Raw genomic sequence first — 288358 nt, forward strand, 5'->3', positions numbered from 1 at the left:
CTACTTTAGAATCCTGTCGTGGAATTACATAGCATTTGTCTTTTTGTAACTGGCTTATTTTACTTAGCACAGTGTCCTCAAGGTTTGTCTACATTGTTGCAAATGGAAAAATTTCCATTTTTAAGGCTAAATAGTTATTCACTGCATGTATATACTGCTATTTTCTTTATCCATTCATCCATCAATGGACATTTAGGTTTTCTCCACATCTTGGCTTGCTGCAATGGACATAGAAGTGCTACCTCGTAGAGATCCTGATTTCAGTTGGGGGGGATATAAACCCAAAAGTGGAATTACTGGATCATATGGAAATTCTATTTTTAATTTTTTGGGAAGCCTCCATACCGTCCTCCATGGAGGCTGTGCCTTTTTACATTCCCACCAACAGTGTACAAGGATTTCAATTTCTCCACATCCTCGCCAATACTTGTTATCTTTTGTTTGTTGATAATAGCCAAAGTCACAGTAACAGAGTAAAATGGTGGTTGCCCTGGCTGAGGGGAAGAGGGAAGGAGGGGTTGTCGTACAATAGGTGTAAAGTTTGTTATGCAAGGAGAATAAGTTCTAGAGCTCTGCTCTACAACATTGTACAACATACTGTACCGTGTACTTATAATTTAAGAGGACAGAGCTCATGTTAAGTGTTTTTACCATAGTAAAAAATGTCATTGCCACATAAATTTATTTTAAATTCTGTCAATTGTTACTACATTTGTGAAAAACCCACAGAATGTCAACACCGGGAGCAAACCCTGATGTCAACTAGGGATTTGGGTGATAATGTGTCAGGGTCAGGGCATTGGTTGTAATAAATCTACCACAGGGTGGGCATTGCTAATAGTGGGGAGGGTCTGCGTGTGGGGCAGGAATATGTGGAAACTCTGGTCTTGTTGTGAACCTAAACCTGCTCCAAAAAAAAAAAGTCTATATTTAAAAAATGTTATTAGTACATCAACTCCTTGATTCCACTCATGTCAGAGTATCATACTGAAATCTACGTGAAGTTCTCAAGGAGGCCTAATGAGGCAGTATTATGTGTATCATCCCTTGCCTTGGTCCTCTTCCCTATGAGCCACTGTGCCATTTTTCTGCTCTCTTTCACTGGATATCTTGCTGACTGCTCTCCTGCTCTCTATCTTAAACCCATTCTACAGACAAAACCAATAATGATTTCCACCTGGCTGAAATCAAGAACTGGATGCTTAACCGACTGGCCCTCCCAGCCACCCCTATCATCTTCTTATTATATACTTATTTGTTTTGTTTATTTCCTGTCTCCCCATCTAGAACGTAGGGCACAAGACTGAATATACATGGTTTTTTTCCCCCACTGCCATAGCCTTAGCCCCTAGAAGGCATAGTAGACACTCAACTAATGCATGAATGGGTGGATTAGTGAATGAGAAAGCATGTTTCCTTTGACTGAAGTGACAGCTCCGCCTCATGCAAATGAGGAATAAGTACCTGACTGTGCTCTTGAAAATGTTTCCAATGCTAGAAAAAGGTTAGTCAAAATCTTTAGAATGATTGTTGCTGTAAATATAACTGACATATTATGCTACAGCTTGAAATGTAAACATTATTTTCATCAGAAAGAAAGGTAGTTATTTGCACTAAACCCTGCTCACCTAGGTGTTGAAGGGTAATTAAAGAAGCACATGCATTATGTTGGTAGAGCCTGAAAGGCAAGTCTTATTTTTGAGTTTATGGCTTGATTATATCAATTTGTCTTCCTTCCACTTTTATTACTTAATGAATGAAAAAGGAGCGAAAACATTTTTTACAATTTTTTGCATTTAGGAAGATTTTAAGTTTAGTGAGAAATGTGTCTTAATTTTTCAAAGCTCTCCCTAAGCGTAGACTTCTTAATTTTATGTTAACTTGAGTTTGGAATGGAATTTCAATGATGCTATTAGTGTTGAAGGCAAGGTGTTCTGGTGGAAAGGAATTTTTGTTTGTTTGGTTTGGGTTTTACCTGCTCCCACCTTTGTCAATAATATGCTCTGAAATTTCAAGGAACCCCCATCACTTTTTAGTTTTCAGCCTGCAAAATATGAAGCAGAAAAAAATACAGCTCTTTTATAAGGGCTCTGCCATGTTTTATAAACTGATGTTAAGAAAGGTAAAAATACTTTAAAATCTGAGAAAGAAATTTACAATCTAATGTAAAGTGTACTTCACATGTATTATATGTTCAAGACATGCATGAAAAGGTGTGGTCAAGACTTCTGCTGGGACCATCTCCACAAGATGCCACCCTGTCCACACTGACGCTCAGATCCACCTCTATGGGTTCACTAGGATGATCTGGCTTCACCCCAAAGGGCCAACTTTCCATGAATGATGAAACATAATAAAAGCCCAAATTCCAGGTCTCCATATTTTGACATAATTTAGAAATGGGTAGAAAATTAAATCATCAATAAAGGAAGCACACTGACAAAAGTATTATTTTTAGAATTTTATTTATTTATTCATTAGAGACACACACAGAGAGGCAGAGACATAGGTAGAGGAAGAAGCAGACTCCATGCAGGGAGCCCGATGTTGGACTTGATTCCAGGACCCCAGGATCATGACCGGAGCCTCCTTTGGCTCCGGTGTCCCGGACAAAAGTATTTTTAAATGACTTTTCAGGGGTACTGGGGTGGCTCAGTCATTTAGGTGTCCAACTCTTGATTTCAGCTCAGGTCATCATCTCAGGGTCGTGATCTCAGAGTTGGGATCTCAAGTTGTGAGATAGACCCCTGTTTTGGGCTCCGTGCTCAGCGGGGAGTCTGCTTCTTCCTCTCCCTCTCCCTCTGCTCCTCTCCCTGCTCACTCTCTCTCTCTAAAATAAATAAATAAAATCTTTTTTAAAAATGACTTTTTAAAATGGACTAAATTATCTAAACTAATTGGAAGTTTCTGAATAATGAAGACATGCTTCATAGTTGACACCAGTGGGCTGCTTTTCTACATCCCAGTTTGTTGCTTTTTCTCTCTCTCATTTCCTTTGCTTACCCTCCTTTTCTCTCATTTACCGAGTAATAAGAAATAAACTGATGTGGATAAAATTTGCTTCTTATCTCATCTGCTTGATCAGTATGTGTTCTTCCCTGCTCAGTGAGTCTTGCGGGTTTTTAGCTGTAAAAAGCCCTTTCCCATCCATCTGTTCTGAAATGCTTCACTCTTCTGTGCTTAGGCCAAGATGTGGATATTATTTAAGTTTATATAGACTGAGAAGTAGCTATTATCTCAATCTGGCAGTATAACAGTTGATTACTTCCTGAAGTACCTCTTTAGATCAAGAATCCTCCTAATAAAAAAATCTTTAAAAATGCTCTTAAATTGCAGAATGTGGAATTAACCAGCCTCCGTGTACCACTCAGGCCTCTCTCGGGCCCAATTGAGAAAGGCCCCCTTTCTCCTCCCAGAATGCCACAGAATTGGGGATGGCAGGTGTAGTGAATAATGGCCACAGTGTTTGCTTAAAGATGACAAGGCACAGGTTCAGCCTGTAACCAATAACCAGGGAGAAAGACCACTGGCTTTCTCTCTTTTATTTTATTTTTTTTAAGATTTTATTTATTTATTCATGAGAGACACACAGAGAGAGGCAGAGACACGGGCAGAGGGAGAAGCAGGCTTCTCACAGGGAGCCCTATGCGGGACTGGATCCCAGGACCCCGGGATCACGACCTGAGCCAAAGACAGACCCTCAACCCCTGAGCCACCCAGGCGCCCCCACTAGCTTTCTCTCTCTCATCTTTTCGATATAGAGCTCAGAATAGCGTAAAGAAAGCAAAAAGCCTTGAAAAAAGGTGCTTATGGAAGCTCCAACTATGATTATCCCATTCAGATAATATTTCTCTGTTTTAAGTATTTCAGCTTAAAAAAGAAAGCCAAACTGCTTACATTGGGTAGGAGTGAAAACTTCCTGGCTTTTTTTATGTTGCTGCACCAAACGTTTCTATTTTATAGTGGCTTCATGATGGCACATCCTTTTTCTGTTTTGAGGTGTTGCAGATTGCACTGCTGTCTGTGCGGCACTTGGGATCCAAGACCGCGGCCGCCCCCCTGGCGGCTTTCCCACGGGGACTTGCTCCTCTCACCGCAGGAAGGACTGCATTCCACCTGCTACCTGCTTGCGGCCAGCACAGCAGTGCATGTCTGTACTGGCTGAAGTGATTATTAACTCGTTTAATGTTAGGTAATACTGGGGTGTTAGTTTGGTCTTGGCTACTAATTTATAAAACCTTATTTTTAAAAAAGATTTTTTTATTCATGAGAGACAGAGAGAGAGAGAGGCAGAGACACAGGCAGAGGGAGAAGCAGGCTCCCTGCGGGGAGCCCGATGCAGGACTCGATCCCAGGACCCTGGGATCACAACCCGAGCCAAAGGCAGATGCTCAACCATGGACCCACCCAGGCTCCCCTAATTTATAAAACCTTAAACTCATGACCTTAGCCTCTTCTTTGTGGAGACATAGTCATCCTGCCACCCACCCACAGAACCAGACATGTTGCTATCACCTTAACAGGTGATAAAGGCTCTCTTGGGTATTTTGGGAATTTTTTTCTTGATGTGTATTCATGGAAATGTAAATCTCCTTATCTGGTGTCAAATATTCTCCTATATTTATAGGAGATAATATAGCATCTCCATAGCTAATTATAGCTCCTATAATATAGCATCTATATTAACTAGAATATTTGGAAATAAGTAAAATATTCATGACATAAACCATCAGGCCCTTAAATTTTTTAATATTTTGGCATGTTTTAGGGAATTTTAACAATGAGATCAGTTCCTTGCTGAAACCCAGAATTTTCATTTTTATCAGGTCCCCAAGAGAGGGAAGCTTCTCTTTTCACGCCATCATCCACTAGAACACATGGCGCATGTGGCAGTGGTCAGGTCTGTGTGGTTCATCAGCATTGTGCCTGGCGCCTTGAATGAGTGAACCTAGACTCCACCTTCAAATGGGCTGAGCTTTTCTCAGGTCACAGACAAAATCCCTGTCCTCTGACCAGCATCTAGCTGACTAGACACCACCCATCGAGCATATGTGTAATGGGAAGTAAAAATTTTTTCATGACTTCAAGAGGTTGCTCTGGGGATTGAGAAAGGGAAAGATCTTTAAAAAAATAAAAAATCCCAAAACAATAACCAGTCTCCCTTTTACTTACAGACATCAGTATTAGAGAAGCTCCACTGGAGGACAGCCTCAGTGTGGGGGTTCTCCTGGAGCTGGTAATGGATGGAGGCCAGAAGAGTCAGCTCTTAACTTGGAGGATCACCTTCATCAATTTTTTCATGTGAAAAGGTAGGCTGGGTGCTTCGTGTAGGCTCCGCTTAAGCTCAGAGAATAAATTAGTCTGATTTTGGATGTCAGCAGCCAGCTGCCAATGAGACGAGGATGGCATTAGGAATGCCTGAGAGGGCAAGTGGTTTGAAAAGACACCGACAAGATGCGGCCAGAGTCCATCCAAACTCGGCCTTCTCCACATTAGTGGATGACAAGACTCTCGAGGACAGCAAAGTCAGGCTATAGGTCATTACAGCAATAGTTTGTTCTGTAAGCATTTATTGAGCACCTGTTGCATGCTGGGTCCTGGGTTAGACACCAGGGAAACAATCATTAATTTAAAAAAAGAAAAAGACAAGGTCTTTACCTTGCTGAGACCTACCATCTAGTGGGAAACAGGATATTCGCTAGATACATGCTTTTGGATTACGAGTTATAATTAAGATCTGGAAGGAAATGAACAATGGGGGAGATCTTCTCTAAATTGGGTAAAAGGTGGAACGAGGGAAGCTTTTCTGGGGAAGTGACTTATGAGCTCAGGGATAAAAAATGTGTAAGAGTCATATGTGCAAACCATGGGAGAAAGAACATTTTGGAAAGCTGGGAAGGGGAGGAGCAAGAGGCACACAGCTAGAGCCGACTGAACAGGCAGGAGGATGGCACCAAATAAAGTCATCAGGTTTAGCAGCGATGAGATCATGCGGGGCCTTGGAAGTTCTGCTAAAAATTTTTTATTTCAGTCTAGATGAAATGGAAACTTTTGAAGGCTTTTAAATAAGAGAAGGGCACGATCCAACTAGAGCTTTCAAAAGCTCACTCTGGGTGCATTATTGAGAATAACTGGAAGGGGATGAGAACAGGATGATGATGCAATAAGCAAGTGTAATGACACACGACTGGGTCGTGGCAATGTACACAGACAGATGGCTTGGGGGTGCGTGTGTTCCCGCATGGCGGACTAGAAGCAAGTGAGAAGAGCCGTCTACACCTTTACCTTGCCCTGCAGATCTCCTGTGATCTGAGGACGTATGCAGACACCCACCACCAACATGCTGAGCAGAGGAGAAACAGCAGGCACTGGGCCAGGCATTGAGTGGTGAGTGAGACGAGACAGTTGACTTCCTTTTGGATGAGCCATTGCCCATGGGCATCACTGCCCTCATGCCCATGTTCCTTTTAGAACAGATGCACCCAGACAATGCCTGTGGTTGGTAGATCCATTTCAACGTGGCACTGTTTTAGCTGCTCTTCAGGCCCACAGCTTTCCCCTAACACCTTTTCAGGAGCCACCCACCTTTGATCACACTTGCCAGGCTGGCATGGTGTGTGTGTGTGTGTGTGTGTGTGTGTGTGATTCCCACTGTGTGGCCCAGCTCCATTCCCATCATGCCTCAGGGTTCCCTCACAGTGCTGACCCAGAGAGGACCAAAAGATTCCACAGTAAGAATCTGGGGTTGAAGCAGGGAGAAGTCAGAGCGAGGCTGTGAAAATACCCTGCTAATAGTAGGAGAAATGTAAATGAAAACCACTTACCAAAAGATGCCTTTTATAGCATCTACATTATTATACTAACAGAAGTAAATTGTATTTTGATTGTGGCCGGTTGAAAACCACATCCTACATGTATGAGGTATATAATCAGCTTAATCAGTTGCTGATCCCAGGACAATTTCATCCCAGTGTATTGGGAGAGTGCAAATAACATAGAGTTTATTCCATTCTTCTTAGTAATTTAAATGTCACTTTGTTAAATGAACTTGAAGACAGATTTGCATTACTTCAATGCAGGGTTTCCAATAATAATGTAACACTTTTTTCCCCCTTCCAGTACCAAGGCAATGGCTTAATGTAAAAAGCAAGTGGTTAAATGAAAAACATTTTCCCGAATGAGTGTCTTTTAGTGCTGTGATTTGGAGGGGGGAGGGAGGTGGGATTCTGAGGTCAACTGTATTTTCAAAGTCTCACCAAATGCACCAGATATTAAGCTATTGCGTCTTGATCCATTTCTCTCAAGCCCACTTGCATAATATTTTATGACACCGGGGCTGGGACTCTGCACGTCACACTATCGCTCGGCCAGCCACTGTTGGGATAGACTCTGCCAATCTGGGGCTCCCAAGGAGGGGAAGGCGAGCTCGGGAGGTGGAGGGGGTTGCTGATCCCTTGGGGTTTGCCTCCTGCTCCTGTCGCCTGGCTCAGGCTCTGCTCACACAGCAGCTTCATTGGAATGGGAGCAGTGGAATCAGGTTGGTGGTGGGGCTGGGCTCTCCCAGGCCCAGCTGCATCTCCCCACCAGCTGGCGATGCCAGCACCTCCTCAGACCACCAGGTGCCAGCTTTGCGCAGCCTCTTCCCGGAGCCTCTAACTTTAAGTCATCTCCACCCCCAGCTACAACCGTCCAGCTGACGGTTCTTTGTTAAATGATCTCTGTTAGTGTGAAATGATCTCGAAGGAGTTTCTCTCCCCTCGCTGGACACCGAGTGACACATAAGGTACCGTGAAGCCACCAGGAGTGATTGCGCTCCGTGGGGCTTGGAGATTTCTGCCTCCTTCTGAATCTGAACACTACACTGGACCAGGACGTGGCGTCGCTGAGATGTGACCTGCATGGATCCCTGACGATAGAGACCCTGCAGCCAGGTGCAGTTCGCTGCTGGCTGAGAACCTCTGGCCCTTCCAAGCTTTGCTTTTTATTTAACAGGCTGGGAAAGTCCATGCAAAAGGAGTCCAGTAGAAAGGATAGAGAAGTAGCACTTGCTGAGTTTTCCGACTGGACACGGTTGAGAATTCTTAAATAGTAGAATTGAGAGATCTCTTTTCCTAAAGGGAGCTGATATAAAAGAGTTTTTAGCTCTGGGTTGGAGTGACTGCAGCATAAAGCCAGTCACTTTTTAGAAGCCAGATGACTTTTCGGAAGCCGTTACTATACTTGTGGCCAGACTTACATCTGGAACTCAGGGGGCTACGGCCAGCTGTTAAGTCCTTTTCTTCTTCATTTAGAAACGCTCTGGCAACAGCTTGCTGGTGAGGAGCTTATAAAAAACCATACAATCCGTAGCGTGGAGGTGGGGCCAGAAAGCCGTGGGCTCTATCTTTGGCTCCAGTGTTTATGAGATGTGTGATCTTTGGTGAGTTGTGTTCTGGCTTCCTCATCTCCAAAAACACAACAGTGACTCCAGCCTCAGATGACTGTCTGAAAATTAAATCGGACAATGTCTGTAAGGAGGTGAGCCAAGGCTTGGCAGCGAGTGCACGCACGGCGTTGTTGGCAGCCTTCCTCCCCACCCGAGCATCCGCTCCTCCAGAGCAAAACCCACCAGGCTGGTGTGAGGATGGGGTGGACTCTTGCCGTGCGATCGGAGCTGCAATTACCCCTTGCTTTCCATGTTTAGCTTAGCTCCCCCACCCCCAGCCCTGGCCCCCATAATTATGGTGTTGGCACTAGCCAGCGACAACGGAAACCAAGACATGCCTTTTACACTTTATGTCGCTGATTCCACATCCCATTTTGTTTCCAACTGTTATCCATTTCTTGGCTTCCTCTGGGACCTTAGGACGTTACATTGCAATGTGGCAGAAAGAATTTAATCATATGGAGGCTTCTCTATCCGGGGAGCTCTGACTGCCCAATTTACATGGGCCGAGACTTTCTGCCTTGGGGGTTGTGGGATTTCCAGCCCTGTATGTACCTTCTGTAGGCATTTCAGAGGTCTCCAAGCCACCGTGTCACCTAAAAGAGAAACAGGTCATGCCCTCCTGATCTAGTCCACTGGTCCCAGAATCAGTGCTTTGTTTTTTTTTTTTTTGGTTTTTTAAAGATTGATTTATTTATTTGAAGGGGAGGAGGTGTGAGTGGGGGGAGGGGCAGAGGGAGAGAGAATCTGAAGCAGATTGTCCTGAGCACAGAGCCCGATGCAGGGCTCGATCTCACAACCCTGAGATCACAATCTGAGCCAAAATCAATAGCCAGATGCTCAACCGACCCAAGTGCCACCCAGGCATTACCCACCATCCCTCAATCAGTGTTTTAAACAAAACTCAAATCCCTCTCTTGGTTAAATGCCTTCAATGACTCCCTATTATTTGTAAGGTAACATCTAGGCTGCCATATGACCTCCAAAGATGTCACCCACAATCAGCCATATCTCCTGAGAGTCATGCCCTTTTGTGGTCCTTTTGGTACCAACTCTGGGCTTACCTTTTAAGCCTCAGTCATAAGATGCCTTGCAACTTCTATCTTATTCTCTTGGAACTCCCACTCTGGGGGAAAGATAACTGCCATGTGAAAAGTTCAACTGCCATCTGACACCGCCACCCTATGAGGAAGGCAAAGGATGCTGCATGGAAAGGCCCCGAGACTATAAAGAGAGGGAGAGAGGCCAGCCACCCCAGCGCTCCCTGTCAAGCCTTCAGATGTCCGCAGCCTCAGCAAGCTACTGACAGCGGTGGCAGACAAACTCTAGTGAGACCAGCAGAAGAACTTCCTGCTGGAACCCAGTCAGACAGTGGTTGGAGCTGGAAAGTGAGGGGCAGAGAGGTGGGCACTGGCCAACATCAGGGCCACACCACATGTTCTCTCCAGGGGAGCTACTTCCCTATCAATTATGTAGTCACAGAGCCCAGGTTCAAGGGCAGGGGACACAGGTACCCTCTCTCCTGAAAAGAAGTCTCAGGATTGAGGGCCACATTTACAAACTGCCACAGTTGGACCTGTGGCCACAAGTTGTTTCTATCTCTCTTATGTGCAAAATACACCCCCCTCCTTCTTTTGCATACACACTCTCATTGCAAGCATCACACTGTTTTAATTAGTTGTTTACATGTTTGCCTGCCCTCTGAACTTCCTTCAAGACAGATAGGGTGTCTAATTCATCTTTGGATCCCTTGTGGCTGATATGCTTATTACCCAGCATATAATATATATCCAGTAAAGGTTGAACCACCATAAATTACACTGTACACACATACAGTAAGTGGATTGTAATCAACATAAATTGAGAAAGGAGAATATCAGCTAATGGTTAGATTAAATCCTGTATTTAATTACATATTTCCCAAACAGATATCTCCCTCTTTTCAACTCATTAGGATCATCTCAAAAATTAAAAGTAAAATTGAAAAAAAAATGGGGAGTATAAATGGAAGCTGCATAAGGCTGTTCTTCGGTCTTGCTAGGGGAAGAAATAATTATATTAATAATCACTCTCCTGCTCTAACTGCTCATGTTTCATCTTTATTTTTGCCTTCCTTTCCTACTGAGCAGGGTCAGGGAAAGAGCAGGAGTCAGAAAGGTCCAACTGCCTGGTGTGACTTGACTCAGTAGGCAGGTAATTCACCAGCTCCTTCAACCTCTCCTATCAAAAGCACTTCGATCTAACACATCCGAAGTACACGGAAGGCAGCAGGTCAGTCCTGGCCCTGAGCCATCGTGGACAAGGGGGAGGAAAGCACTGAGTGAGTAGAAGTGGGGGTGAGGGAGAAGCTTTGATGGAGCTTTAAAAAAAAACCCAACCTAACCCAACCCAGGAGGATGTCCCCATTGGCACTGGGTCTTTTCTAAATTGGGAGCAGAGAGGACTCAGGGAGAACTTTTAAGATCCAAATGTTGTGATGTTGGCTCCACATCTGCATCTGGAAGGAAACCCATCCCTTCCTTATTAGTCAGCACAGAAGTTTCCAGGAGGATCTCCTGGAAAGGGGTAAGGGTTTGGTGGTGAGGGCATAGAGAGAGCTTGGAGAAAGAACCATTATTCATTCACGCATTCTCTCTCAAAAGGGTATCTCTGTACAGCCTGCTCTGTGCCAGGCACAGAGCTAGTCCCTTGGAATAAGACAGAGTGCAATTCAGTCAGGGTTGCCACTCCCGGGGAACTTGCTTGCCTTGGGGCACCCAGGTGGCTCAGTCAGTTAAGTGTCTGCCTTCGGCTCAGGTCATGATCTCAGGATCCTAAGAGTGAGCCCCACGTCGGACCCTCTGCTCAATGGCGAGTCTGCTTCTCCCTCTTCTGTGCTCTCTCTTGAGCTCTCTCTCAAGGAAATAAAATCTTTTTTTTTTTTTTGCCATTTCAATTTATTTTTTATTGGTGTTCAATTTGCCAACATATAGAATAATACCCAGTGCTCATCCTATCAAGTGCCCCCCTCAGTGCCCATCACCCAGTCACCCCAACCCCCCGCCCACCTCCCTTTCTACCACCCCTTGTTCATTTCCCAGAGTTAGGAGTCTCTCATGTTCTGTCTCCCTTTCTGATATTTCACACTCATTTTTTCTCCTTTCCCCTTTATTCCCTTTCACTATTTTTTATATTCCCCAAATGGATGAGACCATATAATGTTTGTCCTTCTCTGATTGAAGGAAATAAAATCTTAAAAAAAAAAAACACAATTAACCAAAAAAATCCACAGGCTGCTTGTGTTGTGATGAGCTCCAGAAAGGAAATCAACAAGAGGATATTATGGAAGGGAAGTGGAGGGGTAGTATTTTAGGCAAGGTGGTCAAGGAAGATTCTTCTGAAGAGAAAAATGTTTCAGTTAACAATAAGGAGCAAGAAGGAGTCAGCCATATACAGCTTTGGGAGGAGACACTGAAGCTAGAAAGAGATCTAGCCGTAGGTCTAGGATCTGACGGCAGTGGGCAGGGCTAGATCCCGCAGCCCTCATAAGGCAGGCTGGACAGTGCAGGGTTTCCTTTAAAGTGCAATGAGCAATCATTAGAGGATTGTTACCTGGGAAGCACAACAATTATGTTTTATTTATTTATTTTAATAATTATGTTTTAATAGCATCAGCCTGGATGCCATATGGAGAATAGACTAGAATTGGAGAGGCCCGTTGTCAGACTGTTCCAGTGGTCCAGACAGGATAGGCAGGTGGCTTAGACACAAGAGTAACAACGAGTATGGAGAGACATGAGTGGGCTCAAGGTGTACTTTGGCAGTGGAACCGGCAGGACCCACTGATAGATTGAATGGGGGTGGGAGACTGAGGCAGAACTGAAAGAAGCCTCTCAGGTTTCTTCTTGGGTGGGATAATCTTCGAATGCTTGTGAACATCCAAGGGGAAATGTCAAGGTCATGGGATGATGAGCTGGCACACAGAGGAGAGTTCTGGAGAAACCAGCATGGAGGTTTAAATGCATGAGATCAGATGAGCCTACTGATGAGAACATGTGACAGAGGAGAGAAGAAAAGCAGGCCCTCAGCCCAAGGCCCAAGGGCCTCTGGTGTTTAGAGGTTATAGAGGACAAGGACTCGGGGTGGGTTGGCTGATGGGAATCTTTATGCCTTTGTTCATGATGTTCCCTTGGTCCAGAATGTTCTGGCCTCCTTTCTTTGTCTGGTAAAATCCCACGCATCTTTTAAGACCCAGTTAAAATATCACCACTTCTGAGAGCCTTTTCTGACTCCCTGTCCCGGTCTTCACCATAGCAGAATCAGTCGCTCCCTCTCCTGTCCTCCCATTGCTCTTCATTCCCAGGCTCTCTGGGTCCTGAGAACACTGTGTTCCAGGCAATTGTTGACTTTTCCATTTCCCCGAACAGAGTTGGAGCTCTTTCGGGCACATACCGTGGCTTTATTTATACTTATAAACAAGAACAGTTCCAGTACCTAGCAAACCATAAATATTTGTCAAGTGAGTGAATGAGTGGAAGAATGGTCACCACAGAATTAAATTAAAATAATCCCTGAAATCACCTGGTGGATCGGGGCCACCTGAAGAGACTGCCTGTTTGAGGTTAGAGAGAGGGGACTGGCATCTTTCAACCAGACCTTTGAGAGCTAAGTTGCTTGCAGAACCATCTCCTGGATGTTGCTTGTAAGAGAAAGCTCAAGGAATATCTGTTGATGAATGCTCACCACCGAGTCATTGATCCCATCTAAGAGCACCAAGGTGTCTTGTGCAATCAGCGCAGAGGCACTGGAGAGTCTTGTTGAAGATGAGGGAGTCAGGGTGTGCTGACCTCCTGTAGATCCAGATTCTAGAATGTAAAGATGTGGAAGGATGCGGGAAGAGATTGGCCTTTTCTGGCCTGCAATTCCTTTTCACTGAGCTGAGCTTCTGCATACAGGTGACTGCTGGCAGCGGGGAAGCCACTCTCCCAGTAAGGGGGAGAAGAGTTTTGCCAAATGGGCTCAGACAGGTTGTACAAAAGGAGCAACAGGTGATGTCTCTGTTCACTCTTAAGTTGTTGCTGTTTTCCGCACTTCCTGCAAAACGGGAGGCCCCCATGGCCTGGCTGCAGCCATCCTATTGACACTGCATTGGGGCAGGAATGGACCTGTCTGGCCATGGGTGGTGTGCTTGCACACTTCCTGGAGATGTGTCTCCGGGGTGATTTTTCTTGTTATCATTGTGGTGTGGTGAAAAGGTGGGGGTCCCAATTCTCTGCTCAACCTTCAATCATTGCCACCCACTGACTCCCACAAGGGGGTCTTCTTGACCTTTCTTTTTCCTCACAAGCAGGGAGATTGTTTTACCAACTCCTCTTAAGAATTCATTCTGCAAGCACAGAAACAAAACAAAACAAAAAAAACAAGTTTGTTGACAATGGTGAGTTTATTCCATGTATCGGTAAGAATCCTGGGTAATGGTGCAACCAGACCTGAGACATGGAACAAAGCTTAATAAAGGGATTCATTACAACCATGTGGGCCAGGTTGAGGAAAGACAATAAGGGATGGTGCAGTATCTGTGTTTACTAACAGCAAGAGCTTCATCACGCCTGAACTTGACCAGGGATGGGGGTAGAGAGCGATCACCAGATGTGTTTATGTGTGTGTGTGTGTGTGTGTGTGTGTGTGTGTGATGGGGGCTCATGGGAAGTATGGGTGTGAGTTGGCTGAAAGAACTGTGCTGAGACAAGCTGTGGCCCTTCTCAGAAAACAGTGACCTAGGGAAGATAGCGAGGGAATAAATGCCTGCCCTCTACTCTCTGCTTTTCCTCTGACCTCCTACCAGCACCTGCTAATGGATGAATCAACCAGAAGCCAGAAGCCAATGGACCCCATTGATGCAGACCATACAAGTGAACCTCCCTGGCCATTGAGCAGGTTGGAGAAAGATGAGCAGTGGATCTGGAGGGGCACGCGGGAGATTTCCTAGCCCCGACCAAGGCAGATACTTTGTCACATTTGCCAGGATTTTCATAGGCCGATCCCATGCATGTTCTTTGCCATAAGGATTTGAAGGTGAAACACACCGATTACTCTTGTCAAAGTCCAGGACTTTAAGATGGACAGAGAGTACCATGCCTTCATAGAGGTCCTCTGGCAAATAGGCCTCCATAACACTTTCCTGTCCTGACTGAGGAAATACTGGTCCTTGCCTTTTTCCTTGTTGTACCCAATGACCTTGATACTAGCATTCCCCTGGACCTTGTCTTAAGATTATTCTTATAAGAATTTGGCTTTCTCTGGTTGATCATGTGAGCCTTGCTGGCATCACATCTGTCACTGAACTTTGGTTGCTATCTTGCTCTCCTGGTATATGACACAAGCACTCTCACCTCCATCCCCTAAATGATATGACTCCACTAAACAGTGAGACAGGACCTTTCCATTCACAGACTTCATGCTTTGGAAGCCTTAACTCATTTATCCCAGGCTTCCCCCATGCCTACACTGACCACCTTTTCTAGGTCATGCTGGGCCCAAGTCCTGGAAAGTAGGGCCATTTTCTTTGGTGTCCAGGATCATCACACTGGTGTAGAGTGAAATCTATACCAGTCCGAGAACCACTCCCTCATCTTTTCTGGGCCTCCCTCCATTTCCCTCTTTTTATGTAACTGTTAACCACACTAACCCTATCTCCCTGGACCAAACATGAACCCTCTATTTTCTTTCAGGACATCTTAGATGATGTATCCTACATTCAGTCTTTGATTTGTTCTGAGGTTGCTGTGGTCCACTTTTTGCTTCATCTATGGAGTCACAGCCCAGTTCCTACCCTTCATTTTCCCTCCCATTTTTTGGCATTCACGTCCACAACTCTTTCCTGGTTTGACCCTTTCTCTTCATTTGGGTGAGGTGTCTCCTAGCAAGAAGATTAACTGTAATATTTTCTGCTAGGCGGTGTTTCCAGCACACTACCTACCACACCCAACTGGACCCTAACAGTGAGGCCTCATAATAGTATTTTGAAGATCTAAGAATTTCCTAAAGTACATTCTCTCCCATTTGCCCAAATACATAATTTTACATTGCAATTCAAGATGAGAAGATGTTGCATGTAAGTCAGGTGCAAGGTTTTGTGCATATAGGATATTTCTAGGATTTAAGGAGATACATTATTTTGTGTTCTAAAAGGAAATTATTTTTCAAATGATAAAGACATTGTATGTCTTAAAGTGCCTTTGACAGTGTCTTATGAACTGTGGGTGGGAAGTCATAATTTGGCGATGTCACCTAGAACTTACCTAAGGTGCGAGTGAATTTAAGCCTTTCTTTACTCATAGATGTTAGTATTCTTCAAGGAGATTTCAAGATGGTTCCCCATTAAAGAGGAAACCAAATTCAAGAAGGACCATGCAGTCATAGGCTTCAGAAATCCTGATTTCTTTGAATTATGTATAGATCATTTCTTGAAATCTCCCTGTGTAAAATTACATTAGCATTTCATATAAGGCTTTTTACAGAGTATATACACAATAAGTGTTGGCTAACATTGAATGTTTATGTGTTTAAATTCTATTCAACACCTCTAATACTGGCTTTTGCTTGGTGTTTTTTTATAATGCTATATTCATCACCGTCACCACCAGGGTCATTCCTGACCTCCTTTACCAGTTAGGATGGTTGTCATTACAACAGAAACCCAACTCACATTAGCTGTCAACAATACATATGATATGTCTCATCAGAAGATTCTGAAGATAAGCTGCAGAGTTGATTGATTGAGCAAATTAATAGTGTCGCCAAGGATCCAGGCACGCACCATCTCTCCTCAGTGGGGTAGCAAGGCTGGTAGCAAATAACAGTACTCATTCCAGGTGACATTCCAGGTGACAGATATGACCCTGTATAGGGGAAAGAAGACCTACTGTCTCTTCATGTGGTGCCACTGAGAAGAAAGGACCCTTTCCCAGAAGCTTCTTGGGAAGCTTCTCCTCATGGCTCACCCATAAGGATGGAGTGGCAATCCTATTCCCAAGTCCGTGACTAGCATGACTTGTTTGTGCTTCCTCTAAAGTGGAATGGGTCTTGGAGGATCAACCATGATGTCTATCATGCATTTGTATAGGGACTTCAGTTTAGCAAATGCTTCCTGTGCCTACCCAATAGTAGGTAAAGCAGATCTCACTGTTCCCACTTTATATATGAGATATTAGATGCTCATAGAAGAGTACCTTGATTTTTTAAAAATTTATTTATTCATGATAGACAGAGAGAGAGAGAGAGAGAGAGAGGCAGAGACATAGGCAGAGGGAGAAGCAGGCTCCATGCCGGGAGCCCGATGTGGGACTCGATCCTGGGACTCCAGGATCATGCCCTGGGCCAAAGGCAGGCGCCGAACCCCTGAGCCACCCAGGGATCCCCCGAGTACCTTTTCTTTTTTTTAAAGAAATGTGTTTTTGCAGTGGTGCCTGGGTGGCTCAGTCGGTTGAGCATCTGACTCTTGCTTTTGGTTCAGGTTATGATCTCAGGGTTTTGAGTTTGTCAGGCTCCATGCTCAGCAGGGAGTCCACATGTCCCTCTCCCTCCACCTCTACCCCTCCTCCTGCTTGCGTGCTCTCTCTCTCATAAATAAATAAATAAATAAATAAAATCTTTAAAAAATATGTTTTCACAAGAGATGATAGAAATAAAATATCACTATTTTAAAAGCCCAAATAAATGAATGGATTTAACTAATAGTCACTAATGGTGGCTAAATCATTAGGTGAACAGCTGGTGACAAACATTACAATGGACAGAACGTTTTGACAATGCCTGAACCTATTAATCATTCTTAATATCACAGAAAAGAGAAGCAGCCAGATTTTAGCACCTCCTGATGTGATATAATAGGAAATACACAATGTAAACCTGAGTCCCACCAAGCCTCCTATTCTACTCACCAGTTTATGGGAAATACAGGAGACAGAAGAATATGTTAAAGATATCATGGGAATGCAGTGAAACCCCAGATGTGGGAAACTCTACAAAACAATCTGCTGTCTTCAACAGATAAATTGTAAGAAAAAGGAAAAAAAGAGGAAGCAGGTACTTATAGAATAAAAGAAATTTAAGAGACATATCAGTTAAATGAAGATTGCATCTTGTTTCAATCCTAATTTAAAAAAGTTTTGGGGGCCCCTAGACGGTCCTCAGTCAGTTAAGCATCTGCCTGCAGCTCAGGTCATGATCTCAGGGTCCTGGGATTGAGCCCTGTGACAGGACTCCCTGCTCAGTGGTGAGCCTGTTTCTCCCTCTCCCTCTGCTGCTCCACTTACTCGTGGTCTCTCTCTCTCAAATAAAATCTTAAAAAAAAAAAAAAAAAGTTTTTAAAAAGTTAAATGTTTTATTTTTTCCTTTAGTTCAAGTACAATGAACATACAGTGTTTTTTTTTCTTAAAGATTTTATTTATTTATTTGAGAGAGAGAGCACAAGAGGGGGGTGGGAGCTGCAGAGGGAGAGAAGAAGCAGGCTCCCCACTGAGCAGGGAGCCTAATGCAGGGCTCCATCCCAGGACCCTGAGATCATGACCTGAGCCGAAGGCAGATGTTTAACCAGGCTGAGCTACCCAGGCGCTCCAACATATAGTGTTATATTAGTTTCAGATACACAATACAGTGATTCAACAATTCTATACATTTTATAACATTACATGAACAAAGTTTTAATAAAAATTATGAGACTATGTGGAAAATCTTAATGTTGTTTGAGAATTTGATGATGTAAAAGGATTTTTATTAATTTTGTTGTATATAATAATAGTAACAGGGATATATTCTGAACTATTTATAGATAAAATTATACAATGTCTGGGATTTGCCTTCAAATAATCCAGCACAGGTTGAGGGGTGGTGAGTGAGTGGGGAACAGATGTTGGTCTTGTGTAAATAATCATTGAGGCTGGGTGATGTGTATATTGGGGGCTCATCACATTATTTTTTCTACTTTTGTATGTATTTAAATATTTCCATAAGAAAAAGTGAAATTTATAAAAAGAAAAGAAAAGAAACATTCTCCTACAAATATTCTTCTATCCACTGTCAGCAAGGCAGATGCACTGCAAGTTTGTTCTTTTTCTTAATAGCATTTGCAGATCTGAATTTATGAACTGACTGGCATAGAAAGGGTGCAGCTCTTCGAATAGTTTTTTCTTTGTGTGACTTACTCGCTTTGTATGTAGATCTCATCGTTTTTTACCCTTCTCTTCACGTGTAGATTTATTCATTTACGAAATAAATATTTGCTGAGTCTCTCCTGTGTTCCAGTTAAATACTAATCACTGGGCATATAGTAGTGAGCTAAATAGGCAAGGGCTGAGCCCTCTTAAAATCTACTACAGTCCCAAACCTAAACAATGAGTGGGTGAAGAGTGCATAGCAGGGTCCCGTGTGGTGCTGGGAAGTTCCAATTTCAACAGTCTCCCAAAACAGTCCCATGATTCGTCTTCCTACCTGTAGCCCTATCTCAACTCAAATACCAGATAGAAATTGTCAATCAGGCCTGAGTTTCCAACATCACGTATCTATTGAGGATTAGAGAGTAGATGATATAAAGAAGTCCTCTACAGTTTGTCTGGAATTAGATGTTTCCTCATTATAATCCCTCACCATAGGCTAGAGGTTAACTCCTATAACGTAAGGAAAGGGTTTTTTTCATTATTATTATTTTTTCCCCTAGGCTAGGATATTATAGTAAATTTTTTTGATGAGTACATAAGTTTCTCTCTGCTCTTTTTCTCCCCACCTGGTCACCATCCCTCCCCATGTGGAGTGATCTGTCAGAAAGTTTTGGTAGGAAACTCTTGTGAATTGGGGAGATAAGGATCTTCAGATACAGAAACCATAGGAGTTATGAGGGTCAGCAGTGATGAGAGTGAAGGGAGCCCATCAACAGCAAAAGATCAAACCTCCATCCTGTTTCTCTTCTCTCCACATTCCTCCCTTCCCTGTCCCCAAATATCCAAAGGTCCCCATTTATGAGCCTTTCTGTGACTAAGGCTTGAGATGTATGGGCAGTTGTCCTAAAAAAAGTCAGGCGTTCCATGGATTAAATAGAAGAAGTAACTCTTGGAGGGTTTTCTGTTTCAAAACTTTTCCAGCCCTCTGATAGGTCTCTAGGGAGCCTGTCTGGGGATAACTTGGAATCTCATGAGCATGCTAATGACCCAACTGATTTGTCACACACCTACTCTAGACACATCCTACTCCAGGATGATTTTCACCACTGCACAGATTTAATTTTTATTCGTGGTTGCACATTATGTTGTTTAAACTTTTATTTGGCCACTTGACTAGAAAGAGAGGCATAATGGACGTTGACATTGCAAAATAGTTACTAATAAGCATAAAATGGCAAGGGGCCTGCAAATTCTCTTAATACGACTTATAGAATGTCTCATACGACACACAACTATGTCACTGGCACTTCAAAATTCAATGTTAAAAAGATAAAATATATCCAATTTGGCTTTTAATTTATTGAGAATAAAAAATGTGAAATTATTTATATAGTCAAAGTGTTGTTTGCCATGTTTCTACAAATATTAGTGTGAGATGTTCTCCTTTATCTTGTCATGGATAGACAAGAAAGTGCAAGTGATAAACACGAACCAGTTAATTTTTAAGAGCAACATGCAAGATTTTTAAATATTGGGCCATGGGATAGATTTTTAGTCCATTTGACACCATAATGTGTTGTTAAATTTCAATCTATATTTAAATATACATTCAGTCTCCAGGGATGAGAAAATACATCATTTGAAAATTAATTCATCAGTCAGTTCCTAAATTGGTAAAGTGAAACATCCTGTCATTCGCATCTTGATAAACCTATGTAATAATGTATAAAATGTAATATGTTTCATAGGTAATAAGATTTAAAGATTGTAACATATGAACCCTAAGATCACACTGATATAAAATTTTTTTAACTGGAAAATCACAAGACAGTGAAATTATTTGGAAAAATATTTCCAGGATATAAGGGATTATATATCACTATTAAAGGAGTTTGTAGGAAAAAGGAAAAAGGCAAGAACCACTGCTTGGTAGGAGCCCCACCAAATGCCCCCTCTTCGAATGTCCTTGTGCTACTACCCTTTGAGATTTTTCCTTGGGGTCTGGAGATTCTCTGCGAAGCATCGATACTCCACAGCCAGAATCGATTGATTGCCAGTGAATTAACAGCTGCTCCTTGGAGCTGGCTTTCTGGCCCCCTCCCAGCTCAAGGAATGGCTGAGCAGAAACTATCCTCCTCTGGGATTCCAGGAAGGATGTAGGGCACGTGTAGGGCTCTGATGACCTGGTCAGCTTTGTGGGGAGTGTGCTTTCCACCCTGATCAGCCCAAAGGTCAAGCAGGACCATCAATTTGCAAAAAGGAATCAAGAATGATTTTCTCTGGTGGTGAAAAATCACCCAGATGGGTGTGTGATGACGCATCTCCTTCAAAATGCATAAAGTGACATTAGTCACTGGGAAGAACTGGGAGGTCCAGAGTCTACAGTTTGGGTAACGGGACCAGGTACTAAATGTACTATGTGATATGTTGACATGAGGGGAGGGGAGGTGAAGGGTCTCTGGGGGCTGTGTATAGTACTTGCCTGTCAATGTAAAATCATGTAAAAATGTACGGTTAAAAAATTGGGATCCCTGGGTGGCGCAGCGGTTTGGTGCCTGCCTTTGGCCCAGGGCGCGACCCTAGAGACCCGGGATCGAATCCCATGTCGGGCTCCCTGCAGGGAGCCTGCTTCTCCCTCTGCCTGTGTCTCTGCCTCTCTCTCTCTCTCTCTCTCTCTCTCTCTGTGACTATCATAAATTTAAAAAAAAATTAACAAAGTGCTGAAAAGATCCCTTTTACGAGAGGCCCAAAATCTCAGAGAGATTCTGATGCCGCACGGAGAGTGTCTGTTTGCCCAGCTCAAACACAGCACCTCACCTGAAAAATATTTTGAGAAGAAGTGCCTCGAACAATGCATTTCAGATGCCGAGCACACACAGTTTATTCTTCTGGAGCGTTCTCCATCCTGCAGATCAGTTTGAGTGTCCTATTGTAGTCTCTTTGCACCTGGAGCTGGGGAGGCAGGGCCCTGCTCAGGCGTTTCCATCCTCATAATGCTCCCATCCTGGCCACCCATTGAATCGGCCCCTACTGCATTTCACACTTGGATTAACTCAATCATGCAAATTATGTCAAGCCTAAAAGAAATCAGGCTGTGGGCAAATAAGAAATGTTAATAAAAATTGAAAATACGGCTCACAGCCGTGATGCTCCTTTATGGCCCTGCTCTCCCCAGGCCTTCAGTGTGCAGGCTCTGTCTGGCAGGAAAAGAGAGGGGCAGACAGGGTATAATGTAAATAAAAACCACAGGGCTAATGGGATGCCCACATCTTGATTCACCTCTTTGGGTGGAATAACCTGGTTCTGACAAGATTAGCAGGATAAAGTTGCGTCCACCAAGCATTGCCTGAAATATCTTCATTTGCTCTTACCAAGCAGATTGCCAGAGGATATTCTGGAGGTTTCCTGACATCCTTCTTGTATAAACGGCCTCATGTCCTGGCCTGGGTTTCTGCTCTGATGTCCTTCCTGTAGATACTGTATCACCCTGCCCAGTGGTAATTGTCCCTTCCAAGGGCCAGGCTGAAACAGAATCTCAGTTCAGAAGGCCTTCCTGGTGGCTTTTTCTGCTGTGTCCTGTTCTGCTGGCTCCCATGAGTCACAAACCCACTGGTGTACGTTGTACTCTTTTGTGTATGGGAGGCTCCTTTCTGCCTGGCAGGCAGGTCCCCTGATGGAAGAGCCATGCCCTCTGGATGTCTCCCCCCAGATCTGGTCCTGTGGTTTTGACTCGCCATTGTGGGTGTTGGGTAACTATTTTAAAAAGATTTACTTAGTGTTTAGGTTACAGACAAAGGAGGTACCACAATGAAAGTTGTCATTAGAACTTCTGACTTCTATCTCTGACCTGCTTCTCGCTCAGACAATTTGGTTTCAATTCTCTATTGGCAGAGAACCTTAGCCAAAAAGACGGACCCACCATGTACATTTCTAAACAAAAGCCAAATTTAAAGGGACCAGGAACACACAAGGAGCTGCTGGGCCCTACTGGAAACCCTTGAGCACACGATTCCAGCTTGTCCTTGGCTCCCAGGGGGTGAACCCAAATGAGTAGCAGGTGCTAGGTTTGACCCCCTGCTCCCTCCGGAATTCTTGCTCTGTTTAGCCCTGAGCCCCCTTCAGGGGCTTCATCTACTTTGCTTTAAAGCTATTGACTTAAGATTGCCTGCACAGAAAACTTCCTGTATCCACGAACATGGATTAGATTTAAGTTTATTGAATGCAGAAACTACATTTACAACTTTTCTGTATAGGTCACAGCACTTAATTCAGACTGTAGTTCAAAATTATTAGCTTCATAATCATCCCAACCAGTAGAATAAGGTGCCCTGGCAGGACCTTTCTCCAAACTCACCCTTATTCCACATCACCTGCTCCTCCTGCCACGTTGTGTGGGGGAGGCGCAATTGAGCACAAAGGATGCTGTCCATGCTAATGATGATGGTGTCACTGTTGATCATTTCAGGGACAACTTTTACTGAGTGCTTAGATGAGCCAGGTGTTGTGTTTAAGGGACACAAACTCATTATCTCATTTATTTTTTTCCTTTGGAAAACTTCTGGGGCAGATGCTCGATGATGGTCCTTAAGTATCTTTACACACGAGGGATCTGAGGCTTTGGGAGATTCAGAGCCCGAACCCCAGATCAGCAGGAAAAGCAACATTTCTCCTGTTCCTGTGGTCTTTCTGAGTCTCCGGGTGCATCGGACACAGAGTGAAGGCCGTGAGACATATGTTTTCTTATAAATGAACGTTGTTCTCCAGAGAAGGACTGGACCGCTGCTGGTTCTTTCTTTTGGGTTGATGTAAACAGGTCTGGATTGACCAGTCTCACCTCCGTGTCCAGTGGGGAGGCTGATGCCTGCAGATTAGTTCATGGAAGACTGTACTTCAATGACCATATGCAGACAGAAGGAGCCTACAAAGTTCCCCCAAGGATCTTTCTCCCCAACCTGTGCTTTTTATAAAAGAGCCATAATGTTGGCCTTTATTCGGCATTCATCTTTACATTCCTGCTTCTCCTGGAGAAAGCTCTGTGACAAATATTGGTGAGAAAATGATCCACTATAATCATTTTTCTCTTAAGCCAGCTCACTCATACTTAATGTCCACCAAAGTAGGTGGAGTAAAAATAACCTCCCATTTTCTCCCCTTGGACGTGATTGGCATCTCTTTTTCTGTTCAAAATTAGAGAGAGTACCAAGCTCAGCAGCGATTTTACTCCTAGCGGCTGGTTGGAACGCCACACACATACCCCTGACAGATACAACAGGGACTAATGAGCCATGGCCAGAAGTTTGATTTTTCTGTCAAGTGCTCCCATCCGTTTTTAATAAACAGAAGAACAACATAAACTCCATTGCCTGCTCTCCACAGCTTAAACCAAGCCGGTAGCTCCTGGTACCCTGAGTGTTGAGCTGAGTTATGATTCTAAACGACTGACAAATGCTTTTACGAGCCCCTTTGGTAGGCTACTCTGGCGACTGGGTTTGCTCCCCAGCTCCATCGCTCTGCCTCTCTTCAATATGGGCCGCTCAGTGCTTTGCCAGGGGAAACCGTCAAGTGTAATATCACATTTACAACTAAATGGCTTCAATTTATTGTCACTGGTGTAAAATGCCAACACACCCACTGTTTTCCCTTTAAGCCACGCTGTGTGCTCTTTTGCAGAAGGCTGTCTCCTGCAAAGACTGGCAGTCGAGCCAAGGTACCAAGGTCTTAGCATAGCAGATGGTGAGAACCAGGTAGGGTCGCAGAAGGACACCTGCCATCGCGGCACTGGTCGGTCCTCCGTCCTGATGAAGCTATATTCTTTCCATGAAATTTCTATCTTTACCAAAACACTCATCGCCAGAACCTACTTTGTCCACATTCACTGGAAAATTGCATTGCTCAAAATAAATAAATAAATAAATAAATAAATAAATAAATAAATAAATAAATCGAGAATATGAATGTCTTCTTTTCCTTTTGGTTTTGCAAAACAAAGTGGCATTTATGTGGGACATTTACTTCTTTATTCCCCAAGATAGTCGCTGCCTTAAACCAAACTGACCACAGGATGTCACCAGTGTTCCATGAAAATCCCCTCGAAAGGGCATTTACCTGGTAATGCAAAACTTGTTTCTTAAAGAAGAAAGGTCAGAGCGCAGACATGTGGTCACACCTACGATTTCAAATAAAATCTGGTTTTGCAGAGACGGCCCCAGCTTGAGCACGTACAATCGAAGCAGATCTGCACCGAAGTTGTCCTTGAAGAAAGAGGTGCCACTAAACTTAACAGCCCAGAGCTGCTATTTAATTGCCCCTGAAGAGAAGTCACCCTGAGGTGGAGTTAATAACCAATACCAGATCTTTTTTTTTTCCACTTTAATTTTCTTTGAAAGCTTCATGCTCAAGCAATGTGGTGACCAATATCTCATGGAATTATACGCTGCTCAAATACCTTCCTTGTACCAATGTATTTAGCAAATCCCAAAATGAGAGTCTAAACAGATAAAAGGCACATGACCAGACATCTAAACCTATTGAGGGAAAGAGATTTAAAAAGAGAAATTAGTTACATAATGAGCTCCTCCTCTCTTTCACTATGACAGGGGTCACACAGCCATGGTGCAAAAGGGCAGGGGTGGAGGAGATGTTTAAGGGGTCATGCCCAGGGGAGAACGCGATGGGAAGCTGAGGGCCCACCAGTCACCCAAAATTAGAGAGACAAAGTTTGAGACTGTGTAAAACATTTCTCCCGTCTCTTCATAAATTGATAGGCTGGGGTTTTCTATAAAAAAAAAAAAAAAAACCAACAAACCAGAGTGACTTTTCAAAGTTCTCTCTAAAAAAACACAGGAGTCAAGCCAGGCCAAGAGCAAGGCAGCTTGTCAGCTTCCTTCTTGGCCTGGATGAACCCAGTTCCAGAAGATTCCTGTTGGTTTATGTTACCAGAGCTTCATGGGTCGAGACAACAAGTGTATTGCCTTTATCAATTCCCCTGGAGTTATCAGAGTCCTCATTTTTGCTTGATTGTAGCATGTCTGCTGACTGTGGAAGCCTATTCTTTATAGGCAGTCAGAGAGCCCATGCTGGTTCATCTTCAGAAGAGCGTATTGGGAAGGAGTCTGAACCAAGGCTGTTTGCCTGTTTTTTCACCCGTCAGTCCATGTATACAAATCTGAACACTCTGTTATTTATAAAAACTTCACATAAGCAACGCTTTTATTGGTATGGTTGCTGATATGTGCTGAGCTGACCCATCCCGTATGTTGAATTTCTAACCTCCAGTGTCTTAGACTAGTACCGTATTTGGAGATAAGGTCTTTAAGGAGGGAATTAAGTTCAAATGAGGTCATATGGGTAGGCCCTAATCCACTCATATGACCAGCGTCCTCATATGAAGAGATTAGGATGCAGACCCACACAGCATGAGGGAAAACCACGCGAAGACACAGGGAGAAAAGGTGGCCACCCACAAGCCGAGGAGAGAGGCCTCAGAAGAGACCAACCCTACCCACACCTTGAGCTCCAACTTCCAACCTCCAGGTTTGTAGGAAAACAAATTTCTGTTGTTGAAGGCACCCAATCTGGGCTACTTTGTTCTGGAAGCCCTAGGGAACTAGCACAGAGGCAAAAAGATCTCAGCTTGGTAATACAAATTCTGTAATACTAATCACATGCTCTTTGGTTAAACACAGCTCCTGTCTTAATAGTAATGGGTGACACCAGCTGAGAACTCGCTGAGTGTGAGTGTGCTCGGTGGTGGGAGACTCAGCCCACAATACTAGTGAACCCCTAAGTCACATGGAATCAGACAACTGTGGGGCTGGCTGGGCCTCATAAACCCTCTGGCTCATCCAATTTAACTCACGGCTCTGCTATACTCAGAGCAGTCTGGACGGATGGAGCAGGTGAGTGTCTTTCCCCCCACCCCCGCCCCCCGGAGATGGGGTTCCCCGCTGCACCCGTGCCCTCGGCTGTGCACCCGGCACAGCCAACACCAGGTGCTCCTCAGAAGTGTGGGAACTCCTTCAGCTGTGTGGAAACCGCCACATGCACTTTGAACTTGAGTTAGTAACTTGCTGCATTTATGCTGTTAGTGGCTGGACCAACCCAGAGGCTAGCTTGGCTCAGCCTAGTGTTCTTTCCACTACAACACGCTGCCTCATACAAATTCCTGGTTTATTAAAAAACAAATAAGTAAAAGAAGAAGAAGAAAAAGAAAGAGAAAAAGAAAAAGAAAAAGAAAAACATAAGCTGGCAGAGAATCGTTCTCACCACAGAGGCTCCTTTCAATGGGAAGTTCCCCTCATGTACTGGAAAGATGATCGGCTTTATAGAAATTCAGTCTCCCACTCTTTAAAACTCACCTATTTTGTAAAGTCGCAGGGAGCACACAGGGACTCAGAACATACCAAGTGGAATCAAAACTCAAGTGCAAACCCCAGGGAGGGTTAGCAAAGGGAAGGGGTCACGGGCAGGCGAGGAAGGGATGCCCTTCACTGCCCTTGAATTCAAAGTGAGCTCTGTGTGCCGCAAGCTCCGTGCGCCAGGCTCCACGCACATTTTGCCGCTGGTTGCTTTTCACAGCAAGAGCCATGTTCATCCCCACTTCACAGGTCAAGAAACTGAGGCACAGAAAGATGCAATGACTTGCTCGACGTCATGTTCCTCACTGGCCCAAACTGCCACCAGCATCGCAAGGAAGCAGGGACTTTAGCTTGAACCTGGACATTGGAAACTAAAAAAGAGCAGCGAGACTTTTCACTAGATTCAAAAATAGAGAACACATATTGACCTTCTGGTTTTGAAATTGTTTAATAACTGGAAACTCCCTTCAACCTGGAGTTTGGCACAGTTTTGAGGGGTCAGTTGAGAGGGATACCGGGCTTATTTTCAAAAGAGAGTCGCTACATTTTCGAGGCAAGGCTTTCCTATGAGATGATAGGAAACAGACACGAGGGAGGTGTAATTGGCACATTTTAGAGCTAACTTATGTGTAAAGGGAAATCTGAAGATAGCCCTTATAGTTTTGACAATTGTAGAATATTAAAAGCCTTCCTTTTTAAGGATTAGGGAAAATATTCAGGTCATTATTTGTTTAACTCAAGCGTTTAATTACGCGAATGTCTTCTTCAAAATACCCTCCTATGGTCTCAGAGGATATGTGTGAGTGTTCTGTGCCCTGTCTTCCTTACAATAATAATAAGCAAAAAGTAAATACAATTTGGTGTTTAAATAGCTTTCCTCTTTTCTTCGGCCACCCGGGTCTTCATTTCGTTTAATTAATCTGTTCACCGCTGGCGCGCACCAGCCCTCTGCGGCGCCCTGGGAGGCTTCGGGTCCACGCGCACGAGAAGGAGCGGCGCGGCCTGCGCCTGGATCGCGCGTGGGCCTGCGTGCACCGCGGCACCGCTCCTCCTCGCTGCCGAGAGACGGGCTCCGGGAGCTGTCGGTGCCTTCTGTCTTGAGCATCCACGGCGTGTTGCTTTCGGTGCCGGTGCCGGAGTCACTAGCTTAGAGCAAGCAAGTGATGCTCGCCCTCCCCAAGGCGCGATGCAGGGGACCCCCTGGAGGTCTGGCTCCTTTTTTGCACTTACTGGGTGTTAACTTCTGTAAGGGAATAGTTGTCCCGGCACTTGCCTGCTTTTCCGCATCGTATTTTTAATACACGGGGGATCTACCATTTCCTCCGTGTGTGTGTCCTCATTTCCCTCCGTGGCTGCCCCTCATCAGGGCATTCCTTGGCCATCCCCTGGTAGGAGAATGGTGGGGCGGGAGGTGGGGGGGCGGTGGAGGGGGGGGGGCCCAGGCAGGAATGACTGCCTACCTTTGCTGCCTTTTCCAGGGTGATGCTCTGACTAATGAGCAGAGGCCACTAATGAAGAGCGAGGCTGGGTCTCTCCTTTTCCAGAGACTGAGCCCATTACCCTCTGGGTCCTCACTAGCCTGCGGGCACCCAGCCTGCTCCCCCAACGGATGACTTCTGGCTCACTGTGCCGCTCGCAGTCCCGGTGCCAGTGGCCGGGAATAACCTTGCTTTTGTGCGTATTTATTTTATTTCGAATTTCTCCACCCTGGTTCTTTCCACCTCCAACCACCCCCCCACCCCCTTCACTGGCCCCATGTGGTGATGTTTCTTGAAATGTTAGATTCTTTCTTCCTCTGTCCCCCCTCCAGCTCTGGAAGCATTTTGTTTCTGTACTGCTTTGTGAAGCTGGTGCTGAGTCCAGATCCTTGGGGCTTTAAAGTTGAATTAATTATTAAACAGGAAGGGAGCGGTACTTTCAGCAGGCGCCAAGTAACTATACTTAAACTGCAACCTGGCACTGTTTTTCCCACCCTGGTGCTGTGGTTTGCTGAAGGCAACTGGAGATTTTTATTCTAGTTTTAATCAAGCATCTCTGTAAGTTTTCAGGCAGTTAAGATTTGGCAGCGAAGGGCTGGGAAGTCAGTCTTCATCACCTCCTGACCATTTTGGCCAAAAAAAAAAAAAAAAAAAAATTTTTTTTTAAATTTTTTAAAAAATTAGAAGTACTTCCCCAGTTCATAAATCAACCTGGGATCACCGGTTCCCTACTGTTCTCCCTTCCTGAGAACAGGGTGGGCTTTTCTCTCAAATGCATGTGGGTGTGTGTCTTCTATTTGTATCAGCCGGCTCCGGGGCGAGGATGGTGATGCTCTCTGGATACAACCTGCAGAACCTTGGTCTTGTCGCCTCCTGGTTGTTAGATTAGCGGCTTCCCTTTGGGGGGCTAAGTTGATGATACCACCCCGGCTCCTGAAAACTGCTAATGACCACGATAGGTAGAATTTCCTCATTTCCTGAATCCAGGCATTCATATTTTGAGAAATCGCAACCCCTCGGAGAGGCTGGGCCCACCGGGCCGCGCTGGCCCCGGGCGTCCTGTCCCCGCACCGAGGGCCAGGCGGTGCCAGTGTTTCCCAGGGAAACCCAAGCCCCTATCAAAGGTATCAAAGTAAGGCCTGAAAGGGCCGGCGGCCACCATGCGGGGCTCCCCTGTTGGATTTCCACGGGGCTTCTGGCTTTCCGGGTCTCAGCCACCCGGCTTTCCACAGGAAGCTGGAGAGGAAGCGTGCTCAGGCTGCTCCATTAAGTCTCCCCTGTGGCTGAGCAGCTTGGCGGCGGGAGCAGGGGCTCGGGGGTGCAGCGGGGCGCGGAGGTGGGAGCGGGGGGCGTCCTCCGGGGAAAGGGAACAAAGATGTGGTTGACAATTTAGATTCAGGCCTGTGCGTTTGGAACAGGGCAGAAATCCAGCCAGCGCAGCACACACGAGCCTCCTGCTGTCCTGCCGGCCGGCCTGTGACACGAGGGCTGGGTCATGACCCCGCAAGGTACACCCTTCCCACCCTCACCGTGTGCGGGGAAGCTGTCACTTGTCACCGCGGGCACCCCTTCTGCAGGAGACCTGGGTGGAAACGAGGGACCGTCCGGGAGGCTTGCTAGCTAATATTCTTTTTAAATTCTTGTTTCCCTTTAGTGATAGATATATGTGTGCACGCACATATACACACACATATATTTATTTGGGCTGACAATTCTTATTTTTAAAAATACATAAAATTCCCACCTTCATGCACATGGATAATTTCCATCAGCCAGTAAGTTGAATAACGCTAAGCAAAAAGTGTGGTCCTGTGGCTCATTTAAAAAGACCGGTTAGAAGGAGCCAGAAAAATTCACACTCCCGAGAATTTCACTAAACTCCAGATTTCAACCACCTTCCCCAGATTTCCCTGAATCACCACCTTTCCCACCAGGCTGACCTTTTCCCACTGTGTCACGCTGTCCCCCTCACCCCGTGACAATGCTGTTTTCTGATGCCCGTTTTCACGTTTGGTCCAGGTATTTAGGATTCTACAATGGTCGCACTGTAATCATTGGGCTTCTGATTCCGGTAAGTAAGTAAGTTAGTTAGTTAGTTATTTATTTATTTATTTATTTATTTATTTATTTATTTATAAGATTTAATTTATTCATGAGAGACAGAGGGAAAGAGAGAGACAGACACAGGCAGAGGGGGAAGCAGGCTCCATGCAGGGAGCCTGATGTGGGACTTGATCCCCAGACTCCAGGATCACACCCTGGGCTGAAGGTGGTGCTAAACTGCTGAGCCACCCGGGCTGCCCCCGGTAAGTAATTTAAAAACTCAGATGAAAAATGACGTGTTCCTCATCGAGCAGTATTTGGAAGATACACTTATTAAATAGACGACTTTGTATAATTTCAACCTGTTCTTCATGTCCCATCCTCCCCCAGCCCAAAAATATATTAAAAGCTGGTTTTAAAATGAAATCAGATTTCTGATCTTTGACTAAACAAAGATCTTAGTCTTTTTGGTTTAAAAATGGGCTGTTACTCTGATCCCTCACCCATGGAGAGTTTGTAATACAATGATTTCAGAAATACTTTATTTAAAATAATCTCCGAGGGGCTGCCCGAAGTCTTCTAGGTTTAGATATCAGAGCACACTCGAAAAGTGAGTTCACTTAGTTGGAAAGGAAAAAAGGAAAACCGGCCAATCATAATAACAACACTGTAAATGAAAACAAACACAAAAAAGAATATGGGGAATATAAAATACACACGCATTGCTTTTTTGACACTTTTATTCCCCCGAGCTTTCAAGATAACTCTAGAAATATTGTAAAGACCTAGAGTTTCCTGAAGACTTTCTCCCCTTGACTGCCAAAAAGAAATAGTTAAGGAAATGTGTATTTCTGTCTGATTTGTGCCAACTATGTTCCAAAAGAATAATGAGGCTATATTGTTGTTATGAGGAAGATTTACGTTAAAAGAGGTCTTCTGGGCAATTGTCACCCGTCGGTACTTGCTATTGGGGACCGCCAGTGCCGGCAGGGCGGCTGCCGTGCTGTGTGACAGGCTCCGATCCTCGGGTGAGTCCAGCCGCCTGCCGAGGTGTAGGCCATCTCTGCAGGTGTATGGGCCGCAGCCCTAGGCAAGCCTGTCCTTGCCTTCCCCCAGAGGTCTCCGAGCCCTTCTGCAGCCCAGCTGGTTCCAATTTGAGGCCTACACTCAGTGCTGGAGCTGTATTGAGTTTCTTCCCTGAAACCAACAAAACCTGCTTCAGCATTTTGCTTGGATTAAAATATTTGTCCCTTTTTTCACAGGGCAGAAGGAGGACTCCTGAAGCCTCCGAAGGAAGGAAATCATTACAGGGCCCTACAGAAGTAGGTCATGTGCTACAGCTGCTCATAGTTTAAGAGGAAGAAACATGGGACCTCAAACCTGGAACACAACTCTTTCAAAATGCTTGAGAGCAGCCCAAGAAAAACATCCTCCCGAGGCTTATCTAATAACCATGATCTATAATCGTCTCAATGTGTGCTTGCATTTCCTTCGGAGTTTGCACCTACTTCCCAGAGCTAACGAGATGCTGAAACAGAACACAGAAAAATTTAATGAAGGGGATTTAATAGTTTGTGTTAAAGCTAATATGGTCCATTAGGAGCTGTCATTTTTATAAACAATGAAGATATGTTACCCTCTCCTTTGGTGTAAAGTCATTCCATGCAGGACCTGTAAACATTCAGTAATGATCTGTAGAACTTGCATGAAAGACAATTAAGACACCACTTGAAAAGTCTCTTTTCCTCACATATTTGGTTTCTTGCTAAATAAACTCGTAAAGATCATACATGTGTCGGCGTATGCTCACGTCGTACAGAATAACACGTGTGCGCACTGCCTTAACACAAAAAATAGACATCTTATAAGTGAGTTTGGTTTCTATGAGCTCGGGAAATATCAGAGGCGATTAGTTAAATTAGGATCACAGTTTCTGTTCTTTGGTTGGTGCTATAATAATAGAACAACCGCTATGCTATGGTAGGGCAGGGGACATAAAATTAACAGTTCACAATGCCATTAAAGGCGCAATGACAACCTTTGAAAGTTGTAAATAAAACAGTTCCATAAAATCTATTTATTCCAAAGATAGTAGGTTCTGGTAGGATCCAAATAATACCTTTCGGAATTTATTTTTTAATTGCAGCCGGCACCGGGCAGGGGCAGGGCTTTAGGAGCCGTATACCTTTTTGGGGACTGGCTGAATGTACTTGAGAAAATGAAATCTACTTGACTCTCTCTGACTTCGTAAATAGAATTTGCTTCCTTGCTCTCCGTTTTCTTAAAGACAAACGGTTCCTTCTTATAGGTTTTAGGTCTGGCAGGGTTTGCTGAAAAATTCTTCTAGCTCCTTTACGTTTCCTTCTGTGGATAAGAGGGAAAGGTGGGGGGAGGAGGGAGTGGGGAGGTCCAGATTAAAATTATTCTAGTTATTCACATAGACTTGAAAGCTCCGGTGAAGAGTTTTGAGGAGTAGCCTCGGGCAGAACTTGCTATCAATGAAGGCCAGGAACAAAAAACATTTAAAAGCAGATTACAAATCCCTCCTAACAAAGCAAAATCAAATCACTGATCGATAAGTGCAGCTGGGTTTAAATTGTTTCCTTAAAAAGGCTTTAAAAACTTTTTTGAACGAGAAGCTGGAGGCTGAACCTTTCATGCGTTAGAGCAAGTTCCTTCTGGAAAAGTCTTTCCCCTCTTTTCCAGGGAGGCCTCTCCTGGGACCAGCCAGATCTCCTCTCTTCTTGCTAAACATGGCCCTGTGGCTGGAAAAGGCTGGCAACAGGGTTTCCAAGAAAGGGAAAGATGTTCTTTGATGTATGTCAAGTGCTCTAAGATATTTTAGCTTCTTCCCAACAGCCTCGCTGGCTTCCTCATGGTCATCCCTGAACTGTGTGCGAAATGCCCAGACCGGGGTGTCTCCTGTTGCTATAAAATGAACCTGAAGCCTAAAAAAAAAAAATTTTTTTGACAAAGAAAGGCCCCAGACAGTAGGTCACTCAAGCCACAAAAATGTGCCGGATAGACTGTGGCTTGCTGTCTAGATCAAGGCCATGTGGGGGATGTTGAGACCTACCTCCCAGATCCATACTGAAACTCAGATGCCTAGCTCTTTTGGTGACTGAATTCCAACAGAGTTTTTGAAAAACAAGGGGAGAGAGAAAAGAAAGGAAACCAATGAGCAAGTGGTGTTCAATTTATTCACATATGTTCCAAATGGCACAGAGATAAGCAAAAAAGGGTTCTGGTACATTTTTTTAATGATTTCATTATCACCAGACAAGAATTGAAAGATTGTCCAGATGCTATTGGAAAGATAGAAAGATGAGATTAAAATTTAAAAATAATAATAACACCATGAATGGCTCCCTGCCCCTGGGAACGGCCAAGGCCGACCTGATGTGATCTTTGAAGTTCGGCCTGTTTGCAAATCAGTTTATAAAAAGGGAAGGTGGAGATTAGGTAGAAAAATTTGATTCTGGCCTGGCCCCTCTCTTGGCTCCATGAGCATCATTTGATGGTGAGGGGGTTGGGGGGTGGACTGTGATTTTAGCCCAATAATCAGTGGAGGCAAAAGGTAAAGGGAGGCTCCGTTGTTCATATGGGCCTAGCCAGGCTGAGCGGTGGGCCGCTGGCCTCAGAGAGCCCCTGTCTCACATACAAGGATCTACGAAGGACAGGAATTAGCCTGCTGCAAGAGCCACGGCTTGGGTCACAGACTTATTCCTTCCTTTCTCCTGGGCTCCTCCTCTCCCATAATGTTCACCTGGAAGCAATGCCTCCTGCCCTGTTACAAAGTGTCCTGGCCACTCTGGTCTGAAGAAAGCTTTCCCTTTCCTAGGGACTCCTCTCCTGCTCACGTGGAAATGATTTACCGCCTAGCAAATGGATTTTTTGTCTCCACACGGGTGTGCATGTCATCTAAGAAGACTGTAAGCTTCCAGAAGGTGAGGACAGCGGTGTTTTTATTCCTGCTCTGGGCTCTATTGTCCCAATTGCTCAGTAAAAATCGTTCTATCACTTGATTGATACGGAAGCTGAAAATAGGTGGCCAATCACCATGTCCAGGAAAAGTACAGGAAGGTTAAAATCTTACCCAAGGGGACACCTGGGTGGCTCAGTGGTTAAATGTCTGCCTTTGGCTCAGGCTGTGATCCTGGGTCCTGGGATCAAGTCGCATCAGGCTCCCCACAAGGAGCCTGCTTCTCCCTCTGCTTATGTCTCTACCTCTCTTTCTGTGTCTCTCATGAAAAAATAAATAAAATCTTAAAAAAAAATCTTACCCAAGGACTCCAAGCCTGTTTAGCGGTAAGACTTGGCAAGTATCACTCGAAGCATCCTACCTGTGGAAGGATGGAAGCAAAAAGCCTCTTTGAGAAGAAAACCTCCCTTTAATAGCACTGCCTGTCCCCAGAGTTTTCTTCCAGAAATCCTCTGAGAGCAAGAACTTCGACTCCAGAGTCTGGATTCCAGGCAACAGGGGCCTCCCTGCTGCCCTTTTATTCCATTAAGCTAAGACCTTCCATTACCCAGCAAAAGGAGCAATACTCTCATCTCCCTGAAAATATTTGAGTTGTATATGCAGCGTGGCTCACTGTCATCTACTTTTGGCAAGACCATTACTTTTGGTTGTTCCACTTTTATTGTTCTGCATGACAAATGCAGGACACGGGTGTTTTACAGCTTCTAGAGCACTCTCTGACCTATCTTGCAACCCCAAGAAAGTTTCTCCAGCAACAGAGTTGTTGTCTAATGTTGGAAATCACCTCTCTCTGCAAAATATTACCTGAACATGATAAAAATCAGTATGGCTATCTGGGTTCTGTAGTTGACACATTTTAAAGGATGCTTATAAAGTAGGTTCTCAAAATTCTAACAGTATCTATTTGTCTTTTCTCTTAGGATTAACTTTTTTTTTAGGTTTTATTTTTAAGTAATCTCTATTGCCAACGTGGGGCTTGAACTCACAGTCCTGAGATCAAGAGTCGCTTACACTACATACTGAGTCAGGCAGGTGCCCCTATAATTCTTTAATTTTTACCAAAAGCATCTATTTCTTGTTCCCAGGAATGGAAACAAACAATATATAGACGAGTGTTTATTCTGTTAAAGGTTGATCGCTGGCCTGCCTGTGCCACTCAAAACTTTTGCTTTTGCTCTCAGTGTGGCTTGAAGGATGAGTCTCTCAGCTGTTAACTGTCTTCATTAGTTGATGTGCCACTGAAATTCTTTTTGCATATAGCAGAAATCTCATTGTAAGGAGCAAGTTAATCTCTTTAGTTCAAAAGCCATCTATTGAGTTCCTCATATGTACAAATACAAGTGGCAGCAAAACTGCACATAAAGCCCATGAGTCGGGAATGTGATTGTGTTCTGCTTTTCTGCTCATGTCAGTAACTGGAAACAGAGTCAGTGGCTCCTGTTTACACAACTGGGGTGCTGTTTCCTTCAATGGTTCATCAGGTATTTAAAGGCAAGATCATCCCCAGATTACAGTGGTCTTAGGCAGTACAGTGATGCTCACAGGGGGATGGGAACTCAAAATGTAAATTTGAGCATGGGTTTTCAGTCTATTTGTGTCAGATAACTGCTTATTTTCCACTAAATTGACAGGCTTTAAGATCCTGGAGGCAGCCGCTGGACACCTATCATGATGGTATGTCTCATTTTTTACTACTCGGGTGGCCAGCTTAAAGATGTAAGTGAGAACATCCATAAAGGGAGCGTGACCAGGATGTGAAAATGCCAGTGAGGTCCCTAAGCCCCCAGTGGCCCATTGGAGCAGTTCCACCTAAATTTAAAAGTCTCCCTCTTCCTCCATCAGTGATCCTCATGGAATTATCCATCTCGTTTGTCAGTAGTCCTATACAGATGATTCGGTGTTTTCACCAAACTTGGCATCCATTTTTGCTCTTGGACTTGCTCATTCTGGCCTGGAAACTATTTCTTGTGTCTGTAGGTCACCCTGGAGTCTCCCCAACCAGTAACCTTTACCTCTTCCAAAACTAACTTTTTAAAGTTTTCATGTAAGTGAAAACTCTAGTAAAGCACTGGGAAGCATTGGTTAAACACCCCTTGTGAAATAAATACTGTTCAATCAGACTTGGGATGATGTCACCTGATGACAAGCATGCACTTGTTTTGGGTAAGTAGGAGAATACAGTAAAAGCTGAAGAACTGAGTATTGAAGAACCAAGAGAAGCTCAGAAAGCAGAGGAAGAACCAGATTTACACTGGAGTTCATTTGGAGAGTGAAATATGTTCATTTGAAACATAGTAAAGTAAGGAAAAGCTTGTTCAATGTTTCTAATTTCAAATAGATTTTGAGGTGGATACTAGCATAGTTTGTCATCAGAGGACATAGTCTCAAGTAGAGCTAAAGCACTGTTTGCACCTATCCTGTGAAGGTTATTCAACCAATGTCTACCAAAGATACCATTTGATTATTTTCTTTTATAAGTAGGGGTAAGATTTTTAATTCCATTTGTTTTTCAGTTCAAACTTTCTTTTCTAGGAATTGGACTATCACACCAAAAAAAAAAAAAAAAAAAAAAAAAAAAAAGAAACAGCATCACCATTTGTCTGACATTCGAGAAAACTTAACTATATTCAGGAAATAAAGAATTTCTGCCTACATGCATAAGAGATCTGGAAAAAAATAGTGGAGTTGTCCATAAGGATAAAGGGCAGATAATATGTTCCCATCAGATGTCCTGGGATGGCTTTTAAATTTTATTTTTGAAATTCATTCAGATATACAAAAGCCCAGTGGAGAATCCATAGACCACTGGGACTTAGTGATCCAAGCTACAGTTCAGTTTCTAGCTTGGGAAGAAAGAAACTTACAAGGTCCGCATGGCGGAAGGAATGGGTTACCATTAATCCACTAAGAGATTTCTGTAGGGTAATTTCTGCAAACTTCAGTTCATTATAAAGAAGTAGGAAATGCAGTTCTGCAGGGGTACTTAGTAAAATTCTCTATGAACTAGTAACAAACCCAGCTCCTTGTACATCTGATGCCATTGTATTTACCTAGTAGTCAGCAAAAGAAAAAAACAACAACAATGTATTATTATTTTCCTAAGTAAAAGTGAATGAATGAAAATCTAAATCATCCAAATTGTGCCTTAAAAAGGCATACTTGGATAGAGAGTAACAGTGGGAACTGCCTCGTTTGTTGTCTGAATTAAATACAAATTTACACACCCAAATGACTAAAATAATGAAAGTGATAGATTAGTGTATTGATGCATAATCACTGTCTAGAATGCAGAACTTATGAGCAGCCTGATTTTGAGAACAATTACTTGTAATTAAAGCTGTGCTAGTTACAAAAAAAAAAAAAAAACAGAAAAAAACCAAAAAACCAACAAAAAAACAAAACAAAAAAACCCTAGAGAAGTCCTTTGTGTATAACACCAATTAATTACTTTTTTTTTTTTTTCAGGGAGGACAGCTTTTAAATATCTGTGCTGCTATTTATATCTGAGTACATTCAGGAGAGATAGTGATATGAATATGGATCGCTTATCAGTGTTCTTAGAATGCGATTTGCAACTCATGCTTTTCAGTCAGTCTTCCTTAAACACCTTTATAATATAAGAACATCCTTAAGACCATAATATAAGAAGGCTATTAAGATTTCTTCTTTCTTCATCATTAATAAAAACAAGTATCTAGGTGCCTAGGTGGCTCAGTTGGTTAAGCATCTGCCTACAGCTCAGGTCATGATCTCGGGGTTCTGGGATCCAGCCTCACATTGGGCTCCCTGTTCAGTGCGGAGTCTGCTTCTCCCTCTCTCTCTGCCCTCCCTCTGCTCATGCTCTCTCTCTCTCTCTCTCTCTCTAATAAATAAATAAATCTTAAAAACAAAAACAAACAAATATGTAGACCCAGCCAGGCAGTTTGAAAATCAATTTTTCTAGCTATGTCTTCCCTATCTGAAGAATGATTCATGGTAAATACAGTGATGATCCTGTGTGGTGATACTCTTTCCTTGTGAGGCCCCCAAATATGATTATATTTTATCTAGCCTCATGACAATCCTGAAGTTCTGTGTCAATCTAGCATAAAAGGTTGTGGTGGCTGGTGTCCATGGCACCCAGGTCCCCTTCCTTGCCTTGTCTGGGCTGCGGGGGTGGTTCTGTCACTGGTGTCCAGCCACCTGCCAGGCCGCCAGCCGCCTTCCAGGATTTCCCTTATCGGAAGACCCAGGACAGTGACATCACTTATTCCCCCCTCTACCCTAAATACAGAGCCAGATCTGGATTTTCTAGGACAGTTCTTGCAGACACGTTCATCATTCAGAGTATAAGCAACAGCAGCTGGATTCCTTTCCCCTTGTAGAATTTTCTGCATGCGAATATCCTCGTGAATATCAGGGGGTCTAGGTTTTGAGTGCAGGGGGAAAGTCACTGTAGGAAACACCAAAATAAATGAGAATATGGATTCTATTCAGGAGGCTGACCTCTGAGTGGCGTTTCTCTTATTTTCTGTTACCCGAGATGCTTGTGGCATTTCTGGAATAAATGGTGATCTGTGGTGCTTAACAAGGCAAGGAGGGAGGTGACACTGTCCGGAGGGCAACTCCTGGCTTCAGCCGTTAATACTGTAAGACTGTAGGAGACTTACTTTCTCCCAGGTCTTCACGGGTCCCGTTGGAGAAACCACAGTACTATCTACGTTATATGCTGTTTTGAAGATGAGGTGGGATCCAGTAAGGTCCTTTCCAGGTCCTAATCCAAAAGAATTATGAATCACCTTAGCTGTTGTGATTAATTAATCATATGCAAAAAATTAATAAAAATGCAAAAATTAATTATTACTTCATAATTACTTTACCTCAAATTCTCATAATAATGATCACTCCTTTGGGTTAAGGTATTATAGCAGAAAGTCCTTATTGGATATAGACCTGGTTAGACGCTGAGTACATTTTTCCAGGAGGGCACACCCAAAACTGTTACTAGCAATTTCCTCAGTGGAAAGGATAGGTCAGGAGAGGGAAGAAAAACTCTTTGTCATCTTTTACGTGTTTCTGTAGCATTTGAATTCTTAATGTGCTCAGGAATATATTTTATTTCATGATAACAGACATTAACACCTCAGTGGAAATGCACTTTTCAGATGAACTAATGTGGCACAGGATTCTGGGAAGCAAGAACAGTGTAAACAAAAGGCTCACCACAGGGGACCATGGGGACACGTGGGGGCTTCACGCCTCAGTACTGACCTCAGCACACCCTGAAACAGGGATTATGGGCCATAGGATCTGGGCTTGGTCAGACCTCATGTTGAATGAACATTGGTCTGGACACTGGTGAGCTGTGTGCCCTTTGGGAGTTACTTAACCTCTCTGGGCGACAGTTCCCTTACCTGATATATTTTAAAAGGTTGATCATAATGTCGAATTCTCCATTTCCCCCCTTCCACATGTATTGTGGATATTGACAAGCCTACTGCCATAGGATAGGGAGGAGAAAGTTGGTAAATCTTTTTTTTTAAAAAAAGGTTTTATTTATTTATTTTATTTAAGAGAGAGGGGGCAGATTGTGCCTGAGCAGAGAGGGGGCAGAGGGAAAGAGAGAAAATCTCAAGCAGACTCCATGCCAAGTGTGGAACCCAATGTGGGGCTCAATATCATGACTTTGAGATCATGACCTGAACTGAAGCCGAGAGTTGGGTTCTTAAGCAACTGAGCCACCCAGGAACCACGAAAGTTGATAAACCTTAGCTTCTTCTTTCTCTTCCCTGATTCCTTGTCTGGTTGACTCATGAATAATTTTTTTCAAAAACATGGTATTTTTAATGAACTATTGGGACTTCATCAAGATAAAAAGCATCCACACAGCAAAGGAAACAACAAAACTAAAAGGCAACCTACAGAAAGGGAAAAGATATTTGCAAATGACTGATATCTGATAAAGGGTTAGTATCTAAAATCTATAAAGAACTTGTTAAACTCAACACCCCCAAAACAAATAATCAGTTAAGAAATGGGCAGAAGACACGAATAGACACTTTTCCAAAGAACACATCCAGATGGCTAATAGACACATGAAAAGATGCTCAACATCACTCATCATCAGGGAAATGCAAATCAAATGTACGATTAGATATCACCTCACACCTATCAGAATGGCTAAAATTAACAACACAGGAAACAACAGATATCAGCAAGGATGCAGAGAAAAGAAGAACCCTCTTATACTGTTGGTGGGAATGCAAACTGTGGAGCCACTCTGGAAAACAGTATGTAGCTTCCTCAGAAAGTTAAAAATAGAGCTACCCTATGACCCAGCAGTTGCCCTACTGGGTATTTACCCATAAGATACAAAAACACAGATTTAAGGGGTTACATACACTCCGATATTTATAGCAATATTATCAACAATAGCCAAACTATGGAAAGAGCCCAAGTGTTTATCAACTGATGAATGGATAAAGAAGAGGTGGTCTATATACACAATGGAATATCACTCAGCCATCAAAAAGAATGAAATTTCACCATTTGCAATGACGTGGTTGGATCTAGAGGATATTATGCTCAGCACAATAAGTCCGTAGGAGAGAGACAAATACCATATGATTTCACTCATGTAGAATTTAAGAAACAAAACAGATGAACATAGGGGAAGGGGTGAGGGGAAAGAGAAAGGAGAGAGGGGAAAGCAAACCATAAAAGACTCTTAACTATAGAGAACAGAGGGTTGATGGAGGGAGATGGGTGGGAAACGGGCTAGATGAGTGGTGGGCATTAAGGGGGGCACTTGTTGGGATGAGCACTAGGCATTACATGTAAGTGATGAATCACTGAATTTTACTTCTGATCCAATATTGCACTGTGTATCACCTAAATGGAATCTAAATAAACATTTGAAAAAGTGTGTATATCTAATGCCTGTTCGTTCTACAAATCATATTAAGTATTATATATTGATTTAGAAGTAATCGAACATAGTATTTTTAGAAGAATTCCCTTCCCTTCTCTTTCTCCTCTTTTTCTTTATCTCTCTCTGTCCTCTCATCACTATGTTCATGTGGCTTTAAAAAACTACCCAAAGGAAGCATTCCCAGCCTAGTCCAAAATATTTTTTTAAACAAACAAACAGGGACGCCTGGATGGCTCAGTGGTTGATGGTTGAGCGTCTGCCTTCGGCTCAGGACCTGCTCCTGGGATCCGGGATCGAGTCCCACATCGGGCTCCCTGCGAGGGGCCTGCTTCTCCCTCTGCCTGTGTCTCTACCTCTCTCTCTGCATCTCTCATGAATAAATAAATAAATAAATAAATAACCTTAAAAAACAAACAAACAAACAAACAAACAAACAAACAAAGGACTCCCCATCAAGAAACTCTACCTCACAGCTGAATCCCATTGTGGCCTGGCGAGAGTTCTCTTATTCTGCCTGAGGGGAGCCTTGGAACTGGGCCAGAAACTCCTTCCTCTTCCCTCTAAGTCTGAGGAAAGCAAGTAGTCTCTTCTCTTTAACCTCCATTATAGGCTAAATCATCCTTAACCATTTAGCATTCCTTTGTGGCCTTACTTTTGGCAGTTTTAAAATTTTGGGGGGGTTTGGGGACTTTTCTCCTACGCCTCCTCTGGCCTCTGCTGGGGGCACAGCTGGAGCACTCAATTCTGCGTATTCAGCAAGAGAGTCTCTTTGGTAGAGTTCATCCTCCCTGCCCTCTTTTGCTTCTCTTTTGAGGATTAGAATAGGTGCAAGTCCAGGGAGCCAGAGGAAACTTGGCTTCCTTTTTCCTTTCTTTAATTTCTAATCTCTCCAGCACATCCTTCTGATACCCAGGATCGATTCTGTGTCTATCCTGTTGAAGACTCTTCTCAACCTATTATCACGTAGTCATCTGGCATGCAAATCATTAAGTGTTCTCTGGTGAAGATATACAGGCTTACCTGTCCCAGCTCAAGTGATACCCAAAACTACCCAAGAAAATAAAAAGTGATTGACCTGGGGAGAAGTTGATCCTCTGGTTGCTCCAATCACTTGTATACACATGACTATGAAACGCAAAGCAAGACAACTTACACTACTCCAAAGTAGGTCAGGAGTAAATATGCACTCTTTCAGGAATTACTTTCATATCAAAAGGTTTCACAGTAAAACCTATAAAGCAAGTTTCCTCCATCCACTTAAAGTTGCTGGATAAAAATATCTCTGTGGGCAAAAGTTGCCACGTCTGTTATGTTCCATTCTTTATACAAGTGTGCTGCACTTAACAGATACACAGGGCTATGTTCACAATACCCTAGGTTTATGGAGGAAAGTATGTAGAATCAATCACCTTTTCCACACTGGCAAGTTTTGGCTATGGTCTGTGGAGCTAGTGAGTAGCACCAGGGGCTGCATTTCATAGGCAAACAGCAGCTCGAAAGTGGGACTGATGAATGTGCAAGGAAGATGTGGTACATATGCACAATGGACTATTGCTTAGCCATAAAAAAGAATGACGTTTTGCTATTTGCAACAATATGGATGGAACTAAAGAGTATTATGCTAAGAGAAATAAGTCCGAGAAAGACAAGTACCATATAATTTCACTCATATGTGGAATTTAAAAAAAAATTAGCAAAGAGGGAAAAAAGAGAGAAGCAAACCAAGAAACAGATTCTTAACTATAGAGAACAAACTGGGAGTGCCTGGATGGCTCAGTCGGTTGGGCATCTGTCATCGGCTTAGATCGTGATCCTGGGGTCCAGGGATGGGGCCCTGCCTTGGGTTCCCTGCTCAGTGGGGAACCTGCTTCTCCCTCTCCCTTTGCCCCTGGCTCCCCTGCTTGTACTCTCTTGCTCTATTAAATAAATTATATATATATATACATTGAACAAAGTGTGTTTACCAGAGGTGAAGTTGGCCAGGGGATGGGTGAAATAGGTGATGGGGATTAAGGAGAGCACTTGTTGAGATGAGTGCCGGGTGCTCTATGGAAGTGTTGAATCGCTCTACTGTACACCTGAAGCTAATATTACACTGTTTGTTAATTAACTGGAATTTAAATAAAAACTTTTAAAAAACAGTACCACAGACGCAAGACTCAAATTCAATTCAGAGAAAGAGATGAATGGTTCAAAATTCAGAGAGATGAAGTTCTGAAGAATTGGAAGTGGGAGGTGAAAGATTTTAAGGAAAGATCAATGATTATTTCATATTGTTGAAGCATGGCACTTCTTGGAAACAAAGCTTCCTCTTAAACCAACGTGATGAGAACAAAGGCATTCACAAAGGCATTCGAGTAGCTGCAGGGAGGGCTTGTTGGAGGCAAATGAGCCTTTCTATATCCCTTTAAAAAATTCTTTTTTTAAAGTATAGTTGACACACAATGTTACATTAGTTTCAGGTATGCAACATAGTGATTCGACTTCTCTATACCTTATGCTGCGCTCACCACAAATGTAGCTGCCATCTGTCATCGTCAACGCTATTTCAACATCATTGGCTATCATCCCTAGGCTGTGCCTTTCATCCCTGCGACTTATTTGTTCCATAACTGGAAACCCAGATCTCCCACCCCCTTCACCCATTGTGCTCTTTCTCCCTTCCCTCTGGCCACCATCAGTTTGTTCTCTGTATTTAAAGGTCTGATTCAGCTTTTTTGTTTGCTTATTCATTTTTTTTACATTCTGTATATGAGTAAACTCATATGGTATTTGTCTTTCTTTGTCTGACTTATTTCACTTAGAATACTACCTTCTAGGTCCATTTGCATTGTCACAAATGACATGATCGCATTCCTTTTTATGACTGCGTAATATTCCATTATGGATATATATATATTATATATACATTATATATGGAATATATGTAATATATATATTTCTTTCTTATCCATTCATTTACTGATGGACTTTTTTTTAAAGATTTTATTTGTTTATTGGAGAGAGAGAGAGAGTCTCTGTGTGTGTGTGAGAGAGAGAGAGAGAGAGAGAGAGAGAGTGGAGGAGCGGAGGAAGGAAATGCCAGTCCAGTGTCAAACAGTGGGTAGAGGGTTTGACCTCCCTCTCAAGCTCACCATTTCAGAGGGTCTCAGATTGCTGTCATCAGGCTGGGAGCAGGAGGGGCCAGGACATGGGGCCATTGAGCACAGACCCGAGGCTTGGGCTCAGAAACTCTGGGTAATTGACTGAGGTTGCACACACACGGCACTGACCAGAAGCAAATAGACCAGGAAATGACCGAATTTTTGAGGTCACTGTGTTGCCCAAGAAGCCAGATGTTTGGTTTGCCAAGACCTGTGACCGCCCAACCCCTAAATCCCTGAGCCCCCCGGATGGCTCTGGCAGAAAGTAGGCTGTGGAAGCTGAACAGCTGTCCAGAAGGACAGACTCCCCAGCGCTCATCTCAGATGCCCCCAAAGCAGGGAGGGGGTAAAGTGCAGAAGACAGAGCCCCGGAACTGGATCGCAGTGCACAGGCTGCCTTCTGGGGAATGGGAGCGGGTTCCGGGTGCATCGACCATATCTGTACCTGAGCACGTGTGCACGTGCACACACAGGAAAGCACACGGGCTCTCCTCCAGGGCCAGGGCAGGTGGCTGTAAACTGCTTTATGAGTAGGGGCACCTGGGTGGCACGTCGGTTGAGCACCCGACTCTTGATTTTGGCTCAGGTCAAGATCTCAGGGTGGTGGGATCAGGCCCCACCTCAGGCTGAGCACTCAGTGGGGAGTCTGCTTCTCTAACTCTCCCTCTGCCCCTCCTCCTAATTAATTAATTAATTAACATTTCATGAATAAGCAATCACTGCAAATTTCCCATCTTTCTCTTTCAAATTTGAGTGGAGGGCATAGTGTTACTCTGCATATTAGTTTGGAGGGCTGCCTGAAAAGCAGCACAACAGATATTTACTGTGTCACAGTTCTGGAGGCCAGGACTCTGAGATCAAGGTGTGGGCAGGATTGGTTTCTTCTGAGAGCTCAGATGGAGGGAAGGCTCTATTCCAGGCCTCTTGCCCAGCCTCTGGTGGTTTGCTGGCAACCTGTGGCGTCCTTGGCATACAGGCTCACCACCCTGTCTCCACCTTCATAGTCACAGGGTATTCTGTGAATTCTTAGGCACCCGCGTTACGCAGGCCATACTCTTACAACATCCTATGCTTCTTCATAGCACATACATCAATTCTAACTACATATATATGGAATTGTAAGTGGATGGAGTTACTTGAATAATAGTTGTTTCTGGGGTCCTATTGTAAGCTCCTGCATGGAGGGCGGTGTATGACTTGTGTTGTCGGGTGGCCTCTGTAACAGCTCCAGTCATTCCTGCTCTCAGGGACTTACAGTCTTGTGGAATGCCCTCTTCTTGAGCCTGGGCAGAGCTTATTGACTAATTTAACAGAATGTGACAAAGGAGGTCAGAAGGCATTTCTGAGATGAAGTAATGAGAAGGCTGTGGCTTCTGTCTTGGGTGCTCTGTCTTGGGTCATTCCTTCCGGGGGAAGCCAAGTGCCACATTGTGACCCAACTCACACTGGGTACACACTCTATCACATTGCCCACCATATCGCCTGTGTGGTAATAACTTTAAATACTTCTCTATCAACCATGTACGGGCATGTGTGCGCATTTGCTTTAAATGAAAACCCTAGGGGAGCCTGTTCAGCATTTGAAAGACGCTAATCAGGTGATAAGGTGGAGAACTTTTACCGGGAACTCACACCCCAGAGGCAAGTGCTTCAAATATCATTCCCTAAACCTGCTGGCGAGAGTCTGCCAACTAGCACAATAGATGTTGGAAACAACTTTTTCTTGGTTGTTTCTACTGAGTGACACTTCAGTTTGTGGTTGAAACAAACTGAATTTGGGGGCCTCTCCATTGTCATGTCAATCAAGATCTGGAGCAGTTTGGGCCCTGGTTGTGCTCAAAGGAGGACACTGTCTGCTGAGCTGCCCTGGAGGACCAAGGGGCTGCATGAACACTATGTGCCAGTCACAGAGTGAACCTCCACTCAGAGTTGAGGACAGAGAAGCAGGGACTTCCCTAAGCTGATCAGAACGGGCCTGTATGCTTCTTTTTCAGCTTGTGTTTTCATAAGCATTGGTGGGGCATGATTTTGCCTGAGACTCGATTTCTCTGTAACAAAGGGTAGGGCAGGAGGCAAATAGCTTTAATCACTCCACATGACTGTAATTCCCCCAAAGGACCTGACATTGCTGGGCCACTGAAACATCTTAGGTTAGTTCACCAAAAGCAGCTTGGGTATGGCCCTCCTGAACCATACATGTCACTTTGGCCTCATGGTCCACTACCTGAAGCAGGACCCTCTGTCAAAACTAATTCAAAAAGATAGATGCACCCCTATTTTTGCTGCAGCATTATTCACAACAGCCAAGATATGGAAGCAGCTTTAGAATCCCTCAGTAGGTGCCTGGGTGGCTCAGCCCATTAAGCGACCAACTCTTGATTTTGGCTCAGATCATGAGTTCAAGGTCGAGAACTGATGCCCTGTGTAGGGCTCTCTGTTTAGGGCAGAGTCTGCTTGAGATTCTCTCCCTCCCCCTTTGCCTCTCCTCCTGCTCAAGTTGGAAATGAATGCATTATAGTTTACTCAACCCCCACTTGCCCTCGGTCTTAGACGGGGAATCCTGCTGCGAATTTATTTGCTAGAAATAACTCAGACTTCCATAGCTCCTGCCTCTGCCTTTCTGCAAGACCTCCACTTGTGGGCTTGCTGACAATCAGCACTCGTGGCCCGTTGACCTCCTGGTGCTGCTGGGCCACGTCCGCCACACCTCACATCCCCTGGCCACAGGCCGGGTCCACTCCCCCGTAGGCACAGGCTGTGCGGGCACCTCCCCACGCTCGAGGGGCTCAGGGCCCCACAGAGAGGTTGGCGGGCTGTCCCGTGCCCCACCTCGTGTTGCTCCTCCGTGACCCAGGCCTGGAAAGAGCCGTGCTTTTACTGCGGTCTCAGGGATTCATGGCTTATGCGTCCAGCCACGCTTTCGTGGGGGATCGCAACTGGTCTTGGGGTGGGGAAAGGGGCAGGGGACAGACACGGTCTCCTTCCCTCCTTTTCCACTCCCTCCTCCGGGAACTTCACACCAGACGGCTGTGCCTCCTCCTTTGGCAGCAGCCACGTCCCATCCACGTCCACGTCCACGGGCAGCCTGGCTGCCGTCAGCCCGCCTTCCCTCTGATCCCCAGACTAAGCCAGACACTCCGACCCCTCACTGTGGGCACAGCCTGGGCTCAAGGTGAAATCTCTGCTCTTTCACTACTGGGATTTGATAGACAATACTTTAAAAACATCGGGTCCAGAGGGGTCCTTGGTTATGCAAAGCTAGAGAATTTTTGACCTAGTTTTTCCTCCCCAAAAAAGAAGCTTTGCTTCTCAGTTGCTTCTCCTTTTAACTTTCACGGCATAGGCTTCTGAAGCTTGGGAAGAAATGATCAGCTCCCGTCATGAACCAACCCCACACAGGAGTCAGGAAATAGAGTAAAGGAAGTTCTTCAGAAACATAAATAACACACAGCACCGTGGCAATAAGATCTGACGTCAATAATTAGCCCTCTGTTCAGTTAACAAGTGGATTAACACCATTTACAAGTATGAACCCAAGAATGTGTTGGAAAACAGCCTCTCCAAGATGTATTGGGACAGAGCCGTTACTGACAGATTAACAAATTCTGGCCAACAGACCAGATATTCTGTTGTTTGACAAACTTAATAAAACAGAGATGCTCACTGATCCTGCTTCCCTGCTAAATAGAAATATCCCAAGAACATATGCAGAGAGGATAAATAAGTATGTGGCTTTGACGGAAGACTCGGAATGAAAGCAAAATATGAGGGACAATAGAAAATCCAGCTAGCATTTCTGTACCATAGATTAAAAAATTGGACATTCACTGTAAGGAGACTTCGTTGAAAGACAGAGGTTACGCATGTAAATATACAGGAATTTTTATCCTGTGTTAATGATGGATAATCAAAATGTGCCTGGTTTCTGTTCATTTTCGAAGTACATAAAGATCTATTAATACAAATAGCAAGAATAAAATAATGATGTGAAAATTTATACCCATTTAAGATATATATACGTGGATGTGTTTTGGTAGTACGTTATGCCTCAATTAAAAGTTTTCGAACAGTGCTAATGCTGGAGATCTCCACCTTCATTTAAGCCTTGGTAAACCAACATGATTCACATATGTTTCTGTAAAATGCTTTTTTCAGGACTAACATCCTGCAGCAGTGCTCCTAATTGTTTAATTCCCAGACTAATCGACTATTTCAGAGCTAGCAGCCTAAATGTTCTGATAGTACATGCTTTCCAGACTCCAACAGGTATGGAAAAAGTGACAGTAACATTAATGGCAGCCGAAGACTCTGTACTTTAAAAACAAACAAAAACAGGCCCATCATTGCTCTGCTTGTCATAAAGTCACAAAGCTCCACTTCTGGCCTGTTGGGAACAAAGCCAAATAAAGTCTCATTTGCCTTGCATAACACCTGGGTTGTTTACATTCCTTTGGAAGGCACATCTTCCTTATCCATTCATCTATTGATGGACATGGGCTGTGCCAAATTTTGGAAGCAGTCCAAGTGTCTTTCAATAGATGAGTGGATTAAGAAAATATGGTATATATATGTGCGTGAACACACACACACACACTGGAATATTACTCAGCCATGAAAAGGAATGAAATCTTGCCATTTGCAGTGACATGGATGGAGAATAATGCTGAGTGAAATAAGTCAGTCAGGAAAAGACAAGTACCAAGTTATTTCACTCATATGTGGAGTTTAAGAAACAAAATAAATGAACAAAGGGGGGGAAAGAGAGGGAGGTAAGCCAAGAAACAGAATCTAATCTATAGAGAACGAACTGATGGTTGCCAGAGGGGAGATGGGTGAGGGGTGGGTGAAATAGGTGATGAGGATTAAGGAGGGCACTAGTAATGAGCACTGGGTGTTCTATGGAAGTGCTGAATCACTACACTGTACACCTGAAACTAATAATACACTGTATGTTAACTCTACTGGAATTAAAATAAAATAATAAACAATTTCTTTGGAAGGCTACTCACTAAGCCCTTCACCTCTTTTCCATTAAGGTAAGTGAAATAAACATGAATCTTGGGAGTAATAATTCAAGTATTTGAAGTATTGAGTGAAAAAAGTCTGAAGATGAGTAATACTTGAACATATTCCAGAATCTTCTGTCCAAAGCAAATACAGACGAGTCTGCAAGGTGATGATGGCATTGACGCTGTGAATGTCATATAGCTCTGGACCAGACGGGAGGCTGACATCATCGCATCTTTGTCCTGTGGAGCGGCAGGACAATTCCTCACGCAGTGTGTACTCACTCTGGCTGGCAATGATCGTCCTCGGCAAGCTAGATGGTTTCACATTTATGCCTGTGATATTGTGGATACAATGTAGGTCATAGATCAGTGTTCAGTGGTGCCAAATAATTTATTTATTTAAAAAATAATTTATTTATTTCATCACCAAATAATTTAAAAGATAAAATAATAAAATAAATAAAAGACACATCTCGAGTCTTCTATTCAAATCCTAAAGGGTAGGATGAAAAATGATCCTTTGGAATTATAAGGGAAAGACAGGGTGAGTGGTCAAGCTGCCGTGTGCTTGACTTGAGTAGAGGACCCCTGTAGAGGTCACCCCCACCATACACTTTTTAAAATCACCTTTTAAATGGCACTCACCAGCATTGGCATGGGAACACAAGGGCTGGTCAAGAGCGGGCAGAGGGCCAACCTTCCATGAAGACAGAACGGTCAGTGATGTAGGTGAAGAGATGTGAGCTCCGGTGAAGGTTTCCCAGCCCCCAGTCCCGTCCTTTAGTCCAAAAGCAGGCTTTGAGCTGCTACACTGTGCAGGGCACTTGCTCTACCAGCCTGAGCAAACACTCCTCTGTGCAGTGCCGACCATCAGACACACCACCCCAGCTCCCTGGGAGGGGTGGCTTCCCTGGCTGGGTGTGCCCTGGGTGCTGTGGGGCCCAAGGCGCTGATGCTGAGGCCCAGGGGGAGAGAGCCTGTGGGCAGCAGGAGCATCCCCAAGGGCTGAGGATGGGAATTTCTCCATCACGTGTATGTTGATCAGTTTGGTTGCAGTGTGAAGATTTCCTGAAAGTTGACTCTTAAATTCTCAATATAATAATATTATAGAACAGCTTCCACTAATACAGTGATTTTTAAAAAAAATTCTTATCCAGGAATGCCTGGGTGGCTCAGGTTGCGCTTGTGCCTTTGGCTCAGGTCATGATCCTGGGATCCTGGGATCAAGTCCCACTTTGGGCTCCCTGCAGGAAGCCTGCTTCTCCCTCTGCCTGTGTCTTTGCGTCTCTCTGTGTGTCTTTCATGAATAAATTTTTTAAAAGTCCTATCCATTTTTAGTCCTTTTTAGGGCTAAAAAGTCCTAAAAACTTTTCTAATATGTTGATTGTAGCTTTTCCCTTCCCTCTCTCCCTCCCACCTTCCCTCCCTTCCTTCCTTCCTTCCTTCCTTCCTTCCTTCCTTCCTTCCTTCCTTCCTTCCTTCCTTCCTTCCTTCCCTCCTTCCTTCCTTTTTCTTCCTTCCCCAAAGGTAGAAGAGATAACATGCCCTAACCTAAAATGGCCGAGCACCCACTTGTTGGGGTGTCTGGCGAGGCCATGTCCCCTGAATCAGCACTTCCTGCTCCCAAGCTTGGAGTGGCTCCTCTTTCTGTGGCCCACACCCCAGCTTCCTCTTCCACTTTTTTCCTTCCATTTTCCTCCTGACCTTCATTTTCAGCCTGACTTGAAACACTGGGGATACGTTCAGGTTCCCCAGTCCTTAAAGCTAGCTGCCACCTGCTGGGAAATGCTATCTCACGCACTTACACGACGTGGGGCCCACCATACACCTCACCCCAGCGTCCCCGTCCTGTCTCTTCTGTCCCTCTGCATCCCTTGACCAGCATGGAGCATGGGCCTTTCATGGACTCACAGCCAGCAACTCCCTTTCAAACCATACGTGGCTGCTCAGCACATTTTAAACATGTAGAGTTGTATTGTTTCTTAAAGTCAGTAGGATCCCGTTTTTTTGCAAAAAAAATAAAAAATAGCCATTTGCTAAACTCTGAATGAATCTGAAATCCTCCCTCCATTGGGAGAGGTTTAGCCTCTCCTTCAGGTGCAATAGTAGTATTCGCTAAGGTTTTTGGAATACTGACTATTTTCAGTATTTGGCAGTCTCAGGAATTAAGCACTTCCCCACGTCGAGAGTTGATAAGTAACCTCTCATTTAATCCTTACAGTGGTCCTATGAGGCAGGGACTGTCATTGTAAAGATGAGTGGAATAAGACCCAAAAAGTTGAAGTGACTTGCCCATATCACCTGTCTCTAAGTGAAAATGGAGAGGGGCCTGCTGGGTGGGGAAGATAGGAGGGTGGGTGGGGGGCTGAGGGTGTTTTCCCTTCCTGTCTACTTCTTTCATACCATAGAGAAGACACTTGCTTGTAGAAGACACTTTTGTTCCTTTAACTCTTAGAGAAGTCTGAGAGCTGGAACAATCACCATTACCTAACCTTGACCTTGACCTTGACTTTGGCTGAAGCCCCAAAGAAAGCAGAAGAGCCCAAGGAAGAAAAGGGCTTCGACCCCACAAAGAACATCGCAGTCTCTTTTACAACTATTTTTTAGCCTTTTATTCTCTCATAATAATACTATGATATTATTTTCCTCAGATACTTTATTATTACTGAAACCAAGGCTTTTGTTGCAATTAATGTCATTTTTAAGACCATCCATACAGTAACAAAAATACACCGTGAAAAATTCAGTCAAGCGCTTGGTCGGACCTTTCTTCTTGTGTGTGTAATGTCCAGTAATGTCAAATCTAATTTTTACAGAATGAGTTGGGCCCAAGTTCTCCTATAAAAATAGATTTTTCAGGGAAAATGGGAAATTGACAATTTCCCTAAGAATCTTATATGAAGAAGTACTCTCTTCTATTTGAATAACGACATGAGATTAAGCACTCCTGTATTCTTTCTTTTCCCCTTTATTAATGAATTAGAATACACAATTGATTTAAAATTAAATAAAATTCTCATCAGCATCATTCACGTCTTCATTACTGGTCACTTGTGCTTTGTAAAACTGGATTTCCATTTAAATGGTTTCATGTCAAAATGGGATTTGGCTGTGGCTGCCGGGGGCCCAGCTGGGCAGCAGCCTGACCCAGTCCAGCCTGCAGCCAGGGCAGCCAGGGCAGGGGGTGGCTGCAGGCAACCGGCCAGGGCAGCTGTAACAGGGTGCGGCCAGGCAGGGCCAAGTGGTCAAAGGATGAGCACAGACATAGTAGGCCATGAGGGTCAGTGAGGTGGTCAACCACTCGGGGACTCCCGATCAAGGGCTTCCGAGACAGTCCATCTCATGGCACCCGGCTTGAATCGATTCACCCAGCAGTCAACTGGTCCTCCTTTTGCATCCCAGGCTAGCATCTGGGGGGCGTTTCCCACTTGTCTCCTGGGCTCTCATCCAGATTTTCAGGAGATCCTCTGGACAGTGGAGGCCTTAGTCACCCCCTCAACAGGTGGTTTGGGAATTCTCTCTCACGTGGAAGATGGAAACCTGGACTCAGAGTAGGGCTCAGGAACCACCGTTTGAAGGGATTTTTGCCTCGTGATTCACCACTTGTGTTGAAAATGTGAGGACACAATGTCACATGGTTAATTCTTTTCTAATTCTGATGTTGTTTTCCCAAAGTGACAGATTTCAGAATAACTAAATAATTTTTAGCGTCACTTTTTTTTCTCCCAATATTAGTATTACATGTGAAACCTGGTATTTTGATACTTTCCGTCACCCATCTGGTTCTCTAGGAATCTTTAAAAAGTACAAGTCCTGAAAAAAGAAAGCAGAAAAAAAGAGAGAAAAGAGTGTTTTAAGGGCTATACGCTTGTTCATTTGGCCAAACAGTATTTTCCAGTATTATCAGCAGGCCATAAGGGACTCAAGCATCATTACCTAGTCTTAACAACTTTAGGAAAGAAGTTAAATATTGTAGCATAGTTGATGTCTCCATGCATTGCTCAGATTAGGGATTGATTCTTGCACTCTTTGTCGCAGACTTTGCAAAGTCTTAGTGAAACTACATTTTAACTAGATTGAAGCAAACCTGACTGGTTATTGCCGCAGGGTAAAAGGGAAATCCTCCTTCTTCTTGCTTGATTATAATCAGTCTGAGCTTCCACTCTGCTTGGGCACCGCCATTAGCTTATAGAGGATCATGTGATCACAGTGGACCCAGATTATTACTGAGAGAGTTATGCCCCTAGAGACTCCTTCTGCTCCTTTCTCCTTAGGGCGGTCATGTGCTCTTAAGGTCACTCCAGCCTGTCTTCTGGAATCTTGTACTTTTTCTGTTAAAGAATGACTGTACCATCTCACCTTCTGACCCAGAGTTTTGAAATGAACATACTAATTCTGCAGGACATTTTATCAGTTGTGATTGAGCTCTACATATTTCTACAAAACTATCAAACTTTCACCATGTTATAAACCTATGTGATGATACGATTCTGAATCCTGGGGTTTTTTCCTCCTTTCCCTATTTCAACTGCATTTCTAGAGATGATGTTCCTTCTCCAAAGTGTATTCATCAATGACAGCCCTGGACAGTGAGCTGTATACGAGGAACCACCCACATGTATGGGTACTCATGCAGATTGCTGTGAAGATTCTGAATAAAATATTAGCAAATAGAAAGGGCAGTCGATTAAAAAAATCAAGTGGAGATCACTCCAGAATGCAATAATAGTTCAATATTAAGAAATCTGTTAATATAAATCACCACTTAAATAAATTAATCACCAATCATATATCAAGCTGAATAAATGCTAAAATGTGTTTTAGAAGTAACATCTGATCCTGATTTTTTAAAAACCCTTCCTGTAACTGGTCTAGATTCATACTTCCTAAACATGATAAACCATACACATTCATTTTGATGTTAGTGTTACAGTGCTGTGTGGTAAAACCCTAAAAGAGAAGTGTTTCTGTTCAAGTCAATAGCAGGTCAAGGGTCTTTATTATCACCAATGTCACCTAAAATTATTGCAGAAGTACTAGTTGAAGGAACTGAAATCACAGAATAAGAGGTGTAAATAATGCATGTAGAGAGGAGGCAACATTTTTATTATTTGCAGATGATATGATATAATTGTATACCTTGGAAACCCAATGGGAATTAAATAAAATATTTAAAAGTTGGGGCACATGGATACCTCAGGAGGTTGAGCATTTGACTCTTTTTCAAAAAGATTTTATTTATTTATTCATGAGAGACACAGAGAGAGAGGCAGAGACAAAGACAGAGGGAGAAACAGGCTCTTTGCAGGGAACCCTATGCGAGACTTGATCCCCTGGCCCTGGGATCATGACGTGAGCCAAAGGCAGACGCTCAACCACTGAGCCACCCAGGGGTTCCGAGCATTTGACTCTTGATCTCAGCTCAGTTCAGGCCTTTTTTTAAAAAATGATTTTATTTATTCATGAGAGGCAGAGACACAGGTAGAGGGAGAAGCAGGCTCCCTGTGGGGAGCCCGATGTGGGACTCGATCCCAGGACCCCAGGATCACGACCTGAGCCAAAGGCAGCCGCTCAACCACTGAGCCACACAGGTACCCTTAGTTCAGGTCTTGATCTCAGGGTCATGAGTTTAAGCCTCACATTGGGCTTTGGGTTGGTCATGGAGCCTACTTTTATTTTTTTTAAAGATTTTATTTATTTATTCATTCTCGAGAAGCAGAGAGAGAGAGAGGCAGGGACTCAGGCAGAGAGAGAAGCAGGGTCCATGTGGGGAGCCCAACGTGGGACTCCATCCCAGGTCTCCAGGATCAGGCCCTGGGCTGAAGGTGGTGCCAAACCGCTGAGCCACCCAGGCTGCCCTGGAGCCTACTTAAAAAAAAAAATCTTATTTAAGCAAAAAAAGAAGCAGAAGCACCTGAGTGGCTCAGTTGGTTAAGCATCTGCCTTCAGCTCAGGTCATCATCCTAGGCTCTAGGGATAGAGCCCTGATTATGCTTATCTCTCTGCCCCTCCCCCTGCTCGTGCTCTCTCTCTTTCTCTCAAATAAATAAATAAAATTTATAAAAAATAAAAGCAAAACAAATAGGTGGTCACTTACTGAAAAAATTTAATAGCTTTTTAGAAATATTTTATTTATTTATTCATGAGACACACACACACACAGAGAGAGAGAGAGAGAGAGAGAGAGAGGCAGACACAGGCAGAGGGAGAAGCAGGCTCCATGCAGGGAGCCTGATATGGGACTCGATCCCAGGACTCCAGGATCACGCCCTGGGCCGAAGGCAGGTGCTAAACCCCTGAGCCACCCAGGGATCTCCAAAATTAATAGCTTTTAACCAAACAGAAGACAGAAGGAAAAAAGGGGAGACATTTATTCAACATTTTTTCTGAGGGGCTCCCTTTGTGCGGATGGGACCCAGCTATGACAAAACAGAGTCCTTGTTCTCCAATACCTGCCTTGTCATTAGAGGAGATAAACGATACAAAAACAAGCAAAGACATAAAGAGACAAATCAGACTTCTTAGACAGCGGTAAGTGCTATGAAGGAATCCAGGAAAATGATCGGATGGGACAAAGGAATTAGGGACAGGGAGGGGGAAAGGTGTCCCCTATGAGGTGGAATGTGAGCTGACACATGAAGGCTGAGAAGAAGCTGATCATGCAAAGAGCTAGGGAAGGAAACCACGAGGTGGAGAGAGGAAGAAGCTGTAAGCAAAGAGCTCCCTGTGTTTGAGGGACAGTCCAGATCCAGCATGGTGAGCAGGAGCATGCCGGACAGCTTCAGGACAAGGGGCTTATTTAATGACAACAGGACATCATTGAAGGACGGGCTTTCAGGAGGAATAGCGGTGATGTCATTCAGAGTCCCCTTGAGAAGTCAGCTCTGGCTGGTAGGTAGAGAATGGATGGCAGAGAGTATGGGTAGAAAGAGGATCACCTCCCACCCAGATGAGAGGAGATGGCGGTGGGGTGGCAACAGGGACACACGTGTAGCTTTGCCATATATCTCAGATGCAGAACGAATTGCCAGTACTTGCGAACAGATTGATGTGGAGAATGAGTAGGAGGAGAAATCAGGGTGTAATTCAAAGATCCCATTCACAACAGAAAACAAACAAAACATGAAATGTCTAAAAATAAATTACACGAGAAATGTCCAAAACCTATGTGAAGAAAACTATAAAAAAATCTGCTGAGGGATTACGGAAAAAAGGGAAAAAGGATTTGCATAATGGAGAAACAACTTTGTTCTCACAGAGGACATCAGTGCAACCTCAATGAAAGTTTTTGTTTATTGTTTTGTTTTGTTTTGTTTTTTTTACTATGACAAAATGATACCAAAGATCATCAGAAGGCAAAATCGTTTTTGGGGGAATAGCCACTATATTTGGGGAGGAGGATTAAGGTCAGTGATAGGAAAGGGTCTCTACCAGCTATGAAAATGTGAACAAAGCCACAGTGATGAAAACAGAGAGATCCTGTAGGTAGAGAAATAGACAAGCACATGAAAGGATCTAATGGCTAGTCAAGAAATTGACCCAAATGGGATGTCTGGGTGGCTCAGCGGTTGAGTGCCTGCCTTCGGGCTCAGGGCCTGATCTCGGGTCTGGGGATCAAGTCCAATGCCTGCCCACCTCGGGCTCCCCGTTGGGAGCCTGCTTCTCCCTCTGCCTATGTCTCTACCTCTCTCTCTGTGTCTCTCATGAATAAATAAATAAAATCTTAAAGAAGAAAAAAGAAATTGACCCAAATATACCTGCATATTTTCTATATCATAAACATGGCACAACCGTGCAGAAAATTTGGATTATTAAATACCTTTTGGTAGGCCAGTTAACTGGGCCTTTGAAAAAATAAAGTGGTATCTCTGTTCTACTTTTGACAAAAATAAATTCGAACGAACCAAAGCGCTAAAGGGGAAGTGGTGAATTTGCAATCTTAGAGTGAGGAAGATCTTTCTATGTATGCTACAATATTTGAAAGGAGTGTTTGTAAATTCAAACTACATAAACCTAAAAAGTTGTTTGCATGTCAAAGAAGTAAGAAGGCAACCAAAGTTAAAATTTAAAATATAATTGAACTCATTTAATGCTGTGGGTTTAAATCCTATCTATTGCTTGCGACTTCCAAAGGATAGCTCCAGCCAAGAATTCCCACATTGTTGTGGGCTGAATTGTGTCCCTCCAAAATTATGTTCAAGCTCTAACCCCAGGAATCTGTGATTGTAACGATATTTGGAAACAGGGTCTTTGCAGATCAAGTCGAGGTGAGGTCATCCTGGATGAGGATTGGCCCTAATTCAGTGACTGGTGGTGTCCCTACAAGAAGAGGAAAATATAGTCACAGTTGTCCACAAGGAAAGACAGCCATGCAAAAGCAGAGGCAGAAATGTAGTGAAAAAACTATATACCAAGGAATGCCAAGAATTGCTGGAAGCCTCCAGAAGGAGCTAGCACAAGACATGGAACCATTTCTTCTCTGGAACCTCAGAGGGCATGTGGCCCTGCTGACATCTTGATTGCAAACTTCTGACCTCTAGAACTCAAGAGAAAAATAATTCTACTATTGTAAGCCACCTGGTTTCATAATTTGTTACAGCAGCCCTAGGAAATGGATACACTTATTATTGTCTAATATTAGGGCATACTGAGCTTTGTTGAAACAAAACTTAACCTGCATAAAAAAAAAGTCGGAAGTAACATACATCCAATAGTAACAGTGGTTAACTCTGGAGGGTGAGAATAAAGGCAATAAAGGGAGTTTCACTTTATACATACTTGGATGGTCTATTTTACAAGCCACATTTTTTTTTTATAGGAAGAGATTTTCAGAGAAAGATAATGTACAGGAAAAGCCTGCCATAATGCCATGAATGGAATCCAAAAATTCAATTGTGTAAAATGAAAGGTCATGTTATTGGGGGATTAATAGACCAGGATGGGCATGAGCTGCCAGCCAGCTAAGAGTTCCAGGTGTCCAGCTGCTTGTTCCAAACCCATCTTGGTCCCAGCTGGGCCTTGTGGCTGTGATGGTGGTTGTCTGGATATATTGCTTAAATATCCGTGGGGTTGATTTGAGGGCTTGGGGCTGGCTGGGATTTCTGGAATAATGGCTCCATTCCTGGAATCTCCCAGTTAGTTAGCACCTGTTTCATGCGCCCAACTGGAGAGGATGAGCCTGAGGACCTCAGTGGACACAGAGACTCAGACTCTGCCTCTCTCCTCCCCAAATTTCATGCCTTGCCATTACCCATTGGGCTGGCTCCTCGATCCCTCCATGCCTCTCTGTGGAATGCATCAAAGTTAGGAACCAATAGCCAATCTCAATCCATATCTGAGTTTGCACTTCTACACGATATACTAAGGAAGTGTGTGTACTGTGTTATATATTGTACTATGACTTGGAAAAGGAATAATATAAAATAATAATAAACTATTGTGTCTCACATGATTCTAAGCCCCAGTTCCCTATCTTCATATTTTAGTATTCTTGTTTTAGACTCACTTTTCTTTTTTTTTAAATTTTATTTATTTATTCATGAGAGACAGAGAGAGAGAGAGAGAGAGAGAGAGAGAGAGGCAGAGACACAGGCAGAGGGAGAAGCAGGCTGCACGCAGGGAGCCCGACGTGGGACTCCATCCCGTGTCTCTAGGATCAGGCCCTAGGCTGAAGGCGGCGCTAAACCACTGAGCCACTCAGGCTGCCCTAGACTCACTTTTAATAAATCATCAGTTATTAACTGGATTAATTCTACTGGATTGCCATTGTATTATGTGCTCATTAATATTTTACCATTTGAATTTTTGGTCAGTTTATATCAACATGTGTATATATGTGTGTGTGTGTGTGTGTGTGTGTGTGTGTGTGTGTGGATATATATGTATATATAAATACAATCTCATGTTCTAGAATTTTTTTTGTTTATCTATTACTTTTTTAAAGATTATTTATTTGACAGAGAACAAGAGAGTACAAGCATGGGGAGCAGCAGACGGAGAGGGAGGAGCAGGCTCCCCACTGAGCAGGGAGCCCATGACCCTGGGATCATGACCTGAACCAAAGGCAGACACTTTATGGTCTGATCCACCCAGGAGCCCCATTGTTTATTTCAGTTTTGACACCTTACTTACATTGGGCCTGTCAGAGGCATCCGATAGACTATATGGTTTGAACAGTAATAAGTTTGGATAATTGTTCAGCCTACTATAATTAGCCCTAAGTAACCGACACTCCAACAGCCCCTCAACAGCAGCAGAATAAGGGGTATTTCTTTAATGCGCCTCTTCAGGCTACCTAAAACCCCGAGAATTCCAACTGCTGACAACTCACTCTTCTTCTGATGGAAATACCAGCTTTGTAAAGTTCTGTGAATGCTTTCCGGCCACAGTGTTCCATGACATTACATTTCACATAGCAGGCCCTCTGGAATCTTCTGGCCTCTAGAAAGCTAAGGATATTTGTGCTGGTTAATTTTATGTGTCAATTTGACTGGGCCATCGGATGACCAGAGAGCTGGTAAGACATAATTTCTGGATGTGTCTGTGAGGTTGTTTCTGGATGTGATTAGCTTTTGAATTAGTGAACTGGGTAAAGCAGATGGCCTTCCCCAGTGTGGGTGGGCAACATCCAATCCAGAGAGGGCATGAAGGGAACCAAAAGGTGGAGGGAGAATTCATGTTCTCTCTCTGCCTGAGAGCTTGAGCTAGGACATCAGTTTTCTGCACTCAGACTGGGAAACACACCATTGGCTTCCCTAGTTGTCAGGCCTTCAGACTCAGACTGGAGTGACGTCATTGGCTTTCCTGGGTCTCCAGCTTGCAGATGGCAGACCGTGGGACTTCTCAGCCTCCATGTTGCATGAGTCAATTCCTTATGACTCTATTTATCTATCTATCTTCCACTGGGTCTGTTTCTCTGGAGAACCGTGACTAATACACCACCATTCCATAGCTATGGGGCCAATCCTTCCTAAAAGTTTCAATCATTCCAACCCTCCTCAGCCTTTCCCCATAGTCCTTGAGCAAGAGGGAACGAGAAATACTGGTTCTACCATTCACCAGGTCAACCTGAGTGTCGCTGCCAAATCAGAATCACCAGAACATCTTTCAAAGCTGATGTAGGCGCAAGCCAAAGAATGGAAAAGAACCCGCCAAGTCCCCAGCAGACAACCGTTTTCCTAACAGAGAGGTTATGGAAGGGAGAGACTGCATTTATTAACTGTCTCCTTGGCCTGCTGCTGCCTGACTTCCTTTGGGCTCACCAGACGTGGTTTAGGCGCCAGACACATATGCATGCATGCTGCCATTTGCGTGTCTGTGTTAAAGTTGACTTAATTAGGAGGGCTTACCTCAAATAAATGCTTAAATGAATTCTCTTAGTGGTGTAACATTTTTGTCTACTGCCTATTGCTGTGCCTTGTGGCTGAAAAAGGACAGGACATATGAAGAGTGCAGCCGCTATGAAGTCATGTTTACACGCATTGATGTGCAGTAGGAAGAGAAAATGGGACTGGGGTCGAGCGAACTCCTGTAGGATAAATAGAGATAAATAATTCAGATTCTCATTATAATAGAGGCATATAGCTCTGGTGCATGGGAGCGCCCTGCCTTTGTGTGAATTGGTATGCAGTGGCTGTTCAGAGGCCATAGCATGTAATCTAGCATTAATATTAACATAAATCAGAGGCAGGAATTAGCAATATTTCCAAAGTCTTATAGGATAACTGAATTCACACTATATTGTTTAGTCCTCCTGGGCATTTTAGTAATCGTGTAATAGAAATGTTGAGGTAGTTGAGATATTCTTTATATTACTCCATGAAAGGATCTTTAACACAATGTCTTTCGTAGACAGTTTTGATAGAATGCATTGAACAAAAAGAAATATGCCTATTTTGGTAATATGGGTATGTTTCATTAGCTCAGCCTGCAGCGATATGACATTACATTCTAAAAGGAATACAATTAATAACAATGAGAGATTTTTAGCTCTCAGAATGTAGCTGGAGGAACTAAGCACGGTGTCAGGGCAATTAAGCGGAGGCACTGCATTACCTTTGTCTGCACATCCTTAACATCACCCTGTCTCAATGTGTTGAATAGTTATTTCTTTAGCGTAGAATTTGTAATTTATTTTGATGTTTCCTATAATTCAGGCCACCATTGTAAAAAAATGATTTTCCCCCTCCTTTTTATTCAGGTAAGGAAAAAATCTTTTAAAATAACTAGCTTGGAGAAACGAACATTTCTTTGGATTGGCACAGCGTCCATTTTTCCATAAGGGAATAAATGACTGCAAGGAAGACATACCCAGTAACTGCTGGGGACGAACCAGAATGGAGGTACCCTATTGGTGCAGCAGAAAAGTATAGAAACACTTTAGAAGCAGGTATAGTCCGTGCCTTATATAATAGCAATCCAGGGGAAAAAAAGTTGTTCTTTGAGATGATTAAAATAATCAGCCAGGATATTATTTTATTCAGCGTTAACCTTTATGTTTTATGTTAAATGACAGTGAAGGTTCTGGAACACGGTGATTCCCCAGAGTCTCAGTAGCCGAGATTTCTTTTATTTCTAAAGAGGTTTCATTTCACTCTGCAATGCTGAAACTGCTCTTGGCTCCATTCACTGGTCAGTTTTAATAGGCATAGCAAAAGATAAAATGCTTTGAAACATGAAAACTCTGGTTTTTAAAAACAGATGATGAAGAGGCTGGTTTAAAAATCCCATTTCTGTGCGTCCTGTCTACTTCAAGCTTTTGGAGTCAAGGCTCTGTTTGGGCAAGGGGGAGGTTGCAGGTAATTGGTGCTGAGGAGAGAGTGTGGGGAGAGGCAGAGGGAGAGAGAGAGAGAGAGAGAGAGAGAGAAAGAGAGAGAAAGAGACCCCCACCGATCATTCTCGCTACCCCAAATTTATCCTGACGGACTTTTCTTGGCGAACATCTACAGTCTGTAAGCAGGTGTCTAGAAATGCTGCTGCTGAGTCTAAGCCTTGGGGGGATTAATACGCAACTCCATTTCCACTCATGAGTAATGTATTAAAATTTTGTAGCTAATAAATTCTTAATCTGAGAGGCTCCAGGTTATTTCTTACTTACACAGCGGCTTGGTTAATGTAACACCAACCTGGCCATGGCTCCGGCTACCTGTTATTCTCTTGTGCTGTTTTCCCAAGGCTTCCGAACGCAGTCGGCCGGACCGCCGATTCCCCCTTCCTGTGACCACTGCTTAGTTCCTACATATATGCAGAAGCACACACCTCTTCAGACAATTAAATCACACCAAACTGCTCAGGGACTGTAGACCTGCGAGGGTTATGTGAGCAGTCCCCCTCCCCTGCTAAGTATTATTGACAAATCCATCAAGGGTAGTGATGCATTGGTTTCCACCTTACCTAGAAGGACACTAGGGCACCGGTGACATGCTGTCACCGTGGTAACTGCAGCTGAAGTGAACAGCCTGTTAGGATAGGTGACCTCTGCTGGCACCGCGCCTAGAGATGGAGCACTCGCCTGGCTGCCATGTCATGGGGACCCCAAGGAGTGGCCCGGTGCCCTCAAATTGATTCATTAGGCCCTAAACGTATCGATCGCTCCAATTTGCAGGAATTTATTATATTGATATTGGACTGATTAACATTTTGTGCCAGACTGGTTCGATATGTGCTTGTAACAGCTTTTAATGATTAATTGACTTTTATGATTCCATCTCAGGGCTGTCAGTGAGCTGTGAACTGTGGGCAGGCTCGCTTCTGGGCTGTCTCTCAAGTGGCACAGGGCAGTGATTGAATACCTCGGAAATTAGTGTCCTTGCTGTCTCATTTTATGAAAGATAAATGCTATGACATTTAATGCAGACCTTAATTTAGAACAGAACTAAGCAGATCATTTTGCAATTTAATCATAAACAGGTAAATATCAAAACTTGTTTAGCATTTTACAAGTAAAGCACACAGAAAACAGAGGCAAAGCAGAGCAGGCGAGTGGGGAGCCAGCAAAAGGCAGAATAAAATCATATGGGCCGGAGCTGCTCAGCATTTTAATAATCATGTAATTTATTAGGACCAACATCCGAGCCCATTTTTCAGTCCAGGATATACTGCTTTCGCGCACCCGGCGGCGAGCCCGGGCCGTGCTATTTGGGCACAGGCTGCGAAGTTAGCATTTACCTTCACGGCCGCAGGCGGCCCTGCAATATTGCCTGGTGAGTCGAGGAAAATACATTGACGGGTTGGCCACGAAAGTAAATAGCAAGACTAAGGACAGGCTCTGGCTGAGTATGTGCCCCTGACATGTAATAAGGGGAATATCACATTCAGCATGGTTTATGTGTTACCTAAAACAACCATAAACATTATGAAAAGGCAGCCCGGGAAGATGAGGTTTTATTGTGCTCTCTAACAACGGTGAGAGAGGAGCGCGTAGACTGGGGCTGCCAACTCACACCTTCTCGCATTCATATTTAAAGCATATTTCCTTCCTTTCATTTTAATTAAAAGACTTAAGTTAGGGAGAAACTGTCTAAACATCACGTCAAATTATTCATGTTTGTACATATAAGGAATAAAATAAAATGGTTCTGTGCACGGTTCTCCTTTCTTCTCTCCCCAACCCGTATTTTTCTATCAGGTGGCACAGAGTGAGGACACCTCTACCTGACGTGCAGGCGCCAGTTGCTAACGCGTGACCTCGTCTGCCGTATACATATTTTATGGCCCTATTCGGAGCTGCACGCTCAAACCACAGCCTTGCTGTTTGACCCGCCCTTCTGGCGCCCGAGCAGCAGTGGGGGGCGGGAGCCAGGTACCGCCTGGACCCGGGAAACTGCATCTTGTTGCTCTGCTCGCCTCCCACAAAGGCCAAGGCCATCCCTCGTCCTGGCCTTGCAGACAGACTACCTGACATCATTTCCACTTGTGCGTGGAGCTATGGTTTTGTTTCCTGATTCTTTTGTGTGATGGAAAGCAGAGCTTAATTGGGCTTCTTGATACGTGCGGATCCACACGCACACACAGCCACTCGGGCGATCCTCACCTCCGTGGCCTGGAGTGGCTCCCCTCACTGTCCCAAATTCTGAGCCTTGCTTGTCACCCGCGGCCGGGGGCTACGCGTGGCCTCCCGCTCCCCCCGTCCAGTGCCCCAAGTGCAGACAGGACCGGGGCATGGGAAAGCCTCAAAGTGCCTCTCTCCTGTTTGGAAATTGAGAAAGCAGAAACATAATTGCTTTTGTTGGATCACAGTCCTGAATAGCAAAAGACGTTTTAAACATCTGCCCTTCCTTTGATTGGCTTTACGTCTTCTCTCTTTTTTGGCTACTGTTCATTATTCTGCATTATATTCATTACCGAGAAATCTTTTTCCGAGCCAGTATTTTCATATGCCGAAGGACGACTTGGATTCGGGTATTTAATCCGATCCAGCCCCACACAAACTCATAATAGACTATGACACACCACATATAGATAAATTCTATAGTGAGGGCTGTGTTTCGTGCTTACGGATCTGGTTCTCTCCATTGTGCCAGAAATACCGTATCCTCAGGCACAGAGGGGGGGAATGGATCTCTTTCCAGTTTCTCCCTTTTATTGGAAAGGGGAGAAGGAAGAGTGTGGCATGGTCCCAAAGCCCCGCTCCGGGTTCACGCTACCCTGCTCTGCAGCGGGGTTTCCTCCGAGTGTGTAAACACACACACACACACGCCTGGGCACACACTTCAATACCTCTGATCCGTCACTTGTGTTGCTTTTGCCAATCCCCCCCCCCACCTCCCGTCGGCGGGGGGTTTGTCCTTTTGGTGTCTCATCGGCATCATATGCTCACTATGCTTCTCAAATTAGAACTCAGATTTCTTAACTTGGTCAAAACCCACTGGTTTCATCAGACTTCCATTCGTTCCGCAAGGAGAATTTGCAGGAGTCGCTCACTACGCCCTTGCCTCTTTCCTTCCAATCACTAATCGAATAACTTTCTGTGTCTATTTTATCTTCTGTTTCTGCTGTCAGATACCTGTCATACTATTAGCAGGAATTCCATGAAAAATTTAACAGGAAAAAAAATGTTGATTCCCCCACGTGGACTGCTAGAACACATTCTCTCCATATCCTGTGGTTATTAGCCTTCAAAATGCTTACCTTTTAGTGAGCATTTTAACTCAGGCAGAGGAAGGTACAAAAAGCGTGGGCAATGGTCTTATGCTAAATCTAACAGCTATGGAAAATATTCACAAGTAGAACACATTCAAAGTTTCTTATTAAAAAAAACAAACCCACATATACATTTTTTTTTCTCCCTACGGTTTTTTAGTGAGAGTTACCAAAGCACCCCTATGGATGCTTTCCTTCACAGTCATACAATTTGCAAACGACCTGTATTAGACTCCTTGTATGTAATAGAGGTTCCAGTAGCAATTATTTTACATTGTTGATACTAGAATTCCAACGAGATATTGGCATTTTACTTAGCCATCATTGCCTTTAAAATTGACGGCCCAATCCATCACAGTGGTATGAAGATTTATTGTTTTATTCTATTTTGTAATCGTATTTGTGTGTCTCTCACGTATGCCAACAACACCCCCAGTGAAATGTGCACATATAGATATATCTTCACTCAGGGCCTCAGTTAGTCTGGGCTGCTATAACCAAGTCCCTGAGACTGGGAGGCTTTTAAACAATAGAAATTTCTTTCTCACACGAGGCAGGAAGTCTGCCATCAGCATGCCCACCTGGTTGGGTTCCAGTGAAGTGAGGGCCTTCGTCCATGTTGTGGATGGCCAGCTTCCTGTTCTCCCGTGTAGTAGAAAGAGGGTGACCCAGCTCTGTCCTCTTCTGGGAGGGGCACTAATCCCATCCATGAGGGATCCATCCTCATGACCCAACTAATGATCTCCTGATGCCGCCCCCCGCCCCCCGCCCCAAATAGCATCACAGTGGGGATTGGGTTTCAAAGTTGGAATCTGGGGGGAAAGAGACACAGCCTCTCAGCCCACAGCACTTAGGAAAACATACTTTCCCTGAGATAGCTCAGCTGGAGTTTTAAACCCGGCTAAGTCAATCTCTTCATCCGCATAGGCCTCAAGACGGAAGCCTTAGTTGGCTTCCATGTTTTGCTGTTTGGAGGAATACTGAAATGTCAGTACACATCTGGTGTTGCTGAATGTCTACATTGAGTTGCATACAGAACATCTGGTTTGAGGTGACATTTCACATTTTATCTAAGTGGAGACAAGAAAACCCACTTCTGAGGTGTCACTGACTGACCCTCTACTCCTTGCTAGCACCAGGGCCTGCTTTGCCTAAGGCCTCAGAGCGCCTGTGTTACCTGGCATTGGCAGGGCCAGGTCACCCGGGCTCTGAGTTAGTGCTGCTCACCACCAAGTGGGTTTGTGCGATGATGTGTGGCACTGTGGGTAGGTTTGGTGGCTGTGTGGTAGTTTGCCCCCCTCGGCTCTCTCAGCCTTTCTCTCTTCCAGGTGGGAAAAGAAGAATAGGTGAGCCAAGGGGGGAGTGGAGGTGCCCCTCTTTCAGGGGTGTCTCTAAGAAAATGAAAAAAATCCTAAGCTTCCTCTCCTTCAGCCATGAAGTGGAGTCTGGCCAGCCCCAAGTGCCCTGGCAGTCTTGTCATCATGCTGCTGCTGTGATAGCTAAGCTCTCCCTTCCGCCTCCCCTTGGGTATCATCTGGAGTTTCTGACACAGGGATGCTGGGATGTGAATGGCAAGCCTGTAAAGAGAAAGGAAGAAATGGGATCTTGAGGGCAGGGAGTCAGAAGTCCAATAGAGATGTAGATCTGGCCCTAAAAGAAGGGTGGTCGCGAGTCAGAGTCCAGGAGGCCTGATGCTCCTAGGTCCATGCCTGCACCCTGGCAAGAGAGTTCGGGCACCTGCATTTTGTGGGCCCTGTAGTCAGGGATGAGACTGCCATAATTCCACCCAAGTCCACTTTAGTTGAAGCAGGCCTCCTTCCAGGATGTTTTGGGCACAGAGCAGTTTTAAGGAGGAGGTGAGGTGAAGAGGGGGAAAGAGCAGAGCACCGAGAGCAAAGTGAGCACAGGGGCTGGGGCACCCACTGCTGCCTGTAAGCCAGGCGCTGTGCCAGGTGATCCTCTGACATAATTCAGGGTTTCCCAAGCTGTGCTTCTCGTGTCACTGATGGATGAGCTTGAAAGGTAATCAAAAAATTAAGTGAAATACAGTTAATACAACGACGTAGGGAGAAAGATGCGGGTGTTAGGCAACTGGCTGAATTTCAGGAGCCACTGCGTTAGTTCATATCACCATGAAAGCTGTTGGGGCCCAGGGGTCTTTAGTTTAGGATCATATGGGAATCCTCAGTCCAGCTGGAATCTGACCCTGTCTGGCCTCCACCCACATCCCTGGGACCATACCGTGCCACCTGGGCAGCACACAGACTGGGAAGAGCACATGTGGTGAATGTGCCTGTGATGGGGCCCAGCATTCCCACAGGACATAAAGCTGAGGTAATGATGAATTCAGGGACTCCTTACCCAGCTGTTTTTGGGTCTGGCATGAGGACCAGGGAGGGCCAAGCGACATACAGCCAGAAAATCCTGAGCCTTAGGTCACCGACGTCCTGCCTGCTTCCCTGCAGAGCAGCTTATCACTTGTTCTTGCCCGACTCTTGGAATGGGCTTGAGGGCTCCTGTCCTCGGCTGTCCAGTCTTCCTAATGCTGTCCATCTACCAAGCTCACCTATGCTGAAAGCCAGCATCCCTGATAACACATCCTAGCCATCTATCTGCCAGAGGTCAGAGCTGACCCCCTGGAGACTGTTCTGGAAGCTGCCTAGAGATGCATCCATACTCCCCAAGATTACCTGGCCTTCAGCCCCGAGTTCTGGGTCAGAGGCTTCACAGTCCAGCCAGTGCCATTTCTGACACGGCCAGCCCTATGTGGTTAAAAAATGCTCAAGACCCCCAAACAGACAAGCTTTCTCTCCAATGTGTTTATCCAATGGACCCAACCTTTGCCTCTGAGGTTAAAAGGAAGTGGGAATTGACATGAACAGTGGCAGGAGCCGAGTAGCAGAATTTCTCATTTGAGTTTGTTTGTCTCCCGTGGCTCTGCTGCTTTTCCCTGTGTTTGGATATCTGGGAATAAATTCTTCAAATTGCATGTTAATTACCGCATATGTGGCTTCCGTAGTATCAGACATTTGCAGGAAATATTACAGTTATAATTTCCAGATTAATAAAACTGAAGACAAAGTTGACCCAGTGGACATAATTTACTGTACTTTTCAGAAAGCCTCTGATAAGACCCCTCATAAAAGGCTATTAAGGAAAATAAACAACCATAAGGTAGAGAGTAAAATCCTATAAATTACAGCATCTGAAGGAACTAAACCAAGTGAAGGGATTCACAGTGACCTGGTTGTATGTATTGCGTTGTTTATCGAAAGTGCATGGGTGATTGCTAGTGAAGAAATAAAACAAAACTAAACTAAACTAAACAGAAAAACAACCTTGAATTTCCATCGAGTCTGATTGGCTTTGAAATTGTCAGACCCTGTAGAGAAATAAACAAAACAGAGTCTCTGAGAACAGCTTGGTAGAGAGGTGTGTGTGAAGTAAGGAAGATGCCTGAGGGATGGGGCCAGGGGAGAAAGCATGCACGGAGACACACACACACACACACACACACACACACACACACACACACACCGTGAAATAACTGTAGTCTGTGCTGGTGGGTTTACTTTATTAGGATTTTTTGGTAACACTCTCAAGTCGCTCAATAAAATAGCATTTGCAGAAAAAGAAAATAGCATTCGTAGGGGTAAAGATGAGCACGTGCACAGAAAACAGAAAACTTGAGTCTCACAGACTAACAGCAGTGGGGGGGCGCGGGAGCCCCCATGCCCCTGGTCCTGCGCACACCTGGTGGGGTGTTGCTAAGGCCGTCTCTCGGACGACACAAGAGAAGGCTGCCCCCCCATCAGCTCATCAACTATGGTAGGACGTTTGAAACCACATCTCTGTAAATGTTTTGGACCGTCTGCTTTTTACAGAAATGGCCAGATACTCGATTTTATGGTCTATACGTGTTAATTCTGCCCAGCGGCCCGGCCAGCTCCTTGGCGGGCCTGGATCAGGAAGTGACCCAGGGACTGAGCAGGGCTAACCCCTCTTTCTTGCCTCAGATGGATGCAGATCCAGCCGGTGGCCAACGCAGAGTGCTGGGGAGGAGGCCGGAACTGCCCTATGAGCTGTGTGATCAGAGAACTCTCTGGAACACACCAGCGTGGGCTGTTTTCACCTGTAGGTGGAAACTGTCGTTCCATGTATCTCACAAAAGGGATGGGGAAAAAGCAATCTGATCCTTTCCTAATGGAACATGAAAGCTTTTTTAAAAGTTTATTAAAACAATGTGACAGTATGGCAGATGCAGAGAAGAGTATCTATGTAGAATTTTTTATTCAATAACGGTGCCTAACATTTACTGGGGACTCGCTGTGTACCAAGAGCTGGTGTGCTGTACATATCTGATCTCATTAAAACCTCAGAGATTTCCCCCAAGTTCCATTGGGCATGCAAGGATAACGAGGCCCCAAGGCCATGGAGTTAATTGGCAGAGGGAGAATCCCAACTCGACAGTCAGATTCGGGAGCCCACCAGGTGACCCACCATCCTCCACCACAAACATCCAGCAAGATCGATGTTGTCATACCTATGTCCATGCGATATATATAACATGTCCTCCATAGTGTATATGTAACTATGCCATAGGAGCCAACATTAATTAAGCATTTGCAATTTACCTACTTGATGTAAATTCCTTTCCGTACACACTTTTCAATCTTCGTTCAACTTAGTGAAGTCAGTGCAATTATCATTATTGAGAACTGTGCAGACAGTCTGTTTGGATAAATCTGGTCCAAGACATTTTCTTTTCCCCAGGTGGAAGGCCAACCATTGTCCCTTGCAGCTTACCCAGAGACTACTTGATTTCCTTGTGGTGGTCATACCCCAGCAGCTCTGTTCTGGGCCTGGTGTTTTCTCTACAGTCCAAAGGGCTGGTCTGAGCAGCACTGTCTTCTGGATATTGGTCCAGGCCTTTTAAGGGTAAAATCCAGAGCAAGAGTGAGTGCAAGGGCAAGCCATTCCACTAATGCCACCGTTGCTGACAATTATGACCATTCTAGGAGTATTTCCAACTCATCTTTGCCAACCTGTGTTTACTTCATTTTCAGAAAGCAAGTGTGAGCATGCAGACCTGTTACCAAGTACCAGACTCCTGAGCACACCACTGAGTGCCTCAAAGGGCCCTCAAATTCAAGCTGTAAGCTAGCTCCTGTGGGAATTGTGTATACATTGCCCTTCATCTATAAAATGTAAATCTTCAGAGCCACCCTCTCCTTACACATTTGGAATTTCCTACGAATAAACATACCATTTAAATGTAATGACATTGCGCTAATGTCAATGACTAAGCCCTGGATCCAATCAGAGAGTGAAGATTACTTCATGCAGGTAAACTTCTCAGAAACAGCTGTCCTCTTCAGTCTTCATTGTCCTCTTCCATAACCACAGTCTAAATCATCATGACTGAGGGTATTAAATGCTGAAATGACTTGAAAGACTCAATAGTGTAGCTCCTCCCTAATTCTGGCACTGGCTACACCAACAAGCGGGAGGAAGCCATCTTGGTGCAGTGCAGTTGGCTCTTCTGGTGGCCCAGAGAGGTGAGCAGGCATTTCCCAGTTCCTCCTCTCTCAGAGGGGCCATCTTCACCTAGGACCTGGTGATAAAGTCATAGAGCCAAAATGTTAGAACACATGACTTGCTCCTCTTAATCTTGTCATTGGGTAGGTCCATGGCCCAGGAATCTATAGGAAGTGCCAGATACAGTGGGGTGTCCATCCCACATCCCCAGCTTGGCCTCGCAGAGTCCAGGCTTGACCTGAGCCCAGACATGTGCTTCGTTTAGTTGCCCAATGGAGAAACGTTGCTGGGGATATTTCTCTTTACAGCTCAAGAATGCTGTGTTCCTCGGTGAGCCATGTGCATAATGTGCTTCAGGCTGTGTCTAAATGATGTATTTCTCCAACCAAAAAGTGAAAAATTCAGATGGTTTGTACCATATTTTTGTATATTTAGAAACAGCTGGTTGATTGACTGAATTTTTAATTTTTCACAGAAATGTTTGATGTTTGAAAGACTGTGCCTTTAAAGTCCTCTGAGGAAAGAAAAGATTTATATGAAAGTTTCTTTTTCCATAAATATTTTATACTTCACTGAATGACTATGAACAGAAGTTCATTGCCTGAAAAGATGATCCTTCCTCCCCCACCATCGAAAGGTTTGTTTTCCAAAGTCATGACCACCTATTCCCACTTTGGGAATTTGCTCCTGAACCCTTCCTCTGTATTCAGTTGACATCAAACCCTTCTATCACATTTTGGAATTGGCTTTTCAATTGTTGCTACTGTAATTTTGAATAAAAAAGCTTGAATATTCTGTCAAAATGCTTAAGTCACCTGGGCTCCAAAAAATAGGCCATTATTGATCTTCACACTTTGCACATAAAAGACACTCAATATATATTAGGTATATATATTGGATCAATATTAAATATTTACTAATTTGGAGGGGGGGCACCTGAGTGGCTCGGTCCTTTCAGCATCAGATTCTTGGTTTTGGCTCAGGTCATGATCTCAGGGTCCTGAGATTGAGCCCTGCCTCCAGCTCCATGCTCAGTGGGGAGTTAGCTTGGGATTCTCTCCCTTCCCCTTTCTTACCCCCTCTGCCCTTCCCTCCATCTTGCGCTCACACATGTATGTTCTCTCTCTCTAGTTAATAAATTAAATCTTAACAATAATAAATAAATATTTACTAATGTTTAACATACTAGGATATTAACATAATTACTTGTATAGAGTACTCCAATATTCATTTATATTAATATATAATTAATAACATAAACTATATTAAACTGAATCTAATTGCATCCCTCAGGGCTAATATATATGGATAAGTGAAATGATTCAAAAGCTACAAAGTCCTGAATGGCATGGAGTTCATATTTACTGAATTTGTAAGTAGACACTGAGTATGGTGCTAAATGCTTCATAAATGATCTCATTTAATCTTCACAAAAACCTAGGGGGTAGAGCCTACTGTCTCCAGCTTTACCCATTGGGAAACTCAAAGCTCAGAGAAAGGTAAGAAACTCACCCAAGACTGCACAGCTAGCAGCTGAAGTAGCCTAAAAATTAATGTAGGCCAGTCTGGTTCTAAAGACTATATCTCTACATCTTTAATGCTGCCTGGAACCAGCCCTCTCATAGGTCTTCAGTATGGATTTGTCCCCTGGTCTGGAGGCTTTACATTATGCTCACCTGGCTGGATTCGAAAGCAGAGCATGGACCAGGCGTCCAGAAGTCCCTGAGGAACATGTACCCCTGTGGCCTGTGAATAGAACAGGTGGGGTGGGGATCTCTCTGCCTTTTGCACCCTGGTTGTGGAGGAACATATTGGATTGGCTGGCTGTCCTTGTACACTTGCCAACACCCAGCAGGTTTGAGCTGATGAGATCATAACTTCCCAGAGTAATTTAAAAAGACAGACTCATCGATCACGAGACCCAGGCCAGCTAGAGTGAGGGAAGAGTGAAATATCCAAGTGTCCTACACCCACTACTATGTATTTAGAAGTCTTAGGGTGGTAGAGGCACCTGGGTGGCTCAGTGGGTTAAGTGTCCGACTCTTGATTTCAGCTCAAGTCATGATCTCAGAGTCATGGGACTGAGTCCCACACCAGGCTCCACGTTCAGCTGGGAGTCTGCTTGATATTCCCCCTCCCTCTGCTCCTCCACCCACTCTTTCTCCCTCTTTCAAATAAATAAATAAATAAATAAATGTTTAAAAGAAATCTTTGGGTGGTGGCACTTCTTTTCCACAGGGATGCTTGATGTCACTTCTCCCTCTCTTGTGAGACTCAGGCTGTTCCTCAGACAGGGAGTTGGGCTAACGAAACCCTCTCCTCTATTATTTTAGTGTGGCCATGGAGAGGACAGGGAAGGGAAGAAGTATAAGCCCCGAGGTGTGAGAGCCACCCAAGAGTCAGCCACTAGTATAACACGTGCAAGGGGGGCCCCTCACAAAACAGGGAGGGTGCTCAACACAGTGAGGAGAGATGCTGAGATGACGTGTCTCCTTGTCATACCTGGATAGCCACCTAGGTCCAATTTCTGATCTTCCTTTGGGCCTCTGATAAGTCAATGATTAAAAATCAAAACTCACAAGAAAAGACGATTTAAGATGAAAAGTTGACCCTTGAACAAGGTGAGGGTTAGGGGCAGTTGAAAATCCACATATAACTTTTGATTCCCCTAGAACTTGACCATGAATACCTATTGCAGGCTGGAAACCTTACCTATCGCATAAACAGTTGATTAATGCGTATTTTATATGTTATACGTATTATATACCACATTCCCATAATAAAGTAAGCTACAGAAAAAAATATTTTTAAAAGATTTTATTTATTTATTTATTTATTTATTTATTTATTTATTTATTTATGAGAGAGAAAGCATGCATGTGAGAGAGAGTGAATGGGAGGAGGGGCAGAGGGAGAGAGAATCTCAAGCAGACTCCACACTGAGCATGGAGCCCCACATGGGGGTCGATCCTGGGACCCTGACATCATGACCGAAGCTGAAATCAAGAGTCAGATGCTCAACTGACTGAGCCACCCAGGTGCCCCTAGAGAAAACAAAATATTAAGAAAATCGTAAGGAAGAGAAAATACATTTACAGTACCATATTATATTCATTGAAAAAAAATCCGTTCCCTGTTGTTCTCAGATCAACTTTATATTTGCTGTACGTTAGAATTCTCTACTAGTTCGACATTTCAATCTTCTCCCTCACACTGAAGGCTTAGTAGTTATTACAAAAGTTACAGGCCGATTCAATCTAACATTCCTTTCCCACTTGTAATGGGCACTTGTGATGTGCCCTCCTGCATGGTACCAGGGAGAGCCGGGAAGGTGAGAAGGACCACTTGGCCACCGGGCAGTTTCGCCACAGCGGTGTCCTCTTTCCGTGTGGGTTTTGGGTTCAGGAGTGTGGATCATCTCGTTAGAGGGGAGGGGTCCCCTATGGAAAGGGTCCTGGCTTCAGAGGCACAGGCCTGCACCACTAGCTCTGGGACCTCGGTCCCAGTCACTTAATTTCTGACTTTGAGTTTTCTCATTTAGAAAGTATCCAGATATGATTTCTTTCTGGCACGTGCATTTGAGGATTTGTTGCAATCTTGAGTGAAAAACATTTAGTGGCGCGGTCTCTGGCTCCTAGTAGGTGTTCTTATTGTCACAGCTCAGCAAAGTGGGGTCCTCTTGTGCTGAGTTCCACCCGTATCAGACTGAGCGAGGCTTCAACGCATTTATTAGAAGCCAGTTCGGTGGATTTTCCAGAGCGTTACCAGAGTTTGATTAAAGGTTACCAGCGAGGACATCGGAAAACAAACATTTCAGGCCTTTGCAGCATCGATGCGGAGTATCCTCCCCTCCCCCGCCTTTTCAGTGGCATAATTTGGGAAGCGCTGACTCAAAGTGTTTGGATCCGTGAGAGGGAGGGCGGCATTGGGGGAGAAAAGAGGGAGGTCTCTTAGCCAAGATTTGCAGGTGTTAAATATAAACCCCAAATTGGTTACTGTGACTCTCCTGAGATTGGAGAAGGAAGTGGGTGGGTGGACGGGTGGGTAAGGAGTGGCAGAAACAGGCTGGGAACCAAGGAACTCCATATGATGAATCTTAACAGATATTCCTTTCATATTTCCTTCCTTCTCCTGGGGGTGGGATTTACATAAGCATTTTCTTGAGTCCGGATCACAAAACCATGCCTTAAAAGACATTTCACTTCTCCTGCCCATCATCAAGGCCAGTACCTTCCAAGATGCAGAAATCCCGAATCGACAACAACAAATGCGCTCGCTCGCCATGTCCTGAAAGCCTTCCAATTCACGGCACAAAAAACAACGAGGCGGTGGCGAACCCCACTGCCAGCCTGGCATCCGAGCTGCCCTTTTATCCAGGAGGGTTTTTATCCTACCGTGGAGAGGTTCACACGCATCCTATTCAAACCCCACATCAGCTTCTTGATTTCTTGCACAACAGAAAGGGATCCGTTAAGCCTTCCAAATAAACCTCAACCTTTTGAAAAGTGTTTAATGTTTGCCCCCTGAGAGCCTGTAAAAATATGCCCATTTCACACGCGTAGCAGGACTGCCCGTGGAAAGGCTGAAGGGTGTGCTTTTCAGATGAACGGTGTCTTTTTCAAGTGCAGCGTTGTTACCAAAAGCATATTATATCTGAAATGGATGCACTTTTGGTACATAATGAGTGATAGCACTTCCTTATTGTTGGTACCCACTCTCCACTCTTATGAAAAGCGGGTGCTGTACAGCTTTTGCAGTGATCTTACAAAAGAAAAATTTTAGATGATTTAAATACCTAACTGTTCCTAATTGTTATTCAGAATAAAAGGTTGTACTTCTTAAGTGTTCCCCCTTTTAACATGGTTTTTAGTTCCTCCATTTAAAGCCTGAAAATAAGAAATGCTTTTGCATGTGAATGCGAACTATATGTTCCTGGGGTGTCTGTCTTGGGGGCTGGGGGCAAACGGTGGAGGGGTGGGTAGGAATACTGTGCATCAAGCTCAATGAAGCGCATAGGTCTGACGAAGGCCTTCAGGGACCAGGCACTTCAGCCCACATTTCCACATTTCCTGGGCATCTATTATGCACTGGATGTTTTTGAGGCTCTGCGGGGCATCCAGATAATGTGAGATTTCTCTGTGTCAATTTGATGTTTCACAGGCAGGTTCTGGTGGACCCATTCCCTAGTTGTGCCATCTGATCCGGGCTGGAGGCACGGATTGTAGAACAATTCTACACCTCAACAGGGCCCCACCCCGGTGGTTCCAGCCTACATTGAAAGCTCTTAGATGAAACCTTCTAGAGATGTCTCACCTTACGTGGATTCTTCCCATTGCCTTATGATGCACGCCTGCCCTCAGCCTCTGGAGGGAAGGTGGACTGAGTTACTCCAGCCCATACAGATAGTAGCTTCAACAAAAGTGGTTGGATCAATCAACAGCAGAGAATGTACTACCATGTAGGTCCCTGGACTGCCAGTATTTAGTAATATAACTTTTACTCTGAACCCCTTATGCTAAATGCTTACATCAGTTTTCCTGCCTTAATTAAGGATAGAAACTCATGCTTTGTTTTGTTTTGCTCTCTAACAGCCTAGATGTGCATTCCCCCTGCATTTGGTGTCTGCCTTGCTGCCCCTCCTACCTCTTACTCAGGGTCCCCCATTCTAACACACACTAGGAGTTTCATAAACGTTATTAGGTGCCCTGAATTACCCACTTTTCAGTGACCCCTCACTTCCTTGTTCTACACTGGACAAGCTCCGTTTCTGGTTTATTCACCTTTCTGTCCCTTGGAATACCTTTAGGTTTCCTCTCCTTCTGGAGTTCTGACTTCCAGGAGGGAAAACCCTCCACCATGAGACAATGATGAAGATTTCCTACCTGTAACCCTTCTAATACGTCCTAGAATGGGGCTGGGTCTTTCTGCCAACATGCAGGGCAGTGTGGCCATGTCCTGTCAGCAATTCTGAATCAGAGAGGAGTTCAGTGTTAGTGTAAGGCCCCAAATCCTTGTGAGGTTTTCCAGGGCTAGACGGTTTTGTTTAATTCAGGTGAGACACGTGTGTCCCGAAATGATCTCCATTAGCTACAGTGTCGGGTATGTTGAAGCCAGAAGGTGCATTCTGACTTCCTCAGCAAGCGAATGAGTTTCCAAAAGACTTCAAGGGCTGGTTTTAGGCTCAGAGAAGCTCTTGTTCAGTTGGCCCACAGTCATCAGTGGGATGCTTGGAGAACAGCAGAGTGGCTGGTTCCCTGTGGTGGCAAGATGAGCCCCACCACCTTCGGGAATTAACAGGAGACACACAGAGAGAAGCTGCCCTGCTGGCCACTCAGACTCAAGAGGGTCTCTGCAAGCAGTTTCAAGGTTTAGCAGCATTAAATTCCACAAGTTCTCACTTGACCAGGCATTCTCTACCATTGGGTATTTTTATCCTCTGGCATAGCCCTGAATTGGCTCCCAGGGGATTTCGGATATCACCTTCAAGTAAATGTGTTTGGGTTTTCATCACTCTTCCGAACTAATTTTGAATTTAATTGTATACCATCTTTTGTATTCTCACGTACTTCTCTGTCACCCCTTTCAGAATCCTACCAGATTGGTGTTATCCCTAACTTAATGAGCATGATCTCTATTCTAATCAGCTCCTACGAATGAGAGCGATTCGACATCATCTGCAGTGATTTGAAACGGACCACTGAGGAGTCACCTAGGGAAGCGAGAGCTACAGGAAATGTTCTTTCCACCTTCCTCTCATGCCCTGTTTTTTTTTTTCCTTAGTTCTGTCCATCAGCTGCTGACAAGCTTAGGGATTCTGAGAAAGGGTCTCTTTAAGAACTGGGCTTCTTCAGTAGCTCAAGTATATTCTGACTTCTTATCAGTAAAGGGGCAAACATCCCCCCTACCCCTCCTCCCCTCCATCTCCTTCCCGACAGTGAGAACCCGGATGATATTCATTCTCAAATGTTTACAACTTTACAACACAACATGCCGATTTTCTGACAAGAAACATACGGTTGGTACGGGAGGTCCTGGAAATATGTTTCCCCTCTGTATTGGTAGTAGGGAATTGCATTCGTTAGAGTCTCCCAGGTGCTAAAAGAAGAGAGCTGGGCTGAGAATGGAAAGCTGGACAGAATCCAAAGCTGCTGTGTTATCTTCCTGACTCTCCTTTGCCAGATCTTCCCCAAGCGATAGCACCGTGTACAAAGCCCCCACCGAGGGCAGACCTGTTCCCTCCAGCCCTGCCTAATGATAGACCAACGTGCGTTCATGCCCAATTTGAAGGGAAAGAAAAAAAAAAAAAAACCAACAACCCAAAGCTGTCAGTGTGTGGTTTCTATGGCCCAAAGCTAATCCAGCATCTTAAACTGTTTCACAAAACCCCAAGGCCAAGGCTGCCGCAGCCCAGGGACAATGCTTCTCATACATGATGCTGCATTGCTGGGGCATCACACACCAAGGGAATGCCTCCTCACTAATGGCCCCGGGCCCCTTGGGGTGCACCTCTCACTGCATGCAGGTCAGAGAATACAGGCTCTTTTTCTCCACTACTTCCTCTTAATCCATTTTGGGGTCTTCCCTGCTATTCGCCACAGCAAAGACCTGCTTTCCAGAAAGAAGTCGAGCTGGTCCTTCCCTCCTCCCTGTGAGGGCTTTGCCTTGGAAACTGATATGGGGATAACTTTCCCCCTAGGACCTACCTAGGTACAAAATTACATTTCGATGGCTATTATTTTCCAGATATTCAATAGTCTTCTTGCTTACTGCTGCTTGTCATTTTCACCTGTTGTTCTGTTATCCAATCCTTATCCTAATCCACTTTGCAAAGCCTTCCCTTTATTCTGTGATATTTCTTCTGGGTTCTTTCCTAGAGGGAGAGAGCTAACTTAAAATTTAAAAAAAAGAGAGAGAGAGAAAAGAATCCTGTGAGAAGGTGTATACGCCTCTCAAGGCATTTAGCATGTTTCTGGATTCAGATTTCGAGTGTTTAAGTCACACTGTGTCAGATGAAGATGGTGAGCTCGCTCCCCTGGATTACTCAGACAATCAGAGAGTATGATTTCAAAAGTTAGTGCGAACAACATCTTAGTTCCAATATCCACTCTACAGAGACTAGGCAAGGCTGAAGGAAGAAAAGGGTAAATAAGACCATCCATGTCTTCTTTCCAACCAGAAAGATAGTGTTTATTAAGTCAGGCCAATATCTGAAATTTTAAACTCAGATAAGACTTAAAAAACATACAAACAACCTTTCACTTTGAGATGCGCATAATTCCTAGAAACCCATTCCCTAACAGTAGATTTTATCTGCTCTAATAATCTTTTGCTGAGTCAATCACTCTACCAATTGAACAATCAGCAAGGTATCAACTTGCTTCATTATTTCCCTTATAAGTGTGGATTTTATTTCTTCTTCTCCCATTTTCAAAGGGAGAAGAAAAGAACAGCAACCTTGAGAGGTAGGGGAGTGAGGGGGAATGATGATTATCCAGTGAAAAATATCCCAGGTTTGAGAATCGTCCTAAGTCCACAGACTTAGGGGTACCCAGACAAGGGACTGTTCTTTCTTCCTTGGGATATGTGCATGCAGCACCAACTCAGAGCACATTGATTCCTGAGAATGATGGGGGACCCTCCACTTGAACCCTCCTAGCAAATCACTATAGTTAAAACTATAAATCAAGATTATTTTTACTGAATTCAGACCAACTTATTGGTTTTTATAGACACACCCAAGGCTATGTCAGAAGAAAGTCAAGGCAAATGGTTGAAGAGCCAGCGTGAATTTTACATATATGTTGTTATATGCATATGGTGGCGGTGGTGGTGGCATACAGCACTTCCGTGTAACCATTTTTTATGGAGAAAGAAAATTAGATATGAATAGAAGGTATGTGAGTATCTTTTATGTAAAATAAACTAGATGTGCTTCATCTTCTGAGAGTCCAAAGTACACAAGAAAAAGTATTTTCGCTCTATTAGTGTAATACATTGTTTTTGATACACACTCTTTGCCTCATTGACTTTTTCAGAGCACTTAAGTGCTGATAAAATCCCCCAGTCTCTGCTGAGGGTAAGGGGTGGGCCTGTTCCGGGTTATCAAATAGAACAGCACATAGCCCACTCTTGCCCAGAACAGATAAATCCTGTCCCAAAAGCTTGGCTCAGGGAAGAGGCAGGTATCCTGCTCACAGGTATCACTCTGGGGCACCATGGTAGTCACAGAGTTCTCCGAGGACTGGGCCAGCCAAACACACTCCGATTTTTAGGAGACAAGAGGAAGGCAGAGTGAAGAGGTTTTCTGTCTTTTGTGGGCTCCGGCACCCATCCCTTGGTATGGGGAAGTGAACGAATCAGAATGTTTTTGATGGCACCACCTTGAAGAAGTAATGGTAGACTTATTCTTATAGGGAAGAAGTCAAGGGCATTACCCGCAAATACAAATGCAGCAACAGATCTTGAATCTCTGGGGGGTGGGGAGTGAAGTCAGGTGCAGAGTATATCTAGAAGCCAGCAGGAAATGGGAAGGAGCTGGGGGCCCTCAGCTACTCCCCCTAGAACAACAGGTAACAGGGCCCTTACGGCGTTCATGGTCTCCCTCCAGCCAGCCCCGCTGAGATAATCATGCAGACTGCACTCCGTCCAAGCACAGAACCTGGAAGCAGAGCCAAGGGAGGGCTTTCTCCTCCCATAACGTTGGAGAGGGCATTGTTGTAGACAACGCAGGATGAAGGAGAGAATCTGGCAGGAGGAAATCTTTTCCATCCTCCTGGCTGTGGAGTGAACAGGTGGCCCCAAATCTGTCTATGTGGTGGGGGGTGGAGGCGGGTGGGGAGAGGATGAATCTGAAAATATAATGTCCTGAAACTGAAATCCGAACCACAGAAAGGAGGGGGAATAAGTTAGAAGGTAGTATTCTCAAATTTTTCCACCAAAATATCACTAATGTCAGAAGAAACTGCTTGTGCTTGGACGAGAAGGGGCAGGTATTGGTCCAAAGCCACCATCTCTAGCCACAAAATGTGCTTGACGTCTTGGTTTTGAGTTTTCAATGATATGATGATGTTGCATGCTATTGTATGATAATAGATCCATGCTCATTTTAATATAAATGTTTATTTTGAAATTATCTGTCAGTTAAATTACTTGACTTGTCCCCCAAAGAATCGTCCATGGCTGCTCCAGGAAGACATAGTGTGCTTGTCTGTGACTTGCTTTCTGTAACCAGGACACACCACCTGCACAGGTCAGTAGGTGTGAATCGAATGAGTCCAGCAGCCACGGGACAGGGGTTCCGGGGGCCACGTAGACAGGAGCAGGGTACTCGCTCTGTAGAGGTGGGAGACCGGCGCCCTCTTCCCCATGGCCTCCTCTGATGTCACCACCCCTGTTCTGCTCACAGGAGGATAATCTTTAAATGTCAGGTCCCAAATGCGAGAACAACTTGCTTCATTAGAAACAAGAGAATCTGATGATTTCTCTTAGCCTCGCTGAGATGGGTAATTTGTTTTTCAAAAAGACTTCAAAAAGGGTGCCTGGGGGGCTTAGTCAGTTAGGCGGCTGGCTTCAGCTTGGGTCATGATCCCAGGGTCCTGGGACTGAGCCCTGCATCGGGCTCCCTGCTCGGCGGGGAGTCTGCTTCTCCCTCTCTCTCTGCCTCTATCACCCCACTCCTGCTCTCTCTCTCTCTCTCTCTCTCTGTCAAATAAAGAAATAAAATTTTAAAAAAGAACACAAACAAAAGGCTTGGGGAAAAAAGGGAGAACAAATAGGAAATTAAGGATAAGAAATAGAAGAAGCCAGCTCTCTTGCCCCTTCCTCATGCTCTCGCCTGGCACAACCACACTTCACCTCAGAGGACTGACCAGGGCTCAGCAGCCACGGTACCCCTGTGTCAGTTCATGGTCCCCTTCTGGCACCTGGTCTCCCGGACACCCAGAGGAGAAGGAACTGGGCCAGAGCCCACTTAAGACATGTGTGCGTATTATGTCGCCTATCGTCTGTGCAGTGTGTGTTCTGGGTCCTCTGTGTGTGTGTGTGTGTGTGTGTGTGTGTGTGTGTGTGGTGTATGTGATGTAGACACACAAATTTAGAGACATAGTGCAGTGAATCTGGAGATCAAACAGAACTCAAGCCTGATCCTCTCCACCCACCTAGAACCCTCCCGCTTAGTCATGCAATCTGAGAGGTCTATTTTTCAGCAGGAGATGGTGAGGAGGGGGTGAGTGGCAGATTTAAGAATCCCTACTCTTAGCCGAGATGCCAACTCCTATATACACAGGATCTGTCTCAGCTCTGGATCCTATCAAGTAGTAAATAGTACTAGGTGCATGGAATAAATATGACACTCACATAAGAATTCTAACGGTTGAGTGGTAAGAGTGCAGCCTTGTTACAAAAGCACAATGCAGAATCAAAGTACTGAGCTGCCAGTGAGAATATGGAGGGAGTTGAGAATCGTTTGACTTAATTATTTCATTACAGTCTGTACCATGGAATATGCACGGGCACAATATTTATATAACAATATTGATGATATTTCTTGGGCTTTCCTTATATCACAGTAAAAAAAAAAAGGCAGAGAGGAAAAAGAATCCACTTAGTTGGAAATAACTCATCCTTATTTCCAGACCAAACCCTACAATTGAATTCAGTCTCTGAAATTTGGGTAAATTGCATGATTTCGTTTCCACTCTGACCTTTGGAATCTGGCTGATTAAGGCTCAGTCTGCAAGTGCAGCTGGTCTGTCCTTATACAAAACTGACCCACTAGAGACCCGGCAACCAGCTACTAATCATCCAGTTTCTGGTTAATCTTTACTGATTACGAGTTCCCAGATTTTTCCAACTGCCTGCATTCAGGTGTGTGAAGGAGCTTTTCCCTCTCGCCTTTGTCCTGCCGCACGAGGACGTGAGGAACAGTTTTGCGTGGGAAGGGTCGCTGTACAGCTTACGGAAGACTCATGGACAGCGAGTAAGCCCTGAGGCTGGGGCCTCCAGGCCAAGCCACAAGCCGAGGGCCCACACCAGCTTGCCTCTGATCCTACTTCTTCCTCCTGTGACCAGAATGGAACCGTGGGAATCCGGGTGGCCTTAGCACACACCACACCATCAGGGAGAGCCTCCTTGCCGGCTATAAAAGGAAGACACCGAGATTAACCTCAGGGTCCTGTCTGTGGTCTCCGGGTTTATGGGCAGGACATTTCGCAGGGTAACTGTGTGTTAAGGATATACTTTGGCTATCTCCCCTGGCAGGGTCAGTTGGAGGGAGAGCTAATCACTCAGTAAACAGAGAGAAGAGAGATGCTTATACTTAATAAGCCATTGCAAATGGAAAAAGCCGGCTCCTACCCAATGTGATTCTCTCTAGAAACAAATGGCTTGGATCCAAACACTACAAAGCCCTTTCAGAACGCTGAGGGGTCTCCTGGTCCCAGCGCCCCCAGGACGTAATCCCTCTGCCTCATCCCTTTCCCAGGGAAGTAGCTTTAACAAGGGAAGAGGAAATAATTGTGTGTGTGTGTGTGTGTGTGTGTGTGCTCGCGCGCATGTGTCACGGTCAGGATTTTTTTCTTTTGTCTTAAGTTACGGAGCTCCTGATGTGCAGCACATCCTTCTCTCTGGGGAGCAGACACAGCAATTAAAGGGGAGGGCCAGACGAAGGCTGGAGCTGTGGTGCTGGGAACTGCCTTGGCAGCACCCTTCCCCAAGGGGTGCCCAGCCCCCTCCCCTGCACCCCCTGAGCCCCGGAGAGCTACCGCACCGCCACCACCGAGCCCTAGCTGTTCAGCAAGCGGCAAAGTTGGCCTGGTGGCAGAAGGGAGGTCGAGGTCCCTGCCAAGGCTTGCTGCTCTGGTTTCTCTCATCTCCATCCTGTGCCAACCCTCCTGTCAGATGGAAGGAAGAGTGTGCTTCAGTGGGCCAAGGAAATTTCAGGCTAAGAGCTTCGGCCACCACCATCCTCTCCGTGTAGCCTCTTGGGCCTGCTCTAGATATTTCCACTGAAAATGTGGGCAATAAAAACACTAACCTGGGGGTTCCAGGCTGGCTCAGTTGGTAAAGCAGACGGCTCTTCATCTCAGGGTCCTAAGCTTGAGCCCCACACAGGGGAGGGGGGAAAGGTAGAGTTCACTTAAAAAAAAAAAAAAAAAAAAACCAAGCCAAAACAAAACCACTAGCCTGTTTCCCCAGGCACTACTGTAAAAAAAGAAGAAAGGATAATAGAGCGCTTTGTAAATACACTACACATAAGTACTAAATAAGACTGGCATGAGGTTACTGGCAGACAGGGCCATGGAAGGAAGTGGAAGGATGCTTTGTACGAGACAGAGCGTCCAAGCAAGGGATTCTGGGAGTACAATGGCAGTCCCCCCTGCTTGCACACTTGCTTTTTTTTCTCCCCTCCTAGAAAAAAAGGACTTCAAAGATTTCCAGAAGTCCACATGGCCGATGTCTGGGACACTAGCATGTCTTTCAATCCAAACAAATCAAAGAATCCAGGAAGAAGACAAGCACCATTCCCCACCCCACCCCCACTAAGAGAGGGTGAATCTCTGGTCTCCTTCTGGAAACAAAGAAAGGAACAAGGCTTATTAATCCAAATCCACTCCATGTTCCAGCTCGTGATTAGAAAGTGGTGCCAAAACATGGTCATCAAGCAGTGTTAGTTTTGTGTGCTCCTCTCTCTTGGCCATTTCTCTTCTTCCTCTCTTTCTAGAACTGGATGCAATACAAAAGAGCAGAGATTTGAACTACTTACCAGGATATCTCCACTCTGCTAAAAATCTGTGGTTAAATTGCCTTATTAGTTATTATTTCATTATGTTTGTACATTTACACTTGAAACAAAGATTTAAAACTACAGTGAGTTACCAGTTCATGCCCATTAGGATGGCTAGTATAAAAAAGAAGAAGAGGAGGAGGAGGAAGAAGAAAAACCCAGAACACAGCAAGTGCTGGTGAGGATGTGGAGAAATCGGAACGCTTATTCACTGCTGGCAGGAATGAAAAATGGTGCAGCTACTATGGAGAATGGCATGACTGCTCCTCAGAAAATTAGATGTAGACTTACCAGATGATCCAGCAATTCCACTTCTAGGTATAGACCCCAAAGAATCAAAAGGGAAGAGCTCAAAGAGCTATTTGTTTGTTTGGGTTTTTTTAGAACTTAAAAAATTTTAATATAGTTCAAATCAGTGGGCCAGGTTCATTTTAGCTCCTTCACTGCCAAACCTGGGGGCAGAGACTGCTTGAGTTTCTCTGCCTTCTCTTTGTCTGTGATGACCAAAGTATAAAGATATTGGCTGCATCGAACTTTAAACTTCACATTATCCTTATTCTTCTTGATCTTGACGGATTTGGTGTCCTTTCGGCCGGGCCATCAGCAAGAAGTCCTTGATTTCCTCGATTTTGCAAGGCATGGCAACGGGGCGCGCGGGGGTAGCGCGTGGCCGGCACCCACTTGCGGATTACCCCGGATTCTCAAAGAGCTATTTGTAGGCCCAAGTTCATAGCTTTATTCACAATAAGCAAAGGGTGGACACAGCTCAAGTGTCCACTGATGGATGAATGGATAAACAAAATGTGGTCTTCCCATACAACAGAATACTATTCAGCCTTAAAAAGGAAGTAAATTCTGACACATGCTACGACACCGATGAACCTGGAGGATACTGAACTGAGTGAAGTAAGCCAGTCACAAAAGGATAAACAGTGGATGATTCCACTTCCATAAGGTACCTAGAGTAGTTAAATCCATAGAGACAGAAAGTAGAATGGTTCCCCCGGAGCCAGGGGGAAAGGGAAATGTGGAGTTCGTGTTTCATGGGTAGAGAGTTTCAGTTTAAAAGATGAAAATGTTCTGCAGATGGATGGTGGTGATGGTTGTACACAATGGTAATGTCCTTAATGCCACTGAACTACACACCTCAAAATGGTTAACATGATAAATGTATGTGTATTGTACCATAACAAAAAATATTAGTCCATCTGACAGCATGTTCTAGCCTCATAACATTTGAGGGAGGAAAAGGCTTTCTGATCTCCATTCTATAGCCCCGAGGAAGGGAGGACAGAGGGTCATCACCGAGATCCAACACTTCCTCCTGGAATCTGGACTCCAGCCTGGCCACCTCTGATCACATGGCCAACTTCAACCCCCCCCTCCCCCAAAGGCTGTCCACAGGCCTTCCTGCCTCTGGCCCTTTACTGGGAGGCATCGGAGACTGGTCACCCCCACTGTTAACCGGAAGGACAGCTGGCAGCCCTGGGATCTCCTGAGATCCCAGGTGATTAGGCCTGACTGGCACCTCTCCTCCTTGTCCGCCTTGATTCATAGCAGGTCAGAGATACCAGCCTCTCTACTGCCTTCCCAGACCCTGCAGATCTCCTGACCTGACAGGAGTGCATTGTTCCAGTTTCTATCTCCTGTGACCAAGTGCCTTGCAGTGTCCTGGAACCTTTAGGAGAGGCCTGGAACTCCTCAAACGGAGGTGGGTGCCTCTCTCCCATTCCCCTCCTTTGCCCTCTTCAGAGACCCTTCTGTCCTGGACTTCACCATTTGCAAATTCCGCGCACTCACCAGGACTGCTCTTCAGAACCCAATCCCTCCCTCCCTGGGGACATTAAAGCTCTCCTGAGGCCACCGCAGGACTAAACTCTCCTCAGTTGAGCACTTCTCTTCTGTTTCTTTTTTTTTTTTTTTTTCTTTTCTGTTTCCTTATCGTTATCCTCTTTCACCTCCTTTCCCGATCCCCCTGGAAGCGTCTCTGGCCGCTCTTCATTATATGGTCGTTCCTTTTGGAAAACAGGTGTGCTCTCCCCGGGCTTCTTGGGACTTTCCCTCACGGCCCAAAAGGAAAAAGAGAGAACTCGAGCAACAGCAGGACCCTGTCAAGGCAGGTGCAGGGCGATCCGTCCTCCTCTGTGGCCTGGGGGAACTCGGAAGGGAGGCGAGGGCAGGGCGCCTGGGACAGTCCCAGGCGGGCGGCGGGCAGGCGGGCAGGCGGGCAGGCGGGCACCGCTTTCCTGGGAAAGTGGCCTTCGGAGGGGGGCTCCGGAGTTCCAGGGCGTGTCTGTCCGTGCGTGCCGGGGATGGGGTGGGGGAGCGTGGCCCCGCTGCACGGGGAGGGCGGGGCACAGGACCCTCCACCGCCGGGCCCCGCGCCTCGTGGGTCCTAACCTCCACCCAGCGCCAACTTTTTGCTGCTCCCGTTAGATGGCGCTCGAGACTTTCTAACCACTTGTGAAAGTGAGCCTGGCCCGGAACAAAAAGCACCGCGGGGTGTGAGTGTGAGTGTGAGTGAGTGTGATTGGGAGGGCGCGCGCGAGGCCGGGCACCTGGCGGGGCCCCGTCGCGGGTCAGCCGGGCCGGACGGGAGCGCGCTCCCGGGGAGGGGGGGGGCGCACCGCCCGCCGAGAACTTTGGCCTTTCTCCTCGCCCGAGTGGGGAACACTTGGGGTGGCTGCCCGGCCCCCGGCTGCGCTCCCCGGAGGAGGCGGGCGCCCGGCCGCAGCCTGGGGAGGCCGGCGCGGCCGGCGGGGGAGCCCCGGGCCTGGGTGCGCGCGAGGAGAGGGTCCGAGCGGGGCCGCGTCCTGGGGCGCAGACACCGGCCCCGGGACGCGCTCACCGCCACCCCTCCCTCCGCCTGGGCTCACCGCCCCGGCTCTGCGAGAAGGGGGCAGGTGCGGGGTTTGTTGCCTTAACCGTTCAAAGAAAACTGCTGAGTGCAAGGTTTAATAAACTTCGTGCGTGCGTGCGTGCGTCTCCAGCACCCGGGGGCAAACTTTCTTGCTGACCCCAACGCAGGTTGAGCCCGAGGGGTGCAGTCTAACAGCCTCCTTTTTTCAAGAGCCCCTAGGTACCCTAGGACGTAAGATGCGATCGCTGATCTTAAACGAAGCGATCAGGGATCCAGGTGGGAGCTTTGTCTCCGCCACCAAGTGCATCTCTCCTTCCTTGCCCTGCGAGAAAAGTGGCTCGACGAGAAGGCGCTGCCGTCCCCGATCGTCTCCTTCACAGCAGCCAGAGCGGACCCCGCGGCGGACGGGCGACGCGTCGCCCCAACCTCGGGAGCACACGGGAGCCCAGACCCTCCTTTGTGCCTCCCCGCGGCGGCGAACTTTGCCGCGCGGTCGGTTCTCCTTTAAGAAAGTCGCGATCTCGGAATATTCCAGGCCTGGGGCGGCCGGCGGGGCGGAGGGGAGCCCAGCGGCCAGGGTCCCCGCGCGCGCAGGGCCCGGGCGCACGGCGAGCGCGTCCACACCCGCGGGCCCCGGCGAGAACCCGGGGCTGGGAGGGCGGGGGCTGAAGAGAGCAAAGGGCTAGGAGCAAGGGGGCTGGGGCCGGGAGCTGGGCGCGGGGCGAGCGGGCCGTCGCGTTCATTTCCATAAGAAAGCTGAAATCGCGGTTGGAGGGAGGATTTCTCGCCCCTACCGCCCTCCCTCTAGACCCGGGTTTCTGCAAGAAGCGGGCTCGGGAGCTCAGAGCCCTCCGCGTGCGAGCCGGTCTTTGCTGGTATTGATAAAACGTGGTTTCAAATGTTGCCCGGACTGAGGCCGGTTTCCTGCCTGTGCGGAGTGGAAGGACCGCGCGGGGTGAGTCCAGAGCGCGGCGGAGCGGGCAGGAGCAGAGGGCGGGCGGCCCGAGGCGCAGAGCAAGTTCTCCGGTGGGGTCCTCAAGAGGAGAGCCTGGGCGATCGAAGGCCCCGGGGACAGGAGAGAGAGAGAGAGAGAGAGAGAGAGATTGAGAGAGAGAGAGAGAGAGAGGGAGAGGAGGGGGTGGCGTGGGGGGCATGATCTGCCAAGAAGGGTCCCCAAGCCCCCAGCCCAACCGCCTGGCTAGTGGGAAGGTCTGGCCCGCCCCGCGCGGTGTCCCGCTTCAAAGACCTGGGCAAACTTTTCCTCGCTGCCGCAGACCCTCTTCCTGAGAAGGAATAAAGTGAACTTGCCCAGATACTGGATTCCACGGACAGTTCAGTTGTTCTTGCTTTTGCCTGGAGTCTCTATTCGGCTTTCAATGTGAACAACAGCCATGTGTCCTCAATTCTATTATATATATATAAAATCTCTCCTAGGTACTTTATGATCCCATCTGGAGGAATTAAAACCCAGATCTGTAATGTTTATTCTTAGATAGTTTACAAAAAGCAGGGGGAAAAATGTGTGAGACACATGTCTGCAAATATAACAAAAGTACTTTCCCTTCTGCTTGAAAAAGTTGCCTGCAAATGGCTTCCCCTTACTGCTTCTGGACCACCTGTACTTCCCCCCCCTCCACCCCAAGAAACCAAATGGGGTCAGGAAGAAAGCCACCAATCAGATCAAGCAATTAAAAACCAATTACGACTATTAGTGACTTTATTACTCATGATTGGAGTGGAGGACTCCAAACCTGCTCAAGGTAATCAAGCTGTTTTGAGAAGCCTGCTACCTAAGATTTTTACAGCACTCCACCCCAATAAAGGAGGTAAGAAGGTAGAGGGGATGTTTCCAAAGAGTTCTCCAGTAGGTAGCCCATAGTCAATGCTGACTCTATTTCTTTCAGTAAAGTTTATTGCTACTTCTGATAAATAATGGAGTCCACGTTTCCACCAGGCATCGAGTTATGCGATGTAGTGACTGCTGATGGTGGTTACAAGGTTTGGAGGCAGAGGTGGGGTGAGCAGGGTGTGTTCTCTCACCGGTTACTCTGGGAATACTTAAGCCCTAGAAAATTTTAAGGAGCGAGTGTCTATAAACCTTCGGATGGAGAGTAGTGGATATAGAGATGGCTGGGAGGTGAGGAAGTGAGGAATGGTGAGCTCAGGGAGCAAAGGAGGAAGAAGGAAATTGGCCTAGGTTTTACATTTTCTTTTTGCTCCTGGGGTGAAATGGTGTGGGCCTGTCAAAAGCTGAGCGACTGTTTGAAAAGTAAAGGTTAGTGAGAAGCGTCTGTTGGTGCAAAGGCTGCTGTGGCTGGGTTTCTTTATTTCTGAAGATGGTTTGTCACTCCTGCTTGCCTCTTTATTGACACCCTTTCTATCCCCAATGCATAGGTTCTGGGATGGGAGGAGGCAGCATGGAGGGCACAAGGGAATGGACTGCTGGTGGGGATTCCGTAGCAAGAAGAGAAGATGGGGCAGCTTGCAGGGGCTCTGGTCCTTGCAGGGGGTGGAAGGTGGAGCTGGCCCTCTGGTCCTCTCTGGCTGTACTACCAGGAGTTCTAGGGCTCTATGCTAGGAAAAAAGAGAGAGAGAAAGAAAAAAGAAAAAAGAAAAAGACCAGAGCTCTTCCCAAGTGCCCACGAAGCAGGTGGGCTAAGCAGCCAGACAGTTGGATGAGCCAGCAGTTCATTTTGGTGCAGGTCACCTCCGCTCCGTGCCCCAGAGTTCAGCCCTTCATTTGGGCCCGCCAGGACGCTGAGTGAGTCGGGGGCAGTGAGTGTCAAGTCCGTCTGGTTTGGGACTTTGCCCCCGCACCTTGGCTCCCGGGTGGAGGCCCAGAGCAGCAGCGTGCATCTGGTTCTGATGTGTTTACCAGGCTGGTATGGAGATGCCCGGGCTCTGGCTGGCAGAAATCTGAGCTGCTTGTGAGAAGCAAACTCCTCTGCTAAGCGGCGGCGTGAAAGTTTGGATGGTTTCAGAGTGCCGGGTGGCCCCTTCTCCTGATGTGAAGCACATGATCACCCCCTCCCCGTTCTATTTTGTTAGAGTTAATTGCCCAGCAGAGAGGGATCTCACACCTCAGCCAAGGAACACAGCAGAGGAGGACTCCTCCATAGGTAACAGGAGAGGCTGGAACCATCCAGGATGCCCGAAAGGTCCAAACCCCTCACCTGAATGAAATGGGCCTGGGCTAGTCTCCTTCCTCTGGCCCCTGGGTACTTGCCTCTTCTGCCTGGCCCCAGCTGCGAGCAACTTCAGAAGAGCCTGAGGCCTCAGAGTAAAACTACCCTAGCTTCCTTGAGTGGGCAGCCGAACCCCAGAGGCAGATCTTCACAGGACAGCTTCATATGTCAGCAACAAATTCCCTGCTGACCCTGGGAACACCATGAAAGAGGGGGCAAGAGCTGGCATGAAGCTCCCCTTACTCTCAGCCATTTGGGCCCTGCCTACCACTGAGCCTGGCAGGGGGGAGAGGGGCAGGGCTTGGGAACAGGGCTAAGAAAACCCATTGTTCCCGGGCCTTGGGTCAGCTGCAGACAAGCCAGAGACACAATTCCTATGAGGAGGGGTGGGGGTGGAAGGTGGAGCTGGACCCTCTGGTCCTCTCTGGCTGTACTACCAGGAGTTCTAGGGCTCTATGCTAGGAAAAAAGAAAGAGAGAGAGAAAGAAAAAAGAAAAAGAAAAAAGAAAAAGACCACAGCTCTTCCCAAGTGCCCATGTGAACTATTTGAGGTGGCCTGGGGCCAGATACCAGAGGGCCCTTTGGTCCCTCTGACCTGCCCTGCACACCCCCACCCCCCCAAATTTACGCTACAGGAAGCTCACATCACCTAGGTCTGGCCAGACTTGCTTTCTCAGAAAACCTGGCAACCTGGTGGGGGAGTCTGGTCAGAGGTGGAGGCAGTTGTTCAAGATGTGAGGTAAGCTGGCAGAAGGAGTTTGATCTGTCCCCGGCACCCCAGTAAACACAAATAAATTTTGTTCCTTAAAAAGAAAGATTAGAACTTTAAACTTTTCCCAGCCAGAAACCCACCTCATTTCATCAGGGTCTCTTGTCCGCAGCCATATCCCATCCTGCCTCTTTTTTCTTTCTCTGTGGCCTAAGGTTGCATTTTAGGGGGCTTTCTCTAGCGCTGCTCACGTCAGCAAGCCTCCCTGTCTCCAGCCTCACCCCATCTCCCCGCATGGAATTGTAGTCGGAAACCACACGCACACACAAGTTCTCGTTAAAATTTTCTGCTATTCTTCTTGACTGGAAGAGTTGACAAGACATAGACATTAAGTTGCATAAAATACAGTGGACTGATCAGCCAGAAAGCATCTCATTTGCACTTGTACGGAGCCAGGGGCAGGAGCCGGTGTCACTCACGGCCTCCAGCCCTCCCCGTGCTGCTGCAGGGCTGCCTGGCTGGAATTTCCTAGCGGGCCCCACTGCCGAGGCCATTTGTGAGGTCGGAGCCCCCAGCCGCCCAGGCCAGCCAAGGGTGTGGGGGGGGCAAGTTGGGGAGGCAGAGGCCTCTGGAGTCCTGGCCTGAGGGCTGGAGCCAGCTTGGGCCGACCTTCCTCTTGGGGCTGCTGGGAGGGCCGTGGGGGCTGAGAGGCCCAACTGGGTGGGCACAGGCAGCTGGATGCCCCAGGTCTGCAGCCATTCTGAGGGGCTCCCTCTGAGTTGAATGGAAGAAAGGGGACACCATGAAGGAGAGAGATGGTCACTGAGCACAGTTTGTACCCACCTCTACCTCTCTCCCCGGGTTTTGTTCTCATTCCCTCCTCTGTCATATGTGGAGGGGTACCTGGATCTCAGCGGTTCCTTCACTTCGTCCTCTTGACCTCAGAGGCTGAGGGCTTCTCTCATTTCTCTTGTCTCCCTGAGCTCTGCTCCTGGGCCCAGCAATCCCTGAAAAATGCTCCTCACTTCAGCTCCCAGAGGCATGTGGGAGCTGCTCTGGGTGCCTAGGGATCCTGGCTGGAGGCACTGAGGGTGAAGTTTTGGGGTCCTTAGGCTGTACCCTCTCACCACTCACAATCACTATCTGGCTTTGCTGTTAAGTTTTTCCTCCCCAGATGCTAGGGCTTCAGTGCTTATCCACCGATGGTGCTGGGTGCCTACCAGGTTCCGGTGGCGGTAGCAGGAGGCCTGGAGGCAGTGGTGATAGAGGGGCCAGAGGACATCAGGTTCCCCTCCCCCGCCGCCCCCTGGTGGGGGGTGGTGGGAGGGCCGGGCGACCAAGCCTAGGCTCTGTGAGCACACCAAAAGCGCGTCCTGGGTGTATCTTTTCCACCGTGTCCTGCTGGCTCTCCTTGCAAAGGCCAAGGTGACTCAGATAGCTGCCACTCCCAGGAGCTCCCCTTTTCTCCAGCGCTCTTCTTGCCCAGCAGGGAGGCATAGGGATTGCTGGATTGCAGCCCTTCACCTTCCAGGGGCCAATCCAGGGCAAGGGATGTTGTCCAACAAGACCACTGCCTCACCGGGCCGCCAGGGAACGGCCACCGACAGGCCCAGGGGACCCAGGCACAGCCCCCCACCCGTGCCCGGGTGGCCTGCAGTAGTGCAAGGGCCGAGGCTATGAGGCCAGTCAGCCAGCCCCACACCACTGATAGCTGGGGCACGTCTGCCGAGCCCCGGGGAACAACCAACGGACTCTGTGTCCCGGAAGCCGGGGACACGCCTGTAAGGTGTGTGATAATTTAAAGATCCTTGATACTACTTTTGCAGGAATCCTTTGTTATAGCTTTGTCAGCCTGCGCGCCTTTAGCAGCTCCCCCTCCTCGACCCTCCTCCCCCTCACCCCCCCAACCCTGTCCCCCTGCGAAGAGGGCCTGGTGCTGGGGATCTGCCCAGATCAACTGCCCTGCTCCAGATCCCCTCCTGTGAAAGGCTTGTCCCTTGGTTCCAATCTCCCCTACGTGCTTGGGGCAAATGAACACGGTTCCAACCGCCTTTGCCTTGGGAGGCTCTTCTGGAAGAACATGGCTTTCTGAATGTGACCTCGGACTGCTGCAGTGGTGGACTCCTGCTGCTGGCAAATGAGTGGCTCACCTGCAACCAGCACCTGGGACTGCGATGGGCACAGCGGGGTGCATGGAGGAAGGGGTAACTTTCCCTCCCAGATAAGGGTTTGAGGATTCCTTCAGAAAGAGCTGGGTGAGGATAATACAGAGCTCGGAACTAACTTGGCTTCTACTGGTTTTAGGGCCACCAGGTCCCAGCAATCCTTGAATATGATTTGTCCTCCCCTCCAAAGCCCAAATTAGACATGACTCCTCTTTTGGTCAAAGCACAGCTCTAGGTAGGGTGTTTAAAGGACGCTGGGGCACAGAAGAGATGCAAGTAAACTTACATGCTTCGCCATATATGGCTATGCATTTCCCCATAGACTTCCTATCTAATTTGTCTTCATTCCTCCTTTCTAGGCCTTAATGCCTGTGTAGAGTCACTGGGAGAAAAATCAGACGGAAGCACCTCTCCCTGTAGAAAGTTCTGTATGTTATGTAACACTCACACGGGGTTCCTCAAGTTACCATTTTGCTGCAAATCAGCCGGCACACGGGTTTTCTGGCCACGAGGTGGGGGTGAGAGTGTCAGGGTGATCCTAATAGAGGCGGGGGGCTTCATTCCCTGGAGACTTTTATTCCCCTCCTTGAAGCCGAGTTCAAGGCCCAGGAACAAAGTGGGCAAGTAACTGATCTGTCCTTTGGTCTCTCTCTTCCCTTTTACGGCCTCGCCTGGCTAGCAAGGTCCCCCTCTTTGATAAATAGAGGAAAGCCGGTGGGATCAGGTACATATGTAAATAGTGCGGACCCCGGTGGCCCCTCCTCATTGAAAAGCTCCATCTCAGGTGCAGGTTGCTCAGTACCACCACCTCCACTCCCCCAGGCTTCGTTGGACCCAAGACTACTTACTCTGCATCCTTCTCTTGTTGAAAACATCCAGGACAACTATTAAATAGTTCTTGGAAGAATTAAGGACATTTCTCGGGTCGAGATGTTTCTAAACCTCGGGAAGAATCTTCAAGGAGTACAAAGTATAATCAGTAGGGCCGCCTGAGCAAGTTTGAAAGACTTCTTCCCCCTCCAAAATGTTAATTAAAAATACTTTGTAGACGTTATTGTGTTCACTAATGGGTTTTTCCCCACATTGTAACCTACAGATTCTTCTCCAGACCAAGCTAGGAAGGCATTTATTTTCATTTTGTTAGTTTCTGGGTGATACCAGTCCTCTGATTAGGCTTTTTAATTTATTTTTAAAAAACTCTGCTGGGGAGTTTTCAACCTCGGAAGTGTAAATGAAAAATAGACTCTCTGCCTCCCAGATTCTTACAGGGGTGGAGGAGTAGAACAAACCTGCCCAGCCCCAGCTCACACCTCCAAGTTGCCCTGCCTGAACCCCGGGTAGAGTGAGGGTAGCAGGTTTTGGCACCTTTTATTTCAGTGCTGGCACAAAGTGAGCTCTTTGAAATGAATATCTATTCTATTTCAGTGTGCAGTGTTCCAGCCGACTAAATGGGCTTGCCTTCTGCCGGGAGGCAGTCCTGGAGGACACAACTAATGTGCAATCTCCCAGGAAGCTCTTCATCAGAACATCCCTTGTCCTTTTGTTTTTGTTTTTGTATTAAAAAGATGTTTTTGCTTTCCTCTCAGCGTCCGGCCTGTTGTTTTGTAGCTACAACAATAAAACACGAACAGTTTATCACTCTTTTTGTCCTTTGTAAACATGTCATGTCTTGGGATGTCACAAAGCCCCAGACACACCTCGGCATGTCCCGTGCTTCTGATGTTTACTTGCTACTCACCAGGTCACCCAGAGACCCACACTTCATTCTGCCTTTCCCCAGATGGTTCTCTCCCAAACAAGGTCCCTCTTCCCAACTTGCAAGGACAGGTGATTCACTTCAAGGTAGCTTCTCAGATTAGGGAACACCACACTCAGGTTCTCTAGGTAACTGGTACTGGCCTATACTGGTGACTAGGGAGCCCGGTGCTAGCATCTCCCCAGGATCACGCCTCTCAAGAAGGAGAGAGAATGACAGGCACGTTTCCACAGACATTTCTAAAACTATGGCAACTAATGACTTTTATGGATAAAATTCTGGTATATTCCCAGCCAGCTCAAGTTATTTAAATTTTAGCTTTGTTCACATGTATAGGCGCACACACGCCAACTAGGATTACATTCCCAGCACATTTCCACTGGTCAACTCCAGTGACAGCAACCATGGACCAACAAACTCATTTTCTGAAGAGTGAAAAAGAAGAAAAAAAAAAGTTCTCCACGCCTCGTAAATGGTTATTTTATACTGTTTAACACCCCCACAGACAAGAATTGGCTAGACATCCCTGCTTCTTTTTCTAGGAACAGGTAACCACGCTGTTTCCCCTCCCCCAAGACCCAGCTATTTTTAAAAGCTAAAATTTCTCTTTCCAAAGGGAGGAAAAGGAACGAATTCTATTAATGAATTACGTACATGGAATGTGGCTTGTCTGGGGCAATTGTATTTGTAAATAAATGGCTTCCTGTTTATTATGTACATTTTACTGAAAAACGAACTCGAATGCCTCTGAGCACTTAATACAGCAAATATTTCAACTTCTGGTATGATTTCCACTTTTTTTTTTCCTGTTCACTATAAAGAAATCGGATAAAATTGAGGCAGTTGATGGTGGTGGTGGGGGCGGGGGTTGGATACCGTATCCTTGAGCGTCCAGACTGACCCCGGGGTGGAGGGGGAAGAGCCACCTCTAAAGTTCTCACGTTTGCCAAAGTGCAAAGGAAGGGGCTTGGCTCCCTGGGAAGGTTACTGGAACCCATCTGGAGAGTTTCAGTTTTGCCCCTGGATCTTTCTAGAGCGGACCGCGGCCTCCTGTGACCGCTCCAAGAGCCGGGCCGGCGCGCGGTCACCCCGGCGGGGGACGGCCCCGCGCTGCCGCTGGCCCCCCTGCCTTCCCCGCGGCCCGCGCCCGTCCGCAGCGGGCTCTGTGTCGCCGCGCAGGCCCGGGGCGCCGGGGCCGGGGCCGGGGCGCGAGGAGGTGGCCAGGCCGGGGCCGGGCACACGCAGCCTCCTCCGGGGTTCCCCCCGGGGCTCGAGCTCCCCCACCCGCCGAAGCCGAGTGCGCGGGGCTCCCCGAGCACTGCACTCCCGAGTGCGGCGCGCAGGGCCTGGAGGCCCCAAACTTCACAAAGCCGCCGGCCTCCTCCTCCCTGCCCCCGCTGCACAGCTCGGGCCTCCTAGATCTCGGCGCACTCCCGAACAATGCGACCTCCCCGCGCACGAGGCCAGTCCTCTCTGACCCCTGCTCCCCCCACGGGCGGGCTGCGTAGAGCAAAGGGTTAGCCCCTCATTCTGAGCCCGCGCGTCCCCGTCCCGGAGCCGCACCCTTCGGGAGGACACACAAAGTGCCCGCCTTCTGTAAATCCCAGGCTCCGGGCTGGCCAGAGTCTTTGAAGACCCAGGGGGTCCAGCTCCGTCTGTACGTTTCCTCCGGGGCTCCACGGCTTGGGGCAGCAGGGAGGTGGGTCTCCGGGAGAGCCGGAGTCAGCAGGCCCTGAACCCAGCCCCTCTGAACTCTGCGGTCCGCGGAAGGGGAGGTGGCAACCGAATTCCGGGGAGAGGAGGCTGGGCCCCAGCACGGAAAATCCGCAAACGTGCCACAGAGGTCGACAGGCATCTCTACCTTTCATTCCCCTCTGCGTTCCACAAAGTGTTCGCCGGAACCTCTGGAACCTGAGCCGACCGACCTTCCAAGGAAACTTTCGCAAGTTTTCATTTCTCTGTCTCTCTCTCTCCTCAACGTCTTAGTGTTTCTCCAGCCACCGGCCTTGTCGATTGCTCCACCAGCTGCCCTGTAGTCTCTAGGGCTCCCAAGGCCCGAGTACTTCCAGAATTAGGGTAAGAACTGTTACTGGCTGGGGAACGAGCGCAGGATCAGAGCACGGGGCACTGAGGGGGAGAGCAGAGATGCTGATGAAAAGGAGTATCTCAACCTGTGTTTCAAAAAAGTTTCAGTTGACAATTATCAGTAACCCCGATAGACAACTCCATTAAAGAAAAAAAAAATTACTACTGCTCTTGAAAAGCCGTTATTTTTTTTACATCGCTTTTAGGAAGATAGATGAACAAAACATCGCGTTTCAAGCCATTTTGATCTGTAATTAAATGGCAGGATCGGTTTGTATTCTCCTACGGCTTTTACAGAAGTTGCAGTGATCCAAAGTCGGGTTGCTGTGTCAGAGTGGCATTTTATTAATGAGAATACAAAAAGCTTGCATATTCTTAGGCCTGCTTGAATTTAGTTGCTAAGCAACCGGTGTATGGTAATTCATCCGCGAAATTTAAATCTTTGAGAAAGGATCGTGCGTTTTGCTGAATGGTCGCCACGAGGAAAACAACTTGTGGGACTGGCAGCAGCTGTTAGGGCCGGGCCGCCGGCCGGGCCGGGCCGGGCAGGGGGAGGCCACCCCGCCGCGACCGCCACCGCCCCGCCTCGGTGCCCGGCCGGCCCTGCGTCCCGGGGAGAGGCTGGGTTGCCGCCGCCCGCTGCCCCGGCGCTGTCCTGCTCCGCTCCTCGGGTCCCCATGGCACTCGAGGCAGGCCCTGCACCTGAGCAAGCCATCTGCATCCCTGGGGCTGGAGAGTCCAGGCCGCGAATATCTGCAGCCCCCTCCCCTCCCCGGCACCCAGGCGCGCGCGCGCGCACACACGCGCGCGCGCGCACACACACACACACACACACACACACTAGCGCGCACACCGGGCGGCCGCAAGAATGCCAGTTGCCCTCTTCCCAGACCCCTCTGAGGTCACTTCCAGAGCCAACTCTTCCTCGAGGAAGACCCGACTCGTAAGACTCATAAAGAACGCAGCCCACAGCTCTCCAGAAGGCCAGGCGGCCGCCGCTGGCCGGCAGTGACATCATAGGCTCCTGCTCGCCACGCTCGCGCCCACATTTTAGGATACAGGAACAAACACGGATGTGAAATCAAGAATGAAAGAGAGAGTAATCTAATTAATAGGCCATGAGCCAGGCTAACAAAATCAAAGAATCTGATTACACAAGTACCCCTCTTGCTATCTCCGCTCCCCCACCCCCACCCAGGTCTTCCAGCCTCTGCACTATTTCCTTTCCTAGACTGGAAAGTTCAGGCAAACCCAGTGCCCTCTGATTTCCTTACTGAAATCAAGATCAAGCCCACGGTGGGGCTCCTGCAGTCGGGAGGTCACGTGGGTGACCTTCAGGCCCTCGGAACAGCCGCCCTGAGGAACTGAGATGACCAAGTGACCTACAGAACTCTGAAAGCTGGAGAGGTGGCCCCCACACCTCTGACGCGCCTCACTCTTACCAACATCAGCAACAGCAACACCTGTACTGATTGCTCATGCTGTCAGTAACAGGACTAGCAGAGAAAGGTTCTTCACTCACAGCCATTTCAAGGACTATTTTTAAAAAGCAAACATAACACAACTCTTTTTTTTTTTCCCAATCACCTTGCTTCTGAGTCACTGAGAGCCTCCAAGTCTTAACTCTCAACACCTTTCCCCTAGCATAGATGTCTGAGCACAGCCAGGTATTAGGTTTTTATCACCGATAAATAGCATCTGTTCTAATCAGTCCAGTCAGCCACGTGCATTTCATGAAAGAAGAGAATTCTTTCATTTCTATCCTTCTGCCTTGAAAAAAACCAGGTCCACCTCCTAAATAATTAATTTCAAGTCTGCATCCAGTGCCAATACTTGTTGCATCCATTTTAGAGTTTGATTAATTACCCTGGAACTTGGGCAAACTAAACTCCATGTGGAGAGAATGTTTCTTCCTTCAATTTAGTTCTGAAAGCTACAAGTTATTGATGGCTCTGACTCTATTTACATACAAATTGGTGCAAATATGCCCATATCTTAAAATGCATTTTGTATAAATATATAAAAGTGTCATTTTTGATTTAGCTTGAAGAGGTTGATCATTTATTACAAAAATAAACGAATAAATACAACAATATATTGTTGCTTCCAACAGGATAAATACTTTACAAATATATAATTTAAAAAACAAATTTAATTGTTAAAATTATTTAAAATATTACACTTATCGATAAAACTATCAATAGTATATACTGCATTTAATATTAGAACCAATTATTCTCTGAATGTTGAAAACCATTCATACAAAACAGATTATGAGCATGGTAATAAGCAAACACTGGAGGCTACAGGGAAGCAGAGGGAATCTCTAAGATCAATAATGAACAGTTCTATTTTGGAACAAAGAAGTAGTCCTTGGCTAAGTACTTAAAAAAAAAAAAAAAGGCAGAGCAACAACAGCAAAGTGACTATTTTAAATACACCTTGAATGATTTATCGCCCAGACTTGCAGGGGAAGATGGTTGGGTGAATGAGGTGACAGGGGCTTGGACGACTGATCAGGAAGCCACAGGACACTGCAAACTATAAATGGGCCCAGCTCGGGATTAGCCAGATTGATGGAACAGAACTTTGTCACTTTCCTTTGGGTTGGAAGGGGAGGAGGGGGTGGATTGAAATGGAGGAAACAAATGGGCACTTTACGAAGCACAAGACACTTGCGCTGCAAAGGAACACAATGACCAAATTCATTAAAAAGATCTGGTGATATATAACAATATTTTCATTATTTACATGTGTAACAATATAAGCCTTAGCACAAAACCTCTCAGTTATAGCTGCCCTCTTTTGTTTTTCAACCATGAATTTCATTTTGTAAATACATTCAAAGGGTTGATTTAAAAAAAAAAAATGGAGTGCAAGCACCAGCTCACTTTTAAAAATGCAAAATGATGAAATAAAATGGGCTTTCTTTCCCATCTTCTCCAGTGAAAAGTTACTCTGCTACCCCTAAATCTGGGCTTCTTCCAAAGTAATCAGCAAAGGTTGCTTTTTAGTAGAAAACAGTGTGAAATCTAATGTTAGTTCTTTTGTCGTCAGCCAAATCAAGTAAGCAAATACCTCCTAAAATTTTAAATAGACACATTCTCTGTCTAATCAACCACTGCCATTCCTGTAGGGAAAATAGGATTTCATCTCACGTGCCAGTAGTATCCACCATATAAAAACCACCACACCCAATCCTCAGCTTTCTCATAAGGCCTTCTTTGCTTGCCCCTGTAGACCTTCAAAAAAATGATGAAGCTTGTCCCCACCCCCGGCCCCCACTCCAGGTTGTAAATCTGCTGGGCAGAGAGATTACAATAGCAAGAGAAATAGGAAACAAGAAGGCAAAGAAAAGTAAATTGTGGTTTCTTGTTTTCATTTTTTCCTTCTCTCTGTTTAATAAATATGGCCTTTTTCAGATTTCACAAATCAAAATGATTGTGATTTTTTAGTACGATTTGGTGTTTAAAATAATGCAACCCAATACATGGCCATCTGGCTGGGCTTGATTTATGAAAGTGACACAGGGTCTGTCTAGAAGAAATGACTGTTCCTTGTTGATCTCACAGTTTTCCGGATTTTTTAACCCCTGCATCGATGTCAGAGGAAGAGAGAGGAAGATGAGAGAAGGTAGAAAGTGTGACAGCTAAATGAGATTAAATTAATCCATAACATCATTGCTTTATCACTCCCAAATACTTTTTTTAAGTACAATACGAAAGGACTCTACTGAGCAGAGCTTTTTGCATCTGTAGTACTCACAACCTGAGGCATTATACTTTCATTTTCCCACATTGTAAATATTGATACATTAACTTGATAAATGTGACCGCTCTGCAGGGTGTATCTAGAGTGATCAAAAAAACCAAAAAACAAAAAAACAAAACTCAAAGCCCCAGCACCAGTAAAGAAGATATGGAATCATACTGGGGAAAGACCGGAACATAGAAATGTAGAATAGACTCTTAAGTCTGAGCTGGTCATCACACTGAGGGTAATGTAGTGTGTGGCCCAGCATCAGGATTTCAGAACTGCATTCTTTCAGCACAAGAAAAACAAACAAAACAAAACAAAACACCAGAACAGCTTAATAATTTAAACTGAATTGCATATAGTTATTAATGGGCAGTAATTAATACAAAAATATTTTATAGACTTGACAGCTATTCTTTATAAGTATTAGTCTTCAGAAAAAGAGGAAAGAAACTTAGCAGTATGGCGAGGTTGACGGGAAGGGAAAGAGAGGCTAAACTTAGGGGGGAAGCTCTGTATTAACCATTAATAACCAGGTGGCACATTTTTACTGGTGATGTAGTCCAATCTTCTGGTAAAGATGATAAAGGACACAGGTATCTCCAAGAAAAGGACTAGTCTTTAGGCAATCTCACCTATAAACACACTAAAAACACCCACTGAAACCAAGGGAGAGAATAATGTTGTGAGCTTTATGGATTAACGAGGAGTGACAACTCTGTTAAAGTACTAGCACTTTCTGTCATGACTGTCCTTTACTCTATATTTCCAAATATACCTTAGGTGGAGCAGACTCTCCTTCCTCAGTGCTATCATTTAAGGATTGGCATTAGTTAAAAAAATATTTTCTAAAGAACTCTTGTCTTCCCACATAGCGCTTATGCATCAGACACAGACTATTTCATTCTAACAAATTTATTTTCTCGATCAGCTCTTACGGAATCACTACTCAAATTAAATTACAATCAAATGATCACATCAAAAGATACCCTTACTACCTAGCAACTGTCCATATTTTCATTTCATTTTGATTTGTGCTCGTCTGAAAAAAACACGTAATACAAGATCTGGGGAAAAATAAATTACCGTTTTGCAGCAGTTCATAAGTATTCTGAATAAAATATTAAAAGAAGTCATTTAATGAAAATATAAAGCAAATATTTTTAGATCAACAACGGATCTAACAATTCTATATTGCCGTCTTTTGAAAAGTCTGTTTATTAAAACCTACCAAAAACACTGCTTGGAAATGGCAGTATTATATAATCACATCCACAGCACCCATTCAATCAAAGTTGGCAACGGATTGAGGAGAGAAGTCCAGAGAAGTGCATCGGCTGGTGCTCAGTCCTTCTAAATCTCTTTATCTGAGTCAGTCCAGAAATAAAAAATAAAAAATATTAATAAAAAAAATATTAGCGGTGGAATCTTTAGGCCTCATCCACCCGAGTGACCGCCGTTAAAGCCGGGGTTGGTGGCAGGGCCTCGCTCCGCGCCCAGTCCGCCCGCCCTGCCCGACTTGGCCTGCCGGGCCCTCTCCCACTCCTCGGAGGACATCCCTTCCTCCCTCGCCCATCCCTCTGCTCTTTCGTGATGCTTTATTTCCAAGGTTACTTTGAGGATACTTTGACTTTTGGCTTTGCTACTCAGTCTGTTAATTTCAGAAGCTGTGAATATTTCCTTTTTATTTATGTTTTATTTCCTGAAGACCGTTCTTTGTGTTCTCCTTCCCATTTCATAGTCAATTTGTCCCCAAATGACTTTAACATGGCCAAGAAAAACAGGGCCCCGGAGCACAGAGTCCACCCCTGATTTAAACCCGGTGCCTCTGCTTTCTTTCAGGTCGCTCCCAGGAAAGAAAGTTTCCATAGATCGCTTTAGGCAGCCCTTTGGAGGGGGTAGTGAAAAGGAGAGAGGGGTGCTTTTTTTGTTTTTTGTTTTTTCTTTCTTTTTTTCTTTTCTTTTTTAAGAGGAGAGGACGAGGCAGGTGCTGCTGGGTGCTGTCCACCGTTGCCGTGTAGGACTTCCCAGGGTGGGAAAACCCTCGCAAGGAGTGCAGTTTCGGTGCGCTAGGCATCTTCACCCTTCTTGAGAAAGAAAAAGAGAAACAAAAAGGAAACACCACCACAGTATAAACGAGATCTCATGATCGCCTCCTTTTTCTCTTGCGGTTTTGTGTGTTATATATACGTATATAAAACAGTCTGGGTATTGATTACGCTTTTGCTTTGTGTCGCCCCTCCTTCCTCGGACTCCAGCAACGTCTCCTTGGCCCGTGTCTCTCTCCCGTTTCCCTCCAAGGGCGCGCGTGCTTGTCTCTGGGCGGAGGGGAGGGCGGCGGCGCGGCCCGGGCCCGGAGCGGCCCCGGTGTGGGGTCTGCGCGGCTGCGGCGGCTGCGGCGGCGGCGGCGGCGGCGGCGGCGGCGGCGGCGGCGGCGGGGGTGGGTGGCGGTGCAGGCGGCTGCGGCGGCGGCTGCGGCGGCGGCGGCGGCGGGGGCGGCGGCGGGGGCGGCCCTCTGAGCGCGGCGCCCCTCGCCCTCACTGCACGCTCGTCTGCAGCCCGTGGTGCGGCGGCGGCGTGTCGGCGCTCACGGTGCCCACCTGCGAGTACACGTCGTCGGGCGTCTGCTGTTGGATGCCGGGCGGCGTCATGCGCTTCTCCTTCTGGCGCCGGTTGCAGAACCACACCCGCACCACCTCCTTCTCGAGCTGCAGGCTGTCGGCCAGGTTGGTGATCTCCTGCGCCGAGGGCTTGGGACACTTGAGGAAGTGGCTCTCGAGCGCGCCCTTGACGCTCACCTCGATGGAGGTCCGCTTCTTGCGCTTGCGGCCCTGCGCCGCGATCTTGTCGATGCTCGTGGGGCTGCCGGTGCTCGAGTCCGCCTCCTCCAGCCACTTGTTCAGCAGCGGCTTGAGCTTGCACATGTTCTTGAAGCTCAGCTGCAGGGCCTCGAAGCGGCAGATGGTGGTCTGCGAGAACACGTTGCCGTACAGCGTGCCCAGCGCCAGCCCCACGTCGGCCTGCGTGAAGCCCAGCTTGATGCGCCGCTGCTTGAACTGCTTGGCGAACTGCTCCAGGTCGTCGGACGTCGGCGTGTCCTCGTCCGAGTGCGGGTCGTGGCTGTTGAGTCCGGGCCCCGCGCCGCCGCCGCCGTGGTGCGGGGGGCCCTGCGCGTGGTGCGGGTGGGGCGGGTGCGGGTGCGCGTGGTGGTGGTGGTGGTGGTGGTGCTCGGCCAGCTCGGGCGTGTCCCCGCGCACCAGCCCCGGGTGCACCAGGCTCTGGGCGCCGCCGCCCGCGCCGCCGCCGCCGCCGCCCGGGCCCGGGGGCGCGCTCAGCATGCCGTTCACCGTGAAGCCCCCGGGCTGCGAGTAGAGCAGGCTCTGGGGCGGCGGCTGCTGGCCCCCGGCCATGGACGGGAGGTGCGCGGCGGCGGCGGCGGCGGCGGCGGCGGCGGCTGCGGCGGCGGCGGCGCCCCAGCCCCCCGGGTGGCCCTGGTGCGGGGGCGGCGGCGGCGGCCCGAGGTGCGGCGGCCCGCGGTGGTGCAGCGCGGTGCCCGCGTGCAGGTCGTCGCGCCCGGAGCCGCCCTTCACGTCGGGGCCCTGCGGCGGCGGCGGCGGCGGCGGCTGCGGCGGCTGCTGGGGGCTGCCGGCCATGCCCACGGCGCTGCCGGACCACGGCGAGCTCGCCTCCACGGCGGCGGCGGCGGCAGCGGCGGCGGCGGCGGCGGCGTGGGGCAGGGCCGTGACCCACTGGTGCGCGTGGCTCAGCATGTGGCCGCCGTTGCTGGCGGCCATGGCCCCCTGCATGAAGTCGCTCTGGACCATCTTGACGGAGGACGGGTCCCCTCGGTAGGCGCCCGAGGTCACGGCGGCGCTGCCGGGCTGCATGCCGCCCCCGCCGCCGCCCGCGCCGCCGCCGCCGCCCCCGCCGCCGCCGCCCCCGCCGCCGCCGGCTCCCGCCGCGTCCGAGTGCACGATGGAGCCGGCCGCCAGCAGGCTGTTCCCCGGCAGGTAGGGGTTAGAAGCCGCCGTGGCCATGCCGCTCCGCTCCCGCCACCCCACCGCCGCCACCACCGCCGCCGCCGCAGCAGCAGCAGCCGCGGCCGCCGCCGCCGCCGCCGCCGCGCCCCCCCGCCGCCCGCCTCCTCCTCCTCCTCCTCCTCCTCCTCCTCCCCCCCCTCCTCCCCCGCCCCCGCCCCGGGCCCCGGCCGGCCCCGCCGCCTCCGCCGCCGCCGCCGCCGCCGCCGCCTCCTCCTCCGCCGCCTCCGCCCCCGCCGCCGCCGCCGCCGCCGCGGCCCCCGGCTGCAGCTGCAAGGCCGCTCGGCAGGGCGCGGGGGTCGCCGGCCGGCCTCGGTCAGCAGCAGCAGCAGCAGCAGCAGCAGGAGCAGCGCTCTGGGGAGGGGGGCTCGCTTCTCGGGGCGCGCTCCGTGGCCGCCCCCTTCAGGGGGGGTCGTGGCCGCCCCCCAGCCCCGGCGCGTTCCGCTCGCTCCAGCGGGGCTCGCCGGGCGGGGCGCGGGCCTGCGCTGCGGGCTCTGCGGCGGGGCGCGCCGGCTCCCGCGGCTCCGGCTCCCGCGGCTCCCGCGGCTCCCGCGGCTCCCGCTGGCCTCGGCCCGGGCGCGGGGCTCAGTCCACCTGCTAAGTGAAGACTTCACGGGAGACAACAAAGAAAGCAGCCGCTCCTTTCTTCCTCGGCCAGACCGCGGGTGCTGCCCAGCAGCCGGAGCGCTCCTCGCCTCGCCCGCTCTCTGCTCTCCTCCTCAGGAACACATTTCTCTCGCTTTCCTTTGGAGTAGTAAAACTTTTTGTCGTCCTTGAAGGCGTGGTGATGCTGGCGGCTCGCGTGTGCGGAGAGGAGAGGCTGGCTCCTGCTCTCCTCCTCTGGTCCTTGCGTTTCAAGTTTTGTTCTGTCCTAGGAAAACTTCTTGCGATGGTGCATTTCTCTGAAGTTGCTATTGCCGGAGCTCTTGGTTGCCTCTGAAACAAGAGTCCTTTTTCATTCTCCTCGCAACAGTCACAGTCTGATGCGACATCTTTCCTTTTGGGCAGAAATTAGGAAACAAATATAACAAGGAGAAAAATTGAACAGGAGAAAAATGAGGTCGAATGGCTCTGTTACCTTGTTGCTGGCGGTTGGGGCTGGTGTTTTATTTTTTTCCCAGCAGTTGTCTGGAGGAGGAGGAGGAAGAAGAGTGCATTGGTGGAGGTGGAGGTGTGTGTGTGCATATAGGGGATCCTTGATACACAACCCACTCCAGTGGGCACGTTGCACGGCTCGCAGGGTGCACCGACGGCGCTGGCGCTGGCCGAGCCGGAGCGGAGTTGCAGCGGGAGCTCGCTCTGCGCCCTCGTTCGCGCTCTCGCTCCCTCGCTCACTTTCCCTCTCCCTCCCTCTCTCTCTCCCTCGCTCTCTCACTCCCTCTCCCTCGCTCGCCCGCCCGCTCTCGCCGGGATCTGACAGTTCGCTCTCTGTCCCTCCCTCTCAGAGCAGGGACTGTCGAATGTTTACCCTCCGCCGCGAGCGCGCACCCACCACCACACTTTCCCAAATACAAGGAAGTCGAGCACCAGGGCCCCCGCTGATTGGCTACCCGCTGGGTGATTGGCAGGCCCGGAATGACTGGCTCAGGGCGCGCGGCCCCCCTTCCGGCCGTTCCGATTGGTTGCTTTTTAATTTAGGCAGAGCGTCGTAGAAGCTGGAAATCTGTCGTCCCCCCCCGCGCCCCCGCCCGGCCTCCCTCCCCCTCGCCACTTTCTCCTCTCCGCCCCTCCCCCGCCACCCCCTCCGCCACATCTTAACTCTTAGTGTCCGGCCGAGGGGTTGGCGTTCTCTCCGCGGCTCCCGGCGTTCGCTACCAGTCTGAGAAGCGGGGATGAAAGGGGAGAGGAAGGAGGGGAGAGGAGAGGAGAGGAGAGGGAGGGAGGGAGGGAGGGAGGGAGGAGGAGGGAGAGGGAGGGGGGGGTTAGGACCAGGAGGAAAATGAAGAGAGGAGAGAGAGGGAAAAAAAAAAAAAAGAAAAGAAAAAGCATGAAAAATAGCCACCTACCCACTTCACCTAGTGCTGCGTCGCGTGGCCGCCCGCCCCGCCCCTCCCCCACCCGAGGTTTGTAGCGCGCGCGGCGCGGATGCACCCTTCACGCTGATACCTAGAGGCAGACGGATCCCCAGTGGTTTCAAAGTTTCCCCTTTCCTTCACCAGCCGGCCCCCGTCTCTGCCTCGGCGGGGGTGGAAAGGGAGAGCTCGCATCGCCCAGGGCTCGGGTCGCGGCCGCGCTCCCTGGAAATCCGCCACCGCAACTTTCCGCAGCCGCCGCGCGCCGGCGGCGGCCCCCTTTGTTTAAGTTCTCGGATGCCATCATCTGGGGAACCTGCAGCCCAGGACCAGCGCGGTGCCCGCGCGTGCGAGACGGACCGCTCGCCGCCGCGGCTCGCTCGCTCCCCACCCCCCTGCCTCCGCGCTCTCCCTCCCTCCTTCTCTCCCCCCTCCTCTGGGATTCGAGCGAGTAGCGAGCGTGTCCTTGTGTGTTTGGAGGGTGCCGGCCAGCGGAGCCCTGCGATGTATTTGAAAAGCAATCAGCTCGACCTTTCCCCATAGATCCATCGTAAGTGTATTCCGCCCCAACGGCTCCAGGAATTCCCATTGCAGCGGGAGCCGGCCTAGAGGACCAGGATCCACTAGCCTAGCCGCGCCCTCCACCGTTTATATTGTGCGTGTGTGTGCATATGTGTGTGTGTATGTATATATATATATATATATATTTTTTTTTTCTCCTCTGTGGTTATTAGTGGGGTTTTGCTTGCTCGCTATTCTTAGACACAGCGGTGCTTTTCCTTTCTTTTCTGTTTTCAGATGGCTTTGCGTAGTGGATGGGCTGGCGGCGACAAACGCATTCTCAGCCCCAGCCCGGCTGAAAGAGTTAAGGGGGACGGGAGGGGGCGCGCGCAGGGTAGGCGGGAGAAGCGGGGGTGGGGGGACGCGGCCAAGCGGAAACGCTGCACAGAGGAACCTCAGCGAACCAAGAAAAAAGAGAAAGTGGCAACGAAAACAAGGGCAAATTGAACCCTCCTCGGGGATTTCCAATGAACTAACCCAACTCGGACATTCAATAAATGCAAGGTTCCTAATGAGTGTGCGTGGGCGTGCAGCCCGCACCCGGGCCGCGGGTGCGCCCGCCCCGCGCCCGCCCCGCGCCCGCCCCAGCCCGCCGCCCCAGCCCGCTCCTGCAGCCGGCAGTCCTGAGCTCCAGCGGCCCCGGAGGTAGATGCGGAGCCGCCGGGGTGCTCCGGGTAGCCCGCGGACCCGGCCGCCCGCTCCCGATGAATAATGCCTCCGGCTGGACGCAGTTAGGTGAACTCCATTTAAGCCAGAGCCCAGCCGCAAGCTACGCCTTTGCGTGATCTCAAGATTAACGGTAGACGCGTAGGATTTATGTAGGATCTGGTCCAGCTCCTGCTTGCCGGCTGAGAGATACCGCCGTAGGTAGGTAGGTTTTTAGCAAAGCCATTATTGCTAAGGTGCAGCTCTCTGAGAGGCAGCGGTAACCAAACCCCAAACAGAACGGATTTTTTTCCCTCGACGTCCCCCTAAGGTTCCTTTTTATATTTATGTATGTGTATATGTATATAGAAAAGATGGAACACAGATTTCATTGAATAAATCTGAGATCTCCAGGTGCAGACGTTTGAATAGTCGGTGCCAGCACCCCGTGTTTTCCTTTCCTGCCGATTTTGCTTGGATCCGGCTCAAAAACCGAGAGAGTCTCGTGGTTTTGTTTACACTGAATGGGGAGGATAGGAACAGAGCCATGGGGCCGCCTTTCATTAATATACAGTGAGGATTTTGTCTAAATTACTGCTATGAATTTCACAGTACACGCTTTCAAAAGCAGTCTCAGGTGGCCTGATGAAACGTGATAGCGCCTCTGCAAACAGATCCACTTTCTTTCTTTTCAAGGAGGGTGTGTGCGCGCGTATGGGAAGCCCCCCAAAACGCTGTGCTCCTCGATAACAGAAATACAGTTCTGTTCCGAGGTCTGTCCTCCCCCCTCTCCGCGTACTTAGTTCTCGAGTAGCTCCCCAGCCTCCCCCCACCCAGCCCCACCCCATCCGCCCCCTCCCTTTGCCTAGTGTGATTGTTTTGTCTGGAAAAAAAAAAAAATCCAAAGTATATAACAAGGGGAGAACAGTTAGTGCTGATTTTCATTTGCATACATTTTCATATATTTTGGTGAAAATAATAGACTGGTGGAGAGCTGGGTTTAGAGGAGTCAGTGTAAAGGGAAGACTAAGGATGCATCGGTTCTGGGGAGTTGAGAATATGCCTTCCCCCCCCCAGGCACCTTTAAAAAAATAATAAAACATCTTCTTTTATTTTAAAATCTAAGCCGGGAAGTTTGCTCGGTAAGTCCTTTTTCATTTTCTTTACCTGCTTTCTCCCTTTTCCCCCCTCCTTTCCGGTTTATTTATGCTCTTGTAGGTTTGGGAGCTTATTTTCATTGCTTGGGACAAGAGAGGGTTCACAGAGCAACTGTTTTGAAGGAAGGAAGGGAAAGTGTGCTGGGGGAGAGTAAAAAAACCCAACCCTGCTAAAATATTACATAAAAAGATGGACTCACTCCAAAGCTCCCCACAGTGAGGCATTTCACTTTTTTTGGGGTGGGGGAGGAGAGTGCTATTAATTTTAATTGTTGATTGTGAGGTGGGGGGAAGCCCTAGAAAAATGATTATAAAGCACGCAGTATTATACATATTTCTTTTTTTTTTTCCTAGAGAATCATAACTAGAGGGGAAGACACCCCCTTTCTGTAGCCAGAACTGATGTGGTGACCCGTGTGTGCTTGTCTGGGATTGCAGTGTGAGGGGGGGGGGGATTCCTGCTGGGAGCAGGGGGGTGGGGTGGGCTTGGCAAAGGAAGGGCTGAGCGACTGCAGTGGAAGGAAGCAGGGGAGGAAGAGGAGGCAGGAAGTCAGTGCACCCCTGGTTAATGCGGAGTCTGGGGAGCAGCCTTAGTTCCTGCCTCCCAGCTCGGGAGTGAAAGTCCATCAGAAAAGAGGGTGATCAATCAAAACTAACCAGGACATCCTACACTTTATTCCCAAAGGACGTTGGAGCTTTATTATCGAAAACTAGATTTTTACTTTGTTGTCCATTTTGACAGCGGTTCTTGCCCCCCCCCACCCTACCCCCCACCGCCACTGTCCCTGGGTTTTGTAAAAATTGAGGGGGAAGTTACTTGCTAGGTGCAGTTAATTAGATAAATCTGGCTGGAGGAAATAGCTAGGCCAAGGCCAAGCCTGTGTGGGCACCTTACCTTCGTGAAATAGGCTGGAGAGGATTGTAAAAGCGTCTTGGTTTTGTTCTTTTTAAAGGAAGCCGCGTCTGGTGTGATGAGGGGTAGAATCGAATGAATGGCCAGAATTTTATTGCACTTTCGCATCCGGAACACCTTGCAATTTAAAATTTGTAATTTCTTTGGAAACAGTTGATGCCAAATCAGTGAAATGGTTTGTAAGGAGGGAGGAAGAGGTTTCAGTTGGGGAGGGGGGTAAGAATCGCCAGTTTTCCACTCCTTGTTTACGTGCTTGGCAGCCTTGCTTTTGACTGGGGTTAACTCTCTGTGCTCCATTGGACCAGATGCCATATAGAGCTGCTCCCTGAAGATCATTTGTTTCCTTGATGGGGAACATTTCTGAGCAGAGCATATTGGTTGCCATAGAGAAAGAAATAAAAGGAAGAACACTAGTCACATTAAGCTATATGTTTGTGCACTGGGCTTTAGATAAAAGGACCTTGGTTCAGCCAAAGAGAAGAAGCCAAACTAGAGATTTCTAGCGCCACTAAAACTAGCTTTATTTTGTTTTGGACTTTTACAGTTGAAACATATAAGCTAATTTTATTGGTTGTTGTTAATTTTATATGACACGGTTTACTGAACAAAATAAACTTTGGAAGTGCTCAGGAGTCCCACTATTGACTTGTCAGCAGGGGGCGCACTGACTCGTCTTAGCAGGTACTGAGTAAAATGTAGCTGTTTCAAAAGCAAATCTGCTCCTCCAAACTTGCCAAAGGAACAAACACCCCTACCTTTCTATTCATATTCACAATGAGGAGCGAATTCATTACACAACGCGGGGTTTTAAATATGAGGACCGTGACCTCTCCGTCTCCCACCCATCCCGGTCTGTGAAATGGCCCTGAAGGAAATACAGTTAAAAAAAAAAAAAAAAGAAAGAAAGAAAGAAAAAAGAAAGAAAGAAAGAAAGAAAGAAAGAAAGAAAGAAAGAAAGAAAGAAAGAAAAGAAAAAAAGAAATTGTCCATTCCTCTCAGTGGTGTGTATGTAGGGCTGGAAAGCAGAAATTGGGCTGTGAAAGCAAAAACATTAAACAAATTATCAAGGGTACAGAATAAGTTGCTTAAGAAGCCACGTTTCGGGTTGTATTTTTGGGGGAAGCAGGCAAGAGAGCAAAAATGCGTTCTAAGGCATTATCTGTTAAATAATAAACGTTCTTCAACTTGATACATGCCTTGACTTCTAAGTAAAACCCAAGCTCTTGGAGATTTAGTCAAGGCTACCAGGATCTCTTTTAGTCCATTTGACACTTAATGGCTACTTCAATTCTTGGGACTTCCTACAGTTGTAGAAAGATTTTTGGATTTATCCTGGAAAGCCCTGTTAGGAAAAAGAAAATATAAAATAGCCAGAGGTGAGAGGTAACTGTGGGCTTGAAACTTTTTTTAGGACAATATTAACACAGTTGAAGAGAAGTTTTAACAGAGCACCAGCTTTCTGCCTCAGAGAGTTTTCGATACTGCCAATGAAGACTGGACTTTATTGTGGCAAAGGATGAAAAAGATGTGCGGAAAACTTCCTAAAATGGTGAAGGGCAAATCCTGACCGGTTCCGAGGAATTAGTTTGTCACTAACAATTTTCCCAAGGAGATTTAGAGACCATGACTAAGGAAGGGAAGCCATGAGTGACTGGAAGTGAGAAGCTGGCTTCCACGGTTCAGTGGTTCAGCACACCTGTGAATGTGTCACAGAGCCTGTTAGGAAGGGGACACGTCTCGTGAGAGCTCTAATGTCCCTCTGGAAGAGGGGAAAGGACACCGTATTCTTTCAGACTCAACTCCAAGTCAACCAGGTTTCAGCCCCGAGAAGTTTTTCTTTGAAACTAACTTGAAAGAGTCGAGGTTTGCATGTACAAATGGCATTTAATTCCAGGAGAGCTGAGAGATTATGGGAATCATATAAGCAAAGCATACTCTGAACAACATTTCTAGTTCCACGATTTTCGACCGAGAGCTCTCACATCTAGAGTCAGGAAATGTACTGTCAGGTTTGTGCTAATAAAACAAGGTGGAAATTTGAGGAAACTGTGTAATCTGAGTCCAAACATTGCTTTTTCTTCAGCTCTCTGGACTTTTCAGACAAAAGACTTCTGGGGGAGATTCACGTGAACTGGACGATTGCCTCAAAGCTCTAGTTTACTCTGTGTGCCCAGGGTCGCTAAATGCATTTAAAAATTATTAAGGAGAAAGGAAACTTTTTCTCTTTAGCCAGAGAGTTTGAGGGGGAAAAAAAAACACTAGTTAAGCAATAATTGTACATATTTAGAGCTTGATTTTTTTTTTTTTTTTTGGTGTCAGGAGATCTGTGATTGTAACTATCTTGGCTGCTACTTACTTTCCTTTCTTGCAAAGGTACTTAAAGACACACACACACACACACACACACACCCCCAATGAAAGAGAATGCTTGCTCCTCATGAAATCTATAGTCTTAGGTTACCTAAAGTAAAAGAAACAAAATAATAATTCTGGGTAAAGCAACAAGTTAAATTGAAAACTGACATATAGAATCGTGTTAGGATTCTATAATGATTTGGAGGTGGAAACGATCAAACTGAGTATGAATTAAGATCCCAAGTGCTGGGCAAAGCTACAGACTTTTAATTGTTGGGGATGGTGAAATTGCTTTTGCCAAAAGAGAATGAAGAACATTACCTGGGTCAAACGTACAAAACACAAAATGGGTATTTACTCATTTGCTTCCGTTTGAGAATGGTAAGGTGCTTTGATACCTTAGCGGTGTAGAATCACATTTGCCATTACTATTTACAAATTAAAATGTTAAACATACAGCCCACACTGTGTGCCATATACAAAGGAAAGGGCTCTTCAACAGCAGCTTTTGGGTGGAAATGAGCGTTTGTCGTCTTGGCAGTGGATGAGTTATTTCTTGGTCTTGCGAAGTTTTTTTGAAGCCTGCGGATACCCCCCTACCCAGCCCAGTTCTTTGTACCACTTTGATAACTGATTTATCTGATCTGTAGGAAAGGAGCAAACACTTAGCTTTTTTTTTTTTTTAAGATGGGTTTGGAGGAGCAATTATAAATTCAGACAATAAATTCTCACCCTAAATAGTAAGAAGCTTCACTTCTGATGCTTGTAGGACTGCTTTAAACTACAGGCCATTTCGGATCGTGGAATCTAAATGAAAAAGGCACGATAAGTTGGTTATCGAGAGTATTCTTTTAAAACAACCCATTTCCAAGTGTTTGCCCACTCTAGCTGCGTGTATGCACCTGACAAGTCTGGTAATGAAAACTACCAATCGCTAGGGAAGCCGTAGCTGACACAATGTGATGGACTATTCTTGCCTGCCCCCCTCACCTCCCCACCCCAGCCCCCAACACAATGGTCTTCTTCGAATTTAAATTCACAGGGCTAGGTAACATAGAACCCAGCTGATTGACCGGAGTGATGATGATGATTTATTAACCAAAACATGTGGGTATGTCCTAGCTAGAAAAAATATTCCAAGGTCAACTTGGTGTGTGTGTGTGTGTGTGTGTGTGTGTGTGTGTGTGTGTATGTGCGCGCGCGCACACATGCACGCGTGCGCGTATGTATTTGTGTCTGTGTTTTAAAAAACAAAACCCAGAAATATTAACTCAGCCCTGCCAGAGGGCTGGTTGGATTTTTGATGCTTGTGGTTCTAACAGAATTGAACTCCCTTCTCCTTTGGAGACACACTATCCAAACCGTTCCCCATACGTTATACAAGCGTCTCCTTTCTGGCTTGGAACTGGGTAGTTTTGTAATGGATAAGAGTCATTGTGGCACACCAGAAAACAATTCTTGCACTTTAGTGTCTCTGTTTTTTTATTATTAGCTCTTTTCTTTTCTCTTTTCTTTTCTTTCTTTTTTTTTTTTTTTCTTTTGGCATTTGAACTCCGCTATTGTCTGGGTGCAGGCTGCAGCTTACCAGGCTGAAGGCTGCTCTTTCGGACATGTCCTCCAAATGGTGCTTCTATGAGGTGTCTCTTCTGTGAATGCTAAGTTTCTCACTCCTTGTCTGGCTCCCTCCTTAGGCCCACCCTGGACCCGTCAGCCACGGAGAGTCTTCAAGAAAGTGTGGCTATTTCGCTCACCTTTAAAATACATTACCAATTTTTATTGATATTTGATACTTCAACCACTACATGGTTTGCAGCAATATAATTTCAGCCCTCTATCTGGCAAGGAGACTTTGATAGGAGAACTAAGTGACCCTGCTCACCATAGCTTCTTGTCCTGGGGTTAGTCCCAAGTTGAAAGTTACATATCCCCTATTGCTTTGAAGGCTCCCCTTCTCTCAAATTTTCTGTAGGGAGACTGCTTACTCAATAAAGCCCAAGGGGAGGATCCCAGGCTTACAGTGATGCTTGGCAGACCTCACATCCTAATTTAGTATTATATCAGGGTGCAAAAATCCCCATAAGTCCTGGCACATATTGTCCAAATGGCCTAGGCTGTTCTCTTTATTTTTCCGCTCACATTGCAAAACAAACAAGTAAAACTTCACTTGGACAAACACTGATGATTGAAGTATCATAAGTTCAAAAACACTGCGACTTCACTGCAGAGGGCTGATAGGCGATTCCTTGCCAGGGTTATAAAGTCCGACTGGAACTTTCCCTAGAAAGTGGGTTTGCCTTGGGGCACACCAAACGCTCAAGGGCTCAATTCCACAGCCATGAGGTCTCGCACCCCCTGACCCCCCCATTTGTGGCTGTCAGAAACGACTTCTCCCGAATAGGTGGCGACTTGTGGGGGTCCCAGGGCCCAGATCCGCTTTCTTAGGCTGCATTTTATTTTATTTAGATCACAGTTTGCGTAATAAAATTAAGAGGATCCCATTACTCCTTTTCTCCCTAAGCACTGCCCTGGAAGGTCTTTCAAACTGTCGTTTGAACGCCCACAGCGGCTTTCAGAAGTCAAATTAGCATTGCTTTTCTATGGAAAAGAGAAATGGAAAGAGGTTTTTTTTTAAAAAAAAAAAAGGCAAAAGGGGAAGGAGAAAAGGTAAAAAGAGTCAGGTGGAGAGAAAGGCAGGGAGACTGGGGACGGAAGGGGACAAGAGGGAGAGAGGGGTGCGGGACAACGAAGAGGTGAACGCTGAGTCACCCTAGAAGGTCACTGGGTACACAAGAGCAAGTGGGAGCAGCCCAGGAAAGACAGGGTGCAAATCGCTCCCCACCTTCCAGGCCTCCTTCCCGCTCCGCCGCAGGAGCGAAGACTCGGAGCTCGGCGCGCCCGCCCGCCTTTGTCACCGGCTCGGTGCGCGGCCGCGGGCTCCCGCGGTGGGCTTTGTTCCGGCGGAGCAGGGCAGGACCCCTTCGCACCGCCGCATCCCCGCCCTCCCCGAGCTGGGGACGGTGGGGGTGGGGACGGGGCGTCAGGGAAGGGGACCGAAGGAGCAGCAGCGGGCGCCTCCGAGCCTGGGACTTCTTTCCTTCGCTTCTTTCCGTAATTGAGCTGTTGTTCTCCCTTCGGGAGGGGGCCAGGGCTGCGCGGGAGGAGGGAGAGCGGGAAAGGGGGCGCCTGTTCTCAACCCGAAGCCGGGGCGAGGTGCAGCTCTCCGTGCCTGCGTCCGCAGATTTGTCTGGTATGCATGGATGCATGGATGCATGGAAGCATGCATGTGTGCATGAGGAGAACCACTGAATTTGGTCCCACCTTCTAGGTTTCTAGCCGAGGTTTTGGCAGCTGCAGGGCACCTCAGGTCGGCGCCTGCTTATCTCCTAAGATCTGCTCTCGAGGTGCTTTGGGGCCGCGGGTGGGCGCTGTGGACGCGCCCTGGGTCCGGGGACTGCCCACGCAGAGCGCGCAGATCCCTGTGGCGGAGGCCTGTGGCGGGGGACAAAGAGGCAGACACTGGGAGCGAGGAGAGGGCAGGCGCGCACATGCACCCACGCGCGCACCCCACCGGGAGGCCCTCCCCATGAGCCCCCGCGCCTCGATGCCCAGGGCTTTGCGTCTGGAAAGTTCGCTCCTTGCAGAGCCCGCTCCCTTCTCTCACCATTGCATTTAGCAAACGGCATTTGAACGTGTGTCACCCTCTCCCCAGCCACCCCCAAAGGTGTGGGCAGATTGCAAGAGTTACTGCTCTGTTATTGTTTGTCAAACAGGCCCTTTCTCTTGGGAGAGGGGCGAGGGGCATGTGGCGGATCCCGGGCCAGGATTACATTAATCAAAGCATTATTTCCCTAGAGAAGTGGAGCACAAATGAGAGTAAATCCTAATAAAATTGGATCGCGAAGAAATGGTACGCTTTAAGTAATCTGTACTGCCTGATAAAAAAAAAAAAATCTCACATTTATAAGATGTGGGTCTTTAAAATAAAAAAATTCGCACACCTCTGGCCCTGGCTTGCCTGCTGGGTCCCCATCAGGACGGGGGACAGTCACTACCCAAAGCTCAGATGAAGTTCTGGAATGAGAAAGGGACGTAGATACTCTCAGAGTTCGAGGTTTCACCAAGTCAAGTTTACTCCAAAGGTACTTTTGATCCTGGGCGCCCCCGTGAGGTGTGTGTGGAGGCCCTGGGACGGATCAAACCCCCGTCGGTGGCCTGTGAGGACTCGAACTCTATACCTGGGGAGCGTGGCCCCTACTCTCCTCCCGCGATGCTGCAAGGTGGGCATGTCCCCGGGGGGCGGGGGCGCAGAGCCCCGCCGGGCGGGAAAGAGGGCATGGCCCGCGAGCTGGGGCGGGGGCAGGGGCAGGGGCAGGGGCAGGGGCAGGGGCAGGGGCAGGGGTGGGCGCGGCGCCGGCGGCAGGTTCCCGGGTCTCCGGGTCCCCCAGCGCTGGACCCGCCGCATCCGCGCTCGGCCAGGGGAAGGGGCGTGCATTTGAGGGTGGCTGCTGGGGAAGCCCAGGGCGCAGCTCGCCGGCCAGACTTCTGGCACTTTCGGGGCGGCCCAGCCAGGAAGCGAGGCTCGAACTTGATCCGCCTCCGTGCCCCGAGTAGCAGGAAACTTTGCGCCGCTTGGCGCGGCTGTGCGAGGAGAGAAAAGAAAGGCGCCCCCTCCCTACCCCAGAGCAAGGACTAAGTCGCGCCAAGCAAAGGGCCAGGTGGCGAGCTCCCCCTGCCAGCTCGTGGCCTCCCGCGGCCGCGGCGAGCGGAGGGCGGACAGAAGCCCCGCGGCCTCTCGCTGGTGATCGGCGCGCAAACCCCGGCCCCGGCCGGCGGCAGGTGAGCCCCGGCCCCGGGACTCCGCCCGACCGTTCCCGCCAGGCGCGGGGGAAGCCCGCTTCCGTCGGGGTGCTCCGGCCGGCCCCTCCTCTGCGCCGGGAGGCTCGCAGCGCCCCTCCGCCCCCAGCCCCGGGTGCCGAAGGCGCGGCGCCCCCTGCAGGCCAGCGCCGGGGCAGCCGGCGCGTCGCTCGCGGGGGCGCCCGGGCCGCGTGGGTTCTCCGCGCTGCCCACGGCCACGCCCACCCGCGCGCGCACCCGCGGCGCCAGCGCCTCCCCGGAGCGCCCGCTCCCTGCGGCGGAGGAGCGGCGCGGCGCGGCGCGGCGGGGCGGGAGGGGGGCGAGGGCGCGCAGGAGGCGCGGGGAGGGAGGCGGCCGGCGTCACCCCTCCGCGGCCTGCTCCCGCCCGCTCTCCGGTCCGCGCCCGGCCGCGCCTCGTAGGGGCCCCGTGGGCGCGGGAGCCCCGAGAACCGCGCGGTGCGCCGGCGGCGGCAGTGCCCGGCTGGGCCGCCTCACCCCCGGCGAGCGCGCCTGGAGGGGCGCCACCTGGGCGGCCCGGCGAGCGCAGCGGCTCGGAGCCGTGTGCGTGTGCGAGGGGGTGCGTGTGCGAGGGCGTGCGTGTGAGTGCGGGGTGCGCGCCGGGCAGGGCAGGGCAGGGCAGGGCAGGGGCGGTGCGGGAGGCTCCGGTGCAAGCGTGACCTCTTGAGCCTTGAGATCTACATCAGCAAGCCTGGAATTCACCCGCAACTCCCCCGCCCCGACACACACCCCGCCTTTACACGTGCGTCTCCTCCTCTTGCCTTGGTCCCGTCTGACTCCCCGAGAGACCCCTCCTGGGGTCCGGGGATACTCGAGGACGCCCGGACTCACGTGAGCGCGGGTCCGGAAAGGGACAGCGTTGGCTGAGCAGGGCCGCCAGAGCCCTTGCATCCATCCTCCAGCCTGCTCCCAACCCTGGAGTTCACTCACCGGGAAGCCACGTTTCACAGGGTTCTGTGTATCTGCTTCCTCTCTGTCTCGGCCTTAAAAACTGCTTGGAGGTGGTTTTTATTTTTGGACGTTTAGGAAGGAGGTAGCAATCAATTGAAAAGCGCGTTCTGGCGGTCTCCTTGGCGGACTTGTTGTGCTCCTGTTATGTGCCACTGTCCTCAGCCCCTTTGCAGTTTACTGGCTCCTTTCCAGTGATGGGCAATTTTTGGGGGGGAAGTTGAAGACACCCACACCTTTTCAGTTCTGAAATAATGGCTCTCCTTTCCTGCAGCCTGTGATTTCCATAATTTCATACAAAACAGGGCTGTCAGTTATCTCTCATTAGAGAAGAGAAGAGCAGACTAGCAGAAGAAAACTTGGGCCAGATGCACTCCCTCCTTCTGAAAACAACCAGTCCCATCCAGATTGTTCAGCTCTCAAAGGGAAGACAGGGCAGAGAGGATCCAGAAAAAGGCTAAATATTCTCTCCATTACTGAGAATATGAACCCAGTCGCCATACTGTATTTTAATAGCGTGAGATTCAGAGGACCCTAAAGAGAAACTTTGTAAATACTTTTGATTGTCCTCTTTTTGCCCTCATGTTTGCATCTGAGGATTTTCAGGATTTTGGAGATACCAGTTATATATATAATATATATATGTAATATATATAATATATATATGTAATATATATGTAAAATAATTTCTTGTAATTATTAATATTAGATGTTTTTACTATTAACCACGGTTCTAATTATAAGACCTTCTGTCCTGGAGAAGGGCTGTAAGTAAAATTTACAGATGCTCAACTCAATAGACCTAACCGGCTAGTGTCTTGATAGAATTTCCATCGCTCCTTATCACAGGATAATTTATAGACAGCTAAATTTTAATCAAGAACGTTCATGGTGAGATGTTAATGTTTAATGAGATGAGTTTTTGTTTTTGGAAAAATCAGAATTTAGCTCTTCTTTGAATTTTTTATCGAGCTGTTTGCCCATAGGCTTTTCTAAGAGAAGGGGAAGGTGCAGGGGAGGGTATCACTAATTTATTTAAAGCTCATGTTGACATACGATTATCCAACTAGCCTTTTGGAAAACAGTAAATATCTAAACCATGTCTATAAACACCCACCTTTGGGACTGTGAAAAAAAGGAAAACCTAATTACTTCCATAGAAAACAGCACTCAGTTAACAGTTAACTAAAATATTGTTTGGCAATCCTTAGAAGCTCCTCCTCCTCCTTCAGTATAGTACCCTTTGGTAATATACACATATTTATACATGATGTAAATATACATATGCACATGGGTAGATGTTTATGTACATAACATAACAACATATATACATACCCCAACTGAATACATTTGCATATAACATGTCCATGTGTAATATAGCAAACTTCTACGATTAACAATACATTCTACAACAGATAGTCTTAAAATAGCTGGGAGAGTGGGTAAACCGTATTCCCATTGAAAAAAAAGTTCAGAATTTATTTTGAAATCTGAATTGTGCTAACTGTAGATGACACCACGGAAATCAGTAAATAATACATGCATGGTATTAATATTTTAAGCACACTCCATTTAAAAGTACTGTGAACTTAAATAACTTGTTTTATGTAAAATAAAGAGGCATCGTACTTTAGAATGCATATTTCAAATATAAATATTCTATCTAAATTCAGGTATTTTTTTCCCTGCAAATTAAATACTGTTGTTTTAGAACAAAAATTACATTCTGGATGCAATGAAAAAGAGCATTCGTTTATTTTTCCATCCTACTGTAAGGAAAACATTTTTTAAGTATTTTAATTTTATGGGCCTTTTTATTATCAAAAGCCTTTCAGTAGTCTAGTGATAACTCAGAGTGTAAACAGGAAATTTGAAGCATATATTTATACTTGAAATGATTTGTATAACATGGGATGACATGTTACCTATTTGCTTCTTGCTTGATAATATTCTGAACCTTGGCATTTTCAAAAGTTTTTTTGGAGGTGTGTGTGTTTTTCTGCTTAAAATAAGAATTACAGTTAAAATGACTACATTGGCAAGAATCCAAATACACTTTTGTGCGGAGCAAATGTAAAGAAATGTGATGCCCGAATGTTATGCTTTAAAAGCTATTTGTCCTAGTTAATAAAGGAATCAAAATGGTAAAGTTTTGAAACTTTCTTGCAGACCACGATAGGAGGAGCTTTCTCACATAATGAGAGTTGCTTTTACTGATATTATAAAATATTATTTTGGTTTTTCTATGTTTATTTAAATGTGTATTTCTTTACTGAAAAACATTGATGGTGGTGTTCCCATGTGTAATTTGTTATTACGTATTTATTTCAGAGAGAGTATTTCAAAGACTGGTAACTCATCAGTGGTATCTAAATATTAGTGGTGAGCTTGTGAAAACAAAAAATCAGTTTAGCAAGCTGCTTTGCCAGGTTTGTTTCTTAATCTCTTTATTAAAAAGTTTCCAGTTAAAATGATGGAAATACCACAAGTGAAAATTTTTAAAAAGGAATATTGGTTGGGAAGAGGCAAAAACATTTTACTCTAGATGGGGTTTTGAATCAACTGCAAAAATAAGTTAGTCTTTTATTTTAGAAAGTTTTCTGTGTGATGGTGTGGCGTGATATAAGTAGACACAGGCTACATAGTGATTTTAAAATGCGCAACATTCATTCAAAAATTTGGACCAAGAGTCATTCACTACCAAAATGTAAAAGAATCTTTTCTGTCGACTTAATTAATGAAGTGGGTAAAGGACTATTTTAGTAGGCTCAAGTTACACATATAGAAAGATTTGTAAGAATAAATACTTTGGCATTCTGTGGCCTAACAGCAGACAGAACTATAATATAGCAAATAAAACTCCCCAGAATGTAGGCATCCAAGATTCAATTTTATTAAAAAATTTGGCAGTTAAAGAAAAGAAGGAAAAATGCTTATTACATCGGGGCAACTATAAAATGTTGACAGATCTCAAGTTTCATATCCAACGAGGCTCTTAGGAAACAGCCAGGATGTTGGTGGACTACAAGTTGTTCAGTCGAACCATTTTCCCCAGCAAATCACCTTTTCAGTGCCCTCAAATTTAAACTCTACTTCACAGACTAATCATTTTCTCTCTCTCCGTCCCCCTTTCCCTCTCTCTTTCCCCTTCTCAAGCCTGCAAGCCTTTGGGTGAAGCTAATTCAGTAAAGGTTCAGAGAGACACCCGAGAGGAATTTCAGGTAGTCAGCCTCAGTGTTTAGACGTTACCAGTGACACACAGCGAGGGGAGATGTATTCCTGCTCCCTCAAAACATTTATTTATTTTTTTTCCTCCTCCAACTACCAGCGTCTTTTCAAGAGAGAACCAGGCGAGGTCTACCGAAGGCAAAATAAATCAGAGAGTTGAATTAATTATCTAGAGAATTCAGGCTGCCCTCCCTTCTGCCTAGCTAGTAAGAAAAAAAAGAGAAGACATAGCGAAATTTCAGCAATCTAGATTGGCTATCTGTAGTGATTAAATTTGTGAGATCGCAGCTAATGCTGTGAGATACTGCTTGCTGCTTCATCCTACCAATGTAACGAGAGATGCAGTGCACACCTGAACGGATCTCTGGTTGAGATACTTACCGGATTTAAATAAAAATTGTTGGGGGGGCGGACTTGCCAGGTTTGGCTGAGTACATTGATTGGATAATTGTTCACCTTTCTACTTAGCCCCATGAGAGGAACCACACACACATATTATAAGATACTTTAAATTAATGTTAAATAGTCCAACTGGGATCGCTAAAGTTATTTACATCTAGCAATGGATTAAAATGTTAGCATTATACATGTAATGAACTAGAATCTTAGTCTCCTCGTCTGCTCTGACTTGGAAACATTTGCTGAACGCATTTGCAAAGGTCTTGAAGGGAGGGCAATTTTCTCGGTGTCATTTGAAAGGTGGTCCCCTTTTACTTTCTTACTTTTTCGAGGGGAGATGGGGGACAAAAATCGAAAAAATACGACAGGGCAATGTTATGTATTGGTAATGTAGGTGGTAATTAGGTCCACAGACTATTTTAAAGTAGTCTTTGGTCGAGTAGGTTAAGATGGAGATGGATTTGGGTTTAATCTAAAGAACATTAATAAACATTAATTACTGGTAATTTAAGAAAAGATATCTGGTTGCAAATATGATTTTAAAAATAGCACCTAAGAATCTCTATTAATTAGCTTTGCTGTCTCAAAAATTTCTGGAAAATTATGTCACTACATTTTGCATTCATGTAATTAAACACACTGAAGTATTGTTCTAACACATGAGGCATGAATACTCCAAGAACAAATAAAAAATGTAGGCTAGAAAATAGTAAAATGTTGCTGATTTCATATTTGGTATATGGAAGGGAGTGGGAGGGAGGGAGTGGCCAGGTAAATATTATGGGCTAATAATGCTTTATATTTATTCTTAAAGTTTTATTACCCTGACTGAAATGATACTCTTTGTTTTACTCTTAGAAAAGTGAGATCATCTTTTGAAATTTTTTAATGATTCCTATTTCTAATTCACATAAAAAGAGGGAAACAATAGCTTTCATGTTTGCTTGCATGGAAATTAAGCATATAGAAAGATTTAGCAAGTAAATGAATGATGTTTAATAGCTGGGCAGTTAGACCTAAGATTGTACTTTTGTTGTTTACAGCTATTAATCATCCTACCCTATTTTGTTCCCTTGAGCCTCCAAGAACTTACATAATGTGAAATTATTACAGAATCACTAATTATTCCTCACCTCAGACCCTTTTCAATAAAATGATGCTATCCGCTAAAGACTTATGGCAAAACAGGATGATGAACTTATTATTAGGGAGCTCTCCTGTCATAAGAATTTACAAGATTTTTTTAGAAATAATACCTGTAGGGACATGTATTTTGCTTCTTTCCTTTCTCATTTAAGAGTTAGGGCCCAATGCTCCATGTTGGCCGTTGATCACGGTGGAGGCTGTTGCGAGGTAGGCATGTAATTTCTTTATCTTTCACCTGCAAATTACACACATTATTTTGCAGCTCAAAATAAGCATTCCCAATGAGTTGCATTCAGTAAATGTCTTTCACGGCATTAGTACAGAACTGAGGTACAAAAGAATATTAATCTAATACATTCCAAAATTCAAATACTTGTGATTAATAAGCATTATTATCTATAAATAAGGCCCTAATGATACTTTGGCAGTGTTGTAAACACAAGAATCAGAGGCAATTATTGTCATTATTGTTCAGCAAGTACTTCCCATGAATACCAAATGGGTTTTGCTGTCCAGCTACTTGGCAAGAAAGGTTCCTATAAAGAAACAGATGTTGGCCAATCAGGACTGGCTACTATTAACGGCCCTTAGACCAAAATGCAGAGTCCTTAAAGAAAGGAGAAAAAAACCCCCAAAACCTCATGACATCAAAACTGTTTTGTCATGGTTTTATAAAAAATACACTTCTATAATAAATATAAAAGCATCTTGAAAAATAATGCTGTTTTCCAAAACTGACTTTGGTGAATTGGATACATTAGCAGCCATTGTGCTAGCCGGAAGTAGAGGTCTCATTTGGGAGGCCCTAGACCCAGGGTGATGAGGCGCCCTTGAAGTAAAATCAGTGGACAACAAAAAATAAATTGCAACAACATGAATAACCCTTCAAAGAGCACAGGCAAGGCCATGTTTCTCTTATTCCCCTTCCTCAGGTTACACTGAGCCCATTCTCTCACTCTTCTGTTAAACAGGACCAGCTCAGCAGGCCTAGCTCCAACAGCTTGTGTGTGTGTGTGTGTGTGTGTGTGTGTGTGTGTGTGTGTGTGTTGGGTGGGGTGGGGAGGCTGCCTTGGTACGGCACATTTCTCATGCTCACAGAGAAGTCCACACAAGCCCCTTGCCATCCATTCTCTCTGCACTCTGGGTCTTATAAGCCAACACAGGACAGCCTTGGCTCTGCCAAGGAGTTGATTTTAGCTTGCAGTCAATGGCACCCGGTAACAGCTAGATTCGTTTTTGTGGAGATGAAAAGAGGATTCTATGTACGTTTTCCCAAGGTACCTTAAACATTAGGCAATATTGATTTATTGTCTATTTTAAAGTTTTCCTGTGCCAAGCCTTACGTGGTAGAGATGTGATAGGTCTGTGTGGCGGGCGTTGAGAAAGCATTGACTTGGCTCCCCTGCGACGCTGGAGAAACTTTGAGAAGGGTGGGATGGCGAAGGGGTAGGTGATTTTGCAACGTGTTTGTCAACCATCCTCTTCAGCTCTTAGTTTGAGTGTGAGCTTATTGTTTGTGGAGAATACGTGATGGGATGGGATGCTAACCCACTGGAGGGGAGAGAGAGTGTTTTGTACGGACCCTCTTCTTCCCCAAGCCCCCAACAGATGCCTCTTTATCATCACTTCTAGTTTGATGGGATCTTCCCTTTTTTGCCCTCAGGAAACTGAAACAAGGGATTCCACTGTCCTCACAATGAACTGGATGGGGAACCAGGGAAGGTGTCAACCTGAGATTTTCCTCTGGCTCCTACAGAGAATGTTCTTGCCACCCTAAGTCCCCTTAGCCTGGACCTTTGTCGTGAGAACAAGGTCGCCATGTCCAGGGATGCAAGTGGCTGGACTCCAGAGCCGTTGCTGACAGGAGGCCCTGGGCACTGAGTCCTCTCTTCTATTTTCAACTCCTCTAAATGGGCTGGAGGGAGAATGATCCACCAGAATTCAGCAGCCTGTGCTCACTCTTTGAATGAGCAGCAATAATAATAATGACCCAATTTTACTAAGGACTTAACACAAGCCCAATGTGTGTTGTCCTACTTACGCGTCTAAGTGCCTGTTTGTATTCAGGTTTGACAGAGGAGCTGAGGGGGGCATGGAGGGGGGCTAGATCACCTGCCCAAGGTCACGTGCTGATAGTACCCGGTTTGGGTCCTGTCTCTTAGAGACAGAGTGTTTTTAACAGCAGTGCTTTACTGCTTTCCAAATTCTGGGGGACCTTGCTGCTTTGTCCCCTTTTTGGAGCTCCCCAGATGTCCCTGCTGGCAGAGCGTTCCTGTGACATTTTTGAGTGCAACTTACCACCCCCACTCCTGCCCCGCAGGCTCATATCAAAACAAGGCTGGTGAAGGCTCTTAAGGTTTCCTAACACAGCATGGGACACTCAACCACATCTCCCAGTCCTGTGTCGTATGGGAACAGAGTAAGGCTCAGCCTGTTAACCTGGGATGATGATCCCAATGTGGTTTGGATTGTCCATTTACACCGAAGTATAGCTAGTTATGATGAGGGTCTCAGAAAGTGCGTGTGTGTCTGCTATAAATTCCTGCGCTGGATATACATGGAGTGGTGTATCAGCTTCTCTGTGTATGAACACCCTAGGGAAGAAAACCTGCTGATGGGAGGCCTGTACCCAAACACGATGCTGCCTATGACTCTGGAGACTGTCTCTGCTTCCAGGCTGATGGAAGAGCCCATTGGGCTGTTTTGGCTTGTCTGTTCCTCACTGTGCACAGCTTACCAACACCTTCGTGGGGACAGGGTGGATGCCTCGCTGCCCCAGGCAGAGCCCCTGCCTTAAGCCTCCTCACTGGTCTTGGCATCGTTTGGGAGACAGTGGAACTGTTGCAGATGAGCCCAGGATAAATTGGGGCTGGGCGGGGGAGCGGTGCTGGACTGTGTGCCCCTCAAGGCAGTGCTGTGAATCTGGGCATTGATCCTCATAACACTGACCAGGGAGCAGGGTGTGCAGATGCTGGTTCCTGGCAGGAGGGAAATGCATGCTTTGGTACGGGGTCGAAGAGGAAGACCCGTCAGCTGTGGAACTTTGAGAAGCACCCGTGCTCTCCTCACAGCAACAGTGACATAAAAGGTTGAAAAAAAAAAACCCTCTATAATGATTTCGTCCTAAATGAAATCCTCATTGCTGCCACTGGCCCCCAAAGGGCAAAATGCTATCTCTAAAGGTCAGAGTGAAAAGGTTACTTGGCTGTTGGAAAATGACTTTCACCAATTAATTAATTATCTATTAGTTAGTTAATATTCTGCCTCATTCTCAGAAAGAGTTTGACGCAATTTGTAAAAATACAGGGCAGGTGGAAACTAAGGTCAGAAAAGTGAGCTGGGACAAAGTCCGCACAAACTAACGTATACCCTCTAATTCTGTGCTCCGCTTAGAGATGCTTGAAAGTCACATAAAATGACACGAGCTAGAGGTAGGGCTTGCTTTCTCCATAGCAAAAAAAGAAAAAATAAATAAAGAAAAAAAGAAAAAGAAAAAGCGCATTTTACAATAAGCTATCAATCTATGTTAACTTTTATTTGAAAAGATACTGCTTTCAAGATCAACTATCAATTACATATGACTAGAATATATTTCCTAAACATCTTTGCTGTGTTTAACCTCAAAGACAGTGTTTTGGGAGGAATTTACGACGATCGCTTTTGTGTTCAAAAACAAAAAAGCGAATCTTGAGTCCATTCGAAATTTATATTGGAGAAATAGCATTATGATACTCCTCTGGCAACTTCTGATGTTAGCAATTGGCATCTTCTTTCCTGTATTTACTTCCCATAAGATAATGTGACAGTTTGCAAAATACAGATCATGTCTGCTTCTTCCCAGTGAATTCCAGGGAATCAATGAATGAGATATGTTTTACTGTTTCTTCTGGTTTTTTGTTTTGTTTTAGTTTGTTTTATTTATTTATTTATTTTTGTTTAGGTGGTCAAGAGGCAGATAGTAAAAAGAGCTCAGCAAAGTTCCTTAGATTTTGGAGTATCTAAATTCATGTACTAAGCCACAACTAGTTTAGCGATTTGGTTGCCTCACGTAACTCCTTTGCTCTCTGATTTCTCATCTGTTAAACCAGGGTAAGGGATTTAGTTGGTCTTTACTCGCCTTCTCTAGTCATAAAATTCTGTTGTTTTGAATTTTCTGTCATCTAGAGAATCTATTAATGTAAGCGTGATTTTTAAATATCTAGTTATATTTCAATTGCTATAGAACTTGCATGTAAAGAAGAATACAGGGCATTCTATTATGTGGTGTAAATCAATAAAATGAAAATGTATCCATTGACAACGTTTGTATTTTCACCTATTACAGAGCTGTGCCATCTCTTTGAATACAATACACTTTTATGCCCCATTAAAGCATGCTTGACATAGCTTTCAACTACTTGCAAATGCTGAGAAGTTGAAAAACATAACATTTACAAAAGATACATCTGGTGCATATTTATATGACTTGGAATAAGGAATCATTTAAATACTGCTGAGCCATCTCCATATTAGGAGAAAAGATATTCCATGTCCATATGTGAAATCGGTAGTAAAATACATGTAGGTTTAAATTTCTCTTACGCTTTTTTTTTTTTTTTTTTTTTTTTTACTTGACACGTGTTAAAAATAGGGCTTAATTCATCTATTTGAGTTGCTGGAATTGCTTTTCCCTTGAATTTACAGATCACATCATTGAATCTAGTTTATATTCCAGAGAAGATGAGTTTTGAAAGGGGTTAAAAGTAGCACTTTCTACTTAGAAAAGTTGCTTCTTCAGGGGCAGAAATTCTTAATTTGGGAACCATGGACAAGTTCAACATCCAGAGATAAGCTTCAGGGCTCTCTCAACCTCCTGAATTTATTTGCAAATATTTGTGTGTGTGTGTAGATGCATATGATTTTTTTTTTTTTCCTGGTAAAAGTCTAATTCAAAATAGTATCTTAAAGAAGTCTATGATCCTGGTGTAGGGGAAAGACTTGAACTCATAAGGAATACTTGAGGTTACCTCTTACTAGTTGTTTAACCTACCGTCTGTAGCCACCTGTCTTCTGTAGGTCTTATCTGTAAAATAAAAGAGTTGCACTAGATAATCTCGGATGCCCTTTTTGGCACTCAGCACCCACATTCTGTAGTTCTAAGTGGGAGAGTTACCTCCATCCACCTAAATACTTAAGCTCTAATGCCATCAGCATTTCTTCTACCCTGTGCACTTATTTTTAGATTGTTACTGTGGAGTTTCTGGGTGGAGTAAAGGTGAGTTATGCTGAATAGTATGCAGGGCCGCATACATATCAAGTTGGGAAAAAAGAACACCTAGATTGTACAGCTTTTCTGGAATGCCATGTGGTACAGCATATGAAATATAACTTGTACCCTCCAGCTCACACACACTTTAATTAATGTTATGGGCTGTGCTTTAAACGGAGAGAAGTGCGAAAATCAAGGTTAAGGACGCTCTGTTCTTTACTATGTAGAAGGAAAAAAGAGACAGCTATGTAAATTAAGGATTGCATATCTCCTTGTCAATTTCTTATCTGTTGTCAGTTTGAATGATTTCTAAATCAGAAGAATGCTGAAGATCTATTTTCCCATCAATTTTGAGCCTAAGGAATTTGGAGCTGGAGTTCTGAGCCAGGAAACAGTCCTGTTTTGAATTCAGAGGCTCTACTGCTAAGCACAGATGCCAGGCTGATGATAAATTCCAAAAGGTTCAGCTTGATATTTCAACCCCAGAGGTCAGAGAGGATTCTTGGAGTGGGCAAAGGGAGAATAGCAAATGTGGAAGGGAATCTGTAGTTGTAGCCCTTGGGAGAATATCACCTCAGCCAGCTTTGGGGACGTGGCTGGTGAGGAGAGACCCACCTTTCCTAAGTGCAAGGCTGTAGTGGGCCACTGCTGGCCTCAGGCTAGAAGGCATCTCTACATTTTTATATATTTGACTTGGTGCATCTCCAACATCTAGAAAGCTTTCAAAATTTTTCACTTTACAGTTAGTTATTATGGTGTTACATAGACCAAACCTCCAAAGCTGATGTGGTCTATTGTGCAAAATTTCTTAATTTGAGAGGTATTGATTGGACAAATCCTCTCACATTATTATTTTGTTGAGCCCTTAAGATCAGGCGTGTCAGCGTGGCAGCTGTATGTGTAGACTAACTCCACAGGCACACCATGAACCGGATTCTAATCTCAGAGGCAAACACTCACTCCAGCCTTTTTTTCCTCGTCTCTTTCCTCAGATATTTTTCTCTATCGCCGATCTATTAAAACTCTTTCAGTATAACAAGGAGCAATATAACTTTTCCTGAGTTCAAAGCCTTACGGGAACTGTTTTTCTGGGAGGAAGGCCTGAAAGGGCCTGGGAGAACCGAGATGTCTGCTGTCATGAACTTCATATGAAGTATGATTTAGGTCATATACATTATGATGTATCCTGATGACACTAGGAAACCGGACATTTAGTTATTATTAATTTGTAGTTCTCCTGGTTGACAGAACTTTTCACGACCAGTTGAAATGACAAAAAAAAAGATGTGATGAAGGATTGAAATATCACAGACCAAATTTTGTCGGGGAAGGAAACAAAAATATGTTGTTTTTCTAACGGACCATAACTCTAATGCTCCAAGCATTGTCAAAACCAGAAATACATCCTGCACTGAATGTTTCCTTAAGCAATTAAGTTATTGATCTGCCTCTTATGGTTATTTACCTTGGTGGAAAGATGCATTGACTCAACCTGAGTACCAGGCAACCCTGCAAGGTGGGAGGGAGGTCAGAGTAAATTTGGCTAATGATGTTGTGTTTTCATCTTTGGAAGGAAGGGAAATAAAAGAGTGATGCTTACTACTGATGCCAGTTTGTCTCCACTGGAAGAGATCTGAATGACTGAAGCTGTCTTGACCAAAAGCTCTGTATTCTCTCCTCTCTGCTTGTCCCCAGCCCTGTCCCCAGCCTGGTACAGCAACTCTGTGTTTTAGTAAATGACACTTGAGCTCTCAACCTAGGACTCTTATCCCGGGAGCCTCTTTGAGCATATCGGTAAAGCAACCACAATAAAATCGAACGACATGCTTTTGGTAATATTAGCTGGTTTAGGTTTAACTGTAACTCATTCAATCAGTAAAATACCTGTTTATTCGTGTGCATAGACACAGGGTAAATAGTATTTTACTTCAGTGTCATAAGGACCTTGGGAGATGAAGTGTGTCCACAGCACCTTACGAAAAGCTGCTTTACAGGTCAAAAGTATCCTTACCTTCACAGTGACTCGGTGTCACTGTGCAGTGGGAGGTCATAAGACATCCCATGAAATGGAAAGTGACAGAGAAGCAAACAGAAAAAAAGATCTCTGGCACTCTTTTGCCACAAACTTTTTCAAGTCCGTTCCCTGTATGTGTGTATGTAATTAACATACATTATTTTGATTTGGAAACACCATTGGTTTATCACGATTTTTTTTATTGGATAGTATTATTCAGGGGGATGTAATTCCATCTTGGAGAGGTTATGATTTGCAAAGGTGAGACTTGAAATCCTTCGACTCGGATTTCATAGATTGGTGTCCACCTAGAGAATATTTTCTTATGTCTCTTGAACTTTATATTCATTTAATTAATTGATGACATGGCTCACAGGGCAGTTTTTTTCCTCATCTCCCCCTCCAGTTTTATTGGGAAGTAATTGACACGCATCTGTGTCTAAGTTTAAGGCATACAGCATGACGCTTTGATTTAGGTACATGGTAAAATGACTATCACAATCGCTTCAGCTAACATCCATTTTCTCATATAGATACAATAAAAAGGAAAAAAGAAGGGAAAAGGGAAAACGTGTTTTTTCTCTTCGTGCTGAGAACTCTTAGGATCTACTCTCTTACCTTTCTTACACATCATACAGCAGTGTTAGCTGTAGTCACCTTGTTGTGCATTCCATCCTTAGTACTTATTTGTCTTATAACTGGAAGTCTGCCTTTGACCACCTCATCTGATCCCTGCGCCCCCCCACCAGCCTCCAGTAACCACCAGTAGGATCTTTTTTTCTATGAGTGCTTTTCTTCCCCCTTTTAGATTCCACAGGTAAGGGAGATTGTAGAGTATTTGTCATTCTCTGCCTGACGTCCTTCACTTAGCATAATGCCCTCAGGATCCATTCACGTTGTCACAAGTGGTAGGATTTCCTCAATTTTTTTTAAGTCTGAATAATATTTCATTGTGTCTATATCCCAGAATTTCTTTATGCATTGTTGTTTCCATGTCTGAACTATTGTACATAATGCTGCTATGAGCATGGTGTGTGTGGGGGTGCAGATATCTTTTTGAGTTAGCATTCTTGTTTCCTTTGGGTGTATTCTCAGAAGTAGAATTGCTGGATCATATGGTAGTTCTGTTTTTAATTTTCTGAGGATGCTCCATACTGTTTCCCAGAGTGGCTGCACCAATTTACAATCATACCAGCAGTGTACAGAGGTTCCCTTTGTTCCACATCAATGCTAGCATTTGTTATCTTTTGTCTTTTAGATGATGGCCATTCTAATAAGCATGAGGTGATATCTCCTTGTGGTTTTAATTTGCATTTCCCTAATGACAATTAGGGAAATGCTCAAAATATTGAGCATTTTTTGTGCACTTGTTGGCCTTTTATATTTCTTTGGAGAAATGTCTATTCAGATCCTCTGCCCATTAAAAAAATTTTTTTTGTTTGCTTGGTTTTGTTGAGTTGTATGAGTTCTTTATATATTGTGGATATTAACCCTTTATCAGATATATGGTTTATCAATGTTTTTTCCCCCACTCCATAGGTTGTCGTTTCACTTTGTTATGGCCTCTTTTGCTGTGCAGAAGCTTTTTAATTTGATGTAGTCCCGCTTGTTTATTTTTGATTTTGTTGCTTGTGCTTTTGGTGTCATATGCCAAAAACCCTTGCCAAGACCCATGTCAAGGAGCTTTGTTCCTATGTTTTCTGTTAGGAACCTCATGGTTTCAGATCTTACATTTTATGTTTTTAACTTATTTTGAATAAATTTTTGTGGGTGACATAAAATATGGGTCCAGTTTCAGGACATGTGAATATCCACTCTCTGGCACCATTTATTGAAGAGACTGCCTTTTTCCAATGGACTATTCTTGGCCCTTTTGTCAAATTTTAGTTGACTGTATATGTTTGGGTTTATTTCTGGGCTCTCTAATCTATTCTACTGGTCTACTTCGTTTTTGTGATAGTACCCTACTGTTTTGATGACTATAGTTCTAAAGTATAGCTTGAAATTAGGTAGTATTATCCCCCCTACTTTGTTCTTCTTTCTCAGAATTTTGTTGTTGTTGCTACCTGGGATCTTTCATGGTTCCATACAAATTTAATTTAATTTAATTTAATTAATTTTTTAAAGATTTTATTTATTTATTCATGATAGACATAGAAAGAGAGAGAGAGAGGGGTAGAGACACAGGCAGAGGGAGAAGCAGGCTCCATGCAGGGAGCCCAATATGGGACTCGATCCCGGGTCTCCAGGATCATGCCCTGGGCCAAAGGCAGGCACTGAACCACTGAGCTACCCAGGGATCCCCCTCCATACAAATTTTAGGAGTGTTTTTTTCTACTTATGTAAAAGATGCCTTTGTAATCTTGATAGAGATCACATTGGATCTATAGATAGCTTTTGGTAGTATTGACGTTGTAACAATATTAATTCTTCCAATCTGTGAATACAGGATACCTTTTTATTTATTCGTGTCTTTGATTTCTTTCATCAATGTCTGACAGTTTTCAGAGTAGAGATATTTTACCTCCCCAGTGAAACTTACTGTGGAATATATTATTGTTTTCAATGTTATTGTTAATGGAATTGATTTCCTTATTTCTCTCCCGGAAAATTCATTGCCAGTGTATAGAAATGCTACAGATTTTTGTATGTTAATTTTATATCCTGTAACTTTACTGAATTCACTGACTAGATCTAACAGTTTTTTGGTTGACTCAAGATTTTCTATATATAAAATTATGTCATCTGTAAATACAGACACTTTTGCTCCTTTGATACCTTTTATTTCTTTTTCTTGCCAAAGTGCTCTAGGCACTTGAACACGAGTAGAGGGAGTGGGTACTCTTGTATTGTTTCACATCTTAGAGGAAAAGCTCTCAACATTTTACGTTGTGTATGATGTTAGCTGTGGGCTTGTCATATGTGGCCTTTAGTATAATGAGAGATATTTCTATTATACCTAATTAAGAGTTTTTATCATGAATGGATGTTGAATTTTGTCAAATGCTTTTTTTTTGCATCTATTCAGATGATCATATGATTCTTTTCTTTCATTTTATAAATGTGATGAGTTGCATTAATTGATTTGTGTATGTTGAACCATTCCTGCATCCTAGAGGTAAATCCTACTTGACCATGGTGAAGGTGCTGCTAAATTCGGTTTCCTAGTATTTTACTGAGAATTTTGCATTTGTATTCACCAGGGATATTGGCCTGTCATTTTCTTTTGTAGTTGTATCCTTTTCTGGTTTTGGAATTATGATCATACTGGCCTCATAAAATGAGTTTGGGAGTGTTCTCTCCTTTTTGAAATTTTTGGAAAAGGCTGACAAATATTGATGTTAATTCTTCTTTAAATGCTTGGTATAAATCACCAGTGAAGCCATCTAGTCCTGGACTTTTTGTTGAGAGATTTTTTATTACTGATTCACTCTCATTACTAGTAATTGATCCGTTCAGATTTCCTATTTCTTCTGATTCAGTCTTGGTAAGTTGTATGTTCCTAAGAGTTTTTCTATTTCTTTTAGGTTGTTTGGTTTGCTGGCATATAGTTGTTCATAGCAGCCTCTTATGATCCTTTGAATTTCTGAGCTATCATTTATAATGCCTCCTTTTTCATTTATGATTTTGTTGATTTGGGTCTTTTCTCTCTTCTTCTTGGTTAGTCTAGCTAAGGACTTGCCAATTTTGTTTATCTTTTCAAAGAACAGAGTCTTAGTTCATTAATCTTTTGTACTGTTTTTCGGTTCTCTATTTTATTTATTCCTGCTATAATCGTTATTATTTCCTGTCTTTTGCTAACTTTGGGCTGAGTTTGTTTTTCTTTTTCTAGTTTCTTAAGACAGAGAGTTAGGTTAATTTGGGATCTTTTTATTTTTATTTTTAAAGATTTTATGTGTTTATTAATGAGAGACACACACAGAGAGAGAAAGGCAGAGACACAGGCAGAGGGAGAAGCAGGCTCCATGCAGGGAGCCCGATGAAGGACTCAAATCTGGGAATCTGGGATCACACCTGAGCCAAAGGCAGGCGCTCAACCACTGAGCCACTCAGGCGTCCCTATTTGGGATCTTTCTTGTTTCTTAGTGTAGGTGTTTATTGCTATGAACTTCCCTCTTAGAACTGCTTTTGCTATATCCCACAAGTTCTGACATGTGCTTCCATTTTCATTTGCCTCAAGAAACTTTTTTTATTTCCCCTTTAATTCTTTTTTGGCCCATTGGTTGATCAGGAGAGTGTTGTTTAGTGTTCATGTGCTCATGAATTTTTTAGTTCTCTTCTTGTTCTTGGTTTCTAGTTTTATGCCATTGTGGTCAGAGGAGATGCTTCATATGATTTCAGTCTTCTTGCTTTTGCTAAGATTTGTTTTTTGGCCTAACGCATGGTCTGTCATAGAAAATGTTCCATATAAGGTTGAGAAGAATGTGTATTGTGCTATTGTTGAATAAAATGTTCTATATATGTCCATTCGGTCCATTTGTTTTGTATTATTATTCAAATCCTCTGTTTTATTATTGATTCTCGGTCTCGATGATCTATTATTCAGAGTGGGCTATTAAAGTTTCTAAATGTTACTGTATTACTATTTATTTCTACTTTTAATTCTGTTACTTTTTGCCTTATATATTTAGATGCTTCTAAATATATGTTGGGTGCATATATATTTATACTTTTTATATCCTCTTTGATATTGACTCCCTTATTATGTAATAACCTTCTTTATCTCTTTTTGCCATTTGTAGTTTAAAGTATATTTTGTTTTCTATAAGTATAGCTGCCCTGCTTTTATTTTGGGGGGGGGTGTCATTATTTGAAATGACTTTTTCTATCCCTTCACTCTCAATCTCACTCTAGCTTAAGGCTAAAGTGAGTCTCTTGTAGGCAGCATATTGTTGGATCTTGTTTCTCTTTATGCTCTAAGCCATTCTATGCATTTTATTTCATATATTTATATTTAGAGTAATTACAGCTTGAACAATGTAGGGGTTGGGGCACTGGCCCTCTGAGCAGTTGAAGGTTAGTGAATAATTTTAGAATCCCCTAAACTTTACTAACAGCCCACTATTACCTAGAAATCTTGCTGATAATGTAAGCATTTGATGAACACATACTTCATATGTTATATGTATTACATAGTGTATTCTTACTATACAGTAAGCTAGAGAAAAGAATATGCTGTTAAGAAAATCATAAGGAAGAGAAAATACACTTACAGTATTGTATTTATTGAAAAAAAATTATGTATAAGTGGATCCTTGAAGTTCAACCTGTGTTGGTCAAGGACCAATTGTATTGATAAATAAAGACTTACTATTGCCATTTTGTTAAATATTTTCTGGATGTTTTTTAGATCTGTTGTTCTTTGTATTTATCCTGCTGTCTTTTTTTTTTTTAATATTTTATTTATTTATTCATGAGAGACATAGGGAGAGGGAGAGAGAGAGAGAGAGAGAGAGAGAGAGAGAGGCAGAGACACAGGTAGAGGGAGAAACAGGCTCCCTGCAGGGAGACCGACGTGGGACTCAATCCCCGGTCTCCAGGATCACACCCTGGATGGAAGGTGGCGCTAAACCGCTGAGCCACCAGGGCTGCCTCTATCCTGCTGTCTTTTATTTTTTAATTTAATTTATTTTATTTTATTTTATTTTATTTTATTTTATTTTATTTTAGCAAGAGTCCCTGCTGTCTTTTAAAAAAATATTTACTTTATTAGACAGAATGAGTGAAGAGAGAGTACAGCAGGGAGAGAGGGAGAGGGAGAAGCAGACTCCCTGCTGAGTAGGAAGCCTGACACAAGGCTCAATCCCAGGACTCCAGGATCATGTCCTGAGCTGAAGGCAGGCCCTGAATGAACTGAGCCACCCAGGTGCCCCTATCCTGCAGTCTTATTTGTGTTTTGATGTCTTTTAGATCATGCTTTGACTTTTTTACTGTGTTCCTTTGTGTAGTTATGTCAGGATTTTTCCTAGTGGTTACGTGATGCTTACATGTAATATATTACACTTATATAACACCTTATTTTAAACTTATAACAGCTTAGGGGTGCCTGGGTGGCTGAGCTGGTTAAATGTTCCATTCTTGGTTTCAGCTCAGGTCATGATCTCAGGGTCATGAGATTGAGCTCCATGTTGAGCTCTGTGCTCAGTGCAGAGTCTGCTTGAGATTCTCTCTCTCCCTTTCCCTCTGACCCTCCCCCTGCTCATGCTCTCTCTCTCTCTCTCAAATAAGTAAGTAAATATATAAAAAATAAACTCATAACAACTTAACTTTAATGGAATTGATAAACTTCATAGTTTTATTTTCCTCTCCCTTACATATTGCTGTCCTAATTTATGTGTTTTTTTTTCATATTGTATAACTAATAACATACTGTAGTTATGGTCACTTTTACTATATTCTTTTTTAAAAAACTTTTAACCTACATTTTTTGTGGGGAGGGTTAGGGAGAGAAGGAGTAGAAGATCTTAAGCACGCTAGGCATGGAACACTATTGTAGGGCTTGATCTCACAACCCTGAGATCATGACCTGAGCCAAAATGAAGAGTTGGATACTTAACCAACTGAACCACCCAGGTGTCCCTAACCTACAGTTGTAAGTAAATAATGCACCACTATTACCATATTGCAGAATCTAACTATGACTATATGTTTACAATTACCAGTGATATTTACAATACCTTTTTATGTTTTTATGTTGTTAGTGTTCTTTCACTTCCACTCAAAGAACTCCCTTTAGTATTTATTGTAAGGCAGGTTTGGTGGTGATGAATTCCTTCAGCTTTTTTGTTTTTTTCTGTTTCTTTATTTTTTATTTTTATTTATTGGAGTTCAATTTGCCAACATATAGCATAACACCCAGTGCTCATCCTGCCAAATGCCCCCCTCAGTGCCCATCACCCAATCACCCCAACCCCCTCCCACTTCCCCTTCCACTACCCCTTGTTCATTTCCCAGAGTTAGATGTCTCTCATTGTTTTGTCACCCTCACTGATATTTTCACTCATTTTCTCTCCTTTCCCTTTATTCCCTTTCACTAATTTTTATATTCTCCAAATGAATGAGACCATATAATGTTTGTCCTTTTCCAATTGACTTATTTCACTCAGCACAATACCCTCCAGGTCCCTCCACATCAAAGAAAATGGTGGGTATTTGTCGTTTTTAATGGCTGAGTAATATTCCATTGTATACATATACCACATCTTCTTTATCCATTCATCTTTCAATGGACACCGAGGCTCCTTCCACAGTTTGGCTATTGTGGACATTGCTGCTATAAACATTGGAAAGCATTTGACTGCAGCTTTTGTTTGTTTAGAAAAGTCTTTATCTCTCTTTTGTTTCTGAAGAACAGCTTTATTTGGCATAGAATTCTTGGTTGACAGTTATTTTTTTTCAGTATTTTGAATGTCATTCTGTTCTGTCCTGGTGTGAAAAGTTTCTGTTGAGAAATCTACTGATAGTCTAATGGGGGTTTCCTTGTATGTAACCTCTCTCTCTTCTTTATTGCTCTTAAAATTCTTTTTTTTTTTGTGTGTGTGTTTGAATTTTAACACTTTACTTATAACATGTCTTGGGGTAGCCCTATTTAGGTTCAACCTACTTGGGATCCTTTGGGCCTTATGGATCTGGATGTCCTTTTCTCCACCCAGGTTTGGGAAGTTTTTAGACATCATTGCTTTAATTACACTTTCTGTCCCTTTCTCCTTCACTAATCCTTCAGAATTCCCATAATGGGAATGGTTTCTTTTCATTGTGTTCCATAATTCATGTAGACATTCCTCATTCTTTTTTATTCTTTTATCTTTTTCTCCTCTGATGGGTAATAGCCAGTGTCTTATCCTCCAGGTCACTGATTCTTCTGCAAGGTCAAGTCTGCTTTTGAAACTCTCTATTAAATTCTTTAGTTGTTATTGTTTTTTCAACTCTAGAGTCTCCCTCTCTCTTTTGATAGTTGCAATTTCCTATTGGACTACTTTTTTTCTTCATGCTTTGTGTTCCTAATTTTGTTTAGTTGTCTGCCTGTAATTTCTTGTAGTTCACTAAACTTCCTTAAGAGGGTTATTCTGAATTCTTTGTGAGACAGTTCATAGATTTCTATTTCTTTAGGGTCAGTTATTGGAACTTGATCTAGGTTTTTTTTTTTTTTTTTTTTTTTTGGTGAGATTATTTACTCAATTCTTCATGATCCTTGGTTCCTTAGGTTGGGATCATCACATTAAGTGATTGTGCTATTATTCCAGACTTTTGAGTAATTCTGCTCTTGTTTCAGATTTTACAGGTTTGCTTTGGTAGACATAGTTCTCCACTAGTTAGCTCAGTTTGGGTTTCTGGATGTGTTTACTGGTAATGTCCTTGGAAGTGTGGGGCATGCTATTATGATCTATTTTTGGGTGACACAACTGTGCAAGCTCTTAGGAAATGGATGAGGTTGTATGCCCCTGGCTAAGAACAGTTGTCTAGGTCTGTTATCTCCATTTCCTACTCAAGTGAGGCTGTAGGATGGGCTTCATGGTTGTTAGGATTCTCAGGTCAGGTTTACTAGATGGTCAAGACTGTATTCAGTAACAGATGAGACTATGAATTAGCTTCCCTGCACTGGCAGGGAAGCAGAACTGAACCTAGAGCCTGTATCATTCATTATTTGGGTGCCCAAAGCAGGTTAGAATGTACGGTGAACTCCGTGAGAATGTGGGGCCACCAGTTTTGCTCTGCTGAGAGGGGAAGCCAAGACTCTGCCTTCTGTACAAGTGCCACCCTAGGTTGGGCTGCTGAATGGACCCTGCTGCTTCCTGTTTGCTTTGGTTAGGTTCCTCAGTCGAAAAGATTGAAGGCTGTTTTCAGCGATGAGTGGGGCTATGAGTGGGGCTATGAGCTAGATTCCCTACCCCGGTGCAGCAGGAGCAGCAGCTCTAAAGCTGGTAAAGCTCTTTGTTTGTTGTCTCAACTCAAGCCATTCGGCACCCCAAGTTCCCTGACCGAACAAGGTCACTGGCTTTTTTCTGCAAGAGATTGGCTCTGTCAGGGCAGTTCTGCTAAGTAAATATGAAACAGGCATCTGGATGAAAACAAAACAAAACACTGTTAGATGTTCAGTCACCTGCAGTGAAAGCACTGAAACCAGAAATCTAAATGATTCTTCTATAGACATTATGTAGAAAACATGACCATGACATTGCAAAAATGACCCAGGACAGTTTTGTAAGCTGTAAAGTGTTACCATTTAAAATATTGAAACTTTTTTTTTTTTTTTTTACTATTTGTTCTAAGAATACTATACACTGTCAGAAATTTCCTCTTTTCCTCATATTATCAACCAGGAAGATTTTTTTTTTTCATGGAGAGGATTACAAAGAGATCAGGAAATGTGCTTTTTCAAGGTATAATTCTCCATAAGAAAAAGCATAGACTACTAAATTATCCAAATAAAGTGGCATGGGCTATTAAATTAGCCCTTCAGTGTTGGGAATTTAGGGGTGAACATTCACTATACAATACTGAATGTTCATACTGAAGATCCAGAATTTTTTAAAAAACCATTTTGCCACTAATATGCTGTGAGGAAGCAGTGCAAATTCATTAAAATTGAGGAAAGTATGTAATGTATTTATATCCTTAAATGGCTGGCCTGTTTGGACTGAAATGAGTGGTAATTTAGATACAAATTCCAGTTAAGTTGGTGAACCAGTTAACACAGTAAGTAAATTAAGTGGGCTAAATTTTAAAAAATAGATTGAATGATTAAAGTAGATAGATCAAAATCAAGGAATACTATAAAGGAATATGCACATATCCTCCAAAATGCGATATTTCTTGTGTTGCCACTTCTAAAGAAGGAAGAGACGACAAACGTATTCTGTGATTATTTGAGATGAATGTGTAGCTTTTTGAGTATGTAAAGTAGGGAAATAGAGAAAAACACTTGAATAAAAATCTAGAGGTTTACAACAAAAAATATATTTTAAAAACCTGCGTATATTTTGAATATTAAAAGGTTTCCTTTCTCTTATTTTGGTTTTGCCTTTTTAAATAACTAATGGATTTATTAGTATTCTTCACCTGAGTCAGATGACTTGGCTCCTTGGTGATTTTTCTAGTGCCTCTGATACCTATTTCCACTTGTTTTCTAAGGAGACAGTGTGTATTTAGATTTTGCAGAAATAATTTGGAGCTTTTCAAACTCCTGGGGTTAGTATTTTACATTTTGTTCCTGGGATTTTCTTCCCCTTTGCCTTTTATCCTCCCTCTTAAAGTTTAAAATTAATCTCCCATTCCCACTTTTTTTTCTTCTTGTTTTCCTCTGTGGTTCACTTCTTTCTGAGTGATATTGCTGGAATTTCTCTGCTCCACTATCGAGTTTCTTTTTCAATTATCTTTTTATACATCTATTGACTATCTTTTATCACATAGAATCCTTATCTGTCCCTGTTCTTTTTACTTTTATGGACATAACATGTTATCATCTTTCTATGGGGATCCCTCCAGCTACTGGAAATTTTGAACCAATATAAGCTGACGGACAACTGATTTTTCATACAGTATTGAATTTCTAATTGGTCTTCCTCTGTAACTTCTTGTCCACAGTTGCACCGGCTTGTTCTATCTCTTCCTAATGGATGCCAGCCCTGCCTTCTTCACTTGCGTGTTGGAATCCTCCTTTGTCTGGCAGGCTTTGGTCATATCTGAGAACCTTTAGGTGGAAAGTTCTGCTTAGCCAACTTAACATGGGCATTTTACTTTATTGTTATTTTTGTAGATCATTCTTTTAAAAAAAAAAAAAAAGTTTGGGCAGCCTGGTGGCTCAGTGGTTTAGTGCCGCCTTCAACCTAGGGCCTGATCCTAGAGACCCGGGATGGGGTCCCACGTCAGGCTCCCTGCATGGAGCCTGCTTCTCCCTCTGTCTGTGTCTCTGCCTCTCTCTCTCTCTCTCTGCCTCTCATGAATAAATACATAAAAATCTTAAAAAATAAAAATAAAGAAGTTTATATTTTAATTCCTGTTAGTTAACATATGTTATATTAGTTTCAGATGTACAGTAAACAGGCATTTTAGTACCTTTTTCTCATCAGCTAAATACATGCTACATCCACACCCAACCTTTTTTTGGAACAGACCTGGCTGGTAGCAAGAGGAGCCCTTGGATGAAAGGTGGCACAGCATGCATGTGAGTCAATGGCCAGACAGACAGGGTTCTGACCGGGGCCCTCCCCTTACACTGTGTGTATGTCACCCTGGGTAAGCCACTGGATTCCCTGCACCCCTCTGCATTCTTGGAGATAAGGGTTTTTGTGTGAATTTCGTGCTTGGCACATTTCCAGTAAGTTTTAATTCTCTCTGTACTCACCTGTGGTTGAGACCTCAGAAAACTCCAGGCAATACAAGTTACACACAGTAGGCACGTTAGATGTTGCAGAAGCTAGGCGTGGTGGAAATAATACCATTACCATAGCACTCTCAGTGTGTCAACGCGGTATTATTGTCCATTTCCTTTTATCTTTACAATGACCCTGAAGTCTGGTGAAGCTCCCTGGCCCCTCAGCAGGGAACTGGGCATCTCTTTGGGCCACAGCTGCCGTGTGATTAATTTGCGAGGGAAGAAAGGCCCACTAAAAAGCCACGTGGAAATTATGAAGGTAATGGCTAGTAAGAGATCATCCTGAGTGTGGAAAATTGGAGCCATTCAGCCTGTAGAAAAGAGGAGTTTTATGTTTCATTCCCAAGTTCAGAGAAAAGAAAACCTTTCCTTTTCTTTTCCTCCTTGTTGTTGTTGGCAAGACTCTGTAAGACTGCAACTCACATATAAGACACACTGGGCCAACTTTTCAAAGAGCCTCTATACTTTGCATGTGTTAGATTTTTCATGCATAGCTACAGCTCTGGGTGGTGGTAGAGCTTGTGGGGTGGAGGGGAGGGTGGGCACAGATGGGTTTTTCACATTTGCCACCTCACTTTGAATGTGTAAATGTACTAATTTTGTGAGATTTGGTTTTCTTAAAAGTAGAGTTCCTTAAGCAGGCTTGTATCTAGAGCAGTGTAGTCTTTAAATGAACAGTTCTGAAAATGATAGGGGATCTGTGCCTGTCTGCCTGGACAGTGGTAAGAAGGTGGTGGTGTATTGTTTGAAATTGAACCAAGACAAATGAGAGACACAATTTGTGTGGGCTGGACTAGTGACTTGCAGTTGCGTACAGGGCATGCCATGCCTTTTTAAAACCTAGGCACTTTTTGTCTCAAGTGGACCTTCACTAGGGAATGATTAAATGGCTCAGAGTTAGTGATTTGATAACAGAAAGCCTGGAAAGTTCGGTTTATTCTCAGAAAGATTGCTTAGATTCCTTCTTTCTGATGTGACACCCCTCCCCCCAACCCGGTAACTTTAAACTCCCTCCTTTTGTCTGTTTGCTGTTGACGACTGTTAGGATAGAGAAGGTTATGTTATGGTAGAAAATACCCATCAAAACCTCAGTGGCTTAAAACTACAGAAGTTTGTTTCTTTTTCTGTTTTTGTTGGTTCTGTGTCTTTGCTATATTATTTATTTATTTTACCTTTAATTCCAGCATAATTTCTAAAATTTTAATTGCACTGTAGTTAACGTGCAGTGTTACATTAGTTTCAGGTGTACGATACAGTGATTCGACACTTCTCTCCGTCGCCCCATGCTCGTGACGACAAGTGCACTCCTTAATCCTTGTCATCTATCCCCCCACCCCCAGAAGTTTAGTTCTTGATCCCATTGCATGTCCATCGAGGGACAGAAGGGGAGCCTGCCAGCTGCAGACAACTAGGGACTCCGAATGATGGAAGCTCCTCTCTGCACCTGTTTCCACACACACTGTAGCAGGAGGAAGGGGACACGGTGAGGTTTGTCCTAGCTAAGGCTTCTGCTCAGAGGTGACACCTGCCACTTCTCACATTTCATTGGTCAAAAAGTTGTACACGATCATGTTTAACTTCAAAGCAGTGGAAGGGACATTCAATCCTACGCTGAGCCTAGGAGGAGAAGAGAAATTAATAACCTGCCTATGACTACCTCATCAGCCATTAGACATCATCACACAGGGAAGGGATTTGTCTTGAGTTTATGGTAATTAGCACTGCCAATGCTAATTTCTCTGCCCCGGACATTTCTGAGCGTTGGTTAAAAAAGTGTTGTCACATATTTCCACAGTAGTCCCATGAAATGAATGTTCTGCATCCTTGGAACCTTATAATACAGCAGCTTCAAGGACTATTGATACTTTGAAATGCTTTCGGTGACAATGATTATGATGAAAATAATAGTGAAGAGTAAAAACTTGCCCACAGAGAGAAATCTACCCCTTAAATAGTGCTTTAACTCAGTTCTTTCTTTTGAAAGTACCTTTCAAGTCTTAATCAAAGGACAACATCTTCATAACCAAACTAATCAACATTTGATGGATAAGGAAGTTAAGGATCAGAGAAGATAGAGTAGACTTCTCAGGTCTCTAAGATAGAAGTTTGAAGTGTTGAATTCATGTTGGGGGATTTTACTGTAATCACCAAAACCACCTACAATGCCACGCTCACTACAGACCACCCCCCCCACGCCGACACCACCACCGTCCCCACCACCACCATCACCACCACCTCACCACTACCGCTACTATCACCATTTAATGTTAGAACACAAACCGTATGATCCAAATCATGTTTCTTTTCAGGCCCATCAGGGGAACCATAAAATTAGGTAAGATTTTTAGCAATTATGTTTTTTTTCCCTATACATTTCATAATCCAGGAATTAAAAAGGTCATGGAAGAGGATTAGCAACTCAGAACTACCTTGGGGGCTGGGTTTGGACTAAACTTATCTTTCTCCCTCTTGAATTTGTCCTTTTCTTTTTTCTTTATAATTTTCTTCCTGGAGTACTTTTTCTCCCTCCTTTAAACCTGGAAGAGAACCAGCGCTAAAAAAAATGCCACACTTGGGTCCCAGAAAGGGGTGGTGTATTACGGTAGCACTTACTTTAGCTCCTTTATCACATACACCACTTAAATATAGCCCTTTGAGGAGCACAGATGTGGCCAGGATCATCAAAGTTGGGGCTATTTTTTTTTTCCTGCCAAACTCTGCTTAGAAACCAGCATGAGGAAACTGGAAGGAGCTGTCCCAAGTGACATGGCACGACTGCCCAGTGCATCGGAGGGGTTTGGCAGAGTCATTGCAATCAGCAGGTCTCACTTCATGAATTCACCTGTTTGCACTGATTTGAATGTGATGCTTCAGGCCTCTGCAATAGAGTTCAGAGTGGGCTTTCTTTGGAGGTGGTTTTCATTGGCCACTGAACTATGGAGATAAAGGTTCTGTCTTAGCCTCTTGGCTAGTGTGGGGAAGGATGGCATCTTGGACTCTTGCCCATAGTGTGTGTAGTGTTACCAACCTTCTGCAAGGCCTAAGGCATTTGTGTCTTTAAATACCCTTGCCAGCAGAGGTAATGATGGAAGGTAGAAAGGTTCTGGCCCAAAGATAACACCCTAGAGCTTTACTAAACCCTTACCCCCACCCCCAAATATTAACAAAACAAGGACGTTATCACATTACCAATCTGGGCCGCAGTTGACTATTTGCCAAGAATTCCACGTTTCCACCTCACATAATACATTTTATTTTTCTTTTGGGGATTTGTTTTCTGAGTCAGTTTACTTCTTCGTGGTCCAATAATCACCAAATGGAATTCTCTCCATCTTTCATCCTTCATCATTAGGGGAAAAATACAGTATCATTTTCTGGCAAGAAATAAATATCTCAAAATGAAAGACAATATTTAGTGACCAAAAAAAAAAAAAATCCCTCAAGAGCACTACTTTTCTGATGAATCAGAGCTGGAAGTGATTAAGGGCTCAGTGCATTAAAACAATGAGTACTCACGTCCATTCCTTCATTTTCATAAGAAAATCAAACATCCTCTTTTAAGGAAGTGGGGGGTTGTTTAACAAATCTTTCAAGTGAGCCCTAGATAAGTGCATTGGCATGGTTTGAGGAAACGCATAGAGGAAATTAAAAATATTTATTTTATTGAACTAATATTCCCAGCTGGAGATTAAAGTAGCAAATGGAGCCCACAACTGTAAGGTGGATGCTATCCGCCCATTTAGTTTCTATTTGTTTTGTTCCTAACTGTCAACCTGAACTTGAGTAGAAGTTTTAAATTGTAATTTACTAAGTGCTTATAAGAGTGTTCCTTGTATATAAAATGGGGTAGTCTGAGATTGTATTTTTGGATAAAAATATGTGTAGTTTGATTGCACTTGAATTGGTGAATTTTTTTTTTATATGTTCAGAATGTGAAATTCCTGGTTTTCTTTAGGTTGACTACAATTTTGCTGTGTTGTAGAGAATTATGATTTCATGATTGTGCAAGTTTGGAATGTTTCTCATGCCATTTTATTATGGATTTCAAAAAACATTTTTAAAAGCTATATTTAGGGGGCCTGTCAGTGGCATGGTTGGTTAGGTGTAAGATTGGTGGCTTAAGCTCAGGTCATGACCTCAGGGTCCTGGGGTCAAGCCCTGTGTCAATTCCACAATCAGCTTGGAGTCTGCTTGAGATTCTCTCTCCTTCCTCTGCTCCTCCCTCTTGTGCGTGCTCTGTCTCTCTAAAATAAATAAAATAAATCTTTATATATATATATATATATATATATATATATATATATATATATAAAGTAGTAGTTACTCTCTCTATATATATGGCATTATTTAGGAATCAGGGCTAGCTATTTTCATTTCAGAGTGTTAACTCTTAGCTATTGGATCTGAACATCCTATTTAAGCCTGGCTGTGGTCAGGTCTTCTTCTTGGATGGACAACTGTAAGGAATTTTTATTTTAGATTTATAAGGGAAGAGATATGTGGAAAGTAGGCATGTCACATGCATGTTTGCTTGAGTGGCAGATAGTAGCTACAATAGTTAAGCTTCCATCAGTAGTTACTATGTTCCAGGCAATAGACCAAAGAATTTATGTCCCTTATTTCTTGTGGAGACAGTTACTGTTTTGCAGTAACTATAATTATCATTATTTTCCAGGTGAGGAAATTGACCTCTCAGAGAGGATACCTCACTTTCTCAGGAGCTCCTAGCGGGCAAGTGCCAGAGGTAGGGTGCTCCTGGTACGTGCCCTGTTGACTCCCCACCAGGTGTTGTGGGGCTTCTCTTACAATGGCAGAGACCCAGGTGTTTAAAGATGGTCTTTTTCAAGCTCTTGGGGCAAAAACTGATAAATGCAAAAGCAGGGCTGCATTCCCATCCCTTTCCAGTTCGTAGACATTCTCTTGCAGAACAAGCATGCATTTGCAGGCCAGCTTTTCCATGGAAAAGCTAGAGTGGGCACACGTTCAATTCAATTCCCACTGTGCTTTCTCACAGAGGTTCTTCCACAAGATTACAAAGACTGGGAACCTAGCCTATTATTATTAATAATTTTTAAAAGTTATTCTGGTTTCTTTTAGGGCCATATCAGTTTCAAAGATCGCTGTCAGGGTGGGAGCAACTGAAGTTGAAATGGCCTGAATGCTAAATGTAGCCTGAGAGCGGAAACTTTGTTCTTCAGAGTTGAAAAGTCGGTGGAATATTCATAGAAATGTAATACGAGCACAGGATACCGAGTCAGTGTCAAAACTTTGTTCCAAACCATATTTGCTGTTTGTAAAACTGGCTCCTCAGAGCCCGGCTGGGGGATGAGAGGGCAAATGGATTACAGCATGCCCTGAGACAGGGCTGCGGGTCCGGGGCTCCCTTTCCCACAGAGGGTAGGTCTTTTCTCCACAGGAATCAGGGTTCTGGGCAGGGGCAGGGAGTGGAGGCAAAGGGACTGGGGTCCCTTCCAAGAGGACCATCTCTGCCTCAGTTATGGAAACCTTTCCTTCTTATTCCTACCCAAGGTTTGTTCCTGAAGTTTGAAATAGAAACTCTGGAGGGATCTATGTAGTGTTCTGCACATGCAGAAGTGACACCATTTGCTTTTTCCTTGAAGTTCTCCTGATCATGGTATTGATAAAAAAATGATAGTGGCATAGATCCCAATGAATATCATCTTCAGATGCTGGAATTGGATCTTAAAACTAACCAGAGGAATCATCTACTGATGACCCAAATTTCCTTTCAAGAATTAACAAATTCTCTCTCATTTTTCCCCCCATGGAACTCTACTCATCTGTAGTTAATCTAAGAATTAACATTTAGCAAATTACTGCCTTAAATGAGGTATGTGCCTGGTGGCTCAGTTGATTAGAACCCTGTGCTAATGAGATCACGAGTTCAGTCCTCAGGAGGGCTGGTTCCCTTCACCGTGGTCCCTCTCTGAACCTCAGCCAGGCCTCCAAATGAACACTGCTCACAAGTGGCCTTTTGGGGGAAGAATCAACACAAATTCTTCATCATTTGTGGGGGGAAAAAAAAACCAACCCAAAGCAGATGCCCTGCGTTAACTTAGAGTATGACAGTGATCCCGTGGGGTAACGAAATGGTACCCACGAGGCTGCAAAGACTTCTTGCAGACTGTGGAAGTGCCACACTTCCTGGGGATGGCTTCCGGGCTGGGAAAACAGATATGATGTGTGTACAAGGCTCCAGTCTTGCACAGTGAAAGGGGGAGTGTCATCTAGGAACAGTAGGAGGCTGGATGTTTCTCTGTAGGGCAGACTCAAAGGGAGTCTCGTGCAGGGAGTTTTGTTCAACTTTCACTAATCACTTATTTAAAAGACAGATCATTCTGGGCCTTCTCTTTATAAATGTCAGCAGTCATGCAACCCATGGGACCATTTCTTCCCCAGCCAGGCCACTCCAGCCATTTTTCTCAGGCTGGCAGGAGACACAGTAGCTGAGAGCTTGAAGAGCAGGAGAGGTTCTCACTCTCTTGCTTTCTCTCCATTTTCCACTCTCAGAAACCACTTTTTTTTCAGAGCCAGGTCCAGTTCTGAGGCTCAGTCTCACCCAAGCATGACCGGATGCATTAATATCCTCTGAGGCCATTTCTTGGGTTTCGGGAAGAATAATGCCTAATGAGCTCCAGCTGTGCCCGGTGGCATTCCCTGTTGCAACCAGCAACCCCCACTGGCTTTCTTCCATTTTCCAAGAATACCTTCTTCAGGGCAGCAGCCACCTCTCTCTCTCTCTCTCTCTCTCTTTAAAAAAACTTTAACCACTGCATCCTTATCACCTAGCAGATTGCTTTGTGTATAGAAGTTCAATAAATATTTGCTGAATATTCAATTGTGGAACTGGTTCCGTTTAGACAAAGGCAATTTTTTAAATGTTATCACCTTATTTTTCTCTTTACAGAATTATATGTGCTTACTGGAAAAAAATTAGAAAATAGAGAATAAATATCACCCATAATGTCATCACTTGGAGATAGCCTTTCTTGACATTTTGGGGTGCATGATATTTACATCTGTATGCATATCTATCATTTGTACGGGACTCCGACAATTCATATTATTATGCAATCATTTTTTATTTACATAAAAATCTTCGCATGGTATTATATATTGATATTATATATTCTTCTACCTTAGTATCTTTAATTTTTTTTCAGAGCATTTTATTGCATGACTGGGCTTCAGCTTAATCAGTCACATATTAAAACCGCCTCGTAGCTTAAACTTTCTGCATAGTTTTGTTTATTTCCTTGGGACAAATTCCGGCAGGAAGAATTGCATGGTCCCACGGTTTTCTAATTCACTATGTGTTGGCAAGTTATGGGTCAGAGAGGTGCCACCGATCTGAACTCCTGCCTGCAACCATGTCCTCCCTTGCTGGACGGTATTAATCATTCTTTTGTATATTTGCTAACTCCTAGGCCAGACGATATCAGCGTGCATTTCCTGTAACAGTAGTGAAGCTGAATATTTTGTGTGTGGCTATATTGATACTTGCTTTGCAAGGTGCCTGCTAACTTCTTTGAAGACCCAGGTATTCTGAGGACCAGTAGATTCATTCCTCTCTGTTTCATAGGGTTATTGTAAGAATTAGTTGATGCAACCTATTTGAATAAGTTTGCAAGCTACAAAGCAATACACCAATGTGTTGATCGAATTTGTGATCTGGTAGGGCGAGGGTCAGGAGGAATCGTCACCTGAGGGCAAATGGGCTGAGTAAATGGGTTCCAAGCAAAGACCTGGGTGAGCTTTCCTGGAGGAGGTATGCGGAGGGACACCTGTGAAGAAAGGGAAAGAGGACGTGCCCTGAAGATCTGTTACTTTGAGAAGGTCACTGGAAAAGAGACAAGGTCAGAGATAGCACAGGGGCTGGCAGCTCCAGACAGGAGCTGAGTAGGCACAGAGGGGAGCAAGATGGGCCAAGGAGTGATAGGAAACAAATGGGATCGTGCTGAGGGTGGTCTGTGATCTCCCTGGGGGGTGAGGTGAAGGCGTCTTCTCACATGTCTCTAAACCAGCCACGGAAAAGAGAAAACACCAGCAGAGCCCGCTTCTCTGAAGACTGGTCTGAAGCCCAGTGTGACCAAGGCAGGTGTGTTTAAGAGCAGACAGGGAGATCGGTGCCACTGCACACAAGTGTGGTCACCTGGCTGGAGCACACCTGTGCTTTCCTGTCAATCCTGGGAATAACCACACCCGGGAGGGGAAAAGAAATGCATAAAGCAGTGGTAATTAAATAAAATCCCACACTAAAATTGTCCCAGCAAGTATGGGATCCCAGGTATATAGAAGTATAAATAAATATATGTACTATGTAATAAACGTGATGCGTATTTACTATATATAGCGTGTGTCTCTCTCCATTACTATGTACATAAAATACATGGATATAGGCATATGCATGCTTGCCCGTGGTCATCTCCAGGGAGAGGGAATTACCTTTGCTTGTCCTCACTTGTTTCAGTGTCATTTCACTTATTACAACAAATATGTATTCTCTAATTTGTAAATGATTGGGTAAAGAAAAAAATGGTTAAGGCTAGGAAGAGGTGTGCTGTGAGGGTGGCCTGCCACTGTCCCTGTGACAGCGTGGGCGGGGATTGGTTAGGGCAGCAGAAGCTGAGGTCCCAGGGCTGTCACCAGAGCCCCTGCTAACTCGGACAGAGGAACCCCTGGAAGCACCTGAGAGTCACACCTGGGCCCCTCAGGGCACTGGGCTCATTGGCATGTCACACTGAGATGACAGGAGAAGCCGTGCCTTCTTGGCAGGCAGGACTCTAGCCAACAGGTAAGACGTTTCCAGGCTGGGAGTCAACATAGGCCGCCTGTTTCCAGATTGGGCAAGCATTGCCACCTGGCAGGGAGGAGGCCTGGGTTCATTGCAGGGAAGAGAACTTGAGCTTGGTGCAGGAGGAAACGTGAGAGCTTTTCTCCTTCAGTTCAAGGGCTGTCACCCCAGCCATGAAACAGAGTATCTGACTGGGACTTTTTGTGATTTTACATCAGGTGCAGCTGCTTTAAGGCAACACAGTTTCTCATGTCCTTTATGTCTGGCTGTCCCATGGTCTGGAGACAGAGTCGGGGGAACAAGCCTGAGCTGGTCTCTGACTTCCTGGAGTTACACTCGATTTGGGGAGATGGATGGATGGATGGCACACAAGGGACCGACCAGAGAGCGTCACACATGGTAAGATTGCTCTGAAGGAAACCAAAAGAAGTGGGAAGATCAGGGCTGGGCTACTTTGGATCCAAAGGCAATGGAAGGTCTTTTGGAGGAGAGGATGTTTAAACTGAGTCAGGAACAAAGAGAAGGGGGCAGCAGGTGAGTAGCCAGCCGGCAGAAGGGGGACCCAGGAGGCAGGACTCCAGCTCAGCCTGTTGGCCCTGTGTCTGGAGAGCAGCGAGTGCAGGATGCTGCTCAGGAGGAGGCTTGAGAGGCCAGCAGGCATCAGATCACATCACACCTGGCCCTGTAGGTGGGTCCTATCTGGATGTTTGATTTTACCCTCAGTGCAAAGGCAAGGTAAAATCTGACGTGATGATGCAACATCTAAGCTTCAACTCAGCGTATGTAAAGATTGTTGAATGAGTATAAACTAAATCAACGGATTGATATTCCGGGGTCAGAAAATGTCCCGTGTGTCTTTTATTTTATTTTCTATCATTATTTATGTTATATATTTTATTGTATTTTATTTTTAAGCTATGGTTTTGACTTCTACATTACATGAAAAATCACTCCCATTTAGATTTATTTTCACAAAAAGACCAAGCTACAGTGATGCGAATAAAGTTTGATGCTGCAGAGTGTGCCTGAAATCGAAGGCAAGGTGAATGAGACACTGTGTCCAGAGTGTGGGGTGTACGAAGCTCTTCCACACTCGGATGCCCTCCGTCTTTGTCATCCTCCAGCATGCTGGGCTGCGCAGGTGCTCCTGCTGTCTCCGTGGTATCTCCAGATGAGGAGACCAGCTCAGAGAGGTGAGAAAAGACCGGGCAGGGCTGTATCCCTCTAAAACCAGCAGGCACCTGGAGTTAGTGTGAGGTAGAGACCAGACATGGACTTTGAGGTTGGGTAGATCTGGTTTCCAGACCCTCTCTGCACTCAACCGTTGTGGGACTTTGGAATAGACACCCTATTGTCCGATCTCCGTGTGGCTCATTTTCCATTTTTAAAATGGGGATAATACAATTTACCTCCTAATATATTGGTGTGGATTAAAAGAGAAGAATTAGAACATCTGGCACACAAGAGACGCTCAAGGAATATTAGTTTCTTTGTTCCTTTACCTGCAAAAAATCCACGAATCCGTCCAAAAAAATAGACCATCCTTTAGAATAGAACCTTACCCATTTCTTTTTTGTTTTTGTTATTGACGGGACGTCCGAAAGGATGTTAGTTTTCTTGTTGTTGTAGTTGGGTTTGTGGTAAGCTGACTTTGCACTTTAAAAGGGAAAAGAAGGAAATCTGTAGTACCTCAAACAATGAGCCTTTTTAAAACCTGCATTGGACTCCAATTTCAAAGAATATTCTTATTAACATACTTTCTTATAAATGGGACGCTACTCATCAAATATTTATAAGTAGTAGCCCGAGAAGCCAGCGCAGTGCTTGGCAAGCCTGGGGACATTTCCCACGTGCGCTGTGGGATGGCGTAGGCAGGGGAGACCCTTTAATTTTGTGACATGGTTTGGGGGCTCCAGTGTGAGCTAGTCTTGGCATGGTTTCTCCCTGCTCTGGGCCTGTTCTGGAGTCTTTCAGGACTCCCACGTAGACTGTCCTTGCAGGCAACTCCCTTTGAAGTCCCCGGGAGCTCTTTGAATGGAAAACATACACAACGGGGTGTTGATGCAAATAAGCATCAGACCTGATGTACGTGGGGGAATAAAGGTGCTTCTCACACCAAATATTAGCTCTTTAGCCCAGAAACTATGGTTTGATCATTAAATAGAAAAATCAGCTCCCCCCCCCAAAAAAAACCCAGAATCTATCACCAAAGCTCCACCATATCCATTCTCTCAGGAAATGATAAACCTGCTAATTACCCGAGAGTTTTAATTAAGTAACAGATATAGACAGTGCCGGGCTCTGTTTTTACTTTAAACATATCAATAAAATAAAATTCTCAATTTCAGGGCAACTTGCTAAATGAAAAAAAAATTACTATCTTTTGAAATATCACTCATCGAGTGCGATAATTTAGAAAAATATCTCTATTAGAGATAGTTAGAGATATTTTTTGGTTGGAAATGCAGTCACCGAGGTAGCACAAAGCTGCAATTTGTAGACAGGTTAAGTAAATTAAATCACTCACTGTCTTTTTTTTCAATGGCTTTAAAAGTTAAAGGTAATTTGCAAAGAAAACGCTCAGTTTGAATTGGTTTGTAATATCTGTTAATGATCTTTAAAAAAATCCACTTATTCACAATCCTGTCCCTGAGGGAATTCCAGCATGCTATCAGAAAAATTTCTTAAGTCTGAAATGTCATTAGCTAGTGATTCCTTTGAAGTAAAAAGCCCTGAAAAAATAAATTATATAAGGTATACAAGTGCGCAGGACAATCACTTTGATGAATAATATCTGTGTTTTTCGTACCTAAAAACGCAACAATTGCAATCCAAGCTGTTAAATTATAGAGCTGTCTTCGGAATTACCTTGGTGTAGGTACGCGTGCTCTGTTTATTTCACACGTATATTGAGTTCTTCCATATATTTATAGATTGTTGATGTAAAAACAGTAGTGTTGAAACAATTTTGATTATATTCATTGTGTTTACCTTTTGGAAACACAAGGTGTTGCCTAAATACAGCTCTACAGGTGTTGCCATCCAGAACTAAAACAATAGCCTGTTTCAGGGCCACATCCTGGATCCCTGAGCCGGGCGCCCTGAACAGGGGTGCGAATACTGCGCAGCCCCTCGAATTGTCCAATATTAGATAACAAGAGCTGTGCAATACTACACCAAAGGGGCAATTTTCTTCCTGACCCTGGCTGGCTATCAGTTTTTGCCTGGAAGCAGGGGAGTCTTTGTAATACGATATTAGTCAGTGAAACTACAGATGCTGGTTTGGCTGCTATAAATAGCTAATCTATCTTTCTTTCTTTCTTTCTTTCTTTCTTTCTTTCTTTCTTTCTTTCTTTCTTTTTTTTTTAGTTGGATTTTAGTAAACCATTGGCTACAGGTTAATTACACATTTCGTAAGAAAGCATTTCCTTGTAGCCAGCCTAAATTTGTTACCCTTTAATCCCGCTGTATAGAAGGCTAGCAGTGTATGAGCCTCCAGGAGGACCTTCAGTGTGTCTTTATTTTACATACTGGGGCTTTAACTTTTTGTTCTCCTCACACACTACTTACCTTTTAGCGAAACTGCCAAGGACCTGGTTTTATTCATTTTTCCTCCAGGGGAAGGCATTCTGTTCTTCTTGATCCAGCTGATTTGTGACTGTAGGTGTGGTTCATTGGTTCGTCCTGTTTTCTGCTCTGTAGCTGACATCCGGAGAGCACACTGACATAGGTGAGAATAAGCCACTGATGGATTTTGATCAAAATATTCTACAATATTTAGTGCTTTCATTTACTGCATCTGAAAATGGAAATCAACACTTGAAATTTTGGGCGGGAAGCTTTATTGGAGTTCCATCTATCGAAGATTACAAAGAGCAGAGCATGGGACTCAGTGTGTTATCCTGGAGTGTGTTCTCCTGGAGAGAACACATCCTGTAACCACCTCCTGGGACAAGAAAGAGAATATAGCCAACATTCCTGCCTGCCCCTAGGCTGAGACTCTCCTTTTCTCCTCAAAAATAACCACTCTGCTGACTGTTTTTTATTTTTTTGTTTTTGTTTTTGTCTCAGCTTCATATGAATGGACTCCTTTGGTAAGTGTTCTTTTGCATCTGGTTTCATCCTTTCAACATAGTGTCTGTGAGCTGTGTCTGTGTTGCTGCGGTGCAATATATTCTCCTTGTTTTATCTCATTCCACTGTATCAATAATATACCACAGTTAACCATTTTGCCCCTGATGCACATCGGGGTTGTTGTTGATTTTTGGCTATTTCGGAGAACTGCCAAATGCTTGCTCATGCACATCTTGGTGGGTGTGCATGCATATCTGTTGCGTATGTAGACTAAGAGGGAAGTTACTGAGGTGTAGGGCATGACCATGCTGAGCTTTAATGACGTCACTTTTCCAAAGAGGTTGTATTAGTTTCTAGTCCCACCAGCGGTGGGTGAGAGAGAACGCTTGTTAACATTTGATATTCTTCATCTTTTTAATTTTGGTCATTCTGGTGATATGGTGAATCTCATTATGGTTTTGATTCCCCAGATTATTAAGAAGTTGAGCATCTTTTCATGTACATTGGCCATTTGGATATTTTGTGAATGGACTTTTCAAGGGTCTTGCTAATGTTTCCAATGCACTGATCTTCTTTTCTTATTGTCTTGTAGGAAATATTTATATATTTTGGATATGATCCTTTTTTTTAAGAGAGAAAGAGCGAGAATGTGTATGTAGGGGCAAGGGGGTAAGGATAAGAGGGAGAGAGAGAATCCAAAGCAGGCTCCATGCCCAGAGCGGAGCCCAATGCAGGGCTCTATTTCACGATCCTGAGATCATGACCTGAGCCAAAACCAAGAGCTGGATGCTTACCTGACTGAGCAACCCAGATGCCCGAAGGATAAGATCCTTTTTTGATTTATATATTGCAAATATCATATACCACTCTGAATTTGACTTTTTACTCCCTTTATGGTGTCTTTGGATGGATAGAACATTTTGATTTTTATGTAGCCTAATTTTGCAATATTTTCCTTTGTAGCTAGTGCTTTCTGTGTCTTATTTAAGAGAGCTTTGCTTATCCCAAGGCCATGAAAAATATCCTTTCATATTGTTTTCTGGAAGCTTTATTGTTTTACCTTTCATATTCAGAGTTATAATCCATATGTCATTGATTTTTTGCATATGGTGTGAAGTTGGGATCAAATTTTTTTTTTTTCTCCACAATATCTATTTACCCTATACCATGAATGAAAAAGATTTCTTTCTCCAGGCCTCTGAAAGGATAGATTTGTCATAAACTAGGTACTTATTTATAGAATGATCCTGTAGACACCCCCCCCCCCACTTTATTCTGCTAGTACGGTGAGTTATTTAATAGGTTTTTTAATGTTAAACCAATCTTCCATTTCTGGACTAAACCCAACCTGGTTATGATATATTATTTATTTGAAGTATTGCAGCGTGTTTTGATAGTTTTTACAACAAGGCACAAGCATGAGACTCACCTGTAGCTTTCTTTTAGTGTAATATCCTTGTCAGGTGAGTTATCAAGGCTTAGCTGGCTCATAAAATGAGTTGGAGAAGTGTCCTCTGTATCTTATTTAATACATTAAAACATAAATAAGTCTAATGTAATATAGTTATTTAAAATATATGTAGGTTGCCTTAAGTATATTATTAGTCAAGGTTCTCCAGAGAAGCAGAACCAAGTGTAAGCATGTGTGTGTATTTATTCATTATAGGAACTGACTAGCACAATTATGGAGGCCAAGAAGTTCCACAGTCTGCTCTCTGCAAGCTGGAGACCCAGGAAAGCTGGTCACATAACTCACTTCAAGTCTGAAGACCTCAGAATCACAGAGCGTTTGTGGGGAGCAATTGTGTAAATTCTAGGTGGATTCTGAAGGCCCAAGAACCAGAAGCTCTGAAGCCTGAGGGCAGGAGAAGATAGATGTCTCAGCTGAGGCATAGAGAAAACTCACCCTTCGTCTGACTTTATGTTCTATTCAGGCCCTCAATGGATTGGATGATGCCCACTGCTTTGGTGAGGGTGGTCTTCCTTAGTCATCTACTGGTTCAAAATCTAATCCCTTCCTGAAACACTTTCACAGACACTTCCAGAAATGATGTTTTACCAGTGATCTGGGTGTCCCTTGGCCCAATCAAGCTGACACATAAAAGTAACCAGCACTGTAAGTATTCATTACAATTTCTTTCATTCCAGGCTTCTGGAATGAATTTTAATGGAGACTTGTGGCAGGAGACTGGTTTCTGTGTTTGCCTGGGGAAGAGAAGGGAAGTTACACTACCTTCCGGGACTCACAATCTGCTTGTGTGCCCAAGGCTGACATTTGTTACTGCATCTCAATCCTGGAACCATGATCAGGGCTCATCCTGGATTTAAAGGAGGACCTATAAGATGAGAAGCTTTCTGGACATACATGACAAGCACTCAGATAAAACACCTGCTCCCCACTAAGAAACTTCAAAGCCAACTTCATCCACTTTGACCCTTCAGGTACTGTTCCATAGAGTGTTTTTTTTTTTTTTAACTCAAATCCCCTTCAGTACTATCTCCATCTCTCCATAGTACAAGGCCTTACCACCTCTTGCTTGGGCTATGGCATTTGTGGGACACTTAGTGTCCATTTCATCCCCTTCCCAGCCATCCAAGTGCTCACTCTAGAATGGGCAGCTGGCCATGATAGTCTCTGTTGAAAACTGCTTGGTGGCTCTCCATTGTTCTATGAGAGGCAGTCCAGGCTCTTAAACATAGAACACGAATTCTCCCACCACCTGGCTCTCGCTTACCTTTCCGGCAGCTCTCTTGCTCCTCTTGGGTCTTTGCTGCACACTCTAGCAACTCTATCTGCTTGCAGTCCCCAGTGTTTACTCTGGGGTTCTTTATGTCTCAGCTTTTTGTATGCTGATCTTTCCCCTGGGAAGGGACTCTCCATGTCTTTCTCCTGGGCAATCCATTCTTTAACAATCAACTGAGGTCAGAGACCCTCCATCCCACCCAGCTGGGGTGGCATGGTCTCCTTTGCATCCATGCCTCTGTGTCTGATGATTAGATTCTGGACTTCTTGAAGGCTGGTTCAGATCTTGGTCATACCTACATCTATAACTTGCTGCATACTCAAAGGTAACAGGTGTTCAATAAAACATGTACAGACTTAAACGGAAGGAGCAACACTTAAGAATTGACTAGTTTGGGTTTCATTTCATCTTTTTTTTGGAAGCCTGAGAGGGAGTGACACAGCCCTAATGCTGTGACCAGAAGGGAGGAAGGAAGGCAAAGACTACGGAAAATCTGCAGATAGCAATCTCTTCCTGAATGACAGTTCGGTTCAAATGATTAAAACCCTTACAGTGGGATTCACTTTCTGTAGAATGGATTAGTAACAAGGATTTTCTATAAAGATAGATTTTTTTTTCCAGAGAAACAAATTTGGACACCTTGCTCCAAGAATTTAAATGAGAAAAATAATCCTCCTTAAAAGGCAAATTGACCAATATCCTTCCCCTTTTCTCTTATTAATAAAAGAGTTTACACAGAAACCCTATAAGAAGTTGTGTAAGAGATTCACAAGGATCATTAAAGTCTCTACTAGACATTCACTTTCACTTTGTAAAATTGGCTGTACCCTCAAAATGGTATCACATAAAAATAGACTTTCTGGGGCTCTTATATATGAATGGGTTTTAGTTGCACAGTGGTGCCATTCATTTTATTTGGCCCATTTATTGCAAGTACATTCTAAATTTGGCCTTAATTATTTTTCCTTTCACAAAAATATTTTGTGGGATCTTTTTGAACCCTGACTACTTCCTTCTTGCCCCCTTAAGACAGAATCCAGGAGTGTTACTTTTGTTCTCTTCTAATTAAAATAATTGCTTGGTTCCTTTTAACTAGATTCATGCAGTTATTAGCCTAATACATGGATGGGTGCCATGGGGTGCTTGAGAAACAAAATGAAAAGTGATCATGTAGCTTCACATGAAAAAGATTCTGTGGTGCCAAGGAGCATTATTCCTTTCAGCCGGCATTTTATAAGGGCCTTTAGTAAACCTGGCCTCCCCTCCCACCCCTACCCCCATACCCTTACTAAAAGACTATTAAGTGAAAGAATGGTTCTATTTTCTCCATTAGGTAGACAGTGAACTCAGTACAATTTGAAGAGGGGCACTTGATATGCTGGGTATGGCACAAAGACCGGGGGGCTGGTTTTAATCTCTGCCCTTGCTTTGTCTTCCAGAATAACTGCAGTCGAAGGATAAATGCTCCATGTCCTCTCTGCCAGTCGGTGTTTATCAGAGGACATTGGAAGAAGAGGGACAAAGGTGCCTGGATGTATGTGTTCATCAAGAGTCATCAGGACCCTGGTTCTGAAAGGAAGTTTTAAAATAATGTTTTTGACATCAAGATGTTTCTGGAAGTTGATGCGGTTCAAGAGTTTGGCAAACACAGGCCTGCAGGCTAAGTCCGATCTATTGCCTGTTTTTGTAAATAAAGATTTATTGGAACACAGCCACACCCATTTGTGGATGGGTTGTCTGCTGCTGCTTTTGTGTTGCAGTGTGGAGCAGTAGCGACAGAGACCATATGCCTACAAAATCTGAAAGATTTACCAACTAGTTTTTTAACAGAGAAAGTGTGCTGACTCTTGATAGAGCCTATCCCATTCACGGAGTATCTATGTATCTATACATTTCCCTGCTGAGAAATGTATTTATGGGAATTTCGATGACAGTCCACATTTGGTGAGATGCTGAGGGCTTTTGGTAATGTACTTACGTAATGGGTGTTCAGGACTGGTGTATAGACAGCAGGAGGTGAGGCAGATCAGGTGCAGGAGATCATGATGTGAGAAAGAGGCTCTGCCATTACTGTCTCAGTGGAAGTCACTGGTTGTGGCTCGGGTCTTCTTTTGTCAACTGTACAGAGGAGAAGGTGCCAAGACTTCTGACTTGGAGCGCACCTCGATTTACTACCTTAAGACCTTATGGTCAACATTGTGGACGTCTGCTTCCATGCCAAAAGATGGGCATCCTTTGTCACCAGTTGGTAGTTGGATGGATCAAGTAAGAAGAGAACATGAGTCCCAAGTGTTTTCTAAACCATCAGATGCTATATTTGTGACATATGAAAACATCAGGATAAGTGTTCTCTTTGGCACGTGAAGAAATGAGACAGCTTACCCAAGATCAAGTAGTCAGCCAGCAGAAGAGCTGGAGGCTAGCTCTCCTGCTTTAAGCCACCATTCTTTTCCAGTATACCATATGCTTCTTTACATCACGCTTCTTCCACGGTTTCAGAAATGCTCAGTTCTTTAGTTCATTTTTTGTTCACTCATTCATTACTGAACGTTATTTAAGAGCCTGCTATGAATGTAAAAGGAGCAGAATGTCTCAGGGAGAGTGAGGGCTGTGTGAAGAAGAGTTGGAAAATAGAGTAATTTTGTTTTTGGACCCCTGTGGCTGGAATCCTCCAGAACAACATAGATTCTGGATCTATATCAACGATATTGATTTCCCCCATCCTGCCCAAGGAGTTAGCCCTTATTTGTGATATGGAGAACAAGAGAATAGATGGGATGGGAAAGAGAGAGCAATCCTGTCACCCAACAGTGTTGCCTGCCATGTTGTTTTATGTAGTGTGTGTGTGTGTGTGTGTGTGTGTGTACTGTTTATGTGTGTGTACATACCATGAGAGCAAAGAGAAAGAGGGATGCTGAAGTGTTGATGGCAGATTGTACCAGCAGCTAAAGGATGGAGACAATCTAGGTCTGGATTGCAAGGATTTGCAAGTTAGGATTTTGTATATAAATAAAGTCCAAGGGAATCCATATCAGAGGAATTTTCAAATATGGATTGTCCAATTAAATGGCATAAATTAAACATACCAGATGTGGACTTATTTTATTTACCACACTGTTAAATACAGCCTTCATTCAGATTGTATTCGTTCAATGATGTGTCCTGTAAGTTTTGAAATGATGATTATCAAATGTGCCTGGAGGAAGCAGCTTCCACCAAAATATTAAATTTGCCTTGTCATGGTAGGAGAAGTGAAAAACTTGAAAGTTTTTGTGTTTGACACTTGTTATTTTAACAGGGAAGTTTGCCAATATTTTCTTCATATTCAGTGTTGTTGGCTACTTTTTTTTTCCAGGTTTATCTGTGAGTGCAAGTCTATGATTCTCTGAAGCAAAGGTGCCAGTGAAGTTGCCTCATAAACAAGCAGACCTTCCAGAATCTTCCATCGGAGAATTATCACCTGCAAAGACCTCTGAGAGGTACAGTAGAAAATTCTGCCTTAAGCTCCTCTGCCTCCCTTACAACAAGTCAGTCAGGTGAATTTGGAGGTGCTGCTGTCTGATTGTGCAATTCATTAATAAAGCCATGTTACTTCTCGGATATTCCCAGGACCCAGGACGCTGCTGTTTTAAGAAACATAATTTGGTTTAGCACCGAGAAAGCCTATTCACAGCAGGTCTTAGTGGTGATACAGATAACACTTTTCATCTGTAAGAAATTTGTAAGCATTAACTAATTTATTTAACTTCCCTGTAATTGAGCGAATCTTCTTCTGTTTGCTGTGGGAAAACCCTTCCTTTTCTAATTCTAATCTTTTAGCAGGTATTCTCCTGAAGCCTTGTCACCGTGCTGGAAATGTTTTGTAGAGGGGAAATAAATCTTTCAACACAGTGTAAAATTTCACCGAAATAGATGACCTCCATTTCCTCAGTGGAGAGCCTATTTTTAAGTGATTAGACAATGCTCTGGGAAAAAAAAAAAGTGAAATCTCCTTGAAAACTCTGGGAACTTATTGCATTATTCCAGCCACTGTTACTGCCACTACTGTGGGCAGTGTTCTCGATGGCTTACAGGTATTACTTTGGGTTTCCTAGAAAGGAGAACTGTAGGAAAAGCTCAGGCGCTGTCTCTTTTGCGGAGTTCAGTCCCAGAGTAGGGAGTTGGGGAGAATGATGGTCAGGCTGAGGCCAAAGGAGCAAATAACAATGGTGCGTTATCGATGTGGCCCCAACTTGGCGTGAGTCGTAAGCGACTGCTCTGTCCTTGGGATGGTGGTAGGCTAGACACCAGCCCTCCAAAAAATCGTCTGCATCTTAATTCCTAGAACCTGAGTATGCAAGCTTCTGTGCCAAAGTCTTTGCAGATGTGATTAAGGATCTTGGGATGGAGAGATGGCCTGGGATTATCTGGGTAGGTTCGAAATCCAGTTGCAGATGTCTTTAGAAGATGGAGGCATGGATGGAGGTGGAGTGACACAAGAGAGGGCAGGGGGACAATGGAGGTAGGATTTGGAGTCATGTGGTCACAAGCTAAGGAATGTGGGCTGTCACTGGAAGCTGGAAGAGGTGAGGATGGGAGCCTTCCCTGGCACCTCCACCATGCTGCCTGCAGACTTCTGCAGTAATACATCTCTGTTGTTTTCAGTCACCAAGTTTGTGGTGATTTGTGATAGCAGCCATGGGAAACGAATACAGAGACTGTCCTCCCAGAGCAGAATTGGTTAGATTTCAGGATAGATTAATAGAGAAAGGATGGCAATAAGCAAATATAGAATTTGTTTGCCACTTCTGATTGGTGAATAGTTTTTCTCATGATATTAACGTCGCTCTACTTTCCCCTCTTACCTCTGGGTTGATCACAGTTGGGTATGGAGTTTCACTGGAGTGTCTCATGTTTCAGGGGTAATGGGGAAGCTCCAGGAAGGGAGGGCAGGGCCAGCTTCCTTCCAGCTAAGTGGGCATGAGAGGGGCTCCATTGGGTTGTGCATAATAAAGTCTATAGCCTGGAAGCTTGGGGGAAGCAAGCTGCTGACAGGCCAGAGCCTGTCACCACCTGAGTCACCACCTGAGAGGTGGCATATAGGGGGGTTGGAAATAATGATCTTGATTCTCACCATAGCCCCCACGAGGCAGGTCTGGTGTGATCTCCTCAGCAAGCACTCATCCTCCAGTCTTAAAGACCGTTAGCTTCTGAAGCTCACTGTCCACTCAGGGTTGCCCGTCTCATCTTCAAATGCAGTGACTGAAATCCTTTCCTTCAGTTGAGTCAAAGCACGCCTTCATGGACTACTCCACGAGGGGCTCTCGTTTTACTTCTTGAGGCACATACAATAAAGCTCATTCTTGCCCATGAAAGCTCTCTCCAAATATCTGAAGACAGTTTTTACCTTTTCCCCTCTGCCAAGCAGAGCACGTCCTGTTTCCTCGACTCTGGCTTTCTCTCTGTGGCTGGTGGCCACACCCAGCCCTCCTCTGGTTATGGGTCTTTCCTCCTTGGTTCTTATGTTACTTAACATAGCCAGAGATTGATTTTATTTTATTTTATTTTATTTTATTTTATTTTATTTTATTTTATTTTATTTTATTTTATATTTTATTATTTTATTTTATTTTATTTTTTGCCAAGCATATCATTTTTAGTTGTACCAAACAGCGTTGATTATAGCACTTCTTACACTTGTGTATGGATGACTGGGTGGAAGCACGTGTTAGTCCTAAGGGGGCCCAAGAGCTCCAAAGAATTAATCAGTTTGCAAGTGGTGTTACTGTGTTAGAGATCACATGGCACCTGAGTATCCACAGTTTTATGCAGAATTGAGGTCAGGTGAGAATTCCTACAGGTCCATACCACTTGGCCATGCGAGAATGGAGGGTGTTGTTAGCCAACCTGCCTCACACCATCCTTCTTCCTCAACAGCCAACCCACCAAACCCAATTCTGGAGCACCTCCTGGCCTGGAGGAGATCTGCCCCGGGTGGGCAGGTAGAGTTCTGCTCCTGGTGCAATCCAAGACTCCAGCATCTTCTGCAAGAAGAGCTATTACCATGGGTTAAGAAGGCCAGCGGACAGGGGCTTTACATCCATTACCTGCCATCTTCACAGTAACCCTACAGTCTTTGTTTTACTGATAGACGGTGAAGATTTGGTTCAAAAGAACTTTCCTGAAGTTGTAGTGTAGCAGACCTAAGGTTGAGACTCAGGAGGGTCAGCTGTTCTGTGTAGTGGTTAAAATGATTTTGAAGCTGTACTCGAGAGGGAGGGGGTCCTTCGGCCTCTACAGGTGCACTGAGCCCTGAACTGACCCTTCCAGACCACCGGAAGGAGCTGGGTAGCAGCTGGCGTTAAATAGCTCAGCCTCTGTGGTTCTCCCTCAGCGACTGGGTCTTGTATCCTACGTCTTAGGAATCACCCCTGCCACATTCTGACCCAGCCTTCCCAGTTCACAGACTTGAGCCTTTCTTTACCCAATATCCATTCACCAAGTGCCTTCTGTGTCTCTTGCACCAGGCCAGGGTGGGGTTGGAGGCACAGAGGCTGTGGCTGACATCATGCAGCCTGGGAGTGCAGGGGTTTGAATGAAGGTCTCAGATGTCTAGGTCACCAAATCGGTCCTGCAGGGGAGCCGGTAGCATTGAACTTCCTCTGGGCATCTACCCAGACCCAAGTACTCTTTAACCAATGAGGTGGGAAATAGCTTCTAAAGCATTAGCAACCTTTGGCCACTAGTATTTTTCTTTTCACTTTTACATCATCCAAGCAATGAGGCCAGTGCCTACTTGTTTCGGCAGGAGGGAAGCGACAGTGAAAAAACGAGTCTTCCCTGGTCGTGGTGGATTCTTTGGGCTGACACCCTCAAGCTCCTCCTAACTGGCTTCTCCTGTAATGGAGGACACCAAAAGCTCACCTTCCCACCATGCTGCAGATTGGAATGGGCAGATGCCTCCCTTGCTCAGTGTGAAACACGGGCCACAGTCTATTGTAGCCACTTCTTTCCTGGAGGACTTTGTCCTGCTCACCCGGCGTGTGATGCCCAGGGGACAGCTGCCATTGTGAAACAAGGGCCCAGCTGGAGGCTAGCAAGAGCCTGCCCCCATTCCTTGACTGCACTTTTGAGCCCAATTGTTTTGTTGTGTCTGACAATAAATTTCTATTTGGCCATGCCTCTGTTGTTGGGTTTCTGTGAAGTCCTTCTAGATGTAAGGCTTACCCTGCATATTGTTTTGTTTTGCTACAGCCTTGGGGGAGCAGAAACCTATAAGGCCCAGCTAAAGAGTGGAGAGAACAAGTCTTGGGGGACATTTAGCACCCATGATGGTGGGGGAAGGGGCATGGAGGAGAAGATCTGTCCTTGGTCTCTTGGACACCTGAAAGGCGCTGGGAGGGTGGAACACAAGGGTGTCCAGAACAGCTTGGGCCAAAGATGTGTGAGGATGAGGAAGGGGGACTGACTGACATATCAGAGAATCAGAGGCTGCCTGCATAGACGCCTGCCATCAGACACTGCCAGCCTCTCCCCTACCACATCTTAGAACTGAGAATCCCCAGAATGTGGCCATGGTTTAGGTGAAGGGGACATCCCATCACTCAGTTTCTGCCACTTTGGAAGAATGAGGCCTCCAAATAGACATGATATTAAGTTATTAAAAACTTATCTTTTTAATGCCTGAGTTGTGGATGGAGATTAGCACCAGCCCTGTGATAAGGTGTAGCAACCCTCTGCAAGGTTGAAATGGATGAGTCACACTGGGTGAGCCCTGGGGTCAGCCTGCCTCCGCTCCTCCAGGGGGGCCCAGGATAGGGTGACACAAGGCTGAGTGGTGGGGTTCAGAGTTCCCGGCATCTCGAGCTGACGTCTGTGATGGGCCCCTGGTTATCTCGCACAGTCTCTGAAGTGCTTCTTAGTGCTGGGTCCGGTTCCACCTGGCAGGTGGATTCAGCCTGGAGGTTCAGGCAGGGGCTACAGAGAGACTGTGTTGTCGTCTCTCTGTCCTCATGGAAGTGTTGCCGAGCACGGCTTGTGAGGTGGAGGGGGAGAATTCAGCAAATCGGTTTTGATTTTGGAGATGATTATAATTAAGCCAAATCGTTTCCTGCCTCCTTTCAAGGCTGCCACTTTTCCAACTTTCCATTCAATTAAATGCAGCTCATTTGAGCAGCAGCAGCACTGCAGTTACTCGGTTCGCTCAGAGCTGGCTGGCTGGTTGAGCGCTTCTCCAGCACCTAGTAACCATGTGACCTTGGGCAAGTCACTTCAGGTATCCCTGCATCATCTGTAAAACTCAGTGGGTGACAGGACCTGCTCACAGGGTTGGGTGAGGGGTGAAGCCCTGGGAACCGGGCTGGTGCATAGCACACAGTCAGTGAGTCCCTGAGCATCAGCTTGCTGGGCTGCCATCTGCCCTGCCCTGGGCTCGGGCTTCCTCACCTGAAGCCCCCTCGTTCCCTCAGCATCCCTAGGGAAGAGCCACATCATCAGATGTAAATCTAATGCTTTCCTTCCGACAAGAGCAGAGAGCAGCAAGTTCACGTTTATAGCTCTGCCTACGTGGCTACTGAATAGAATGCTCTGCCTTCTGTTTGAGAGGAGGACGTTTGCTTCAGTTCACTCCCTTGTACTTCCTGGAACGGTGATTCTCTTTTCTTCTTCTTTCTTCCTCCTCCTCCTCCTCCTCCTCCTCCTCCTCCTCCTCCTCCTCCTCCTTCTTCTTCTTCTTCTTTCTTCCTTCTTCCTCCTCCTCTTCTTCTTTTTCTTCTTCATGCATGCAGCAGGAGCAGAGGGGGAGAGAGAACCCCAAACAGATTCCCTGCTGAGCACAGAGCCCAACGTGGGGCTCAGTCTCCAGACCCTGAGATCATGACTTGCGCCAAAATCAGGAGTCAGATAGATGCTCAACTGCCTGAGGCTCCCGGGTGCCCCAAGAAAGGTAGCAGAGAACTTTCTGTTCTACTCCTGTAGGGGCTTCCAGAGATTGCCGAGTTCTATCGCAGGCTTGAACTCCCCATTGGAAAGTCAAGTAGAGTTGGAATAAACCTTTAAAAATGAAATTCCTAATTGCATCATTTATGGTTACACCGTATTTCCTTTGCTCAAGTCTAACAGTTTCCCTGCTTTGGCTGATGATGATGCCTTGCTCCTCATCCCAGCAAACCCCCCCTAGTGCCCCCCTGGGAATGATGTTCTCCATGATATTTGGTTTCACTCTGTTGCTCAGAAGGACTGTATTCCAATGAGCTCCTTCCCTTCATTCATTATGCCGAAATCATATTTCTAGAGGACAGAGATAAATGCTGTGTACTTATCTGATTAAACTGCCTGTTGTTTTAAATCTATTTTCACAGGCTTTTTTCCTCTGATAGACATTCAATGACACAACACATTAAAAATTATATCTGTATCAGTGGTTTACTCTATTGTATTTATGTAGCGCGTGCACATGTGTGTTCACAGGTGTGAGCAGTGTGAACCCAGTGGTCTCCTGTTATGATCGGTGTGTATTCCACAATTACCAAACAGTTGCAGCTTTGAAAAGAGCAAGGTTGGATCATCTGTTTTATTGATTGGTTAGAAAAATCGCACTGTTGTGGGAACATCAAACATAAATTACATGAAAATGGAAATGTGCAAGGAAAGGCTATTTGCTGAAGGCTTTTTACCAGAGTGTCAGAGTCTCCATTGTTATGGGCAACTCGGCAGGTCTCTCTTCTAGGCCATTTTCTGAATATTTTTGCTGGTCAGCCGGGCCTGGGGATCGGGACTTCGTGTGTTTTAGTCTGCTGGTGTCATCAGAGCCTCCATTCATCTCAGAGTTCTTTGCCCCTGCTTTACCAAAAGAATAATGCCTCCCCCAGAATTATGCAAAAATCAATGGCAAAGTTAATTGAAATCTGGATCTCTTAATGTTTTTCTCTTTCTTAAGTGATGTCTTGGTTTCTGAAAAGTGAGGTTTAACTCAAAGGGCGGCTTTAACTGAGGGTGAGTGAATTGGTAGGAGAGGGAACGTAGAGGTAGAACGTTTTCCAGGAGACGGAGAGATAGTGTTTGCATTTAGGATTTCATTTCCTTTCAAGTTTTACACTGGGGCTTAAGGAATGTTACCAGATGAGAAGAATGACCAGGGCCACTGCTCTGTTGTCTCCTTAGAGGGCTGGAAATGCTTTGATGGAGGCCCGCCTCTTCCCTTTCCTCCCACGGGGCCAGAGAGAGCAAAAGGGGCGCGAGAGAGCGGTGGAGGCCTTCCTGCCACCAGAAGGCGGTCCGCTTCTTTATTTGAAAGATTCTCCACCTTACTGATGATTGAGATATTCACATTATAGAGATTCAGGCCCGTAATTTGGATTAATGCTAGCAATACTTGTTATGTTTAAAACAGCTTATAATCGGCAGAGTAAACTCTTTTGCTGGATTCTCATGGCAATTTGCAGAGGCAAAGGTGATTGCTATTTTAACCTCTGCTTTGTGGAGGAAGACACCAGGACTCCCACGGATTGGAATTTGTCCACCGTGACCCAACCGGTCATCCCCTTACCTTGATGGAGCTCCTGACAATGACGGGGTGGACAAGTCCCCCCTTCAGCCAGTGGGGACACACACGGCATCCCTGTAGTGTGCTCGCTTAGTACCAGTTGAGCCACTGGGGCTTTGTGATCCAGAATACTGGTTCCGACTCACATCAGTATCTTCCAAAATACTCAGACAAAGGCCTCCTCCAAGAGGCATCTGGTCAAGCTTTGCGAGGGGAGAAAACTTATCCTCTGATTCCCGAAGCCCTGAAGTCAGGGATTTGATTATGCTTATCATGATCTCAGCTTCCACCGCTCCAAATGTGATTAGTTTTGTAATTAGTTAATGTCATTACCTGTCATCAAATCCAGACAATGTTGGTCTCTAAAGCCTCCCGTGGCAAAGAAACCCACAACCTGACATCTTTTCACTGTTTAACACTGAGTTTCTTTAAGAATTCTGGCAACTGTCCCCTCTTTCCTAGACCACAGGTCTGAAAGTTAGGGGAAAGATGTATTTCTTGTGTTTCTTTAAGGCAATTTAAAATTCTTCGGTCCGCTTCCCAAAACTTTTCTTCACTCCAAGCAAAGCATAAATATAATCTTTTCAGCAAATCTTATACCCCACCATATTTTCCTTCTTATGTATGTTGGCTATATTTTGCTTTGGGCAGAATGGCCAAAATAAGAACCAGTTTACCGTAGGGAAACACCCCGTTAAGAACTATTTTTACCTTATATAAAATGCTGCTTGTCTTATTACTTACTTGCTGTTAAATACTGGGCAGATGGTTTTTCTTCTTTGCTTCTATTCAGCCATTCAACAAATACTCTCTGAGTGCCTGAGTTGTGTGCAGGTACTTGGGAGAGGACAGACCGGCTAAAATCCCTGCCCTCTGGGAGCTTACATTCTAGTGGGGGGAGGTCGAAGGTAGGAAATGAGTATTTAAAAATAAAGTAGCTAGTATGTGGGTTAGACTTTTCCCATCTGCCCTCTAGACCCCTTCTCTCCCCTTTCCCACCCTGCTCTGTGGAGAGTCCTGGGAAAGTAGGTCACTGAAGGTGGCATCAGTGGCTTCTTTGCCCCCACAGTCTGGCGGGTTCAGGAGCTGGAAACTGAGGCACAGGAGAGTGAGGTCAGGGTACTGATGGCCACTCAGGCCCCCTCCTGGCCCGAGAATGACACAATCATTTTTTCTGTCTGGTGGGAGTCACCCCTCCCCAGTGCTGCTTCAAGCCCAGGGGTGATATCTGCTCACCAAGGTTTGGTTTTCTTGACCCAAATGCCACCTCTGTAAACAGACCCTTCAGTAGCCTCTCCAGAGGCCCCCATTTGAATGAGCCCTCTGTTTCTCTCCGGGACCCTGACTGCCAGGGTAGGTTAGAAGACAATGCCGTGGAACAATACCATTCATCAGCTATATTGCTTGCTGTCACCTGCACACTTTTGGACTAAATGTCCTCAGACTTCGGGTTGTGTTGCTCCCCTATGACTCAGCACCGCCTGTAGTGTGAGGGGGCCACAGGGACCCGCTCACTCTTAGACCAGTTCAGCAAGCCCCTGAGAACCTACAGGAAAGTATAGGTCCCTGCGATGGGGTCCTTGAATCCCCGACAGCCCTACCCTTTGCTCTGTGCCCTTGCCTACCACGTACTTTTATTCCTCTGTGATAAAGAGCTCCTCCGGGAGTCCTCTTAGAAGGCCTTGCTGGTTTCATCATATTGAGGAAGGAAATACATATATAAATATATATAATACATATATATTTAAAGCTTGTAGTTTGATGAAATTTCCTAATTAGGGAAAAAGCTCACGCTGACCCTAGAGAAGACAAAACCGAGAAGTTAGGAAAATTCACCTTAGTCTTATATGGAGGTATAACAAACATTTTGGATGCACTCAGGGACGCTTCAACTTTAGCTTTGAGGGGAACACATTTACACACTGCCAGGCCACCTCTGTTGACCAATGCCTTTTTGTTTTCTAAAGAACTTTTATAGATTTTTGGACTCTTTGGCCAGCCCAGTTCACACTGGTCTGAACTGTCCACTTCAGCCAAACCAAGTATTTTCCTTGTCTGCATTTAAGCTTATTGCTCAGGTTTGGGGAGTGAGTCTGGGCTCCGTGTTTCACAGTTCATGGCACCTCCTCTTCTTGAAAACAGGGTCCAGGGCTTCAGATGGCCTGGAGTGTGCCCCACATTTGTGGGTGGTTTATATACTTATCACGGTCCTGCTGGAAAACCCTGAAGGATGCTGTCCGGTCAGGGAGCTTTGCTCCTTCGTAACTTCTCCCCCTAGAGACTTCAGTGCGTGTTAAGGCCACATTAGGTTTCCTTGTACAAAAAGCCCTTGAAATAAGAAGTTCCCTGCTTCTCTTGATAAACGTGATGCAGAAAGAAAAGCATAACAGCTTTGTTACCTGATGGTACTTATTAGTTAGCTTCCCTCAGAAACAGTACTGAGAGATTTCATGTGGATTTAAGTTATACTCTGGGGGAATTCGTCAACAAAAGCCACTGATTGAATGCCATTCATATGTTCCCTTTTTTTAAAAGTCTAAAATAGATGAAATAAGGATAATATTCTTCATCTGATAATGTACTCAAGAATCATTCAATATAAGTTTTAGTTTAAAATTCCCAGTTTCTAGCAGCCTATTTAAAACATGCGTGTGCGCGCGCGTGCACACACACACACACACACACACCAGTCTGGCTAAAAAATATCCTCAGGAAACCAGCCTGGAAGAACAGAGGGTGAAACATGAATGAGCTATTTAGCTTTTCTTGGAAAATGGCATAATTCTCAGAGGAATGAAAGGCCAAGCATTCCCCAGATTTTTGTCAGGCACATGTGCCAGTCCACAAAATGCTGGAACCCCAAACAGAATCTGGATGGATTTCAATTTCAGTAATTCAGGTGTTTGTGGCAGAGAATAAACACCACCCAGAAGGCAGCATCCTGAGTTACCAGAAGTTTCAGGGTGCAATAAAATTTTCGGCAACACTTTCAGCTTCTTCCACACAAGGATACTAAGTTAGTCATTCAGTTCACAGAAGCAGAACGTTTTACTATTTGAAAAAGAAATCCCGAATCAACTAACATTTGGGACTAATATGCTGAATTAATTTATTTTTCTAAGGTCATGTAGATCTAGCGTCAATCTGCTGGTATCTTTATTTCGGCAACCCAGTGGAGCGTTTGTTGAGTGTTTGTGTGACTGGTGTTATGTGATCCCCTCATTGTGTTAGATGTCATGAGCTGCGGGAACTTACATTGGGATCTACCGCTTTCAGGGAGCTTGCAATCCAGCCAGCGAGACTGGACAAATACTGATGAAACAATCAGTGGATAGCACAAGGCATTAAATAAAAAATGTGAATAAGCGTGGGACAGGAATTGAGAGAGAACGAGAGACAAAGTGTACTGGACTGTTAAGGCTGTGGGCCCGAGGTATCCGTTGAGGAAGAGAGATAGTTTATCAGGCTGAGATTTAGCAAGAGAAAAGCCAATGAATGAAGGACAAATAAACACCCGGGTGCCAGATATTTCTTAAGAAGAACTAAAATCTTTACATTCATGAGCTAATTCTAACAATAACCACATGACAAGGTATTATAGCTCCCCTTTTGGACATGAGCAAAATGAGTCTTACGGATATTAAATGATTTACTCAAAATTACATTGAAGGAAGCTGCCACACTAGAATGGTCCCAGGGACACCAAAGAGGTCTGCCTATTTTATTTCCCTTGCTTCCTGTTAGAGCAGCAGGTACTCTGGTCAATTGCATTTTGCATCTTCTGGCACAGGGAGTGAGGAAATGGATGGGAAATTTTTGTTTTTGAAAACAAAAACCCATCTGGATGTTCGCTGAGTTTCGGAGTCAAAGAAGAAGGGAAGGATTGAGCATGTTGGCATCTCAGTGCTCAAGGTGGCTGCAACGCCTGCCACCCCCTCCACCAGCTCCCTCGTGGCAGTGGGGGTCCTGGGGGATGGGGCTGAGCTCTCCTTCCTCCAATCAAAGGCAGGCTACCCACAGGTTCTGCTACCCGGGGATAGGCCCCAGAAAGTTTTCTACTCAGAAAAGAGTCGAAGAACATGTGGCAGATGGCTCTTTTCCCTAAATCTGTTCTTTTCTCCCTGGACATGGAAGTCATTCAGCTAGAGTCTCTACTTCTCAACCTTCCTTTCTGGTCTTAAGACTAACTTATTGCCTATGAAATGTGAGCAGAAGCGATGTGCACAACTTGTTTCACGTCTTCATTGCAACTGGCTCTTCTTGGGCTTCCTCTCTCTCTCCCTTCCCATGGGCTGGAACCTGGATGTGCTGGCAACCCCGTTAAACCAAGCAGATGCTCAGGGCCCTGTGGGATTGGGACAAAAAAAGGAAAAAATCTGGATCTCTTCGTCACTGTGTGAAACAGAACATCCTGTCAGCCTGGACTGTCCAACTCCAGAACGTGAAAGAGAATACAGTTCGATCCTAGGAGCCATTGTATTCAGGGGTCTGTTTAACAGAAGAACTAAGGTTTTTCACCCTGAATAATATAGAACATTTTGGGGCTAGAGTGCAGGGAAATGATTTCAAGTCAATATCTTGTCTTTCCTCCTTTTTTTCCTTCTTTCCTTCCTCTCACAAATATTACTGAGCACCAATTCTCTACCAGCAATGCTCAAGTAGCAAAAGAGTCGTGTTCCTGTCATGTGGGAGCCTCCATTCTAGCAGGGAAGAGAGACAAAGCACATAGACGGGTGTAAAATGAAAACACCTACAGATGGAATATTTGTTGTGAAGGACATACACTTGGGTTTGGAATACAGGTGAGTGGGCAAGAGAAAGCCACCCCAGACAGCATGGTCTGGGGAAGCCACCCCTTGGAGGGAGTGTTTCGGTGGAGCCCAAAAGGAAGACAGGAAGCTGGGCATGCAGAAAGTGGGGGGCGCAGCCTTCTGAGTGGATGGGAGCATGTGCAAAGGCCCCAGATAAGGAAGAACTTTATAAGCACAAGGAACGGGAGACAAGAATGAGAGTGGACGACAGACAGACACAATTCCTATCGGCAGCATGGCTGGAGGCTGGGGTACCACTGCCTATTGAAAAGTTTTAATGAGAGGTGTCTGTGTGTGTGGGAGGAGGGGGAGTGCACCCGATTGCTGTTTAAGATCATCTTTTAGTGCTTTATAGACAAAAGACTGTGAAAAGGTAAGAATTCCTACAGCTGGCACAGCCTATAATGGTCCTAGCAGTGGGGATGGAGACTGGTTATAAAAGAAAAAATTGCATTCACATTGATGAAAAATGCAGCACAGAGGATATTTAAAAAAAAATCACAAAAGAATTTCTTTAATCATATAATATTTGAAATCAGGAAAAATAATAAGTACAGGGGCGCCTGCCTGGCTCAGCCAGTAGAGCATGTGACTCTTGATGTTGAGGTTGTGAGTTCGGGCTCCATGTTGATTGCAGAGACTCCTTAAAAAAAATAAGTACAAGCCAGTAGTTTTAAGCATTAAGTTGGAAGAGGATTTCGTAAGCAATATGCTGTCAATTCCAAACAGGCTGGGAAATGCTGGTTTTGAGTTTAGAGGCACTGTCATCCTCTCAATATTTGTAGTTTGGGGGTGTGGGTAAGGTTGTTGAAAAGGGAGTCTCCCCAGAGATACTGAACTTTGCCGTTTCTGGGGGGTGTAGGAGTTGTTATCATGGTGGGACTTTTGAGAGCTTCTGTATCCTGGCCTTTGGAATTTCTACTCCTGGTTTAGAGACAGTGAAGAAGGAACCCGGCACATTTTAATTTATAAAACTTTGTAGACCATTAAAGCTACCTGTTTTTTCTCAAGCCAGTGAAGGCTGGATTTAAGATCCATCATTTCCTTCAAATATTAATTTTTCTGAGTGAGATTTTGCCTCTTAAAGAGCAATATCCTGACTCCTTTTGAAATAACTATTCACAAGCAGGTTCTTTCAGGAAGGAAATGATATAGTTCCCAGACTTGCAGATGTCAATGCAGTTATTACTGGGTGTTCTTTCTCAGGTTTTATTTTTCCCCAGCCTCATGGAGATATAACTGGCTTATAACATTGTGTAAGTTCAGGTGTACAGTGTGTGGATTTGACACACTTACATACTGCACATTTCTGAGTTTAACAATTGTCTTCAGAAATAGGACATCATTGTTTATCCTGTTTTTGAAGGGGGAGGAGGACAGACAAGTGATATTGGAATCTGAAAGAGACCAAATTAAGCATATTGTGAGGCCCTCTTTTGTTGGGTGAGGTTTTTTTATTTTGTGTGTGCGTATCTAAGAAATCTAACAAGAAAAGAAGTGCAAGTTTCAGCTTCTGCACATCAGGAAATGGTTAGTGTGTCCCAGGCTCGCCTTACAGACCTGCTGGGGAGGAAAACCTTCCTTTCTCTTCCCTGCCCCCCATCCCTTCCCATCTCTTACCCCAAAGGATTCTCCGAGGGAACCGGGGTACGCTTGAATGCCCCTGGAGAATGGCTGCTGTCTGTACAGCTGCTCCCAGAATCGGCCTTGGAACCGGGCTCTCCTGGGGGGCAGGAGGAGGGAAGAGGGATGCAGGGTCAGACATGGCTGGATTTCCTATGGCAAGGCTTCCTTGCGGGTGCTTTCTTACTCTGCTCCAAAAAAAAAAGGGGGGGGGGCCTGGAAGAGGCCTGGGGAGTCAGATCAAATGTACTGGCTCAGAGCCAAAGCTTGACTTGTCCCAGCCTGAGTCTCAGACCAGGGACTCTACGTTCTCAAGTCTTCATTTCTGTCCTGTTGAAACTGATAGGGAAGGTTAATGAGATTAACGTGGCCAAACACTGCGGGCTTCTGAGAAAAGGAGCCAGATCCATGCGGCCACTGTGAAAATCGCGGTGGGGCCGTTCCCGTTGGGGACATTTTCTTGAGCTCTCCTCCAGTAAAACTTGATTGTTTTGCATCAATTGCAAACACAATCAATTGCACTGACAATTCAGTGGGGCTGGTCGCACCAGTGGCTGCCCAGTAAATGCCTGCTGGGTCCGTGAATGAGCGGACGTCTTATTTTATTTTATTTCGCTTCTGACCTTTCCACCAACTTGGCCCAACCCTTGCCACCTTTGCAAACGTACAGTGATTAATATTTTCCGGGATGGGTCCTTTTATTCCGAACAGCAGTTGGGTCTGTGATGAAATGTGGCCAAATGAAGACCTAGTTGAGAACGAAACCCCCGCGCCGTATGGGGCCCGGAAAGAGGAACTGTCCCTTTGGTTGGAGATTTTCTGAATAAAAGTGTCCCTGAGAAAGGTGGAGAGGATGGAAATGTTTGTGGTGTGTGTGTGCGTGTGTGTATGTGTGTGTGTTTATGAGTATTTTTAAAAGTGAAATAGAAGCAAAAGGAGGAGAAAGAGGAAGAAATTTTGGTAAATCTGTAAAGTCGCCACAATTTATGAGAGTTTAAAAGGCAATTTCTTTTTTAAGGGGCAAATTCCTAATTTCCCACATAAAAGTATGGGAATTGAATGGTAAATCCTTCTGTGCCGACAAGACCCCTGAAAAGAGGTATGAAAAAGAGTTACTGTTCCTCTTCCATTCATGTGTCTTGAAAGCCCGTGGATGTGAAACTGCCCTGGAACACACAGCCCTGGGTTTCAAAGCTGCCCGGATGACTTTTCAGAAATGATCTATTGTGGCGCTTTGTTTTGTCCGGGTCGCCCTCGTTTTGTTCTGCTCGGGCTGTATCACTCTTCTGCCGCTGCCATTAATCCACCCTGTCTACTCCTCCCCATTCAGAGGCACATCTTACCCCCGCCCCGCACGGGAGCCCCGGGACGCCGGCCTGAAAGGCTCAGCGTTGCCGCTGCTGCTGCTGCTGCTGCTGCTGCGGAGCGACCCAGGCGGAAAGGCAAAGGGGGTGGGGGGTGGAAGGGGCAGGTGGGGAGCTGGGTGCACAGGCTCACCTGGGTGGTGAGGCTGTCGGGGAAGAAAAGAACAGGGAGCGGGAGAGAGAGGGGGGCATGCAACGTGAACGGGCTTTATCCATCTGCTGGGAGCCTGCACACACTGGAGAGACCTTTTGCTTTGCACTTGCTGAGCTGCTGGGTGAGGCACTGGGAGAAGGAGCCCCTGTGAACCAAACCGCCCTCCAGATTCAGTTTTGCTCTGGGTAACTTGCTGGCAGTTAAGTAAATAAGCTCCTTGCAGCTCGAGGGTGGTCAGATTGGGATAAAATGGCAAAGGACGCAATGCTTTGTAAAAGACAATCGAATCTGGAAATCTGTTTTCTGGGTAGTAACTCAAATTTGATGCCCATCCTTGTATCCTCCTGGAAATATCACTATATTTAATTATATTCTAAGCAGAGAAGACACCTTTTTTTTTTTTTTTTGTCTGCTTCTCTGTCCTCCCCATGGCTCACTTTGAGTGCAAGGGGGCTGCTCCGCAGTCCCGAAGGGTCCTGTGATATGCTGGGTTATAAAGTAGTAACAAACATCCCCCAAGTATCAGCAGCTTGACACATTAGTTTGTTGCTCTCACTATACATCCAGTGGGGGTCAGCAGGGAGCTCTGCTCATCATAGTTGTTCAGGGACGTGGGGCGGTGGAGACTCAGCATCTATACGTCCATCCGTGATCTCCATGGACAGAAGTAGGTACCTCTCAAGGCTCTCACACTGGCAATTAAATTTCTGGCTCAGACAGTGCTCCTCCTAATAACTAAGTCCAATGGCTGTACGCTACTGTTGGGGCCACGAGGCTCCCTCTCTGGTGTCCAGGAGAAGGAGGAGAACCAGTCATCCGCTAGGACAGATCCTGCCCACATTCTCAGGAATCAGTGGAGGGCTACATAAGAGAACAAAGAACAGGGCAGCAAGCCATTTGCAAAATTTCCCTGAATGATAAAAGTCAGAAATTAAATGTGTCGAACACAAGATGATCCACTCTAGCCTCCATTGTCATTTGAGCTGTGCAACCTTAGGCAACTTACCTAACTCTCATCATTGGTAGGGTGAATTGGTGGGCTCGATCAGTGGTTCTCAAACCCTAGTGGGCTTTAGACCACCAGGATCTTATTAAAGCATTTATGACAGGACCTCACCCCCACGGTCTCTGATCCAGCAGGCCTGGGGTTGGGCCCAAGACTTTGCATTACTGACAAGTTGTCAGATGCTGCTGCGGCTGGTCCAGAGGACACATTCTGAGATGGTCTCCACCTGAACTGTAGAGTCCAACACCATGAGGACATGTAATCTCTCCTATAGGGAGTGAAGTAGAATTAGCCTATGAGTTGACTAATAACTACAGTAAAGTTTTCACGGTGAAATTTGACTGGAAAATGATTCACCGGAGCCTCACCAACCCTTGACCTTTCGCGAGAGCACATTTGCATGTTGGGTTGACACATATAGTTTAAAGACACATCTCAATTACAAGATGTGGTCCAGACAGCTGCCCTTGTGGGGACAGAGGCGGCCACTCAACTCTGAGCAATTACTTAAAATTAGACTTGTCAAATTTGTTTAGGGTGACCAGGCAAGTACATACATTGACCTAATGTCACTCTTCCTGGAGGGACGTTGTAATGATTTTGTATATCAGTCAAACTATTCAAATACTAACGCTGCCTTCATGCCGTAATCAACATTCTGGTCAGATGTCATCTTTAGAAGCCCTTGGGGATTTGCATCCCTTAATTATTCTTCAATACCCAAACCAAGCATTCTTTAATTGGTGTAAATTGAACGGTGTTCCAGTGCAAACAAGGAGAGGGCACGCTGATCAATGATTCCGTGCATGTCTATTGGAAAGCCATTGCCATTAGATCAAGTCACAAATCCTCAACTCCATTTGCTTCAATGGAAACACCAGCTCGTGAAGCCAGCAAATACTATTTCTACTTAAGTCATCATGATTGGCAGGCATGCAGTTAAGTTGTGATTACAAAAATCTCGTCTTTCAGGGAGAGGGTTAAAAAAAAATCCATCCTAAAAATATTTTTCTGTTCTGATGTCAGAAACTGCATTCCAGAGCCTTTTATTGAGAATTCAACTAGAAAAGGAGTATTTCTATCCTCCTGCGATTTGGTGTCTGTCTCTCTGTTTCTAAATTGGAAACAATATAAAATTTTTGTTAACTTGTCAAGCCGTTCTCTCCCATGATATATACATTTTTTCTTCCTGATAGTGCATGAGCCACCTAATCATACTTCCGAACTGTGGTCGGGTAACATGAAGCAGGTGTTCCCTTCTACTTTTAATATGATTGAAAAAACTCCAGGCACTATACTTAAGAAGCCCAGGAAAAATCCTTCTGGTAAATGTGTCATGCCCACTTTTCACTCTTGTCTCTTTGTATCAGCTCTCTCAAATCGATTATTTATCACTGGGATGGGAAGAAAAAGAAGCAACAGGCCCATCACATGCCCCTGGCTCAGATCTGCCAGTCTTCCGCTCCCTCAGCTCAGAAAGCTGTGTTCTGATACTCGAGGGGTGGTGGCTATGTGTGTTCATTTTTCATCTATCTGGTTTTTGACAAAATGTTCTGGTTCTTGGGCAGGGGGGTGTCTTTCAAGTTGATTTAAGTTTGAGTTTTAGAGTGGCCCAGGGCCGGATGCTTCCAGTGAGTGGAGAGGAGGAGTAGAGAGCTGTCAGCTTCCTTGATGATCTTTGTTCAGCTGCTTAGATGTCACAGGGGCTTCCGGTGGGTAAGCTTGCTTGGGTAGCACACCTCCGTGTAGGGCGCGGTCATTTACACACATCCTAACAGAGAGCATATTGCTTGTTTCATGCAATCTAGCCAAAGGTGATGAGGACCTTGGTGCAGGTATTGTGAGGGTGTCTGAGACTCGGGGGGTTCACCTATTGAGCCCTGCTGGAAAAACACAGATGGGGTAATACCTGATGGCCATCTTCTTGTGCCTCGGTAGGTGTCATGGACCAGAGCATCACCTTAAAATAAAAAAGCGCATTCATGCTGGGAAGCCAAAGGAGGTCAGTGTTCCTTTATTTGGATCAAAAGCAGACTTGAAAATGGGCTACAGAAATGATCTGCCTCCTAACAGTTTTTGAGAAACCCCTCAGAATCTGCCATGGTGTGGCTCCCTGCCATCCTGTTTTGTTTTTGCCCCTTTCCTCCTACAGACACTGTTGCCTGACTTGCTTTCTTTAGCCCTGTGACAGGCGCATGGCACCTGAGAGTAGAATCCTCAGTTCAGGTCCTGGCTCTTTCCTTAGAAGTCATGTGACCTCTTTGGGTTCCGAGTTCATTGCTTACCAAAGGAGGAGATCTTTTGAAGTGGACTCTAACATCCCTTGGAGCTGGAGAGCTCTTCTCTCCAGTACCGACTCCCATGGAAGCCAAGGGAAGGGAGCTCACACTGCATTTCTTGAAGTCCATGGCCTGGCTCCCATTCCTGGCAATGGCCATCATATCGCCTGGAATCACATTTAAAATAGAGACTAGTTCAGTAGGTTGAGGGGATAGTGGTGTTGCGACCTCGCTTTTCTGACAGCTCTCAGGTGATGCAGCGACTTGGAACGGTAAGGCCTCAAACAGTAGGCTAAGTGAGGCTCAGGGACTGGTCTGGTTTGCTCAGCACTGGGTGCCCAGCACAGCCTGGCTCAGGGTGCACGGTTCTGCAGTGTTTGAATAAATGAATGCTGGGTGGTGGTGGTGGTGGGGCCTTCAGAGAGCAGGGTAAGCCTCGGATTGCTGACCCTGGGCTCAGATCTCATCCTTCCCATCTCGCATTTTACTTTCACCTAAACAGGCTGGATGCCTCAGTGGGTGCTGTGCTGTGTGGGGGAGCAGGAGGAAGGCAGACACTTAGGGGAGGCCCGGGTGGGGAGGGGCCGGTCCCTCTGCTTCCTGTCTGTCTGTCTCCTGATCATCACCCAGAGGCCACCGCTCTCAAGCATCTACTCTTAGGTGCTTTCTTTCCCCCCTGTTGGTTTCTCTTTGATGCCCATTTCAACCCCACAAATTATTTAGAAGGAGTGCAGGGTTCCATGCAGTGGACTCTGGCTCCAAGAATCACCGTTTATGGAAAGAGCACTGGTGTGGGAGGCAAAATTAAATGGGTATCATTCTGGGTGCCCCACTAACCAGGGCAGCGAATGATAGTCCGTCGGGTGCTCTGAGCTCTGGAGTAGGAGGAGCCTTTCCAGCCTAACTGTTCACAGGAGATAATGCTTGTGAAGACTGTAAGGAATCCACAGTGTGTAGGGTAATGTGAGTTTGAGTTTTCAGGCTGCTGTACCAGGGAGAGTCCTCTGTGGGGGTCGGAGATCATGCCTCAGACTTCCTTTGCTACCCCAGGCTCTCTCAGGTGTGAACGTAGAGAAGGAGGTTCTCTCTCCCTCCCTTCTCCCCCTCTCCTCTATTCTTAGTGCAGGATTCCCCAAATTTTACTGTTAAGAATTAACCTGGACCCTTGCTAAACTCCTTCATTGCCAGGGAGCTTCCCTGAATCAGCAGGTCTGGGGTGGGTGGTGGGAATCCATCCTTCCATCCTATTCTCTTTTTTTCTGTTTTTAAAAAGGGTTCCAACAGATTCTTATTTTCAGAGATGTTTTGGAAACTGTTTAGTGCAGGGTACCTGGCATGGCTGCCTTTCGGATCACCTGGGAAGCTTTCAAAAGCCCCTGAGTCCAGGGGCTTTTGAAAGATCAGAAAGTCGGGGGATGGGACCAGGCATCTGTGATGTCTACTATCCCCCAGGGGATTCACAAGTGAAGTCTGGTAGGTTTCTGACTTGGTCGCATAGCGCAAGGGAGATGTTAGGGGAGCCCATCACCTTGTCTGTAGGCCAGTGATTCCCTAACGTGACCACATGTCCAGGCACCTTTTCAAAATCCTGATGCATTTCATATCAATTAAGTCAGAATTTTGGGGGGTAGGAGTCTGGCATCAGGAGTTTTTTAAAAGATGCCAGGTGATCCCTACGTGCAGCAGAGCTTGGAATCTGTGTGGATAGGAGTTTCAGGGATGAACCCTACAACCCGTCCCTCAACCCTGCTGCTGCTGGGGATGTGTTGCCTTTCATCCTTGTGTCTTTAATCACCCCCACATCTTCTAGGGAGTCCTCTCTCATCTCACAGGCACTTCTCAGCAGTGGACCCCCTTAGCACCAAGTAGGAGGAGCATCTGCCTGTTTCTCGCGTTTTCCCCTTGCTGTACATACCCGCATGCTGCCTGGGAGAGGGGCTTTTCTTAGTGTATAGTGTTTTGTTTATTGGTGAAATTTACATAACATGAAATTAACCATTTTAAAGTGTAAGACTCAGTGGCGTTTACTCCAATTCACAGTGATATACAACCACTACCTGTCTCTAATTTCAAAACCTTTTTTATTACCCTAGAAAAACACACCATACCTATCAATTACTCCCCAGTTCCCTCTCCCTCTCTAGTGCCTGGCAACAGCTAATCTGATTTCTGTCCACATGGATACTTATTCTGAATATTTCATATCGATGGAATCATAAAATATGTGACCTTTTGTGTCTGGCTTCTTTCATTTCACATTATTTTTAGGGCTCTTCTATGCAGTAGCAGGTTTTAATAGTTCATTCCTTTTGATGATTGAGTAATATTCCACTGTATCTCTGCCTGTTTTTGGAATGGAGTTTTCACAGGCACAGTCCCATCCCTTTACTTACAGACTATCTGTGGCTGCTTTTGCACTTTCACACCAGAGTCGAGTAATCATGACAGACCGTACGGCCTGCAAAGACTAAAATTTTCACTCTATGACCCTTTGCAGAAAAAAAAAAATTGCTGATTCCTGTTCTAAATAATATTTTGGGGGAAACTTTGTTATTAGTCCTGCATATGGAAATTCTGAAGTTTCAACATAGTTTATTTTTTCTCATGACATAATTCACAAGTTCAGCTGGATGAACAAATAGAAAGGCTATGACTATTGTGGAAAAGATGGGTTGTGGGGGAAGACTTGCCCTACAACATAGTACATATGTCCTGGAGCTATATTAGCCATAAGATGTAGTGCTAGTGCAGAAATAAGCAGGTCATGGAAAAGCCTGGAAGCTAAGAAAGGGACATAAACATATGATTAAGGTAGCTTTTCAGGTCAGCTGGGAGGAGATGAATTAGCCCATAGAGGGTGTTGAGCATGTCTTATTGAGACCAACCATGTAGAAATCATGAAACTGAATCCCCTTCTACTTCTCTGAAATAAATTCCAGAGGAATAAAATATTTAAATGAATAAAAATATATAAAAGTATCAGAAAAAAACATTGGTAACTACCTTAGTAAGTTTGTAGCACAAAGTCCCTTTTAAGCTTTGAAAAGGGACACTGAAGGTAAAAAATTGATTAACTTAGCTAAAATTTGATAACTTTGGCTAAAATGTATGACTTCTGTGTTAGAAAAGTAATGTAAGTAAAGCTTGAAAGATAGAACAAAATTAACCTTGGAAATTTTTTTTTTTATTATAGACAAATGGTTCATGTCTCTAAGAGTAGAAAAAAATGAATGAGAATCTGAACAGAACAAAATAAATAAGGGGGAAATATACAAACTAGTAATAATGCAGTGAATGCAAATGGGCAGTAAACATGATACTATGAGTGTTCAACTCTGCAAATGATTAACGTCAGTGCAACATTGGTGTAAATAAGATGTCATTTTTGTTGGTATTTATCTGACTGACAAAGATAAGGGTGAGGGGAAAAAGGCTTTGTGATACCTTCTTGGGGTCAGTATTTTTGGAGGAAAACCTGGTGGAATAGATCACATTTGTAAATGTAAATACCTTTTGTAAATAATGCCAGTAACCTGACATCCTGGACATTTAGAATATAGAAGAACAACATAAAGAAGTTCTTTGTGGATCCCACGAGTCAAAATTAGCATGTAAACAACAGAAATAGAAAAAATAAAAGATGGTCTTTGCTGCAGTGAAAACTTGGAGACCATCTTAGTTTTCAGCAGCAGGTTATTTTATTTTATTATTTTATTTTATTTTATTTTATTTTGTTTTATTATTTTATTTTATTTTTAAATTTATATGATTTAAACAATTTAAAGGTTTTTATTTAAATTCCAGTTAGTTAACATACAGTATATTAGTTTCAGGTGTACAATAAAGTGATTCAACATTACCATACACCACCCTGTGTTCATTAAGCAGGCTTTTTTAAGCCCACTTTATGGAAGCTGACATATAAAATCTTTGCATATTTGGTTTATACAGCTTGATGAGTTTGAGGACAAGTATACTCATGAAGCCATTACCAACATTAGGATCGTGGCCACAGCCACAACCTATAGTTTCCTCCCAAACCCTTTATTATTATTGTTATTATTTTATTTTTTTGTGGTGAGATCACTTAAAGTAATATCTACCCTCTTAATAAGCTTTAAGTGTGCAATAGAGAATTGTTAGCTGTAGGCATTGTGCTGTATGGTAGATCTCCAGAATTTATTTTGCAAAACTGAAACTTTGTACCCTTGCCCATCAGCTCCCTAGTTCCTCCACCCAGTAGGATTTGATAAAATAAGGTGTGATATATCCATATGATGTTTTTTCAAGGAGCCACTGCAGGTAAGGTAGCATTTTCGACATTGCTATAGATTCTAAGTATTCTTTTTAAAATCAAGCCTGTATTTATGGTTGTCTTCATCTTTTCTTAAGAAACCAATCTTCTTAACCCATCCATTACGGTGTAAAACAATGCACCCCATTGCCAACCTTGTAAACGTGATGGCTATTACATACCTTTAAACATGTTATGTATTTATTTCTACCAGAGACGTTACAATTAACATGTAAGACTTGAAATATACAAATCCATGTTTTAGGACTGTGGGCTTATGTGTGTGTGTGTGTGTGTGTGTGCACTCCTGTATGCATGTATACATGCATCTGTTTGTGCCTGTGAGTGTGCAGTACAAAGAGCCTAGCATCTAGCTGAGGATGGTCCCATGCCCCAGCTACCTAGAGGGGTTCTGTTCCCTTTCAAGACAGATTCAGGGAATTAATAAACCAAGTGAAGACAGAAACCATCCCTCTGAGGATAAAACCTTTCTACCTGTAGGACTCTTTTATCTTCCAACTGGAGCAGCATGGCTGTGGATGCCAGGGGCAACTGCAGAGACATCTGATAAAACTTGCGGTTTGGCATCAAGCTTGATAATCATTACTCAACACTTTGGAAATTCTCATCTTCCTTTTTGAGTTCTTCTTGGGCCTTGTCCACCTCTTATGGTCCTTTGGAATTAGTGTCACTTGGTAACTACGTCCCTACCTGCCCACTCTTCACATTTTCTCCCCACTCCTTCTGTCCAGTTGGTCTGATACAAAAGGCAGTGGTATGCCCAGATGCATGGGCTCTACGTCCTACTTATACAGGAGGGGTTGCCTAAGAGCAGTGACCAGTGAGCTTTTTAATTGCTTATCCTTATCATGAAAATATTTTGAGTTTAGGCTTCCAATACATACCTGTCTATCTATCTATCTAGCCGCCATCTACTTACCTACCTATCTGTTGTGTGCCTCTGTGATTATACTAATAGATGATATACTTTATAAAATTTACATAAATGTGAAAATTCAAAATGATGGCATTAAAAAATAGAAGTGCCAATATTTGCCTGTCATGTCCCATGACTGGTAGACCAGAGGGGAAAAGTCTAACTTTGAGGGGCCTCAGGGGCACTGCAAACACGTGTTCCAGGCAAGGTTTCCTTCCCTAGTGCTCTGTCGGGTCCAAGCTGCCCACTGGGCTGCTGTGAGCCCAGGAAACAAGGTGCTGCTGCAAGTGACTTGAACGAGTTTGTCTCTTGGAGTTTCTTTCACACTCTCCCCTTACTTCTAAGTCTTCCCCCTGCTCTTGAAGCTATACTTGTGTTCTCTCTCAAGTGCTGTTTCTCAATTAGAACTCATACTTGGCCAACCAATTCCTAAGCCACGTGGGCAGATCCAGCTCCTCTCCTCTGCTTTGTGGGCACAGCCCCGGTTTGGAAGTACCCTGCTTCCTTACCCATCTTGGACTTGGACTTGTTACATCTGGACAAACGCTGGAGTGGGCAGATGGATGGATCCATGGGTGGATGGTCTTATAGGATTGGTCCAACGTCTCGAGGAGTTGGAAAAGCAAGGATGCAGAGACACACAACTCGAGCTGGATCTGTATGATGATGCACAGAGCACAACTGATGGGTGCCTCTGAGATGCAAGTCTCTTGGGCGCAGTTATCCTGACACTGTTCTATCTCTTCTGTCCTCAGCTTCTAGAATAGTGCCCAGCACAGAGGAAAGACTTGTTGAGTGAATGAATGACACAAATGTTATCTTGGAGTAGTATCAATCAGGAGAACTCTTCCATTGCTTGCTTTGGTTTGGGATCTAAAGAAACATCTCAATTCATATGCAGGTTGTTTCTCTTCCTAACTGGGAGAAGTGATGAGGGGAGCCAGGGTTCTGCTTTGGCGGATAATCTCACTGACTTGTTCAAATAGGCAACTGAGACTATTGGGTAAGAAAAGTTTTAATGTCATGTCCAGCAGTTTCTCTAGTCAGCTCAGCTAGTCCCCACTGGGGGTCATAGCTTGCTCTGAGACTTAATTTCATCAATATGCTTTTTTTTCTGTATCTCTGGAAACATTTTTTTTTTTTCCTGCTGACTTTCCTCCCTCTGTCTCAAAAATCTCTTAGTTCCCCATTTATCCTGTCCCCCATGTATCCTCACAAATGAACTTTTGTTTTGGGCTTTCTTTCTACTGCACTTCCTCTCCTCTTTCTAAAGGAATTAAAAATTAAGCACATTTTTTTATTATGGTAGAAAACATAATATAAGATTTACCCTCAACCATTTTTAATCAGATAATTCAGTAGCGTTAAGTATATTCACATTATTGTGAAACAGATCTCCAGAACTTGCAAATCTGAAATTCTATACCCATTAAGCGATAACTCCATTTCCCCCCCTTTGCCAGTCCCCTAGTAACTGCCATTTTAATATCTGTTTCTATGAATTTGATTACTTTAGGTCCCTCGTATAAGTGGAGTCATACAGTATTTGTCTTTTTGTGACTGGCTTATTTCACCTGGTGTCATGTCCTCAAGGTTTACCTATGTTGTAGCATGTGATAGGATTTCCTCCTTTTATAAGGTTGAATAATAATATTTCATTGTATGTACATATCATATTTTCTTTATCTATTCATCTTTTGATAGACACGTGGGTTTCTTCCACTTCTTGGCTATTGTGAATAATGTTGCCATGAACATGGGTGTGCAAATATCTCTTTGAGATCCTGCTTTGCAGTCTTTTGAATTTATACCTGGAAGTGGGATAGCTAGATTATATAATTTTTTGAGGAACTGCCGTATTGTTTTCCGTTATGTCTGGACCATTTTATAGTCTCATCAAGAGTGCACAGGAGTTCTTTGCCAACACTTATTAATTTCTCTTTTCTTGATAGTAGCCCACTTAATGGGTGTGAGGTGATATCTCATCGTAGTGTTAATTTTTTGAGGCACCTCCATACTCTTTTCCATAGAGATCGGTCTGTTCTACAATCCCATTACTAATACACAAGGATCCCAATTTCTCCACATCTTCACCAATCCTTGCTATTTTCTGTATTTTTTGTTTGATTTTGCTTTGTTTTGATAGTGGCCATCCTATGGGGCATGAGACAATATCCCATTGCAGTTTTGATTCACATTTCTCTGAAGATGCATAGTGTTAAACATTTTTTCGTATGCTTGGTTGGCCATTTGCAAGTCTTCTTCAAAGAAATGTTTATTTAAGTCCTTGTTAATTTTTTATTTGGGTTATTTTTTAAAGATTTATTTATTTGAGAGAGAGAGAGAGAGAGCATGAGCACGCACTCGTGCAAGTTGGGGGAAGAACAGAGGGAGAGAAATAGACTCCATCCACTGAGCACAGAGCCTGATGTGGGGCTCCATCTCACAACCCTGAGATCATGGGCTGAGCCAAAATCACAAGTCTGACAATCAACTGAGCCATCCAAGCAAATCCAGTTAGTTAACTAATACACAGTGTAATATTAATTTCGGGTGTGCAATATAATTGTTGTTGAGTTCCTTATGTATTCTAGCTATTAACTCCTTATCAGATATTTATGATTTATAAATATTTTTCCCATCTTTAGTCTTACTTTTCACTCTGTTGATTGTTTCCTTTAATGTGGAGAAGTTTTAAAGTTTGATGTAGTCCCAATGCTAAATGTAGTCCCATTTGTCTATTTTTGTTTTTGTTATCTATGTTTTTGGTGTCATATCCAAAGAAGCATTGCGAAATCCAATGTCATAAAGCTTTTCCTCTATGTTTTATTCTGGTAGTCTTATAGTTTGAGCTCTTAGATTTAGGTCTTTAATCCATCTTGGGCTAATTTTTGTATATGTTGTAAAACAAGGGTCCAGCTTCCTAATTTTGCATTTGGATATCCAGTTTTCCCATCACCATTTGTTGAAGAAACTTATTTCTACAATGAGTGCTCTAGGCACCCTTGTTAAAGATCATTTGACCATGTACACAGAGTTTATTTCTGGGCTTTTTATTCTATTCCATTTTTCTATATGTCGGTCTTTTTGCCAGTACCGCACTATTACTATAGCTTTGTAATAGTCTTGAAATCAGGAAATGAGAATCCACCAACTTTGTTGGTTTAGGCTATTTGAGATCCATTGAATTTCCATCTGGATTTTAGGATTTCTAAAAATTTAAGTAATGCTTTTGGGATTTGGTAGGAATTGGGTTGAATTGGTAGATTGTTTTGGATAGTATTGACCTCTTACCAATATCATCTTCCAATTCATGAATGTGGGATATCTTTTCATTTATTTGTGTTTTTAATTTCTTTCAACAGTATTTTATAATTTTCAGTGTACAAGTCTTTAACCTCCTTGATTGGGCTTATTCCTAAGTATTTAATTCTTTTTGATTCTATTATAGATGAGATTGTCTTCTTAATTTCTTTTTTGGGTAGTTCATTGTTAGTGTATAGAAACACAACTGATTTTTGTGTGTTGATTTTGTATCCCACCACTTTGCTGAATTTGTTTATTGGTCCTAATAGTCTGAGTGTGTGTGTGTGTGTGTGTGTGTAGTCTTTAAGGTTTTCTTTTTTGAAAATATTTTATTTATTTATTCATGAAAGACACAGAGAGATAGGCAGAGACATAGGCAGAGGGAGAAGCAGGCTCCTTCAGGGAATCTAATGTGGGACTTGATCTCTGGACCCCAGATTGCGTCGTGAGCCAAAGGCAGATGCTCAACTGCTGAACCACCCAGGTGTCCCATCTTTAAAGTGTTTTACATGTAAGATCATGTCATCTGTGAACAGAGATAATTTTACTTTTCTTTTCTAATTTATATGCTTTTATTTTTTTTTCTTGCCTGATTGCTCTGGATAGCACTTCCAGTACTATGTTGAATAGAAATTGTGAGACAGGGTATCCTTCTCTTTTTCCTAATGTTAGATGAAATGTTTTCAGTCTTTAACCATTGAGCTGTGAGCTTTTCATATATGGACTTTATTATGTTGGGGTAGTTTCTTTCTTTGCTAATTTAATTTTTTCATCAGGAAAGTATGCTGATTTTTTTTTCAAATGCTTCTCTGTATCAATTGAGAAAATCATTAATTTTTGTCCTGTATTTTGTTAATGTGGTATATTTATGCCCATCTTTATATAGTTCCTGGATCTTGTTAAATATTTCTTCCCAATCTTCAGCTCTCTGACAAAAACGAGTCTTCAGCAAAACTGTGGGTGAAGACTTTAGTCAATATGTTATATATTGTGATATAGTAATATTTAAAACATATTGGATCCTCTAGCACTCATTATTCTGAGTTTTGTTTAAGAGAACATGACTCTATTCTTATGTGTTCACCTAGCTCTCTATTTATAGAACTTCTCTCTGATTTTCCTTTGGATTCTTCCCTATTTTTTTAATCTCTTCTCAAATCCCTAAGTAACCTCCTGTGCATTCCCCAAAAACCTCATTCTGAAATCTTTTTCTTTTCTGTTAAACTGCTCAGTATGGCGACTTACCACTGAGACAATATTAAAACAACAGTAACTGGAACTAGACATTCCCCTGGATGCCGATATTACCTTCTCATTTTGGGTATTTTCTGAGTCCATGGACTTAGATGCAGGTGTTAAGCATATCCATAGTTACTGGGGCGAAAGAAAAAATCAAACAATAAGACAAAACAGGATTATAACAGGCCTAGCAGAAATTTGGTAAGATAGGAATTTTATTTTTAAAGTCAAGCATACTTTAAAACTTAAGGTCATTTTTATCAATGCTTTATTTATAGATGTAATCAATTCCATTCCTAATATGACATGCCTAGAGACATGCCTAAAGAGCTAGTCATAAATGAACGAAAAACAACATGGAACATAATGTACAAATATAAAGCATGAGAATTATCTTGTACTCTCTGGTATTTATGATCCCCATTTTTTTTTTTTTGAGAAGCTACAAGTAGGTAGACATGAGAATAAAAGGGTGTAGCACAAGCTCAATCACAAAATGCTGTCTTATAATTATTTTATATTTTTTAAAAGGTTTTATTTATTTGAGAGAGACAGAAAGAGAGAGAGAGAGAGAGAGAGAGAAGGAGATGGAGAGCACACAAGCAGGGGGGTGGCAGAGGGAGAGGGAGAGGGAAAAACAGACTTCCTGCTGAGCGGGGAGCTGAATGTAGGACTCGATCCCAGGACTCCGGGATCACTACCTGAGCCAAAGGCAGATGCTCAACCAACTGAGCCAGCCACCCAGGTGCCCCTCGAAATTATTTTCTAAATGCTGCTATAATTACACTTATTTTTATTAGTTATATATCACAGTGATGTTAATGAAAATGTCATGTCTAAAAGGGACAGTTTACATAAAGCTTTATATTTTAGGCCCATAAAAGCCAGCTTAAAAAAATTTCAGTACTGCAGTTTGGATATTTTTTAATTAGGTAATTGGTAATTGGATTTTAGATTTTATTTCACCTTTTTGAGAGCTTTTTTTTTTTTTTTTTAAGGATCAAAAGCTTTTGCACCCTCATTAATGTCAAAGAAACCAATGTCTGTCTATAACTGTTGTTTTATGGGTAAAATAGTTCAATTGTTGTACCAGTATTATACAATTCTGGTTTTAATAATTCAGTTATAGGACCTACATAGAATTTCTTGTGAAAAACATATATAGATAGCCAGTATCTTACAAAATGATTTATATTTCATTCATGCTTTAATTTGATTTTTAGTAAAACTAGATCATTAGCAGACACCAGTGGTACCATTAAGCCTCAGTCAGTATGTAATACATGACTTATCATTACCTACAGCCCTAGAAACTCTTCATCCCTTAAAAATTGGGCTGAGAAAGTGAAATATGCAAGGCACCCCAAAATCATGTCTTTTGTGAAATCACCAAGTGAGGGGGAATTATCTGAGTTCTCTGAAGTGTGATGTTTAACTCATTCTAATCTCCTGTGTGAACTCAGGTTTTGTGCCCTGCAGATGGAGTCGCTGCCAGCACGACATTCTTTGTCATGAGCTTACTGTACTCCTTGTTTCATGCAGCCAAGCTGTAGGAGTATCACATTTACCTTCAAAATCTTGGCTTTGTAACTTCCCCAAACCCCAAGCAGGAATTCTGGAATAGCTCCTTCAGTACTCTTTACTTGGCTGGTTCGGCTCCCAGGGGCTAGTTTGTGACAGGATGATCTCTCATAAGGTATTAGGTCCTGTCTTCTTCCCTGTTACGTCCAAGCTCTTTTCTAGCAACAGATTATGTGTGGCTACAGCCACCACGATCACGTCCAAGGAATGGACGGGGTTTAAGGGTAGTAGATAGAAGAACAAACTAAAGTCCTAAATATACTCCTACTACAAATGCCAGTATCTGAAGAATTATAATAAGTAAAATGAATTTAAAAAGATATGCTGATAATAAATAACACAAGCACATGGGGCCCCATTGTTACTGAAAACCATGGGGCTGTGTTGCTTGGAAAGAGAAGTGGGAGAGTCAGGCCCAAGCCAAAGGGCTTGTCAGGCTCTTGCTCAATATTTGTTTGCTCAGCATCATCCTTTCGGGATTTCTGTTGACTTAGGGAAGTGGGGGTAATTAGCTCCCCGCTGCTTCAGGAACTCTCCATGCACATGTTCTCTGACCATCGCAATTTGGAACAGAGTATAAATCTGAGCCAAAAGGTTTGGTCGATCATTGGTCAATTAACCCAATTCAGGCCCTGGTTAAGTGGCCTGGCAGGGTGGCAAGTGGCTTGCAGGGCTCTCCCGCAGTGGGTGCGACCTTCTCTCTCCTCTCCCTTCCTTGACAGCTGGGTTTCCAGAATGCAGTTGCTGGGCCACCTCCCTGACATACAGTGGTAATTTTGGCTGGAAGGAGAACATCTGGGGAGGCTTCCTGTAGCAATCTCTGGAGGCTGTACGAGATAATCAGGCTTAGCAAATTGGGTTGACTAGACAATGAAATATTTATTGTGATTCCTTTTTTTTTCTTTTTTTGAAGTTCAAAAATCCTTGTCATCCCTGGGCTGAAGTCTGTACATGACAGGAATTCACAATTAGATTAGAAGTGGCCTGCTACCACTTACTGATGACCTCAACCTGCAGCACACAGAAGGCAAGTGATTGTGTCTGCATACGGGCTCCATTTAATGGGGTTTCCCCTAATAAACCAGAAAAGTCCATGAAACAAAAGAAAGCAATCCATAAAACCAGCCTGTGTGATGGTCTTTCATTAGTTTTCAGTGGATGAAATATTTTTTCACATGGGCGAAAAGAGAGGCAAATAACTTTGATGGTGTTTTAAAACAGACTTTTATACATGAATAATGTTTAGTCTAAGTGGAACTTATTTTTAAATTTACCTTGACTTGAATGTGTACCAAAAGGACAAAGAGCATTGTCATTTAGACCAAAATGCTGGTTTCCCTTTAAATGTTTAGATAATGGCAGAAAAATCTAGCTACATCTGCCTTGTGTGGTTCATGACCAAGTACTCTTTTCGAATGAGTTGATTAGGTCTTGGCTGTATCCTAAGCCAAGTCACATATCAATGGAGAAGCATTACAGATTCATCACCAAAGAGGGCTCAGTTTTCTGCCCAAAGTGGACAACTGTGTTTCTTACATGCTCACCCTAATTAGTAATTTGGTATGTCAAAGTTCCAATCAATCAGCAATCAACACTGATTACAGAGAAAGATGAAGGCTCTTCCTCTGGGTATAAGATGATGTCTGCTTAGGGCTTCCTACCTGTCTCGCCCCAGTTCCTGACATTCCCCAGGGGATCCTATGCTTCAGGGAAACTCCTGTATTCCCACACCTGCCCAGATCACTTCTTCCTACATGACTTTACACCTGCTGTGTGCTCCTGACTTTGCTTGTTGGGCAACCTCCTGAATATCTTCTCTTGGAGACCCCCCTGCTTCCATGCTCACCTCCTCTTTGATACCTTTCTGATCAATCTACTTTCTACCATGCTTTATGCTGAGAAGGCATCTCTCCTTCGGCCTCCCATGTCATCCTCTTCATGGCTCTACAGTATCACATTTTTTTCTTTTAATATGCCCAGATATTTACTGAGGGTCTCCCCTGAAGTAGGCACTGCTCATATGGTGAGAATATAGATCTGGTCCTTGCCCTCACAGAGCCCACATTCTAGTTGAGGAGAAAGAGAATAAACAGGAATATAAAATGACACTAGGTAGTCTGATGACAAAATATACAGAGGTTTTTTTTTTTTTTTCCTGTCTGACTTTCCCAGCTCACTGTGAACCAGAGCAGGTGCTGGTGAATCTAGCATGGAGTGGAGTATTCACATACATGAGGTGTCAGGAAATATCGAATAAATGAACAAAGGAAAGGAGCATTCAGTGGACCTATACCTATGTTCCCAATCTTCCCAGCACTGCAGGATGTAAGATAAATGAAAGCAAATTTTACTCGTGTTTACAGGTGAAAAGTTTTCTCTTCTTAAAGAATATCTTTGTGACCTTTTCAGAGATAATAAGAAATTTTCCCCGCTTACCAGAAAACAGCAGCTGGTCCATATAGAGAGGTAGATTGCTAGAAACGTCTCCTGCCTGTCATTGATTCATCATTCAGATAGATTACATACAAGACACGTAAAAAATGATGGTCTGTACCACAGGTTTTTATTTCTATTAAATTCTACGGCATATGATCTTGAACAAACATTTGTAGTCAATATTTGATAAAAAGTCCGATTCAATCAAGTAAATAAAGCATTAGAAAAAATAATTTCATTCCTTTGCTAAACTAAATCCATTAAGACTCCAACACAAGTAGGACGGAGGACAAAGAATATTTAAAACAAAACAAAACAAAACAGTGAGACCCATTGCGCATTTGCATTTTAAAATTAATTGCTGCCCTAATTATTTGTCAGTAGAAGCATAAATTAAGTAAATATAACTTACAGTAAGCTTTTAGACACCCACAGGATTCTCCCCTCAAGAGTAAATTGTCATAATGGTTCAGTGTGACGGTTTATTATTGAGGAAAGAGTGAAGATGGGAAATGGAGCCATGTGGAAATGAAACAGGGACTCCAGATGAAGATATTGACACAAGTAGGTACTTTTAATTTTCCTCTGTAAGGTGTGAGGAGGTAACAACCAATAAAGAGTGTTGGGGTCAAGGGAAACCTTGGGAAACTCTACAAAGTTGTACCTCCATTAATATTAAGTACAACTCCATGACCCCAACATGGAACCGAAAGGTGAAAAACACAGTTAAGCGTGGTGTTGTTATTCATCGTGCCTTGCATAAATAGGATTGATTGGCTTGGGTATTTGCTCCATCTGCTTTCCCTTACACCATGTCAGTGGAGCGATAGGCATCTAGCACAGCTGGAATATTTTTTCTAGCACACAATCAGGCATACATTGTTGGTGATCTCTCTGAAAAGCTTACGAAACAACACAATGATGCTGAATAACAAACAGCTCCAAATCTCAAGGACTTAGATTCACCACCATTTATGCTCATGCTTCCTGGGCTGCAGGTCAGCTGTGGCCTGGTTGATTGATCCAGGCTGGGGTCAGGTAGGCGACTCTTCCTGTGGGTGTGCTCTGCAGGTGCCTGGAGTCGCTGGAACAACTATTTCACCTGCCTCTCATTCTATAAGGGTTATCTGACAGTTATCTCATGATCTTTGCAAAGTAGAAGTGGAGGCTCTCAGTGGAGTGAGTGTAAATGTTCAGTGCCTTACAACCTAGCTTCTAAATAGGCCTAGGGTCATGTCTGCCCACCTTTCATTGGCCAAAGGAAGTCCCATTGTCAAGCTCAATACCAGTGGGATAAGGCAGTAAATTCTTCCCATGGAGGTCAGTGTGTGCGTATTGGAGGGCAGGGAAGTGAAAATTTGCTGAGAAAAAAAATTTAATCTACTATGACTATCTGTATTTAAAGGAAGACCTTCATTTTCTGATTTGGGTCTTTACACATGAATTACGTAAAGCTTGCCTTTTTACCCCCCTCTGAATTTGTTAATTATAAATATGTTAGATTAGCCAGAAAGATCTTTCAGTAAGATAAATATAAGGACGATTTAGAAGGATATGTGAGTGAACCTCCAGCAACAATGGCCTAATGTGGCCCAACAGAGTCTTACCCTGCTGTTTGAAGATGGGGCCGCTTGGATGTAGGTCTGCAAGGTCCTATTTGGCTTCGAGGCCATGGATTGAGCTGCCTGCTATAGACCAGACAGGCAGAAATTTTGCCTCAGCAGATGTGTGCATGACTTCACTGCTCTGATTACAGCATCACCTCTCCCCTGTCACCAACTGGCAACCCACAGCAAAGGATGTTTTTCTGATCATTTTGCACTCATTAAATGCAGCTGTCACAACAGTGGATGCGAGGATGCATGCAAAACTTTTCTGCCACGTCAAAATAAAGCTGAAAAGCTTTTTAAAAAAGAGCTGAAACCTTTGAAGCCTATTCTCAAGGAATATTGGAAATATTGCCTTTTGTCATTGACAATTGAAAGTGTTCCATCTCAACACAAATTAAATGTTGGCTCAGGCTATGGAAGCAACATCCATCAAAATTTTGCAGCAGAAAGCGTTTGGCCAACCCCTGGGGTTCACTTCCTGGGTCTGAATGACCTAAAGGCTCCATACTTGTTTTAGTGGTTGATCCTTGCTCATGGTTTTAATGGATTCTTGAAAATGTGTTGCAAGAATGAAATCATCAGACGCCTACTACATACCCCATCAGAGGAGTGAGACAAACAACTGGGGTCTGGATCCATAACACAGACCTGCTGATTAGACACTCAGGGTGGAGGTGAGGGCCTTCTTTGGTCTTGGCTCACTTGTCAGAATCCGTTTGACCAATCCACAGACCTGTAAAAAGGACCATATGCTCAGAATGTGCTTCCTGGTGTAGCATCTCCTGAATTTTCCTGTTGTTTTCCAAGCACTGGTTATTCTCCACTGGCTCAAAAGGTGACTCTGACTTTTGCTCTTCCTAGAAGCCTTCCACCTGCCTCCTCCATGGGGCTGGTCATGGGGCCATTGGCCGTGTTCCCTCCATACCCTCTGCCACCTTTATTTTGATCGTAGTAGTGACCACTCTGTCCCTGTTGTGGTGCCGTCTGCTTGTGGATTCCCAATAGACCGAGATTTCGAGAGTCAGGACTGGGTTTGTCATCATATGTGTGGCCCTACTGGTGTAATGTAGGGCTGCCCTCCCCCACCCCCAAATGATGAAGGGCAGAGGGAAGAAAGGTAAGGGAAGGCAGCCAATGGATGGGACAATTTCAAGGGGTGGGTGGGTACATCTTGTAGCCAGACGTTGCCTGTGGACATCAGGTAACAGAGAACAGATGTTTTCGCCTCTCCTCCTCCACCTCTGGGCACACATTACAGGTACCTCTGGGCACATGGGCAGTAATTCTTGGTGAAGTAATAGGAGAGTGGGGTGAGTCTATAAGTCAAGGTCTGGTAGGAAAAACCTACCCCACAAGGTATTTCTTATCTCGGAATCTCCACCTAAGGTCATCTTTAGACAGAGAGAGCCTAAGGGGAGAAGGAGAATGTGTCCCAGACCCAGGACCATGAAACAGGGAGAGAAGAGTGGGGCTTGGTGATGGCACTGTGAGAGCCAAGTGGCCGAGTGTCTGCAAGAGTCCAGTTCACTCTGGCATCCCGAGGTGGGACACACTTAAGTGATCCAGAACCTGCCGCGCCTACTGTGGGGTACGATGACCATGTCCGCCTCTCTCCCCTTCTGCTAGTAGATGTCACAGGTGACGTCCCAGGAACAAAATGTAAGGAATTAACACGCCGTCCTGTGTGTGATGTCACACTGGTGAGAAAACCCAAAGACCAGAGAGAAATGACGCGATTAAAGTAATTGTGGATCAGAAACTAGAATTCTCTGGTGTATTGGTCACTGTGCCAGTGCTGCCCAGGGGCCTGGAATAGGAAGTATAGGACGAGGCAGAAGGTAGGCAAGCGTGGAGTCTGGAGTGTATTTTGCTGGCTTAGGGGAGCCCGTGAGTGAAAAGGAGCCCCTTGGCTGTACTGCGCTCTACCTCCTTCTGGAGAGTGAAGAACTCACACTCTGGTTGCTTTGTCTCTCCAAAAGTATATTTTGACTAGATTTTCTTTTTAAAGATTTTTGTTTTATTTATTCATGAGACACACAGAGAGAGGCAGAGACACAGGCAGAGGGAGAAGTAGGCTCCCTGCGGGGAGCCCAATGTGGGACTCGATCCCAGGACCCCGGGATCACGACCTGAACCAAAGGCCAGACGCCCAACCACTGAGCCACCCAGGTGCCCCTTGACTAGATGTTCTTCGAATTTGAATTTATTAGGTCTGATTTATACACATTGGCCAACAAATCGCGAAGCCTGGCTGCACAGCCTCCTCTGCCCTTCCTTCCGCAGCTTACCTCCAACGTCCCCTCCACAGAAGCCGTCCTTAAACACCCACTCCGAAGTTGCTCTTCTCCGTCATTTGCGATCTTAGGCCCTTCCTGGTTATTTTCCCTGCCTAACGCTAATTATAATTTACGATTAGTTCATTTACCTGTTTACTTATTTGTTTGCCTCCTCTAGAAGGGCAAAGTCAGCGTGTATATCCCGGCGCTAGCGCAGTCCCGGGCGTGTCATAGAAGTAGGTGCGCATAGAACGAGCAAAACCAAATAAATATGCAGAATGCGTAGTTGAAAATTAAATAAGATCCACTCCTTTTTTTCTCAAAGACTTCATAACATCGGGAGGAGACGTATATTCTGGGAAGTAACAAAAACGAGGCATTGCAAGACCATCCCCTTTTAGAGAGACGTGGCGATGAATTCTGGTAGGAAGTGCGGCCGGTGATCTTGCGCGAGGTGTGAGTTGCGTTGTTCTGCAGCTGAGAAGGGTAAGAGGAGAAGCAGGGGGGGCTTGTGGCCCGGGGCTCGTGGTAGAAACGGGGCCAGCATCCCCGACTCCTGAACAATGCACTTCTCACTCACTGTGGTTTCTGGTCAGTGTGTGTGTGTGTGTGTGTGTGTGGCCTCAGCCTGAACCATCAGGTGATTTTGGTGTCGTGGAGGGTCCAGCCTATTGGGGGGAAGTTGTCCTAGATATCTATCTTCTGGTCTGTCTCGTTGTGTTTCTGTCTCATCTCCCTAAAGTCAGGCTGGTTGTGCTATGTCCCTCCTCTCTGGTGGTCCATGTGTCTCTGTCGTCCTCGGGGAGTGACAGTAGCTCACACTCATTCCGTGGGCAGCAGACAGTATTTAATTGTATTATTCATGCCTCTTGCCTCTCTTAAACAGTGCTTTCTACACACCTTTCATTTTGATAAGAAAGCACTCACAACTCAGTACCAATAGCAACATTTTGGAGTATTTCCTGAAAACTCTTGAGGACAATTCTGAGGCCTCTGGGGTGAGTCAAAGCCAAGCCTGGAGCTCCGAGGGTTAACAGTGCTTGCCTGGAAGGGGACCCTGGACACCGCAGCTTACTCCAAGGAACTGGCCCAGCCCTGAGAATTCGGGTGGGCAGCCACCTAGGGTGGGGGGGGGACCACCCGGAACTCGGGAGGCTTTAGAATTTATATTTTCATTAATGAATGCTTCAGAAAGTGTACTGTCCCTAATTCCCTTCCTTGAAAGATGGAAACTTTAATGTGCAGTTAATTAAATGTTGTGTTGATTTGCAAGCCCTGAGCTCTCAGAGGCCTCGGGGAGGTGGAGGCAAGTTTAGAAATCAAACAACGGGAGGACTGGCTGTCCCTGATCTGACCACAGAGCAAGTGGCACTGTTTGCTCCAGACGCCCGGGAGGCGGTGGAGGCGCCCCTGTGGCCAGGACCCGCGTCCTGGGGCCGGTAGTTCCCGCACGGTCTGTTTACCGTGGAGGGGAGCAGACCAGGGCCGGGCTGCTCAGTGCTTTCAGGGGCATTATTATTATTTTATTTTATTTGTCTCTCTGGTGCTCCAGCACTTCTTTGTACTGAGAGGAGCTGTGTCATGCTGGAATGCTTTTCACAACAAACTAAAGCACCCAGCTGTGGCTCTGGATGCAGCCCTGGAAGCTGCGGGCTTCTGCGTGCATTCATTTATGGAGCAGGTTCAGCTGCTCAGGTGGGCTCCGTGTAAAATACAGTGCCAGCCTGGCTGGGGGGCAGGTGGCTGGGGCTCGGCCTTCTGACCAAACCAAGGGCCTGATGGATATTGAGGTTCTGAGGATCAAAGGCTGACCGGGCCGCAGAGCTCACCTTCCTTCACTGCGGTTGATAGACGGGAGTGAGTAAGAAATGTGAGCAGGAAATTCAGTGGCTGGATTGCACAAGCAGAAGTATGGTTTGCTCCAAATAGCTAGCACCTGTTAACAGTGACAACCTTATCATCCATTTGGCCCTGGCTAAAGGCACAACTTACGTAATTACCAAATGACATCTTGCAGGGTTATCTGCCACCAGAGCACGCTTTCCTTGACTCCATGCCTGGCAAGAACAAAGCGCCCATACCTGATTAAGATACACTTGCGTATCATCTTGGCATCGGAATTCCTGACTTGTGACTCTTCCGGGCGGTCATCTCGTTTAGGATGCCCTGAAAAGCTGGCAGAGTTGCCAGGACTGACTTTGGAAAGTGTTGGTGGTGCTACTATATTCTTATTATGAATAAAAATTTGAAACCCAAGCTGATAAACATATTTTTTTTCACACTGAATTCATCAGGAATACATTAACATTTTCTAAAAGGTAAAGACAGGGGGGAAAAAAACCGAAAGAATTAAAAGGAGAACATTAGGATGTATTTGGCCATTAGGATCCCTGTTTCCATCGGCTCCTGTTTATGAGCCAGAACCTCACCCCACAGAACTAACACTCGGGGAATTAGCCTATGGAATAATTATCACTCCTGATGAACGGAATAAGAGCCTGTTTCCGTGTGTGTGCAGAGCCATTCATTCTAGGGAAGAAATCTGGAGTGAAAGCTCACAGCATATTTTGCATAGGTCCTGTAAAAGGATCCAGGCAAAACAGGCTTTGCAACATTAGTTATGATCATATATGGAAAAAGCAGTTACTTTCTGTGGTGACATATGGCTGAGTTGGTACGATGCCCAGGAATCTCAGTGGCCCCCCGCCCCAAGAAGGGTGAGCCCCGGCTTCATCCTCTGCCCTGTTGTCATCGGGACCAAGAGCATAAGCAGCTCGTGGAGACATCACCAGTGAAGTAAAATCGCATCCACGTGTGCCAAGACCAAAGCTGCTGTTGGGCTCTGGCAGTTGGCAGGTGTACTGTCCCCGTCTGTGAAAACGATTTTTCCTAAATCAGGGACATTATGAATGGAGCCCAGACCCATCTGCTTAAAATTCAGGCACGGTGGCATTCCACAGGAAACAACAATGGCCAACAACAATGATGAAAACGCACTCTGCTATTGTAACGGTGATCCTGTCCTTAAATGATGGGCGTCTAGACTCGTTCTGATGATGTTCCATAACCAGTAAACTCACTGCCAAAATTTCTAACGTGGCCAGGCACATAAATTGAATTTTGTTATGGGAGAGACAGAGAAATGTGACCACGTGCAAGCAAGACATTCATAAATCCACTCATTCATTGATCTGACCATTGCTTGATTCAGTTAAGCCTCCGAGAGTCCCCAGCTCTTGCTCAGCACTGGGGACGCAAAATGATCTTTATCTTCAGGACATCCAGTCTTGTGAGAAGGACAGCTACTCCTAAGAAAGCCTCAGGTGTGAGGATGCCTTGATGAGCCCCTTCCCCTTGGTTCTGGGGGCCTGGGAGGGACTTAGACCTTCTGAGTGACCCCACCTGCTGAGGACAGGTGAGGAGGGCAGTGCCCCTGGGACCTGCCCATCGGGTAGAGACCCCTGCTCTGCTACTTCCTAGCTGTCTACACATGAGAGAGACGTCCAAATCTTGGCTTTCTCACTCATGAGACAGCTATGGCAGGGCCCCCTGCCTGCCGATGTGCTGAGGCTTCGCTGGGGAGTTTTATGGAAGGAGCTTCGTGAGACCCTGGTGGTTGTGAGCGCTCGGACAGTGGTAGGGCCCTGTAATGGGGTGGGGGGGTGGAAGCCGGGCCTGGAGAGGCGGCCCTGGGGGCGGTGGGACTCTCTATGGCTGAGTTCACAGCAGGGGGAAAATGCTCTTGGGTTTGTTCTCAGAAGGAACACTTTGGAGACATTTTGGTACATGAGTTAGGAGGAGGAGAGGTGGAGGGGGCTGAGCTGTGATCAGAAGACCCGTATGGAGGGTGCAAGGCAGCTGGACAAGGTGTTGTGAAGGCCTGTCCTGGTGGGTGGGGTTGGACCCAAATAGGGACACACTTGGAAAGTGAAATAGGAGGGACCAGGGAGAGAGACAGAGAGGGGGAGAGGGGAGGGAGAGGCAGGAGAAAATGAGAGACACAGAGACAGATGCACACAGAGAGACACAGAGATATAGAGAGGTAGAGAAATGGAGGGAGAGAGAGAGCGAGAGACAAGGAGAGAGGGAGGGAGAGGGGATGATGGGAGGAGGTGGATAGGGGCGGGGGGTACCAAGAGAGAGACAGAGACAGAGACAGAGACAGAGAGAGATAAACAGAAAGAGAGATGTGTGGAAAGAGAGACAGGGGGGGCTTGGGGGAGATTCTGGTGATGAGGCTGAGGGCCAGGACCCCAAGATTGAGACTACAGCAGGGAGGACATGGAGTGGAGAGGGCGTGGGGAGGAGGCCACCCCCTCATCCAGAACAGGAGCCGCCCCCTAATGGTGCACAAGTATGTGTGAGCACTTGGCTTACCCCCAGTCCAGAAAGTCCCTGGTCAGGCAGTTCCCGACTGCCTGTTCCAGCACATTCCCAGCTTCCCAAGGCTGACGAGCTCTCAACAACCACTCGCTCCCGCACGGGGCACCCAGATGGGTGCGAACAGGGAGCAATCTGCAGGGCAGAGAATGGGCACTGCGTGGTTTGGGGCTGAACTGAGGCAGGGGATGGAGGGCTCAGCAGCAGGTGCTCCATTCAGACTGCGGGGCTCGCCCTCAGCCCCATGCGGCGCCCCCACTGCACCTGCTGCTTGCCTCGGTGCCCGGGGCTCGCAGGTGCCACCAGCCTGGTTCTTCTGGGCCACACACATTCCTCTGCGCCCTGGGGGCGCCTCCGGGTGCCGGGCTCTGCGTCGGGCACAGGACAGCGCGATGCTCCAAGCGGCGGGGTCTGTCCCCTCTGGGCTCTGGTCAGGACGGGAGCGTGGTGTTCTCGTCCTGTCCTCCTCCGACCACCGCGGCCTGAGGGGTTTACTCTCTAGCGAGAGAATTCCAGGCAGGCAGCAGGTTGTGATTTGAGAACCAGGGGCTCATCCTCCCACTTTGAAGCCACAGCTGCTCTGCCTTCTGGTAGCGCTTCCCTCGGCCTTGGCTTCAGAGGCCCCAAGGAGCTGTTTTCAGGGGAGCAGCTCCAGGTTCTCCCACAAAAAACATGTTCCTGGGGAAATGCAAAGAGTGTGGCCTCAAAGAAGAGATGAGGATATTGCCTGCTCTTCCACAGACCGGGGCCGACTCTTTAGGGGTCTAACCTGCTGATTTCCGAGATGAGCGCTGTGGCTTCAGTAGATGCGCCTCCAGGAGCACCTCATGTGGGGGCAGGGCCTGGGCCCGGGGGTCAAGTGCGTCCTCACCTCATGTAAGCCCCGCCACGAAGTCCTATGAGGGCAGGGAGTCCAGCGGACCCTTGACTAACACAAAATTGAACTGACGTGTGGATTGCTTTCAATAAATGTATTGGAAGTTTTTTGGAGATTTCCAGCAGTTTGAAAAAAGTCATAGACAACTACATAGCCTAGAAATACAGAAAAAAAAAATTAAGGAAGAGGTATTATTGTAAGACCGCAGTATATAATATGTATGATACACAAAATATGTGTCAGTCCACCGTGTAGGTAATCAGGAAGGCTTCCCGTCAGCAGTAGGCCGTCAGTAGCTAAGATTTTGGGGAGTCAAAGGTTACGCATGGATTTTCCACTGCTGGGAGGCAGGTTCCCCCATGCCTGCCTGGGTTTGAGAGTCTCTGTGGTCTAGGCAGGGGCAACTGGAATTCAGAGAGGTTAAATAACTGGTTCCCAGTTACATCACACAGCTAGTCATGGCTGGAAAGTTTTTTTTTTTTTTTTTTTTTTTTTAGAGAGGGCGAGAGAGCGTTAGCGAGCAAGCGAGCAAGCGTGAGTGCTCAGAGCAAGGGTGGGGGCAGGGGCAGAGGGAGAAAGAGCGAGAGAATCTTAAGCAGATTCCAGGCCAAGCACAGAGCCCAAAGTGGGGCTCCATCTCGTTACCTAGAGATCATGACCTGAGGCGAAATCAAGTGTCAGGCTCTTAACCGACTGAGCCACCCAGACGCCCCGGGAGATGGTTTTCGAACTCTGATCTTGCGATTCTGAGAACAGAATTCATTATATTACAGTCCATTGCCTCTTCCATATTTCTTGATTTTCAATGATTTTATCTTCCGCTCTTGTTGGGCACTTCAGCAGAGGAATAGGAGTTTGGGAGAAGCTCAAGGAAGGAGTACTGGGTAGAGGGAGCGGCTAGTGCTAACTTACTGGGCTATTTGTAAATCAAATGAGCCCTCTTCTTGCATTCAAGTGGGCATACTCCATGCACCTGGAATATCTTTTCTCTAAGACAGTGACGAGCCCACACAGTCCTCAAGCTTTAGCAAGACAACTCTTCGTCTAATAATTTCAGGTTGAATCCTTTGGAACACACACTCCTTCGGAGGTGAGCTGGCCTTCCAGCTGGGGCTGACCCTGGCAGCCTGGGGCCCAGGATGAGCTCTAGAAGAAGCTCACCCTAGAGCTGTGACATCTGAGGCCATGTGCATGCAGCTAGTGCCCCAGGAATGAGTCAGAGGCACAGACTTCTCTCCTGTTCTTACACATCCTTAAGGAAGGGTCAAGCAAGATGTTCCCTTTTCACTATTTGATAGGTAGTTAGTGGAGGAGGAAATCCTGCTTAGAAATTATGTTGCTAGTCCTCCTTCGCTGTGGTGTCATACTCCTTGGGATGCCCTTAAATCCTCAGCCAAGTGATAAATCCCCTCCACATCCTCCCCTTCTCTAGAAACTAGAAGCCCACCATGGATCTCTGCTTTGAGTTCCTGCTCTGGGGTTGGACTTTGGTGCTTACCCATCTCTGCTTTGTTTATTCCTTGATACTTACTGAGTGAGAGATCGTTCTTCTCTAAAATCCTCCTGTCTGCCCTCCCCCTTCATCAGTTCTTAGTGCACAAAAATGTCTTTAAAACACGAAAATGTTTAGATTCTGCATTTCTTACTACTTTTAGCCAAGGTTTCTCTCCCTTTGCCTGCCATCCCTTCCCCCAGCAGAGCAGTCAACAAGTCCTTCATGAATAGGGCAACAGTAAAGGAGTGTTTGAAGCTTCAACATATTCATAGATTCCAAAAAGTATTCTATATAAGTGTGTTTATATTTGTAATCCATAAAAATATGCAGACCATACATGCGTCTGCATTATATTTCATGCAAAAAGCTCAGGAATAAAAAGAGCTACCTATGAAGAAAGGTCACTTCAAATGGCCTCCAGGTTTTGTGGAAGTTGGTAGCTTGTGGATTCTAGAAACCAAAGCCTGTCTCTGTACATGGTATAGGAAGTATTGCGAGGGCTGCTTCCTCCACCCAGCATGGAGGGGTGTCTTGTGCCTCCTGCCAATGGGAAAAGGTTCTTTGTCATCTCAGGGTCCTGGGCCTCATGGGACCGGAAGACTCTAGTGGTGGGGACCGTGATGGTCAATTGAAGCGACCCAGACCAGCTTCTTCCTGGGTTCCATCCCCAGAAGGGCAGCAACAGGTTTCTGCACCCTCTCTCCTCTGTATCTCTTCTAGATACAATCTTAGCTCTAAGATTATATACGGAAAATATTGTTAGAGAACAAACCCCTGCCACCTTCTACCATTTCTGACAACTGTAGGTTAATAATCTGGACCTGATGTTATCAAGTCAAATTCAAAGGAAAGCCACAGATGACGAGAGACAGCCAGATCTTGTTCTCACTGTGTGTGGCATTCAGTTTACTGAGAGGTGACTGGGAAGGAATCTGAAAAGCGTTTAAAAGGGGAATTGGTGGTGATGTTCACTTGTGAGGTCCAGGTTGCTGGATTAGCCTTATCTGAATTTAGATTTTGAGAGGCTGTTGCATTGGAATTTGCCACGTGAGCCAGGAGATCACTCTGTCCCACCTTTTCTGGGCTTGAAGACCATGATGAGTCTGTTGGGCTTTCTCCCTGAGGAAATGCTACTGCGCAATTCCAGCCACATGGCTGGTCAAGTGAAGCTCATTGATGTGGTTGGGGTGAATGACGCTTGGGGTCTTTGGGACTCTGTATAACAGAATGACAGACACCGAGTCTGTAGCTAACTGAGGATCACTGCTCAAATGGATGCCATGGCCTTTCTTAATAAGAGTTGGGCTGAAGGAAATTGTCATGACTCATGGTCACTCACGATGGGCTTGTGTGCTGCTCTGGCCTTTCCACTGCTTATTTGTCCAATTTAATGCATTTCCTATATGAAGTAAAAGCTGCAATTGAGACACAAAGACCTGGAAACTTTATTATTAGCGCCTCCACAGGATCTTGACCTTCAGTCTCTGTGTTTCATGTAGCATCTAGTGAGGGCCAACATTCGTAGGAAGCTCCACCCTGAGAGGCATCTTCACACTTACTTTTACCTTTACTGTAAGCCTAGGAGGGAGGGATGGCAATTGTCATGTTTATTGGGTGACTGAAACGTTGACACAGTGTGAGTAAGTGACTCTCCTAATATCCCACAACAGGCAAGTGGCTGAGCTGGCTTTTAGCCTTTGAGGACAGTCTCTCTAACATCCCTCTCATGAGGACATTGAGGTGGTCCTGGGGAAGATGCGTGGGATGAGGGATCTTGGGGGATTGTCTTATTGCTTTCCTCTTAAGCTGACTCCTTTGGGAGGATGGCAAGCCTAAGCCCGCCCACAGAGATGAGAAGCTACAGAAATGGTAAAGCCCTCCAGGGAAGGATGGTACAGCCCTCTTTGGCAAACCACCCCTAATGTCCTAACAATCCTCATTGTCAGGACCTCCTTTCTGCCTTTGAACTAAAATTCTTCTCACTCAAGTTCAAGCCACTAGTTCCTCACTCCCTACTAGATGGGGATGAGGAGCAGCTGGTTACAATCTTCTGTGTGTAAATCCACAGTTCTTGGAGAAATGAACATACACACACACACATGCACACCCCAGAAAGCTCAGAGTTCTACCTTTAGGATTACATTCTCCCCTCTGGAAAATATTCCCCAGATTAAATATAAAATAACTTTCAATTTCTCAAAAATAATATGTCCTAGCTGATACCATTTCCATACATATGTTGTATAGGAAAATAGGGAATTCTTAAGTTATGGAGTTTTAGAAGTCTTGCCAATAAACTTTGAAAATATGAACTAGGGGTCTTCCCATGGAAAGACATGTCATAAATAATAAATTCTTGGAATGAAAATGTCCATGAACTTAAGGGTTTGTGTGATATTGTCTCCCTGAAACTTACGGCATCAGGAACTAGGTTTTTAAATTTGGAAAAATGTATGTGCCACAGCAGCTTGTTCTGTGTAAGAGGAGAAGCCTCAGTGCTTGGCTCTGCTCTATTTTTATTTCCATTATGGGTTACTTTAGGTATTTTGATGAGATTCTATTGATAGAGGAGCCAGGAACAGCCAGGTAGCCGGTTGGCTTCCAGTTGGACCACACTAGAAGCAAGGTGGGGGGGGGGGTAGTGAAGAGAGGGCACTGGGACAACGGTGGGAGACACGGGGACAAAACAAGACCTTCTTGCCTCTTCTTGGCTCTCCTTTCCACTCTTGACACTGCCCTTTACTATCGCAGCCACCAGCAACACACAGAAACGAGAGGAACCCCGGAAGATGTTTGGAGAGGCCCACAATGTGGGTGCAAATTTCTTGGGGGACAGGGGACCGCTTCTGCTTTTGCTGTAAAGGACAGAAGGTAAGAATGATAAAAAGAAAGAGAGAAAGGGGGAGTGCGGTGGAGGGAAGGAGGAGGAGAAGAGGGGGAGGGAAGGTGCCAGGGGAAGGGGAGGGAGAGGCAAGGAAACAGCTGTCGGTGTCTGGGAAGAGAAGCCGCAAGTAACCGTGACACCTCAAGGCGCAGCAGCCTCAGGACTGCTCAAAACTTGCTCCTCAGATTTGGCCCCCCAACCATCTGGCAGCTCAGCACCCCTGCCTCTCTGCCACCCACCCCTAGGCCCCAGGGGTGGTAATAGGGTCACATTGGGAAGGCTGTACTTAATGTGTCCTTGACAACTTCCCTGTTCTCTCTCCACTCCCATCCAACAACTAGTTCAGGGCCTCCCCAGGCTTCCCACTGTCTGGCTGCACCCCCATCCTAGAGCCGGGGCAGCTCCCCTGGCTCACAGCAGCACCCCAGACAGCCATGCTCTGGCTTCTAGTTTGCACCTGCCTTGCCAGCTGCCTCTCCCACCCCCAACCTTGGACCTGGTGCTTCTGCCACCCAGAAGGATTGGTGGCTCCCCCAGGCCAGCCACGCTCTTCCTCACAGCCTTGCACATGCTGTGCCTTCAATCTGGAATCAGAACCACCACCCCTGGGGGAGCTCACGTGAGCGCAGGCGTGGGCTAGCCTTTCACCCTTTGAGAGAGGCACCGGGATCGTCTCCACTGTTCCAGAGGAGTAAACTGAGGCCTAGAGGGCTTCATGGGCCGAGGGGCATCTTGCCTCTGTGGGAACACCTATTAGACAAGGAAAGAGAGAGACGAAAAAAAGAACTAGCATACATTTAGCGCCTACTGTGTACCAGGGCTGTGCCAGCGTGGATGTGTCTTTCCAATCTAAGATGCTGCAACACGAATGCCAAGCTGTCACATTTTTCTAGAATAGAGATTTTTTGATCAGTGTTTAGTTAGAGGAGAGACATTCTGTCTTCTGCAGACTTTGTTAGTTTGTTTTTTATCTGGTGTGATAAGGTAAAGGAGTTTCTCTGTCTGCCTCTTCCCTCATTGTCAATCTTTTTTGTTCTTTTGCTTGCAGCTGTTGTCTGTCTTTGAGTCTCCTGAACCACTTGCAGGAAGAGCTCTAGAGAATTTGGGGAGAAGGGGGGTGGGGAGGAGAGACAAAAGGTGCGTTGTTTTTCAAGAAGCAGGAAGACATAGGGAAAATAAAGGTGTTCTCAAGTGTGTCGCCTGCAGCCTTGTCAGGGAACATTTCTTTAGATGGCTTCTTCTTCCCCTCCCTCGTGCCTAGCTGGTTCTTCATCATTTTTTAACATCTCTTTGGGGACAAGACATGAAAGTGAACAGCAGGTCAGAGTCAGGAATTCAGGGTTCTGGGGTGGTCTGGTCTGATAGCCTCCCTTCGTCTGTGGCTGTGCCCTTAGTGGGGGCAGGTGAGGCTGGTTCACAATTCCGGTCACATCACCCTCCCCTGGATGACAGCATCACACCTTCATCCATCCATTTACATTTCAAACCGCCTCCTGCCTGCTCTTGATTAATTATTTAGTAACATTGGTCACTTGTGAGCATTTCTGAGCTCATATTTCACGTAAAAGGTCCATTCCTTTTTTATCCAAATCTTCTTACCCTGAATCCTTGTGTAGTTTTCGAAATGAAATAGTACGTATTCCTTTTGAGCCCCTGGTGCTGATGTATGGGCCCCGCTTCTTTGCAGCGGTACACCTGGATATTCGGTTAATCGGGGGAAATCTCCTGTCGGGCTCCCCCTCTCTGCCTACCTCTGACCTTGGCCAACTCCCCCTCATGGGAGCTTTATTTTTTTAATAAGTAAATAAAGGAGTTTGGAATGCTGAGTCTCAAGGTCTCCTCTATCTTGAATTATGGATGGGATCTATGAGAAGTCATGGAGAGACATGGGTTTTAGAAGTCAAGAGAATCTGAGATGTCTCCACTGGTTTTGGCACTATCTGCTTATTTTTGTGAGACGTTGAATAAGTTAGGTCATCTGTCCATGTCTTACTTTCTTTACCTCTACAATGGGGATAGAAATATATTGGTGTCAGGGGAGTTAATGGGAATGCATGAAGCGACACCAACCACATGTATGAAGTGTGGACTATGAGGAAGATAGTGTATTAAGGAATTAACCCTGACCGTCTCAAACAATGCAAATAAAATGGTTGGCATAGAATCAACCATCAAGAATAAACAGTTTATTATGGGGTTACCTTTACCCTAAGCAAAATTCTTACCCATACCAATGTGGGGTAGTCAGAGCACACATGTCAAAACAACCTCAGTTCTCTGAGTTCAAAACCTGAAGTTTGTCCTCTGGATTTTTGAATTCTGGTTCTAATACTTATTAGTTGCGTGATGTTGGAAAAATTATTTCATTTTCCCCAACCTTAGTTTCATCATTTGCAGGGTGGTTCCAAAGCAACCTACCTCGGAGGGGATATTGTGAAAAAGAATTAAATGCCAAAGGTATGCAAACACCTGGCACATGGTAGGCATTCAACTGATGATTTTTAACTTCATGAGAAATTAAGGCCTGTTCGTAAATGAGTTCTGATCAATTCTCAAGAAAAAGAAGGAAAGTCCAGATTTTTCTATTTTGCCACCAAAAGTATTATTAGGCTTTAGAGAAAACAGAGCACAGAACTTCATCACATAATAAAACAGAGTCTACTATTTTTCTGGCAAGGAAAAAAAAGCATAAATACAACTGACATCAATTCTCTGTGCATATTGCATCTCATCTCCCTGTTTTACAGTTTTCGGAAACCAAAAGTCCATCTGTCTCTAAGACCTTTCTAGTTTCTAGAAAAGAAAACACTGTCTAGATATAGTGGTGCTGTTTCATTTGGCTGCCTCGGAGCCCCCTTGCACGCTTCCCTTCTGCGGGGAGTGTGTGAAGCCAGGATGCTGATTTCCGGTGGCCTCTGCCCCGGCAGGTTAACCCCCGTCACAGGTCACTCTGCTGTGTTAGTTCCATCACAGCCTACCCCCAGCTCTTTGGTGGTGAAAGCACAACAGAAAGCATGCAGCTCGATGAGCACATTGCTCATTTACGTCCGTGTGTAAAGAACAACTAGGATGCCCCGGGTGTCCAGGCCCTTCCTTCCACGGTGTTCAGACAGTCCCCCAATCAATCCGAGAGCTGCCCATCCATCTATTAAGCCCATTAACCCGCACAGCACATCGTATTGCTTGATGGAAAGGCTTGTGCTCGAGAGCATTAAAATCTTGACTTATTTTTCAAGCCAGGCCCCCCCCCTTTACTCATTAGTTCTCAACGACACACTTTGTATTTCAGTTCAGATGTCCCCTTACTCTGTAAAAGGCAGACAGAGCAGCCTCCTGCGCTTTGGGCAGTATTTGGCATTTAGCATTCGGACTGTAGTAAAAGACCAACAACCACAAAATGCATCTGTTTCCCATCTCTAATGAAAAAGTGGTCAAACTGTGGAAGTAAGAAAGATACCACTTGATTCTCGAGTCATTTCTGGGCTCACACAGGGGCTGATGTGTCAGGCCCAGGGATTTCTGTCTTGTATAAGGTTGAGTGGTTGCCTGCTGGGAACTCCTATCCTGCTAGGGAGAGACTCTGAGTAGGGTGGGAGGGTCACCAGTGACCTAGGTGGTAGGCGGGTGGGGGAGGCAGAGTGGAGGGAGGAGCCTGGGGAAGTCTTCCTCTGGCCTCCTCCCTGTATGTATTCATGGCAGTCTTCTGAGCCCACCCTCCTAGATCCCCAGCGCCCCCTCTTCCCCGCCCTGGGCCAGTCTCAGCCCGAATCTCCCTACTACTTGGCAGGTGCTTCAGTCATAGAGGTGTGGTTGGCAGCTCTCAGGACCTCATTTCCTCAATTTGAGCTACCAAGAACAAGACTGCCCATACCTACTTTGCACAATTTGTTAAGAAGATGAAATGGAATAATACCTGATGGTGTTCATAAAAGGATAAAACAGCATAAATACACAGGTGTTAAAAAGGAATCCCTGCCAACTGAATAACAGATGAGTTGGAACCCCATGGCCAAACTCTGTGTGGCCACTGGTGGTAGTCATAGGAGGTGGGGTGGTGGCTTGACCCTGTCAGGTGACCTGTCATCAGTCGTGGAGGATACTGGCGTGCGGAACGGCCAGGGTGCCAGGTGCCACCTGGCTGGAGCTGCTTCTCACTGCCATTCTCCCCTTCTGGCTCCTGTCGGTAGCACGAGCCACTGTGCCAGCAGACGGTTATCTCCAAGACTTGGCGTCTGGGGTGGAGGAGCCATCTGAATGTGCGGGGCGGGTGCTGCCTGCATTCAGCAATCACTCTGAAGGAATACCATTTTACACTGGGTGAGTCTTAGACGATGCGGAGTTCACATATGGGATGACTCTTCTGCATAGAAGCAGCCCAGGAGCCTTTTTTGAGTAATCATTACCTTTCATATATCTTCCCATGGCTGCAGAAGATGTTTCTTGGACCAGCGCTAGGCAAATATTGCAAAGCTTTGAAGCTTTGTTGTTGTTCCATTGTTTGTTTGTTTTTTAAATTAAATCTATGAAAACTGTTACAATGTCCAGGCATGATGGACAATAGTCAGACTGACATTCCATCCTCATCTTGAAGCGCTTTTAAATGGGAGTGAGATGATAATACTGTTAAAATAAGATTAATGGCGTCGTAAATGCTAACAGCCCTGACGATGGAAAGAAATATAATGAATAGCCTAGGCTGGTTACGTGGAAATGTCATCGGTAGCCACATAGGTGGAGAAAGTTACTACCATCGCATAAAATGGGATCCAGAGTAACTGTAGCCTCAGCAAGATAGAGTTTATTTTTCTTTTGCATGAAAATCTGGACCTGGATGGTCAAGACTCTGCTAGTCTTACCCTCCACTCTTTTGTGTCTCTCCTCTGGGGTGATGATGGCTTTGCTTGTCTAGACACTAGGCTCCAGGATGCCTATCCTCCATCTCTTGCTGCTTCTTTCTTGTGCTTACATGTGGGCTTCCATTCCCAAGGACATCTCTTGGTCCAAGGTAACGCTCCAGAGCTGTCTAACACATCTGCATCTGAGTAGGGTGGGAGGGTCACCAGTGACCTAGGTGGTAGGCGGGTGGGGGAGGCAGAGTGGAGGGAGCAAGAAAGAGGGATGGGGAGGATGTGGAAAAGGACAGATGCCTGCTGTCATCATATGGAAGGTTCCCAGAAGCTCCTACACAGTACCTTCATCTACACATCCCTGCCCAGGCCATAGTCATGCGGCCACCCCTAGCTAGCTCTGTCCTTTTGCCAGTGCCCTGCAAAGACGAAGTGCTATGGAAGAAGTGGAGAACACACTGGCATGGGGTGGGGGGAATGCTTGTGATCTCTGCCAATCATGTGATTTCAGGGCTTCTGGAATGTGCCCTGTGCCTTCCCTTCCACTTAGCTGATGCCTAAGTTTTCTCAACAGCACTGAGTCTTTCATGAAGACAAAGTGGACCTTCTTATGCTGTGGCCTTTCCCAGGTCACTTGTAGGGTTTCTGGTGCTAGTTCTTTCCCTGTCAGCAATCCTCCAGCCCAGCTGAGCTGGTATCATGGTCATACCATGTCTTTCTGCTTCCATATAAGTAGAGGGCAAGTTGCTATTATAGCAGCTGGCACTTACAACACATCAGCTCTTAAACTCACAGCTTTAGGGTTTTTTTTTTCTCATTTTTCCCAGCAAAGCCCCAGGAGATAAGTTCTCTTCATAGAGATGCGGCCTTAAAGCCAGGATAGACACTAGCACTGTGTACTGCCTAGCCCAGTGCTCATAATTATGCCACATGGCCTCTCCTCTATCCTGTCTGATCTCCAGGTCGGGCCAGGGACTCTATTGGTTCTAGAGGAGGAGGCACATTTTTCTGGGTCCTGGTTCTCAGTGTGCAAACATGAAGAGTGGAAGTGAGGTGAAAGAAGCTATTCTAAATACCCAAGTGAATGGAAGGCAGTTTGATAAGTTCCCTAAGAGGTGAATGCAGGTGTATTTTTGCTGTAGGTGTTCAAGAGACATATTGTTAAGGCACTAGACGGACACTAAAAAAAAAGAAGAGGTAATTGCTTCCTTCCAGCTGCCTCTCCTTTCCTACGGTGTAGCTGGAGGCCTTTACCAGCCCATATTCCCGCACAGGAGAACCTTAAGGTCACATCCCTGTTGGAACCAGCTGTCAGTGGGGCTCTCACCCTTTGGGGTTTGGTCAGAATGGACTAGAATCCTTATTCTTTGTCTTTTTCTTAGTACTTGCTCCCTTAAGTCTTTGCTTCAATACCCAGATGCTACTTTTCCTACATCATTGTTTTTCTTTTTTTTTTAATTTTTAAAAAATTTTTATTTATTTATTTTTTTCAAATTTATTTTTTATTGGTGTTCAATTTAAATACATCATTGTTTTTCATCAAAGGTCACTCTTACCCATTTTTTTTTTCTGAGTTTAGTAGATTTATCGGAGACTAGAAGGATTTCCAGGAAAATATTATTCTGGGGTGAAGCCTTCTCTCGCACCACCCTCCTGCCTTTTTTTCTCCCACCTCTGGAGTCACTTCAATTTTATCTGCTGAACACACGATTCCCCAGCATTTGTGAATTTATATCCAACCACTGATTAAAGTGTTTTCCTCACAAAAACTGATTCCTTATGTTATAAGAGATTCTGGAGAATGAAAGGTTCCTTCTCTTGTTACTCTTGATGTTTTGGTGGCTGGATCCATACAGCAGGAATTAATCTATATCTTCAGGTAAGAAAGAGATGACACGACGCTCGTGGATGTTGGTGATGAAAGAGCCTTGGCTCATCATGTGGGCTTGAAGGCAGGGTCTCGGGATTATACTGAGTTTGTTGTCCCTGATGCAGGGGGACTTGTTGCAGTCTTTGGATGTGGCAGTTGCTAACAATTTTGCAGATGGTTGCCATGAAAACATCTGCTCCCTGGTGTATGAGTTTGGCCATTGGTGGAAGTGGTAGAGATGACTAGTGCTTTCCTTATCTGATCTCCCTTCATTCCTAACACATGGAAAGGCTAGAATTGCCCCATGGCCTTTGAGTGAAGAGACATGACATTTTTGGTCTGAGGCAGTTAAGAGTTTTCCATACTCTTCCCTGTGAGCCATGTGTTGAAATAATAGCATAGAAAGGTAAGAGGAGCCTGGATCCCTGAGACAGTAGATGGATGAGCGCTGCTCACCTGCTTTGGACTGGGCATGCACAACATAGAAACTTCTTGCAAGTGATAGGTATTGAGAGAAACACCAACAGACAGAAGAGCTCCTGCTATTTTGGCCTTGGTTACCATAGCATGACATAATATGTGTCAAATACAGATAATGTGGAATTTATAGAGATTGTGCTCAGCTCTACCAGTGACCTATTCCTGGACGTCTAACAGATTCCAAAGTTTTGATGGTCAAGGGATGTTTTGGGATTAGAAGAAGGAAGGATTTTCAGCATCCTTTATTATTTCTGGGTTTTTTTCCTCCTTAAGTGGCCATAATTTCAAAGACGCCGGGTGATAAGGTGGCAGCTACTAAATAGCAACAGCAACAAAGAATTGGAGAGAAGCACTTGGCAGGATAGTTCCCGAAAACCCCCTCAAGCCTCTGCTTACCTAATTGATATGCTGTCCTGGAACAATTCTGTCTGACATGGTGCTCCTGCAGGTTAGTAAAAAGGAGAATGTGGTGCTCAATCCATATGCTGCCATTGCACCTTACACAGCAGCCAAGAATCCAGGCTCTGCTTCCATTAGTAATTACCAAACATAACAATTAAACGCGTATCACACCAGACTAGAAAACCCCAGGAGGATACTCTGCGTCCATTCTGTTCAAGTCTAAAATCTGTTGCTAATACTGGCAAAGTGGCATAAGTGGTTAGAGAGGTGGGAGAGGGGACGGCAACCCTAAAGATGATTAAGGTAGCAGAGAATTCACACGTTCTGCTCCTGGAAGCCCAAAGAGTGCCAAATATAGTGCCTAATACGGCACAAAGTGAATATTTATTTATTCAATGGTGACTCTCAGTTAAGAATAAATGGGTTAATTAGTAGTAGAAATTGTTTAAAAATGCATTCTGTTGTGCAGAAATAGTATGTGAATCCCTGTCCATATTATCTTCTCCAGCACAGAGAAAGGCAAGGGCTGGGACAGCTCAACCTACATACGGTGTGCATGCCTCCCTATGATGAGCCAAGTTTAACTCTCTGTCCTATATTCTCTGATGCTATTCCTGGGGATGGGGACACTCTAGCCACATATAATCAAAGCTGGCAACATCTGCAATCCTTCCTTCTAGTGATGACACCAAACTGTTGGCGAGAGGATTGCACATGAGCGATCCCACTTATGTGTATTATCTGTGCAGCTTCTAGAAAACCCTTTTTTACAGAAAGAGGTACTGAACTAACACAAGGATATAAGAGGATATACTTCCTTAAAGAGGAAATCTCCTTCTAACTCCCAGACAGAGCCAGAGGTTCCGTCTAACTGAACACTTCCTTTCTAACTTTTGCAGTTTCACCTTAGAATATGGAAAAGGGTCTCTTGAGTTTAATACCTCTCAGAGAGAGAAAGGTTTGTCTTGACTCAACAAGGCACTTTGGGTACTGTCCCTCTGTTCAGTGACCCTGTATCTGATGGTGAATTCTCAAGTTCTCCAGGTGGATGGGTTGCCAACGTTTACTTGTCTTATTGAGAAAAGAGAGACTGAGCAAGTGAAACTTTTCTATTTTTTTCTTTCCAGGATGCTTTCCAGGAGGATTCCTGTGAACCTGACTCAGAAGAACAACAGTCTGTGCATGAACCTGTTGTCCTCGAGAATTTGATCTTCTTTTTGTAGTATCTTGTGATGGTCATGTCTTCCCCTTCTCTTTCTATCAGCTTTTCAAATGGTTGATTTAGAAACCAAATCAGTTTTCTAGTTATTCAAGCATTGATTGTGTGGTCTCAGGTTCTCATAACTAGTTTTCCTCAAGATGAATATTGGGAAAAGTTTGGTAGCAAGCTTCATCGTGAGGGAGGAGCCCTGAAATAGGAGTCCAGAGCTGTTGTAAACTGGGGCAGGTTACTTCACCTCACTGAAACTTGGTTTCATCAACTCTAAATTAGAGGGTGGATTAAAATGCTTCTAATTATTAAAGCCTATAAGACCTAAAAAATGTGCTCCAGAGGAGAAAACACCACCAAATAAATACACCAACAAACGTGTATTTATTCACTCTTCCGCCATGCTTCTGTAGACTGGTTTGAGAGAGCTCTTAATCACCTAGTATTAGCATTATCTTAATTTCATATTGAAGGTAATTCTGGTAACATAACCATAAGACTTGTACACTGGCTGACATCCATCCTTTTCCTAACAAAGTGGATTAATTAATCCAGTCAATTACTGTCAAGCAGAGGAGCAAGGTTGGGCATTCTCTGAGAAATGTGGTAGTTGTACAGCTGATATGGTTAATTTACAAGACCTCAAATGGAACATTTAAATTAATTATTTCAGTTGCTATTATGTTTAGATAGTGCTGGTTGGGTAGAAATCTATTAAAACTATGCAGTTTGGGTCAATTTACCAATGAAAAGGATAAGCATCATTCTACCTTTTCTTTTTTCTTTCTAGAATTATAGGAATTGAAGAAATTATATTGTGATATTGGGCAAATAAATTAGTCAATCCCCGCGCAAAAGTAGTTGAAAAGCAAACCATTAGAACCCTCTTCCAGTCAAACAGAGGCCTCTTGGGAAGCAATGTATAACTAGAGCAAAGCTTATAAAATGAAATAGGCAGGATATAAAATTTTCATATACACACAACCCCTCAACAAGGACTTCTCTTACAAATGTCTCCATTACCTTGATAGGATTGGGAGTTGGCCAGTGGCTTTATAAATTTAAAGCAAATAGTGACAATTAGGTCCTTAGGGTACATCCTCATGCCTCCTTTATTCACTTTAGGTTCATTATTTTGGATTTTTCATTTATATTTTTATGTTTACAGTCCCTGGAGGAGGCTGAGTACTATGTTTTGACAGTGGAATCTGAAAGAGCTACAATTCTAGATTCTGTAAATGCTGCTTGATCATAAAAAGTCTTAGCTTTAACTTTGATTGCTGTCTCATTGGTTAAGCCCTTTGGGTGGGATATACATTCTATTGAAAGGTCAGTCCCTCAAATTCTGGTATTGAGGTCTGCTCTTCAGAGGTTCAAACTGTGGGTGGTTTAGTTCATATCCTTTACCCCAAAATGAAAATTCTGGGATTCTCATTAGCCTTCTCCCAAAGCAAACCTTTAAAGCTTCCCCAACACATGTAAAAACCAAACTTTACGAGGATCCAGGACCAGCCAGGAAATTTTAACAAAGACTAAATTTTAGAACAGCAGATCTCTCGTTGTGCAAAGGACATTGCTAAACTTCTGGGTTGGAAGGTATCCTGATCTACCTAATTCTATTTATGAAACTGCATATGTGCTTTGAAACTCCATTTAGATCCAACTCTTTCAGCTAGAGATGGAAACCATATGTGTGTCTAAGGCCCATATGTTAGGGCTTGGAGAGTCTTAGATTTTGTTTTGATTTCCAACTCAGCATCATTTTCAGATTTGGAGGCATCTGGGTATGTCCTTGACCCTCCGTGTCATGTGGCAATATTTTTGTTATCCATTCTTCTTCTTCTTAGATGATTCCCTTTTCCATATGCTTGGAAAGGTGTTGTGGCCTTTCGTTCTCAAAAGATTGTTCTAAGGAAAACAGAATTGAAGTAAATATATGGAAAAAATCAAGTTCATAGTCTTATACCTGGATGAAATAGTATTCTGTTTATTGTTTATGTACATTCATTAGGGCTTCTTTTTTCCTTCACTCACTGTTTCTTTTGTGTCATGTGGACTTCCATTTCCACTGGACACATACCCAAGGATTGTGGGCATATCCCAGTGTGAAGATGGTTGGCTGACCCCCAAATCTATTTCCCCATTCTTTTGAAGTAATGATCTAGTTGTAGCTGGGCATGTAGCCTCTCAGCTAGGGACTGTCTTCCAAACCTCACTGGTAGGCATGTGTTGAAATTCTTACCGATGAAATGTGAGCAATAGGGATAGGAGACATTTTAAGGCCTATGTCCAAACACATTGCCTTTCCCTTTGGTTGACACTGAAATACAGAATAGTCTAAGACCAGCTTCAAATGCAGATGATAGCAATATCCTGGGGCGTTGATGGACACATGCAATGGAAAGAACTGAACTCTTCTAATTTCTGCAAGGAGCGGAGCCACCTGCTGACTTACCCTACTGCTGGATTGGCAGGAAAAAAGCTTCTTTGTCCTTAAAAGTAGCTTTTACCCTAAAATCATGTGTAGGCCTTAGGGCTTATGTATCATAATTAAAGGAAAAGATATCCTTTTCTGCATAGAACCAAGAGAGATTCTTAGGCTGTGGGGACATGGATTCAACAGGAAATCAGTTCTCTGAACAAAACATTTATAGATCCATTTGGGAAAAAATCGCCAGTCTGGTTATTTGGCCTGATAGTACTGAGATCAGAAGGGTTGTTTATCCAACACAGGAATTCATTTTTCTTTGTTGGTTGGTCACTCAAAACTTTACCTATAAAATTTTTAACAATTGAGTTAATGTTGTTACCAATTACTAAAACACCTCTTTAGTGAAAGGGTGCAGACATAAGAATAGCTCAGTTGCCCAAGCCTCTGCCTTCAGGTCATGATGGAGCCCCATGTCAGGCTCTCTGCTCTGCAGAGAGTCTGCTTCTCTTTCTCCTTCTGTGCTCTCTTACTCTCAAATAAATAAATAAATAAATAAATAAATAAGCAAACAAACAAACAAATAAATAAATAAAATCTTTATCAACAAGAATGAAAAGCAAAGTGCGTAAGATTTTCCTGAGGGAAGAAAATGGGAAAACCTCTCTTGGTAGCTCACCTTTCCAGGGTCAGGCTTTGGTGGGCAGCTCTTGGGCTCTGGCAGGTGAAATCTAGTGGCACCTCAGTCTATGATTTTACCTGACTTATCCTCAAGTCCCTAAACTATAACATGGCAATGATGATGCCAATCTCATTTTTTTTTACAGTTGGTAGATCATCTTCAGTAATATTTCTATGGTATCTGACACATATCCTGTGTTTAATAAACGATGTTTGGAGGTTCAGGGCAGCTTCTCACAGGTTCCCTTTGCTGATGGTGGTTACCTGGTATAGGATATGAAGGCAAGGACAAAGATCCGTGTTTTCATGAGATTAAGGAGGGGATGGACTTCTAGATTGGCTTCCTTATGATTTATTCAAGATTTTAAGAACCAAAATGTGCCAAGCCTTTTAAAGATCTCAAAAAATTAAGATGTTTTTAAACATAAAAATTATGCTGTGTAGGGCCACCTGGGTAGCTTAGATGGTTAAGTGACTGACTCTTGGTTTTTGCTCAGATCGAGATCTTGTGAGTTTTGAGATAGAGCCCACCTCATCTGGCTCTGCACTCAGCAGGGAGTCTGCTTGAGGATTCTCTCCTTCTGCCTCTCCCCCTACTCATGTACTCTTCCCTAAACTAAATAAATAAATCTTTGAAAATGCGTTATATAGTTTTCATTTTTCATAGCATTTCAGGATTTGCATTTGACTTGTTACATCATACTTGAGTGACAGGGTGGAGTCCAAGGGAATGTTTGAATACACAAACACATCGTTCAATGGGACTGTCATTAGTGCTTGTGTGATGTTTATAATGGTATTGTGTATATAAAAAAAGCACTGTCTGGGTGTTTTGTAGACAGGTGTCACGTGGCTTTTTTTTTTTTGCATTGTATTGTTTAATCAGATGGTACAGTGGAGGCTTTATGAAAATGTAGTAAGTGGTAAGAATCAACAGTGTAAGCTCTGATGTAAAGACACTGAGGGCTATGATGCAATTTCTTTTTTATTTTATTTAAAATCAGTTAATTAACATGCAGTCTATTATCAGTTTCAGAGGTAGATTTCAGTGTCAACAGTTGCATATACCACTCAGTGCTCATTATTTCACATGCCCTCCTTAATGCCCATCACCCAGTTTCCCTATCCCCCAACCCAATCCCTCCAGTGACCCTGTTTGTTTCCTAAAGTCAAGGGTCTCTCATGATTTGTATCCTTCTCTGATTTCATCTTATTTTATTTTTCCCTCCCTTCCCCTGTGTTCATCTGTTTTGTTTTTTAAATCCCACATATGAGTGAAATCATATGATAATTGTTTCTCTGATTGACTTATTTCGCTTGGCATAATACCCTCTAGTTCCACTCACATTATTGTAAGTGGTAATATTTCATTTTTTGATGGCTGAGTAATATTTCATTGTCTATATATACCCCATCTTCTTTATCCATTCATCTGTCAATGGGCTCCCGTGCTCTTTCATATTTTAGCTATCGTGGACATTGCTGCTATAAACATTGGGGTATATGTTCTCCTTCAAATCACTACATTTGTATGTTTTGGATAAATACCTAGTAGTACAATTGCTGGGTCATAGAATAGCTCTATTTTTAACTTTTTAAGGAATCCTAATACTATTTTCCAACGCAGCTGTACCAGTTTGTATTCCCGCCAACAGTATAAGAGGGTTTCTCTTTCTCCACATCCTTGCCAACATCTGTTGTTTCATGACTTGTTGATTTTAGCCATTCTGACCGGTGTGAGATGGTATGTGATGCAATTCTATTCAGTCATCCATGAACTTTGGTTTTGAAGACAAATCATCATGACCAGGCTTATGTCTATCTTAAAGCTGCATTAAGAGTGGTTTTCAATCACAGTCTCTCACTCATCTAAGAATTCGAGAATCACACGTTTGGCCTGGAATGATGTCAGGTACTGTTTTAGAAAATCAGTTGATCGAAAAGATTTGGTTATAGTTGCAATGAGCATTCTCAGAACATAGTGAGTTCAACAATTGATTTTGGCAGTGCAGTGATCAAGGAAGAAAAGTTCATGATTGATTTACTACAGTGATCAGAGTCAATTAAAAAGTTGAACAAAATGAATGGACACCAGCGCCCAGTTTGTTGGTCATATGTAGATGCTTTTACCTCTGTGGCTGGTTGTTTTCATGAATTTATATAGTTGTGTTTGTATATAAAATGTAAGTGGTTGAAGCAATTATTCATAGAATCCAAACTGCCCCTGTTTACCAATCAATTGAATAATATATATTAAATGTTTAGAATATTAAATAAAAATTGAGTGCTGAAAAGTTTGAGTACAGGAACAAATACACATGGGTTTACAAATCTACAAGGAGGTACTGTACAATCAGTGACTGATTTGTTCATTTTATAAGATTAAGGCAAATGTTGTTGATTTGTCAACCATGGAGCAATTGGTTTCTTTGGCCTTGTGGCCTACTGTCTGCATCCAAAACCTGACCAACCATGTTGCCCATGTCTGTCATTAGGCTGTAAGGATGAACAGGCATGAGAGAGAGGTGTGGATTGCTGGATTGCTGTTATCATTCCAGGTAAGGCAACTCGATATAACGCTTGTGATGAAGAGGTACGAACTTCAGTTATAAAATCGATAATCACAGAGATGGAAAGTCCATAGGGAATATAGGCAATAATATTATAATAACGTTGTATGGTGACAGATAGTGCCTGCACTTATTATGGTGAACACTGAGTCATGTTGAGAATTGTCGAATCACTATGTTGTATGCCCGAAACTAATATATTACTGTATGTCAGCTCTACTTCAATAAAAAAAGAATGCCATGGACCTATTTGAAGGCTACATCTCCTGTTTTCCTCCTACATCTTGGGCTGCCCCTTCTGGGACTCTTTGTCTCTCTCTCTCTTTTTTTTTAATATTGTATTTATTTATTTATTTAAAATTTATTTTTTATTGGTGTTCAATTTGCCAACATACAGAATAACCCCCAGTGCCCGTCCCATTCACTCCCACCCCCCGCCCTACTCCCCTTCTACCACCCCTAGTTTGTTTCCCAGAGTTAGGAGTCTTTATGTTCTGTCTCCCTTTCTGATATTTCCCACACATTTCTTCTCCCTTCCCTTATATTCCCTTTCACTATTATTTATATTCCCCAAATGAATGAGAACATATAATGTTTGTCCTTCTCCAATTGACTTACTTCACTCAGCATAATACCCTCCAGTTCCATCCACGTTGAAGCAAATGGTGGGTATTTGTCATTTCTAATGGCTGAGTAATATTCCATTGTATACATAAACCACATCTTCTTTATCCATTCATCTTTCCATGGACACCAAGGCTCCTTCCACAGTTTGGCTATTGTGGCCATTGCTGCTATAAACATCGGGGTGCAGGTGTCCCGGCGTTTCATTGCATCTGTATCTTTGGGGTAAATCCCCAAATTAATAAAATCATGAATGAGAAAGGAGAGATCACTACCAACACCAAGGAAATACAAGCGATTTTAAAAACATATTATGAACAGATATGCGCCAATAAATTAGGCAATCTAGAAGAAATGGACGCATTCCTGGAAAGCCACAAACTACCAAAACTGGAACAGGAAGAAATAGAAAACCTGAACAGGCCAATAACCAGGGAGGAAATTGAAGCAGTCATCAAAAACCTCCCAAGACACAAAAGTCCAGGGCCAGATGGCTTCCCAGGGGAATTCTATCAAACGTTTCGAGAAGAAACCATACCTATTCTCCTAAAGCTGTTTGGAAAGATAGAAAGAGATGGAGTACTTCCAAATTCGTTCTATGAGGCCAGCATCACCTTAATTCCAAAACCAGACAAAGACCCCACCAAAAATGAGAATTACAGACCAATATCCCTGATGAACATGGATGCAAAAATTCTCAACAAGATACTTGCCAATAGGATCCAATAGTACATTAAGAAAATTATTCACCATGACCAAGTAGGATTTATCCCTGGGACACAAGGCTGGTTCAACACCGTAAAACAATCAATGTGATTCATCATATCAGCAAGAGAAAAACCAAGAACCATATGATCCTCTCATTAGATGCAGAGAAAGCATTTGACAAAATACAGCATCCATTTCTGATCAAAACTCTTCAGAGTGTAGGGATAGAGGGAACATTCCTCAGCATCTTAAAAGCCATCTATGAAAAGCCCACAGCAAATATCATTCTCAATGGGGAAGCACTGGGAGCCTTTCCCCTAAGATCAGGAATAAGACAGGGATGTCCACTCTCACCACTGCTATTCAACATAGTACTGGAAGTCCTAGCCTCAGCAATCAGACAACAAAAAGACATTAAAGGCATTCAAATTGGCAAAGAAGAAGTCAAACTCCCTCTTTGTCTCTTAAATGAGGATTTCTTCATAACACCTTACAGGCCATCACAATTTTTTTCACTCGACTCTGGTCCTGGGACATCTCATCCATCGCTGGTTTTAGTTTCCTTTCTACTCCATACCTGCACCCTTCAGAGCAGAGTTTTCTACCAAACTTCAGATGCATCTTCAGCCTCACGTACTTATCAACATGCCCATCTGTCTCACCACCCCTCAAATTCAAAATATCTAAATCTCACTTTATCACTTCATCTTCATACTTCCTTCTAAATCTCTGTCTCCACTGGTGCTCCCTCTTTATCTAGTTGCCCAGGATGCCCTTTCCCTCAACTCCAACCCACCATCCATCAATCCATCAATCCATTGGGGATCAAATTGGTATGTTCCCAGGCATTCCCTTATTTCAGGTCCCCATCATTTCTCACCTGGCATTTCTTTCAGACTTCTGGTTTCTTCCTGCTGGAGGATCCATGCCATTCCCCTGCCCATGCTTTTCCTTCACAGCACTTATCTTGGTTTGCAATCATAAATGTGTGTGACTATGTGATGCTTCTCTCTGTCTATAAGTGTGAGCTCCAAGAGAACATGGACTGGGCCCATTTTGGTTTGCCTTGTCTGGTTACCTAGTAGATGGTAGAAGTTTAGTTCATATTTGATATTTGTTGAATGAATAATTGAATTAATCTGGCTTCTTGCTATAGCCTTATCATACTCTCTCTCTTTGGTCTTGATCTTAGATATTTTCCTTACCATCTTGCAAAACATTTTAAAGCACATCTAATTATGTCATGCCCCTCCATATCATCCTTCAATGAATGATAAAGTCTGAGCCTCTCCATATGCCTTAAGCTTTAATGATTCATCCCCACCAATATCTCAAGTCCCATTTCATTTACTATTATTATTATTATTTAAAGATTTAATTATTTGAGAGAGAGAGAGAGAGATAGCGAGAGAGTAAGAGAGAGTACTTGAGTAGGGAGAGGGGCAGAAGGAGAGAGATTCCCCAAGAAGACTCTCTACTGAGTATGGAGCCTGATGTGGGGCTCAATCCCAGGACCCCCAGATCATGACCTGAGCAGAAATCAGGAGTTGGATGCCCAACCAACCAAGCCACTCAGACACCCTGCATTTCTTCTATTTTTGCTGCTTGCCTCCTTCCTGTCTCCCATCCCCATTTTCTTCTACTCCCTAATCCTCCTAGTTTTGCTAACTCCTCCTCATCCTCCAGGTCTTGACTTAGATGTCACTTGACAGGAATTTTTTTGTGACCCTCCAAGATGGTTCATGAACCTTCTTAGTGCCTTTGCAGTAATTTGCATATATCACCACACCCTGAATGATAACACTGATCTGTTATGTCTCTTTCTCTCTACTGTACCCTTGAGGATAGAGTCCAGCACCTGGGAAAAAGTAGATGATCAATACATGTTACTAAGTGAATGACAGATGGATGTGTAGCTCAAAGCACCAGGAGCATGGTGGTTTCACAGCCCAGGTCTGTCTCAGAATGATGGTGAGCTAAGACTAGTGTAGACACATGGCCACTTTGTGTCACTGAGCCCTGTAAAGGGCTTCTTCTCAATCTAACTGGATCCTCCTAATCCTCTCTTCACAGGACCCTCACTTCAATAATTAATAAGAGAGAGGGTGAGGGAGTGAGAGAGAATGGTAAGTGCACAATGAAGAAGGAGGAGTGGAGGTGGAGAATGGATAAAAAATATACAGCAATCACACAAAGACAGTGATGAAGAGCTTAGCGATGTTATCGCTCGTTACAGTCTGAGTGATTTGTGATCTAAATTGTTCTGTAGTGACAACATTACTGTGTGATGGAGTTCCCTGACTTTGTTTTACTGGGATGTTTACTTTGTTGCTCTATGGAAATGGTAAAATTCTTTGGCACTTTGGGTGAATATAAATCTTAATTTTGATGATCATTCTAATTCTTAACTTCTAATTCTGGCCAACCACAGAACTGCCTGTTGTCTTGGTCCCCCTCCCCCCCTTTTAAAAAAATTTCATACTAGTTAATTAGAATTGGATTTTCAGTGATAATTTTCTCTTTTTGGTACCCAGGGTAATTTTTAGAGCAGCTTGAGCCGGGTTAATATTTAAATTTAAAGTAATATGCAGCAGAACTCTTATTTTCATTTATTGGTAACTTTCAAAAAATTGTGCCACTTAATTAAAATTTCCATGCTTAGTCACAACCCAAACTAAAACAGTTTTTTTAGGAAATCAACAGCTAACACATTTCAGGTACTTTTCAGGTAAGTTGAAGATAGATAGTATTTGTGCTTTGTGAGTAACATATCAGAATTTTTCTAGTTATTAATGAATCAAAATACCTAAATCTAAAAGTCCAGAGATATATAAACCCAAAGGTCAGAGAATTTAAAAACACTTAATTTAAAAAGAAGCTGGGCACCTGGGTGGCTCAGTTAGTTGAGCATTGGACTCTTGATTTCTGCTCAGGTCATGATCTAAGGATTGTGGGATAGAGCTGGGTGTCAAGCTCTATGCTTAGCCTGGAGTCTGCTTGTCCCTCTCCCTCTGCTCCTCCCCCAGATTGTACATGTGTTCTCTCTCATAAATAAATAAATAAATAAATAAATAAATAAATAAATAAATAAATCTTTTTTTAAAAAGCAAGTATTGTTAACCTACCACTTGGTCATTGCTGATTTTCTGTTTACTGGAGACCTATCTTCTTCTTTTTTTTTTTTTCAAGATTTTATTTATTTATTCACAAGAGACACACACAGAGAGAGAGGCAGAGACATAGGCAGAGGGAGAAGCAGGCTCCATGCAGGAAGCCTGACGTGGGACTCGATTCCAGGACTCCAGGATCATGCCTTGAGCTGAAGGCAGATGCTCAACCACTGAGCCACCCAGGCATCCCATGGATACCTATCTTTACCCCCAGTTAAGGCTATGTCTGTATTTAAAGTGAGGTATGCAGTGAAAACAATAAAAATAATTTGTACCATTATGTTCACTTGAGTTCAATTCAGCAGACATTTCTTTTTAAATATATGTTTATATTTCTTAAAGATTGTGTATATTTAAGATGTATGATGTGATGATCTGATATACATAATATAGTGTAAAGATTACCAGAGTCAAGCTAATTAACATATTTTTTTCATATGGATAAACCTTTTTTCCCCAAAGATTTATTTATTGAGAGAGAGAGAGAAAGTGTGTGAATGGGAGGCGCAGAGGTAGAGAGAGAATCTCAAGTAGACTCCCCACTAAGTGCAGAGCCCTAATGGGAACTCAGTCTCACCTATCTGAGATCATGACCTGAGCTGAAACCAAGAGTTGGAGTCCTAACCAACTGGCCACCCATCACCTCTAACATATTATCTTCTTACATGGTGATCATTTTGCGTGTTTGCGTGTGATGAGACCACCTGAAATCCACTCCCTTAGCAAATTTTCAGTATTCAATAAGGTATTAGTCATCACCCTCTCTATTAGATCTCTGGACTTGTGCATCCTACATAACTGCGACTTTGCACTTTTTGGACAACATCTCCCCATTTCCCCCACCTCCCTGCCCCTGGTAACCATTGTTCTAGTCTCTGCCTCCATATATTTGACTGTTTTAGGTTCCATCTATAAATGAGATTGTGCACTTTTTTTCTTTCTGTGTCTGCCTTATTTTAATTAGTGTTATGGCTTCCAGGTTCATCAATGTTTTTGTAAATGGCAAGATCTCCTAATGGAATCATATATACATGTTATATATATATATATATATGTATATATATATCATAATATATATGATAATATAATTGTGATAGGTGTATATATATATATATCACAATTTATTCATTCATCTGTCAATGTCAACATACATAGACTTAGGTAATTTCCATATCTTGGCTATTGTGAATAATCGTACAATAGACATGGGGGTGCAGATATCTCTTTGAGGTACTTATTTCATTTACCTTGGGTATGTACCCCAAAGAGGGATTGCCAGAGTATATAACAGTTCTATTTTTAATTTTTTGAGGAACCTCCATACTGTTTTCCATAACGGCTGTACCAGTTTACGTTCCTGCCAACAATGCACCAGGGTTCCCTTTTCTTGACAACCTCAACAGCTTGTAACTTTTATTTCTTTGATAATAGCCATCCTAACAGGCATGAGGTGATGACTTGTTGTGGTTTCCAGTAAACCTTTCTGAAGTTCTCAGTCTTTGCCAGATACTGAGAGAGTAGCAGGGATTAAAAAAATGGCCATAGCTTATCTTTGCTTTTGAGAAAGCAGCCTCCTGTGTGAGAGACATGGGTTTTCTATGTTTTCTATGGCTGCTGTAACAAATGACCACAAACTTGGTGGTTTACTGAAAACAACACACATTTGTTATCTAACAGTTTGGACAGAAGGGGGTCTGAAATGGGTCTCATAGGGCTAAAAGCAAGGAGCCAGAAAGCTGTGTTTCTTCTGAAGTTTCTAGGGGAAGAATCCACTTATTGTCTTCTCCAGCTTCTAGAGGCTCTCGCATTCTTGCTTCATGGCTTCATCACTGTGATCTCCCCTTTTGTCCTTTCACCTCCCTTTTGACTCTGACCCTGCCATCCTCCTGGAAGGACTCTTTTTGTGGTTACATTGAACCCACCTGGATTAGCAAGGATAATCTCCCTATCTCAAGATCCTTAACTTAGACACATCTGCAATGTTTCCTTTTCCCTGTGAGGGAATATATCCATAGGTTCCAGGGTTTAAGATGTGCACATCTTCGGTGCCATTATTTAGTCTATTGCCACGTGTAAGTCACTAAACTATCATATGCCTATTTACATGTACATAGTCATGCCTTCGCCTTTTGCTAAATAGTGGAGGCAGCTCATATGGTCCTACAGACCATGCCCAAACCACACAAACTAAAGCACAAGATGATGAGCAATGTAAGATAAGCCCTGCCAAGCATTGCTATGGAGAAAACACTGGAAGCAAAAACTTTGAATTGTGGGTCATAGAAACTTGACCTTGAAGTATAAGTTGATAGAGGACTGCAGGTACAAAGTCATGGAGACATGAGCTGCTTGGTGTTTCTGGAGGATGGCAAGCAGTTGGGTTTGGTGGAAATTAATGTGTGTGTGTGTGTGTGTGTGTGTGTGTGTGAGAGAGAGAGAGAGAGAGAAAGGGAGTGGGGACCAGGTCTGGGAGTCATGGATGACTAGAGACCTCATATTGAGCAAGAGAGAATGGTACCTTGGCTAGATTCTCAGGGCAGACTAACACTTGGGGGATGGCCAGAGAAAGTGTAGGGAGCAAAAGAAACCAGGAATATAAGGAGGAGGACACGCTGGTTTCATAGAACCAAGGAGGAAGTTGCCAATCAGCATACACATTTGCCACTGTATTTCTTTATTCTCTGAGATGAGAATGATGCTTTGCTTTTTTTCTTTTTGTTCTGTAAGAATTTTCCTTATAAGAAACTTTCAAAAGGAATTCAATGAAGAAAAAAATAGCTAGTTTATTCTTGGATCCCAAAACTTGGTTTAGACCAACCAATAGCCATAGCAGGAGCCTAGCGCTCTCCACGAAGGCCCACTTGCTCCAAATACTTTCTCCTCCTCTTCAAATGGTGCTTTGTCCAGGCTAGGTGCAAACCCTAGCCTTCTATCATCATTCTAACAGCTTTATCATTGTCAAACAGAAGGTGATAAAGGATCAGGGATGAAAAAGGCAGCTTCTTGAGAGTCAGAGAAAAGAGGAGCATTGAGGCAATGGCTTGAATACTTCAAGCCAAAAAGAAGTAATTTTTCTTAATTACCTGAACATTTTTAGATGAATGGACAACTTTAGACTCGGATTATTCAGAAAATTGATTCGGGATTTCCGGGTCTATGGGTAAGGGTTTCCAGAAATAAGGGTTTCCAGAAATTAAGTCAGTTCCTCCAAATTGTCCTGTCTCCTGTGATTAACTAATCGTAGCAGTGAAGGGGGATAGCTTTGGAGTCCGCTTGCTTGGGCTCACATCCCTGCTCAGCTCTGCTCACTCACTGTGCGATCTTGGTCAAGCTGCAAATGTTCCTTCACCTGCAAAATGGGAATAATGATAGACGGTCCTAGCCTGGATGTTCTTAGAGGCCGAGTGTGAACGAGAGGATCTGTCTGAGGTGTTTATATGAGAATGGGATCCCGGATAGCAAGGAGGACAGGGGGAGTGATCTACGGGGACAGAGGAGGACCAATCGGAGGATGTACTTGTTGGGACAGCCACCACCGTGGGTGGCAGGTTGCTCCAATGTTGGGGACTCCATCTGTCTAGGAAAGACACCACCAGTGGCATGGCAACTGTTGTTGGTGAATTTGCAGCAGTCCCTGGGCACAGGCCAAGTCCAACTGGTTTTTGCAGGACCCAGAAATGTGGATTGAGTGAGGAGATGGTGGGAACCACCACCTGGCCGTCTTTCATCTTGGACAGTGGTGCTGATTTTGCACTTCCTTCTGGAAGCAGGATTGTTTCTGGTTCTCCTAGATCGTGAGTGTGTGTGTTGGGGGGGTAGTGTCAGAGGTGTCCTCTGCTCTTCTTACCACAGTGGCCTTTATTCCACAGGAAATAACTAAGGTCTGTCTGTTGTAAAGACTTTATATCCTCATGATATCTTTGCAGCATGCACAAGTGACCACAGGGCCTGTGCTGTGCGCTCCTGGTGTGGGATGGGTTTGAGCCAGATGGTGGTGGTATGAGGAAGACACCTTGGATGAGATCTTTGCAGATCTACGGGGAAGACGAAGGCTGCCGTCCTCTGGCAAGGAGAAGGACATTGCTCCTGGCAGTGTAGAAGTTTCTCAGGCCCAGAGGCCAAACCCCGAGCCCCCTTCCCGGACTTGGACGCAGGAGACCTGCCCTGGCTGTGCACTCGCATCTCCTCTGGGTTCCCACAACCCTTAATTTGACTGTGAGTCTGATTCTCAGAGGTCTGCTTGCAGCTTTTCCTCCTAATCTGCTGCCATAAAAAGTCACTTGCTTTTAGGCCCATCTTGAGGTAAGAGCTGACCTTCAGAATCTGTTGTTTTATTATTTGATTTGGGACTTTCTCATACCCATTTTTTAAAAAAATTAACACTTCATTTTTTTAGGGCCATTTTAGGTTTATGGATAAATGGAACGGGGACTATAGAGAGTTCCCCTGTACCCCCTCTATCCACAGCAACATCTGCCCCCTCTGTCAGCAACATTTTCATTAGTGTGGCACATCGTTCCCACGAGATGGGCCGGTGTTGATTGGCTCACAACATGCATACTCTCAACAATACCAATAAAATTATATAATTACAGTCCATGGTTTACATCAGGCTTCACTCTTTGTGTTGTACATTCTATCGGTTTTGCCAAATGCACAATGACATATGTTTTCTTTTTTTAAGATTTCCAAAGCAATGAAAAAAACTCCCTCTGCAATAATTACAGCCACCATTGGTCTGCCCCATTGAAGTGCCACACTACTGCTAACCTCTGCTTCACCACCTCCTGCGTCCCTCCTCCCAGTCAGTCTCAGGCAATGGTCCCTGGGACTGTCATCAGCTCACCTCAGTCACCCCCCAGCGATGGCATCCTTCTTGCCATCTGATGGCCAGTGGTCCTGTTCCCATACCTTATTTGGAGCAACTGCTTACTAGAACCATCCTGGTACCAAGCATCCCAGCTCAATGGCCTTAAAGTGGAGGCCAAAGACAAGGCCCAGGTGTGAGCAGTTTATGGGAACAGAAATAGGGAGCTGGGGGAGAGAGGTCTGGAGGCAGGGAGAGCCTGTACTGACGGGTCCCTGAGGAGGCCGTGGTGGTGGCTGACTGCTCGGTCCTGGGGGCTTGGAAGATGCACCTCAGATCCACGCACCTTTGGGGCCAGATGAGCCAGCAGCCTTGCACTTCTGGGTGCGTGTGTGGGAGTGCTGAGCCTGGTTCTGTGGGCCCACCTGCGGCATCAGAGGAGCCCGGGACCCGGGGTTATGGGGTGCAGGGAGCAGAAGCCATGCCCTGTGGCACCTGAACTTGGAGCCCCCATGGGAGCGATCCTGCGGCTGTGCTGGGTTGGGAGTGGGTGGGGGTGGGAGCATCTGAGGTTGTAGCGCTCACAGGGTGGTGTGAAGGCACCACGAAGTTATGTCAAGTACCCAGAATGTTGCTGGTGTATGGCGAGCTCTAAAGAAAAGTTGGCTCTGGAGGTGACGACAATGACGATGACGATGATGGCCTGGTGATGGTGGTGACGGTACCATCATCAACATCAACATCATGATCACATGGAGAAAAAAAGAACCAGTGTACGCCCCGAGCATGCTCCTCTCTCTCCCGGGAAGCTGCCATATACCCTAGAAGGGTCCCTGATGTTCCCGGACGTCAACAGTTCTGGGCAGTCTGAATCCAGTTTCCTGCACGATTCAGATGTTTAAAGTACATGCCTTTGAACGGCGCCAGGGAGGAGTCGCCCCGTGTTACCCAGCCACGGTGCCCCGTGCTCCAGTCCCTCTGCTCTCCCCGGGGTCACCCTGGAAGGCGACATCCTCTAGTCAGTCCTGACGTTGGTGTGCTCCGAGTCGTTGCTGGTAGTGTAGACATTAAGAGCTTCCATTGTCCGGGTTTGCCACCGTTGTATTCTGAGTATGGCCAGGGGCACCGCGGGTGGGGACAATCTTCCTCGTGGCACTGAATCCGAAGGGGGGGTGCAGGACACGTGGGTGGGGGCATGGATAGCTGCGAGGCAGAGGGGTGGCACGGGTCCCCTAAGGGACAAGCTGTTCCTAAACTTTGCTCCAGGGGGAGCCATTCACACCACACTCCATGGGACCCGGGGCCCTGGAAGGTGAAGACCTGCCTGCTGGGGTGGCCGGTGGCTCTGCTCCTCCTGGGCCAGGGCACAAGGGAGATTTGAAATTTCCTGGGTACGTCTGGTCTTGCCCACAGGCCTCAGCAGTCTGCCTCCGTTACCTGCTTTTGTGTTTTCAAGCTGCTCACTTTGAAGGGTGAGGGGCTCCCCAGACCCCCAGGGATACCCAGGATTTTGTTCCCTTGGGGTGTGTAAGTTCTGGCCTCCCCGGTGGGGGCTCGCTTCCACCAGCTGAAGACCAGGTTTAGAAGTCTACATTGTCACAAATAAGGAGCACAACTCTCATTGAGCCTTTTTATCTTGGTTTCATGACATATAAAAGGCAGTTCATTGGTTAAAGAAATGTTTTTAAGGATGTTTACAAATACTCCAAGCCTTTTCAAGTATTTCAAATACTTTCTCATATCCCTATTATGAACTTATACCAGTTGATATAGCTTTTTTTTTTTTTTTGGTTAAGTTTCCAGAGAAATGAAAAGACATCATGGTTAAACACCAAATACATTATGACTAGGTGGAAAACAAATTACAGGAATTTAAAGCTTAAAGATAAATGACAGGGATTTAAGATGTATGTGCTCACAAAATGGTCTTAAATACAAGACAGTTTGATTCTAGATCACATTAAGCCTAGATCAATTCAACAGAAATCCTTTTGCAATAAGTGAATGTTATAAGAGTTGCCAGGATAATAAATATCTTCTACCTATTTCACCAAAATATTGTTTTTTTGTTGTTATTGCTAACGGAAAGAAAAATACGTTTGTCAGCCATAATGAGTTTTAAAGAGGTTCTATAAACGCGGGTGTGCCTCGAATTAAGAAAGTCAGACATTTAAATAGTTGACCTTACAGAGCACATAAATTAGAGGGTAATTACTTAAATGTTCTTCAGTTTGTGAAAGGATTTACAACAGGGTTCCTCTAAATAGCTAACTCTCTAGTGAATTTAAATTGCTGGTGTGTGTATGTCTTAAAATTGATTCCTTTTTTTTTTTAATTTAAAGAAACACACCTGTTGCATAAACCAAGCTGTGTCCAAATTAAGAAGAGCTGAATGGTTTTTCTCCATGTTAAGCTCATTTTTAAGATTGCATTATAACTCATATGTACCAGGTTGCCTCCGTTTGGGAGGAGGGATCTTTCAGAAACAAACCTCCAAGTCACTACTGAACTCAGACGTTCAAGCCTCTGGGAATTGGGTGGTCTGGGGCTTCCAGGTTCGTCCTGGTGGTAGAAAGTTCCATGGCATTCAATTCAGGCTTCGCTCTGAGGGAAAGGTAGATATTTTGTGGAGCTCCAGAGATGTCCTGGGCTGAGCCTTCCTTTCTTGGAGGTGGTGGGAATGGGTAGAGGTGATCCCAGAAAGTGAAGAGTAGTGAAGAACAGGAGGAGAAACTATTGCCCTTGATTGGAACCTGGTTCTGTGACCCTGAGTAAAGGTTTAGCCACCTCTTAGCCATAGTGGCACCACCCCTTAAAAGGACATGGGGATTCAGCTAATGATGGGAAACTCTTCCCTTTAAGACTGCTATTCTTAGTGTCTATACCTATAATAGATCTAAGTTCCATTTAAAGACCGAATATTATTCCTCAGGAGGTTGATCTTTTGAAGTCATAGACAAATTTCTGCCTCTTGAGACCTTGTATCTACAAGGTCTTGTTTTTCTGCCTGTGCCACTTGTCTCCAACTAGGGGCCCTATGATTCCATGATTTGGTGCATAGTGTGTGCATTGGACTGGGCCCATTCTGTCCTTTTGGGCAGAAAGAATAATTTTAGAATTGAGGCCCAAGGTCGTTGTTCCCAAGCTTTGGTCTGCTGCCAATCACCAATCCAAGGTAAAGTGTCTGTCATTCATTTATTCAAGGAAAGTTTCTCTCTCCTACTTGATGTTACCCACTGTTGTCAACACTGGTTATACAGCAGTCAAATGAGACACGAAATACCTGTCCTCATTGGGGCCATAGTGCATAGGCCATAGTGCATAAAGCAAACAAAAATAGAATTCTTGTTGGCAGAATAAGAAAAAATAGGGAGAATGTAGGGGATGCCTGGGTGGCTTAGTGATCAAGCATCTGCCTTTGGCTCAGTCATGATCCTGGGGTCGTGATATTGAGTCCTGCAATGGGATCCCTGCAGGAAGCCTGATTCTCCCTCTGCCTATATGTCTCTGCCTCTCTGTGTGTCTCTCATGAAAAAAAAAATCTTAAAAAATATAAGGAGAGGGAATCCTTGGGTGGCTCGGTGGTTTGGCACCTGCCTTTGGCCCAGGGTGTGATCCTGGGGTCCCAGGATCGAGTCCCATGTCGGGGTCCTGTCATGGAGCCTGCTTCTCCCTCTGCCTGTGTCTCTGCCTGCCTCTCTCTCTCTCTTTCTCTCTCTCTCTGTGTGTCTATCATAAATAAAGAAATAAATCTTTAAAAAAATATAAGGAGAATGTAGTATGTTTGTCATACGGTCATATGAATTTAAGTTAAAATATTGCCTATGTACCAATATTATGTATCCTTAGAATTTTAGAATTAAAATTTCATTTATATTTATGAAATAATTGTGACATCAGATAGTAATTAAAAAATAGTGAAGTGAAAAGTTGGTGTGCTAGTCAGGCTCCTAAGATTGCCTCCCACGATCCCTATGTAGCCATACTCACACACTTGCAGAAGACTGGTGTCAAGGTTGTTCTATGTGAACAACAGAATACAGCAGAAGTGACATCAGTCAGTTCTGAAATTAGTTTCTAAACGACACTGTGCTTTCAATTTTGGTTGTTTATTTTTCTTGGATTGTGGATCTGGGGGAAATCAGCTGCCGTATTGCGAACAGTCCGATAAAGAAGGCTGGGTGTTAAGAACAGACAAGAAAGAAATACAGTCTACCACCAACAGCCACATGTGGGCATGGAAGAAGGTCCTTCATCCCCAGTCAAGCCTTCAGATGACTGTAGCCCCAGCTGATGGAGCAACTGCACTTCATGGGACCGCCTGGACCAGAACCTGCCCCTTCCCCCTCCCCACACCACACACTAAATCAACCCTGGCTTTCTGACACTTAGAAACTGTGAGATGATGTTTGTGTTTTGGGGAAGTTTGTTATGGAGCAATAGCTAACTGATAGAATTAAAACCCCTTGCTGAATTGTTTTCAAATAATGACAACTCAGAAGTATAGCCATTACTATTCTCTAAGAAAACAGGTTTTTTTTTGTAAAGCACTATGGGCAAAATTATACTCCTTTGTATGATACTATTGATCATTTTGTGTGTACAAATATCCTTAGCACTTGTTAGGGTTACTACTGTTTCAACATGTCATACGTAATTATACATCAACTATTACTTCAGCTTGATTGTGTATCTGGCTGATATATCATCCTCTCTGCTTTTCTTTAGCCAAACCCTACCTCTTTTCAAGGTCACAAATAATGCATTTAATAGCAGTTATTAGAGGAAAAAGTAATACAGTTTTTTTTTAAAATCTAGTTTTCACAGGGCATCTGAGAAGTAGAAGGAAGATGATTTTCCACCTGTAATTGCAGTATATTTATTAATGACACTCCTCTTCACTGTTAGAAACGTCCATGTTTGGACAAGTCATATAGCCATGCTAGCTAAAAGCAAAAAACTCATCAATTTATCTTAGTCTTCTCCTTTTGCAGATTTTTTTTTTTTTTGGCAGGGACTTGAGCTCACTTTCGATGGAATGACTGAATATGCCATTATCTCTTCTGTGCAATAATATTTTCCCTCCTGATGTCTGTGTGGTGAGAGACAAGGCTCCCCTGGATTTGCAGAATTTCTAAGCAGACACCATTAGTTTTCAGAGTGGTGGCCGAGGGTCCAGCACCTGCTATAACAGTATTCACCATAGTGATGATAATTAATGAGTTTCTTTCCTTCCTTAAGGGCCCTGGGGAAATCCGGTAAGAGTGATTCTTCCAGGGCAGAAAGGAGGTGTCTCTGAAGGCTGGTGTAGGGCTATTGTGACCCCAACTTCTCCAGCGTGCCCTCAGGGAACAGGCCTAGAAACCAATCAGCTCCCTCATCCGCACATGTGCTGCCTACAAGTTTTGCCTTCAGACAACCTGGATGGTGAGCAGGGTTCCACCATGTGGGCAGAACTGGGCCATTCTAGGAATTAGGATGGATCTGATTTCACCTCTCAGCTGAAAGGGATTCCTCCTGCATGTGGATTTTATGGCATGGGAAGTTAGGCTGCTGTTGGTGAGGCAGTAGGGAGAGGGGGAAAGAGCACAGGATTTGGAACCAGACCAATCTGGATTTTGGTTATAATGGTAGCCTTTTTGGTTATTGACCTTGTCCAACCTGCTTATGATCTCTGAGCTTCAGTGTCTTCGTCTCTTAATCATGCTAACTTGCTAGGGTCATACAGAGGATTAATTTGGATAAATGTAAGATAGAACCCAAGGACAGGCATCATTACAGCACCCTGGCTGGTTTTTGTATAATGCATGCGGATGACAAATGGTTTGAAGAAACTTTTCAAAGTCGTTCGCTCTCAGCGTGGGCTCCTCTTAGGGTTGCTGCCCCCTTCTACCTGGGACATCTTTCATCTTCTCTTTGCCCATCTCCATCTTATCTATCTTTCCCTTCCCTCCAATCTCTATTGATTTCTCAATCTCTTTCCCTATCTCTTCATCTCTATCTTTGTTCATGCCTACCTTAAGCTCTGCTAGCCTAGAATGTAATGATTATATACACTGTTTGAATTTATCTCTTCCTCCTCTCCATGCTGCTAGAGTGCTTTTGAGTATCAGGATCTTGTCTTGGATGTGGTAGGACTTAGGCTATGTGAAAAATAAATACTGGTTGGTTTTTAAAAAGGGAGCTCTGACTGTAAAGGAAATACTTTTATTTCACGCAGCACCCAAATTCCTATGGGCAGTATGTGGAGAGTTGCACTAGTGAATTTCCTGATACATCCCAGCAGTTGAGTGTTGATTTTTAAAAACCCAAAAGCACAGTCGATGACATTGCTCTTTTCTCCATCTCATAAAAATTTGTGAAGCAATGACTAGAGACATCAGGCTCAGGAAGTTTTTAATACCTGAACATGGCAATCGGGCAAAGGAAGGCTTATTTATAGTGGTCCTCTATCCATCAAACACATCCGCGGATTTCAGCGTCTCTTGGCTCAGCTCCAGGCATGGCAGGAAGTCGAGAATGTGTGCCATGGAATACAACAGGGGAGGTGTCAATCACTTGAAGGGAACTTACTCAGGCCAAGGCACGACAACCTGGCAATGATGTGCTGCCGACTGCACCAGCATTTGCTCTGTGCCAAGGAAGCCAGCGTTTGACGTTAGATAAGGTGGCAGCTAGTGTGTTAGAAATAAAATCCATAATTCTAAAAAGAAAGAATAAAGATCTGGAAAATATTTTAAAGTTCTTATGTGACAACCTGCCTAAAATAGCAGAAGGAAGTGATCGAAGACACTTGTCATACATTAGAGTTGAACTGTGACCAACTTCTGATGTCACTAGCTGCTCCCTCATGATGTGTGGAAGGAGCAAGAAAGGGTGACAGTCAAGAGGGAGCACCAGTGTAACAAGGACCAACTTTTGAAATTAATCATCAAGTCCAGTCCCTCCTACTCATTCGAAACTTCTGAAGGGCAGGCTTGTGTCTTTTTCATCTTGGTCTTCTTAGCATTCAATAAACAGCTATGAGGTAAATGATGACCAAAATGTGCACTAGGACTTTATTCTGATCATTTAAATGATAAAAAATGCATATATTACTCCTTAATGGGAAATCTACCAAAATATACAAAGCACTTTAGAGTCTTTTCTACTATTCCTTATTCCTTCCCCTTTTCCCCAACTACATAAACAAACAAACAAACAAACAAACCAATAAGCATCTATGGGAAGTTGAATACTAAGCTACATGTATCCTGGGATTGTGTTTTCTTTGAGACACATATATTCACTCTAAATTCTAGGAGATTTTTCTTCTCTATTGAAAGGTAGACTATCATCCTGAAATTTCTGGGATGATTTTTTTTTTATTCCAGAAATATTTTAATACAATCATAGTACAGTTATGAAGTCACATTCAATCCACTGAATATATTCAAGGTATTAATTAAAATAGTATACATCTTTGCTAATTGTATATACTGTATATACAGTAACTGTATACTTAATATAATTAAAGTATTTGGTTCTTATAGATGAGACTACTGTATTCATTCATATTTGCACTGCTAGTCAAACAGTATGTAAGTAAATCCATGGATTATGGTAGTGGGGCTTTTAGTCCATTTTGACCTGAAGTCTAAGTATCAAAATTGGATCTATTTTTTAAAATACCACAATACTTGAATCCTAGAAAGAATAGTTCACCAATTTAAGGCAAGATATTGAAACTTCTATACAACTTTAATTTGAAAAGATAAAAGAATATTTTATCAAAGATCACACATGCCTTAACAGTTAGCTACCTATAGATTTTTATAAAGGCAGTAAAAAAATGTCAGTGCAAGTTCTACATTGGGTTCCTTAGTAGAGAAAATAATAGGTTCTTGGAATAAACCATTATTTCCAAATTCTGGGATGATTTTGATTATGTAGATTGCTCATGTTCATTTATCAATCATATAATTTATTAGAGATTGGGGTTAATGTCAACATTTCCCAGTTGGAAAAGATATTTTTGCTCTCTTGTCCATTTATTTTCTTCAGATCATTCCCTTAGGAGAGAGTTCTGTGACGCAGAGCACAGATATTCAAGGGGTACTTGACATGTTACCAAAATGCACTTCTACTGCTTGACCAGTTTCTGACCAAACAACCAAAACCTACCTAGCTAGTTTAAACAAAAAGGAATTTATTACCAGTTATTTGGTGCTTAGAATCATTGGAGGCCTGGAGGATCCATTCCCAGATTGAGCCTATAGGGAGACAACTAAGCCTTGGAATCTTGTTACCTGTGCCGTGATTAAGAAAGCAGCCCATGCTGTGGTGGGAAGTTGCTGAATTAGGAGGCTGCTGGACATAAGTCCTAACTGCCTCCGCTAACATCTATGCTGTCGAAAGGATGTCTCATCATGTTAACCGACAATGGTCAACAGGTGTCCTTGGAGTTGTGGAGAGGCAGCCCATAGATGCAGGCCCAGGAAACAGATAATTATGAGGGTGTGATTTTGTTTTGTTTTGTTTTTAATTTGAGTATAGTTGACCTAGGATGTTACATCTGTCCCAGGTGTACATCTGACAACAACTCTATGTGTCATGCCATGCTCACCACAAGTGTTGCTACCATCTGTCACCATGCGACACTATTATAGGTCCTTGACTATATTCCCTATCCTGTTGAAGGTGCATTATTAAGTGGAAAAGTGAAAAACGTGAGCCTTACTCCCTTCCCTTGCATGCTGGACTGACATTTCCCAGCAAGAAAGACAAAGCACTGCGTGTTGGTTGCTGGTTCAGAGCATGTACTGCAACTGTATACAAACAAGGTCATTGTTTCTCAGTTGATGCCACAACCCAGGCTTCGGTGGGCTATTCTGGTGTTCTTTAAGGCCAGCTGCTTCTGGGAATATAAGACATGGTAAACTTGGTGAATCCTTTGAGTGCCATCCTATCTTCTCACTTTCTTTGCTATAAAATCAGTTCCTTAGTCAGAAGCGATGAATTGGATACTATGTCAATATTGCCTTCAATAATTCCTGGGAGTAGTTGGTAGAAGGAAGGTGAGAAGCAAAGAAAACCTTCATTTCCAGATGTTTCCATGCCAGAGAGGCCACCGAGGCACCTGCCACTTGGAAAGGGGTTCAGTTATAACTAATCTGCTACCTGGTGGCTGGCTGCACTTTGACTTATGAGACTTACCAGCTAGACCAGAAATCCATGATGGCACCCATTTTTGCTACCCTAGATACTTAATTCATGAGTCCATTAAGAAAGCATTTGGGTAATTGGAGAATGAGGCTGACAGATGTCCAGAGAATCCTGTCTTGTTCCTCTGATTGTTGAGAACTTATTCCACAAAGAGACCTTTTGGTGAGCATTCACATCCCACCTTGAGACCATTCTAGCATATTCATTCATATACCTGTCCTCCAAACCATCTTGTTACTAATCCTTTGCTTCTGGTTTTTCTGAACTTTTTGCCATACAGCTAAACCATTACCTATGTCCTGTGATTAGTGCAGATCTGTACCTCTGCTTCTCTTTTTAGACAAAGGAAAAAACAAGACAAAATAAGACAGAAACAAACCAACCAGATGCACCACTTGAGGTTCTGCTGAAAAAGGGGGGTTTCTTTTTTCCATTGACTTTCAGGGAGTGCTGATGTGATGTGTTTAAAGTCTACTCATGACTGTTACCAGTATTATCATGTAAGACAGTCCATAAATCAGGCTCCATTTTTTTAATTTTTAAAGCAACTTTCCATAAAGAACTCCCCATGGGACTTGAACTTGACATGCTTGAGTGCTGGGTACATCCAACTTCATGGCTTGGTGACTCAGATAACACCCAGTTCTGATGGTCAGCTAAGGACACATGGTTACTCATTGTCCCATAGTCAAGGATTCAGTCTACCAGGATCCAGCAGTAACCCAAGGTCTGTTTCTCAGAAGGGGAATAATTATATTGTTGGGAACATAACTTTGCTTCAGAGTCTTATGAGTTTGGATTATTATTGTCTTAATTTGGGTCGGTACAGTATCCGACCCTGCCACAGATGCTTTGAACACAACTGGATCTTCTGCATCTCAAGGTCTGAATGTTTGCAGTTACCAGGGCCCTCTGGAAAGCCTTCTCTAGTCCTGGGCCTCCCTAAAGTGTGGTTCCCCTTTGTTTTTTTGATAAATGGATGGAAGCAACACCAGCGAATGTAGTATATATTACCTCCAAAGTTCAAAGAAGTCACTTTCTCAGTTGTAGTGGTTTATGATGTAGTATATTACTTGCACTTTGAAGAGGATTTCCTAGTATGTTCCAGACAACTGGAACTGCTGAACTTCTGATGTAGGGCCAAGTCTTTGAATTTTTATCTCCTATCCTGGTGTTCCTGTGTCTCACCAAGAAATCTAGGGTACCTGTTATCAACTTCTGCCTTAATCAATGCGAGATGGTTAATGTCTCTGTGGAATCAATTGTGACAGAGTCAGATAAGAGGATGCTGTGTACTTTTTCCAGGTGAAGGCAAATTATTTGTAGTGAATTTTGGTTAGTGGGACATAAAAGAAGTTCATCAGACTGATAAGTGAACTATCAGTACTGGGTACCAGGATCTGTTGATTTGTTTCAATAATGAGATTACTTTAGGAACAGCAGAGTCTTTAATATCACAATCTAACAAAGTTTTTGAAAATCCAACATTTTGCAAGACCCACTTTACTTTTACATACACTAAATGGTTGAGTTCAGTAGGCTTGGGATGTGAATGAATTGTCCTGAATCTTTTCAGGTCTTCGGTGGTGAATCTTAACTCCATGATTCCACCTGTGATGTGTGGTATTGCTTTTGGTTTACTATTTTGTGTGAAGATAATGGTATGGGAATACAGTCCCAAAGATTTCCACTTGGCCTTCCTCATGCTATGGCTCAATTTCCAACCACATCTTATCTAGCTTAGGAAGGAGGTACCAACCACAGGATGGGTTCACAGATCTCAAAACTTATCTTTCTAACTTGTCACTTGACTGGTGGACCACAGTGGTGTTCTTGTTCCCCAGGAATTGACATTCACTCAGAGTCAGTGTCTAGTAATCTCCAAAAATATGGGTATTTTTCTTTCATCTCTGATTCTCAGTTTCTTCTTCTGTAACAGAGAGAGGAATACTGCAACTACTAAAACATTTCTCTTGAGGATTAATGAGAGGAAAAACAAAACTCTCAGCGGAGCACCTGAAACAAGGTTCACACTGAAAATACTAGTACTAACCAGGATTCTTGATGATGATGATGATGATGATGATGATGATGATAACAGTGATGATGGTGATGTTGGAGATGATGATGATGGTGACGATATTTCTTTTGAAGCCATGCAATAAACTTTTGCATCTTTCTCCATTTAGGTGACAAGCAATTCTTATTACATGGATTTTTGGTATTTTACTGTTTTTGATGTTGCTATTGTCAAATGGCAAAAAAATTCTACACATGAGAAGACATAACACAGTAAAAATTTGCCAAGCTGGGTTGTGCCAACTTTTTTGGTTTGGAAAATTTGAGGTTTGACTTTTCCTGTACTATGATACCTTAAAGTAACAGGGCATGGCAATGCTGTTCACAATTCAGCTCTCTGGTCAGTGGTTCCTTCAAAGCCTGATTCGCGCACTAGACTTCAGGTTCCCCTGAGGGCCAGAGTGAAGTCTGCTTGTTCACTGCTAGATCTCTATCATGTGCCTGGCTCTAGGATGTGCTCAATAAGTATTTGTTGCTTGAACAAATAAATGGCTTTACCTGTAGATGTCTTTAAAGCATCTTATTTGCTTCTTCCTCCCCACGTTTTCAAGCTTCCAGCTGTATCAAACTTCTTCCTCTTCACTGAATACTCCAGGATATTTATTCCTCCATACCTTTCACATACTTTAAAAAATTTTTTTTATTGCTGTCATGTCTTCCTACCTTTCTGTCAACGGGAAAGTGTCATGTAGACTTCTTGCAAGAAACCTTTCCAGAAGGTTCATGGGCAGTGTGAACAGCTCTCTCACTCAGGCTCCAATAGCCTTCTGCATTTGCTCTTAGAGTAATCCTTCTTATTTTAAACCTTGTTTATATGTGCACACATCTTCCTTCCCATGCAGACTCTGCCCAGCAGTTTCTGGTACGCAGATGTTCAGTAAAGGTAGAATGAAAGCATGAGGCTCAGTTTTGCCCTTCAGTTGGGGGAGAACAGGGAAAATACATTTTCCTGGTTCAGATGGGGGTAAACATTGCCCAAATCACACTTTTCTGTTTTCTTCTAGCTGCAAAACAATCAGGATTCTTTCTGCACAAACTCCTGGACAATTGTTCCTCCCAGTTGCCAGTGGGAAGAAAGGACAACTCCTGGTTTCCAATGATAGTACTGCCTTGTTGAAAAGCCTAAGTTTCAAACAGAATGTTTTTAGACATAGTTTAAATCTTAAGTAAATAATTTCTATATTGGAAGAATGTGGACTAATTATGCAAAGGACAAAATTCTTTGAAAGGAAAGGGTGGATGGATGGAGGAGCCAAAAAAACTTGAGGTGGCACTGAAGGGTTGTTCTGGTAATCTGCTTTGTCACTTTCATCTGGTAGAGTCAGAAGATAAGCATCATGATACACTATATATAGTTTTATTTTAATTAAAGTTATGAAAATAAGGATGGTATTTCATTTCCTGAAACACATCAATGTAGTTTACAGGGCTCATTAAATATAACCTCAGTTTTTTGACAAGGTTTTCAAGAGCAAGACAACCTAATGTGTAATTTTGTTAATTTTGAAACATCCCCTTTCCCAATAGAAGTGAAGAAATGGGTTAATGAAGTCTATGGAAAAAATCTCAGTGACAAATATTAAGTTATTTTAGAGACATAGGAGAAAGAATAGCAGTGCTCCACCTGCTACGTTACATAGTGTAGTTGTGTATTTTGGGGTACATTGCAAAGGAGACAGTACTTTGGGGCAGGTATCTGGCACTGCTGATGGCAGCATTAGAAGAGAAGACGATGCTGAGAGGGTCTTATGTGGGCAGAATAACCAAAATAACAAAGATGGAGGGATGAAGAGCTTAAGGGAGGCAAATGAGGCCTGTGAATGGGTTAGTATTCTCAACTTTTACTCTTAAGATTGGATGAATAAGCCCACAAAACACATACAGGTGTGGCCTATACATATGTAGTCTCGTGCAGTGAAGACAGGAAAATAAGCTCAAAAACTTATTGCTGTTACAACTATCTGGCTGCGAGGTACCATACTGTATTGCATACATATGGAGCCTGACTGCAGGTTTCAAAGCCTGGTCCCACTTCTTCCTTGGACAGGTTACTGGATCTCTCTGTCTCTGTTTTCTTACCGGTGCAATGGGACCGTGAAATCAGGGCTATACCATGGATTAAATGAGTAATATTTCTAAAGCACTGAGCTCATGTAGCTCTTTGCTGTTCTTCTTAGGCAATGTGTAGATAGATAATGCATCATAATTTCCATTAATTTTGTGGTCTACACCAGTATACAGTTATAATTACATAAGGGCTTTTTATATATCCAAATGAATTGACACTGGGCTCCTTTTTAACTTTTCTGTGAAATTTGGTCACTTGAGATTTAAGCTTTGCTCATGGTTACATGCTGAAAATATGAATTTCATAATAAATTAACAGATGATTTTATTTAATTTTTTAAATGCCCTTACATTCATCCAGCTTTTGTTCCACACGTAAAGTTTACTGAGTGCCAATTATGTGTCAGGCAGGCACTGTTCTAGGAAGACAAAGATTCCAGTGCTCCTCAAAGATTTCTGAAAACCAAACAAAAATTTGGTGGTGCCTCATACTTTTTATAAGCAACTTATCAGATGTTGGAACTGACACCATAAAGAAAGATTCTGGAAAAAAATTAAAAATTTAAAATGATATGAGGTAAAAATCAAAATTACATACTCCTAAATGATATGAAGATGTGTGATGAACAAAAATATGTTGTATTTTGTGTCATAAAAAATACCCAGGTTTCTGGGTTGTTACCAGATGCTAAGATTTAGGATATTTTACTATAGAGATGAAATAACAGATGATGGGGAATGAAAGCCAGGCAAACAAAAAATAATCCTGGAAGAGTAATTAAAACCAACAATTGAAAAATACAAAAGACTGAAAATTTATTGCCAATTCAAATGAAACCTTTAATGAAGTCCAGTGCTCCTGATTTCTCAGCATATAAATCAGGGATTGCAATCATCAGAAATCAGGAGAGGAGAAAAAAAATTAAGTCATATATGAGTTTATAATCTCCTAAGAACTGTCCATGATGAATCTCATTGAGTCTTTACATTCAAATCCGAGGAGAATTTTGTTTTCCTCACTTAGGAGGAGAAAACAGAAGATTGGAAAGGATGAGTAGCTTTCCCTGGATCACAGGGTTGGAAGGTGCTGGAGTGAAGCCTTGAACTATTTTCTTCCAGAGGTGAAGCGTATTTTTAACAAATGATGTTCATTTTCATGGGGCTGTTCGAAAATTATATTTAGCTCTTAAAATTATTCATTCTCAATTTATTGTAGTTTCATCTTGTTGATGCAATGTCTAGTGTAATGAACACTCTCCTGTTCTGTTCCTGGTACGGACCAGACTAGTAGTGAGCCAGCACACGCTTGTGCACCCACGCACACATCCCTCAAAGTCAGACTCAGCATCATCACATGAGATTCTTATTTCAACTTTACTGATATTAAGATAAATAAGACAGAATTCCTGTTCTTGAAGGGCTTGCGATGTGGTCTGGAGACAGTTACCTTAGCAGATAATTACGAGATAGCATAATATGTCATGTGATCATTATTAAGCTCCTTTATTCAATACCTTTAAATTAAATGCAAAAGAGACTTACGGATGCAGATGCCGGCAGATTTGACCTTTTCTTTAGGGCAAAACTGGCCGAGCCTGAGACACAGTGCAGCATTTTAGGAAAGCTCACCTAAGGAATTGGTCTATGTAGTTTTTAGCAAGAACAAAATTTCCACCTGAGTTTACCAAAGGCGGATGTGCACAAGCTGAGAGATCAAAGGGGCTATTTCCAATTAGGACAGAAGTGCAGTTTTTTTGACTAACCCAAAATTGTTAGGGCATTATAAGTCAAAGTTATGACTGAAAGTCAAAGTACCTATTGTTTGGCCATCGGTTTAGAATTTAGATGTGTCCAATACATATTTAGTGTATGCTGTTCTAAGAAGATTGTGTACAGGCACCAAACTATTTTGAAACAATACTTGGTATTGAATTGATATATCTTTATTTAATCAGGAGACCAAGTATATCCAGAACGGTTAAATTTGATAACTGCATGCATAGAATTAAGTATAGCTACTAGGAGATCATTGCTCTATTAATTGTGGGTGTTTTTTTTTCCTGGAAGATTAGTCTTTTGCATCTATTTTGTTTTTTATTTTAATTTAGTTTTTAGTTGTATTAACCTATATATTAGGCATTGAAGATTATCTGTAGAATTCCAAGTCACATGTCCCCATCGGTTAATAAGAAGAAAATTTATAGGATATATCTATAGAAGATAGATTTATAAATGTCCTGATGTTTTAAGTAAAGCAATATGCACTTTCTATAGGCTGTGAAGACTTATTAAAAGAGACGTTGAAAGCACAGAAAACTCAGCTGCATCTTCATTTCTGAGATCTTAAATTCCATAGAAGTCAACTCTGACATAATTCATTCCGATCAGATTTGCTATCGACACCACCTTGTGCCCCGGGACAGTCTGTCCAGCGAAGGGGCTTCCTTCATTAGTCACCAGGCATCCAGCAAGCCAAATCCAAATCTGTGCCGGAAAAGTAATTAGATATTTTAAGCAGTGATAAGAACATCACAAATAATCAATTTCTGTGGCATTATAGCTACCTAGTCAAGGAAAAGTCTATAAACGCAAGAATTTATTACAGAATATCAGCCAGCCTATCGGCCATTGATTCTTCAGTGTGCACAGATTTGCTGGGCTTAAAGGGAGATCCGTAAAGGTGCTCACCTTTAATTTTTCCCCTCAAATAAAAAAGAGAGCAAGGTGCCTATAAAGCCCTCAGTATAAGCAAATGAGTGTCTTTATGGCTGTAAAGATGTATTGTGAGACTTTTCACCAAAATAGGAAAGCAGCAAACTGCTCAGAGGTAATTAGATACAAACTGATGCCTGCCACTTCATAAAGGGGGACGAGCTAATTACAATCACAATACACCGTGCTTAGAAACATATTTACTGCGCTTATTCCAAAGATGTTTATTTCGCCTGAAAGAAAAGGATCACAAAGGCATTTCCGTGTAATCAAAACAAAGATCATCTTTTACCGACCATATTTATTTCAATTTCTAAAGTTCATGGCAGGCAGCATTTTAATCCACTTTAACCTTTGGGCTCCTCACATGTCTGAAACTAACATTGCTCGAGAAAAAAAAACACACATATCCACCTCAGGCTTCTCCCTTCCCCCCACTGGAGATGGAGTGAAATATAATAATTTGACACAGTAATCTAACCATAGTTTCTCTCTGAGAAAGGAATTCAACACTTATATATTCATTAAAAGATGAAACATGCAGTTAATACTCAAAACTGAAATGAACCGCAGAGATCCAAAAGAACTTTCCCAGCACCATTTTGTACATGCTGCCCTCATAATGAAACGTGGAATATTCATTACCGCAATTAAAATAACACCAATTAGAACCAAAATGTAAGTTGTGACTTAAAGTAGAAAGTGAAGATGGATTAATAATATTCCTATTATTCAGGTTGACTCTGAGTTATTAAGATGGAATATAAGGCAAAAAAATCTTCCATCCTATACCCCCAGTTAATTTTCTTTTAATTCTACCTGGAACGTGACTTCTGTGTTATGTAGAAGATACCTGAAATTAAAGTTTAAGTAGAAGAAGAAGGAAATTAAAGGAGTTAAGGGTAATTGTAAGTTTGTAAGAACTCGGCGGTGATGCATTTCTTTTTGGAGAATGGCTTACCGAGGCCAAGAGCGGGTGGGAGTTGGGTGGTGTGGACACCTTTCTGTGCAGGGAAGGGGGGCGTGTGCACAGAGGTAGGCACTTGGCAGAGAGTCTGTCCCTGGTGGTGGCTGATTTGCTGATCCCCTGATGCGTGGGGTTCTTTGTACAGTTGGGGGGACAGCTCCACCACAGAGTACCAAGGGGCCCCATTTTTGACACTTCATGACCTTCACTGTGACACAGCCTCCAAACCATCAGGGGACTGTGTTAGAATCTGCAGTCCGGAGAGGGAAAATCATAGAACTTGTGTTTACCCTAAAACTGTAGCTTTCACAAAATGTAGTTATAGAATATGCTAAGATACTTCCTCACACTAGAACTTTCTCTTTGCCCCAAAGATTTGTCAAATGGGCTTAAACAGAGGTACACATCCATGTGCACCTTCTTTCCAGAGTAGGTTCATTTCAGTGTGCCCTGTACAGTGGAGGAAATGCCAGCCACGTTGAAAAGAGACGCTGACCAAAAAATTGTGAGCACATTACTACTCCAGGCTTCTTCCCATAGAAGATTTAAATTTAGAACCCCCTGAATTAATATTTTATTTTGAGGCATGGGGAAAATACACTGCACGTTTCCTCAGTAGCTGGGATGCGATTGGATAATATGTCTCGAGTTTATCAATTACTGAATGAAAGGATAGATAGAATTGCTCCAAAGTTTACCTTCTTAAAGATTTTACATGGACAGACATATTTTGGTAACAAAGAGCTTATAACCAAGCTTCAGTTGAGTTTACAGCAATGTCAAGATATGCCACAAAGATGCTTTTCAAAATACGACCAGCCTTATTAAAATATCAGCCAACATTTTTTATGTGATTCTTTGTTTTTTTTCCCCCCAATATTTATATTCTCAGAATTGGGAAAATTGCGGAAGCCACGTTGATGGTATCACCGAGTGGCTTTGAGAAAAAAGGGTTTTCTATAAAGTACCAGCACCACCTCAACCTGCTGACTGTGGGTCAAAACTGAAGACTTTGCAGTAAGTCGGAATGCAGGGAGCCAGGCCACACGGCTGAAGGTACAGGCTGAGTAAGGGAGGGCGCCATCCCCACCTGGGCCACCAAGTCTACAGCGAACACATCCAGTGGAGAAGCAGACATGACCACTGACCTTGGAATCTAGTTGTGTTGCCCAAAGCCATGTAAGTGGGAGTTACTGTAATGACACACACACATGCTTTCTGCCCCTCTCTCTGTGTGTTCTCGCAGTGAAAATAGCACACGTATAATACGACAACCTTGAGAGAGCACAAACTGTAGGGAAATGTTACCTTCTGTGCTGCGGAGGATTCATGAGTTTTCACCAGCTGCCTGAATCTGCCCGGACATGTTCCAGTGCTCATCCCGTTAAGACTGGCAATTAAACAGAGTGTGATAGCTACAAGACCCCAAATTTGATTCCATCCTCTTCTCCTCTTTGCGGAGCCCAATTTGATTTTTTGCCACTAAAAAAAAAAAAAAAAAAAAAAAATGCATACACACATATTGCTGATCCGTGTGTGTGTGTGTGTGTGCATTCCTGATGCACCTAAACAAAAGTGAGAATTTTGAAATAATCAAATATGGATTCCCTACCATGAAAGAAAATGCATTTTGCAAAAGTACAAACTCTCCACGGTTCTTTTAAACAACTGTATGTTTAAAAATACACCTATTTCGACAGCGTCTTTGAACTCTTGTCTTGTCTTGTCTACGTGTGTTGGCACAAAAGTTCCCAGTTGGTTTACCGTTGGATGTATAGAGAAAGGGAACGCAAGGTTTCAAAGGCTCAAAGGGGTAGTAATCTGGAGAGAGGATAAATACAAATAAGTAAATATGAAAGTCTTGCAAGTCCATGACATGCTACAAAGAGGAAATAAAAGAATAATCTGCAAAGTGTTATCAAAATATGAAAAGAACCCTGAAAAGGAGCGCACTGTGTGTTTATTCAAGGCAACTGTGTGTTTGCTGAAATGAAAAATGCATTTCAGCGAGGGACTGGAAGGATGTACAGATCGTCAGGGGAGCTGAAAATGGAGCAAGAATGACCAAAGTTAAGAGACCTAATGACTCGTGACATCCTCCCTTAAAAATAAAACCCCCAAATGGGAAAGGGATAATAAATTTTAAGATCACTCACTGATTGGCAACTCAGATTTTGCTTTATTAGTGAGGACAAGTGAATTTTATGTGATAGTTTGTTGTATTTAAAGACAGTGTAAAACTCTCGTTGCAAACAGTTGTTTACAGTGCGTTTTTCAGCGCCGAGCTGTTTTAAAGCTCAATTGTGCATTTTGCAGATAAAGTGGGAAAACTAACTGAAGGCTGTATTGTAAGCAGTGGTTGCCGTGGAAACCCCAGTTTCAAGAGCTGGTTCTCCATTACCACTTAATTTAGGCTTCCTAATTGCATTCCACTAAATCGGTAGCGACAATATCTGCAGAGCAAAACTGCATGCCCAGTCTAGCGCAAACCTCTTTGAAACAGGCTTTTTGAAAGCCAGGAGCTATAAAAACTCAGCATGACGTGGAGCATATGAGAAACCTGTAGTTCAAATGTACTACTGCCTGCTTTCTCATCCTTGGTAACTTCAGTGCGTTCCACACCAATCTATTAGTTCAGTCTACCTTAAAGATCATAAAGCTCTGCCATGTGGAAACTCATCTGTCCAGCAACACATTGGTGCAAAATAGATTTAATTGTACTCCCAACCCGGTATCATGTCCATCTTATTTTACTACACACCAGCAGGTAGCCATGCACACAGGCTCACTTTCCTTGAACTGCCCTTGCTCCACAATACGAGGAGAACAATACTTTCTCGGCTTAAATTATTTGCCACCGTTGGTCTGAGCGGAGAGCTAGACCGCCCATATGTGACTTGAAGAGAGGCTTGTCAGAACCACTAGACATAAAAGCATTCCAATTATCGACCACACTGCTTTAATAGAGGAGGCAACTAATATGATAGTGTCAGTGACGGTACCAGTGAGGAGCTCTTCGTCACTGTCAGATTAACACTTGAGTTAAACTCTTGTAAATCAGTCACATTATGCGGCTGGTGGAGGAGTAAACACAGCCCTATTATGCTTAGGATTCCAGAGGGCTCTCTCTGCAAAAGGACTTGCACTGGATGCTCTATTAATCTGAATTTGGTCATGTTTATTATTTCGCAATTACTAATGTGGGGGAACGTTGGGAAGATTTAAGTTGGCCTGTGATCAGATCCTGGAACGGCAGCATGGGCGTGGGGTGGCGGGGCAGAGGGCCCACTCGGCTCCCTGGCCCGGCCCGGGCTGGGGGTGCAGGGGGAGCGCGGTGGGCATCCTGCGCAGCGGCCAGGGGGAGAGGAAGCGGGCTCACCCCTGATTGACAACGGGATCCCACAATGCGCGTTTTCTCTTTGCACAACAAACGCTTTCAAGCAAAGTGCCTGGCTGTTCTGGAGTGCATGACTTCATGCCAATCCACGACGAAACTCATCATGTCCTTGCTCAGGTCCCGAGGACTTGGCATCCCCAGGATAGGCGAAGAGACCCTTTTGCTCCAGAGAGACAAGTAAACAACTGCAGCGTTTTATCCTCTCCCTGGCGTCGGTGCGCGTTGCTAAAGCAGCCTGGAAGCGGCTGCCAAGCACTCCACTATTGTCTCCCACCTCCCAAGGTTTTGAATGCCCCTGCTCTCCCAACTGTGGGTCTTCTGCAGGAATGAATGAGGCATTTTCCAGGACAAGACTTTATGAATGAGACAGACTGTGTATTACAAGGCGAGAGGCTCCGTGAATTTCCTCGATGAAGAAAGCCAGTGTGGAGGGAGCCCTGCGTCTCGGTGCCAGTGCTACCGTGGAGGGAAGGGGAATAACGTCGCCCGCCAGCCTTGGCCAGAGAGTCCCTCCCCGGAGTCGGAGTCGCGGTGTAAAGACGCGGGGCGTGCAAGAGCCCCGACCCCGGGGGACTGAGCTGGGGGGGGGGTGGCTCCTGGGGGGCGGGGACGGCTCTGCGGTTGGACACCTGCAGCCTGCGGGCCGCTGAGGGCCGGGCTGCCCGGGGCCCTCGAGCAATGCACGGACTGTCCGTCCTGCCACCCACAGCCTGTTGCTTTGGAGACTGCGAGCCAGTTCTGGGCTTCTGGTTACCCTCCGTCGAAGAGACCCGATCAGAGGAGTTGTCATGTCCCAGTTCCCTAGAGCTCCCCCAAGAAGGCCTGGGTACCCATCACCTTGGAGTTGCGAAGGCACTTCTCTAATTAGGACGAGGAACCCGGATGCCTCGCCCTGGGGTGTCTGGCCAGGCCCATGTCCCTCCCTTGTTTCGTCCTCACCAAGACACCACGAACAGAGAAGGGAGAACCAGAACGTTTTGCGTAACCACCTTGATGTTGCCATCCTTCACTCAAAGAAAAGCCAATGGCCACCCCCACCTTGCACGCCCACCCCCCAAACTCCAGACCTTGCTGGTGTCCCCCAGTTCTGGCCTGTGAAGCACTCAGAAGCAGCTCCCAGAGGAGCCAGCGGGGACCCAGATCAAGGAGAAGGAGAGGCAACTTTGTTCAAGCATCAGGTTCCTGCTCATTTCCTCTCCTGCAGCCCTTATGGAAACGTCTCTGATTTTATCTGTATTCGCCCACTTTGCCCCTGCTTATCTCTGATCCACCTCACGAAACTAATAAAATAAAAGACTAATGTTTCCTTCTCATCCTGAACAATTAATGCCAATTTTAAAACTTCTTTGATCTCCTCTCCATTATCCTAAAACTAAACCCCAAATCTTCGGGCTTAAAAATCAAGCCTTGTTTCAGTACGCAGCCCAGGGACCCCGTGGAAAGAAAATCACAGCAGCCACAGAAAATGATTACTGCTGAATTACAAATCACAGAGAGTTGCATAAATAGTTATGAGGGAAAATTGCAGGATAATGCTGCTGATAGAATCAATAGCATCCTTGATAGTAATATACCCAGGGGTTCTATATATTATCTATCCACCGAAATGTCAATATAATGAAACCTACAGAGGAATTTATATCAAGATCCATTCTGTGTTAATTCCCAAGTGAATAATAAATCAAATTGGATATCTCAAAGATCTTCTCTAATCGACTTGTTTAAGAAACTGGTTAAACTGGCCATCTTGCTATTCCAACTAATGGATGTTAGTTTATACAGCATTTTAACCTATTGCCCACGATAGTAAAGAACGAAATGGATCTTTTATATATTCCCTAAGTAATTGTGGCCCATGTAATTATATTTACCAGAAAATGTTTTCTATTTGTATTATTATTATTATTATTATTTTTGGAAGCCCAGTGCTTAGTAAGGAACTCAGAAAAAGTAAGGGTCCCTATAAAATGCTTTTTTGAATAAGCGGCCAGACATCGATTGGGCTTTCTTTATCTTTAGCTATCACTGCTCATTTTCTCTTTTCTTGCCATTTAACATGCCTTATATTAATTACACTGTGAATTTTCAAGTGTTAGATAGCAACCTATAGACATTTCTGTAGAAAAATTAAATATGCATTTCAAGCGGAAGGCTTTTGTGATCCTCGAGTAACACCATAAATAAGACCTCTATGGGTCTCATTGTCACGTCAGGTATTTTTGCAAGGGGCAAAAGGCTCCCAGCTCACTAGGGGTTTGCTGATTAAATCTTATTCACACAAACAAAGCTTTCACATATATCTCTTTACAAAAAGAAAAAATTTGGAGCCTCACATCACAGTCTCCATATTGAATCAAACAAAATTCTACGAAAATAATAATTTTCCTTCTTTCTTTTTTTCTCCATCCCTCCCTTCTTCCCTTCTCCCTCTCTCCCTCTCTCTCTCTCTCTCTCTCATTCTTACTTTCTATAAATCTTTGTGCTATGTTTGTTTGTTTTGAAAGATACTCTTATTCAACTAATAAAGCAGTTTTTTTCTATGTGATTTAGGAACCAAAAAATGGTATCAGAAGTGGTCACCAGGTCCCTATCTGCACATAGCCTCATGCTGGTGGCTAAGTCTGATGAAGCAGCTGGAGCTGGATCTGGTGGATGTTAGGATCTTCATAATCTGCCATTTTCTTTAAAGAAAACCTAAATGATTAGGTCTATCTGAAACAAAAAGATGGTCAAGGAGTCTTGCTTCGGTAAGTTTGATTGAATACTTTAATTCTTAGAAGAAAAAATAAAGGAATCTGGGCAGGCCTGACTATACGATTCGCAAGATCCTGGGCAAAATGAAATGCAGGGCTTCTGTACAAAAATTAAGAACCATAAAATGGCAAGAGCAGAGCGTTGATCCAAGCATGGGCCTTTCTAAGCTCAGCACCCTGTCTGAATGCATGGAGTAACTCACCTGAGATTGGCCTAGGGTTGGCCTCAGTGGGATTCAAATCCCCACGCCTTCACCATCTGTGTGCTATTGACTAAGTTAACCTCATTTAGCTTGGGTTTCCTGGTCTTTCCAGTGGGGTCCTTAAACATGCTTTCCCTCACACTTGCTGTGAGCCTACAAGGTGAAAGCACTTTGCAAATTTTAAAGCATGATATAAAACTACGTCCTGTCATGCAATTATGTTACTATTTTTTCATCATGGGCTTGTGATCAAGGGCTGGGAATGCATAAGATTATGATGCAACCCAATGCAGTCTTCACTTTTCCTTCCCTGCCTTACAGTGACTCGCTATTCCTCCAGCCTCCGTGGGATTTGGATCACATGAATACACCATCTGGTTTCCCCATGAAACAAAACCCAACAACTGCCTTCTGCCTACTGTCTTAGGTTCCCACTCTCGCTAGTCATTGGGGCCCGGGAGTAAGTTAGCTACCAACAACTTGTCATCCTGAGTTGACATGTGTGTTCGGGCATAACATAACAAAGTCCTTCTGAGCCATTTTTCAGAACCCTCATAGCACAAACATCATGCACTCCTGTTGAACCCTCACTAAGTCAGAAGAACATTCTTTCCTCAGGTGCGGCCAAGGAAATGCCCTGTGACATAAGTGTAGGATTTCCCTTGTTGGAAACCACAGCCATTGCTCCCATGTAAGATGGGTAGATGTAGGTGGGAATGGGGGCACCTTGTCTGTCCTAGCCTGTTACTGAAGGTCTCTGAAAAAGCCCCCTGACCAGAGGACTCCCTGAGGATAGATGTTTCCATTGCATCTCAGGCAAAGGGACCAGGCCCTAGCCTTCCTTTTGCCAAGACACTTCTGGCTGCATTGGCTTATGAAATGGAAACACAAGAGGCTCAGAGCTGAATCCCTTACCAGTTGCTGTGGCATAAGTGAGTCTAAATGGCAGCTTCTTGGACTTCTCCACAGAACTTTGCTTGTGTGCAGCCTTGACCTTATGAGACCCCTAACCATGGAATGTCTTCAAAACATCAGGTGCCATTCCCAGAACCAGTGTGGGCAAAACCTGTCATATATAAATTCAAAAGAAAAACACTGAAACACTTATGTCATAAACGGTGAATACCATTAATAGAAAGAGCTTTGTAAATTTGAGATGGAAATTTGAGGTGAACAATCTGATGGCAAAATGGGCAAAAGATATAAGCAGGTGGTTGACAGGAAAGAATGAAATTAGCATAATCTGTGGGTGAGACTGTGAGGAAACAGGCCCTCTCATTTATTGCTGGTGAAGATGTAATATGGTACATCTGGGGGGGGAATTAGGAAATGTTTAGAAAAATTATATATGCTTTTATCCTTTGATCCAGAAATCTCACTTCTCTGGAGCTATCCCATAGATAGACTGCCAAAAATACAGGAAGGCATATGCACGAAATATTTCACTCTGATGTATTAGTATTAGTGAAAGATTGTAAATAACCCAGGTGTCTCCATTTATCTGGGACTGTGGGAATAAACAAAAGAGCATCCAATTTACAAAGAAATTTTGCATGGCCCAAAAAATAGGAATGAGAAAGATCTCTATACATAGAGAGAAAGCAGCAAACACAAACCATTTGCATAAAAGAAGCAATATAAATATATTTACCAATTTGCTAATGTTTATTTTCAAAAAGCAAACTGGAGAGATAAACCAAAAATAAATACAAATCATTACCTAAAGGAGAGGGCACACAGGACAAGAGGGAAACGAGATTTCTCTGAATCATGTCAATATTTTGCAGCTTGAAAAAAAACACACAATTTAAATTTCAAAACACACTGAAATGAATGAACCCACTCTGTCCTCGTTTGGTGACATTATCACACAGAGAAAAGAATGATTCAAGTAACTTTAGACGACATTATTTAACTTGCCCATCCATAGTGGAATATTTTATAGGGTCAATAGAGCTGCAATACAAAGTTCAAATTCAATCAGTAATCTCATTGTTAGTAGTAATATTGGTAATATCACTTTGTGCTTGTTTTACGTATTTTGTAGGCTAAAGCAAATGAGTAACTTGAAGCCAATATTTTTGGAGTAAGAACAAAGACATATGAGTATAAATTCAAAGGAGATAAGCAAAGCTCCTGCAAGGCACATTGAATATTTCAGTATTTACTCAATTAAATTATGGATGTGGGGGGTGGAGAGATCAAATTGATGATGTTTCAGGGTACAGACTTGCAATGAGTAGTAAATAAACCATAGCGATCTAATGCACAGTAGAATGAATCTGAGCATCAAAAAATGATGACTAATTAATTGAAGTACATGAAATACGAAAAATGTAAGCTCTCAGTGATCCTAACAGTAAGTGGCGAAAGACAACAAAACAAATCAATGCTCACGTACATATAAAACGGAACAATTCGTTAGTAACCATTCCAGATAACTAAAAATCAAATCACTGGGACCCTGGCAACTAAAGAAAAAGAACTGAACATTTATCCTATTTTTTTTTGTGTACAGATGTAGCAGCGCTAGTTGATGAAGGAAAATTTTTTTACAAAAAATGTGGGGGCAGGAGGGCACCCGGGTGGCTCAGTCAGTTTACTGTCTGATTTCAGCTAAGGTCATGGTCTCAGGGTCCTGGGATCGAGTCCCAGTTGGGCTCCTTGCTGAGTGAGGGAGTCTGCTTCACCTTCTCTTTCTCTGCCCCTCCTCCTGCTTGTACACACATTCTATTAAATAAATAAATAACGTGTTTAAAAATTTGGAAAATTCAACTCAATTAGAATGTCACTTTTTAAAAAATATATATATATTTATTTATTTTTACTATTTCAGAGAGACAGAGTGTGTTTGTGAGCAAGGGAGAGAGAGAGAAGGAAGGGATCAGTCAACCCACTGAGCTCAAAGTCTGACGCTAGACTAGATCCCAGGATCCTGAGGTCGTGACTGGAGCTGAAATCAAGAATCCAATGCTTAGGGACACCTCTGTTGCTCTGTGATTGAGTGTCTACCTTTGGCTCAGGTCATGATCCCGGGGTCCTGGGACAGAGTCCTGCATTGAATTCCCTGCAGAGAGCCTGCTTCTTCCTCTGCCTCTCTCTCTCTCTGTGTGTGTGTTTCTCATGAATAAATGAATAAAATCTTTAAAAAAAAAAAGTCTGATGTTTACCCGACTGACCCATCCAGGCGCACCTAGAATGTCACTTTTTATAGCATGTAATGAGTGATCTGACTAAAGCAAAGGTCATCAGAGGAGGAAAACCATTAGATGGAAGTATGATGGCAGCTTCATGGTGGAAAGATCAGGCTGTCACCACCTGATTCATCAACCTGTAATTATGATTGATTGTGCTTCCAAAGATGGCCTCAGTGACATCTCCCCTCTTCTTTCTTAGTGTGACCTGTGATTGCTCATCAAGAGATAGAGTGTCTTCCCAATAATTTTGATCTAAGCTGACCTTATGGCTTGTTTTGACCAATGGAATGAAGTAGAAGTCATGCTATGTACCTTCCAAGGCTGGGCCTTCAGAGACCTGCAACTTCTGTCTTTATCACTTGGGACACTCCCTCTTCAAATCCAATTGTCTCATAAGACTACCCAGAGACCACCGTGCCATAAGGCAGCCCAAGCTAGCCATGTGAAAAGATAGGCCGCATGGATGAGAGTTGAGGAGCCAAACAGGAAACCTTGTTGAACTTACCAGCCTAGCCCAGCTGCCAGCTGAATGCTGTAGAATGAATGATCTCAGCCAGTGCTATATGAATGATCAGGAAAAACTGCCCAGTCAAGCTCTGAGCAACCATTATGTGTGGAATTGTGAGCAAATGAAATGGTCATTGGTTTAAGCCATTAAGTTTTGGGGTAGTTTGTTATGTAATGGCAACAACATAATTAGAAAGTCACTGTTTTGTGACCTACAATGAAGTATCCAATTCAGGCACAGCTTATTAATGAGGAAATCAATAAATGAGTTTGGAAGAAATTTTTACATTGGAAAGAGCAGGCTGCCACCATTGGAACATCTCCATGGATGGGAGAGCCAGATAGTAGGTGCCTCTTAATGTGATGCAAGAGGGAGTACACAGCTTGGGAAATCTCCTCTTCTCTTCCACACCCTTCTCCTTCTCATCATCATCTTTCTTCTCCTTTTGGGAAATATTTTTGTAAGAAAGGAAAAATGCAGAAGACTCAGCATTGAACTTGAATCTAATGGATTATCTTGAGTGAATACCAATTTACAGAAAATATAGAGATAGAACTGCAAGTTAAATGACAATGAGAAGAGATGAACAGATGAATCCAGGGAGAGAGATTTGTACAGGACAACAGATCTGGTTTATCTCCAAAGAGTCAGTAACACTAAAAAAAGTGAAAAAGACAAGTGGCAACTCTAGATTAAAAGAGACTTAATTAAGAGACTATCAGCCATAGAATACATAGGTCTTGTTGTGATCCCGATTCATTTGTGCCACATGGCAGGAGACAAACAGAGATATTCAGTGAAATCTGAATATGGAATGGGTGTTACATGACACCAAGAAATTATTTTTAATTTTTTAAGGATGTGATAATGGCATGGTAGTTATGTGAGAAAATGTCTGATTTCCTTTTTTTCTCTTTCTTTCTTTCTTTCTTTCTTTCTTTCTTTCTTTCTTTCTTTCTTTCTTTCTTCCTTCCTTCCTTCCTTCCTTCCTTCCTTCCTTCCTTCCTTCCTTCCTTCCTTCCTTCCTTCCTTTCTTTCTTTCTTTCTTTTTCTTTCTTTCTTTTTAAAGTGATATGTGCTCACTATGGAGAGGTGAAATGACATGAAGGTTGACATTTATTTTATAATTTTTTACCTGTTGAGGAATTAGGAAGGGAGGAAGAAAGAGAATAGGGAATAAATGATACAAAGTCTTGATTATATTTAAGTCTGGTGAGGAAATACAGAAACTCATGATATCAAAAATCTCTCTACTTTTGCTTATGTGTGAAATTTTTCACAATAAGATTTGCATAATGAAAGTCTACAAAATATGAGAATTTATATATCTTTTATACTGTAACTTAAACCATATCAGTATTTGTTTGAATCTAGAACGTTTTTTCCTCCAAAGAAAAATTTATTTTTATTTATTCTTTTTGATCCAGGTAAAATTGACATATGACACTACATCAGTTTCAGGTGTACAACATAATAACTTCATCTTTATATACACTCCAAAGTGACAAGTCTGGTTACCATCAGTCACCATACAATTGCTCTCCTTTACTCATTTCACCCACCCCCAACCATCTTCCTCTCAGCCACCAATCTATTCTCCATACCTATGAATCTTGTTTTGTTGTTCATCTGTTTTGCTTTTTAGGTTCCACATATAAGTGAAATCATGCTATATTTGTCTTTCCCTATCTGCCTTATTTAGCATAATATCCTGTAGATCCATCTACTGGATGTAAATGGCAAAATTTCCTTCTTTTTATGGCCGAGTAGTTTTTATTATAGATATACCCCATCTTTTTTATCCATTAGTCTATTGATGGAGACTTGCATTTAGTCCATCAGAGGCAGGCAGCTCAAAGTCTGATTGGAAGTCCCATTCTCAGTCAAAGGGTTTTAAGGTATGTGTACATATATAGTCCTGTGAGACCATAATTGTAACTTCTGCTAGCCTCTAGAGAAGGTGATTTGGAGGCATCCCTTGGTGACAGTTGCAAAAATTGGGACTCCAGGTGAGTATGTAAGCTTCTTCCTAAGAGGTACCAGGGAGCTGTAAGGATAGAGGCCAAGGGAAAGCCAAGATGGTGTCTCCTGATCTATATTCCTAGAGAGCTCCTACATAACCTCTAGGTGTGTGGCAAACCTGAAGCTGACCTTCTGGACAAGTAAATAGGCATTTTTCCCAGGAAGACTGCTTTCTGTGCCATGCTTTGGGGGGTGGGAACCTTCCAAGCACTGTCTCTCCAATTGTTTCAGTCCCATAGGGCCCAGCAGTGCAGTACCCCTTGGCCACCGGAGCCAGCACTCATGGAATATCTGCTGCATGGATTGTGGACATCTACTGGTGTTGCCAGGGCTGTGGGGGAGCTCCAGGCAGGGGCAAACCTGCTGGCTGCAGTGGGGCCATGGGAGAGTACATGTGCAGGGCAATCTGCTGGTGTGAGCAAGGTAGAGGGAGTGCAAATGGTGCCCGCCCTCCTTTCCATCCCCAGAGAAAGACCCAATAGACCTCTTTGTCTCTGGCAGATACTTTAAGATGAACTAATTAATCATCTTCACATATGATGTAGATGAGTGAGTCTGTATGCGGACCCTTTAAGAGTGACCTTCCCATTCCCTTCAGCCCATGCTTCTACACATAAACCACATTCATTTTCAAAGTCAGATATTTTGGGGGCTCATCTGTCTGGTGAAGGTTCCAAGGGTTCGGATGCTAGATATGGGGCATGGATCCCTTGCTCCTCAGGAGGTGCTTTGTATTTGTGAGATACCTCCTGAGTGGGGGCGTCTGCACCAGAGGTGGGGTTTTTGGTGAGACCACATCTCTGCCTCTTCTACCTCTCTGATGTGGTGCTTTTGTCCTGGTGGAGGAGCCACTCAGCTAGTTTTCAGGTCTTTTTCACAATCAATTGATCTATGTGTAGCTGCAGATTTGGTGTGTCTGTGGGAAGAGGTGAGTTCAGGATTCTCCTACACCACCATCTTGAACCCAATCCTTCTAGAATTTGGCTTCAAATTACCAGTGAAATAACCTAATGTTTCTTACCAAATATTTACATAGCTAAGTAAAACTGACCTTCCAGAAACACCTGCTACCCCTTACACTCAGTAAGAAACTAAAGCTTCTTATACCTTTATCCTGTAACACATATCTCCTCTTACTTGGTCTTTGCTCATTTTTGTTTTACTGGTTTGGTATTATGTGTTATCTAGTTAATTATTTAGTAAGTTGTAAGTGCTTCTTGGATGTCTATAGGGTACAAAGAAAAAAAATTTGATGTAAACATCAGTATTGGGCAACCTGACTTAGCTTGCTTTTAATAGCTGGATCAAAGCACAATATGATGCGTGATGTGGGCACTGGAGCTCATCTTGGGTTCAAATCCTGGCTGCACCACTGTCAGCCATGTGACCTTTAGCATGATTTCCTTCTTTGTGTCTGTGTCCTCATTTGTAAAATAAAGAGAACGCCATCAAATCCATTTATAGACCCAAGCTCATAGCAGCATTATTCACAATAACTATTAGTTATTAACTGAATAATTTTATTTAACGTGAGCTACGTGGAATAGTTTGTAAAGTAGAATGATAGTTGCCAGGGGTTTGAGGAGGGGGGATGGTCAGGAGTTAGTGTTTAATGGGCAGAGTTTCAGTTTGAAAGATAAAAGAGTTCCGGAGATAGACTGTAGTGATGGTTGCACAATAATGTGAATGTACTTAATGCCACTGCCTCTCTCTTTCTCTTAAAAAAAAAAAAGAAAAGAAAGAATCATTGGCAGTAACAGAGTGGAAATATGTAGATGAATGTCTTACACATAGCGAGAGCTCCATAAGTGGCAACTATGACATTATGAAGTTTATTACTATTACTTTCCTTCCACTCCAAAGCAAGGCATTATTAACTTAACAAACTAATGCATTGTAGGATTGGGACTTTTGGAGGGTGGGCTCAGACTCATCAGAGAACCTAATGAAAATTATGAAGCCTCTCTCCTTCTCATGACCCTGCTTCACATAACCATTTTGCACACATTTGATAGACTTCCCTTCCACAGCAAAATCCACAGACCTCTGGCTAAGAATCCCTGCTGTCATGCATTAGTGACCGCATGCACAAGCTACCATGGGGAAAGTGCTTGTATTGTAATGGAGAAGAAGCCATTACACAAAGGGATGACATGATGGTGGAATCTTCTTTCTTTCTTTTTTTTTTAATAGTGGTGAAATATACATAACATAAAACTTACCATTTTAACTGTATTTAAGTGTACAATTCAGTGAAATTAAGGACATTCACATTGTTGTGCCTCCATCAGCATCACCATTCACAGAACCCCCAGCTAAAATCCTGTCCCCATTCTGCACTAGCTCCTCATTCTTCCACCCCCAACCCCCACTAGCTCTGGCAGCCACTACGGTACAGTCTCCATAAATGGGACTATACTCAGGATCTCATGTGAGTGGCATCATACAGTGTTTGTCTTTTTGTGACCAGCCTATTTCATTTAGTGCAACATCTTCGAGGTTCACTCGTGTTGTAGCATTTCCTTCGTGTTGAAAAAATTTCCTTCTTTCTTGAGTCTGGATAATATTCTAATTGATGGAGTCTTGACAGGTTGGTAAGTCTGTGGGGTGGGGACATAGAGGAGTGTAGGTGAGTATCTGTATGCGGAAAGAACGCTTTCTCGAAGGTTTTTAAATTACACTGTGGAATTTGTTGCCTATTTTGCTGCTCTCTGAAGCCAGTCCAAACTTGGTTTTTCATAAAAAAAGTGTTCACAGAATTTATGAGCCTTGGAAATGGGAAGAATTTACAAGGGGTCCTTGAAACAGCGTAGATTTGGAGCCACTGTATCCAGAGTTCATTCAAGACTGTTCTAGTGGCTGCGGAGACTGAAGACAGCCTCCCAATGTCACACTTGCTTTCTACATCACGGCTTTTCACCGTGTGCCATGTTTTCTTGGCATTCAACATGCTTACATATATTTCAAGATAATTTTTGGTCTTGAGAGCAAATATTTACTGGGTTATTAGCCAAATGAAAAGAAAACAAAACATGACCTTCTCGGCCTGAGCCCATATCTAGAATGTGAGTTTCAGGAACATAAACTCCTCCACATGGAAATCTGCATCAGTTGGGTACAGGCCTGAATGTATAAATTCTGGGGGGATTTTCCTGTCTCTCTCTACATTGCTAATATTCAAGAAAAACAATGATGTGTGTGAAACCCAATGAGATTAGACTAAAACCCAGAATAAATAAGGATTTTGATATCATCCTTTCCTGACTCATGTCTTGCATGTTTTAAATTCTCTTGGCCTCATAAACACATTACAACTAATTATGGCTGAAGCTCAAAAGGCTTGGGGGTTGAGTACATAGTGGATTCCAAGGCATGAAAACCTAGCTCAATTTCTCCATGTTGGCAAGGGCATACTCCTACTCAAGGGCCAAAAACACTGGGGAGGTAGGGAAGTAGTTTGCAGCCAAATACAGAGAAGGAGGAAAGAGAAATAGAAACCAATCATCCATCATCGCGTCGTTAAAATCGCTTGGGGTTTTGGTTTTCCTTTAGTTTGTCCATTTATTGTAACAGCTGGAAGGGTGAGCTCAGCTGACTTAACTATATTTTGTAGTACTCACATATTTGGTGACAACTCAACTGTTGGAAGCTGAGCAAAAGCAGAGAGATTAAAATCATAGCTAGAGATTTGAGAATTCTCTGACATCATAGAGAAGAAATAGAAGATTTTCTTCTTTGATCTGATATATGACACCAGTGTGATCAGTTATCAGTTCTGGAAACTGAAACACAACAGCAAAGAACAAGGGAGAGTGCCCCTAGAGCATGTAACTTGCCAAGGGCTGGGATGGGCTAAATCCCTAGGTAAGGGTGGTGGGGCTGGGGATGTGGTAGGAGCTGGCCACAAATGGTTCAGATTGCTTTGAGGGGTTCACAGAAATGTTTGCATTTCTTTTAAACTCAGAAGAAGAAAAATAAACGAATTTTGGGTCAAAGAATATGTTTTAATATGTGACATCTTTATATCAACACAGTTGGAAGACGTAATTTTTAATGTTATTTTTATGGAGGAAAGGTCCCATGAAGGGCAAGAGAGTCTGGGGCTCACAAAGGCCATAATAAGGTTCTGGGTGCAGTATTGGCATGTGGTTCCATGTCATCCATCCCAGTGCCTCTACTGACATCTAAGTCTTGAAAGAGCCCCGGGGAGGTGAGTGACCTCCCTTAGCCATATGTCTGTTTGCATTTGCTGATTCTATATAGGAGACTGACATGGAATAAGGGGAATTTGGATTTTGACCACTTACCTGCTAGGTTTAGTTCTATGAATGTGTTTGAGTTTCTTTCCCTTGGAGGTCAATAATCTCGTTTCCATCCAACTTTTTGGCCTGTAGTGGGAGGGGTAGACCCTCTTTTCTGAGAGAGGAATAAAGGGATTCCCAGTCCCCAGGGAACTGATGGATAATTCCTTTTGGCATCTGGAGCAGCTGACAGAGAACTCGACTACCTTCGGCCTGTACCTGGTTGTGAAAGAGGAGAGGGATTGAAGGCTACTAAAGTAGCAACTCAATGACTTGTGTTCGTTCTAATTCTGAATTTACCACTTCCCAACTGCAACATTAGCCCTCACAATCATAGGAGTCCAGGTCATCTTCTGTGGTTGTTATGGAAATCAAATGAAATAACAGGTGTGAACATGTAAATTTGGGAAGTACTCTCCCACAGGAGGATCTGTGAGTCACTTTGCACACAGTGCCTTTACAGGTCAAATGAGGAGGATGGACCTGACCTCCAGTTTAGTTCAGAGGAGTGCTTTGTAGAGAAGACTGGTCAGCATGAGGAAGTGTGCTGAAGACATAAAAGCTCCCTGTGGTTGTAAGTCATTGCTAAGCGATTCCCTTTATCTGCATGTTGCTATATAGAAGATAGACTCTAGTTAGAACACCCCAGAAATGTATGTTGGATCTAAATACTAAGCTCAAGAGCAGAACACTTGCATTTAGCCCATCGGAGGCAGGTTTTTTATTTTTTTTAAGATTTTATTTATTTATTTATGAGAGACACAGAGAGATAGAGACACAGGCAGAGGGAGAAGCAGGCTCCCTGCAGGGACCCCAGTGTGGGACTTGATCCCAGGACCCTGGGATCACGACCTGAGCCGAAGGCAGATGCTGGACCACTGAACTGCCCAGGAGCTCCTGGAAGCAGGGTTTTAAATCTTCTCCAGTGGGGATGCTGAGGGGCTCCCCTGCCCATGGGTCTTGGTTGACACTGCTCTGGTGCACATCTGCTTAACCTTTCCCCTGTGTGTCCAGACACCAGTCTCTCCTCCCTGAGGAGCAGCTCACCCACTCATGCAGATATGATTTTGGAGAGAGCCTGAACTTATTCATAGCAATGACCTCTTCCTCTGACTCAATTTTTAGCGTGCTCTCATGGAAACTCTGGAAGGAATTGCAATCCACCCCCAACCCCGTTAGAAGGGCTCAGCTCTCCAGGGAGAAGACAAATGGCTCCAGGACCACTTTACCCTAAGGGAAGTTAGAACTGCAAAGCCAGAGAAGAGGATGGTCTAAAACAGAACACAACCCATGTGCTGGAGGGGTAAGAAGACAAAAGTAGTTGACTAGGAAAGCAGGTTCGGTCTTGCCTGGATGGAGTCCCATTTAGTGCATCCAGAACATAAGACCACTGTATAGTCATATCAACTAATAAAGATGCAAACTGCATTCTGATTATCTGGCCAGGTGCACCTTTTTTTTTTCTCTTTTTCTAGGAGACACAGACTAAAGATGAATAGTGATTTCATGAGACCATCATCCCTGACTCTTGTTTGCTTTTGCTTCTGACAACTGTTTATACATCCCACCATGAGCCAGACCCGGTGTCTGGGGAGGGAATACAGCACACATCCTCACGGGATGAGAGGGGAAAAACAAATAAACAGGTAAATATAGCAAACACCCACACTGCAGTCAAGTGGTGTGCAGGAAAGCATCCCTTCCTTGTACCACACCTTCCAGCTCTCTCCGGGGACCTGCGGCTTCTCTCTACCTTTTTAAACCCTCTTCCACCTACGTCTTCTGCTGATCTCGGCCACACTTCTCTGTTCCTTGTCAAAGTCAGATGGTGTAAAGGAACTGCCTTCACTAAGGGCTGGCTACGTGAATCTGCAGGCCTTGTGTAAAATAAAAATATATGGCCCGGTCAGAAGCAGGGAAGTCATTGTCCCCTTCCTAAGGTAACTGCCTCAACCACTGGGGAAGCCACTCCTTCAGGGATTGCAGCGTGTGTGCCGAGACATGCTATAGACCTGCGTGGAGGTGAGCAAGGTGATCCCACTGAGGCACCCACCCAATGATCCATGGGGTGGACAGCCAGTACTTGCCCTATCCTGAGAGGCCCAGGCCTGATGATTGACTCCAACCAGCCTTCAAACTACCCCAGGCCCCGGTTTAGGTGGAGAGTGATGATGGAATTCAGCTTTCCTCCTCATCGCCAATGTGATGGAGGCAGAAGGGAGAGGTCTGGAGTGCAGGGGTGGGGGTCAGATGGGGGGAGTGGGGTGTGTGCTGGAGGCAGGAGACTGAGAGCCCATCCCAGGAAGGGTGAGCCAAGCCCCCCACCACACATACTTTACTATTCTGTTGTCCCATAAGATTTCACTTATAAAACCCAAATTCAAAGATAGAGTTAATTTCAAGAGGGTGACCACAGGGCATTCCATTCTAAGCACGGCTGCACTGGTCACATGCTGTCTCCCTTTCTTCCTCCAGCCAGGCTCCTGCTTCCCACTGTGCTGGTGGTCTTCTCAGGTTTGCCAAAAGCAGGGGTGCCCTGTCCTCCACTGCCTCACTCAGGGCAGTTGGGTCAGGAGCTCTGGAAGCTCTAGAAGCTCTTTCCTAGAACGCATGGTTCTTACCTGGATCATCCTGGCTGCTCTGGAGTGAACCCAAGCTGCATCCTGGGCATAACCCTGGGTTTCATGCTGGCCTCACCCCTGGGTTCCATGCTGGCCTCACCCCTGGGGCTCCATGCTGGGTTCACCCCTGGGTTCCATGCTGGCCTCACTTCTGGGACTCCAAGCTAGGTTCATGTTTTCTCACTGGCCTTCTCTCCCTGTGATGTTCTTATTCATCTTCTTGGATCAGACACCACTTTACACATATGACCCCTACATTGGCAAGCTCCTCTGAAAGCTCCACATTTAGTTCGTCATAACTGAGTTTAAGGTGTTTGGGATTGCATTATGTGGTCCCTCTGCTTATGAAGCAACAACTATTATTCTATTCTTTGTGTCTGGAATTAAGTTCAACCTTTTCAGGATTTTTGCAGTTACAGAAATCAAGGATACATTCTGGAATTTATATTTCATGGTGTCCAATATAGTCAGGTAATGGCTCATTGATTCTCTTTTGTAAGTTGGCTTTTTTTTTTTTTTTAAGAATTCTGGAAAATGGTTTAATTGAAGATACAGTCAGGAGTCTCAGGAGTATATGGGTTAGGGCTGGAAGGAGCCTGTGTCTCTCAGGGTCCCAGAATGTCATTGTGAAGCCCTGGGGCTGTCCCTTGAGGTGCAGTGGGAGACTGATTGGTAGTTCTAGCAGTTCCTCTGCATTTATTTTCTGTGTTTTAATTTCATATATGATTTCATCAGAGGAGAGACCACTGTAGTCAAGGAAACAAGTAAATTGCTACAGCTACACACTGATGAATGGAGGGGCCTGGACTAGAGCTTTGATTCCAATCGCAGTTTGTTCAAGGGAGGGCTTGAGAATAGCCCCAACTCTACGTACATACATGTGAAGATACACTCATATGTATGTACAAACATGTATACATGCACACACAGACATAAACACATACAACTCTGTAATACTGAAAATCATTTTGAGTTTGGGAAATTAAGCTTTCATTTCTCTTTTCATCATTTCTAATTTTGAGGAGCATTTGTAGGTGTTTTTGTCTCACAGTTTTTTTTTAAGATTTTTTTTTATTTATTCATGAGACACAGAGAGAGAGAGAGGCTGAGACATAGGCAGAGGGAGAAGCAGGCTCCATGCAGGGAGCCTGACGTAGGACTCAATCCTGGGACTCCAGGATTATGCCCTGAGCCGAAGGCAGGTGCTAAACCGCTGAGCCACCTAGGGATCCCAAGTCTCACAGTTGTTTTTTTTTTTTTTTTTGTCTCATAGTTTTTAATGGCCTTTGAGCAAACATGAAATCACCTGGGCACACTGGATCAGTATCAGGGCTCTTTAACAGGTATGGCTTCCAGGGTCCTGGAACTTGCATACAAGGTCAGAGATAGTTCACAGTTCTTTTGCCAAGGGCTGAAATGATCTACTGTCCTAGTGAAGCTTGCTGGGTAAAGCACAGGGACACAGCTATCCTTCTTACAGATCCTCAAATCTTTTGGGATGACCTTGTCGATTGTCAGGACCACATTCCCAAGAAATGTATTTCCTGAGTTCGTTTTCTACTGAAGCAAAACTATTTTTGCATTTCCTAAAATCAATAAAGATGAGGCAGTGCTGGTCAACGGGAAGACTTTGAAGTCAGAGGCACACAGGAACCCTGACTGGGGGCATTTAGCTATGTCATTAGTCCATGTTGCTTTATTTCTTCTAGAATATGCAGAATTGAATGCCTTTCGTATGTTTATGCTAAGAATGAACTTATTAAAAAACATTATGTGAAATATAAAGCATGTGAAATATAGAAATATAGGTCTGTCCATGATCAAAGGATGAATATTTATCTATCTCCCCACACACATATATACTTATATAATTTTCCATATTATATTAGCTTGAGGGATACTCACACTATTTGGCATATACATTTTGAGAAAAAAATAGTTTTAAATCATGATATGACTTTTATTCATATTTTTTATTAAATATTTATTGATCAAGTATCATGTCTAAAGACACCGTATCCAGCATACAAAGATAAGTGAATCTTTATACTTTACTTCTAATCTAGTAACAACACACAATACTTCTTTGTAGCCACACGACTTTTTTATTTATCTTGAAAATTTCAAATGTCAGAAGCAAATTTCTCAGCAAAGTACGAGACAGTTTCTGATGAGTGTTCAAGCATTTTGTCTTGAATTCATATTATCAACTTGATATCTCTGCTGTGTTAAGAGATACTCATGAGACAGCTGAAAGGGATAATATTAAAATAGATTAGGTGATTGTAATTCAGTGTCTATAAAAAGCTATAATCTAAAGGCCTAGAAAGTTTATTTCTAAACTACTAAAATGTAAATGGACATTCAAATGTAGCATTCATATTTTTAGCCAAACATAGCTTTTATCACATATAAACAAACAAGTAATCCAAGATTGTCAAAGAAGTTGTTAGAAGTATAAAGTGACTAATTAAAATAAGAAATACCGGTCTTATTACCCTGCAGTGGTCTGGAACTGAATTGAATGCTGTTTGATTTAGGAATTATAGCAATTCATATCTTAAGGGCTCTGGAGTCTTCATCAAACCATGGAAAATATGGTACATTAACTCTGGAGACCATACACAGAGATGCTAAGCTAAGGAACATTCTAGCCAATGGAAATTTCTAGAGGGGGAGCCATGCTTTTCTTTCTGCATTCCATGTTCAATCTGCTTAGTTTTGGGTAACCATTGTTCAACACCCAACATTTTAGTCAAGTTTTGTTTTTTTACTGAATTGATATCAAATTCTCCTGTTTTAGAAAATCACCTATTCAACAGGCATTTGTTACTTAATATAGGATTTTTTGTGGATCTGAAAAGGGCATGGTGACTAAAAACCTATGAAACTTGATAACAGGGCAACCTAGCAAGTCCAACCTCACTTTTGGGAATTAGGAGTACCAATGTACAAATTTTATCAGAAAGCAAAGGTGAATTAGGAAAAATACTTAGTCTGAAATAAAACAATGAAAAAGTACTGAAGTGTATTTCTTCTGCAAATTCAAGATTTGTATTGGGGTCTTGGAAGTGATTTCTCTCTGCTAGCTCCCACTCTCGAATATGGCTTTTTAAGGTGTGATTTCAATTTTAAATGACCCATCTTACATTGATAATGAGGCTCTGAGATTTTTTATGTGGACTAGAATTAACACCAGATGAAATTTTGGCATGGGTTTTCCACTGTAGTGGGAAGACAAGTGAAAAATGAAAACAGTTCAGCACACATCAACACAATCAGTGCTCTCAGGACACCTCCTTCCTTCTTTGCTGCTTTCCTCTCTCTGTTGCTAGCTCCTCCACCGCCCCCCCCCCCCTTTTTTTAAAGATTTAATTTATTTATTTGAGAGAGAAAAGCTGACTCCCCACTAAGCAGGGAGCCCCACTAAGGGCTGGATCCCAGGACCCAGAGATCATGATCTGAGCTGAAGGCAGATGCTTAACCGACTGAGCCACCCAGATGCCCCTGTTTCCCTTTTACATGTCTTCTCTCTCCTTCTCTTTCTTTCCTTCCTTCTTTTGTACTGACATCAATGAATGAATATTTCATTTGTAATATTCTTTTTTAAAAATTTTTACTTAAATTCAATTTAGTTAACATATGGTGTATTATTAGTTTCAGGGGTAGAATTTAGTGATTCATCAGTTGTATGCAACACCCGATGCTCATCACATCACATGTTTTCCTTAATGCCCATCATGCAGTTACCTCATTCCTATCCATCTCTCCTCTAGCCACCCTCAGTTTGTTCCCTATTGTCAAGAGTCCCTTATGGTTTGCCTCTGTCTCTATTTTCATCTTATTTTATTCTTCTTTTCCTTCCCCTATGCTCATTTGTTTTGTTGCTTAAATTCCACAGATGAATGAAATCTTATAGAATTTGTCTTTCTCTGACTTATTTCATTTTGCATCGTACCTTCTAGTTCCACCCACATCAATGCAAATGGCAAGATTTTGTTCTTTTTGATGGCTGAGTGAAATTCTTTTTTAACCTAAGAGAATGGTCATTCTGGCTCTTCTTTCTGAAATCAGAATTTTGATTTTTTTTTTCGTTAAATTGACCTCTTTAAAAATACATCAGTACCCATAGGAAGTTCTCTTATGGGCTGAAAATCTGGGCTTGTGTTGCCAATGGCCTCCAAATTTCAATAATTTGATATATCTATAGCTACAGAATTGGTAAGTGATAATAGATATCAATTTTGGAAAATAGAGAAAAACAGACTATGAGAAAGAACTTTAAAACTCACTTGAAGTCTGTGGATAATAATTCCTTAGGAAATGCTTCTTTGCTCCTATTTGACTTGGCATTTGTTTATCAAGTTAATACAATGTATCCAATATTTACTGAATGTTGGCTATGTGATACATGATGAAAAGGAAAAACATGTATCCAAATGAAATTCCTTGGCACATCATTCCAGTAAATAGTGTATGTCTTAGTACCAACATTAACCTAGTGTCATTGAAAAATATTAAACTCAAGGGGCACCTGGGTGGCTCAGTTGTTTAAGTGACCGACTCTTGGTTTCTGTGTCAGGTCAAGGTCTCATGGGTCGGGAGAGGGAGCCTGCATTGGGCTCCGTGCTGTGGTGAGTCTGCTGGAGATTTCTCTCTCTCCCTCTGCTCCTCCCCTGCCCCCCTCAAGTAAATAATAAATCTTTTTTAAAAGAAAAATATTAACCTTGAGTTGTAGAAATGGTCTTTTTTAGAGAGAATGCTATGATGTTTTTCATAGGGCATGGTATCACGTGTCACTGTGAAGAGTGCATGAGGGAAGGCCCTAAGACGCCTCACTGGGTTGAAAGGCCATAGTTCAATGTCTTAATCTTTTCTCTTTATACCTAACAATATCACACAGTTTCCTGGCCAGACATATGGTCCATTTATTACTGAATAAAACCCAGAGGTGAGAATCAATGTATCCTGAGTTGAGAGAGTTGATCTTACTTGGTTAGCAAAAGTCTATGAGCTATACCCATGGTGAGGATTCTTGGATATTTTATATGTGACTTAAAATTTACCAGATAGTACATTTAAAAAAATAATTTCACTTCTTCCTCAAATTTTTTCTTAATTGATTCACAGGCCATGTTTTACATTTTTAATTCTTGTATTATTTTAAAAGTATCTGCGTATGTTCGTGATGAGAAGAGCACTGTTGGCAAATTGAGTTTAAATAAAAAAATAAATTTAAAAAAAGGATCTGCATATGGTAAAACTTCCCTTACATCCAGGATTCAGTTAGGAGTCAAATATAAGCAGATATATGTGGACAAAGACTGAGCTGTGGAAACATTCAAGCTGTAGCGTTCACCTGCCTGTGTCTGCATCCCGGCTGCATCCCTCAGCAGCTGGACAACACTGGGCGAGTTACTGACCGTCTCTATGCTTCTACAAGACGAGGTTACTACAAACAGAGCTCACTCATAGAGTTGTGAGGGTTCGTACATGGGAAACATTGAAAGCAATTCCTGGGACAGAACAAGCGCTCAAAAATGCTTATTGTTGTTGCTGTTGCCATTATTATATTAAAAGGTATATATAAATTTAAATCTTAATGAGTATAGTCAAACTCAGTCTCACAGGGACACTTTCTTTTGAGTAAAGAGAATGTACTGCCTATGGGGAAAATAGCACGGCCTGAATTAATCATTACCATCAGCAATGATATCTAAATACAGACACTTAGACAACAACAGATGGAGGACAATAGTTCTGTCGTGATTCGCCTATTTTACTGGTGATTTTTCTCATTCTGCACTTACTTCATGGCACTCCGAGGCCCTGAATCTTGAAAGACTCCTTTCTCTCCTTATTTTCAGCATCTCATCCCCTTCCATCGACCTCCCCTTTGGGGGTTAGGCTGGCCGTCTCCTCGCTTCCCTCTCCCTCTTGCAAGCCGTCTGAAGCACATCTAGAGTGTGCACCCCCGGCCCCCCATGTTCTGCGGGGAGGTTGAGGCCCAGCCAAGACCACACTGCAGGGCAGAGCTTGAAGACTCTGAGCTGCAGGTGCTCGGTGAAAGGAAACAGGCCCAGAGAGCCTCTGACCTGCTTCTATTAGCCCCCTGCCCGCCCCCCCCCACCCAGCCAAGCACTTGTTCTTACTTCCAAACTTATACTGAACCGTTGAGACAAAGGACTGAGATGAACCGTGTGGAAAATGGGGCCCGAGCAAGTACCCGATGCCACTTTTCTGAATTCTAACCCAGGGATTTCGACATCAGCTCTTCAGCCCTTGGGAGTGGGCCTGAATGTTCATTTTGCCTTCTCTCGAAATTGCTTAGTGGCAAACACCAGGTACCTATGGCAACCACAGAAGAACGGAGGAGTCTCGAGGATGGCATGCTGCCACAAATCCCAAGGGAAGCCTTGTTTGTCCCTCTAGAGCCACTCGGTAAAATCTCAGCCCTAACATTAGCTGTGTCTCTATTTGCCTTCATGAGAAAGGTACCTTGGTAAGGCAATAGAATTTTGTTCTTTGATGAATCTCCTAAATGCAAAAATTGTATCTCTTAACAGCATTTACATTCTCTATCCAGGCTGCTTTATGAAAAGGAACAATTTCTATGTATTAAACACAGTATAAAAAAAAATCACATTTTAATGGACTGTGCAGACCTAAAGAAATCTATTACCTTAGGGAGTTAACTGAAGACCACACTGAAGTGTCTAAGGAGTCCATGCTTATGGTTTCTGTTGTTCTTTTCCCAACGTGTGTAGATACACATTAAAAATCTCATTTATGCTCAGTGTGATTTTGATGCAATGACATAAATATCATGTGGACAAATAACTCAAATTCTTCCCGCCACAGGGGCTGGGGGAAATCGCTGCTCAGATGGATTTGGAAAGAGAGCGAGGCCACACAAACTTTCCAAATCCATACTCAAAGTCTGAAAGTTGATCTGCCCCAGTAATTCAACTGCATGTTGAAATATACAGATCTCCAAGTGCTGAACACATGTCCTGAGTTGTTCACGTGCACTTTCTAAAACAAAACAAAACAAAAGTGCTTGAAAGCTTGGGTGCCCAAAGCAGAAGACAAAAACTGAACAAAAAACCAAACACTTAGGGACACCTGGGTGACTCAGGTCATGATCCCCGGGTCCTGGGATTAAGTCCTGCATTGGTCTCCCTTCAGGGAGCCTGCTTCTCCCTCTGTCTGTGTCTCTGCCTCTCTCTCTGCCTCTCATGAATAAATAAAGTCTAAAAAAAAAAAAGTCAAACACATAGACTCTATCCATTTCTAGGAGAATCGAACTGCTAGGTGTTGAGCCGTAACTGTTATGCTGGAAAAATTGATTAAAATGATATTAATTGAACCCTATATTTTTCAAGATATCTGCCACTTGAAAACTGATCAGTTAAGAGTGGGTGCCAGGGTGCAACTAGGCTCCGTGACACTTGTATCAAGACTGAAAGGGAAGAAACCAATACATGGTAACTGGTTATTAGTAAACTAAAATTCAAATTGGAATGTGGGGACCCAGAAGTACATTTGAATGATTCTGAGCTTCTGAGGAAGGAAATCCATTACGATAAATAGTTAGGCTCTTCAACTGGCAGCAAGATTTCTTCTCAGTCTTCTGTGTGCAAATGCAATCATGTTACATCAAATTATCCAACTAGTTAATAAAAACAAATTTCTTTGAAATTGCTTATTATGAAAGTGGCCCAATTAACGGCATCACCTCAATCTGAGTCTGGTGGTTCCCAGGGACAACGGAATCCTCAATGAAGCTGCTCTGTGGGCAGGTGTCCGGGTGCCAGCTGGCTCATGGGGAGCTGGTGGCTTCAGTCACTTACCTTCGAGAATGTCTTGGACTCTTCCTCCTTCAACATGATGAATTCTGGCAAGGTCAACATTGGATACCCTTTACACTTACAGCTTCTTCGAACTTGTCTCACCCACCAGCCCAGAGGTAGTAGCCAAGTTCAAATACATCCCTTAGTCTCTAGATGTTCCTCCACCTAGTATGTGATTGACCTTGAACCAGACATTTTGCCCACAGCTTCCATCTCCAGACACAAAGAGTGAGAGGCTGTTTGCTGGTCCTTGCTGTGGAAACCCTTTACTTTCCTTCCTACTTTGTGCTATGCAGGGAAGCTGCCAAAAATGTGTTTTTTGTTTATTGGTAATGGATCTTGTTGGAATTAAATTACTTAAGAATGTGTCTATTGCAATTAAAAGAGGTATAATGTTTATATTAACATTTTGAAGTTTGGTTACTCTTGGAGCGTCAGTTTACATGAGTATAAATAGGCGATAATGAACATGATGAAGTATTCCCTAGTAAAACTGTAGCTTTCTAGGAAGATGTGAGTGTGGTTAAGTCTCCCCAGTACCAGCTGCAGGACAATGTAAGATATTACTGTTAGGGCTTCGTTTCTGCGTGCCTTAAATAGTAGGTGAAGAAAATTGCTCCATGAAATTTTCCCACTTGAAATCTCTGCGAACACGACTACAGGTTGCTTGTGATCTGATTGTGAAGAAACCAACTTGGAAATGGTTGTGGGAAAATAAGACTAAGTCTTTGGATTTAAATTCTTTGCCAGAAATGTTGATTAAAATCATACTGGTTAGGAGAGGAGCATTCTGGATTCAATAATGCATTCCACTCTGCGTTCTGGGGGCCCCTCTCCACGTACATGTACATATTTTGACTTAGGGCTCCGTGTTCACAGCACTTATTTTTCTTTCTTTTCAGTGACTTGGTCATCCCCTAAAACTCTACAGGGACCTCTCCCTTCAACCTCTTATTCATTTTCTCCCACTTGTTATTGCCAAGTGATATGTCTTACTGTCCCCTGTCAGAACCCTTGGTCTGTTTTCTGGGATCTCTGTGCTCCACAGTGGGCAGAGCCTATATATTGGAAACACAATTCATATCTCTTCTTTCACATTCTTGACATGACTGGGCCTTGTCTTTCTCCAAAGATCTTAACTTCCCACTCCTCCTGTGGAGGTTGCACCCTCCACACCCAAGAGCACAGGGGCTAAGCTGAAAGAAAGACATCAAACTTCTTGCTCCCCAAGGAATACTTTCAAATCAATTCAATAAATCTTGATGGTGTGCTTACCATATTCCAGATACTAGGTGCCATTGGTGAGGATGGGCAGGGAGAGTAGATCCAGAAATACAAATGGGAAAGGTCCAGCCATTGACAAGGATTGGTAGAGGAAAGATATTTGCACATGTGTATAACGTAGAATGCAGGGGATGCCTGGGTGGCTCAGTCAGTTAAGTGTTCGATTCTTGATTTTGGCTCAGGTTGTGATCAGGGTGGTCAGATTGATCCCCATGTCAGGCTCCCTGCTGGGTGTGGAGCCTGCCTAAGATTCTCTCTTTCTTTTTCTCTTCTCTCCCTCTGCCCTTCCCCTCTGTTTCTCTTAAAAAAAAAAAAAGAAAAAAGAAAGAATGCAAAATAGAAAAGAGATGTGAAGTGCTGGAGTTACCAAATTGGTAGCTACATCTTCTCAGTGGAAGGGTGAAGGAAAGAGGGGGTTGAGTGGTTCAGTGGGTTAAGCATCTGCCTTCAGCTCAGGTCATGATGCCAGGATCCTAAGATCGCGTTCCATGTTGAGCTCCCTGCTCAGTGGAGAGCCTGCTTCTCCCCCTGCCTCTCTCTGTGTCAAATAAATAAGTGAAATCTTAAAAAAAAAAAAAAGAAAGAAAGAAAGAAAGAAAGAAAGAAAGAAAGAAAGAAAGGGTGGAGGAAAGCTTGAGAGAGAAGTTTGTCGTGCTGATGGGCCTTGAACTAGGGCTGGGGTTTTAGAGTCAGGGGGTGATGCTAGAGGCACAAAGTCCAGGAATCAGAAATGAGTAGGATGGGCACATGGGCACATGGGCACATGGGCACGTCCTGATTTCCTGTGTAGGGGAGGGAGACACAGCATGGGAGAGGGAGGGTAGTGAGGGATGGGCCGGTGTGCTGGGTGGGGATGATTGTGGCAGACCTGCATAGCGTTTATGATCTCAGTCTGAGCCACCAAAGGGTTTTCCAAATATCTCATTTTCTGAAAAAACTTAGAAATTACAGAGAAGCATAAGGAAGAAAAATATCGCTCATAACTTTCCCGCCTAAAGGGAAACAACTACTGAAATTTATGGGGTTTCCTGCTTATTTCCTCTACAAATTTTAGAAAAACAACAACGTCATATTAATGTTCTGAATGATTTTTTATAAAACTTTGTATAAATGCCCTTGTATTTGTTTTTAAAATTCAATCAATATACTCTTAATGGCTCTACAATATCCCCAATTACTATCCCCTTCTCCCTTTCTGTAGGGTGACCTATTGATGCAGTACTACCAGTCAGCGCTAAAGTTGTAAAAGGGGATTGCGCATTGTACATATGAAACCTTTGTTTTTATAAGACATCATAATTAAACCTCACTTTCCTCCTTTTCATTATTAGCAATTCACGCCACTTGATTAAAACTCAAGGCAACTCATGGCCACCGAGGCCTCCTGGACCACAGCCAGCTTCCCAGAGGACATCAGAAACTGCGGACTTCTAGGCTTGGGCACCTGAAATCAAGGTGACTCCCTCTAGCAGCAGTTATGCTCCTGCTAGTGGCTTGTCACTGCCTAGCTGGGGCTCCTGGGGCCAGTGGCCTGATGTCATGTGCCCAAATTCTGCATCGCCTTCTTTCTCCCTGTTCACTTATCCTTTGTCATCTTTATTACTAGTGATGATATTTCATCCTTATTTACTTCGAATTGGCTTAGACCACGGTAATTATTCCAGATCTGTTACTCTCCTTAACGCCAATTTTCACCTCTGCCTGACTCACTCAGAGCAGCTTACTTTATCTTCTATTAAGAAGACTGAAAACACCTAGAAAGATCGCTTTTTGTATTTTTCCTCACCCTTTAAACATGTCCCTGGATCAGTGCTTCTCTCCTGCTTCAGGAAACGCCCCATGAAATAGAGAAGTGCCAAAATATAAAAGATGAAACAAGTGGTTCATTTTCAAAATCGAAATAATGAATGAATCGGCAAAAAACCGTAACTAAAACAAAAAGCCTTCTTCTGCTTTTGACAAATAAGAAATACCCAGTTCGGGTCAGCAAGAATATGATGCTGAATTTCAATCATTATGGCAATCGCATCTTGCACAATATCGAAAACCTTTTAGAATCTGGTTGCAAAAGTAAAACATGTATTGCAAAAATCTGGAAAACTACAAAAATAATGTGAAGGAAAAAATAACCCATGGAAAAACACAGTGGACAGTGTTATGTAGGACCAAATCGTCTGGGATTAAACACTGGCTACTTATTAGGTGAATGATTTCAGGTAATTGAATCTCTCTTTGCTCTGGTCGCATCACTGTTACAATAGGGATCAAAATAGGATACTTTCTGTGAATTATTTTGGTGATTAAATAAAATAATTAAAGTTCACAGTCCTTGGCATTTAGGAAAACTCAATCAATGTAGATTTTATCCTTTCTTCCAATGTATATACAAACATGCACATTACATGTCACACATGTACAAGTATTTACGAAACTGGGATCCCATTGCATTTAATGTGCTATGGCCTACTTTTTAACTTGACATTATCTTGTCAGCATTTCCCTGAGCTATTTTGCATTCTTTGAACACATGGTTTTTAATGGCCGAATAGCATTCTGTTCTATGGATTTACTATAATTTTACTTAACTAAATCTCTATTGTTGGTTAATTAGGCAGCGGCAATTTTTTGCTATTATAAATAGCATTGCAGTGAACATCCTTGTACATAATCCTTTGTTTGTTTCTCTGATAATTTCCTTGGGATAAATTCCAAGAAGTGTAATTATTAGGTCAAAGGACCAGAGCATTTGTAAGAATCTTGATCCGTGGGGCCAATCTGCTCTCTAGGAAGTTTGTCCTAATTCGTGTTCTCTGTAGCAATATGTAGGAGTTTTTATTTCAATCACACCTTGACCAATGATGAGTAATGCACAATATCCATTTTGGAGACTGCTGGCCTGTTTGGTAACAGGAAACCTTAGAGTACTACTATTCATTTCATCAGCTTCAGTTATAGGAGTGAGTTTTTGGTGATGTTAGGAGAACAGACCTTGAGGGTAGATTTCTATTAGGCATTTCCTCCCAGAGTGCTAAAATGAAACTCTAAGAGTTTAAGATAAATTAAGTGCAGCTTAATTAACAATAATCAACCGTTAATCAATTACAAATTATTTTGCAGAGGAATCTTAAACTTATTTTTAAATGTCTATAAGACTAATGTTATTTATTTGAGAATTAATCTGTGGTGCTTGACCGTAGCAGTTTTATTGTCCCCATAATTTATGGGATAACAGTGCGTCCCCAGGAACTGAGAGTGAGCGGTGGCTTCTCCCACAGCGAGATCAACTCTGGGTACATGCCATTGGGTACGCCTAAGGGCTTGCTCTTGACATTTAAAGAGGGATCAAAGGGAAATCTTTTTTATTCATAATACACTGCTTCCTGACAATCCATGGTGGAGAAGCATGGGTGATGGGATTAGGTGGGGTAAATGAGTTCAGAAGATGCAGGAGTCACTACTTCTAGATGCCCTAATAGTTTTTGAGTCCTTTTTCTCACTTGTTCTGTAACCAGTAAGGTCAATACAATAAGCTATATCCACCACTGTAATGTGAATTGTGTGTGTGTGTGTGTGTGTGCATGCACATGGTGTTCAAACTATAGGTTTTTGCTTGTTTGGAGGAATATGTGCTATTTAGAAAGGAAGGGACTGATTCTTGCCTCCAAGAGATGGGGGTTGTAGTATATGTTGCTTGTCGTGTGTACTGAGTTGAGCAAAAGAGAAAGTCTTTCATTTTGCCTGTGAGTGTGGTGGCAATTACCACGTTTGTCTGAACAAATGAGAAGCAGTTTCTCTGTGCTCTGGGGAGCTGATCGGAGCAAGGCATGCTCAGAGTGAAAAGCGGGTTGGAGAGTGGGAAAGTGGGTGTGAGTAAGCACTGCCAGCCCTTGTGTTGGGTCAGACAGCTGAGAAAAGACTGGAAGAGAAAGCAAACCACTCAGGACGGTGAAAATCCGTGAGACAACCCATAGCCAAGATGTCGAGAAAAAGACAGAGCTTATGTAAATAGAGCTCAGTAACAGACTGGTTTTTACAAAATGATGATTTTTAATTGGATTTAACTGGTTTTCTTCATAACCTGTGTAACTTGTTAATCACATTGTTTTGGCCACAGGTTTGAGTTTGTTTAGTATGTACCTTTTTATTTATTTATTTTTAAAGAGATTTAATTTATTTATTCATGAGACACAGAGACATAGTCAGAGGGAGAAGTAGGCTCCCTGCAGGGAGCCCGATGCTGGCCTGATCCCAGGGTCACACCCTGAGCCACAGGCAGGCAATCAACCACTGAGCCACCCAGGTGCCCCAGTACGTATCTTTTTATTAAAAATATTTTTTAGGGCAGCCTGGGTGGCTCAGTGGTTTGGCACCTGCCTTCGGCACAGGGCGTTATCCTGGGGACCCCAGATCGAGTCCCACATGGGGCTCCCTGCATGGAGCTTGCTTCTCCCTCTGCCTGTGTCTCTGCCTCTCTCTCTGTGAATGAATAAATAATAAATAAATAAAATCTTTAAAAAATATATTTTTTAAAAGGTCCCAGTTAGATATCATCTGTTCTAGCAATAGGGATTAATTTTAAGTTAGATCCTTTGGTGATAGGGGTGCTGTGCTTGTAGACAGTAACTGGTGATTCCATATCACGCTGTTACTGCTGAAGTATAAGGATTGACTAGATTAACACTGTAATTTTTCTAAATCTTTGGTAGCTTTGTTCAGCAAATCCTCCAGATGTGCTGCTTTGCCAAACACCCACTTGGGTTCTGAAGGGGACGACGCTTCGATTCCCCCCGGGGGCTTGGGACAGGGATCTCTGTGAGCAGAGATGCACCACGGGAGGTGCAGGAGAACACATCATGGAGTGGGCTCTGTAACTAGAATTCCAGCGAGTCAGTCCAAGTTGGGACATAGGACTCTGATTTCCTCTCTCAGCCTTGAATTTGTGCTTTTGGCACATGAATCCTTCTTGATTCTTATCTTAGTCTGTAAATAGCACAGAAATTGCACATGGAAAAATAGGACAAATCATACTTTCTTTCAAAGGGCAAATTAAACATTCCATAGAATAAGGGAAGAGTTGTTAGCAGGGGGAAAAATGCACTCTTGCTCAGGCCAGTGTGAAAAAAGAGCGGAGTCAATTGGACTCAGACTCAACCTTAAAGAAAGTTTTGAGTATTTGCACTTTTTTTCTTTAACCACCCTCTTAGCCTTCCTGCCAAATATCAAATCCTGAGTTTTCCGAAGGTTTGAAAGTATTCCCATTAATTTTTTTTCTCTCATAGCCCTGTATTTACCAGGGCTTAAAATGGAAATACTGAAACCCAGTAATAAAGGGCACTATGGTAGTCCCGGTCTGTCTGAGGCCAAGCACTCCTGGCAAGGCTCTTAGGGAGTCCCGTTCCTACCAGGCTCCAGGGGAGTTTTCACTTAGAGACGGTTTTGAAAATTAGAGTTCATTTAGAATAAGCAGTTTACTTCAAGAAATGGAGTGAGCTATTTCTTTGACTAAAAAACAAAACAAAACAAGAAAATGTAAATTGGTGGATGAAACTCAGAAACTATCTTCCCAAAGGGCGAGAAGAAATGAATGAAACTTCCTCTGTGAGAATGACCTTGGAATTAATTAAAGTCTCTTCTTGTGGTTGTGCCCTAGGCCCGGGCTACGTCAACTCTGATTTGGTCAGAGTTCACGAATACACATCTGTTTGAGATGCCGGGGTGGCCTGTCTCCCTGGGCGTGCCAGGCACTCAGCCCGGTACACAGTCCACAGCAAATGTTTGGGTTGTTCAGTGGGTAACTAGACAGATTTGAGGAAGGGAGAAAAGAGTGTGCTTGGAAAAACAACACCTTCTCTTCTTCAAGAAGAAGTTAGAACACAGAGAGGCTGGGTCTTGACCACATGTGCACAGCTGGTCAGTGGTCCAGCTCAGGCCCTGAGTCCAGATGCTGCCTCCCATTCTGCATCCATTCACCAACCTGGCCACCTCAAGCCTTTCCCAAAGATTGCTCATCTCATCCCCTCTGCTGGTCCACTTTTCCATTTATAACGGCAGCACTGCTCTACAGTGCTGGGCTCCTGATCCACAGGCCCTCCCCATGTCTCTTAGCTTAGGGCAGACACATTTCTGCTACTCCCTCACCCTGTGCCTGTAAGCAGAGTATCTTCACCCATCTGGGTGAGTTTTTTTTCTCCAGGAGGAGCAGCTCTATTTTTTTTTCTGGGGGATGTACCTTCAGCTGGGCTGTCAGGCCCATTTTCTCCCACCCAGCAAGGGTGTAGGCTCTCTCTCTCTCTCTCTCTCTCTCTAATCTCATTGGGCTCCAAGCCATTCTCTGGATAGGCTGTACCCCCGCATGTGGCCAGGGCTGTTCAGACGTCCACTCCTCTGCATGGAGAACTCTTCCAGAACTTCCTTCCCCTTTTGCTTGCCTATTATTGCTCATGGATGCTTGCTCTTAATATGCAAATTAATACTTTAAGAAGTTCATTTCAGAAAATATGAAAAAATAAATCATGCAATAAAACAAAAATCACCATAGTTCTATGTGTCATTTTGGTTAGTTTCATTTTTTTCTAGGAATTTTAGAAGCAAATTCAAAATCCCATAGAATAAAAAAACCCCAAGTATATGTGCTATTTATTTGACTTAAAAACGTGTGTGCTCTTTGTAGAATATATGAAAAATGTAGAAAAGCCCAGAGAGTGGGAATATCCTAGAATCTCACCCTACATTTCAGTGTATTTCCTTAGAACCCTTTTATTCCATGCATATATAGAAAGCATACTATATGCTCAAATTTTTGAGAATCACTTGGCGCAGAGAGATTCACAGGTTCCATGTAAAAGAGTATGTTGAGGGGAGTTTGACAACAGATTACGGTTGTCCTGGGTGCCTCAACAGTCTTTACCAATTAAAAGAAAGAAAAAAAATCCCACATGGTTTAGGTCATTCTGGTAAAGATGCCATAAATCATTACTCAAGTTTTGGGCAATAAAAATGCTCACTATATTATTTTATTTACAGATAGCATGGAAGAAAAAATACATTTTTAATTTAATAGTCCTGGTGTCTCAATTGTGTAATAAGCTTAGCTGGAATGGAACTTGATCATTTATTAGACTGAGAGGCAGCATAGTTTAGTGGCTAGCCATAGGATGCCCCTGGCTTTATGGCTCAGCTCTGCAACTTATTAGCTGCAACTTATTAGTTGGTGATAGTATGAATTCTTATTTTGTCAGTCTCCATAGTTGTCTTAGTGAGAAGCTGGGTAAATCAATGTTAACAGCCACTGCTGGCCAAATACCTGGTGGTGTTTCCTCCTTCAGAATGTTCTCTGGCATCCCTGATCTGTACCCCACTGCACTGAAATTCATGTCTCTCTTTGTTGTGCTTTTATAGAATAAGTACTCCAGTTCTATCATAATATTTATTTCAACGTGCATTCTAGATATTTGTTTAAGTGTCTGTCATCTCTCTTCCTCTACTTGCCAATACTTGGAGCATGCGAACTTATTAAATATGAAGACTTTTTTTTTTAATGTTTGCATTATCAAGAGAACACTGCCTGGATGGCGTGGGTGCCTAATAAAAGTGACTGTCAAATGTATAAACCCTCCACTTCTGGCACTGATTTCCAAACTTCAGTGTGTGGCTTCATATTTATTCCTTCTGCATTTTACTTTTTGGGCCTCAACTTCTCAGTGGTGTTTATTGGTACTTTATTGGAAGATAGAGCCAGAAAGAAAACAAAAATAAAACAAGACTAAACTGTACATCAATAGAGTGCAGTGACCAGCTCGCTTAGACAGCAAATGAGGTGTCATATTTTCCATATGAGCCAACTGAGGCTCAGAGAGGCTTCACACTTAAGGTCAGCACAGAGAGTTAATGGCAGAAGTAAGCCTATGGCCCACTATATGGTGGAAATAAATGAGATTCTGGGGATACAATGGTGAGTAGAAAATGTCAGGTGAGGAAACTTTATAGAAGTAGCCTCATGCAGTGTATCTGGTAGTGAACATACTAGAAAATAGAATTTTGCGGTGCAGAACCAAAGTAACTGAGAATGACAAGGGTCAAGCCTTGAAGGAAACTGGGATGCCTGAGAGTGACCAGATGTACGGCGCAGAGCTATTTTTCTTTTCTTCTTTAAAAATTTATTTATTTATTTTGAGGGGGGAAGGGGCAGAGAGACAGGGAGAGGGAGAGAATCTGACTCTCCACTGAGCACCGAGCCTGATGTGGGGCTTGATCCCACAACCCTGAGATCATGACCTGAATTTAAACCAAGAGTGGGGCAGTCAACCCACTGAGCCACCCAGGCACCCCCAGAGCTGTTTTTCTTACGTAGCTTGAAATTCCTTCTTCCCCAGACCTCAGCAATCGGCCCATGTATCTGAACAGCCTGCAATTTTACTGTTTCTGAAATCCTCATTGCTATCCTTGTTCATCTCCAAATTCAGAGGGCCTAGAGTATAGCTGCAGGAATAACAGGGGTGATAAAGGCAGTCAGCAGAGAAATCTGGTTGCTCATGGGTACTATGGTCTGAGTTTTAGCAATTCGTGATTAGGCTAACACACGTTGGTGCAAAAGCATGACATACTGGTTAAACACTCTTTAAGAGGTCTGAGAAATAATTGTTTACACATGTAATCATTTTAAGTTGTTTGTTTTGTAGGTATTTGGTGTAGTTGACATGATAGAAACTTCTGACTTTTCAATGAGAGGGAATATGGAAAAAGAACGGTTTCATTAAGGCTGCAAAAATACACATGGTTGGAAGATTTCCATAGTTGAGATAACAAAAGGAATGCAAAGAACTTTCAAAATTGCAGATGAAAAAATCTTTAAGGTTTGTTGTGTCAGAATTGGGCACTTGGTGGGTTTTGTCAGGCACACGTGAGCCACAGTGTGTCATAGCATTTCAGCAAACTTTGATGGCTTTCTCATCCATAATGCACTTTCTAAGTGCTATCAATTAATAAAATATATGGCATCACAAACATTTGGTAAATATTTACCATAACTATTGAATTGTACTTACCTCAAGGTTTTTGTTTTGTTTTGTTTTGTTTCCTTTCACTTCTGAAAAAGCATGATATAGATTGCAGTGGAAGCTGGCAGCCACACAGATGTCGAAGTGTGAATTTTGGATGTTTGCAGGTTGTGAATATGTGGAATTTTGATCTTGAATGGGAATTTAACATTGCAACCTTACATGGTCAGAGAAATTTTGCAATAGCAACAATTTCACATTTGCATAAACAGCTTTATTATAGTTGGAGTAATATATAGGAAGAACACAAATTACTCTGACCAGAGTGAAACCTATATAGCAATCACATTTGAATGAGGATTTTACTTAAAATCATAGACTCATCAACTTCAAAGTGCTTTTATCTTTCACAAGAGACAAATTAGCCTGTTATGAATAAAATCCCTTAATATCTGCATTTTCTGGTTGGCATATGTGTATTGCCTCAATGGAACTTTAAAATAAGACCACACATACCAAAAAAGTAAAGAGGAGGCGAAGAACCAAAACACTTGACGCAAAAAAATTCTATTTTTCACTCTAAATAGTAAAATAATTAAGTCTAAAGTGTTTATTTTAATTGAACTTGAAGCCTAAAATCCCTTTCAATTCTTGATTTCACTTTGAGGGTGCGGAGGGTACAGAAACAGCTAGAATCTTTTGAAATTTATCCTTCTCTTACCTTCTGTTGGTGTTGGCACCATCTTTCACTCTTGGTTGGTGGAGGTATGGTTTTGGTGGTGCAATTTTACAAGTATTTTGCTAAAATATTCAAGGAGTTGGGTAGCTACATTACACATGTAACAAATTACAAGGTGTTCTTTTTGATTAATCAGAATACCGTTTTAAGCCTAAGGTTCAAAACAATTTGTATATCACCATCAAGGTATGATATTCATTTGAAGAATTATGTAAGTTAGTTCAGCATTTTGGATGAATGTTGGATTAATTATTTGGCTCCTAGCTAATTTCATTCAGGCATGTCTTAGTGGCCTACACTCTGAAAATAAAAAGCAATTGAACTGCGAAATATAAACATGGTATTGCATGATATTGCTATTTTTATGGTAACTCTAAGTCAGTTTTATATAGCAAAACTCCGAACTTCAATTGAAGAAACCTTTATAGTTTTTAATACGTTTTAACTCAACTGGTTATTAACTCCGTCTCTTAAAAATATTAATTTGTAAATTTGAAGGGAATGAGACAAAATTGTGTAATCATTTGAAAACCGGTAAAGCCATTTGAAATGAAAGCACTCATCTACAGAATTTCATTTTTCGGGTCTCATTCAAATTGATGTTAACTTGTCAAAGCCATTCTATTTTTTATATATTTTACTCACTCTTAAAACACTGAACGGTGCTATGGTTCCTTAAATTCAGAAGTGGAGTGCTAATTCAGGAGACAAAGATGCAAAAATGTGAAAGTCTTTTGTATTTTAATCCTGACAAGTCAGTGGCTTGTGCAGATGTAAGGAGGAAAATCACATTTCCAGACTGGAGATCTTTTAAGGGAAAGGATGAGCAAGGATGAAGGGAATTCTGCTAATGCTTCTCCAAATACCAGCTGCAGAGTGGAGTACAGCTCGGCTGATTTTAGTTTTTATTATAAATTTGAAAACTGAAATTTGGTAGCAGAATCGAGCTGGGTGTTCACTTCTTTACACATTTGGATCTTTGCTCACAATCCTATGAAATAAATACAGATATTATCCCCATTTTACAGATAGATTGATGGAGGAAGAGGGCAGTTATGCAACTGCGAGGGGTGGTGCAGCTAGCAATTTGACCCCAGGCAGCCGGCCTCTAGAACACACACTACGTTATCTTGTCTTGCCTTATTGCAATCAGTATGACTGTATATTGCTTTGAGTCCTGAGCAAAGAGTTTGACAAGTAATTTTGAATATCATTAGTTTGTTGAGGATGACCTGACAACAGAAACAAGCAAAGAGAATGAATTTGAAATCACATGGGATCCCATTCCCAGGCGATGAAGATGACAAAGCTTTTGGAGAACAGAATTCAAGGTTTTCCAGTAAGTATGGACATACCTGCACCCACACACACACAGTTGCTGAGTCCTCAGCTTTCCTTGGGAGACAAGTATCCAGGGCTCAGCCAATCCTTATTGCTTCTCTTCCTGGGGACTTGCACAGTGAACAGCTCAAAAGTGAGTTCACATGTCATCTCTGCAAATGTCTGCCCTTGTGTGTGTACGCGAGTAGTGCTGACTTTTTCCTTCTTCAAATTGTTGCTGGTCCTTTGTCTTCTCTGCCTGCAGTGTCCTAATATATGTAACATTTTTCTCCCCATCAGCTGTTACAAGGCCATCAAATAACTTTTTTAGTTGCTCTAGAGGCTGGCCACTTACATCTTGGGGGGAAATTTTCTTATAGCAAGTATCCTGCATTTAATGCAGATTGTCTCAAACTACTCTTCAGAATTTGTGCATTCCCTCTCACTTTCTCTCTTTCTGTGGCACTTATTACGACTACTCACCAAATATTTCCAGTTTGCTGCCTTCTGGGTGCATTGTGGGATTGCACTCTCTGGCCTTCTTTGGATTGTGTGGGTTCATGTGTTTGATTGTAGCCAATGAGGTGATAGAATTGCTAGTTCAAGGCATTCTAGAACACTGTGGCTCACACGACTCTCAGGCACCTGTGTAATTTCAAATTTTCCAGTAGCTACATTAAAAAAGTAAAAGAAACAGGTGAAATGAATTTTCACAAGCTATTTTCTTTAGCCTAAGCTATTCAAAATAGATTCGACATGCAGTCAACCTAATGTTATTGAGATATTTTACATTCTTTTATTATTATTATTTCTACAATGCTTTTGAAATCAGGTGCATATTTTAGACTTAGAACCATCTCAATTTACACAGGCTCCTTTTCATGTTCTCAAAGCTGCATGTGGATAGTGGCTACTGTTTTGGACAGTGGCGCTCTATCCCTCTGCCACAGCGACCTGCCATATTTCAGATGGTGGCCCCTTCACCCCAAATCACAGAGTGAGGACATGTGGAGCAGAGCCCACAGGTGCTCCAGGAAGAACCTGAAATACAAGTGAGGATTAAGCATTTGTTATTATAAACCACTTAAATCCTGAAGTGTTTGTAATATCACTGCGTAAACTAGCCATCCAGCCTGTTTCTTCTGTCCTCAAAATAGGATCAGACCCTTTATATTGTTTCTCACCTACTTTTGTATCTAGGTATCTTTCTACTTAGTATGCATTCATAGCCACCACAACATCTTTTCTCTTAGTTATATCAT

At 44.0% G+C, this 288358-nt stretch overlaps 2 protein-coding genes, 4 long non-coding RNA genes and 1 pseudogene across 25 annotated transcripts in view; 2 read left to right on the plus strand and 5 right to left on the minus strand.

The window, feature by feature from the left end:
- Positions 1-4754: 4754 nt before the first annotated feature.
- LOC112669763 (uncharacterized) lies at positions 4755-9845 on the minus strand. The gene is made up of 3 exons (XR_003142489.3): positions 9490-9845; positions 8981-9021; positions 4755-8484 (listed from the first exon to the last, which is right to left on the minus strand). It is a non-coding gene; the product is annotated as an uncharacterized LOC112669763 (long non-coding RNA).
- Positions 6037-30480, plus strand: LOC112675128 (uncharacterized). Its single transcript, XR_004803181.2, has 3 exons — positions 6037-6387; positions 29815-29904; positions 30416-30480. It is a non-coding gene; the product is annotated as an uncharacterized LOC112675128 (long non-coding RNA).
- A 54846-nt stretch (positions 30481-85326) lies between these two features.
- On the minus strand, positions 85327-85599 carry LOC112669778 (60S ribosomal protein L38-like; annotated as a pseudogene).
- Positions 85600-103936: 18337 nt separating this feature from the next.
- On the minus strand, positions 103937-105562 carry POU3F3 (POU class 3 homeobox 3). The gene has a single exon (XM_025463159.3). The coding sequence runs from the start codon at positions 105495-105497 to the stop codon at positions 103998-104000; it is 1500 nt and encodes a 499-aa protein (XP_025318944.1). The 5' UTR covers positions 105498-105562; the 3' UTR covers positions 103937-103997.
- Positions 105563-105721: 159 nt separating this feature from the next.
- LOC125755941 (uncharacterized) lies at positions 105722-111108 on the minus strand. 3 transcript variants are annotated; one of them, XM_049115393.1, is made up of 4 exons: positions 110768-111108; positions 107257-107316; positions 106576-106625; positions 105722-106494 (listed from the first exon to the last, which is right to left on the minus strand). In XM_049115393.1, exons 1-4 carry the CDS (start codon positions 111095-111097, stop codon positions 106095-106097), a joined length of 840 nt encoding a protein of 279 aa, XP_048971350.1. In that variant the 5' UTR covers positions 111098-111108; the 3' UTR covers positions 105722-106094. The 3 variants fall into 3 exon arrangements, 1 of the variants encoding a protein (XP_048971350.1); XR_007413549.1 differs by lacking the exons at positions 106576-106625; positions 110768-111108 and adding an exon at positions 107604-107898 and having other exon boundaries at positions 105727-106494; XR_007413548.1 differs by lacking the exon at positions 110768-111108 and adding an exon at positions 107604-107902 and having other exon boundaries at positions 105728-106625.
- Positions 107947-221813, plus strand: LOC112669791 (uncharacterized). Of its 18 annotated transcripts, XR_007413560.1 has the most exons (13): positions 115900-116248; positions 149818-149930; positions 151403-151583; positions 152146-152377; positions 154803-154914; positions 155256-155278; positions 156925-157226; positions 157407-157700; positions 159442-160267; positions 161358-161481; positions 206944-207063; positions 214547-214721; positions 215803-221813. It is a non-coding gene; the product is annotated as an uncharacterized LOC112669791 (long non-coding RNA). The 18 variants fall into 18 exon arrangements; XR_007413555.1 differs by lacking the exons at positions 115900-116248; positions 149818-149930 and adding an exon at positions 107947-108059; XR_007413559.1 differs by lacking the exons at positions 115900-116248; positions 149818-149930 and adding an exon at positions 108660-108941.
- Positions 221814-285289: 63476 nt separating this feature from the next.
- Positions 285290-288358, minus strand: part of LOC112669830 (uncharacterized) — a 7543-nt gene continuing 4474 nt past the window's right edge. Inside the window, exon 4 of the long non-coding RNA XR_003142592.3 lies at positions 285290-287767. This is a non-coding gene — a long non-coding RNA (uncharacterized LOC112669830). The remainder of the gene's footprint in view (positions 287768-288358) is intronic.

This window comes from Canis lupus, chromosome 10 (genome assembly GCF_003254725.2).
Source record: "Canis lupus dingo isolate Sandy chromosome 10, ASM325472v2, whole genome shotgun sequence".
NCBI lineage: Eukaryota > Metazoa > Chordata > Mammalia > Carnivora > Canidae > Canis > Canis lupus.

Coding starts and splice junctions, on each gene's coding strand:
- LOC125755941 (XM_049115393.1), bottom strand. CDS start 111,097: ATGGCATCTGGTCCAATGGAGCACAGAGAGTTAACCCCAGTCAAAAGC. Junction 107,317..110,767: donor CTCCAGCCTATTTCACGAAG/GTAAGGTGCCCA, acceptor CCCGCTTCTCAG/ACTGGTAGCGAACGCCGGGA. Junction 106,626..107,256: donor CCCTCGGCCGGACACTAAGA/GTTAAGATGTGG, acceptor CTCCTCCTCCAG/ACAACTGCTGGGAAAAAAAT.
- POU3F3 (XM_025463159.3), bottom strand. CDS start 105,497: ATGGCCACGGCGGCTTCTAACCCCTACCTGCCGGGGAACAGCCTGCTG.